Source organism: Muntiacus reevesi, chromosome 10, assembly GCF_963930625.1.
Source record: "Muntiacus reevesi chromosome 10, mMunRee1.1, whole genome shotgun sequence".
NCBI classification, from domain to species: domain Eukaryota; kingdom Metazoa; phylum Chordata; class Mammalia; order Artiodactyla; family Cervidae; genus Muntiacus; species Muntiacus reevesi.
Genome location: NC_089258.1, coordinates 56,224,598 through 56,441,609, shown reverse-complemented (window position 1 = coordinate 56,441,609; position 217,012 = coordinate 56,224,598). Strand labels below are relative to the sequence as shown.

The 217,012-nt window shown below is 43.7% G+C and overlaps 1 protein-coding gene across 8 annotated transcripts; it reads right to left on the bottom strand.

Annotated features, from left to right (window-relative positions):
• Positions 1–21,236: 21,236 nt before the first annotated feature.
• STOX2 (storkhead box 2) lies at positions 21,237–216,676 on the bottom strand. 8 transcript variants are annotated; one of them, XM_065947579.1, is made up of 6 exons: positions 214,642–216,676; positions 214,002–214,444; positions 40,780–40,932; positions 32,836–35,101; positions 32,625–32,673; positions 27,525–27,661 (listed from the first exon to the last, which is right to left on the bottom strand). In XM_065947579.1, exons 2-5 carry the CDS (start codon positions 214,363–214,365, stop codon positions 32,667–32,669), a joined length of 2,790 nt encoding a protein of 929 aa, XP_065803651.1. In that variant the 5' UTR covers positions 214,366–214,444; positions 214,642–216,676; the 3' UTR covers positions 27,525–27,661; positions 32,625–32,666. The 8 variants fall into 8 exon arrangements, with proteins under 8 accessions (XP_065803648.1, XP_065803654.1, XP_065803649.1 ...); XM_065947576.1 differs by lacking the exon at positions 32,625–32,673 and having other exon boundaries at positions 21,237–27,661; XM_065947582.1 differs by lacking the exons at positions 32,625–32,673; positions 214,002–214,444; positions 214,642–216,676 and adding exons at positions 163,207–163,322; positions 169,286–169,711 and having other exon boundaries at positions 21,237–27,661.
• Between the last annotated feature and the right edge of the window lie 336 nt (positions 216,677–217,012).

The window sequence follows — 217,012 nt, the reverse complement described above, 5'->3', positions numbered from 1 at the left end:
TCATACTGGATTAAGGCCCACCCTATGCCCTCATGTTATCTTAATTACCTCTTTAAAGGCCCCATCTCCAGACACAGTTACAGTCTGAGATACTGGGGGGTTAGAACTTCAACGGAGGAATTTTGGGGAGACACGGTTCAGCCCATAATATTTATAAAACATATTATGTCCATCTGATTATTAGACTCAGAATTCACAAATATTTTCTTTACTTGAGACAGTTTGTAGATTTTAAAGGTTCTCACTTTATACAAATTCCTAAGTGCTCCCGATGATTGCTTTTAAAAGTATACCCCACTGTAAACTAGATGAATCGCTTGCAGTCAAGTATTCATGGGAGTGATTTATATTTCTGGCCCACACTTCCCTTCCAAATGCCTCACTTGTATCATCTAACTGCCTGCTTGACACTCAGATGTCTAACTGAAATGTCAACTTCAATAGGTACAGACCCTCAAAACTGTTCCACCCACAACTTTCTCCATGGTCCTCATGGAAGCAACATCAGATGCTCAAGTTAAAAACCAGAGTTCAATCCTGCATCCTGAGTTTTCTCTCAACCCAAGTCCCATATAAGAAAATTCTACTGGCTCCAACTTCAAAATACATTCGTATCTGAACACTCCTCACCTCCTCCCCTGCAATGGTTTACCTCCCGCCTGGTTACTGTGCTGGTCTCCTAGCAATCTTTTTGATCCATTTCCTGTTCCTCTGTAATCTCTTCTCAACACAGCAGCCAGAGCAGTCTTTGTAAACCTAAGTTGGACCGTGTCAAACCCTGTCATGCTTTTCCATTTCACTCAGAGGAAAAGTCATGGCCCCCAAAACAACCTACGAAGCCCATAACATTCTGGATCCCCAATCCCTCTCGGAGTTCATCTCTTCCCTTTGCTGGGGGGCCTCCTTGCTGTTTTTCCAACATGCTGGGGTGCTCCTCTTTACCGATTCCCTCTGCTGGAAACAGTCTTACCCTAGATGGAGCGAGGCTAACGCGTTGACTTCCTTCAAGCCTTAGCTCCGTTCTAACCTCTAAAGACTTATCCCAGCCACCATGTTGGAAACTGTAACCTGTGCCATCTCCTTAGGGATTCCAAATCTCCCTTACCCCGGGCTGTTCTTCCTTCCTTCCATGGCATCCTCTACCACATCATCCATTTCTGATGTTTATTGCCGGTGCTGCCCCCACCTGCTGACAACCTGCTCGAGATTAGCTCAGTTTTAGTTCACAAACGCATCCTCTCCACCTAGACTGATGGTAGCTTCTCAGCTGGTGCTCAAAAAATATTCTTCGAATGACTGACTTCACTTATAATCTCTAGTTGCATCCATGATGCTGCAAATGGCATTATTTTGTTCTTTTTTTAATAGCTGATTAGTAATCCACGGTACATAAGTGCTACCTCTTCTCTATCCATTCCTCTGCCAATGAACATTTAGGTTGTTTCTGTATCTTAACCATTGTGAAGAGTGCAGCTATGATAAGCCATAATGGAAATGAACATTAAAAAAAGAATGTATATATGTATGTATATATATATAGATAATATCAGTGAATTAAAAAATTTGTTGAATGAGTGAGTAGATAAGTCAATTTGGGTACAAAATTCTTTTCAATATTTTCCCATAATATATCAAAAAGTGATATTGAATGTAGGATATGGAAGAATTTTAAAACATTTGTACGAGAGTGTTGCTTCTAAAACCAAGAAGGCTTATTAGTCTCTTTGGATAGTCTGCTCTGTAGTTCCTCTGTTTTTTCTTAATGAAACTTTTATAATTCCTAACGAACAAGCGTATCATCTTCTGATTTCTGAGATATTTACTTTCTTCCTCTTATTTCTCCACCAAAATAACTCCAGGGTTCATGTCTCTTCCTTAGGACAAGGAATTATCTGGACAATTTCTAAAAGAAAAGAAACAACTTTCCACAAAAATGTCCTTCTGGAGCCCAACAGCCTGAATTTATACCCTGGCTTCCCTTTTTCTCATCTGTACAATGTAAAATTACATGATCATCTGAGGATTAAAGGCATTAATGAACACAAATTCTCCAAAACAGTGCCTGGTATATAAGAAGAACTAAGTGTAATATTGAGTTTCCTCTCAATAGTATTGTATGATAAAGAAATTTGTTTGTCAGATACACACTTTATTAGTTTAACTAGGTTTTAAATTGTATTGCTCAACAGAAACAAAAATAGAGCAAAACAAAAATAAAACTTCTATCTGCATCACACCACATATCCAGACAGATTTTCACCAAATGTAGAGACATCTGACTTCAAAATAGATGGTACGGTCTAAATTCACTTTGGGAACGTGCCAAAGCAAACTTCAAAATGATAGACAGTCTTTGTCCAGAACAGCAGAAACTTGAGTACAACAAAAGTCTCATAGGACTGAAAATTAGAAGAGACATCTATGAATGTTAAGATGCCATTGACAAAAATCGGGGACATTTTGAATGTAAGCCCTAACCTGAAAATCACAAGGGCAAATACTTGCCTTCAAGATACTTTTCACGTGAATAACTCTGTGCAGGCTGACCCAGGTGAGAGAGAGGAGTTGTTAACTACATGTAACAGTTAATGCTTCTCCAAAGAACTCTAGGGAGATTGTGGGGCAGGTCAAAATAAATCAGTCCCTTTAGGAAAAAAGTTAAATTATTCACTCACTCAACATTAAGTCTGAGGAAGACTTGAAGCAACTTGGTGAAGCAGAGGCTTTGAGGATATAAGGTCAGCTCACAAGTAGGGAAGAGATTTATAACAGAATTTTAAAATTATAAGTAACTTTTGAAAAGACCATTTTGTAGTTGGGCGAAATTAATAAATTGAGAGGTTAAGTCCATAGTAAAAAGAGGAGAAAAAAAAGATCTTCTCCCTGGAGACACCCTATAATGTAAGGATAATAAAAGATTAAAAATATATTAACCTGCATGTCAGAGAGATTGGAGAGGGCCCATCTGCAGATGAGGGATTTCCACAAAACTCTGAAGGGAAGAAGGCCTGGGGAGCGTGATGGATACGCAAGGAGGAGGAAGAAAGCAGTGAGTACTCACCCGGGGGAATCCGAATCAAAGGGAGGGGGAGAGGGCGCGCCCCGCGGGATTCCTCCAGGGCGTAGGAATTGCAGACTTCGCAATGGCAAAAGGGAGGTGAAACTTGAGGCTGCAAGCATGTGGCTTCTTTAAAAGTCGGTAAATTAAGCAATCAATGTCCCGGACTATTCCGCAGATTGCTATGACCTAAGCATTCCAAAGCTGAAGAATCAGAGTTTCTTTTTTGGAAAATGAAATAACTACCTTCCCCTTGAAAGACCTCCACATTCTGACTTTTGATGGACTTCTATGGTAACAGCTGCCTTACTGCCTGAGATCTAAAAAAGACAACAACAACAAAACAAGAACCTTATTTCAATACATAATGTTCTCAACCTTCTTTTCGACTCTTATTCTTAAATATGAATGGATAACTTGAGATCAATATAAAGTATGAAAAAGAGACTTCATGATAAACAGATTGAAAGTGTGATCCCAGAAGGAAGGAATGATGTGGAAAATAGGGAAAGAACTAAATGAACACACAATTTTGGCATTCCCCCGAAGATTGAAGAATTATATTTAATCTATAAAATTAAAGCAGTATGTTTTGATAAAGGAATGGGTATGAAACAAGTTGAAAATTCTTACAAATTAAAAATATGAGAAGGACTTCCTTGGTGGTCCAGCAGTTAAGACTTCGCTTTCCAATGCAGGGGTGCAGGTTTCATTCCCGGCCAGGGAGTGAAGAACCCACATGCCTCATGGCCAAAACCCCCAAACATTACAGAAGCAATATTGTAACAAATTCAAGAAAGACTTTAAAAATGGCCCATATAAAAAATCTTTTTTAAAAAATGAGAGAGATGAAATAAATCAATAGGGTAATTGGAGGAAGGAGTCAAGGAAATCTCTTTAAAAAAAAAAAAACAACTGGGAGAGACATACCTAAAAGAAACTATTAAAAAACTAAGAGAACTATATATGACGTCTTCCATCTTTTAGAAATATATATGATGTCCTTCCAAATAAGGGTTTGGGGAAGTGAGACTAGAGAAAATAGAGGAGTGAAAATTAGTGAGGATATAACACAGAAGAATTTCTGAGTTGAAAAATAAAAGTCTTTACATTTTAAGAGACCACTTGAATACGTGAACAAATGAATGCATGAAAAAAGGCTTCTATCCAAGCATATCATAATGAAATTTCATAATACTATAGATAATAAGAAGAATCTCATAATGTCTTGGGAGAGAAAACAAGTAACATACAAAATATGAGAGAATAGAAGCAACACTAAAGCTTAGAAAAAAGCAGAGGGCAAAGTATGACAATTAATTGATCAGTTTTAAGAGTGAATTATAGACATTTCCAGATGGGACAATCTGCAATTACTTGAAGATATGCTTAAATTAAGCAAAGAACAGAAACATAAAAGGTGAGGGGAAACAGGGGTACGGGCAAAGTACAGGTAAGTCAAGGGAATTTCCATGGAGCAAATCTGCAGAGAAATTAACCAAGCTGTTAAAGAATCCACCTGCAATGAAGGAGACCTGGGTTCAATCACTGGGTTGGGAAGATCCCCTGGAGAAGAGAACGGCTACCTCCAGTATTCTGGCCTGGAGAATTCCATAGACTGTATAGTCTATGGGATCACAAAGAGTCGGACACGACTGAGCGCCTTTCACTTTCAGATGAGGAGAATCAGCGCTGTGAATGGCGGGTTTCCTGGAAAACATTGGGCACAAGAGAAATACCTACTGTTACAGACCATTTGACAAGTCTGAGGACATAATAAAGAAAAGCCATGCAAAAAAAGTAATAACAACTTAAAGTTCCCAGATAGACAAAGGCTGCTACTGCTGCTGCTTAAGTTGCATCAGTTGTGTCCGACTCTGTGCGACCCCATAGATGGCAACCTACCAGGCTCCTCCGTTCATGGGGTTTTCCAGGCAAGAACACTGGAGTGGGGTGCCATCGCCTTCTCCGATAGACAAAAGGGTGTTTACAAAAAGAAATCTCATGTAATTCTGTGACTTTTTAAAAATTGTGGTAAAATGCACATACTTCACCTTTTTAACCATTACACAGTGTTGTTGGGTACATTGACAGTGTTTTGCAACCATCACGTCTATCTAGTTCTAGGACTTTGATATCACTCCAGAAGGAAACTCCATGCCCACTAACTAAGCAGTCGTGCCCCCATCCACCTCATTCCCACCTTCTCCCAGCTGCAGTAACTGCTTTTCTGCTTTCTGTCTCTATGGCCTTGCCTATTCTGGATATTTCACATAAACGGAATCATATAATATGTGGGTTTTTGCATCTGGCTTATTTCACTTGGCATAATACTTTCAAGATCCAGCCAGTTTGCAGCATATATTGGTACTTCATTCTTTTTGTGGCTGAATAACTTTCCTTGTATGAACATATCGTGTCCACTCACCAGTTGATGGACAGAACACACTTGGAGCCTATCTCAAGCTTCAGTGGAGCATCAAAAATGCAGGACCTTAAGATTTATAATTTAAGCTAGTTTCCAACAAATACCTCTTCTCCTTCTGGGGGTAATAGCTCCCACCTTGCCATTAGACCCTGGGTGGGGGGCGGGGCAGAGGGGCAGATTGGCAAATCACCACAGTCCACCAAGTGACCAGACACTTCATACTTGCCATTCATGAACTGGTGCTATCTGGTCTGCTTGACCATAAAATTGGACATTTCAAGAAGTGCTCAACTTGCAGAAAGATGATATACACAGGTTGATGCCTAACTGTTCCTGAAGGCACAGATTAAGGAGCCAGTCAGTCCTACCCCAGCATGCTGGGACTGGCCACACTGGTGACCTCAGCCAATGCCCGTGGCCTTGTGGCGAATTCCCAATGACCAACTGGTCAAAAGAGATGGCAAGATTTAGATGGCCTTCTACCAGATGCTTGCACCAGCCCAAAGTGGGCTGACAGTCATTGTAGCCCCATTGGGGGCAGCCAAGGACAGGAAATCCTCCCAGGGCAGCACTGTGGCTGTAAGATGAGATGGCCTGGAGGAAGATTGTGTATTGATCCAAGGCGTGGCTAATGGCTGGCCATATAGTGAGAGAAAGTGTCATGCTTAAAAGAAACCCCAGCCTTATAGACATATAGCATCATATGTATATTATATATATAATTATATAAAATTAGATTAATGCTATATAGCATTAATCCAACTTTATTAAAAGATTTTATATAGACAAAATATACTTTTATAAATATATTACATATGCAAGCCATATTAATATATTATACATTTATTATATTATACATTTATTAAAAGATGTATACGTATATGCGCGTGCATGGGTGCTCAACCACTTCAGTCATGTCCAACTCTGCGACCTCATGGACTCTGTAGCCCGCCAGGCTCCTCTGTCCATGGGATTCTCCAGGCCAGAACACTGGAGGGGGTTGTTGTGCCCTCCTCCAGGGGATCTTCCCAACCCAGGGATCAAACCCTTGTCTTGTATGTCTCTTGCATTGGCAGGCGGAACCTTTTACCACTAGCAGCAGCTGGGAAGTCCTGTATATGCATGTATCCATATATACGTACAAATAGTAATATTAAAACTGTGTATACCATAATGTTATCATTATAGGTGGCTTTTATTTTTTCCATTTATTTGCTTAGACTTTTTTTTTCTTTTTTTTAACTGATTATGCATTATTTTTATAAACAGAAGAAAAGTTAAATACTATTTTAAAAAGAAACTTCCTGATGGCTTGGCTTCATAGAAACACCACGCTCTGCGGAATTTCTCTTGCTCTGAAGTGTGTCTTCTGTAAACAGCACTGTGGTTAGACTGTGGACACATTCTGCTGTGACCCTTTGCGAGCCTGGTTTGGCATGCTACACTCCAAAAACACTGGAATCACGAATTGTATAAGTAACTCAGTGTTATAAATAGAAGGCAAAATGATACTTTCCGTTGATCTAAAAGTACAGAAGGCAGCTTGACATCCCTGAGATGAAGCTTTGGGGTGAGGCTGGCTGGGGTTTGAGTCCTGACTCTGTTGTTTGTCTCTGTGGACAACAGACTGGACCTCTGAGTCCAAATCTCCCCTTCTTGAAAAGGAGAGGATGCCAGCTACTTAAGCTACCCTGGTGGTGTGATCAAAATAATTGACAGCGGCGAGTTACGTAGGCCATCTAACGTCCAGGGCTAAGCTCTGCATACATCTGATGTTGGCACAGGAGGTAAGGGAGAGTGGATGATGGGTGTGGATGACTGAACATTTCCAAGCTCTTAAATGCTGCTTGCTTTCATCAGCAAGAAAGGGAGTCAAAGTCTCAGTTTCCCTCCTGCCCAGCAGACTCTCCCCTGGTGGTTCAGATGGTAAACAATCTGCCTCCAGTGCTGGAGACCTGGGTTCAGTTCCTGGATCAGGAAGATCCCCTGGAGAAAGGAATGGTACCTAATCCAGTATTCTTGCCTGGAGAATCCAGGGACAGAGGAGCCTGGTGGGCTACAGTCCATGGAGTTACAAAGAGTCGGACGGGACTGAGTGACTAACACTTTTAACAGACTCCGATGGACTAAATCATAGAGCACAGAGTGGAGAGCTGAAGAAGGCTTCTCACTTCTCCCTCGGAGACCAATTCCCTGGGAGGTCACATCCAAACACATCCAGGAGCACATGAGTCTCCATGAACACTCCTCAGTTAGATGGGAAACCATTGGCTAGGAGAACAGTGTTTACAGATTTTTAAGCTTATGAAGCAAGTCTGCTCTGGTGAAAGCATCACAGGGCACTGTCTGTTCTCTAGTTTGGGAAACTCCTTAATTTGAGAAAGATAAACTCCTTTCATCCCAAGTGGATGAAGCTTGAGAGCAATAAGAGACAGCGCTGCAGTTAGAAAAGCTTTTGATCAACTTCCATGGCCACAAGAGGGCTTCTCTGGTAGCTCAGCTGGTAAAGAATCTGCCTGCAATGCAGGAGACCCTGCTTCAATTCCTGGGTCGGGAAGATCCCCTGGAGAAGGGATCGGTTACCCACTCCAGTGTTCTGGCCTGGAGAATCCCAAGGACAGAGGAGTACTGTGGGCTACAGTTCCTGGGGTCACAAAGAATGAGACCCGGCTGAGAGTCTAAGCACCGCGCAGCACATGGTCGCAGCAAAGCCTCAGGGTTTGTTCTGTTCAGGATCTTCCCCCATGTCAGGAGGAGGAATCCGGAGCTGCAGGGGCACCGGCAGTGAGCGCTGAGCCCCGACTGTGGGCCCCCTAAAGGCAGAAAGAGCGCTTCTGCCAAGTCTGCGGGTTCAGTGACGTCAGGCCGTCGTGCTGAGAGCCTGCAATCAACGGAGCTGGAAGCACTGAACGCCCGCGGGCCCCTGCACACGTGCCTTAGTCACACCGGTCTGGGTGTGCAGGCTGGGTTCTTCCCTCGGGCCCCTGCACACGTCCTGCACACATGCCTTAGAGTCACACGGGTCTGGGTGTGCAGGCTGGGTTCACATGTTTGGACCATGGGTCGGGACCACGTGCTCCCCTGAATCCTAGACCCCTCATCTATGAAATCAGAGTGCTGAATGCATTCTTGAAAGTCATTGTCTCTAATCTAACAGAAGGGCCAGCATGATACTAGAGAAATGGGGGAGGTTCAATTATTACCAAGTTCACTTTCCTTAAGGCAGCTGGAGACTTCCTGGAATTTCCTAGGGAGCTGACAGTTCTCCCTATAATTCTAAGGCAACAAGGGAGAAAGCAAAGAGGATGGACTCAACCACAGCTCTGAGCAAGGAGAACTGCAGGAGGGACAACCCAGGGAGCCACTGTCCTGCAATGCTCTTCACAGCCCTCTACATCGCCATGGCCAAGTCCCATGGCAGAGCTTGCCACCTCTGAGGTATCTCCCGACAACTCCAAGTCCTTTTGCCCTCAGCGCCAGCTGTGGTTACTGAAATGTGGGTCAAGTTATTCCATCAAATGAAGCTGCTGTTGGTGGTTTGGTTGCTAAATCATGTCCGACTCTTGTGACCCCATGGACTGCAGCCCACCAGACTCCTCTGTCCATGGGGTTTCCCAGGCAAGAACAGTAGAGTGGGTTGCTATTTCCTCCTCCAGGGGATCTTCCCGACACAAGGATCGATCCTGTGTCTCCTGCACGCAGGTGGATTCTTTACTGACTGAGTCATTACATGAGGTTACTTAGTCAACTTTCAAACCCTCTGAATCCTTTAGAAAAGAATGAAAAAGATATGTGTGTCTGTGTACGTGAGTGTGTGTGTAAGCGGGGGTGAGGGGAGAAGTAGGGGGAGGAGGAGGTGAAGGAGGGAAAAAAAAGATGAAGAAAGAAAAAGAGAAGGTACAGTTCTTTCCCTGATGTCGTCTATTATGTCTGGGAATGACGGTCGTGCAGAAACATCTGGGACTCATCACCTGCCTTCTGCTCCACCAGAGAAGAGATGATTTCTGGATATTAATCTAACATGGGGGCACTCCATAAGCCTACCAAAGGGAACAGCAGGCTTTTCTAATTTATTGTGCCAGATGAGAGAATTTAGAGATTTGAGGGAAAGTTTTCATTGCAATGTCAAGGTGGGAGTCCTCAGGACTCCCCCCACCCCCCACAACCATCCAGATAAGTACAAGCCCCATCTGTTCCACGGAAGACTCAGACTGAGGAAAACCAGCTCACATTCTTGGTTTAGTGCACATACTCGAAAGAAAAAAATAAAAAGTTCAAGGACTTTGAGATGTTAGTCCTCTAGGGTAAAAACAGAGTTGCACTTTAGACACAGTCAAGCTGTTTACAACTGCAGTTCTCTTCAGTAGATACTGATGATTACTGTACTAAATAGCTCGAAAAAAGAGTTACCTATAGGCAAGACTGACATTCAATTCACCCCTGGCAGAACCAAGTTGGTCAAGTAGGAAAATCACAGTCCAGAACTGACAATGAATTTGTTATCACAGCTGACCATTTAGATCTCACTTCAGTAGATCTCGGGATGATTCTGAAATGATTTCCGGGTTGCCCGAATTCCTTTTATGAGGAAGGAAGCTCCAAGTTAAGAGTGTGTGTAGGAGTGTGGTCCCGACAACGTATAAACAGATGATTAATAACCAGGAAAGAAAGCATCATACTTTCCAGAAACAATAGTATTTGTTCCTTAGATAAATGGAAAGGATGGTTTTAAGTCAAAAGACAGCTGAAAGAAGTGGTCTTTTATTTTTGATGGCTTTAAAAAAAATGAAATATTTATAGAAATTTAAAAAAGTGATCATTTGCTTATTGTTAATTGGACCGTTATTTTAAATTAGGGGGAAAAAAGGTCTCCAGCTTTTACATGTTAAAAATTGCAATTGTTTATTAGGGGCTCAGGACCAAAACCTCTCATTTATTGATGCTGATGACATATACTCGGCTATTAACCTCTGTCAGTGAAAGCAGAGCATGTCTTCTAAGTTCTAGCATTCAATGAGAATCTAAACATTTCCCCCTCAATATTTTTTTATTACAGACAATTTCTGGTTCAGTGAAAGTGCAGTGCATTATAAGACAACATTCAAAACACTAGGGAGAAATATTTTTTCAACTATTTATCACCCTACAGGGTTTTCATTTTCTGCTGACTCTTCTAACTGGAGAATAGAGGGCCTCATTCGGAGTGGGGGTGGGAAGCTATTTATGAATAGTTCGTGATTTGGAGCAGCTGCTCTTCACTATATATCATCCTTTTTTGATAAGCATGTTTTCACCAAAAGCTACCACTAATAAGCGGGTGCATACGAAACAAATCGCTGCAGAGCTGTTACCTTGAAAGAAAGATGTCAAACAAAAAGCTCCTCCAGGTTGAAGTATCCTTGAGTTTCTTCATTATAGGAGAATAATAAATCTGAAAACAAGTTGCATCTTGGGAATCTAATGTTCCCGATAGAGAAGAATACTGTCAAGGAGTTTCCATGCAGCTTTCACTCTGGACTCAAATGAAAAACATAAGAGGTTGCATCCTCAAGGGAATTAGAGATGCTTTCACTCAACCTGTACACACAGGGTGGGCCTATCTGGGTTACACTGTAAACGTTTTGCTGCCAAGCTGGATACTTACTCTTACTTATACTGTGCTTCCAACTTGAGACAACAAAGTGGGAACAACTCTGAACTGGAATACCGTTGCTGGCCATCCATGTGAAAAAGATACATAAGCAAAAAAGGTCCTTTCTCTCAACATATTTATGACAAGACATGACTGATTCATTTTCCCACAGTGTACTTCTAAAGGTGAAAAAGTCAAAAAATCTGTTATCCTAATACTATTTTGTTAAAGTTTCATTAGGAGATGTGTGATATTAACATCTTTCCTGCTAAAGCTTCAATCAACAGACTGAATAATTCTGCAAATAAGACACCATAATCTAACCCTTGAATACAACTGACAAAGGAATGGATACAGTTATAAACATACCAAAGTAAAACTGACCTTTAAATACTTTAAAAAATAAATCTTATCATAACTTCTGGCAGGAGGGTAAATGGACACAAAATTGGGAAAGGTAATGGGACAATATATTTTAAAAGTCTTAAACATGCATGCAGATTTTGACCCAGGAATTCTAATTTCAGAAAACATTCAGATTCCTTTAAGGATGTTCGCTGCAGCCTAAAAATTCCAGCATCAGGAAAACGTTTAAAGAAAAGTTCAACAATGAGAAACAGAAGGAAAATGATTCAAGGAAAGACCTGTTGTGCAACCATTGAGAGGAACATGGCAGAAGAACATTTAAGAATGTTTAAAGTCATGAGAAATGTTCATGAAAACTATGGGGGAAAAGCAGTTTGCAAAATAGTTTGGACTAGGTGGCCCCAATTTTGTTTAAAAATATGTAAAAACGTTAACAAGAAATACATACTGTATAATACTTGTGATCATCTTGGGAGATATGACAAGGTATAATTCTTGTTTGCTTCTTTTCTGCTTTCTTGTAATTTTCAGATTTCCTGTAACAAACATATATTTGTTTTTAACAAACAAAAAAATTAGTATCAGTGAGGCATAACACATAGACCAGACATTCTAAATGTTTATCTGGTCCCCATCTATGAATGGCTTTCCCAGTTCTCACACTACTTGTATGATACTGCACTGCTATTGTTTGTATGCGTGAATACATATGTGTGTGTTGGAATCTCTCCAGCCATGTGCAGGGCAGTGGTCACGTGGTACAAGGGTTCAGGAGGGATTTGTATTGTAAGCCTAATTCTAATTTTACTCAAGTTGTTGTTCAACCACATAAATATGTGCTATCTCAAATATATTGCAAGTATCAGTTTCTGTTTTAAAAGTTCCTGATAATCACGCCTCTCTAGGAACGTTGATAAGAATGCCACCCCCGCCCCTGCATAGATATCAGAATCAGAGCCACATGGTTTTTCTTAGAGGCTTCTTGGAAGAACGGACCTTTATTTCAGTCTCTTCATCTAGTTAGCCGCACTTTAGAAGCAGAATGAAATGAGTTCCAGGTGATTATCATGGATCTGAGTCTTTGTCACAGGTCATCTTACGCTCGGTGCCCACATTCCGTCGGCCACTCTCACGCATGCCTTCCTTGGTTCGCGCGTGTGTTCATTCATTCCTTCATAAACATCGAGGTCTGTGTCTGCACAGGAAAAAACATCGATGCCTTAAGGCACAGCCCTTGCCCTCCAGAAGTTCCTGACAGACTGATGGGACAGAAAGACACATAAACAGACTCTCGTGAGATGAGGTGGAAGGTTGTACCCCCCAGGATCCTCCTCCTGTAGGTTCTTTTATAACATGAACCCCTTTGGAGAAGAGAACTTTTCTAGACAGCTGTTGGCTTTCCTCCTGTATCCGAGAGACAAGGCTGTAGGAAAGAACTGATGAGCAGAGACCAGGATGAGGCCCAAGAGAGATTCACCTGTCCCTCAGGTCCACCCAGGGGCAGCCTTGGGTACGGCGCTCTCTACAGAGCATCCTTAAAGGGTGGATGTGGCATTGAAGGTGGAAGCAACGGCTCCAGGGGTCTGTGGTGGTGAGAGGATGTGCCAACAGCTGGCACATTATTCACTTCTAGTAGAAACCTTAACATCTCCAGATTGTCTTAAGGATGAGGCTTTCCGTTTAAAGAGGATTCTTGTAATGGTAGGAAGGAGTGTTTTAAAGGATTTCCTGTCCTTGGGAAATGTTAGTGGCTGTAAAGAACGTCTCCATAAAATGTGCTTCAGCTTGGCAAGTGACATACCCTCGTGTTTGGCTTTTTAGAACTATGTCAGATTCTGTTTTGCTTAAACATTCATTTGTATTATTTTGTGGTTATGAACAGGGAGCGGGAACGGCAGAGGGCAGATTGGGAGTAAGGGAGTGACAGATCCAGACTCCTCTATGAAGATAGATAGGCAACAAGGATATATTGTGCTGCACGGGGAACATATAGCCATTATCGGCTAATAACCTACGATGGAGTATAACCTGCAAAACTGTGTGCTGTGTCTGTGTGCGCTCAGTTATGTCCGACTCCGTGCGTCCCCATGGACTGTAACCCGCCAGGCTCCTCTGTCCATGGGATTCTCCAGGCAAGAGTTATTGGAGTGGGTTGCCATTTCCTACTCCAGGGGATCTTCCCGACTCAGGGATTGAAACTGCATCTCTTGAATCTCCTGCATTGGCAGGCAGGTTCTTTACCACTAGTGCCTCCTGGGAAGTCCATTATGTAATATATATAAACCTTAAACTTACATAGTGCTGCATGTCAATTATAACTCAATAAAACTGGAACAATTTAGACCTCATTTACTTTTCTAGTTTTGCAAAAATCTAGTCTATGTCTACAGGGCCCTAAATTTTTAAACTGGATCTGCTTAATGGACTACCTTTTTTGGGTGATACTTTTTAATGTCTATGATTGAGATATATTTATTAGAAATTATGATAAGAATTTTAAGTACAACATGAATTGATAAATACTAGATTCCAGATGTGGTAAGAAGTATCTAAAGATCCTTAATTAGATTCTTAAAAAAAAAATCATTCTCTTTTTTCATATTTATTTTTTTGGCCAAGTCACATAGCATGTGGGATCTTAGTTCCCTGACCAGGGATTGAACCCACGCCCCCTGCATCAGAAGCTCGGAGTGTCAACCACTGGACTGACAGGGAAGTCCTCTAAACTAGATTCTGAGGGCAAACGAGTTAGCTGTGATAAATCATTTGGGAAGAATGTTCAATTACTAAAGTAACGACTAAGGAAAACGAATCAAGCACCAGCTTATCCGGGCTCTGAATGATTCATCGTCCCCCTCACGTGATGGCTTTTACTCTGCCCCTAAAAGAAGAGTAATCCTTACCTTTAATCCTGTTTTTTCCCCCCTCTTAATCCTACCTCATCCGAGGAAATTCTGGATTGCCTTTTACTGAGACCAGGAGACTGTTTATGCTCTGGAAAGCAGGAAACACATAGACCTGCAACTTGAAAAATTAAGAAGGCTTCTTATACTCAAGAGAAATCTCCAAGGTCCAGCGTGTAGTTCCCATCAGAGGTGAAGTGGCCAGAAAGTGCTGTGAGGAAAGGAAGGACTTGGCTGCCCAGGGAGGATTAAAACACAAGATGCACCTCACTCACAATTTATCACCCTTCTTCGGCTTATTGTATTCTTAAATGTTTTATATTTTCATAAACAGTATTCTGACTTTAAAATAATATGTGCTTACTGTAGAAAAATTGGAATAGGTGAAAAACTAAAATTAAGATATGGATTTCATAGAGGCATGACTTTTAAGAAGAGTGGAATTAGAAGACTATTCAAGTTACCTAAAACATTGCCCAGAGGGAACTAGACTGTGTCATCATTGCTTCATCCTGACCTGAAACCACACCCCAGGGGAGGAACTGAAAGACCATTTCTAAACCCTGGGGCCACAGAGAATAACTGTTCCAGCTTACCTACCAAATAGGCCAACTGCCAACACCACAGCTGATCTAGAGCTTGAAGGGAGGGGATCTGGTGCACAGTCAATCCAGAGCAAAGTTTAAAACTTTTTTTTTTTAAGCTAATTTGAGTATTTGGGAGTAATAGCAAGGAATTTTGCTACTACCTGGTTAGGCTTTTAAAATAGTCACTGCTGCAAAATGAGTAGTCACAGCTGGGGACAACATCAAAGGCAGATGTGACAACAATGATCAAGAAGCAAAAATCAAGGACTTGTTTTAAAAGTGTGAGATGGGGGGAGGGGAGAGGGATGAGCATATTAAAAGTGAGTTTTCGTCAAAATCTCACAGATGTTAAAAAAAAAAAAAAGAGGTTGGAGGTTGGGAAAAGAAATGACAAGAAATAGAAAACCATGTGGTTAAGATAGACCAAAAAAAAAACAAACAAACCCTGAAATCGAGAAAGTAAACTTTTCATTATAGTTTTATGGAACATTTGCCTAAATAGTTAGCTGTCTTTACATTTAAGATACGGTTAAAAAGAAACATACTGTGTCCATGGTCATCAACACCCCCACCACTTTGGGGAGACCCTCTCCACACCCACAGTCCCTTACACCCCCACAAAAGGACTCCCCATATTCAGTGGGTGAGGTCTGTTCCTGTCACATGTTAGACAGCGGCTCATTCAGTGGCTCCTGGGTAACAGCCCAGGAGTGAAGGATGGGGATGACCTTGCGAGAAGGGACTAAAACCTCCCAATCCGCCTTTAATAAGCCCCTAAGGTTGTTGAAATCCTGCTAGAAGCCACCTGACTGAGCCCATTTCTTGTACAGCCCAGCCTACCTGAACTTTCCAAGCTCATAAGGACCACTGAGAAACAGTCACAAGAGGAGATTTGCCCCCTCTCCACCGCCCCCCGCCCCACCCTAGGAAATCCAGTACAGTATAAAAGTGGAATACGTTGTTTAGTCAATGTCGTGGTTTCAGGTGGGAGTCCGAAGTCCTGGCTTTAAAATGAAAATCAGGAACACAGAGTTGGAAACAGCACATTTATTGCAGGAGTGGGCAAGGGGCCATCCTCTTGTCAGGACACAGAAGTGGGAAGGGATATTCAGGGAGGCCTTGTGATGGAGAAGGCATTTGATCTGGACCTTGAAATATGGTTACAATTCAGATTTGCAGAGACTGGAGTGGGGAGAGAAAAGTAAGGTCTTATCAAACATATGGATATTGCTCTTAAGTCAACATACCACTTTCTTTCCAAGTACTAACAGTGTAACATAAGGGAAGGAGCACATTAAATAATATTAAATCGTGCCCTTTTACCATTTGAACCTTAAAATGCTTTAGAGCAATCCCATTAGGAACTAACAAGCCCAAGGTTTACGATCTTCACAGTACTTCCATATTAAGGAAGAATAAGTTGAAGATGTTCCATTTTTTCACTTCCATGTTTATCCACATTTATCTAATCAGTTTTATAAAATGCAAAGGATGAGCTACTACATGTGTACACTGTAAATGGATGATGGATGGCGGATGGTGGGAGCTGGAATTCTTCTCACGGCTGGGGTGGGAGGTTACAGATAAGCAGAGGGAGGAGGCAAAAGGATCTGTATAGCAATGGATCAGAGTTGAATACATCAGTATGAATTCACATTTAGCTTATGAGAGATACCGATGTTCCACACAGAGATATTTATTGACATGTATGTACACAGGTTAGTACACACACAGGTATCTCCTTGCTCTATCAGCTGAAGAAACTTCAGAATTATGGCTCTCCAGTACTGGTGAGTGGGCATAACTGTCTCCTAGATCTTGGTTTCTACTGTCATCTTTCAATATAAGAAACTAGGTGCTCCATAGAGAAGTGACCGATTCAGAGATTGGAGTGGGATATACAAAATGAGCCTAGAGCATCCTATAATGCCAGGAAATTAGGACATGCTCACAAAGAAACGAACAAATCACCACGATGATGGGGGTAGGCCAAAGGGATATGGGAGCCCACCAGAGGAGCAAACGAGGGCAGAAGCTGGAAAAACTGAGGCAAACCATACAAGAAGTATTAAAGGACTACAACCTAACACATAAAACAAGGGCGCATACACTGTGAGCGGACACTGATGTGACTCAGTTACGTAAAAATAAATGGGGAGGAAGAGAGAAGTCTCCCTTGCAGAATTTCAAATAATCTATTTAAATTCTCCACCCTTCAAGAGATGGAGGGTAAATCCTGACTCCAGTGTGAGCTGAGTTTAGTGACTTTCTTCCAAAAAGGACAGCTGGAACTGAGGAAAAAAGCGTAACTTGGCAGTGAAGAGACCTCACGTTATCTTAAGCCAGGCGATTGAGGTTTCCATCAACACTGATGAGTCATATTGTTGATATGCATTCTTGATATATGATGCCAATGATACTTGACCTCTGTGACCCCCTCATAACCTATACGCCCAGCCTAATTTTCAGAAAAGCATGAAACACCCAGATTGAGGGCTATTATACAAAATTCCTGAGCAGTACTCCTCAAAACCACCAAGTCATCAAAAACAAAGTCTAAGAAACTCAGATCACAGGAGACTAAGGCCACATAATAATGTGGTGTCCCAGACTGCCTCCTGGAACAGAAAAATGACAGCTGAGACAAACTAAGGATATCTGAATAAAGTATTGCTTTAGTTCATAATGTGTCCATATTGGTTCATTAATTATGACCAATGGACCATACTAAAGCAAGGTGTTAATAATAGGGGAAACTATTCCCACCTATTATGTTAATAATAGGTGATGGGGTGTAGGCATTCTCCGTACAGCAGTCACAGTAATTCTGTAATTCTAAAACTGCAGTAAAATGTTTGCCTAAAAATGCAGTGGGGGGGACTTCCCTGGTGGCTCAGTGGTTAGGACTCCGTGCTTCCCCTGCAGGGGGCATGGGCTCAATCCCGGGTGGAAGAACTAAGATCCCACAAGTCATGCAGAGCAGCCAAAATAAGTCTAAAAATTCAGTGGAAGTGCTTTGTTCTCAATAAGCCATCTACACAATATTCTGACTGCTGAAATCTTAAGGGCAGTCTCTCAAAGCACTGGGAGTTCTATCAACTGGCTAGAGCAAAGTCAGCTGTAAAAAATAAGCTCTATTGTGCCCATTCGCCTGGCTTCTTATAGGGCCAGATGGAGCCCCTGGTCCATCTCATTGGATCCCTTTTACAGACAGGAAACACGGAAGGGATACAGCTGTGGAAATGGCATCTCCTATTTCCAAGGGTATCTCTCCCTGAGAATCCTGAAACGTTCCCAGCCTGAATATCGATCTCTTGACAACTGACACAGATGTCCCATAACTGCCATCAAACACATATGAAGGGAAGGAATGGAAAGAACAACCTTTGTCTTTTCCAATCCATTTAAGATTTGCTAGTCTGTCACACGTCCTGTCAACAATGGCAAGCAGCAAGAAGCTGCACCATGTGGGGAGACCCACTGCTACCTTTGCCATCAGATGGGATGGATGGCAGCAGGGGAAATCTCATGATTGCGGGAGAAACTCAAGAAAGAGATTTTAAATGCTAGAACCATTGAGCTGTTGTTGACATTGAACGAGGTGCTTTCAGGGTGATTTTTTCCCTACAATATAGGATACAGTAAGGAACAGCAGATGCTGGCTTGAAGCATGGACACAAGAGGGTTCCAAACCAATTTCCCAAGATAACAAATTTTCAATACATCATTAAAACAGAGATACACTCTCGTTTTGTTGTCATTTACAGACTATTAAAAAATACAGAGATCTTTGGTCTAATGCAATATCTATGTAATCATCTATCTATCTATCATCATCCATCTATATATATGAAAGTTTCTAGTGGTTTCTCAGGCCTTTGATAGCTGGTGATAAATTCATATCCCAGTGCTGGAGAACAACAGACTGTCGTGCAAAGGTGAGTGGAAATGAGATTAAGCAAAGATAGTGGGCTTTGTATACAAGGAGTGTAAGACTATAAATGTGAAATTTAAAGTGCTAGTAATAAAAAAAAAAATAAAGTGCTAGTAATCAGTTGTAGTTATATACAAAATTACTATGTATATAACTTATCATGTTATTATTACATATAATACAATAGAAATATATACATTGTATATGTATCTCAATTATATACAAGTATAAAGTAATATACATTATATTAATTTTATATTTTATATTGTATTATAATGTCATTAACATAATTCTGTTGTTGTTCAGTCACTACATCGTGTTTGATTCTGTGACCCCATGAACTGCAGCACACTAGGCTTCCCTGTATTATTATTACTAATATAATTAGTGTTATATCCTATTCTGTATTATTATATACTACATTATTACAGATATACACTTGAGATTAGGAAAGAGTCCAAGCATTAATAGACTAGAAAGTGTAACAAAAAATTCTTAGTTTTATATAGAGAAAAGAGTAATAAAATGAAACAAACGCCGGGTTAACAGAAAAGAAAAACGATGCCTGGAACTTCACAGCAAGGAAGAGAAACAAGGGGCCGTGAGGGAAGCTGGTCCGGAGGCACGTGCTGGATGGACTTTGGGGGCTGCCTAAGTAACCCACGGACACCGTCAGTCAGACACGCCCAGGCTGACACGCTCATTCCGCGTGAGCCACAGACACAAGCCCTAGATCTGACTCAGGAAGACAGAATCCGGTCTTCACTGAACATCAGTCGTTCAATCTTGCCCTTTGAATTCCAAGCTAACGTCTCTGGTCTTATTTCTCTTTTAACACACTGCATCTCTCTTCCCCCTTTGACCATCATACTTCTAACGCACTGCTTTTGAGAAGATTCACCCCAGACCTCACCCAGGCTATCATGCATGCAGATGACTTGTTTTTTCTTGCAATTCCCGCGCAGTGTGTTACGCTGTGTGAACATTCATCACACACACTTACCCCATGGGTTGGATGACTAGCTATTTGCTTTACAGGAAGAGTCTGGAGCCACGGAGCTCCAAGAGGGGGAATGTCACTAAATCCAGGTATTCCCACAGTAGGGGTAAGGTTTCACAGTCAAATAAATTATGAAAGTCAGGTGAATAACTTCTTTTTATTATTCAGCAGCTCTTGATTTCACAGCTGCAAGAGCGGAGATGACAAATATCGAGGACTCTGGATTTTCCTTATGGAGGAAAAAACACACCACTCTAAACACTTAAAAATAAGTTAAAACCATACCATTTCCTTCCGAAAGAACAGATTTTTATGAACTGCGACCATTCTCTCAGAGGAGTCAGAATCCTGCCTCCACCTTCTTGGTAAGTCAGTACATTTCCTCCTGTGTCCAGTTCACTGGAAGGTTCTGAAAGCAAAAAATTACCTTTCCTCCAGCACAGAGGTTTTTGCTCCTAGCATAAAATTCACAATGTACTTCTGGTATTCTTGTTTCCCCTATTACATGCTTGAAAAATGAAGTGTCTGTATAGACAAACTTAGACAACTAAAAATAAGGCTTGTCCTTCAAAGGAGTCCCCTTAGGTTTTCCACACTTGCCCAAATGGCTCTGTCATTGTTCAGAACACTTTTGGGAAGTCTGCTTTGGGTATCGCCTTCACAAGATAATTAGGCTAGACTTTACAGCTCCATATTGTTTTTGACTAATAATGTTGTTTCCCAGCTCCATCATTTGCTCGACAGCAGGTCACTTTTGGTTTGAAAAAAGGAGGTCCGTTCTCCCAGGACAAAGTTTTGTCACCACTGAGGAGAGTCAGAGGAATGGATAATAGATTCTGAAGGCAGTTAAATACGGAGGCATTCAAAACCGGTACAAAAAGGCCTCCCTGGAGTATGTGGATAGCTTCCGAGTGTGTGCTGGATAGGGGAACCACACTCATTCGGGGGTAGAAGCTATGATACGAGTGATAACAAAACAAACTGACCACATTACTTTATAATTTCATTTAGAAAACTTAATTATGTGCCTCTATAAGCCTCGCTCGGTTTTAAATTTGAGTAGCTGGCTAAAAATGGGATCTTTTTAAACATTCCTGGAAAAGATGTTGATCAGGAATTTCCATTTTCTGTTGTTTTATTTCAAAAGCTCTAATAACCAAGATTGTGCAATAAATTTTTGCTATGATGTAATATTAATTGAGGAGAGAAATAAAGTGGTCTCACGTAAGGTATTTTTTTTCTCAAGTACCAAAAAAAAAAAAAATCCACTTAGACATATAACCAAATGTTATTTAATATCTTAAAAAGTAACACAATCCAAAATGGATATTTCACACAACACTACATAAACAACATGAACACAATATTACCATATGGAGGGACTTTCAAATATAGACTTACAAAAATCCCTGTGCTTTTTTTTTCTTTTAAGTTATTATACTAAGCATGACAAGTAATCATCATTTACAATATGGTACACTGACACGATAAAAACCATGTTACAAATGTGCTGTTATAAATCAGTAACATTAGGGAAGACATTTCATGAACTGTAATTATTTCATATGAAATACTATACAATATAAACAGAACATCCATCTTGGATGACCTTTACAGCAACCAGAGACCAAGTAATTTAAAATTTTTTTTTTTCAGTGCAAACACATTTTATTCAAGGCAGTCTTGGCTGCAAAATTCCTTTCTAACATACAGTAAATCCCACTTGCACTTCTTAATTCATTTATCCTAATGCAATAGTCACATTCAGTCACTCGGAGAAAGATAACCTGCAGAATTGTGATCCCTTTAAACTGAACGTTGAAATTTAATTCTCCTCTAGACAGTTGTATCTATGTCAACTACTCTAAGGACCTTAATTTGTAGCTGTCAATACTTACATGAAGCTGACCCTAGGGCAGCTCTATGCCTGACCCGTCCTTGTATGTGGCACACACTGCTTTATCCTTCCGATGTAGAAACCCTGGAGGTGTATCGGGATCTAAGTGGGGAGGAGGCAGGGAGGGTGAACCGGGACCAAAGGCAGGTGAGGAGCTGTGTGTGTATACGCCAGGATGGATTCTGTATAACTGCAGAGGATTCGTGCTGGAGACCTCAGATCTCGGGTTTGGTACCTCTTTTGGGAGGCGGGGCGCAAGGAAACAGGCATGTCAAAACCAGGCTCTGGGCAAGGAGGGAGGCAGCTGTATGTGGACCAAACAAGCTTCTAGCCTTACCCTTGTCCAGGGTTATGGCCACCTCACCTGGGAAACCATCCCCTTCCTCATTGGCAGGGCGTGTGTGTGCGTATGTTCACGTTTGAGGGCAGCAAGGAGCAAAGAAAGCCCTGTAACTGGTAATATACAATCATCAGAAGAAGGTTTAGTCCCCCTCGAGCCTTGTAGAATTCTGAACCTTGCAAACCAGCCACTGTAAGTCCTAGAACAACTGTAAAAACACAGTCTAGCATGAGAGGAGCCATGGCTGGGATGGTGCTGTAAAAGACGCGGAGATGAACTCCATCGGGGAGACGCCAGTGTCTATTTCCAACACCCCAGGAAATAGAGTAGTGAGTTTTCTCATAGATCTAATTTATGAAACCTCTCCCGAATAAAAGAAATCTATGGGAAAAGATTGGATGTATCCGGAATACTGTAAAACCTTCTGGGAGAGTTGACAGAGTGATGGCTGATTCCTTTATCTTACTTGGCAAAGATAAGACTGATGATAATCTCTTTCCTGTCTGTATTTTACTAACCCAGAGCAAAGCAATGTCTTCCATGGCTTTTGCCTCCATTTTTCCTGTGTCCTAGCTTCCTCAAGCCCTCAGTGTGTGCAGAAATTTGAGGATGGTGGGGTTCTAAGAGACCTGGGGTGGGGTGGTGGAGAGTTGGAGGCGGGGGAAGGAAAGGATCACTTCCGCGGGGACCGCTGTTGCCCAACGGCGCGCTGCGAGCTGGTTCTGTGACTGGCCTGTGATAAACGGAGAAGGTCCTCGACCAGGATCTTTTATCTCCTAATCTGAGATTTAAAAAAAAAAAAAAAAAAACCCACTTGGAACTAGATCAGCTTCCCTGGCAACTCCGGATTCTTCGGATTAGGGCTCAGTATACTGAATTTCAGTTGTGCTGAGAAGCACTGTGGAGAGGACTCGATAAAAGTTTTTTTTTAGTGAAAGTTTCTGTATCAGCACCTCCCACTGCCAGGGGTAGTCATGTTCCTGAAAGATGGTATTTTAGCACGGGATTTAGAGAAGCCCAATAGGAAACTGTAAACAATCGTGTGCAATCCAGATCTACTTCGGACCCCAAGGGCATCTGAGCGGCTTTTTTTGTTTTTTGTCCAATTCCCAACACCCTGAACTTTTTGAATGAAAATGGACAAAGGTGTCAAGTTGTATTTGTTTTCTTTGACTTTATTAGCACACATCAGAAAAATAGCATTGTATTTCGTGATTTCTCATGATGGTCTATCAAACAGATAGAAAATAGATCACTGATAGCTGCCACTGTGTTTCTGGGTAATCTTATGTCACTCCTGTTTGTTCAAGTACGGGTATTACAGATAGGACCTGCATTGTGAACTGTGAATCCGAATGCTTTGGAAGCACTTTGAGATCCCCAAATGAATGTGCGGAGTGCTTGCAGGTTGTTGGTTTTTAATCAAGCTCCAAATGCTGCCCATGTTATAAATTGTGAGGCTTTTCAAATCAAGATCACTACTGTATGGTGAGCAATACGCCTATCATTTAAGTTAAAAACTTTATTTTCAAGTACACTTTGTGGTGATAAGTGGTTTGTCCTGGGTAGAATTTTACAAAGCTGTGCCAACCTAAAAAACAAACATGCTTTCATTGCTGCTGAACAGGTTTTTTTTTTTTTTTTCCCTCCCCATAGTGACTGCAATATAATTTAAACTTACATTTTAGAAACGCTGGTTGGATTATGAAAAAGGGAGACTGAGGAACAGCTGGTGTTCAGATCATTGTGATTCCAGATTAACTTTCACTGGATGCTTCCTGAACTTGGAACTTCACAACATCAGAGAAGCAGTCATTTATTACTTTCACCAGCGAGTCCTCCTTTAGCTTTTCCCGTTTTCTCTATTTGATGGCACCCCCCCCTTTCATATGCTTATGAAGGTCCCCTGAGATGTGCAAAATATATAAAATGAAATACAAATTATGGAACGGAAGTTGTGGATATAAAGCACAGCTCTTTTAATTCCAATGAAGTCTGGGCTCGATACGGTAGCATGCAAGTGAAGGCAGAGAGGCCCAAAGTGCTTCAAAGTCGACAGTCCAAATTTCTGGTGTGTCTTATGACCGAAAACCTAGAATTCAAATCAGATTTTCATAGGAGTAAATAGCTTGCTAAATTATGTTTACCAACTGGCTCTTGGCCAGAGAGAGCTCTTAGCAGGAATGAGGTGGGGGCAGGGGTAGGGGAGACAAGAAATTTAAACTTTTCATTCATAACAAAATCAAGTGCTTTCTATGGGAAAGAAGAGAGATGGGTTTACAGCTGAGAGTGAGATAATGCCATCAAAGAAAAACCATGGCAATGAGACAGTCACAAGTCCACATAGGCAACCACTGACACACACAGAGAATGCCATGGCCTAATGGTTAAGAACATTGTCAACTTTGCTTTTCCGAACAATACACTTGAACGCACTGCGGCCGCTTCATCAAATTTATGGAGGTAGTTATATGTAAAAATAAAAATTACCATAAAGTAATATGCTGTATCATAATAATACATAAGTGTGCAAAATGCCGACAGATGGGTTGACCCTTTAAAGTTGAACACTCACTACACAGAGATTCAACCAGATTCAGTTTTGTAAACCTTTCAGTTGATAAACTCTAAGTGAAGTCTAGGTAAGCAGCCGTGGCCACAAAGCGATCGTTTCACCGGAGGAAAAAGAAGCTGGCAAAGCTTGGAGCGGGTTACTGAGAACATCACCGCAGACCATCTGGGGTCACACTCGTAACGTGCTTCCAGCCCCCTCTTCTCCCCCATTCATTCAGGCATCCCAATTCGATTCAGACGGGCATGTATCTGCATGGAACGTCTGCTCACACCATATCCTCCTTGAAGTCCATCGTTTCTATGCTAATGGCTGCTGGTCTAAGGGAGTTTTTTTTTTTTTTTTCTTCCCTAAATCATGTACCCCATAGCATCGGGCAAAGAGTGTACACATTTTATTCAAATGTCTTCTGTAAACCTATTTCTTGTGAAATATTGATAAATTCATATTTTAAAGCTTCTCTTTAAAGGTAATGCTTTTCTTTCCTGTTCACACAGTATTTGATTATTCTAATGGCTACTTTAGGAGGATCAACTAGAGGCTGATGTATTGTTTCAATGGTTCTATTATTTATGAACTGATTGTATGATTCACGCTGGAGGGTAGGTTTAGGGGTGAGAAAAAGAGAATTTAGACAGAAGAATTTAGTAACTGTGTGGTATACAAGTCCCCAAGGACACAGACTCTGTGTATAATCTATTGGATACGTCATCATTCCTTCTGGACAAATTTAAGCAGTGAGACAAGAGTGCATTTCTGAGCAATCAAGGCATGCCTTGGAGGGAATAAAGCAGGAGATTGAATGCCAACGACAGAAGCATTTTAAAGGTGTGGGAGTTTGCCAAGAAACGTGCTCACGTTTCACTATAAGCACAAAGAAAGGAAACTATACTAAACTTGACGAGTCCAGTTTGACCCAACAAAACTTCCAGCTATCTGAAAAAGCATGAGTCTCTAAATGTTTCAAGAAACAGCCCAACTGTGTCTATTTAAAGACTCTACTCTTTAAACAGATGGCTAATGACTCAACCTAATACTGAAGCAGGAGTGTTTCGCCAATTTATGCCAATTCCTGAAATCCGAGGTGAAAATATTTTAGATTTATTTTGGGGTATTTATTTTGTGGTATATGGCTCCAAACATCACATGCCACTCAGCTAAATAAAACTTTTGGTCAGACCATTTACTGGTATCAAATGAAATTCTTTTGCAAATAAATTTCCATTATCTACAGATTTATTCCATGGTTCTCCTAAAATGAGACATGGGAACTTTTGAGACATCTCTTCCCTAGAGAACTGAATCTTGATTATTTGTAATCCCTTTGTTTCTGAGAACCTTCTCTGTAGTCATCATGACATTGTAAACCAAAGCAAAATGTAATTAACAAACCATCCTGAAATAAGTTGGGCTAAAAACTATACTATACATCCACCTAAAAATGCCTCCTGAAATTGGTTACAAAGTATCTGTAAACATTACTCTGGCATAGTTCATGTATGCATAATTGTTATTCTGATAAATTTAGGGGGCGTACAGTTAGGGTTCCACCACACTTGCAGAATGATCACATTCTGGTGTTAATTACATGGGCACATGTATATTTCTAATGAAAAAGTATTTTAAAGTTTTCTCTATAGATATCTTCCCAGGAATAAAAGGCCTGAAGTTCAACTCTCCCTAAATTTGCTCTTTCCTATAACCACTAAAAATTATCTCCCACAGCCTAATTTAGGCATTCTATTTAAAACTACATAAAATAGATTTATGTCCTTCCATTAGAAAGAATAACGTCCCCAGGCCATAGTCTTCATTTGTATCACAAAGAACATTTTGCTTTTAAACAAACTAATTACCATTTATCTCTGATAGTAAGATAGCATCACCCTTAAGTCTCACAAGGAAGAAATGCTCTTCCTTCACTATCTGATGAACACCTTTTTAAAAGTCCGCATTACCTCTCCCATTGCTCAGCGCTGTGCCCCAGCCAGGCTGGGGGACCCTTCCTTTGTCCATTTCAGAATCAAAGGCCTATATTCCTGTTTGTGATGATGGAAGGTTAAACATATCAGACAAGCATCTGTGACACTTAAAAAACAAAATCCCGAAAACAAACACTCCCAGTGTTTGGATCACGACCCCTTCTGACACACTTCCGTGGGCTCCTCTACAAAATTGTGTCAAAAAAACTCACAGTGCAAAATGACCGGGGCCTCAATGATTCACACACAAAGGGCTGGGGTCCCTTTTAGTCATTCTGGCATCAATTTCCCTCAAGGTAGACCCTTGCATTTGACATTTTGTGGTGGCTTAGTTATCTTTTTTTTTTTTTTTCTTTTGGAAGTGTCAAGGATCAGTTCTGTGGCACCATCTGGTCACAGACTGGGAGCAACACGCATCTGTGGCATTTTAGAATGGACTTGGCAACTGCAAGACATCGAAAATGCATATTACACTTACAGTGTCTAGACTTCCATATGTGTGCTCAGTTACAATTAGTGAAGCAAAAGTGTACATATCACCCTACTGCTATTCTTGTTGCTACAGAGCCATAAATGTGAAAAGCAATACTCTGAAATAAAGATTTTTCGGTTGTTGTTTTTTGCCCTAGCCTACTTAGCAGCACAGTTTAAGTCAACACAAAAACTGCCGTTGAGATGCTTGTCTTTCCAAAGATGTAAACACCAGCCACAGTGTCGTAAACTTGGCTGTATCGAACGAGACGGGAGATCGGAGGCAGGATGACTATCACACACTAGTAACAGAAGCTTGCAAGCAGTTGGAAGGTTTCTGTAATTTCTCAGCTTCGTTGGTGGGGGGGTCCGTACTTGCTCGGAAACTGAAGGCCGGGCCAGCTCCACCGTGGGCCGGGCTCCAGGTAGGGTTCTGACGACGGTTACTTTCAACAATGCTTGATGTGTTGGAAGCCAGGCTCTCCCGAGTGCTACAAGAGTAAAAAGGTTTTGTTTGGTTTGGTTTTTAACATAAATAATTATATATTGAGCCCTAGAGGAAGAGCAAATGATGGAGTTAATGGATTTCCTCTGGCGGTTTATCATGTCATGTATATAGCATCTCATAGTGATTATTCACATATGCTCCGGCAACTTGGACTCCAGAAGCTTTTCACAAGACATGTTATCATCAGCAGCACGCTGAGTAAAGGGTTTTCATACAGCTAAATATATGCCTTCCCTAGACTTTCATATTCAAGGAAACGCCTTCAAAATCTGACGTGATAGATGGCTCTCATGTTCCTTTTTTAAAAAGACCAGTCCGTAAATTATACATAGGTAATGATTTCATTTCAGGCTCAAAATTCATGGAGAGAATTGCTCCTGAATCAACTGCATACTTTTATACTAATGATTCTGTTTTCTTTCTTGCTTAGTAGATTTTTGACTCTGGAGGTGAACTTCAAGCAGGACACTAGCCAATTTGCAGCAGTGATGGGAATAACATTCTTTTTTAAAGACGTCATACCTCTGTTTAAAATACATAATGACGTCATATTCTGTTTCAAATACATAACACTTTAGTTTATGTATATTCTATTTCCAGATAAGGAATCTAAGGTTTTCTCTATTTACATTTATTTCCTCCCTTCTTCCACTTTGGTAGAAATATTTAATTTTTTAAAGGAATCTTTAGAGGTGATTTAAAAGCTTTCAGTATTTCGATTTCTCTTTTTTCTAATTTAGAAATACTTAAATCTATTTTATTATCCCAAGAGGTGTATAACATTTAACATGTCAAATGTGTAGGACGATGACAGAAATAAGATGACTTGGCCTGACTGATGGGAACTGAGTGAGTTTTTGTGTTCCAGGTCCTCAAAACGGTGATAACAAAACTTACCAGCTCACAAAGAGGTAGAAGGAAGCATACGATGCTCAAAACATCCACCCTATTGGATAGATTCAAGGTTTATAAAATATTCTGACATGTTGGTCCCCATCACTGAGTTAAAGTCAAACTACCCAGTGGGCATCCTCACCACCTGGCTTTCATCCTCATCTAAAACTCACAGCCAGTCTGTCTGAGCATTACACCTTGGCAGCCATGCCTGACAGGGCATTGCATTCTGACCCTTTGTGGCCTTAAGCTTGCTTCTCAACAAAAAACCAAGAGTTAGTTGTTTAAAAGGGAGTCTGTTCACCGACTACCAAAAAAGACAACTGGATGCTTCCTGACTGCAGAGGGTACCTCCAGAGGGTTCATACCTCCATAGAGGTAAATCAAGTTCTTTCATGATGCTTATGGTCAATCCGGGCATATCTAAGGAATACTCCGAAATATCATCACTAAAGTGATGGAAAACTCTAGACTTACCTACTTACCTGCTTTACACCTCCTCTAAGAAAATCCATCAGTGTTTTTCCAGGACTACAACTGAGAGTCAGGTGGAGGAAGGAAAAAGGACAATAAACATGCAGAACCCCAGAGAGGTCGTGACACGCTCCTTCGGTTTCATTTGTAATCACAGTAGTAACTTTTTAGGGTATTTGGCTTCCTCATCTTTAAAGCAGGGCGAGTTACATGCTGTACCTACTCAGTGAGTGACTCAAGAAGAAATAAGCAACCAGGAAAGATCTGTACACGCAAAAGCTAGACAAATGCGGGGAGTTATTTCTGGTGTACGTCTGGCATCTCATGAAAAAAATCAGTCTCCGTGGGTAGGCTTGGGAATCTATGTATTACTAGTGACTTTTTTTTCCCTCTATGGGAAACTGCATTTTGAGGTCCAAGGAATCCACTTTTAAACCAGTTTTTGAGGTGGGAAGTTAACTTATCAAGTCCCTACTGCATGTCAGGTACCGTCAACACACATCATTGCAACAGATGGCCTAAGGTGGGAGCTACACGTGCTCTAAGATTCCTCGGACTACCTTTGACCACGGCCAACATGTTAATAGTGATAAGCAGAATGGGGCATTCCAGTGTCTCCAAAGGATATATCTCATTACTACTGTGACACTGTGTACAGTGTTTGACAGTCAAATGGAAGGCTGTGGATATGATGATGAAACAACTTATGGAGATGGAGGGTGAGCAGTAACAACAGTCCTCACGTTTAAAATGTCACATTTTTTTTTAAAGAGAGCTAATGGAGTGCAATCTTAAAAATAAAATCTCAGAATTTTATAGGCAGCAGAACTGAACCGAGAGGCCCCGCTGTTCCGCGTCCTGCATGCGCTCCCCTTGGGCCCGCACTTGGACAGCACAGGACACATCAGACACGTGCTGGGCGGCCTGGCCCTCGGATTCTCATATTTTGTTTATCAACAGGTTTTCAGCCTTAACTCTGGAACAGCAGGCTTTGCAAGACAGGATTCTTCATTTGCAATATTCGATCTCACAGCAGAGTTTAAATTTCGACCTTGTTTTCTTCGCTCAACGCACTTTGAAGTGAAAGTGTTAGTCGCTCAGTCTTGTTCGACTCTTTGCGACCCCACGGACTGTAGCCCGGCAGGATCCCCTGTCCGTGAGATTTCCCAGGCGAGAATACTGGAGTGGGTTGCCATTCCCTTCTCCCGGGGACCTTCCTGACTAAAGGGGACTAAAGAATTTTGGAAATGTGGCCGAACACGACTTCTGAGTCAGCCCTGAAGACTCGACAGTGTGGAGATCGCCTTTTTTTTGCAGGGGGAGTGGGCTGGGGGCGCAGGTTGGACCTCTGTTGCTCACTGAGCTCGTTCACGGAAAGATCTGAACAAATGGCCCCCTGCAGATTCCTGTATCTGTAACGGTGGAGCCTTGTCAGCATGACAGTGCTATTTGGCTAAAAGACTCCTTACGCTGGAGAGTAAAACTCCCTGTAACTCAAATATTCTCCTTCATAGACAATCCTCATGCATCGGAAAGGTAACTGAGTAAATTTATCGAAGTAGAGGGGAAATATAATTTAAAAATAAACATCGAAAATAAGTTTGTCACCCAGGTTCTAACCAAAGGATATGAAAAACAAAAGGGGTATGATCAGGAATTGTTCTGTAGATTCTCTAACTGCATGACATTTGTGGGTGATCTACATATTCCCATAAAGAAAATCCTACCTAAAAAGAGAGGGCAGATAGCTCCTGAGTGAAGACCGTCTCCTTAGGATAACCTATCAGGACAGCACATTTGACCCTGAGTACACTATTAAAGCAATGCAATAAGCTTTGTTCAAGAAATGATCCTGTTCATCAATTCCATAATCTGTACTCCTAATTTAGAGATAATAAAATATATTCTGTGGAGAGACTGGTTCAACAATTACATGAACATTTCTGTTAACCTGCCCCCATACAAAAAAACTCTCAATATTATGCAGTGGTCAGGTTTTGAGTCAGAACCCACTAAACTCTCAATGTCCCCCTTGCAACTATCTCTGGAGCACTGTGGTTTTCCCTCCGTGGAGGTCTAGTGGCCAAGAGTGCCCCGTGAAGAGCTGGAAACTGGTGTGGAGAGGCATCGAGCAGGGAGAGCCCATAGAATAAGAAATAGCAGAGCAGGAGGTCCAGGCAATAACCCACACCTTCCATAAGCAATGGTAGTGAACGTCTACCACCAATGGCAGACTTTTAGTTATGCTTATCTGCTATCCCCTACTAGGAAATCAAGAGGAAAAATGAAAGTAGAAAAGGGAAGCAGAGAGAAAAGAATATATAAAACAATTGGTATATAAATTAAGATGTCATTTGGGATAACAAAACATTTAGCAAAAATTATTTCTTAGCAAAGTCATTTAACAGGCCAGTAGTCTGGAGACTGAGTGTCATGGCCCCCTCAGGTTTTAAGGTCCCTGAAGGTGGGCAGAGGAGACATGGAGCTCCTGGCTTCCACGTTAACCAGGGTGCCATCTCTGTGGTTTGTTTAGATATCAGACTTCCACACATGTTAACTTGGAAAAGAAATGTTACTTGACAATAATAATAATGGTAATAAAGAACTAGCCCTTTAAGAAATAACCAAGGTCTAACACGGGACAAACAGGTGAATGATTCCCAGTTCTGGTTTTGGGATGCTCTGTCTCCAAATTATCCAGAGACAGAGTCAAAGGATTACAATGCAACTAATTTTAATTCTTAATAATTAAAATAAATATAAGAAATACATATTCATATCTTGGACTTGTTCAAATACAAAACACTCTAAAAAGTTGGGAATCACAACTAACGGGAGATGTCAATCTCTCAACAGTATTTCTGCATCTCAGAGTCACCAATCTGGAGTAGAATTCAGAAGGAGAGTCAGGTCCCAAGTCGCTTGTGGAAGAGAAGGAAGAATTAAGGAGAAAAAAAGGAAAGTGGCATAGACTCCCTTTTGCTTCCTAACCCCCTGAACCACTTCAGTGCCCTGGCTGCGGCCACTGGGCACTGCATACTCAGCTGTTAGCCCTCTGCTGAATTACCAGCACCTCCCAAAAAGAAGGCAGCACGATCGGCGTGCATACACAGTGCCCATTCTGCAGAAGGAGAAAAGAAAGTGCCGGCATGCATTCTGATCTAACGGAGCACAGGCCCCCCCGTCTTCCTGGGACAGGACCAGTCCCATGTGCCTGCAGACTTTTGAGTGGTGAGAGGAAGGTGTATGAGAGAAAGAGGTGCAGGCTGCATAGAAAGTCAGGGTTGAGATGATAACAAGCTTCTAGATCCGCTGCAGCGGTTGTGAGATGAGCTATTATACTCTCACTAGATGGGATTCCCTATCTCTGAGTCAATCAAGTTATTCCCAACTCCTACCTCCCACCCTCACACTGACTACTCATTTTACTCAAAAAGCAACTATTTTTTGAAGGACTTAAAGAAAAAAAAAACAAAAAAACAACCAACAACCCTTCCTTTATCAGCGTGGTGGCAATATCAACATCGAAATACTTGGGAAATGTTGGTCTTAGATTGGACGGGAAGGAGCCAACCCACCAGTCCAGATTGGTGATCTCTACAGCTGCAGAAACATTTGTTTCAATTCCTGAAAAAGAAGTCAGAAACAGGCTGTTAACAATACAACTCACACAATTCTTCACCCTCTTTCACAGAACTGAGACTGAAATTAGAACCTCTTTGAGTTAATCTGCATAAAGCCCCAGGCCCCGGTGGACGTATGTGTGTGCACGCAGACGCCTCTCCCTACCGTGGGGAGTTGAATCCACTATCCACCGTGATGCTGCTGCTGTCCATGCTGTCTAGACGAGCCGAGTGGGTGGCCCTCTGGTTGCTGCTGCTGTCGGCTTCCTTTGGGGCGAGCAGGGTGAGGTTCTTCTCAAATTTCCTCTGCAAGTCTCTTTCCTTCTCCCTCTCCAGAAGCCATTGCATGGTCCCTACATCATCTCTGTTTTTCTCCTCCTCCGTGTTCTTGTTGGCCCCTTCCTCAGACTCGTCATCATCAGACACGTTGTAATAGTCGAAAGAGGCCTCCTGGTTCCCCACGGACTCCGGCTGACGCTGGGAGGCCGGCAGGGTGGGGGCGGCCGAGGTCCCCAGGGACGGCTCCGGTTTCTCGCATCGGCCTGGCAGTGTGTCGGCAGGGGTCTTCGGGTGCGATTTGAGGAGGGACAGGGTTGATTTGTGATAGCTGTTTACAGACAAGGTGCTGTGAAGAGGTTTGAACAGTGTGTCTTTGCTGAATATCTCTTTCCTCTTGTCCAGGGTGCTGGGCTCGGCACCATGATGCTGGATGAGGCGTCCGTTGGCAAGGCCTTCGACTACGGAGCCTGGAGTGACTGGGCCCCCGCCCGGCCCCTTCGGTGACTCCTCCTTGTGTCCCGCAGGCTCCCTGGAGGAATGAGAGGCCTGCCTGTCCGACAGCGGCAGCTTTTTCACCCCTTCCGCCAGGGTCAGAGTGTCATGGTCCTCTTTGTTCTTTCCCAGAGGTGACGGCGCCGTGAGCACCGTCTCGCTGGAGGTGTTGCACTGGAAATAGTCATCTGCAGCCGTCTTTGTTGGACAAGAGTTGAGTTCACCAAAGGATGGCAAACTCTCGGGCGCTTTGCCTGGCTCCAAGAGGCTACAAGCGCTGGGTGGTTCCTTGCTGCCACTGACTATTTCTGGAATACACACCTCTTTATAGCTTGCAGAGGAAACGTGAGCCCTTTGATGACCGACAGTCTGTGCAGGCCTTAAAGTACTGTCATCAATGTAGGATTGGCTGGGGGTCTGGTCATCTTGGCTACAGCCTTCGGCCAGGTCTTCAGGCGTCCCCAGAGAAGAAGCACCCAGAGGGCCTTTGGAGTTATCCATCGATCTGGACCTCTCCTTGGCCTTGTTGGATCTCTCGTTCCTGGACCTTCGGTCCTGGGTATGGCTGTGGCTTCGGTGCACTTTCGAGTGGGAGCTTCCCCTGGAAGGTTCAGGAAAAGGCATCTCAGTCCTCCTTTTGGCCAGTTCCCCAGACACATCCCATTCCGGGGTCATGGGGAAATGAGACTCAATCACGTTCGGGTTGCTATGCATGATGAAGTTATCCCCTTTGTGCTCAATGATGAAGCAGCCCTCCCGGGGGGCCCTGATAAGAGGGTCGCAAAAGTCATACTCCCTGTCACCCGGGATATCCAGATGGGAACCATCGGATGGGTCTCCCTTGGACACTCGCGTCTTGCTGTGCGACCGAGACTTCCCGTGGGACTTGCGGTGAGTCCGGCTCTTTTTACTTCTTCCGCTGTGATGGGCGGAGGACCCGGCTTTACTCCGGTGGGCCTTCTCTTCTTCAAGCTTCTTCATCAGCGCAGTGTGCCGCATGACGTTTTCCACGGTCAAGTCCGGGTTAATACGCCTGATGATCTCCATCTCCACCTCCCGAGGGATGGTGGTCGGCGTGTCCTCGTCTCGCAGGGGCCACTCTTCAGGAGGGAACTGAGCAGAGAAGTTGGCTAGCTGCTTGGTCTTGTCCTTCTTAAAGCTGAGCCGGAATAACTTGAGCCCGAATTTCTTGGACTGCTTTTCGCCGTCCTTCGGTTTGGACAGGGTTTCCGTTTTGTAGGAGAAGTTGACAGTACTTTTGCTCTTTTCAGTGGCTGGCACCTGGCAGAAAGAAGGAGGGCAGTAAGGGTCTTTGCAGTCCTTGGCAGGCTTCCTCTGCAGGGTGGCCGCGTGCATACCATGCACGTCTTCCCTGCAGCAGTGGCAGGAGTCGCAGTGGTTCCTGGGCAACGTTCTTTCCCTGACGCAGCCTGAGGCAGAGGGCGTGAGGGTCCCCGGCTGGGGAGAGGTACACTGAGACCGGTCAGGTATCCTCTCGTCCAGATGGTACCATTTACTGTTAGTTCTTATGAGGGAAGGAGTTATGAAATAAGTCTGTGGGGTGACGATGAAGTAGCCATCAGGGGTCGGGTAGATCTTCCTCTCCCGGACCAGCGTGTTCAGCGTGTGCCGGAGAATTTCTTGGCTTGGGGTGGGAACACCTGAAACCAAAGCACACAACTCATGAGAACGGAAGGAGCGGGGTGCGGTTGATTCTGGAGTGTTTTGAGTCTGCTTATGGACTGAGTGGTGCCCCCCCCCCCCCAAACCAATCCCCATGTTCAAGCCCTAATCCCCAGGGCGATGCTACTAAGAGGTGGGAGTTTGGGGGAGGTGATTAGGTTCAGATGAGGTCATGAACTTGCAGCCTCCATGATGTGCCTTTATGAGGAGAGGAAGAAGAGACTAGAGCTCTCTCCCCGTGATGTGAGGGTATGGCTGTCTGCAAATCAGGAAGGAGGCTCTCACCAGACACCAAATCTGCAGGTGCCTTTATCTTGGATTTTCCAGTCCCAGAATTGTGAGAGAGAAATGTCTGTTGTTTCAGCAGCCCAGTCCATGGTATTTTGTTACAGCAGTCCACATAGACTAAGAGAGAATCCTGTTAATTTTGCCCAGCTTCTAAGTATCATCATACAGCAACTAAACAGGATTCAGAGGTGTTTACCACGTTTAACATGAATCCTGGTTTTCTCTGATAATCCTTACGGAATTGTACTACCAACAGAACAGGAAAAGACAAAAGCTGGGAAGAGAGAAACGGATGCTAGATGGAGTTAGGTGGCTACTGTTGTTATAAACCTTTACTGAACTGAACTGTTCAAGACAGAATTTTTTTTTGGCTGCTCTGCATGGCATGAGGGATTTTAGTTTGCCTACCGGGGATCGAACCTGAGACCCCCTGCAATGGACGTGCGGAGTCCTAACTACTGGACTGCCAGGGATGTCCCAAAGACAGAATATCCTTAAATGAAGAAAAAAACATTTTCAATATATTGTAAGTTTACAGAAAAGACTGAATAAAAGCAACTAGGAAATCAGGGTTAAGAGTGCCATCTTGATATTAAAAAGAAATCTAAAATATGTAGAGGCTACCACATACACTTGAAGCTGCTCCATACTCTCATTCCAAGATTAAGTTTATTTAATAAACTTAATTTTATAAATTATTTATAAAAGGGCAACTAGACTTGACCATTGTTTAGGATGTACTCTCCAATTCTGAAATCATCATCTTCAAATTTGAATGTGATTACAGCACTGGTGATATTTAGGTGAGACCTTCCTCCTTCTTGTCATAAGCCAGCAAAAGGAAGGTGGCAACAAAATGAATTTTTCAAATTCATAGTCAGAGAGCTCTCATAAATACACCAGTGAAAGTTTAGAGGCTCTTACATCCATCTGACCACGGAGTCTCAAATTGTTGTATTCGTTAGAATAGATTTTCCAGAAGAAAATCCCAGATACTCTTGAACAGTGACTGTTTTCAGAGTTTTGTGTGCACATTTAAGTGCTGACTACCTTAAGAGACAATTAAGAATATACGTTCTTAAGAGAGTATAAATTCTCCAGCCTGTAGCATGTTTACTTAATTTCTTTAATGTTCTCCCTTCTTCAGTGCCAGACAAATCAAGGGTGATCATATTTCTAAGACTGACCTGAATGACATCATTTGGAAATAGGTCAGGTGGAATCATCCTGGCAATATTCAACTGTGTCTGACCCACAAAAATGGCAATTTCAGGGGAGACTGAAAGCTTGTGCTCTTGGGTCAGACTGCAAGGATCCAAACTCCAGCTTCGCCACTGGTAGCTGATGTTACTGGCTGAATTAAGTGTGAGTCCTCCTGCCCCCCATATTCATATATAAGTCCTAATCCCCAGTAGCCTAGAATGTTACTTTATTTGGACATGGGGTCTTTAGAGAGATAACCAAGTTAAAATGAGGTCGTTAGAGTGAGCCCTGACGCACTATGTCTGGCGTCCTTCTACAAAGGGGAAATGTAGACACAGAGATATCACAATGAGAAGAGGAACTGGTAGCAGGCAGATAACAACTAGCCCCAGTTTGAGGCTGGGACAGATTCTTCTCTCACAACCCTCAGAAAACACCAACCAACCCTACCGATATGTTGATCTTGGAGTTGTAGCATCCAGAATTGTAAGACAATAGATGTCTGTACTTTGTTAAGACTGCTCTAGAGAACTGCTACAGCTGAGGCAGCTTGCTTAACCACTCTGAGCTTTGACTTACTGTCATCAAAATGTGGACAATAATACTCTGTGTGTGCCTAGTTGCTCAGTCACGTCCAACTCTTTGCAACCCCATGCACGACACCCCACCAGGCTCCTCTGTCCATGGGATTCTCCAGGCAAGAATACTGGAGTGGGTAGCCTTTCCCTTCTCCAGGGATCTTCCTGATCCGGGAATAGAACCCAGGTCTCCCGCACTGCAGGCAGATTCTCTACTGTCTGGGCCACCAGGGAAGCAGGACGGCAATAGTACCTATTTTCAGAGGGATGCTGTGAGTTTAAATGAGTTTAATGCATGTAGAATAGTGCCTGACACAGGGAGTGCTCACAAATATTAGCTATCAGTAGTCTCAACTTTGGGTCAGGACCTATAGAAACTCCGATTACCACCAAAGAACACTGTGTAACCGCCAAGAATAACTGGGTACGCTGAGAAGTTTAGGCTCCCCCAGTCCTTCCAAAACTATGAAAGTAAAATACAAAAACACTAGAAATGGCCTGCAGTTCTCAAGGGGAGACAGTCCATGTACGATGGAACCTACATACTCAGAGACATAACAGTTCCAAGTTCCACCTCTGGGTCAGGAAGACCCACTGGAGAAGGGAATGGCTACCCATTCCAGTATTCTTGCCTGGAGAATCTCATGGACAGAGGAGCCTGGCGGGTTACAGCTCATGGGGTGGCAAAGAGTTGAAGATGACTGAAGCGACTTAGTACACACGCATGCTTCAGAAGGCACCCTTCATGACCAAGGCAGAAAAGGTTGACACTACTTCTGAATGATGTATTGTTTAACATAATCATTTAATTTTTGAGCAACATGGTTTCCTTTTTGTTTAAGGCTCTCCTCTTGAGAAATGTATGCTGATTTTTATGCAAATGTATGTTGGTTATTAAGGCTGATATAATGTCAAAAAATTTTTAAAACACTGTATGATAGTTTCTGTTCAAAACAAGAATGAGTTGCAACTGAATTGGGTTGTAACCCAAGCCATATATTTGCAATTCGTGAGAGCCAACACACAACAGAAAATGCTTGCACAGAAGCGGAACAACTTGGCTTATATGCCCTGTGAGTAGCCCTACGAACTATTCTAGTTCTGCTGAACAACTTCAGGGGGCATCAGCCACATAGAATACAACTTTCAGGATAAGACATTATTCATTCACATTAGAGTCTCACAAATGACGACCACTATAGCTGTGAACCACAGCACCCAGATGACAAACTCATATTTGAAACTGACTCTGTCCTACATGGTAGCGTACTTTTGACCAACATTGTTAACAGAAGTTTTTCAAAAAACGGTAAGCCTCATTTAGAAGAATTCATGATTGACAAGTTTATTACGCTATTACAATAAAGGAAAGCTGAAGGGTCATTCATAAAGACAGCTATTATAACAAAAATAGCTATAGCTATTATAGCTATAAGACAAAAATTTCATTGTATTATAGAATCTGCTGATTGGAGGCCTTCCAAGTGCTGATCTTAGAAAACTCAGGAAACTACATGGAATCATGACTACAATGTAATCATGTCTACTCACCAGGAAGAACACGCTTTCTGATTGTTCACAAATGAAGGAATAAGAAGAGTTTCCAGAGATAATTTACAGCTAAAGTTTTGATGTGGATTTTCAAGTACATTAATCAAATAATGTTTAATTGGAAAAAAAGCAAGTAGAAACATTCCCTGTCCAATCCGTTTTCTATACATTTAACTGGGAGTTTTCAAAGCTTTAGCTGAAAGTCACTGATATCTATGATTTTTATGTTACTATTAAGCCCCAGTATAATGACAGATATTTCCAATTATCTATGAAGTTCAGGGTTCCACTAGAAATCTGTAGGGCTCACTTGTAAAGGGATGGCTGTGATGGAGACTGTCAAGGTTTGCATATTCCATCACGTCCAGATTCCAGTCCCAAAGTTCATCATGAGTTCAGATTCTGTTGGTGTCAAGAGCAAAGGTAAGCTCTATATTAAAATAGGGCTGGAATCTGACCTTTCTCCTTGTCTGTATCTTTCCATCTCCCAAAGCAAAAATAGCTACTTAAATATACCGCATGCCAATGGGAGGTTATTTAGACATATATTGCTTTAATCTTGCAAATCTGACAACTGTTGGAACAGAGCACACATGTTCATGTTCTGTACGGTCAGAATTTTAGACTGAAAACTTAATGGGTTTCTTGGGATGATTTCTTTGTGTTTGTGAAGGGCACTGGCTGAGGGAGAATTCAGTAGGAAGCGATTTAAGGGGATGAATTGGAGACAGAATACAGTATAGATAACGTCAACAGTCTTCAGCAAACTCCAAAGTCAACTTCAAGTCCATAAGCAGTCTTAATAGGTCTAATTTTATTCCCCTGAAGGTCACTTTCCTCCCAGGAAGATCCATGTGTAACAACTTAACATGTACTGGTCCAATTTAACTGATCATTCTGGAGGGATGAAGACCTATTTACTTATTCTTAATTAAAGTCTGGCTGATTTACAATGTTGCATTAATTCCTGCTCTACAGCAAAGTGATTTAGTTAAACATATATATATAGTTTTTTATATTCTCTTTTATATTCACTCCCATTATGGTTTATCATAGGAGACCGAATGGTTTCTGGTGCTATATAGTATGACTTTGTTGTTTATTCATCCTACATATAATAGTAGGCAGATCTTTTTAGAAAGATGAAAAGCAATAATTATTCTTTTCAGATCTTTTTAAAACTATCCATATTTCTGTAATGCAAACTGGTATATAAAAGTTGTTTTCAAAAATTCAAGCAATACAGAAGCATGATAAAACGGCTTAAATATCAGCCTATAGATATTTTCACTAGAAGACTTCTTACTAAAAACTATTTGGAATGTGAATGTCCAAAACAGGAATAGAGGTCAAAATCTAGACTATTTTTCCTACTTATAACATATGCATTAAAAATAAAAGTTTGAATATTTTAATAATATTCAGTTAGACTTCAAAACTTTACAATCTCAAATAGTAAACTATGAAAAAGTAAATAGTCTTAGCTTTAAAAAACAGAAATATAAATATGATAGTTAAATCCCTCCAAAGGTGTAGAACTGTCATTGAAATGTATTTTTCAAATAGAATTTGAAGAGTATTAAGCTTTCTAAATTGTTCGTTCTGAAATAGCTTAAATGACACCGAAAGAAAAGCAGAAAATCAAAGGAAGAAAAGAAAGAAGAAGGGAGATAATAAAGGAAGAAAAGAAGGAAAGCAGGCAGGAAACAAAGCTTGCCGTGAATCAAGATGCTCACGTACTTGAGCTGTAAAGGTTAAATGGAACTATGGTAGTTTTCACAGAATTCTTCGCAGATTCTGATTTTGTTTCTTGCCCTCGGTGCCAATGAAAAATTATTACAGTCGAAGGTGGCAAATTACTTTTGAAGTAACACTGATGCCTTGATTTTTAATTGCAGAGCTAAAAGTTACTGGTCAGTTTTGGCAAAGACTTTTTTTTCCTACTGAATTTAATCATGGGATGAAGTGTCCATATAAACCCCAGGGCGGCCAGAGTGCGCATCCATTTGGAAAGTACATCACCCTTTTCCCGTTACCTGGGAAACAGGTGGTCAGGTGCTCCATCAGTGCTTCTTGGGTGACAGGTTTTCTGGCTGAGTTCATTGCGGAAATGGCCAAGCAAAGGATTTCCCCAAGTGGGATAAACTGAGATTGACTGATGGGAGACATACTGATTGGTGATACATCACCTGTAGAAAGACAATTTCCAAGTAAGCAGTTCGTTAAGACCCAGCCACTTGTCACACATATACACACACACACCTTCACACCCACACCCATACACCCCCCTCCCGTGACTCTCACCTATTCCATGCTGAGAATACAATCAACCCTCAACCCTGAAACACGTTATTGCCACAGCCACGGGCACTCAGGTGGAAAGATGTGCCCAGAACAGCGGAAGCCTCAGCTGCCTCCACAAAGGAAACTTGCCTTTAAAACCTGAGCTCTCGTTGGAATAGACTTACTACTGAAAGGTGTGCAACTGTGAAGCTTTTTTCCAATGATCTGGTTTTTTTTTTTCAACTTGGAGCTGATTTGTTTAATAACTGTCATTCACATCTCAATAAGTGCACTTGTGGTACCTTGAAGATTCATTCATTCAAACTCTGGGTGCCCTCTGCACATTAGCATCTTCAGGGGGCTTGAGATGCACCTGGGAGAGTGAATAAGCCCCCTCCCACCAACATCTCTGCCCTCAAGGAGTTTCTATTTAAGTGGAGGAGACAGACAGACAGAAAGTTCCCTATGCAGAAGGCTGAACAATAATCTGGGGCAGAGGAGGAGGGTGACGTACACCCCTGGAGGTGAGGATGGGACTGACAAGCAGGAAGTGAGAGAAGGTTTTCCCGAGGTCATGCAGCCTGAATCTGGGGCTGAAGTGGGAGGATGCCAGCAAGCCTGCGAGGTGCGGGGCTATCTTCTGGGGAGCTGCAGAGAAGGCGGACAGGTATGGAGGGACAACCATGAGCAAAGAACTGAGTGCCCAAGGGCTTCGTCCTATGAGGGAATTCAAGGAGTGAGAGAGTCAGATGTGAATTTCAGGAAGACACGCCGGTGGCCACGTGGAGGACGGGCCTACCATCCAGCAGGGCCTGTGGCCTCCTGCACACATTTGGATCTGGAAGAGCAGGCGGGGCAGGGTGCAGAGCCAGCAGCGAGGGGCCCCACGTGGCTCTCGGGGAGGTGGGAACATTCGGGGCATGTAACTGCCTCCCTTGCTGCAATCTCTCATCACAGTGTGATTTTCAAGTCGTGCTCCGAGAAAGGATCCCCAGCGTTCCCCAGAGAGGCTTCTGGGGGCAGGCAGGGGAGCCCCCCACAGAGGGAGAGGTAGGGGGCAGGGAAATCCCTCCTGACATCTGGGGGCCACCTGTTCCTACCTGGGGTTCTCTAAGGTCTCGCTTGAGAAAGGCCGTTCAGAAAGGGGGTGAGGCTCTCAGCAGTGTATCTGTGAGCTTTGAAGCGCCTTTCTCACATGGATTTACATAATCTCTCCTCTGCTTCCAAGTAGGATTTCACCTTGTTATAAATCACTCTGACGCACCAAAACTGGACTCAGGCCACCCTGTGCCAAGGAACAATCCCCCGCCACTGCCCTGCGGTGTCTGGGGCCTCTGGGGTGAACCCCTCCTGTGTCCAGACACGACCTCTAGCTTGATTGGGGTGGGGAGGAGTCTCGAGGGCCTTTGGGAAAGAATGTGAACCCTGCTTTGATGGACCGGATGGTTTGATGGATGAAACCAGGCAACAGCGCCTGGGGATGAAAACCAGCAGGTGAGAGGGTAGGTCTAACAGGTGCACCAGATGGATCGGTGGGACCCCAGGGTCAAAGGCTGAAGCCTGACCCCCCCCCAACCTCGTCCCCAAGCCCAGCTTGGCTCAGTGCTCCCCTCTCCCCAGCATCCCTCGGGGCTCCAATCAGCTCTGCTGTGGCCCCACTCTTTTGAGAGACCAGTCTGAGAAGAGGGAGATATTTCCCCTACAACCAGAGGGGGAGTGCCCAGGTCCAGAATCGCAGGTGGCCAGTGGAGATAAAAACCAGCAGAAACCAGGAACTGAACCCACGAACTGCCAGGGCCTGTGGCATGTAAGGCTCACAGACAGACAGATAGATCTCGGAGAGATTCTTGCTAATATCTGGCCGGGTAGCGGTGGGCAGAAGCTGGAAGATGGAATTTCGGGCTGTTACTCAGGATGTGAGTTTCACTCACTGGCTAGTGAAGCTGAGTTCATATCAATGACTCAAAAATGACAGAATCGTGTGGGTCGGGACCATCTCCGTGGGCAAGCTTGCCACTGCCTAGAAGACTGTATTTAAGTCTTCCAAAGACTGTTGTACCCTTCATTCAAACACAACCTTATTCTGAAGGCTTCTGTGTGAGAGATGAATGACTGGTGGTGGTGAGATGCAGTGGAGTGGGGGGGGTGGGCGGCGTTTGGAGCGACTGATGTTCAAACCCGTGGCCCCATACCTCAGTCGTAGATACTCTAATGATCTCTCCTGTGCATTCTTCTCTCTCCTTCCACCTTCCACAGAGGAGGATGAGAGCAGTGAGGCAGGTTTCTTGATGATTTGCTAGGCTGGCCACATGGGGTGATTTGATAAGTCAGATGAAAAGGACAATGGGGTCAGCTGACAAAGGGTGGGGAGATCAAAGCGCCTTCCAAGTGTATCGGTGTATCGTTTGGGAGGTTAACCCCTCCCAGAATTTGCCTATCATAATTAAGGACTTCACCGAAGACTAAAGATCCAAAAATACTACATATTTTCTTTTAAATGCATGTCTGTCTATTTTCTGATTTTGCATAGGTAAAAGGGAACTTGAGCTTTCTGTAAAAAAAGGAGTAACCACTAGCAAAACCAACTAGTTTAGGTCATGCCAGTCCTTATGCTTTTAGCAGAAATTACTTAGTTAACTAGCAAAGGTCAAATGTTTGGCAGTCTTCTCAGTTAATTTCTTTGCAGCCAAACTGTAAGAGGCAAGGGAGCCTTAAGTGTCTCTGAAACACATTTATATTGAAAAAGCTCAGTTTCACGATAAGGCTGAATATGTGGAATGACTTTAAACTCAGGATAGAGAACCAAATGAAATGTGGATGCCCTGAATGACTCTTCCACATCATCTTTATTTTGATACTGCACTAAGATAAAGCATGTCCCACTCCGGTCCCACCCCTAGCCCCATCAGCCATCCTATATCCACTGTGCCCACGAGTTTCTCTTCTCTCCCATCCATCTCCAGTGCGACCCCTACCCCAGGCCTCTCTGCCCCCTCACCTGGTCCATCACAATAGCTTGATGCTTCCTAGCCCTCCCTCCTACCACACACTCCCTTCTCTGCAGAGCTGCCAGGTCTTCTTAGAAAAACCTAAAACACGCCGCTTCCCTGCCTGAAACTCTCCACTGCCTGCCTGCTGTGCCTAAGAGGCAGGGACTCCTGCCAGGTCTACACTGGCCCGAGACTGTCCACCCACCTCCGCAAGCATCCCCCAGCCCCTCCCTACCTCTGCCCTGCAACGGGCTCACCCCATCTGTTGTTCTTTGAACTCACCAACCTTCCCCCTACTCCCAGCCTCTGTCTTTGTTGAGCCCCCATCTGGGGGCTCCTGGCACTTCTCTCCAGACGGGCTGCTTCTCCTTCTCTGGGTCTCCTTTTAAACAGGGCCTCCTTGGGGGACCCTGCCCAGGGCACCAGATCTAATGCTATCCTAAAACCACAGCATATTCCCTCTCATGTTACCAGATACTGCAGTTTATATTAAGAAATACATGTTTGGTCTTTGTCCCTAAGTCTGGCACAGAGCTCCTAAAACCCATGGAATTTCCTAAGTGATGAGAGAGACCAAGGTATCTTTGTTGGAGAACCAACCACGTGGTTGTATGTGCATGCTAAGTCGCTTCAGTTGTGTCTGATTCTTTGCAACCCTATGGAGTATAGCCCACCAGTCTCCTCGGTCCATGGGATTCTCCAGGCAAGAATACTGGAGTGGGTTGCCATTCCCTTCTCCAGGGGCTCTTCCCAACCCAGGGATCGAACCCGCGTCTCTTTATGTCTCTTGCATTGGCAGGCGGGTTCTTTACCACTAGCACCACCTGGAAGCCCAACCACGTGCTTAGAGGTCTGGAACTTTCAGCCCCGCCCCCAACCTCCATAGAGGAGACAGGTGCTAAAGGTTGAATCAATCCCCAGTGGCCAATGACTTAATCAAGCATGCTTGTGTTACCAAGCCTCCATGAAAACCCAAAGGATGGGGTTCAGAGAGCTTCTGAGGTTGCTGAACACGTGGCAACTGGGGGGGGGGTGAACCCGGGGAGGCACGGAGCTCCATGTCCTGTCTTTACACCCTGTACTGTGCATCTCTCCCATCTGGCTCTTCCCGAACTGCATTCTTTTACAATCTTCTTATTTTAAACTATTGCTTACTCTAGTAACTGAAAGGTTTCTCCCTGTAGGCTGCTGCAGCAAAGTAACTGAACCCAAGGAGGGGGTCGTGGACGCCTCCAATCTACTGCCTGGTCTTTCCGAAGCACAGGCCACAGTCTGGACTTGCCACTGGCATCTGAAGTCGGGGTTGGGGTGAGCTGGGGTGAGGGCAGTCTGTGGACCGAGGCCTGAACCCATGGGATCTGAGTACTTCAGACAGATGGTGTTGGAATTGCGGTGAACTGTAGGATACTCAGCTGGTGTCGCAGACTTGCTGGAAGAGTGGAAGCCCCCCCTCCCCCCCGCAACACACACACAGGAATTGGTACGAGGGTCTTAGCAAGTCCCTGTCTTCACCCTCTGAATGTGTGCATGTGTACTTTTGTGTACTGGTTTACTGTCTGTCTCACCCACTAGAACACAAGCTCCGTGGCAGAAGGCAAGGTGAACCCCTCACTCGCACTATGCTCATGGTGCCTAGAATAAAGCAGAGCCCACACCAGACACCCAGGACATGTCTGATGAATGAATGAATTTCCATTTACAACAAAATCTGAGGAAATGCTCAGGGTACTTAAAGGGTTATGATTTTAGTCATATATTTTGCTGAATAATTTGCAAAACAAACAAAAAACTTAGTGAGAGCCCAAATGTACTTGACCATGCAATTTCTTAGATTCTCCCTGTCAATTCCTCCCCCAAAACACAGCAGTTAGCACAGAAAAATAACTATATATTATGTGAGGATTAAGACATGCATTTAAGGAATAGAAGGAATTATAGGTATCGATCAACACAACATAACACATTATTCAAGGTTACCGTGATTTCCTTTGGCTCTTAGGTCAAACCTACTTAAGAAGTCAACTAGTCATTCTTAAACATGCTACTAGAAAATTCTTCCAATAGTTGGACCACATTTATGGTAAAAGAAGAAAACAAGAGAATATAAATACTGCTATAATGCTACTGGTCACCATAATCTACAGAAACAACCACATTTTGCATAAACGATGAATTGTTACTTGTCTAATTTATAGGATGGATTTGTCTACTGCCAGAATTAGTTCTGAACATATTCATAAAGACAACTCCTGTAAAAGCTCATAGCTACTTTGTGGGCTAGCCAATTCTTTCTAAACTGCTATAATGCTGTCCTACTATTGTTCTAGAAAGTGGGGATAAATAAGTTTTATTTCAGTTTTATTTTCTTACAAACATCCATTTAAGTACAGTCCTCAAGGGACATTTGTCAAATCCAGGATCGTTCAGATCAAGCCAAGCACAGTGCCTTGGACTGAGTGAGCTCTGAGCAAACTTCTGTGAAATGAATTTAAAATGTGAGAAGGCGTGGCAACATTACAATTCTAAGTACACGTCTTCGATTTTAAAAGCATTTCACATTCAATTTCAAATATCTCCGTGAATATGTGGTCACTGCTTTCATGTAAGGTCAGCTGAGAAGCATGAGGGCGGAGATAAATGCGTCCGTGGTGATGGGAGGAGGGAAGGATGAAGCCAAGGGACCAGAGGTGGGAGTGAGCATGCGCAAGGCTGAGCTGGGGAGCTGGGGGTGTCCTCCGGCACGGCTGGAGCAGGCTGGGGGTTGAGATGGAGAGAAACGCAGAAGCCAGATCCTGGGTGATCAGAAGGCTGAGACTTTACCCCTGATGCTGATGGGAACTCTGATATTTATCCAGAGGAATTATCTATCCATGACATGTCAACTCTGGTGCAACTGTGGGTTGCATTACCGTCACTGAGAAATTGACAAGGAGGGTCTGGGACAACAGGCAGAAATCACCCATATGCCAACTTCCTCTTTCTTCTTCAACTGGTGACTTATAAGGGAAAATGCACATGCATTCTTACTATTTAACTCTTCTCTATTCTCCCTTCCAACTTCAGGCCAGTTACTTTACCTGGAATTATTTCAAAAAATCCTCTCACATAATTTATCCTTTCAAGAAATCTATTTCAGATACCCCAAACCTCTGGGGTTCGAAAATTGTTCCTATCTTGGTTCTTTTTTGTAGGGGAAAAAAAGAACTATAATAAAGCTCAGTTCTCTGTGAATGCCATTTTCCCCCCAGTTGCTAATTGAGGTTCCCTGTGCTCCACAACCTTTGCCTATGGCGGGAACACAGCTAAGAAGACGTGACTTCCATGGCAACTTACATTTGTCCCTTCCCACATGACACCCACAGCTTTCCAAAAGATACCTACCAGAAAAGCAAACATAAATCTATTTCCTTTCATCTTAAAGTACCCATATTCACCCAACTGTACATGAAAAGGAAAGCCATAATTTTTCCAGGTGGATCACATCACAATGAACTACAACCTTGCGAGTACCCTGAAGTTCATCTTCTGTCTTAGCCTTCTTTAAATAATCTCTGCCCACCCCACCCCCAATACTAGCATTCCCTTGGAATTATCCTGTTTTCCTGTTTATTTTTAAATGCTGTTTTCCCTTGTAAATGTCAATTCATTCTGTACTTAGGATTGAAAAGTTACCTTTGACCCTAATGAAGTTCATGAAACAAAGCAACCTCCTTGTAAATGTAGTTCTGAAACTGTACTAATTCATCATTGGGAAATTGCTAATAAAAAAGGCATTCAGGAGGTACTGTTAAATGCCCAGGCTCTTATAACAAAATGCAATTATCCACTCTGTGTCTGTTTCCTCATCTGTAAGATGAGGGTTTGGATGACACGGTTTCAAACTTCAGACTCAAATTCTTTGATTCTCCATCACAGCAGCAGAATTCTGGTATAAAAGCATAATATAATACTGCTGGCTACCTCTATTTCCATCTTGCTGGAAAAAATGATTTTAATGCCCATCCAACCTGAAAAAGTAGGATTTAATTTTAAAAAAGGACATAAAAATAGATTGGCTCTGAATTTTTCCCTTGTAATAAAGACTTCAGAATTTACTCTTTCCTAATTCAAAGTCTTGCTCCTTAGAACCAAAGTGTGCCTGTTTTTGTTCTCTGGACTGCCAAAATTAACACTAAAGTTAAAATTATAGATGCCAATAAAATTACCACATGCAGTAGATACCATGACTCATAAAAACAGTCAAACATGCCTGTAAAATGTATGGTGGGTACAGCGATAATATAAGTCTATTCCTTTAACAAGCTGTTCAGAGGATGACGAACGTGCCAAGGTTTATCTTCCATACCCTTGGGCCTGAGGAAATCATAAGCTCTCTGAGGTTAAGTGAACAGCTTCTCAGAAGCAAAACATCACACAAATCTTAGTGTTTTACAATTTAGTTTAATTTATTAACCCTGATTTTATGTATACATGTTGTTTTGGGGTCTTTTAACAGATGGTTCTTTTTTTTTTTTTTAAGCCATTCTAAAAAACACACACAGCCCCTTCCTATACACCCTCCTGCAGACAGAAATACCCTTTCAGGAGGGCAGAACACATAAGCATCATCAACTTACGTGATGCTTCATTTTAAGCAGCTTTCCCTAGAAATCAAATTACGGTACTTGACTTTCAAATGTCTGTATCAGAAACTTACAAGGACACTGGCACTGAAAAAGGCTCTTTTACCAGTTTACTGCATGTCTGGCTTAATGCCACTGATCTCAGAAACTTAAGGTTGCATCTCAGTTGCAATCATCAATGGCACTGACAATAAATTTTTTTTTTTTTTTAATATTTAGAAATTCTCTAAATTGTTTTTGAAAGCTCCATGGTACTTTTATTTCAAGTCTTGATGAAGTTCTCGTAAAAAAGGTCTAATTCCTAAGCTATTACTTGAATAACTTGTTTTAATTCAAAAGAAAATGTAAATAAGATACTCTCATTAATAATACTACAGTTAATGGTGTCAATCAGCTATGACTTACTAAGAAACTTCTAAAGAGAGTTAAACAAGAGTGGTCACAGTGGCAGACAGCACATATGCAAAAATACAAATGGGTTAGAGTCCACCGTTATCACATACTTAGCAGTCTGTCTAATGCCAAGATGCACTAGGTAGGTCTAATGACAAATCAATTGCTTCACTGGTTTACAGAAGAAACCTGTTATCTTCCCCAAGCTACAAGCTTTCATTAGTCATATTAGCTATCACTCTCGTTACTGAGATCGGACTATTGATTAAAAAAAAACTGTCTGAGGATAAGCAGAGATGGACAAACCACAAAAGGGTGGAGAATCAGATAAGAGAAGGCAATCGGTGGATCAGGGAGAGCGAGAGCCCCCTGGCTCAGGAGCTGTCTTCACCATCAGCAAGGATGATGACTGACATCTCTGATCACAAAGAACACGTCTGGACCATGCCACTGCTGCAATAGATTGCGAGCTGAAAAGTCAGGATGGAAATAAGAGACATTGGGCCAATTTATCTGTTTCTGTAATTCACAAACCTTTGTTAAGAAGTCTCCACATCATAACCCACATGGTGTGTATGTTTAGGCACTACAGAATAAACCTATTGACACGTCGGGCACTCAAATGCTGTCGAGCAAATAGGTACTGCATATATAGATGAGGCAAGGTAAGACCCCGCTAGCCACCGAGATTGGGCAAGGAAATGGCAACCCACTCCAGTATTTTTGCCTGGGCAATCCCATGGACAGGGAAGCCTGGAGGGTTACAGTTCACAGGGTCTCAAAGAGTTGGACACGACTTAGCAACTAAACAACGACAACAAACCACTGAGACGCTTTCCATCAGCATCTCCTCGCTCTCTAGTCCCTCATCCAGAGCTAAGTTAAGGCCGTTTCCCACCAGCAATAAAATCACAACGAAATGCCAGTCCTGGATGACCACAGGTAATGAGCTCTCAGACGTCACGCAATTCTGTAAGCGAAAGTTGCTCAGTCATGTCCGACTCTTTGCGACCTCATGGACTATACTGCCCGTGGAATTCTCCAGGCCAGAAGACTGGAGTGGGTAGCCTTTCTCTTCTCCAGGGGATTTTCCCAATCCAGGGATCAAACCCAGGTCTCTCGCATTGCAGGCGGATTCTTTACCAGCTGAGCCACTAGGGAAGCCCAGGAATACTGGAGTGGGTATCCTATCCCTTTCTCCAGGGGATCTTCCCAACCCAGGAATTGAGCCGGGGTTTCTGGCATTGCAGGCGGATTCTTTACCAACTGAGCTATCAGGGAAGCTGCAATTCTGTAAGGCACTTGGCTAACCAGAGTCCTGTGTAATATGTGTGTTTTCCTTTTCTTCGTTATAAGCACGTCACATAGGAGAGCATCTAAATTCCTATTTTAAGCTACTCTCTCCCATCTCCATTCTGAATGGGAACCTAGGCTGACAACAGAGACATAGGAGATGCTCCAAAATCCATGAATGCTACTGTTCAACTATAATTCAATATAAATCAATCTAAAATTTCCAGAGTCACTCTCCTTCATTCTTCGTAAGTTAGAATCACCACAGCTAATTCTCAACCTTTGCAGTCTTTGCTTCATCTGCTTAGGTCCTAACTACACCATGACTAACTTCTATAAAACAGACCAAATTCTATAAAATCATAATAGAACAATTGAAATACAGTTCCAAAATATATGTTGATAATTCCCAAATTAAAATCAATCCATGCAGAATGGCTGCTACCGACTCCCCAATGACTGCACATCTATCACCCCTTCCAACTGTTACTGAAAGAACCATAGACAAGTACACAGGGACAAGAGTGCAAAAAGCCAGACACACACGCACACACGCAGAGGAAACTCCCAACTCACTGCAGCAGAAGTAACTTTTCTTTCAAAAGTATGGCATTACAACACAGTGGTGGAGGCCATGGACTTTGTTAGCCAAAACTTTAAGTTCAGAGCCCACTTCTGTTCCTCATTAACTGTGTCATTTGGGGCAAATTAATTCATTTTTCTGAGTCTCACTGTCTTCTTGCCTAAGGTATACACTGTGATGCTCACCTCACAGAGTTATGGAGGGGATTAAATGAGGTGATGGATGCTGAGTGCGGACATGGACCTTGAGACCTAACAGATATTTAATAAGTAGCAGTTCGTATTAAAATGATCATCCCCAAGCCCACCGAAATTTATTCAATTTTCTCTTTTTATGATGTTTGAATTTCTACTAATAAAAAATAATTTGATTCTTTAAAAAAAGCTTTTAAGAAATAATCTAAGGCATCAGTGGGAAAGAGAGATGGCAGTAGTCTTTCTCACTCTGGCATGAATTAGATTGGTAAGACTGCTCACCTCTTGATTCTCACCTGTGAGCATGGGCACAGAGTGAGGGAGGCAGAAAAGTTAAGATACAACATATTATAATATATAGCATTTAGGATGTATTGTTGGGCTGGAAAGGATTGGGAAATATGTATTACACAGGGATTGTGGAAACAGAAAAACACTAAAAGACGGGAAATTGTTTGGACAGAGTCACAGGGATATAGAGAAAATTGGCCTATTTTAAGATTTTTGGCTGGGCCAATCTTTTACCTAAGTAAGGGAAAGGAAACTCAGCACTTCAGTTCCCTTACGTGCTGCAGATCAGAGATGCTAGGAGTTAAATAATTTCTAATGGAACCTGGGATGCAAAGAGTCACCATGATCATTCCCTCCAAGGAAAACCATCCTATGGAATTGAAAAAAGTGACTTCCATATAAAACATCAGAATTTAGCATGATGAGTGATAGTCACTCAGTTGTATCTGACTCTTTGCGACCCCATGGACCTTAGCCTGCCAGGCTCCTCTGCCCATGGAATTCTCCAGGCAAGAACACTGGAGTGGTTTGCCATTTCCTTCTCCAGGGGATCTTCCCAAACCAGGGATCCAACACGGGTCTCCTGGATTGCAGGCAGATTCTTTACCATCTGAGCCACCATGGAAGCTTACTCCCTACTTAAGAACAGTCTGTCCAATAATATTATTCTTCTTATTCGAGTAAATTATAACCAGTGTTCATATTTAAGGGACGCACCTTCACATTTGGTCTTAACAACAACAATCCTTTACCAGCAGTGTAAGGTGCTATCTGTAAACACACCTCAAGGTAAGAACAATCATCATTTCTAGAGTTACATACTTAACTCCTGAGGTCTACCTCAGCATTAAACTATCCCAGGGAAGACTGTTAAAATGAACAAATAGCATTCTCACCCTCTATGATAAATAAATCCTTAATTATCTCTGTTCTTAATCAACTACTTACTGCCTGCTTTCCATGTGTAGGCAACTGCTAGGAGAAATGAACCATAGAGGAAGGCACAAATCTTGATCTTTGCCTTCAGTGGGCTTACAATTTATATGGGGAAACATGATATAAATGTGTAAAAATACAAGCAATTATAATATGCCCAAATTACTGTTTCACACATGCTTAGAAGAGATATAAGAAGAAAATACTTGAATGGCTAGCAGATTAATTCCTATAACAGGAATCTGGCCTAATTATATCTATCCATCTATCTATCGAGAGAAGTTAATTCTATAATAGGACTAAGAAATGACCTCCTACAACCAGAGAAACTCTTCTGTGGGAGGCAGATTTTGAATAAGGTCTTTAAGAATGAGCAGAATTGATGGGTGTGGGGACATTATATTCTCAATATGGTATGACGTGACCACACATCCTTTGAAACTGACTCAACATCCTCAACTTTGCCTTGAAGATGCCAAGTATTAGTCACAAGGAAGACAGAACTTCACAATGAAGAAAGAAAACAAGCATTCTTTGCTGTAGTGAAAGGGTGAACTATGGGGGTGGATATGAGAGCAAAGAGATGTTCAAGGGGCCCGTCCAATGTATGGTTTGTACTATTTTAAAATGTTCTAGTTATTATCACAAATGCATTTAAGACCCTCAGAAATATTTTTTACTACAAAGTGCTAAAACCATCAATTTGATGAGATGGTAAAACCATGCTTCCAGATTTGCTAAGTTCCACTTTGGAGCATGTAATGCACCTTTGAGAACCAAATTTTACAGTCTCACTGTTTTTTGTTTTTTAAAAAGAGCTTTTGTGTGAAAAGTCCATGGATGTTGTAAGAAAACAGCCCTCTAATCACCTGGATCCTAAAACAGACGATGATGAGATATGCTTACTTCCTGAGCAGTTAATAGCAACCTGTGTCTGATGTTAGTGCTGGAAACAGCCCCTGAGCATATAAATCAGGCTTTCTGGGACTTCAGCGCATCGCATATAGGTTAACAGGCCAAATAACACACGAACATTACTTAGGGACGACATTGAGAAGAAGAAGTTTGCAAATAATGTTTACTGAATGCCTCCATCAGAGGGGGTGAAAGAGATCTATTACAGCTGATGGAAATGTGGAGCTGTTTAATTATCTCCAACTCACATATCTTACAGTTGACTCTGGTTTCTGATGTGAGGCTGGGATGAATCAGGCTGCGGAGGTGGCATCTCAGGGTCACCTCCATGGGGCACCTCTCCTGCCTAAGACTGAGACTGCAGAGGGATTGTTGCAGCAAGCTCACATTTCAGGGGACAGGACACCCTTATCCAAGGGGCTGCAGACATTTGACCGTATTTCTTTGCACACAACAACTCTTGAAAGAAAATGAGGGGAGACCTACCTGACCCTTTCTGGACTGGCTCCATCCCCCAGGTAGCTTTGGCGCTAAAGCCTGGTGCATGCTAGGGGGTAGCATTCAGGCACAAGAAGGAGCCAGTAACAGAAACGGACGTCCTAGAATCTGGAATAAGAAGAGACAGTAAACTTTCCAGTCATAATATTCTAAATGAGCATTTCAGAAAGGCTACCGAGGGCCCATGGACCCCACAGGGATCTGGTACTTTACCTGAGTACATCTACTTGAAAAAATAAATAAATAAGTTCCAGAACTCTCAGCTCTTCTGACAATTCAGGTCTTGAGATCCTGGCACAAATTCAGTTCAAAAGCTTGGCACAAAAAGCACCTTGAAAAGGCTTTGTGAATGGACTTTACTGGTCATGATTTTAGGGGGAAAAATCATCTTCTTTTTCCTTCCCGGCTCCGCTTTGCCGGGAACAGCTGGCATCCCAGCCCATGCCCACGCCCTGGCCATCACTGGCCCCTGGGGGCTCTGAGCCGACAGCCCACTGCAGTGCCTTGGGAATCTGCAGTGTCACTCCTTTGCTGCCTGTTCTCTGCAAAGTGAAGTCATAGGCACGGATCAGCCAACCTGACTCTTCATTACCCTGCCCAGAATCCTTTGTGAGCTGAAATGAGTCATCACTCCAAGAAAAGCTACAGCCTCCGACTGTCAGTATGGGCTCCTTTGTCTGTGCGGTGCAGAGACTCGGGGGCTGGGATCGCACCCCCCCCCCGCCCCACCCCCGGGGGGCTGGGGGCCGCCAGGGGCACATGGTCCTCTCCAAGGGTGGCCCAGGCCCCCTCCCACGCACTGAGCCCCAATGCAGATCTTCATCATAAAAACAGAAAAAAGGGCACATGCCTCCGGACTTGGAGAAAAAACACGCACACATGAACATTGATCTGGCAACGTATACTCACCAGTTCGTAATTATAAACCTGACACATGCGCTTTTTTTTTTTTTTTTTTTGGTTCCCCCCCCCCTTTTTTTTTTAAGACTGGCTTTTCATGGCAGAGAAGGACGCGTCTCCCTCCTGTATGTAACAGGCGGTGCGACCCGGTACCCTGGATCAGAGGTTAGCTGCAGCGAGCTCTTTTGTCATAAATTCCAGTTGCCGGGCAAGTCCTCGCAAGCCCGGGTCGCATCATTCTGGACGCGGCGCCGGCGGCCTTGCAGCAGAGGCGGCCGGGGAGCCGGCAAGGCTTCCGCCGCCAGGAGGGCGGCGTGGGGAATGAGGTCACTGTGTCAAGAGCTCGTTCTCGGCGGCGTGCGGAGCTCCCACCGCCACCGGAATTGCACGGGGTGGGATGAGTGCATACGATTTCTTTTACAGCGCTGCTCCCTCTGCTTTTCTCTTTTCCTTTTAAGAATCGCTGTGCCTCAGATCAGGAAGGCTCGAGTGTGCGCGCGCACACACACACACACACACGATCCCTTCCAGATCTGTGCCAAAATATATAGTTTTCACTGCACGGTCTGTACCGCACCACACGCGCGGATGAGCCCCACGCCGAGCCCCTCGGGCACTGGCACGTGTGCACATTGTATTTACACACCCACAGACACACATACACGCAGAGGAAGTCATTTAGACAGGACCGTGGAGAAGAATGATTCATCTCTATTTACAAGAAACGACACAGAGATGGCTGGAGACGCAAAGAGGGTGGGAGGGGGTCAGGAGAGGAAGAGAAGGGAGGAGAGGAATGCTGACCATCACGTTAAAACCAGAGAAAAATGGAGTCCAAGAGGGATGGAATAATTGAGAGAGACGTGAATAACGGTGTGTTCATTCCTCCAAACAAAATAATACCCAGGCAGGCACCTCTCACTAGCTCCGCTCAGAAACCAAAGAGATGCTGATAAAGATAAATGATCCCCTACTCGGAATGGAAGTAGATTTGGGTAGCCAAGGATGCCTGCACCACAAATTCTCCCCCATCCTCTCCAGTAGCTAACCGACCATAAGGATGAAGCACAGGACGAGACTGGAGTTGGGAAGCACAAAAATGTCATGCATCTCTCAGTTAAGACTATCCCGCAGCTCCGAGTTAGCAAGATCACCAGGGTAAAGCCTCAACAGTATCACGTCATCTCTTCACTCCTGTGATTTAGCCTGTCTTTAAAATTTCTATTTATTTGTTTATTTTTTGGCTCGGCTCCATGGCATGCGGGATGGTAGTTCCCCAACAGGGATGGAACCCACACTCCTGCAGTGGAAGCGCAGAGTCCTAACCACTGGACCACCAGGTAATCACCCAGTCCATCTTCAAGGACCCCTTTCCACAGAGCTCAGCCCCGTCCAAGTCATTCACATCCTCTGGTGAAGGCTTTCCCCACGGAGTTCTGTAACCCCACACAGCAGTTCCCATCCTGCTCTCGGAAAACTAAACAGTGTAGAAATCTGTCTGACAACTCATCCAATGGCTACAATAATAATCCTGCCCCTACGTTCCAAGCCGTCTCCTTGCTCACTGCCCAGCGTCTGGGACACCATAGGTAAGTACACACAGTCTATGTGCATTTATGGATCCACTGGTACTTGTGATCTCAACATGGTTAAACAAAGCTTCTTCAGCTCCTTCTTCCAGCGGATCCTTCGCAAACTCTCTGCCCTCATGGCTCCTGCCTTTGCTCCCACTCGGGCATATCAATCTCCCTGTAAAACTGTATGAAGACTCAGGGAGACTTTAGCTATGTCTCCCCATGGCAGCCTCAACTTCCCCACTCTGAACTCTATATACACTTGGTCTGAGACAGTGGTAGGCTTTTGGCTATTGTCACACTGTCAACCCCCAGAGAACTTTTCTACATTATCTGTGATTAAATGAGGTCTCATTGATCCAACTTAAAAAAAAAGAAAAGAAAACCTCATCAATGATGCCTTAGACATCAGAAATGGTCTGATGGTAATTTTCCCTTCCAGGAGGTATTAATTCCCCTCATTGGACATGTGCCCTGGGCTCCATCCATGACAATGACAGCCTGCAGCCCACCACCGCCAAGGCAGGTCACCTTTACTCAACTGTCTCTGAGCTTGGTTCTGCTGGTGGTCATTATAAATCCACCAAAATCCGTCTAACTCAGCCCATTCCTCTTAGGCACAGTCTGATCACTATAAGGTCCAAAAGTATTGTGTTAGTCACTTAGTCGTGTCCAACTCTGTGACCCCAAGGACTGTAGCCCACCAGGCTCCTCGGTCCATGAGATTCTCCAGGCAAGAATACTGCAGTGGGTTGCCATTCCCTTCTCCAGGGGATCTTCCTGACCCAGGGATCAAATCTAGGTCTCCCGAGTTTCAGGCAGATTCTCTACTGTCTAAGTCACCAGGGAAGCCCATAAAGCCCAAAGCCATACCCAATAAATAAACCCTGCACTTAAGACCGAGATGATGTACTGAGTAAAAGTTAAGATCTAAATTGAGATATCATGACCTCTGGCCATTTAAGAGCATCTTGGGAAGAAGTTCGAGACACTGGACCACTTCTTGACAGCTAAAAACTCAAGTTTCCTCTATGACACAGACAAGGTTGAATAAATGCATAAAGAAAAAACAACAACAACAAAGGTTCAAAGGGACAGAAAATTACAACTAAAAATATATTCAGATTTTCTAATACCAAACATGTATATTTCCATCTCTATGTGGGCCTACTCTGCCCGTGTACAGATATTCATCCAAACTTTACAAGGACCCAACAAGGTAAGTACTGTTATTTTTTTTTAATTTAGATTGTGAATCTTTATTAATCTTATAAATAATATTTTCCACCTTTTTTATTGGCATATAGTGCTTTACAATGTCGTGTTAGTTTTTGCTATGTAGCAGAGTGAATCAGCCATACATATACGTAAATCCCTTTTTTGGGAAGATAAGTATTGTTGTTATCGCCATTCTTTAAACTTTATTTTCTAGTGCATCCTTAAAAAAAAAAAATTTTGGCCTCATCTTGAGGCATGTGGAATCTCACTTCCCGAATCAGAGATCAAACCCGTGACCCTTGCATTGGAAGCTTGGAGTCTTAACCACTGGACCACCAGGGAAGTCTCTATAATCACCATTAAAAAAAAAAAGATTAATTGCCTTCTTCAAGCTTCCACAACTGATTAAGTGGCAGAGGCTAGATCTGAACCTGGGGCAGGAGGCCTTAGAGTCTGCCTCTCAACTATTATAATAAAATAACCACTGGAAACAATTTTTTTAAAAAATCCTTAAATTTTTCCCTTTAAAGGGAAGCCAGCTCACCTCGTTAGCACATGAGACCAGAAACGTCTGGTCCCTTTAGGGGGACCAGGCTGGGTCCCTTTAGCAGCGGTTGCCTTTGCTCAGTTTTCCAGCCCCTGATGGAGTGTGTTCCAGCCTCAGCTGCAGACTATTACCGAATGGCCATGCAAAGGAGTGTAACTGACCTACCAAAACCACGAGCACAAGCTCCCTCTGAAGTCCTACTAGTAAGAAGACGAGTTTCTGATGGACACGCGTTAGCCTGAACTCAGAAACAAACAGATAAGGCTGATGCAAAGGCAAGGCACTCTGCTGTCTCCTGGGCCAGTCTCTGATGGAGAGACGAATGCCAGCATCTCCTGCAGACATAATTCGCGCTCCTTCTCCTCTGCCTCTTGCTCCTTTGAATAACAGCTTCGGTGTTACAGTAATGATCTATAAACATCATATAGAATATCGCAGAGGTGACTTCGTTGGTGGATGAGGTGCGGGCAGAGGCTTCACTGGGCATGTGACTGGTTCCTCGGCAGAGGCTTAAGTAGCATCACCAGTCCTGACTCAGACACTCAGGATCCTTCAAAAACACTGATGACTAATGGTAGAGCGTGGTCTTACGGCGACTGTACTTGATAAAGCAGAGAGTACCGAATGTTCTCAAATCAATTAAAGATACTTATTGGAGAAGGAAATGGCAACCCACTCCAGTATTCTTGCCTGGAGAATCCCATGGACAGAGGAGCCTGGCAGGCTACAGTCCATGGGGTTGCAGAGAGTCAGACACAACTGAGCAACTAAACCACCACACTGGGGGTCTAACTGCAAATATTTAAAATAGTGCATTTAAGGTAGGGGCTTCCCAGGTGGCGCTAGTGGTAAAGAACCCGCCTGCAAATGCAGGAGACATAACAGACACAGGTTTGATCCCTGGGTCGGGAAGATCCCCTGGAGGAGGGCATGGCGACCCACTCCAGTATTTTTGCCAGGAGAATCCCATGGACAGAGGAGCCCGGTGGGCTACAGTCCATGGGGTCGCACGGAGTCGGACACAGCTGAAGCAACTTAGCATGCACACATGCACTGAATATTTACATGGGTACACAAACTTTTTCATGAACAGATGACATGGTCTCCACTCTCAGGCTTCTAGTGCACTCGAGGAGCTAAGACAGTCACATATTAAAAATGCCAAGAATACAACAGTGTGTTCCAAAGGGAGGAACAGGTAGGAAATAGGTGCCTCTAAAAATCTGGGAGATCTGTGTCTCTCTTGCTGTCTCGCATATAGGGTCATCGCTACCATCTTTCTAAATTCCATACATATGCATTAATATACTGTATTGGTGTTTTTCTTTCTGACTTACTTCATTCTGTATAATAGGCTCCAGTTTCATCCACCTCATTAGAACTGATGCAAATGCATTCTTTTTCATAGCTGAGTCATATTCCATTGTGTATATGTACCACAGCTTTCTTATCCATTCCATCTGGACTTTGTGGGAGAAGGCTAGGGTGGGATGATTTGAGAGAATAGCATTGAAACATGTATATTATCCCATGTGAAATAGATCACCAGTCCAGGTTCGATGCATAAGACAGGGTGCTCAGGGCTGGTGCACTGGGATGACCCTGAGGGATGGGATGGAGAGGGAGGTGGGAGGGGGGTTCAGGATGGGGAACACATGTACACCCACGGCTGATTCATGTCAATGTATGGCAAAAACCACCACAATACTGTAAAGTAATTAGCCTCCACTTTAAATAAATAAATAAAATAATAAATAAATAAATAAATACATTAAAAAAAAAAAATCTGGGAGAAAGAACCTGGGCTGACACAGTCCGGAATGGCTTCAAGGGAGGGGCCAGCTCATCCTAGAATCTGGACAAGGGGGAAAGGGCTACCATCAGGGAGAACCGGAGCTCTGTGCAAAGGATTTCTGCATGCTCTGTTATTTTACAAACACATTCTTTTCCTAAAATTGAAGTCTAGTTGACTTACAATGTTGTGCCAATCTTTGCTGTACAGCAAAGTGACTCAATTACACACATACAGACATTCTTTTTAAATATTCTTTTCTATTATGACTTACCAAAGGATATCAACCACAGTGCCTATGCTAGACAGTCGGAGCTTGTTGTTTATCTGTCCTATGTGTAACAGTTTACATCTGCTAGTCCCACACTCCCAGTCCAAATCCTAGTCCACAGCAACACTATATTAAAACTACCCTAATTCAATGTAATTAACTCAACAAACATTTATGAAATACAACATGTCAAACATGTATGAAATACAACATGTCAAACATTTATGAAATACAACGTGTCAAACATTTATGAAATACAATGTGTAAGCCTCCCTTGCTTGTCCCTGAGGTCAGTACAAAGTTGAAGAAGTTACAGGTCCTCTCCTCACAGCTTTGCACCAACGTCTGAGCCATTCAAGGCAAAGAGGGTCAGCGTACCACGAGAACAAAGAAAGATGGTTATTTCTGATACAGGAGAAAGATGGCAAGGAAGCATGGCGGCAACTGAGCAGCGCTTCAGGAAGGAGGCAGCAGTTAAGGGTCTTGGAAGATGGGTAAGGACGGGGGGAGGAAGAGAAAAGTCAAGGATCCCTCTCCAAGAAGTGAAGCAGTGTGCAGGGTGATGATGTGAAGTAGAGCATCCAGGAGGTTTTGGAGCACGTCTGCTGGTCTATCTAGCATGGCTGGCACAGGTAGATTCATGGAGGAGACGGGTGGAGGTGAAGCTGAACGGTGGGTCGGGCTAGGTACGATTTTGAAGAACATGAAATTCTAAGAGAAAGTCATTAAAGGTTTACACAGGCGAGTGATGCTACTGATGCTGAAAAGTTTAGGTTACTCCGGCAACAGGGTATGGGATGCGTCCAAAGAGAGAAGACAATTAACTCCTGCAACAAGGGAAGAGCCTGGGATGAGAGGCCAATAAGATGCAAAGAGGGCTTAGAGGCACAGACACGTGACCTGCTTCCCTGGTCCACAAAAGGACCTGTCCAAAACATCCAGCGTGAATTATCAGAATACCATCAGAAGCGCATTTCTAGAAGTACTGTGTACACCTAACACCACCTGCCCAGAAACTACCCAACTGTATGTGCTATGGTCTGCTCTACGGTCTGGAGCAGAGTCCAGGGTAAAACAATAGCTCAAACTGAGAAATAAAGGGAAAAGACAGAACCCTCTAGACAAAATTCTCTGGGCACCGATAAGAGCTCAGACTTTGCTGGCTGGATGAAAGCTGGGGAACAGGCACAAATTAAAACTTCAGCGAAAGTGGTTTCAGAAACAGAATGCTCCAAAGTTTTCAAAGCCTTTATAGCCCTGGGTTTACTAAGTTATGTGTCTTTTTATTAGGGTAGAAGAAACAATTTCAATTAAAGCTGGATTTGATGCAGCACGGTCCAGGCAAGGAAACTAAATATTTAAAGAATGAATACACGTGGTATCCCTACAAGTGTTAGCGAGCACCAATATCCACACACAGTGAAGAGCGTGGCTAATCTACATAACTTAAAATCCTCAAACCTCTCTGAATCAGTCACTTCTCATAGGATTCTGTTGTCTGTTCAGTCACTAAGTCATATCCAATTCTTTGTGACCCCATGAATGGCAGCATGCCAGGCTTCCCTGTCCTTCACCATCTCCTGGAGTTTGCTCAAGCTCATGGCCATTGACTTGATATTGCCATCCAACCATCTCACCCTCTGCCGCCCTCTTCTTCTTTTGCCTTCAATCTTTCCCAGCATCAGGAACACAGAATAATGGCATTTTTGAGCTGGAGAAGACAGAAAGTCATCTAGTGCATAATCATTTGACTGAAGATAACCCTAGGGTTCAAGTGGGGAGATGACTTACCCAAGGTTACACAGAGTTAGCAGTAACGTTAGGATTAGCATCTAGACCTCCCGAGTTTCAGTGCAGACATTGCCCTCTTATTCCACAACATCCTGTACAATTTATTCAGAGAAAATTAAATTCTAAGGCTTCTCCAGATCACTCTGGATATGATACTATAAATTAAGGAGGCAGATGTGCAATTTTTCATACTGCACTATGGGATGGATTGTTTTTCTGCCCACAGTTCTTCTAATCAATGTCCAAAGGAGGCAAGGAAGGAAAAAGATAAGAGTAAAGTGAGAAAAACTGAGAGCCTGTGAGTCTCCTGTTTAGAAGACAAGAGTTAAAATATGATGTCTTGATATTAACTGGTAAGAAAACTATGGAGAAGTGTGGGGAAATGAGAGGTTACCCTTCTCAAAATTATGCTTTTATTACAACAGCATTTGGATTTGTAGGCTTCATTTCTAACACACCTGAATGCATCTCAGACATTTCTACATCGTATTTTCCATTGCACAGGACAGTGACAGGATGCCCAGAAAAGTTTTCAAAACACAGGAAAAAAAATCATTGTCTTGAAGCCTCCCTGAAATTCATATAAGCTGTATGAATTCATGCTCTCTAATAGATTGCTTCTGTCTTAACAATAAAAATTATAAAAGCCATTATCCATTGAACACCATTCAACATTACTTCTCCAAATTTATAGGTGAACTGACCCTCTAGGAAGACTGTCCATGATGATGTTGAAGTTGTTGAAACCTGCAATGGGGGCCCTGGTCCCTGGAGGCAAATATGCCTCCAATTTGAGAAGCAGCAACCACATTTGAAAATACACCTGAAAGGGTATCTCCCAATTAGCTTTCAAAGTTATCATCCGCGTTTCTCTGTTGCTTTAAAGATACACCATTATTGAGTCCTAGAGCTCTTTTTCGCTGGAATTAGTTAGAAGGTCAAACAGCTGAAAACTGAATTACTTTATTACTGGCTTATTTAATTACGACTAAGTTATCCTTCCTCCTCTAATGTGGAGTTATCCTTTCCTAAGATGGAATCAGGGGAAAAAATATGAAAGTCGCAAAAGCTGCCATATTTTTTCAAAGGAGACATATCTGCAGAACTAACCTCTGACCTCAAGGTGCTTCCAATTAACTAAGGAATGAAAAGTAAACACACATGAAAAGAAGGTATCACAATTCTTCTCCATGAAAACCATGAATAAGAGGGGAAAAATGACTGAAACTAGGTCCAGATGACGAGAAAGTAAAGGAATACTGGCCAAACCTTCCCCTCACGAAGCTGAACTCAGCATGCTGGGTTATATGAGTATTTCCTATTGGCTCCCATAGGACCCATCAGAAGGGGTGAGCTGCTAAACCAGCCCAGGCTTCAGAGACCTTGAGTCCTTCCATAGACAGCTTTCCTGACATTTCAGTATGCCCTGGGCTGACTGCTAATGGCTCCTCAATCCCTATTCCTAGAATGAGAACAGGGTTCAGATTGTATATGCAGGAACCCGAACAGTGGTTGAAAATAGTAGTTTCAGCCCTTAAAATGATCAATAGTTTTTGCCTAGGAAAAAAAAACCACCACCACTATTTGGGTTCATTATCACAAACTTCTCGCTTCCTCTAACCTCTTTTGCTGACCTCAACTCTTAGGGTTATCTCCATACAGTCTCATAGAAGTTAGATCACACAGCTTTATTAATGAAGTGTTTATGGGTGCTCAGTCGGGTCCAATTCTTTTGTGACCCCATAGACTGTATCCTGCCAGGCTGCTCTGTCCATGGGATTCTCCAGGCAAGAATACTGGACTGGGTTGCCATGCCCTCCTCCCGGGGATCTTACTGACCCAGGGATCGAACCAGTGTCTCTTACATCTCCTGCATTGACAGCCAGGCTCATTACCACTAACCCACCTTCTTTTTTTTAAAGGAATTTTTTTAGGAATTCCAGCAAAATCCTGAATAGGATATTGCTTTTGTTTCCAGACTTCAGGGGAAAGTATTCTCTTTCTCTGTTAAGAATGATTTTAGTGCAGTTTTGTTCTTTATCAGGTTAATGTAGTTGCCTGCTATTCTTAGATTAGGTGTTTTTTCATCAGGAATGGATACTGAATTTCAACTGCTTTTTCTGAATCAATTGATATTATCCAATAATTTTTCTTCTTTAGTCGAATAGGGTGGATTACACAGATTGATTTTCAAATGTCTTGCATTCCAGGGCTATTCCCAACCTGGTCATGGTTTATCATTTTTATAAACTGCTGGATTCAATTTGCTAATATTTTGTGGAGGATTTTCCCATCTATGTTTATGAGGCACATTGGTCTGCAGTTTTCTTTTATTATACTATCTTTGTCTAGTTTTGGCATAAAAATAACGCTGGTTTCATAAAATGAGCTATGAAGTTTTGCCTCCTCCTCTATTTTTAGGGAAAGACCATGTAGAATTGGTGGTATTTTCCCATAAATGTCAGGTAGAATTCTTCAGAATTCTATCTGAACCTGTTTCGGGGTTTTAGTTTCAGAGGACAGGTAAAAACTTTGACTGTAAATGAAATGTATTTAAAGGATACAGGACTGAACTTCCCAGGTGGTCCAGTGATTGGGAATCCACCTGCCAATGCAGGGAACATGGGTTCAATCCCTGGTCTGGGAGGATTCCACATGCCATGAGGCAACCAAGCCTGTGTACCACAACTACGAGCCTGCATGCTGTAACTACTGATGCCCGTGCACCTAAAGCCGTGCTCTGAAACAAGAAGGCCCCACTTGCTGCAACTAGAGAAAGCCTGCACCCAACGATGAAGACCAGGTTTAGCCAAAAATAAACAAACAATTAAAAGGCTACAGGACCATTCAGGTAATTTATTTCTTCCTGAATTTTGAAAGGATGTTCTTTCTTTTAGAAAGAACATTTCTTTCCATTTCATCCAACTGCTAAATTTAAGTGCATAGAGCTCTCTCTAGCAGTTGCTTCTTAAACTGTCAATGTCTGTGGGGTCCACAGTGATATATCCGCTTTTACTCCTCCTATTGACAATGTGTGGCTTATTTGTTTGTTCATCTGGCTAGAAGTTTATCAATTTTATTGCTGTTTTTAAAGAACCAGCTTTGGTTTTCTCCATTAGTTTTGTTTTCCAGTTCATTGATATCTACTCTTTATTATGTCTTTCCTTCTGCTTACTTTAGATTCACTTTGCCATGGCTACCCACTCCAGTACTCTTGCCTGGAAAATCCCATGGACAGAGGAGCCTGGTAGGCTATAGTCCATGGGGTCGCAAAGAGTCAGACATGACTGAGCAACTAAACTTTAGGGAAAGCTTATTGTTCATTATAGATCTTCTTTTCTTTTTGAACACGAGCATTTAGTCTTTTTATTTCCTGCTGAGCCCTGCTTTGCGTGCTTCATAGGAATTGTGATATGATATATTTTTATTTTTGTTCACCTCAAAACACCTTCTATTTTCCCTGAGACTTCCTCTCTGGCCTACTCAAAGTACATGGTTTAATTTCCTAGTATTGGGAGACTTATCAGTTATCTTTCTGTTATAGATTTCTTGTTGCATTCCATTATGATAAAATAACATACTTTGAATTATTTAAATTCTTTTAACTGCTTTTCGGTTTCCTTTTATGTCTCAGGATATCAGCTATCTTTGTGAATGCTCTCTGAGGGTTTGAAAGGAATGTATATTTTGCTATTTTGAGGAAGAGCACCTTATAAATGTCAGGTAGATCTAGTTGCTTGATGGTATTGTTCCATTTTTCTATATCCTTCCTGCTTTTCTATTTACTTGTTCAATCAATTACTGAGAGAATGGCTGAATTCCCAACTATAACCATCCACTTCTCCTTTCAGTCTTATTTTTTCCCATTTACCCCAAATCTCTGTTGTTAGGTCTGTACACATGTAATGTACTCTTTAAGAAAAAAAATTTTTTTTGATGAGGACAGTTAACATGAGATCATTCTCTTAACAGATTTTAAAGTGAACAATAGTGTACGATACAGTATTGTTTTCTCTAGGCACAAAGCTGTACATGAAGTTTCTAGCATTTACTCACCCTGCATTACTGAAATTTCACACACCCATTTCCCCATTCCTCCAGCCCCTGGCAACCACCGCTCTATTGGCTGCCTTCATGACTTTGACTATTGTACTTCATTTACATTTCTTCATTTATTTTTGACTGAAATGGGTCTTCACTGCTGCACAAGGGCTTCCTCCAGCTGCGGTCTGCAGGCTGCTCATTGCAGGGGCTTCTCTTGTGGAGCGTGGGCATTCAGGCTGCAGCAGTTGCCGCACACGGGCTGAGCTGCCCCAAAGCATAAGGGATCTTCCCAGACCAGGAATCAAACCCGTGTCCCCTGCATTACCAGGCAGATTCTTAACCACTGGCCTACCAGGGAAGCCCCAGACTTGACTGTTTTAAATAATTCATGTAAGTAAAATCCTGCAGTATTCATCCTTCTTTGACTGGCTTATTTCACTCAGCATAATGTCCTCCTGGTTCATCTGTGTTGTTGCATACTGCACAATCTCTTTCTTATTTAAATAAGGCTGAATAATATTCCATTGTATCTAAGTACCACATTTTCTTTATCCACTCATCTGCTGACGGACACTTCGATTGTTCCACATATCTTGCCTGCTGTGAATCATGTTGCAAGGAACATGGGAATGCCAATATCTTTTCAAGATTCTGCTTTCAGTTTCTTTGGATAAAAACTCAGAAGTGGGATTTCTGGCTCATATGGTAGTTCTGTTTTTAATTTTTTGAGGAAAATTCATACTGTTTTCCATAGCAGCTGCATCATCTTACATTCCCACCAACAGCGTATAAGATTTGAAACTTCTCCCACCCTTGCCAATGTTTTTGCTTTTCTGAAAATAGCTATCTCAACAGGTATGAGGTGATATCTTACCGTGGTTTTTATTTGCATTTTCTGATGACTAGTGATGTGGAGCATCTGTCCATATACCTGTGGGCTATTTGTATATTTTCTTTGGAGAAATGCCTATTCAAGTCTTCAGTTGTTCAGTTACTAGCTTGTTGCTTTGTCTGCTATTAAATTATAGGAGTTCCTCACATATTTTGGAAATTATGTCCTTATCAGACACGTACGTAGTTTACAAATATTTCCTCCTGTTCTGTGGGTTGCCTGCCTTTTAATTCGGTTGATTGTTTCTTTCGCTGTGCAGAGCTTTTTAATTTCAGTACAGTCCTCCTTGTCTAACTCCGCTCTTGTTGTCTGAGCATTGGGTATAATCTCTAACTATAATCACTGAAATCATTCAGTGACAATCATTGCCTAAGACCAACATCATAGAGCTTTGTCTCTGTTTTTCCTCTAAGAGTTTTGTAGCTTCAGGTCTTGACATTTAAACCTTTATTCCAATTTGAGTTGATGTTTATATACGGTGTACGAGGTACATATACTTTTTAATGACATATTGGTGAATTTACCCATTTATGTCTATGCAATGTTCTTTATGTTTGGTAAGTTTCCTTGCTCTAAAGTCTACTTTTTCTGACACTGATAGGTTCACTCCAGCTTTCTTTCTTTTTTTTATAATTAGCCTGGATTAATCTGATTAATCCATTCCATGTAATATTAACTTCCATTTATTTTTTATTAATATTTTCATGGTATACCTTTTAACCTACTCATATCATTATATTTAAAATATGTTCCGTTCAGTTCAGTCACTCAGTCATGTCCGACTCTTTGCAACCCCACGGACTGCAGCATGCCAGGCCTCCCTGTCCATCACCAACTCCTGGAGCCTACTCAAACTCATGTCCATCGAGTCAGTGATGCCATCCAACCATCTCATCCTCTGCCATCCCCTTCTCCTCCTGCCTTCAATCTTTCCCAGCATCAGGGTCTTTTCCAATGAGTCAGTTACTTGTAGGCAATGTAGCCTTTGGTCATTTAAAAAAAAACCCATTCTAATAATTTCTGCTATAAATTTGGTAATTTATACTATTTATATTTGATGCGGTGAACACTTTTAATAATGTTAATTAATAGTTAAATAATCATGTAACTATTCTATTTTATCTATTGAGTTTTTACTATATTTCTTTGTATAGTATTTTTAAGTTATTGTTTTAAGCTTTTCAGTTGTTGTTATCCAGTCAATAAGTCATGTCTGACTCTTTGTGACCTCATGGACTAATGCCTGCTCAGCTCCTCTGTCCATGGAATTCTCCAGGCAAGAATACTGGAGTGGGTTGCCATTCCCTTCTCCAGGAGAATCTTCCCAACCCAGGGATTGAACCCGGGTCTCCTGCATTGTGGGCATATTCTTTACAATCTGAGCCACCAGGAAAGCCCCAGAGAATCCCATGGACAGTATGAAAAGGCAAAAAGCTTTTCACACACAGACTTAACTTCACAGTCTACTTAGATTTAATATTTTACCACTTCAGGTGATCAACCTCACCACCACATTGGTTTCTTTACCCTTCTCTCTTTATATGTCATAACTGCCATGTGTATTACATCTACATACATGGAAAACTCCCAAGTGCCTGTATCTGTTTTCCATCATCATATATATTTTAAAGAACTTAAGAATGGTTATAACTACATTTATCCAAATATTTACCATTATTGCTTTTCGCCGTTCCTGATGTTTCAAGTTTTCCTCTGGTATTTTTTTTTTTTTTTTGGCCATGAGGCATGTGGGATCTTAAGCTCCCCAACCAGGGATCAAACCCACACCCTCTTCATTGGAAGGCTAAGTCTTAAACGCTGGACCACCAGGAAAGTCCCTTCGACTGGCATTATTTCCTGTCCTTCAGCATTTCGTTTAGAACAGGTCTTCTGGAAGTGAATGCTTTGGTTTTCTTTGAACTGAAAATGTCATTACCTTCATATCTGAAGGATATGTTCGCTGGATATTTTCAAAATACTATTCCACTTCATTCTGGGCTTTGTGGTTTCAAATGAAAAATCTCCAGTCTTTTCTACTTCTTGTTCGAGTATGTGTTGTTTTTCTCTAAATGCTTTCATTTTTCTCTTTAGTTTTCAGCAGTTTACCATCTATCTGAACACAGGTATCTTTCTATTTATCCTGCTTAGGATGTTAGGCTTCTAGAATCTGAAAGTTTATGTCTTTTACCAAATTTAAAAACGTTTTGGTCACTATTTCTTCAAACTTTCTTTTTTCCAAATCACACCAGAACTTTGATGACACAAAAATTTCAGCCTCAAAAAGGTACCATTTCAGTTCATCTATCTGCCAACATACCAAATAGCTCCCCCTACCCACCTCCGTGAGAACAGCAGGCAGACATGTCAACTAGAACTGACTTCCTTTTAGGTGGTTCTGGACTCTCTGGCACGGGATTTGCTTCAGACTCACTAATGAGCCGCTGAAGTGATGGACGTGGGTGCTGCGCTCTCGTTCGCCAAGTCCACGCTCTGGCACGAGGACTAATGAGCTTTGTCTTCCGTGTCAGAGGGACCCGGAGAAACAAGGCGTGGATGGGATCCACAAAGCAGATCATTAGCATCAGATGCAATTACTGCCCCGCCTCCCCCCACCCCCGACCCCTCTCTCTTTCATCTCTACCACACAGAGAGGCGCAGTGGGTTCTTCAAAGACCCCCCACTCAGCCTTGGCAGAGGCCAGGCAGCTGAGACGGGAGTTAGGTGTGGCCTGAGGTTTTCACTCAAGTATGTCCAGTCCTCCTACTGCTACTTCAAACTCTTGGCGTCTGGGGGCTTCCCAGGTGGCGCTAGTGATAAAGAACCCGCCTGCCAATACAGGAGACACAAGAGATGCAGGTTCGATGCCTGGGTAGGGAAGATTCCCCTGCAGGAGGGCGTGGCAATCCACGCCAGTATCCCTGCCTCGAGAATCTTATGGACAGAGGAGCCTGAGAGGCTATATAGTCCATGGAGGCGCAAAGAGTCGAACACAACTGAAGTGATTTAGCACGCTTGGCGTTTGGGGTCCCCAGAAGCATGCCACTCCAACTGGTTCCTATCTGAGCCTGAGAAGCTTCTGCCCTCTACCAACTCAAAAAATTGCATCAAAAGTAAAACTCTCAGACATTACCTCTCAACAATTACACCCCCAGCCACAAATAACTTGACCCTCAAATTCTAATGGTCTCCTCCATTAAAAAGAGCTCTGTGACCTAGAGGAGTGGGTTGGGGGTGGGTGGGTGGGAGAGAGGCTCCAGGGGGACGGGATATCTGTGTGCTGGTGGTGATTTAGTCTCTGTGTCGTGTCCAGCTCTTGCGACCCCATAGACTGAAGCCCACAAGGTTCCTGTGTCCATGGGATTTCCCAGGCAAGAACACTGGAGTGGGCTGCCATTTTCTTCTCCAGAAGATCTTCCCAACCCAGGAATCGAACCGGGGTCACCTGCACTGCAGGCAGATTCTTTACCAACTGAGCTATCAAGGAAGCCCATTAATCAATGCTTTATTGAGAGTCTATATGTACTAAGCATTATCAAGGAGGCTTTACATATCCCTTTTCATTTATCTGTCACAAGCATCTTTTGAAATAAATCCTATTATGTCCAAGTTATGCATGAAGTCTAGAAAAGCTGGGTAACCCCTAGGGACCCAGTCAATAAACAGCTTTAATGACAGACAGTCATAATAACTATGATATTGATATAGTTAAATCAACAGAAAGGGAAAGGTTTTAAGCAAAGTTCGACAAAGGAACAATCTGCTTCTTTTAATAGCTCTCAAAAGTACTTAGCAGACTAAGTCACAATTTCCACATATCCTAGGTCATCCCCTCTAATGATAAACTTATGTGCTCACGTTGAAGATGGCCAACGACTATTTTTAATTCTGTGTTTCAATGTTGGTGTTTAGCGTCTTCCATCCTCTACAGTCATCTGTAATCCTTTCATTTCATGAACCGAACTGAGTGGTTTGGCCTGAGCACACAACCTCTGCTGAGCCTAGCTTCTAGAGAGGCTGGGTTCCTGCAAGGGGTGCAGCGTGATGACACGGTGAGGTCGCCGGTGGACTCACGAGACCCATCAGTCTGTCAGTCAAACGCAGAAGAGCTGACTTAGATGACGGTGGTTCGTTCCAGCGTTGGCTTTTCAGTTCCAAACAGTGGACTTATCCATTTCTTTGGGGGAAACCAGTCTTGTGTAAATCATGAAAGGGAAATCTGGACTCAATTCACATCTAGGGTCTGAGTTTCCTTTGACTGCTTCTAGAAAGGAAGGCTCTTCAGGGCTCCAACCTTCGCCCTCCTCTCTGCCCTCGCTACCCCGCTACGATCCCTCCCTGGCTGTAACCCTCAGCTCCACAGAGGTGAAGGGGGCCACCCCTCTCTCCTTGGCCCTAAAACCCTCCCTAGCTGCCTAACTCACCTCTCTCTCCTCCCTCCTCACTGGACAACTGCATGGCCCCAGTGCCTCAAACCCAACATGTCTAAAGCTGAATTTGTCATCTTTCCCATAAACCCTGGGGTCTGCTAGTCCAGATTATAGCACCGCTATCAATGCAGACACATGACCGTGAATGGAAGACTCCTGTTCTCTCCTCACTGACCATCCCTCACCAGCTTCATAACCTAAAGAGCGTCAGTCTACTCACTGTCTGGATGTGTCTAAACCTGCCACTTCTCTCCTGCTTTGCTGCTGGCCAGATCTCTGCCTCACTGGACCACCAGAAAACCACCCTTGCTGGTTTCTTCCACCCACCCTAAATACACTTAGGTGCCAAAATACACTTCCTGTCTGAGGTTCCTGCATTTATCGAGCATGCCTGGTGTCATACAAACATAGGGATGTTATCAATATCAAAGACTCTAAATACACTGATATCAATGACATCCCTGACTTCAAGTGGATAAAACCAAGGATGTTAACATCAACACAACGGATAAAATTTTCTTATCATATCAGAAAGATATCCCTTTAGAATAATGGATCAGAGTTGAACAACAAGTCATTTTTTCTCCTATCCCAGCAGGGAAGATACCCCAGGAAGGCCAAAAGAATTTGGTCACTGGAGCAATGAAATGCCAGAAGGATATAAAGTGTACTGGCATTTACTGAGCAGCTACTATATGGCAGGTACAATGTATCTGGCACTTCATGTTGGTAAAAATAACCAATACAACCCTGTGATGCAGGGATAATCTTCATTTAAAGAGCTAAGACTAAGTAATCTGTTCTTTGCCTCCAGTAATTAAGTAACCATGATTCAAACAGGGTTCTGTCCAGTATCCCAAACCTCTACACCTGTCCGCACTCCACATCCCCTCTTACCAAGAAAATGCCAAAGCTTACAAGAGCAATGTGTAGATGAGAGATTCCTATACATGGTATAACTGCTTACATTTAATTCAACTAGAACACTTCCTTTCTCACTGAAACCTCACATTTCGGGAAAAGAAGGCTGGTGTGTTGACTGAAGGAGGAACTAGGTCCAGATGAGAACTATTGCTGATAAGGAAATTCAACAGACAACAGAGCTAAGATTTCACAGACCCCTTCCATTTCCTGTGACTGAAGTCAAGAGTCACTTTTCTAACAACCTAAATGTCCATCAACAGATGAACAGATAAGGAAGATGTTGTACATATATACAATGAAATACTACTCAGCTATAAAAAGGGATGAGATAATGTCATTTGCAGCAACATGAACAGACCCAGAGAGTGTCATACTAAGTAAAGTAAGTCAGAAAGAGACAGACAAATACTATATGATACCACTTGTATGTGGAGTTTAAAATATGAAACAAATTCGAACATAGTTATGAAACACAAACAGACTCACAGACATAGAAAACAGACATGTGATTGCGGGGTGGGCAGAAGGGTGGAGAGGGTCTGGGGTTAGCAGAAACGAACTCGTAACATAGAATGGATAAGTAACGAGGTCCTACTGTATAGCACAGGGAACTATATTCAATATCCTGTGATAAACCACAATGGAAGAGGATATAAAAAAGAATGTATATTTATGCATAACTCAATCACTCTGCGGTACAGCAAAAATTAACACAATATTGTAAATCAACTATACCTTCATTAAAAAAGAGCAACTTTCAACATAAAAACTCATCATTTTTTTTTAACAACCTAATAAGATATATGTAACAGCACCTACTTCATACTCAGCACTAGACCAGGCATAATGAGAACAAAAGGAAAATAAAGACATGGTGCTGTCCATCAAGTAAATGATCAACTCAGGGATGCCAAGATAAGTATACAGTAACTGATAAAGGCAGCCTTTTCCCAGGTGGCTCAGTGGTAAAAAGAATTCGCCTGCAATGCAGGAGACTTGGGTTCAATCCCTGGGTCAGGAATATTCCCTGGAGAAGAAAATGGCAACCTCCTCCCTCCAGTATTCTTGTTTGGGAGAGCCCATGGACAGAAGAGCCTGGAGGGCTACAGTCCACAGGGTCAGAAGAGTCGGACATGACTTACCAACTAAACAACAACTGTCCACCTCCACGTAAATGATCTGCTCAAAGATGCCAAGATAAACATACAGTAATTCATAAAGGCAGCATTTGCTATTCCACCATGATGGCGTTAGATACTACATACAACTTTGCCATATGGTCAATCTAAACAATAAGAGCTCCAAATATAAAAGGATCTGACATATTAAAATCATACAAATGGGTAAATTAACCATCATAAAGGAGATTCTAAATCCTAAAGATCTGAAAGGTTGTCCTTTCTAAACATGACATTTGAATATTAATTAATAATCCATCTGAAGAACTGAAGTGACTTGCAAAGTTTATTCTCTAAAGCAGACCCCTCTCCCTTGAGTATTTTCCAGTGCTGTTAACTCAACTAGAAAACCCTCTCTTCATGAATGGAGGAGAAGTACTTTTCATACTAGCCCATGTTTCAATTATTAACACACCAAATTAGCATGCTGTGAATTGCTAAGGTTTTACTTTTATCATATTAGAAAGAACATAACATTTCTAAATGGATGAAATCAACATGTAACACTGAGTTCCCTATTACAAGAAATCGTGTCAGTTACAACCATTACTTTAATGGCACTTGATTAATGAAGTTAAGCATTGTACAAATGCAACTTTCTGATGTCATAACAAAGTCCATAAGAACAGAGACCACATTTCTCTCAATTGAGAATAAGAGTTACTACCTCCTCATGTTTCCATTTGAAAGAACTTCCCTTAGAATAAAGATGTGGGTGTGTACATGGGTCCCCTCCTTCTGACCTCTGGGAGGCAGTGACTTTTGTGACCAGAGGACAAGGGAGAAGGATCAACTTAGAGAGGGTAAGTAACCAAAAGTCACACTGAAGGAAAGGAGAACAATTAGGATTTTGTCTTAAGTCCAAAGCCCTAAGACTTTTGATATTCTACCCAGCAGAGGCCCTAATTTATTCTCTTTCTTGGTTTTTCCTGCCAAAACTTCCACTTCCACTGCTCAATAAACCCCATTTTCTAAATATGGTGGGCATGTGAAGCGTTTGTAAAGTGTGAATTTTTAAAGAAAAGTATTTTTAAACATCTTGAGTCCCTCAAATTATCTAAAAGCACATTTTCCCTTCTGGATTTGCCCAAAGGATCATATTTTTGAAAACTTTACAAACCATCAGTATTATCAATCACATGTTCCTTTTGAGCAAAGCCCTTGGCTAAGCCACTAGCTTCATTTGATAATATTAGCGATGCAAGAGAGGCCCTGCAATGCTGTATCTGCCATTAATCTCTAAGCATTGGGCTTCACACCCATCAGAAGTCATTAACTGTGGAGCCTGTCACAGGATGTAATGACTCATGCTAGCTGCAACTTGCCATTCCTCCTCTTCAAGAGGGCTTTCCGAACTAGCAAAAAGCTTGTGAGACAGTAAATTAAACAGCAAGTTTCTTGACTTTTCATTTCACTGTTAACATGGTAATTTTGCACGTGAAATGCTCTAACATGACTTAATAACCAAGGTTTCACAATATCATAATCTAATCCACAGAGACCCACCAAATCCCCTAAATAAAAGAGATTCGAATTTTACTACTTGATGAAGGGAACCAAATTAGCATACAATCCACAAAAGATGCCTTCTCCTAAAGGATGAATAAATACGATTTCTGAATTTTAAAGTAAGGATCTCTCACAGCCTGCAAGATAACACAGGGTAACAAATCCTGCCAGTCACAACTGGACGGTATTCCAGAGTATCCAATTCTCTGAAAACTCTGAATCATTAATGAATTTAAAAAACAGTTTCAATTAGCAAGGCATGCCTGAGATTTGAAGCTGAATAAGTAACGTAACCCCAAAGAAATGAAGGAAAGGGAACATCAAATTTTTCATAAAAGAAAAAGTGCCTCTTTATCAACAGGTGGATTTTTCTTGCACGCTTCACAGGGTCACTGCATTCTGCTTTGTTTTAGACAAAGACTCCAGCGTCCATCCAGGGCCTCCCCATCTAAGGTGTAGAGGCAGGCTGCTCAGCTGTGGCATTTGAGCCACGAGACAGAATCAACATGTTGGCGAAAAGTCACAACCCAAGATTCTATTGGTGCCACAAGTATTTTGAACCCAATTATTTAAAACCTAGATACACTCTTCACATTTATTTATCCTTGGCTCTGTGTATAATCCTTTGTTTACTTTACTTCTAAACAGAAACCATCCAGAGGAGTAAAATGAAAGCAGACTTTAAAAAGCTTGGAAAGAAGAAAGCAAGCGTGGTTTGCAGCAAGACCAGATCCTGACTCGGATTCCGTGAATGGTGACGGTGGGGCTGGAGAATCATCGGGTTTCAACCACATGCCCGTGGCCTGACCTCAAATAAAGCGAGGGAGCTGGCAGAGTTCACTGCATTATGCAGGAGCAGAAGAAACCATTTGTTGCCGTTAAGGTTTTTACTCTTTTTTTTTTTTTATCCATTTAAAGGCTTATAAATTTTTATGAACTCTTTGCGAGGTAAATACAACAGGATGGCAATATGACAGCCCGGTCCAGCAGCCAGCTCACCACCTTTCCATCTGTGACGCGGTGGATCAGGTCATCCACCCAGCTTCCCCAGGTTACACCCACAGCCTTGGGCGATGCTGCGCTAACCCTCCAGGGCACTAGGTTACTATTTATGAGTGTGATTTAAAAAAAAAACAACAGTCTTTCTAACCACCCAAAAAAACCCTGGCGAGAATCCAAGTCACATATCACTGAGGACCAGAATCAGGGCTTAGGATTTTAGCTCATGTGTCTGTCAGACCAGCACCTTGATCTATTTGTTTCACAAGCCGGCCATAAACATTTCTAAATCTTTGCATCTGTAAATAGAGCTCCCCTTTAGAGCTTTAAGTTTCAACTGTCAAACCATTATTCAGCATATAACTGTGGAGCAGTCAGATGTTACTTTCAATTAGTAAAGAAAAAAAAAACTGTTTCAGATATATTAGGGTACAAACGGACTAATTTCAAGGAATCTAAAATGAACTACATACCTCCGGACCAAGCAAAGCCAACACTCTGTACAACCCCCTTTACATCTATTAAAAGACTTAAAATAAATAAAAGGCTATAGAAAGCAATCAACGCCAAAATAGTCTCTAGAAATGAACGAGTTTGCTTACCCAACATAAATGCACTTTAATACATCATTTATCCATCAATAGGTATTGCCACTGATGCCAGCAATCAAAAGAAATGTTGACTCTAAGCGGAATGACTAACATGGAGGGTTATCTCTTTTTTTAAGAATACGCTTGAGAGTCTATATGCAACATACATACGTGTTATCTATAATATACACATGCACGTATAAAAGAATGAATAAAAGCAGCTGTAAAACTTCTTAACATGGTATAGTCGGTCATTAAGGCAAATAGGAATGAAAACACTGGAGACTGCAGTCTTTTGGAGGCAGGAGCTCATAATCCCCAAAGATTCAGAAGCATTACCTCATTGCAGCCTTGAGACAAGCTGAGCATTCACTGTAGGTCTTACCCAGCATCCCCTGGTTCACACAAAGACAACAGAGGCGTGACCAATCACATTGTGGCTAGCAGGCACTGTTTCAAAGCCCTCTCCCAATATTACCCATTGACATGCTCGCTGGCAGCCTGCTGAACTTGTCGTCATGGCAACACATCCCAGCTGCTCACCGAGGCTTGTTACATTACTTTCCCTTTTCACCACTCACTTAGCTAATTAAAAATTTAGGACTATGTTTTGCATGTTGGACGCAAACTGAAACAATGCAGGGTCCTTTCTCCTTTTCTCTCTCGCTCTCTCTTTTCCCCCTCCCCCCAACGGAGCTTTTAAAAATGCTGGGAAAAGCGATTTGAAGGACACTCCCATGAAGTCCCAATATAACCAATCAATAGAGAGACTGCATGGAGCTTCAGCCAGATGGAATTTGTCGCTAAACCTAGTCTGCAGCAAAGCAAAACCAAACCGTGAACGTCGCGAAGGATGGTCTTCCTGTTTGGAAAGAGACAAGCCAGTTCGGCAAAGATGATTTACGTGGAAATGTTCGCAAGCTTCTCGGCCAAAAACGTTCTTTAAATGTATTTTTTTTTAATTTATTTTTTTATTCTGATTTAAAGCAGCCTTTTACCCAGAATTCCACAATGCAAGCAGAGTAAATAAATAGAGCACAGAGGAAAAGACCCTATGAAAACTGGCAATATGGCAAGTGCCAGAAGAGGTTCTCAGCAAAAAAGCATGCCAGCGAATGTGCCATATATTTCACATTTGCCCACCAAAATGTGCCACCGTGGGGGCAGGATGGAAACAGCAGCTCCGCAGCTGAAAACCCATGGAAAGAGAAATGCCAGCTTTTGTTTACCAGAACTCAGAGAGATAAACTAAACCTCCCAAACTCTCAGAGAGGATGGGTGCGTCACAGAGATGGGCTGTTAGAAACTCCCACTCTATTTCCAGTTACACCTCATAACTGGAGTTGATACCATAGGCATTCTTGGAATTCTAAGGTCAAAACTTCTCTTGCTGTTTCAATATTCCACTTAACATATTTAATAAAGGAGCAATTACTGGAGTGGGTTGCCATTCCCTTCTCCAGGGGGATCTTCCTGACCCAGGGATGGAACCCAGGTCTCCTGCATTGCAGGCAGATTCTCTATGGTCTGAGCCAGGAGGACCCTTAACAAAGGAGAAAGAACACTAAAATGTGAGCCTATGTTCACTGTGAAGAAGCAGAGATAACACACATGAAAGTGGTTTTGAAAGCCCCAGTGTTACAATTTATAGGAAAAGTCTGCACTCGTTTCAATTAAATGGGGAAAATCAAGATATGATAATCGGACCTGGGTAAGTGGCTTGGTCTCCTCCCAGGAAGGTCAACTCCTTTCTCTGTCTGAGGTCATCTAGGGCTGCCTGACTGGTGGCACTGAACCCTCAGGGCATAATGCAAACACAGAATCAGACAGGCAGGCCATATCTTTTCCAGTATCACCCACATCTCCTTTCAGGTCTCCCAGCATTTACCACGGGAAAGAAGTCCCACCCACTGAGATGGTTAGAAATAGAAACCTTGAGAAAGCCATGCAGAATTCTAATTTGTCTGGAAGAGCTATGGGAAGGACGTCAGCTGTGAAAGTGAAGGAGAGATGACTGGCGGGGCCACTTCGGGTATCATCAAAGGTAAATATTTTTTCCTTTCTCCCTCCAAGCAACCAACAGATGGGACATCTCTGATGAGGATCTTGGTTAAACATGGTAGACTGTCAACAGTAGCTCCCGACTCCCACTACAATGACAGTAAGAGGAATAAAAGAGAAGGAGAGAGAAGACGAAAGCAGATGTCACCCTCAAATAATTCTGGAAGCTGGACAAGCAGATGGATGAGAGGTAGCGGAATTAAGAGAGTGAAGAAAGTTTAAATATAATACAAGAGGGGAAAAAACAAACCTCGGATGGTGGTGTGGGTGTCATCATTATGAAACAACTTTGTGTGTATGGTGAAGACTGAGAAAATTCGTAAATACATTGTGGGAGAAGGAATACACAAATATGCACTGGGGAAAGGAGAGAAAGAGCTCTGTGATGTACAAGTGTGTGATCTATGTATCTGTGTGTGTACTTTTCCCCCAGCTCTGTCCACTGAAATCCCTAGAGGCAATGTTACACAGGTAGCAATGAGCCAACCTAGTCTTCATGATCTTGGGTTCTAAATACTATTCCCTACTACAAAGAAAAAGAGTTCCTTAGAGAAATGAATAACCTCCCCCGCACCCCCAGCTCTGAGGCAGGAAACGCTTCACTGCATCAGGGACATCTTTTTGTGCCGGAAAGCAGGAAAAAGGCTCAAAAACTGATGATGACACCTCAAATGATTCAGGGACCAAGTTGAAAGGGTTTTCATGGCTAAATCAGTAACAAGTTAAGCATCAAACAGCATGTATGCAAAAGACAATAATACAGTGAATAAAAAAGATTCCAAGAGCTCACTGTGATTAAAAAACAAACAAAAAATTATTCTGTAATGTGCAGAAAAGGAGAGAGCTTTTTTTTTTTAAACAAGTGAATGCCAATTCATAGCTTCAGAAGGAATTATAGAACCAGAGTTGGTAATGGTCACCACCATTGCAATAAAAGTAATCCCAGCAAGAATTACTGATGCCTGGTAAAACCATAGGTTAAAAGGTTGTTAGAGATTCACAGTCTTGGAACTGTGAAGAGAACAACAGAACAATATACAGATTACTTTTTAATTACAAATGACAGAGAAACCAAGCAGACACCACTGTAACCAAATGATCAAACATGGTATCAGCAATGAGACAAAGAGCCGCCATGCCTGCTAATGCCACATACTGAAAACCACAGCACAACACAAGGATTCTTGTTCCCCTCTTCTTCTGGCTCATGTGCTCAGTCTTGTCTGACTCTTTGTGACCCTCTGGAGTGGAGTCTGCCAGGCTTCTCTCTCTATGGGATTTTTCAGGCAAGAGTACTGGAGTGGGTTGTTATTTTCTGACCTGGGGATCGACTCACATCTCCTGTGTGTCTCTTACATTGCAGATGGGTTCTTTACCTGCTAAACCATTGGGGAAGCCCCTTTCTTACCCCCCCCCCAATAGGTGTTTAAATCTAATCATAAAGAAATAATCAGACAACTTCATATTGAGAAACCCTTCTGTACCACCACCACCCTGTAATATTCGAAAAGGTTAACATCATGTCTGATAGCTCAGTTGGTAAAGAATCCACCTGCAAGGCAGGAGACCCCGGTTCGATTCCTGGGTCAGGAAGATCCCCTGGAGAAGCGATAGGCTACCCACCCCAGTATTCTTGGGCTTCCCTTGTGGCTCAGTTGGTAAAGAATCTGTCTGCAATGTGGGAGACCTGGGTTCGATCCTTGGGTTGGGAAGATCCCCTGGAGAAGAGAGAAGCTACCCACTCCAGTGTTCTGGCCTGGAGAATTCCATGGACTGTATAGTCCATGCGGTTGGAAAGAGTCGGACACGACTGAACGACTTTCACTTTCACCATCATGTAAGCCAAGAGCTAGAAAACTCCTCTAGATTAAAATACTGGAGACATACAATCAATGCTGCATGTGATGACTGATGAGAGCTTGTAATATAAAAGTAACATTAAAAACAGCTATAGAGAACATTACTGGGATCATAGGAAACATTTAAATAAGATCTGTAGACTAGCTAATAGTACTCTAGCAATGATCCACTTTCTGAATTTGGTAATTCTAGCTTCATTATGAAAAAGAACATCCTTGCTCTTGAGAAACAAGCAAGGATGAAGTGTCATGTTATTTATGAGTGCCATGATATTTGCAACTACTCTCTAATGGTACATAAGGTAGATACATAATAGCTGGATGGATGGATAGAGAGGTTGTATAAAAAAGTAAATGTACTCCTACAACTCCTGGTGCTTCAGAGAATAAAAGTTACATAGTCATCACACCATGAACATTGATTATTGATTTCATCTTTGAATTCCTATGTAACTGCACCGGGAGGATAAGGGGATGGGAAGTCAATATGTAAGGACACTAAATTTTCATTTACCCTGTTTTTTAGATAAAAACTTTAACTTAAAAAGCAAAACAGCATCACAAGCATATTGTTTAGAAACCTGAATAAATACCAAAGAAACAACTAAGAGAGTCAAAAGGGAGTGCCCCTGGAAAGTGGGAATTAGAAATGGTGGGGGATGGAGGGTGACAGGTGACTGGTATTTTTCATCACACAGTCATCGCTTGGAACCTATGAGGAGTTGGGGGGATGCAAGGATGACCGAAGATACCAAAATCCAAGGGTGCGCAAATTCCTTATGTATCAGTTCAGTTTAGTCACTCAGTCATGTCTGACTCTTTGTGATCCCATGGACTGCAGCACGCCAGGCTTTCCTGCCCATCACCAACTCCCAAAACTTACTCAAACTCATGTCCATTGAGTGGGTGATGCCATCCAACCATCTCATCCTCTGTCGTCCCCTTCTTCTCCCGCCTTCAATCTTTCCCAGCATCAGGATCTTTTCCAGGGAGTCGGCTCTTCACATCAGGTGGCCAAAGTACTGGAGTTTCAGCTTCAGCATCAGTCCTTCCAATGAACATTCAGGACTGATTTGCTTTACAATTGACTGGTTGGGTCTCCTTGCAGTCCAAGGGATTCTCAATAGTCTTCTCCAACACTACAGTTCAAAAGCATCAATTCTTCAGTGCTCAGCTTTCTTTATAGTCCAGTTCTCACATCCATACATGACTACTGGAAAAACCACAGCTTTGACTAGATGGATCTTTGTCGGCACATATACAAAATGGCATGATATTTCCATATAACCTTTACACATCTTCCTATATATTTAAATCATGTCTACATTACTTCCAATACCAATATAATGCAAACGCTATGTAAACAGTTGCCAGTGCAAGGCAAATTCAAGTTGCTTTTTGGAACTTTCTGGAAATTTTTAAAAAATATTTTCTAAAAAAAGAAAAAGATAATAAAAATAAAAATCAACTTGATAATAAAAAAAAATATTTTCTATCAGCAGTTGTTTGAACCTGCATTTGCAAAACCTGCAGACACACAGAGGACCGACTGTACTAGACAGGGGAGACAGTGTGTATGTGCTTACTACTTGGAAGCACTCCATGGACTGCAAGGAGATCCAACCCGTCCATCCTCAAGGAAATCAGTCCTGAATATTCATTGGGAGGACTGACGCTGCTGAAGCTGAAACTCCAATATTTGGCCACCTGATGCGAAGAACTGACTCACTGGAAAAGACCCTGATGCTGGGAAAGATTGAAGGTGGGAGGAGAAGGGGACGACAGAGGATGAGGTGGTTGGATGGCATCACTGACTCAATGGACAAGAGTCTGAGTAAACTCCGGGAGTTGGTGATGGACAGGGAGGCCTGGCGTGCTGCAGTCCATGGAGTCGCAAAGAGTCGGACACGACTGAGGGACTGAACTGACTGCTGACTGACTGTAACAGTTGTATTATCTGACTGTATACATAATTACCCATGTGAAAGTAAAAATTAAATTATTATAAAAGCAAAACTGATGACCAGCGCAGGCTCAGGTCCAGCAGAAACCCACCTACCAGTCACCTCTACCGAGTACCTTCTATGCACCCAGCACTTATTACCTGTGTGACTTGACAAAAGGTTTTAACCTCCTGGGGTCTTGGTTTCCTCATCGATAACATGAGTATAGAGAATTCCCTGGTGGTTCAGTGATTAGGATTAGGGATTAGTGATTAGTGATTAGGCATTTTCAATGCCAGGGCTCAGGTTCAATCCTTGGTCAAGGAATTAAGATTCTAAAAGCCATGTGATGCAGCCCACCCTCCCCCAAAATGAGTATAATAAAAATATGTATCTTATTAACAGCACCTGGCATAGGAAAAATGCTGAATCAAGTCACCGATGACTCAGACTGTGGTAAGTGGGGTCCTGGGCTTGCCCAGGGAACAAACAAGAGACAGTCCCCACCCTCCAGGACCAGCGGGCAGAGTAAATAGGCACCCACAGTGCAAGACTGAAGAGGGAACAGGTGTGGAGTTCGGAACGACGCCCCTGTACCCCACTTTATCTTGGTACCGCCGCAAGACAGATGAGCATTTCCAAAGGAAATTCCAGAAAACACTACTCCCAGAAAGCCCTTCTTTTAAAAAATTTTTGTGGTCAAATCCATCTGGGAAGCACATTATGCCCGGCTAGGGAGAGTCACCACTCATATGAGCATATTTAGCACTCCAAGCATAATGAAAAGAGCTGAACTTTGTTTAATCCAGTGCTTCTCAGACCAACTTGACCATGGAACTCTTATTTTTACATCAAAAGATCTGACTGATCTTCCATTGGCATGTTCTGGGAGCCACTACCATAGACTTTAAGGCTGTCGAGACGGAGGAATACTCCTAAGATGCCCCTCCTATTTCATAGCCCTTTAAATTCCCTTCCGGTTTATTATTTTGAAAATTTTACAAACTTCCCAATTTTTAAAGCGGTGAACATGTTACATTTTAATAGAAACCCCCTAATGATGTGACTTTTGTAAAAAGGAATCTAATACATATTGAAGAAACCTGTATAATACTTTTGACCATACAGCCGGTTTCAAATAATTTAGAGCCAAGGAAAAGCTCCAATGAAGCTTTTAGAGCAAAGGTAAAATCAGTGATAGATTCTTTACTCTTATGTTTAGAGGAATACTATGAATTGTGGATAATTTGTGAAATGGGACATGTTATGGTTTCTAAGGTATATAGAACAAACCTCTCTTCTAAGTCGTCCGCTAAAATACCTTTTATATAAAGGCACACGTGGGTTCTGCAGCAGTTTTCCTGTTTTGAAATATGCATAACTTGGATTATTTTACATTCACTCTCTTTCTTGTCTTTTGAGAAAATTCATACATACTTTCTTTCTGTGCTGAAGGTTTTTGAGAAAGGGAGACTAGAAATCCAGTGCCATTCACTGCACAGAAAACAAAACCATTTTAATGGATAAGAATTAAAGAGAGTTAGAGGGAAAGCATGGGATAGTGAGAATGGTCCATCACCTACCTTTAAAAAAACTGGATGAGAGACGATCTTTTGCTAAGTCACTGACGGGAATCTCAGGAATGAGAAAGCTATGGGATTTCCCTCTCTGGGTCTTGCTTCTGTTCCCTGACCTGTCACCCCAGGCCCTTTCTCCACACTGCAGGAAAGGGGGCTTTGCAATGCGTCTCAGTGTGGTCACATCACTGCCCTGACACGCCTTCAACCGCTCCGGTTCGCTCATGTTGTTCAGTCGCTCAGTCGTGTCCAACTCTTCAACCTCAGGGACTGCAGCACGGCAGGCTTCCCTGTCATTCACTATCTCCCTGGGTTCACTCAAATGAGTTGGTGATGCCATCCAACCATCTCATCCTCTGTCATCCCCCTTCTCCTCCTGCCCTCAATCCCTCCCAGCATCAGGGTCTTTTCCAATAAGTCAACTCTTTGCATGAGGTGGCCAAAGTATTGGAGCTTCAGCTTCAGCATCAGTCCTTCCAATGAACACCCAGGACTGATTTCCTTCAGGATGGACTGGTGGGATCTCCTTGCTGTCCAAGGGACTCTCAAGAGTCTTCTCCAGCACCACAGTTCAAAAGCATCAATTCAGCTTTTTGAGGCCACTTGCTTGATGGAGGTGGCCAAGGGTGCCCCGAGGCCCTCAGGGTCTTCTCCACCAACCCCTCAGGAGCCCCCACCGCTTTCTGGGGCAGCACTCTCCCTCCCGGCCCCTGCCTGGCTCAGAGTCCCTGCTTGTCCATTTCCCATCCACCGGCTATTCATTCCCCTCCTGGTCTGTCCTCTCTGTCGGTCCTGCTGAACTGAAGGCCCATGAGGCCTCTGCTCGTCAGCACAGAGCCTCAGATAAATGCCCAGCAGCAGCTAGACCTCTGCCAGGCCCACAATCAATGTACACTGAGTATGGGGTGAATTAACTTTTAAGTGATTTAGTCTACCAGGAGAAATAAAAGCTAAAAGAATTTCAGCTACCCTTTCTAGGAAATAACAATGTAATTTAATACATGTCGTGCAGTGAGCACATTAATCAAATAGAATAAAAATTCTGTACAATGGAGAGACGAGCAGGCCTAAAATGAAAATTTTATGATTTTTAATTCAAGTTATTACCTGTCTCTGGGAGACCTTAAATCCCCTCGGAGGTGCATACACGACGGGAGAAAAGTTCAAAAAGGTAACGTGGTCAGAGGTGGAGGGTAAATGCTCAATAAAATTGAAAAATTTTATTTTTCAATAAAAATAAGTGAAAGCACACAATATAGAATATAATTTAGATAAATTTCTAGAATTATAAGACCCTCTCAGCCTGAAAAAGCAACTCATAAATAAATACGACTAATAATTATAAAAATATTTGATGAAAATTTGAAATAGTAAAATGAAGAAAGTACAGCAAATCGTTAAGTCCAAAGTATTAGGACTATAAAAGCAGCTTCTGGAAATTAAAGATACAGGAGAAAAGAAAGACAGTGATAACTTTGAATTCCCATGCTTAAAGAATTAATACTGTGATTCTTTTAAAGCCTGCCTATTTGTATGCTTGGGTTTCCCAAATGGCTCAGTGGTAAAGAATCCACCGGCGGATGCAGAAGATGTGGGAGACACAGGTTCGATTCCTGAGTCAGGAAGATTCCCCTGGAAGAGGAAATGGCAATCCACCCCAGCATTCTTGCCTGGAGAAAGCCACGAACAGAAAAACCTGGTGGGCTGCAGTTCATGGGGTCACAAAGAGTCGGACACGACTTAGTGACTAAGCATGCACACATTTATTTGTTTGGTTTGGCTTCTGAGTTTTTACCACTCGAGGTCATTTCTGAGCCCGCCTTCTCTCCCGTATGCTATATTTATGCTTTTTCCTTTGTTGCCTGATCTTTATGTCTGGTGAGTGGCTGTGAACACTCTCCCCAACTCTGATGGCAAGAACTTAAACTTCCCCATTAGGACATTTAAAACATCAAAATGAGAACACCACTACTGTGTGGAAATTGAGTAAACAGATAACACAAATCATTTTTCTCCTGATCTATAAAGATGAGTATGGATAAACTGGGAGCAGGGAGAAGGAAGGGTCTAAGATTTCCTGAGCACCACCAAAGAATCGGGAACAGGATTTTACATCATCTCTCATGTAATCCCAACAGCAACCCAGTTAAGCCAGGACTCATCACCTCAATTTTAAAAATAAAGCATTAATAAGTTAATAGCTTGTCCAAAGGCAACACAGTCTCTAGAGTCACAGCCCGGGTGCACCCGAGTCTCTGCCTGGTGATAATTCCCCAAACTCGGCGTTAAACCACCAGTGCTGAGGCTCTGGATTGGAAAACATTCCAGCTGCCCATTTTGAAATGCTACACATCAGCTCAAGAACAAATTATAAACGTGCAACGTAAAAACAGTCTACTTGCTGGCCTTTACTTTTGAAAGTAAAGAAAGCTCCATGTCCTTGTCAAGCATCACCCTCTATTTTATCCTTGCATAGAAACTCGTTACAACAGAGTCTTGTTTTAACTTAGGAGAGCACAGAATCAAGTAAAAAGCCAGCTAATTGTAATTCCGTGCACCAGACGCAATATTATTGGGTACAAAATGCTGCTGGGATGCACAAGCAGGAACATTAAGCTCTGCTTGGGAGTACCCCAAAACATGCAACAGAGAAGGTGACCACCCAGGGGTCTTCACGAAGGAATAAGGGGGAGACAGGTGCTTCAAGAAAGGAATATAATGCCCAAAAAGAGAGCAAACATGTACTGTGTGCGCCCTGAAGAGTAAGCGACTATTACTTTATTTCATCCTCACAACTCAGTGAGGTCGTATTCTGGTTGTCCCCTTTTACACACAGGGAAACAGGCGCAGGAAGAGACTCATTTTAGATTTTTTAGAACCCTGGACCACTTTTAAAGTGTTGTATCTGTTACCATCTCGTTTCTGTTTTATGCTTTGGTTTTTTGGCCGTGAGGCACATGGGATCTTAGCTCACCGACCAGGGACTGAACTGTATCCCCCTGCACTGGACACTGCTGGACCACTAAGGCAGGCCCACGGAGAGATTAAATAACGTATACAGCTGGAGGAAGAGCTGACTTCTTTGTATACGCAAAGGATGCAACAACAGGGCACATCTGGGGAGGTACACTGCTTGAGAAGCGAAAGACAGATCGGCCCCACAAACGACACCACTAACACACCAGTAAATGCAGGAGATGGGAGCAGCGACAGGTCTCCTCTTCTTGGGCTCTAAAATCCCTGCGGATGGCGACTGCAGCCAGGAAATCAGAAGACGAGTGCTTCTTGGCAGGAAAGCTATGGCAAACCTAGACAGTGTTTTCAAAGACAGAGACATTACTCTGCTGACAAAGGTCCATATAGTCAAGGCTATGGTTTTCCCAGTGGTCATGTATGGTTGTGAGAGCTGGACCATGAAGCAGGCAGAGCACCAAAGAATTGATGCCTTTGAACTGTGGTGTTGGAGAAGACTCCTGAAAGCCCCTTGGACAGCAAGGAGATCAAACCAGTCAATCCTAAGGGAGATCAACCCTGAATACTCCTTGGAAGGACTGATGCTGAAGCTGCAGCTCCATTATTCTGGTCACCTGATGCGAAGAACCGACTCATTGGAAAAGTCTCTCAAGCTGGGAAAGACTGAGGGCATGAGGAGAAGGGGACGACAGAGGATGACATGGCTAGATGGCATCACTGAAGAAATGGATATGAACTTGGACAAACTTCGGAAGATGATGAGGGACAGGGAGACCTGGCGTGCTGCAGTCCGTGGGGTCATGAAGAATAGGACATGACTGAGTGACTGAACAACAATAAATGCAGGAGATGCAAGAGATGGGGGGTTTGATCTGGGTGGGGAAGATCCCCTGGAGGAGGGCATGGCAACCCACTCCAGTATTCTTGCCTGGAAAATCCCACGGACAGAGGAGCCTGGAAGGCTACATTCCATGGGGTCACAAAGAGCTGGACATGACTGAGCATGCACATACATAAACGCCGAGGCCAACAATTAAATATTAGTTACTATTACCTCCTTGCTATGTGCTTGGCACTTTTCACATACATAATCCCACTTAATCCTCACATCAATCATCTCTGAAGTAGTCAGTCTTATGACAGCAAATTAAGGCTAAGAAAAGGTATGTAATTTGCCTGATGTCACACAGCAAATAAATGCTGGACTCAGAATGGGAAATCAAGTCAGTCTGACGACAAAAATCCGTCATGATTTGAATCACTAGGCACCCTGCTCTTTTATTAAACACAAGAGGTCATTTGAGACAATCAAAAATCATTTGTGACCTTGAATCCAGTAAATACCTCATATTTGTTTTAGAATGAGACTAGTTATACCTAGAAAAGATGACTGCATGCTTATCAAAATACTTATATCCTGAGTGCCCATTTGCATAGAAAATATTTTAAATTGTTCCATTTAAAAAACTGGCATCCTAAGGGAGCTATGTAACTACATTCAAAATGTATTATTCAGATTTAGAACATTAAGCATTTCGTGAGTGAAGCTTTTTAAAGAGCTTAAAGAAATACATTCTGAAAGGAGGATAAGATGACTACAGTTCTTAGCAAGGACAAAGGAGATGACGCATCCTAAGAAAACAAACCAAAGATGAAAGAGTATGTTGAACAAGGACAAGGGGATCATTTCCAGAAGCCTTAGTCAAATCCTAAACTACAATCCCTGTTGTTGTTCAGTCGCTAAGTCGTGTCCGACTCCTCTCAACCCCATGAAATGTAGCCCACCAGGCTCCTCTGTCCGTGGGATTTCCCAGGCAAGAATACTGGAGTGGGTTGCCATGCCCTCCTCCAGGGGATCTTCCTGACCCACGGATTGAACCTGTGTCTCCTGCATCTCCTGCATTGCAGGTGGATTCTTTATCACTGAGTCAACGGGGAAGCCCTGAGTTGCCACTAAAATGGTGTGCCTTGGCTTCAGGAATGTAAAACAACTTCACTACACATGGTTTTCCTCAACCCTCTGCATCATTTATCATCTTCCAAGAAAACTGAACCTTTTTATTTTCACAAAACGTTTTCTCCAGAGAAAGCCCAGGGCTCCCATTTCTAAATGCACTTCTACAGGCACTCAGAGAAACTTGCTCCCATCAGAACCAATGCGAGTGCTACTAATGTTTGTTTAAAATGCATATGAAACCTGGAATCTATACAATCTAAAGGACAAAATAATTTATTGGAGGGGGGGTTCCCTTGTGGCTCAGTTGGTAAAGAATCTGCCTGCAATGCAGGAGACCTGGGTTTAATCCCTGGAGAAGGAAATGGCAACCCACTCCAATATTCCTGCCTGAAGAATTCCATGGACAGAGGAGCCTGGAAGGCTACAGTCCATGGGGGTCTCAAGAGTCAGACACGACTTAGTGACTAAACCACCAAATCAAGAAGCATGCTATAATCAGTAAATAACTCAGTTTGCTTTCTCACCAATGAATGGCTGTCCTATGACAGTTCTGTCCTCTGCTAAAAGGAGATCTGTCTCCCCCAACTCCCACCTCCAAACTCTGCAACTATGAAATAAATAATAGATGCCTTACTCTTTAGCACTCAGTAGATATAATAAGGGCTTCCCTTGTGGTTCAGAGGGTAAAGAATCTGCCTGCAATTCGGGAGACCTGGTTTGATTCCTGGGTTGGGAAGATCCCCTGAGAAAGGAAATAGCAAACCCACTCCAATCTTCCTGCCTAGGAAATCCCATGGACAGAGTAGCCTGGCTATAGTCCATGAGGTCACAGAGTCAGACATGACTTAGCAACCGAGCACGCACATTATCATAAAATTTAAGAATGATTTCTATGCTTCCATTTCTCCTCCTATATTTTAAATGTTCAATAGCTTTCTTTCTTCATATTTTTATTTTAAAAACATTTTTAACATGGAAAATTCCAAACACTCAAAAGTTGACAGATGAGTATACTGAATACTCTTACCAACCCATTTTCATCCTTTTTCATAGTAACCCAAACTGGAAATCCTAGATACGTGTTTTATGGGTATGATTTTTGTAAGAAAAACTGTGCATACTCATATGCAAATGAGAGTCTTTGGCCCTACATCAAAAAGGTATTTTCAGTTGAAATAAAATATTTCCAATTAAAAAGAAAAAAATGACGCCATGCTTCAGCTAAGTTTATCAACGGAAAGACTGACTACTCCTGCTCATGGACAGGGGGTTCCTGGATTGTCAGCTTTGCAAACACAAGGCCATTGCCCCATAACATCTTATACCAACAATTAACATCCTTAAAAGATTAATGTGTTTAAAAATGAAGGGCTGGTGTTGTCTGCATCCTAAACTTCCATCTGGAGTAATGAACCTTATTAAATTTAAGGATCTCTCAGCTTCTTTTCTGTGCCACTCCGAAAGCTGAGCGCATCCCAGAGTCATATGTTTTTCCAGAAAAGCTTTAAGTCCTCACTGTCAGAATTGGAACTCAATGTCCCAGCAGTTAGATGAACTGACCTGTAACACTAAATAGCAACACAAAGACCAATGCCTATTTCATTATGACTAGGATAATGTTAAAAAAATAACTTCATGTCAATAAGAAGTGCTTTCAAAAGGAAACCAACTTTTAAAAAAAATGAGTGTTTAAAAAAAATACACACCTGATAGAGAAAATCTTTATAAACATCACCTATCTCTCCATCTGTACCTGCACTAGACCTGCAGTTCTATAAAGGTCCGTCATATGTTTTCTCAAGTTGAAACAATGGTTGGCCCACATTTTACAAATAAAGAGCTTTTTTCTTCTCTTTCTGGAGTCCCTGAGAAATTGATTTACCAATTCAATTATGCAATATGAATTTTTTTAAGAAAAGGAATACAATTGAAAGGGAGCTGGAGAACTATGAAAAATAAAAATGAAAGAAAGAGGTGGAAGGATCACATAGGTATGAGCTCAGAAGAATCAGAAGCCTCTTAGTGACCCTTCAGCAAATGCCTGAGACCAGATCTAACACTTGAGGTCTGGTACGATGGAGTGAGTCATGAATGTTCTGTAATTATCTAAGGGTTTTTTGTTTGTTTTGCTGTTTTTTGCAAGCAAGAAGCTTTGCACATATGTGCATCACAAATGCATGAGAAAAGCGCCTACGAATGTCTAAACTAAAACAAAATTAGCTCGTTGATCGATCAACAGCAAATTGGATTCTGCTCATCTACTCTCAGTGTCAAAGTTTATTTAACTGTTGGCTGCTGATCTGTTAACATCAAAATTACACTGATTGAGCCAAAATCAAAGATTCCTCTGCTGTTTACACATTAGGCATGAAGGCTAACTACTTACTAATCCTTGAGGGTTTTAGACACTTTTGATGTACTACATACCCCTGAGGACCATACATATTTTCTAATGGGTTGAGGACAGATCCGTCAACACATGTGCAATCTAATAACTGACGAGCAGGAGACGGCTGCCAGGCACAATGAAGGGATGAACCTCACCAGGGGGTTCGTCAGGCCTGTTAGCACAGAGAAGTCGCCCATTCTTTCTCCAGTCAGCGTGTACCACAAAAAAACTCACAATCTATTGATTTATAGGACATCCCTGTGCACCTTCTGGTGGAGCTTTCTAATGCAAAATACAAGAACTTGATAATATTAACATGAATTTTATCCACTGGTTGCTAATAACTTATTATGTGCCGGCACTGTGCTAAGGGCTTTGCGTATATCATGTGATGTCCACCTTGCTTATCATCATATGCTCAGTAGGCTGATGCAGTACAGATCTCAGTACACACATACTGGGGTGCTCAAGAAATTTTACTTTTAGAATTTATTTATTTGACCGCACTGGGTCTTAGTTGAAGCATGTGAGATCTAGTTCCAACTAGGAATCAAACCTGGCCCTTTGCACTGGGAGTGCAGAATCTTAACCGCTGGACCACCAGCAAGTCCCAAGAAATATTTTTTGAATAAATGAAAGAACCGAGGAGTAGGAGGAGAACCAGAAGAATGGGTGAGAATGATTATTATGAATCAATGCATATTACTCAAAGACTCCATCTGTACACTGATCGCAGAGTTCAGGATGGTTATCTCCAAGAGTAATTAATTTGGTCCATGAAAAGATAAACTGAAGATGACTAATGCTTTTTCAAATACTAACTCATCATCCTCATCTCTGGCCTAGGCAAAAGAAGCTAGACCAGAGCTTGCTTCCTTAAAAATGGCTGGTTAGCTGTAACAGATCAAAACCAGAACAATCCAACACCAAGCCCTGTATCTCCTGCACGTTTCCTCTTGGTTTTAGCCTAAATGAAACCTGGGCTTCCCCGGTGGCTCAGACAATAAAGAATCTGCCTGCAATACTGGAGACCTAGGTTTGATCCCTGAGTCAGGAAGATTCCCCTGGAGAAGGGAATGGCTACCCACTCCAGTATTCTTGCCTGGAGAATCCCATGGACAGAGGAGTCTGGCAGGCTACAGTCCATGCGGTAGCAAAGAATCAGACATGACTGAGCGACTAACACTTTCACACTATACTTTAAATGAAAACTAGTTTATTCGACACAAGTTTCATCAACATGCATTTACTGAACAACTACTTTATGCAAATAGAAAACAAAATTTTGAAGCATTAAAATAAATGGGGTTGGAAATATACAAAGGCAATTTACGTTTAGAATAAAATATAGGGTGCCAATTATTTAGGATAATGAAGAAAACATTCTTATATCCAGGCTTTTATGTTGCTGATTAGAAAGTAAATTTAGTATCACCAAATTAGAAAACATGATGACCTCTCTCGGACATCACGCCAACAACCAGCTGGTGTTATCTCATGGTTTCAAATTGGATTGTGCTACATTCTCACTGACAGCAATGTCTCTGAAGAGCTGGCTCTAGGGTGGTTACTTTGATCAAAAGCAGCATTATGCAGAAATCGGCGTGGAGTATGAACAAGGGTGACAGTATCCAATCTCAACCCAAGTCTGAGAAGTTGTGCAGTGCCAAGTGTGTGCACGCATCTCCTTAGTAGGTTCCTGGAGTTATTTAAGAACCAAAAACAAAACAGTTTTCAAATTGCCACTAAACTGTTGGGACGTCATTTACACACTTCTTTAGTCCTTTGGACCTAACTAACTGAGAGTCCCTTGGACTGCAAGGAGACCCAACCAGTCCATCCTAAAGGAGATCAGTCCTGGGTGTTCACTGGAAGGACTGATGCTGAAGCTGAAACTCCAGTACTTTGGCCACCTCATGTGAAGAGTTGACTCACTGGAAAAGACCCTGATGCTGGGAGGGATTATGGACAGGAGGAGAAGGGGATGACAGAGGATGAGATGGCTGGATGGCATCAGTGACTCGATGAGTAAACTCCAGGAGTTGGTGATGGACAGGGAGGCCTGGCGTGCTGCGATTCATGGGGTCGCAAAAAGTCGGACACGACTGAGCGACTGAACTGAACTGACCTGAACTGAATTGGTAAACACAGCAATGAGGTGTTTCCTTGTCCTTAAGAGTGCCAAGAAAACATTAGGCATGGACAGAACTGTGACTTCACGAAGTCAGGGAAACAGTGGTTAATGTCAAGAGGTACCTTGATTTCAGAAATGATAAAAAAAAAGTGCATCTTCAAGTGAGGGAACACCTTATTTAAAATTATGATCACCCCTGACACATCTATCACACGTGGAGAATGTTCAGGCATACTGTATCTACTCACCAGATCACTGCAGAGGAGGAAAAGTGAGGTGCAAAGAAACTGAAAAACAGGCCTCCAGGTCACAGAGCTAGAAGACTACCAGAACCTGAACCCAAACCCAGGGCTACCTCCCCCCAAAAATCAGCCCTTTTCACTCTACCACAGCTCACAAGCCTCCGGCAACCCCTGCAGCACCTCAGGAGGTGCTCAGTAAATATAAGATCTGTTACCGTCTGTAATGGATTGGGTGGTGACCTCCAAAACCAGCGACTGAGACCCTATTAAAGAAGAAAGTCTTTGTAGGAAATTCCTGGGCTGTCTCGGGGCTAGGACTCCTCGTTTTCACTGCCAAAGGTTCAGGTTCGATCCCTGGTTGGGGGGAGCTAAGGCCCCACAACGCAGCAAGGCACGGTCAGCAGTGGGGAGGTCTCTGTAGATGTGATAAGCTGAGGATCTCGAGATAAGATCATCCTGGATTAGCTGCTCAGGGCTCAGCGTTAGTCGCTCAGTCGTATCCAATTCTTTGCAATCCCATGGACTGCAGCCCACCAGGCTCCTCTGTCCATGGGATTTCCCAGGTGGGAATATTGGAGTGGGTTGCCATTTCCCTCTCCAGGGGATCTTCCCGACCCAGGGATCGAACCCGGGTCTCCTGCATTGCAGGTGGATTCTTCACCATCAGAGTCACCAGGGGAGCTCTGGATTGGCTGGGTCTGGCCCTATATCCAGGGACAGAAGAGAATATAATATCCTATATTGCAAGGGACAGACGAGAAGACACAGAAGAGGAGAGGCGGTGTGTAGACAGAGGTAGCGATTGCAGCGAGGGAACCACGACACAAGGACAGCCTGAAGCCTCCAGAAACTGGAAGAGGGTGACAGACTTACTGCTGAGAATCTGAGGAGGGAGGGAGACCCTGACAACACCTTGGTTTCAGACTTCTGGCCTCCGGAACCATAAGAGAATATATTTCTGTGGTTGTGAGTCACCTAATTTACGGTACGTTGCTACAGCAACCCAGGGAAACTAAAACACCATCCTTAGGCCCAAGGTACCACAAATGACTGCTATAAATCACTTAAAAATCCAAATTACCTGGTTAACTCTGAAAACCTTTGTAAGTCCAAAATCTGAAAACCATCTTCTACCCAATATACACCAAGGAGCAGACCCTACTTTATCACAACAGCTCTCGTTTTAAAAACAATTCATTCAAATAAAAAATATCTATAATGAGTAACCTATTAAAAGAACATTTTAAATCAGAGCTGACTGATGTTACTGTTCAGGGCTAGAAAAAAAAAAAAAACTGAAGTACATTTCAAAACATCTTAAAATTAGGTAGAATGTGATCTCCAAAGTCACGAAGAGTTATGGAGACCAAAGGAATCACACAGAAGCCACAGCAGTTCAAAGAGCAAACTTTGGTAATGAAATCTTACTGTACACAAAGTGATGGGAAATTAATGTGAAAGAAAACACTATCAGTCTTTTAAAAGAATAGAAAAAAAATGATATGATAAGAACCCTGCATGTCACAGGAAAATCACAATGTGTACTCATTGACTAAAAAGGTCCCAGATAAAGGAGTGTTTTTAAGATGTGCTTGCAAACCAAATGTCCACTTGTTTCCTCAACTTCAGACATTCATTTATACCAGCACTTCTCAAACTATCTGTGGCAAAGGATACTTTTGCAAATACAATAAAAATGAATTCTTGGGGAAAAATGATAGGAAAGACAAATTGCTTTTTTAAAAATATTTTTTTATGTGGACCATTTTTAAAGTCTTTATTTGAATTTGTTACAATATTGCTCCTATTTTATGTTTTGGTTTCTTGGCCCCAAGGCACATGGATCTTAGCTCCCCAACCATGGATGAAACCTGCACCCTCTGCAATAGAAGGCGAAGTCTTAACTTCTCAATTTTTTTTCTCTTTTTCCTAAATTTTTATCATGATATGCAGACATAAAATTACATCTCAATAAATATCATCGGAACAAATAAATCATAGGAAAAAAGACAAATATTAGGTATTGTTTGCTGAAGGTGTGTTCACGGACAATTCACTTATAGAAATGTTACTGCACTTGTAAATCTCTTTTTGTAACTATGATGAAACAAAATTTATGAAGAAACAGTATTCCCCATATTAAATGTCTATACCCACACCCTGAACAAAACTAAGTGTATCAATAAACCTTTTAATGTGACAAATAAGCTTGCTTCTTGCTTGTTAATTTTCTAATCTAAACTGGATGTATCTAAATAAAGGAGATAATATATCTCTAAAATGCTTCTGAGTTTTGTTTTAATAACAGTCATAGTAGAGAAACCAGTCTCACAAAAGGTATGGTAGAGGGAACAGAGATTTTTTTTTTTTTTAATTCAACAAGGTTGGGATTTTTTTTAAAGCTTTACTCAAAGCCAGAGATGCCGCACTTTCAAAGTTCATCTTTAATGCTCCATCAATAGTCAATGCCAACAACTTATCCAGTAAAGTTAGAGCTAAGTTTAAATCATCTACCAACGAAACAAATGGTTTCCAGACTTTACAGCCCTTTGCGTTATAGAAACTAGTCCTTCCAAAGAGATGCCCACCGAGGACACACCATCTGCAGTTCAGACCACGCCTGAACTCACGAGACACGCCTTGGATCCTACTGAAACATCAAACTGCCATCAGTTTTTAGATGCTGCTCTTGATTTTTAAAACATATTTTAAACCACTTTATTGAGGTATGACTGACATACAAAAGACTGTACACGTTTGATGTACACAACTTGATAACTTTGGAGATAAGTGTATACCCGTGGTGATGAATAACATCCACAGTTAACTATATTGAGTATATTTAAAATTTGCCAGCAGGGTAGATCCTATGTTATGTGTTCTCATCACACACACACACACACACACACACACACAATAATTATAATAAATTAAAAGGGCAGGAGGATGATGGAGGATGATGGATATTTAAAAATTTTATCACACAGGCACGTATCTCGATATTAATGTGGCTGCCTGGATGGGAGAGGAGAATTCTGGACTAATAATTTTTTTTTAAAAAGAAAGGGTTTTATCTCAGCTGAACCATCACACACATTAAATACTTTCAATGTGCTTGGGATTTTCTCTGCACATTACTAAGACTGCTGGGAGAAATATCAATAACCTCAGATATGCAGATGACACCACCCTTATGGCAGAGAGTGAAGAGGAACTAAAAAGCCTCTTGATGAAAGTGAAAGAGGAGAGTGAAAAAGTTGGCTTAAAGCTTAACATTCAGAAAACTAAGATCATGGCATCTGGTCCCATCACCTCATGGCAAATAGATGGTGAGACAGTGGAAACAGTGTCAGACTTTATTTTTTTGGGCTCCAAAATCACTGCAGATGGTGACTGCAGCCATGAAATTAAAAGACGCTTACTCCTTGGAAGGAAAGTTATGACCAACCTAGACAGCATATTAAAAAGCAGAGACATTATTTTGCCAACAAAGGTCTGTCTGGTCAAGGCTATGGTTTTTCCAGTGGTCATATATGGATGTGAGATTTGGACTGTGAAGAAAGCTGAGCGCTGAAAAATTGATGCTTTTGAACTGTGGTGCTGGAGAAGACTCTTGAGAGTCCCTTGGACTGCAAGGAGATCCAACCAGTCCATCCTGAAGGAGATAAGTCCTGGGTGTTCATTGGAAGGACTGATATTGAAGCTGAAACTCCAATACTTTGGCCACCTCATGCAAAGAGTTGACTCATTGGAAAAGACCCTGATGCTGGGAGGGATTGTGGGCAGGAGGAGAAGGGGTCGACAGAGAATGAGATGGCTGGATGGCATCACTGACTCGATGGGCATGAGTTTGAGTAAACTCCGGGAGTTGGTGATGGACAGGGAGGTCTGGCGTGCTGCGATTCATGGGGTTGCAAAGAGTCGGACACGACTGAGCAACTGAACTGAACTGAAGATTTCTTTTGGGCTTCCCAGGGGGCGCTAGTGGTAAAGAGCCTGCCTGCCAGTGCAGGAGATATAAGAGACCCAGGTTTCATCCCTCGGTGGGGAAGATCCCCTAGAGGAGGGCATGGCAACCCATTTCAGTATTCTTGCCTGGAGAATCCCATGGACAGAGGAGCCTGGCGGGCTACAGTCCATGGGGTTGCAAAGACTTGGACACAACTGAAGCAACTTAGCATGCAGAGCAAGTTTTCTCTTAAGCAGGGAGTGACCCAGAGAACGAAAAACACATCAAATGGAATGGAAATCACCACAGTCCCCATCAGCAGATGCTTTACCTGGGCATCTGATACCCATGCAGTGTTTTGGAGTTCATTAAAATATATACAAGTGTAAATTCAAGATACTGTCATGATTACTTCCCTCCTTACTCATGATGCCTAGTTCAGAAGCTATTAAAATTAATAAGATAATGCCTTAGTATTAATAAAAAGAAGTCATCATACCAAAAGCATCAATCCTTTGGTCACAAAATTACATCTCTAGATGTTTTAGAGGATTGTTCATTCTTATAAAACCCTTACTTCAATCATTAGTTACAATGTAAATAAAGTGATACATTTACAGGACATACAAGTAGTTGTAACAGATAATAACTGCATGAAGTTTGAAATAAAGACAAAAAAGTCACGTGTCACCAATCTTTTACAACACCTCCAGGAGTACAAGCAGGCTGGTAATTCTAAATATCAATTCCATGCACCTGCATTTCGCCTTTATATACATTTATTTATGATTAAATGTACTCCAAAAGTTCTTGATTTTTCACAATCTGGCTTTTTTTTTTCCTTTCAATCTTCCGACACAGTTCTGTCTACAAAATATTCCCATATAATCACAATATCAATGCTGTGGTCTGTATTTTTCATTTTTGAGCAACTTTCTTATATTAAAAACAGCAACACTACCACAGGGGCTTAAAAGGTGAAGTAACTTGTTACACTAAAATACAACTGTGTATTCAACAAACTCATGATCCACTGTGAAACAAACCAAAAAAACCATGTAAAACCCTTATAGGAGAAATGTAAAAAGATACACATCAATCACAGCAGACACAGAGGCTGAAGCAATGAGTAGAATCAGGTGGGCATTTTATACAAGGATGACTCCAGCAGGTCAGGTAAGAAAGTTTCAAAAAGACAGCAGAGAAGGACTCCAGAAGGAAGAATAGCCTTTGCTAAAATCAGAAGGAAGGCTGGAGGAGTAACTTAAGTTTAAATTTTAATACAGGCACTTTCTTGGCGGTCCATGGGTGTGGGTTCAATCCTTGGTTGGGGAACTAAGATCCTGCATGCTGCCTGGTATGGCCTAAAAATAAAATATATAAAAATAAAACAACAGTGTGAAAACTGTACAAATCTTAATTATGTTGAACTGGTTCATAGCGCTTTTCAAGTCTACTATATCCTTCTCCTTCCCTGTATGTTCATTCTATTAATTTTTGAGAGTCTGACATTGAAACTACTACTAAAAATCTTAACTTATCTATTTAAAAAATAATTGCAATATATAATGAAACTATATGTAACCTTGTTCTGTATTTTCCAAGTCTCCTCTAAATGTGTTATCATATTTCATAATTTAAAAAAAAGAGAAAAAAGAAAAACAACAATAATAAAACATTGTGAAAAAATTAAAAAAGAATTTTAAAACTTCTATTATAGTAGTCACAAGTCAGATTGGGGTGATAAGACTTCAGGTTTAAGCTTATTTACAAGGGTAATATTTGAAGTTCCTACAACAAAATATTTCTTTTGTGATTTAAGAAAAAATATTCTTTTTTCTCCAAGAAATGTTCTGAAATGTAAACTCCATATCTAAAAGAGACTCTGTTTCAACCAAACTTCAAGATGCTTCACTGTACATGATGTATCATCTACAGTATCAGGTTTTCTACCTCAAAAATTAAGAACCTAAAAATTAAGCACCTAGAAAAATTGCAGGGAACAATTACTCATACATTCCCCCTCCTGGAAATGCAAACAGAATTATTATAAACCTCTGCAGCAGATGGTGACTGCAGCCATGAGATTAAAAGACGCCTACTCCTTGGAAGAAAAGCTATGATCAACCTAGACAGCTTATTAAAAAGCAGAGACATTACTTTGCCAACAAAGGTCTGTCTAGTCAAAGCTATGGTTTCTCCAATAGTCATGGATGGATGTGAGAGTTGGACCATAAAGAAAGCTGAGGGCCGAAGAATTGATGCTTTTGAACTGTGGTGTTGTGGAGAAGACTCTTGAGAGTCCCTTAGACATCAATGAGATCCAACCAGTCCATCCTAAAGGAAATCAGTCCTGAATATTCATTGGAAGAACCAATGCTGAAGCTGAAACTCCAATCCTTTGGCCACCTGATGCGAAGAGCTGACTCACTGGAAGGGACTCTGATGATGGGAAAGATTGAAGGTGGGAGGAGAAGGGGACGACAGAGGATGAGATGGTTGGATGGCATCACTGACTCAATGGACATGAGTCTGAGTAAACTCTGGGAGTTGGTGATGGACAGGGAAGCCTGGAGTGCTGCAGTCCATGGGGTCGCAAAGTGCCGGACACGACTGAGCGACTGAACTGAACTGAGCTGAACTGCAGAAGAAGGGGGCAGAGGAAGCCTGCAGATCTTAAGTACAACCTGGGTCCCGGGCACTATGTCAATGACTGTATATATTATCATCCTATGAATTCCCATATTAACCCTATAAATGAGGCATAAGTGCTCATGTTGCAGGTGAAGAAAGAGACTAAAAGAGTTGGAAATGGTCTTTCCACACAGGCAGCTAATGAGTACACCAAGGATTCAGTCTGGGTTGACCTCTCGGGAGCTACCAAACTCCTCTGCCCTTTCCACGCCCCACCTGTGACTGCTCATCTCGCCTTTCACGCCTCTCCCCTCAATTTCCCTTCTATTTTTCTGGAACAGGTAGACAGATTTATCCACTCCAGATCTAGTCACTCCTGCAGTTCTCTAGGGAGTTGATCCTCAAATGCCACATTCCAGGTGTAAGGCAAAGGCAGCCCTGAACGTGATTAATACCTTTCTCCATCTTCTTTTGCTTCTGCTTCCGCAGGGTGGGACCCACGAGAGAAGTCGGGACATGCGTGCGGCTGTCTGGTGTGCCACCGAGCCTGAGAGAGTGTCGCGGCGGTTCCGAGGTGGAGGTTCCCCTTTGCTCCAGAGGTGCAGGGCCCAGAGCAGCCACCCAGAGCACGTGTTCCCCGCGGGCACCTCCTAGTGTTCGCGCCGGGGAGGGTGGGGGGATGCCGGCTGGGGTGGGGAGGGGGGCGGCCAAGCTGCTAACCGTCTATTTGTAATTATCTGCACGGAGAACAGAACTCCCATTCTGTATGTTAACACAAAACTGCTTCCCGAAGTTTTAATAAACGTCGACTTTTCCAGGATTACCACTGGACGTGGAACAAACTTTGCTTTGTTTGAAATGTTGCCTTGAGTTAGTCCTCGTTTCAGGAAACTGGCCACAACTGGCCCTGGGGATTACGGTTTGAGCCCCGCGTGCAGGACATCTGGCTCAGCTGCCTTTGCACCTGTGACCGCTCTGAACGGAGCAGGCATCTGACGACGCCATCAGAGCTCCGGAGGGCCCCTTCCAAGCATATGACAATTTGTGTGATTAACAGAATGCTATTTTATTATAAATTACCTTCTAATTTCCACTGAATTTCTACAATGAGGTAACAAATCGATTCTTTTGAAATTATGTGTGTAGGTAAGTTTATATTTCTGGGTAGGAAGAGAAGTATCGCCAAAGTATTTGCAGTTTAAAAAAATTTAAAAAAAGGTGGTCTATGAAGGCTAAGTTAACTACTATGGAGGCTGACAACTACTTCTCTAAATTAAGGAACTGTTGAAAAAAAGAATCTGGATAGATGTTTTAATTAACGCTGGCACTGCGTGCTAAGTCGCATCAGTCGTGTCTGACTCTTGAGAGCCTATGGACTGCAGCCCATCAGGCTCCTCTGTCCATAGGATTCTCCAGGCAAGAATACTGGAGGGGGTTGCCATTTCTTTCTCCAGGAGATCTTCCCGATCCATGATTGAACCCGGGTCTCTTACATCTCCTGCACTGAGGCGGATTCTCTACTGACTGAGCCACGAGGGAAGCCCATAGACAGGCTATACGAAAATAAAAGATGACTATACACTTAGATCAAAGTGTCAAATAAGCCTGGTCCTGATTTAAGAGAATGGGGATAGGCAGGACAGGGCATTCAGGAAGGAGGGGCAGTGACTGTTCAATGAAGTGCCATCTTTATATTTAACCTTTAAATACGATGGAATTTCTTGTCGCTTCCAGCAACTACATTATTTTTGAGTTAAGACATCCTACCTTCAGTTTACTTCTCCAATTTTATTTTTTCTCCCTTTGTCCATTTATTTAATTTTAAAAATCATATTATATTAAAAATCTGCCTAAGACATTTCAAATCCTTTAGGGGGAAGGAGAATGAGATGGAATATAAACAAATAATAAATGCTTTTCCAAATGGAAGATACTACCATTTTTAACTACTGTGTTAGAAATTGAAATTGTTAGGAATACCCAAGTTGGGTACAATATATTATGACATAAAACTCCTCTGTTTTTTAAAGATTTTTACGTAATCACTTTGATTTTAATACAATTAAACATACTTAAGAAAAATCACTGCAGATGATGATTGCAGCCATGAAATTAAAAGATGCTTACTCTTTGGAAGGAAAGTCATGACCAACCTAGACAGCATATTAAAAAGCAGAGACATTACTTTGTCAACAAAGGTCCATCTGGTCAAGGCTATGGTTTTTCCAGTGGTCATGTATGGATGTGAGAGTTGGACTAGAAAGAAAGCTGAGCACAGAATAATTGATGCTTTTGAACTATGGTGTTGGAGAAGACTCTTGAGAGTCCCTTGGACTGCAAGGAGATCCAACCAGTCCATCCTAAAGGAGATGGGTCCTGGGTGTTCACTGGAAGGACTGATGTTGAAGCTGAAACTCCCAATACTTTGGCCACCTGATGCGAAGAGCTGACTCATTTGAAAGACCCTGATGCTGGGAAAGATTGAGGGCAGGAGGAGAAGAGGACAATAGAGGATGAGGTGGTTGGGGGGCATCACCAACTCAATGGACAAGGCTTTGGGTGGACTCAAGGAGTTGGTGATGGACAGGGAGGCCTGGCGTGCTGTGGTTCATGGGATCGCAAACAGTCGGACATGACTGAGCAACTGAACTGAAGAAAAGCCGTCCTCAATTATGTCTTTTGCTAAATCTATGACATCAAATTTAAAATTAATCACTATCATCTAAAATGCACCGAGGAAAGCTATGATATTTGTCAACAAATTGAAATACATGCTGGATGCAAAATGGACATGTTGGATGGAAAATTCTGCTTCTGAAATCTTCTGGGAGCTTAAGGAGAAACCTTTATATTGATGCCCATTAAAAATATACATATTTGGAGATATAAACATTAACCAAGTCATTTTTATCATTGTCATTTATAACGTGAATTCCGCCTCTCGCCAACTTCCCATGTATGTTCTAAGGCCATATGGAAAAATAAAGGCAAGCTCTTTAGAGTAAGTACTTTGTAAATACTAGGTATTTTTGAAGACGTCTTCTGCAAAACGCTACAAATATTGTTCAAAGGAGGAGCTCTCAGGTGGGACATTTCTTTAGCTCTAAAGGTGCAAATCTTCCACATTTCTGACAGGCAGCTGGGAAACATGGTTGTGTAGGAAGCTGAGCTCCCCGCTTTTCTTCAAGAGGACCAGGGACTGACTTCCCTGGCAGTCCAGTGGTTGAGAATCCACCTTTCAATGCAAGGGACACAGGTGCAATGCGGGGTCAGGGAACTGAGATCCCACTTGCCACAGGGCAGCTAAGTCCTCGTGCTACAAATGGAGAGAGGAGCCGACATCACAGCCAAGACCCAACACAGCTAAACTGCAGGAAGAAAGACCAGCTATACCCCTTCTCACAAGGCTCGAAATAGGAACTAGACTATTCCAGATTGACATGGTCCCTTGAGTCAAACAAGGCAAATCTACGGGCTCAAGATCTTGATGGGGAATCAAAACCATATGTAACAATATTAGTATGTTATGCAGATTGATTTTCAGGTTACTACATGAGAGAAAAAAATGTCTATCAGACATGTCTATTGTCACTCTGCCTAAGTCCTCAAACACAACCCATCCAAAAGGGACCTCGTCAACGCCTCTCTCCCAAACTTGCTCCTCCTTGTCACTTCCATCTCAGCAAAGGATGCCACTCACTCCCTTCCCCAGAAACCTGGGGACCACCCTTGACTCCCCCATTCCTGCTCAGCTGCTGCACCCAGTGGTAACCAAGGTCTGCTGGTTGGGTCTCCAAAGTATGTCTCAGAACTGGTCACCACTCTGCCTCTCTGCTGTCATCATGAGCTCCCAGGGGTCACGTTCTCAGGCCTGGGTCCCAGGAACAGCTCTTATTTGGGTCTCCATGCATCCCTTTTGGCTTTTCACAAAACCAACTTTTACCATGTCACTTACTAGATTAAAAACCTTCCTTGGCTCCTAGTTGACTGCCTCGTGAATAACCTGCAAATCTCTTAACCCGGTAAGTAAGGTAACCGTGTATCTCACAGGAGAATGGCAGCTTCTGCCTGCTATTCCAGTGTCTTTATTAATAGTGTCTCTTTCCCTGGTCCACACACTCCAGTTTGGAAGATAAATTGTAGAGTCACCCTCCCTACAAAGCCCTCCTGATTTGTCTGAGTCTTTAGGCTCAGTTCTGGCTTCTCCTTACCTTGGACAATACCTTCCAGGAAGAGTGACTTTCTTTGGCTTCCTTTCTCTGCCAACAGTCTGTAGCATCTACAAGAGGAGGAGCCTGAGTTTTTTTTTTTTTTTTTACCATCCTTAGACTCCCGGGATCTAAAATATTGCTTGTATATAGACGCTAGAGATCACTGAATAAACCAAGAGAAGAGTACAACGAATAGGTCGCTCTATACGGAATATGTTGTAGTAGATGATAAATGAAGATCTTTTAGGAAATTACAAGGAAAAGTTACTCAGCAAGCCAGGGTTTGGGTTTAATACAGTCATTTCAACAACAAACTAACAAACCCTAGTTTCAAGATTAAGTATTTTAAAGGCCATTTTGATCCTAAAAGACACTTTCATCATCCCCCAGTAGAAATTTCTATTATGGCTCATGCTCCGCCTCTCTGATACAAGGACATCTACAGAAGTCACATCTGTTTCTTGGATCATCACTCGAAAGAAAGAAAGAAAACATTGTAGTTTTGTATCAGTATTCAGACCAAGTTTTCAGAAATACTGATGGATGGCATTAAAAAATAGCTTCTTCCTCCCACAAGAAAAAGGAAAGAAATATACCTTCTATTATTCTATTAAGCTTTAAAAATGAATACTGAAAACCAATTCCCTTCTTATGTTATGTAGCTAGGATAATTAGTTGTACTAGATGCACAAAAATAATCGGTGACCATAATGCAAACAAGACAGCTTCAGAACCTCAGAAACGCATTTCACTACAAGCTCATCAAAGCCTTGGCCCTCCACCATCCAGTGCTGCTAAGTGGTCTTTTCTGGGGGTATGTGTGGGGATGAAATGAGATGTATAAATCCTCAGCAAGAGTCTCTTTGTTCATTTGGTTCTAATGCTTCCAAAAGGCTCAGAAGAACCAGATGCGACTATGCCCAGAGACTCTATCACATTCTCAGTCTCACTTAGTATACTCGAAATATACGTAACACAATCCACCAGCTATTGATAGAAATTCTATCTCAAAGATACACTCAGATAGAGAATGACCCAACATATCTGCACTTAATTAGTATAAAGAGAGAGAACATACTTCTTCCAGACCAAAGGCCATTCTTTTCCCTGAATTCCTAAAACACTTGTACCAAAATATGTACTGGGTTTTTTGAAGGAAGGCAAATGTCACCAGAGGATCAAAAAATAGCACAAAGCACTGAATTTAATTATAGCCAGTTACTTGATATACAGGGTTCAGTTCTATAGTCTTTTGGTCTCACCCTATACGCAGCACCAAAGAAACTAATCATTACTGATGGCCGAGAGGCCAGACTGCAGAGCTGGCTACATGCAGACCCTGTATCCAAACCAGGCTCTCTTCTCCAAACCAGGCCCAAAGTCACTACTTGATGTCGACTCTACGTTCAGAAAAACAAGAAAGTCTGTGTGTGCAAAGAATTGATAACTGCTAAGAAAAAAAGATCAAGTCAATGATTAACACTCCTTATCATGTTCTGTTCTGATCCTCACACCACGCTGCCATTTTTGCACCAAACACAACTCTTCCCCTTTCTGTTCCTAGGGTACTGGTATTTTACTCACTGCCCAGTTTCCATCCCCTAATTCTTCTACAAATCTGGTGAAAAACATCATTTGCTTCACTCTAACTGTAAGCTTGAAGATAACATACTAAAGGTTTTTACTAAGAAAACTTAGATCTGGATTTGAATCCTAGCTCGGCCGCTTATCAGAGGTGAAATGTCCAACCCCAGATTCCTCATCAGTATACTGATATAATAATAGTACCAACTTCACAGGATGTGTTGTTGTATTAAATGGAAGAATGTGACTGGTATCTAGGAGGCTCCCAAATAAATGAAGGACATCATCATCACCAATTCTCAAACAGTCTTTGAGGAAAACAATGTATTTATTTATTCTGGGATACACTAAATACTACCATTTTGAATATTTTACTTATTTTTGACTTTTGTTATTTATTTTTGTCTTAGATTTCATTGTTTTAATTTTACTTTTTAATTTAATTTTACTTTTTAAATTTATCCTGAGCAATTCATTATTCTTGAATATCTATGTCATGTGCATATATTATGCATTTTGAGGTATTACTTATGAATTTTTAAAACACCTGTTCCCATACAGAAGGTAGAAAGAAGCATTTCTTTTGAAATATAAAGCAAAAGGTCCAAGATGTCTTTGTTGTTTTTGTTCAGCTTCTTAGTCGTGTCTGACTCTTTGCAACCCCAGGGACTGCAGCACGCCAGGCTTCCCTGTCCTTCATTATCTCCTGAAGTTTGCTCAAACTCATGTACATCCCATCCTCTGTCGCCCCCTTCTCCTCCTGCCCTCAATCTTTCCCAGAATCAGGGTCTTTTCCAGTGAGTCGGCTCTTCTCATCAGGTGGCCAGAGTACTGGAGCTTCAGCATCAGTCCTTCCAATGAATATTCAGAGCTTATTTCCTTTAGGATTGACTGGTTTGATCTCCTTGCAGTCTTTAAGGATTCAGAATTACCTTATTCTCCCATAAAACAAAACTTTACTTTAATTTGAAATCTACCAATTTGGAATTTGGGGATTACAGAATAGGGTTGGGCTAAAGGTCATCTTTAGCTAGTATAAATAAGTAGCATTAATGAGGTTTCAAGGGACCATATCAATTTCTGAACAAGGGAAAATAACTTGCTTTCAAATAATAAAGGAGCAATGTCTTATATGGCAACAATTGATATGCTGATTATAAATAATTTATCCATTCGTTAGATAGCCTAAGGACATGAAAGTAATGAGTCCATTTCATTAAGCATTCTATAAAATTTAAGTCTTTCACTTATTTAGACAAGTTTTCCTCCTAATTATCCCAAATTAGTGCAGTTCTAGTCCTAGTTATATTTATTATATTGTCTAGTGTGGGACATTATATACATGGCAAGTTCCTTCTGACAAAGACCTAATTAGATGATCAATTCTTCTTGACTAGAACTAGAAAATAACAAGGATGTTTCTTAGGAAAAAATTTTTAGTGGCACCATATTCGGATTTCAATTATTCTTAAAACTTGAAAAGTGAGTTTTGAACAACTTAGCTTGAGTATAAGATTCAAATTTTTTGCCTGCTGTATTTCTGCCAATCCAAATTTAATTTAGATTCACCTTTTGAGTATTTAGAACACTATCATCAGACCATCAGTGCTATCCAGAGGATTAAGCTGAATCAACAGATCACCTTCCCATCCACCCTCAAGGCCACATCTCCAAATCAGACATCAACTCTGGCCTCCCTCACAGGTCACGATACAGGGAGAGAAAAGATCAGCCTCCTGATCACTCTTGATCCTTCTGCATGGCCAAGGGCCAACCTCAGAAAAGTCCGCATGTCTGGTTTTTCCACTTCTGCACCCAGATTAAAGACTACCAGTCATGAAAATACACCCAATCAAATTAAATTAGCTTTAAAACTGTACTCAAGCGCTCAGTCGTGTCCGACTCTTTGCGACCCCATGGACGGCAGCCTGCTAGGCTCCTCTGTCCATGGAACTTTTCAGGCAAGAATACTGGGACGTGTTACCACTTCCTCCTCCAGGAGATCTTTCCAACTCACTGATCGAACCTGTGTCTCCTGCGTCTCCTATACTGGAAGGCAGATTCTTTACCACTGTGCCACTTGCGAAGCTCCCATACTAGATCTGAGCCAAAAGGCCAAGAAGCCAGAACTTTAAAACTAAATGCCATCTAAAAGTCAACAGCCAATATTCAACAGAAAACAAAACAAAAATCATGAACGATTACTGCACCAGCTACATAGAATTCTTAACACTTACCCTTGGCTGTCAGCATCACAGAAACCAAGTTTCTCACTCCTGTTTGCCCACGATGAGGAAAGACCTGCCTGCACAGTCCTGGCTTCCTAGCCTCTCCATGGGAATCAATAACATGCTTGTGGGATAGGGTTTGCACAGGCAAAAATGTTCTCAGCTGAACATTTGTTTCAGCCAAATAAAGAAGTTGCTTATATCCTGTGGCTAAGACTCCATGTTCCCAATGCCAGGGGCCCGGAGTTCGATCCCTGGTCAAGGAACTAGATCCCATGTGCCGCAACTAACAGTTCGCATGCCGTGACGATCAAAGATCCTGAGTGCCATGACTAAGACCTGGAACAGCCAAATAAATAAATATGAATTTTAAAAAATAAGCTTCTTATCAATAACAACAAGAGAAACTAAATGCCATCACAAAGTCATGGTCTTCAGCCCCAGCTGGGCTATTTACGTGGCTCCCCAATCCACACCACACATCCTTCTTCTGGTACCAACACGGCGATCAGTAATAGAACTCTTCACCATCTCGCCCAGCACCTCTTCCACCTCTCGTAGCCAATGGCCGGCTTCCTGCTTCCAGGAAGAGCAAGACACCATCAGCTCGAGGTTCCTCAATATTCTGACCCCATTACCCCTACAAGCACATCTGTATCCACTCCCCTCCTATCAGCTTCTTTTTGGGTCCCTCGGTCCATCCCCCCTCCTGAGCTGGCATGATCCCTCTCAACTGCAAATTCCAGTGTCCCAAAAAAAGCTCTGTGACTTATTACCTTCAGGATGAAACTGCAGATCCTCAGGTTGAAATTTAAGACCCTTGCGGCTTGTGGTCTCAGCTCCCTTTGTTCGTCACCTCCCACCACCCCCAGTTAGCCTCCAAAAGGAGAGGTCTGTCTGGGGGAACGCTCCCTTTTCCAGCCTCTCTCCTCCCCACAGCCTTCGCCACGTGGCTGACTGCCATCGGACCTTTGAGGGCCAACTCGGGGCTCCCTGCGCCTCTTCTGAGGTCCTTTCCTGGCTCCAAGGTTTCCATTAGGCCCTCCTGCTTTGCTCTGGTACCCCTTAGTCACCTCCTCCACCTAGTGTTACAGCATCCTGCAGCCGCTTCCACATGTCTCCAGAGGACTGCGGGCTTCTCGAAGGCAAGAACGAAAGTCATCTCTAAAGCCAAGTCCATGTACTCAAGTCTTCACACAAGCTCTGGGTACCAGTTTGTTAAATGTGAGAGGAAGTGGCTGAATAAATGAATGAATCAGCGGAGAGACTCATTGTCCTGAGGGAGGAATGCAAAATCAGTGGCCCCAAAACCAACTGTCCATCAGAATCACCTAGGGAGTTTCTAAAAACACAGAACCCTGGCCCTCATCCCAAAACGACAAATCTGAATACTGAAGGAATGAGGCCAAGATGCATATCTGTTTAACAAGCTCCCTGGATGATTCTGCAGAAGGAACCAGCTCGATGCTGGTGCACAGATGGTGTCCCGGAGCCTCAGTGTGCACGGAATGTTCCTGGCTGGGCTCTGTTCAGGTGAGGATATCCAGAATGCAAGGACAGCAACAACTCAGGGCCAGGATCCACAAGCGCACCAAACCTAGTGCTGCCCACGCATCCGCTCATGGTGGGAACTTGGGCCTTCTCACAAGTCCCGCATTTTGCTCTCTGCAGCTCACCTCCAAGGAGATGCTGGGCTCTCAACCGGGTTTTAAGTAACCCAAGGGGAAGGGCTCCTATCTTTATACCCCACAGCACTGCCTCCTGGCCCAGGCCACAAACAGGAATAGCATTTGAATAATCAGAAGTTGACATTACCCATCTTGATGTATGCTTCTCATCTGGGGGAAAAAATAAGAACACAGTATTCAAAAGAAAAGCACACGCAACAGGAACCCTTGTGTTTTATTTTGTGTGCATGTTTGTGTGTGTGTTTAGTCACTCAGTTCTGTCCAACTCCTTGTGACCCCCATGGACTGTAACCCACCAGGATCCTCTGTCCATGGGATTCTCCAGGCAACAGCACTGGAGTGGGTTGCCATTTACTCCTCCAGGGGATCTTCCCAACCCAGGGATCAAACCCACATCGTCTGTGTCTCCTGCACTGCAGGCAGACTCTACCATCTAAGCCACTAGGGAAGCCCCAAGAACGAGCCTACAGAGTCCAATATACTTGTAGCTGAAGCAGCATCTTCCTGACCTGAGCCGCAGGGCACAGTGAATCTGTGAAAGTTCTAGCTCAGATGAATGTAATTTCTGGACGTTTAACTTACTGTAGAATGTTAAAACCCTTTTCTTTAAAGAAGCAGGTTTACTAGTCAAATCTCTCCCAGCCTGCCTTCCTGACAATAAGAAATTAAAACCATAGATATGCAAATATTAAGAAACTCATCTTAGGAAAGTGAATACAAGGAAACGATCTTTTTCCTCCTATGAGTTTATCTATTTCGGTGCCTTGATCCTAATGTTAAAAATACAGAAAAACTATAAATTATATTTTTTAATTTAAGAGCTGACAACTTTGTGTTATACATAATTGCTATTTTAAAGTCTAGTATATAGAGAATTAAGGAGAAGGCAATGGCACCCCACTCCAGTACTCTTGCCTGGAAAATCCCATGGACGGAGGAGCCTGGTGGGCTTCAGTCCATGGGGTCGCAAAGAGTCAGACACGACTGAGCAAATTCACTTTCACTTTTCACTTTCATACATTGGAGAAGGAAATGGCATCCCACTCCATTGTTCTTGCCTGCAGAATCCCAGGGAAGGCGGGGCCTGGTGGGCTGCCGTCTATGGGGTCACATAGAGTCAAACGCGACTGAAGTGACTTAGCAGCATATAGAGAATTAAGCGTTCACTAGTTAACCAGCCATAAAACGAGGAGGGGGGAGGGGTTGGTTAAAAACACATATAAAGTACTACATGGTGTGTAAAACCAATGTTTGTTTTTTAAAAAAATAACTGTATATCATAAAACTTTGAGGCTGTTCTTTAAATGTTCTAAAGAACAGGAGTTTGCTCCTGTACTTGTATTGCTTTACATATTACATACTCCAAGGATTATGCAGGGGCTAAATTTTGCAAGTCCTCCTACCAGCAGAAGTACTAAATGGAGATTGCCCATGCGTATTGTTCACATTCACTCCATGCCATGGGTGACTGAACTCCTCCTCCCTGACCACTGAAAAACTAGCAGAAACTGTACAGGATTTTCTCAGTGACTCCTATGGGGAAATCACAAGGACAGTTTTTTCTCCAAAAAAAACATATCTGATGTGTTCTAAAGTGGTTAACTGATTCTTGCTGTGCTTAAGTCGCCCAGTCGTGTCTTGACTCTTTTCGACCCCGTGGACTATAGCCCGCCAGGCTTCTCTGCCCATGGAGAGTCCCCAGGCAAGCATACTGGAGTGGGTTGGCATGCCCTCCTCCTCATTAAAGATATGGTTTATTTACTCAATTTTAACCATCCATGCTTTTTTTTTTTTTTAATTTTTTTTTTTTTGATGCGGACCATTTTTAGTCTTTGTTACAATAAAGTCCCCATTTTTTACGTTTTTTGGGCCACGAAGTATGTGGGATCTTAGTTCCCTGACCAGGGACTGAACCTGCACCTCCTGCACTGGAAGGCAAATTCTTAACCACTGGACTGCCAGGGAAGTCCCCTAACTATCGATACTTTTTAAAAATCATATTCACCAAATTTCTAGTTTATTAATTTCTAGTTTATTAATGTCTTTGATTACCTTGGATTTCATGCTATCTTGTATCATTCAGACCCATGGAACTCCCCCTTTTTTGACCCCTGATAGCATAATTTTAAATTACTGGGTGGGGTACTGTCAAACTATTCCATGATTTGTATCCTGGCCTTACTGGGATGCTCAGAATAACCGCTCAGCATAAACTCTTACAACAACAGATGGCAAAAGTTAGACTGCATGAAACCTCATCTTTCTCCACTTCTTCCGAACAGAAAAAGGAAAGGAGTACAGAGAAAATGAGTCCACAAAAGAGAATGGTTCACAAATGAATGAAATTATGTCTCCGTGGGGGAACTTCTTTCCATCTGAAGTTTCAAACGTGGTTGTCATGTGTCTTTCGTACCAAGTAAGACCTAAGCACTATGTAATCCCAAGGATTTCATCCCCTCCAAAAAAATCAGGGGTGTTCACTGCACTGATGGACATCTCCTGATAACACTGGGCCAGTTAGGACAGCAAGGAGCTCACAGCAAAAGAACGAGAAACCCCCTCTAGAGTGATAAGAGGAGGAAGCATAAGAAACAGCAGTGCAGGAATATTCCAGCAACAGCCTCCCATGCACCCCCAGACACCCTGCCAGGTTTTAGGAGACTCTTACTATTCTTTGGTTAAAGCGTGGTAATGCTCAGAACATCAGCTGGCAGAGTTGGGATTCTTTTTTCCAATGACATACACAAATACTTGAGGTTAGACTTGTTAGAGTAAGCAGGAAACTCTAAAATCTCTCCTCTCAGTACCAGCCAGGCATCTCCAGCAGGCTCCTTACAGCGAGCACAAGATGAACCACTGGAGTGGTGAAAGAAAATACTTCACATTTACTTAAAAATAAGAAGTTAATTTTACCAACAGGTAGCATGTAGACTGGGCTTCCCAGACGGCATGGTGATAAAGAATCCGCCTGCCAAAGCAGGAGACGTGGGTTCGATCCCTGGGTTGGGAAGACCCACTGGAATAGGAAATGGCAACCCACTCTAGTATTCTTGCCTGGAGAATCCCATGGACAGAGGAGGCTGGTGGGCTACATCCCATGGGCAGAGGAGGCTAGAGTCCATGTGGTCATGAAGAGTTGGACACAAATGAGCAACAGAACAAGAAGAAGAAGCATGTAGACTAATAGTCTAGTACATATAAGATTTTAAGAGTGTGTGTGCGTGTGTGTATAAAATCTCAGTGTCATGGCCTGTGATGCTTCAAATATTCATTGGTGACTGCCTCCCAGGACCATTCTGAGACAAAATGAGATCATTCTTAAGCACTGGCTGGTACCAAGTACATGCTCAATAAACAATGGTTCCCTTCCTTGGGAGGAGGAGGGATGGAGGGTTAAAAGGCCCCCTCTTCATGTCTATATCTTAGGAGGCCCCGGGAACTCTTACCTTGAGAGGAAGCCTGTTCTCAGACCAAAAGAGGAAACCCTGGGCTCATGGCCTGGGACCTTTGACCTCTGGGTTCCCATGGCCAGGCTGAACAGGAACCTTCCCGGACCTGTCTACACAACACGGCATGAGGCTCTCAGCATCAAGCCCAGCCCAGGATGCTCTGCACGGCTCCACTGGGGAGAATGCCCTGTCCCACCTCCGGTTGCACTTAACAATGAAAACCTTCCTTTCTGGCCCTTCAGCTCAGGATGGTACCCCATCCCTCATTACGCCTTTGGCATCCCGAACAAATGTTCTTTGAAATTCTCCACATGTTGAAACCACCCACAACCAAGCAGGGTACAGCATATGGGAAAACAAGATCTGCCGTCTCCAAAAACCATGCTTTCGCCCACAAAAGCCAAGGCTTTTGTCATACTGTGGAGTTATAATTAGAGGAGGCTTTTGAAGTTCAGTGAGTCGGCCGCAGCCACATAAGACAAGCTACTTCATATACACTTGAGGTTCTCCTGCAGCTATTTCCCCCTGGACTCTGAAGGAAGGGAGACCTGGGGAGGGGCGATGTGTTCAAAAACGGGAAGCTCTGAGTTCCCAAATCCTGGCCGGCCACACTCCGCATGTCTGCCTCGAGAGTGAGGTGAGGCGGAGGTGGTGGCAGCTTCGAAAGCTGCGGAGGAGGGAAAACCCTCATCTCCTCCCCCGGCTCCGTCTGTCATCCCAGAGCCCCGAGTCCTGCTGCCAAGCCATCTGCTTGAAGGAAAGCTGCTGAAATATTAACACAAGTGAAAAGCAGATTCCAAAGGGGAGCACCCCCTTTCCGCAACCCAAGGGGACACGCTGACCTGAGATTCCGGGGCACCATCCTGACTATTTAAAAGTCACCAAGCGAGGAACATGGGCTTCCCAGACGGCGCGGTGGTAAGGAATCCGCCTGCCAAGGCAGGAGACATAAGGGATGCGGGTTTGATCCCTGGGGGGGGAAAGAGCCCCTGGAGGCGGGTACGGCAACCCACTCCAGTATTCCCACGTGGAGAACTTCATGGACAGAGGAGCCTGGTGGGCAACTCCACGGGGTCACAAAGAGTCGGACACGACTGAATGAAGCAACTTAGCGCACACACACGTTAGACGGGGCAGCATCTCCCTGATTTTAGGTGCAGCCAAGTTCTCTTAGATTTCTATCTCAGGGGAATGTTGAAAACACAATGATTCTCTACCATGTCTCCTAAGACGGAAACTCAGGGACAAGTGAGCCCACTTAGGTGAATGAATAATTTTGTGAACCTTTTAGAAGATCAAATACCCAAGTCAGGAGGTAACGGACTATTTGATTTGAGATTAAGTTGAGGACCAAAGTACAAGAATCAGATTGAAAGATGTTTTTAACTCCAATCGACCCTGGACAAATGATCTGTCATCTCCCTTCTTCTACGTGCTCAAGTATAAAATATTTGGGAACAAGTCACTCTTGTAGAGTTATGTACCCAAAGAAATAATACAGCAGCAAAAAACGTACTAAGTTCTTACCATGTGTCAGGCATGATGCTAATTATTAAAATTTTGCATGAATTTGCTCATTTACTCCACAGGGCAACTACACATTAGATACTATTTTATCCTCATTTTATAAATGAGAAGCAGAAGATACACGGCCAAGATTATACAGGGAGCAAGCAGGTGCCAGGACACCAACATACTGTCTCACTTCCGAGCCCTAAATCAAGGGACTTCCCTGGTGGGCCAACGATTCAGACTCCTCACTTCCAATGCAACGGGGGTGTGAGTTCAATCCCTGGTCCAGAAACTAAGATACCACCTGCCGCACAGCAGGGCCGAAGAGTAAAATTAAAGCCCCAAGTCTAAAAGCCTGCCACTACATGAAGGCACTTTATGAACATAAGAAGCCACTATTTCAATTATGGAAAAACCGACCTGACGCTATCTTCACTGCTCAGCTCTTCTGCGCATGTTCAGATCCTTGGCTAAGGAGACTTAAAAAAAAAAAAAAAGTTTATCAACAGCGGTCCACTGTCTTCATTATAAATAACCAGTCAGCAAGTCTAGGAGGGAAAAAAAAGGTCCAAATACTCCCTTCAATTACTTTAAAACCAGTCTAAATGAAAATTCAAGTGAGTTCATTAGGTTCACAGGAAGCCCCATTATAATTATAAGCTCCAGCATCTAAAGGGATGTTTTATCCTAGAAATTTGGTAGATTCCAAAAAGCTACATTGTTTTATAATCTCACCAAAGATCCACGCTGGGATGTCTGAAATCCCAGTATGGAAGCTTATATATGTACCAGCCGGTGGATATCTAGAGGGCCGCAGTTTACGCCTTCAGCCTGGTGTGTGTGTGAATGGATCAGGATTTCTCAAAGGGCACAAGGACCCTGGGGGCCTCTCACCATCAATCCTCAGGAGACTGCTGTCCCAGAAGGGAAACACAGAGGTCGTGGATCTCACTGAAACTATCAGGAATGCAAGCAAGACAGTGAGTCCCCACAGATGCACCTTTCAACTCCTCCTGAGCGCCTACTCCCTACCCAGCAACTGCTGGAGCAAAACCGGGTGAGAGGAGAACCAAGCTCACAGAGTGTGCAGTCTAGAGGGAGGACCAGACAAGAAGATGACGACAGGTGTGTGAATGATGTCAGAGGCGTGCAAGGATGCCGCGGGAGCACGGAGAAGAAACAGCACCATCAGGCCAGAGAGGAGCGGAGTGCGGGACACCAAGCAGCTGAATGCAAGGCAGAGGGGAACCTGGGGGTTCCTGCAGAGGGGATAACAAGGGTCCCGACGGCTTTACAAAACGAAGGCAAAACTTAACTGGACTTTTTTTAATGTAGCTTACACACAATTCACACTTGACAGCATACTTTGAAGTGACAATTGTGAGGCCTTGTTGAGATTCTATTTGCTTCCTTTGGGGTTCTTCCATTTCTTTTTTTTTTTTTTTTTTAATCCCTCTTCATTTATTTTTTTTATTTATTCTTATTAGTTGGAGGCTAATTACCTTACAATATTATAGTGGTTTTTGCCATACACTGACATGAATCAGCCATGGAATTACATGTGTTCCCCATCCTGAACCCCCCTCCCACCTCCCTCCTCTGGGGTTCTTCCATTTCTATTCAACAGGAACCAAAGAAATACTTTACGCATATTATTCACATAATTCACCCCAAACCACATGGATACACACATATCATTATTATTCCCATTTTATAGGTAAGGAAACTGAGGCCCTGCAAAAAGAGGTAATTTGTCCAAGTTTAGCCACTCAGTACTGGAAAGGCTGGATTATGAAGCCATCTGAGCTACATGTCTGCTCTAAATCACTCGGCTACACGGCCTCTCGGAAAAGGAATTTACTGAAAAGTACTGAGAAACTCAAGATCACAGGGAGGCCTGGAGACCCAGGCTTGGAACTCAGAGCCACTTCAGTGAGGACGCTACGGCAGCCAGGCCGAGCTCAAACCACTCTGCAGCAGGCACTGCCCACACTGCCACACACGGGACGCTGCCTGCAGAATGCCATCTTGCTGCTACACCACCACCACCCAGGGACCACACCTCACTGCCCTGCAAGTGCCAGATGCAGAGTCTGCAAAGGAGTGAACACTTGGTGAAACCATGGCCGAAAGGCAGGCAGGCCAGGATAGCAGGGCTATGGTCAAGTTCAGTCTCCACAGGGAAGCGAGGTGCATGGGGTCCATGCGGTCCCAAGGTCCATGGGGTGAGTATACTGGTTTCCTAGGACTGCTGACAGAAAGTGCTACAAACTGGGTGGCTTAAAGCAAAGAGAAATTTATTCTCTTGACAGCTTTGGAAACCAAGAGCCAAAGGACTGTTTCCATCTGGCGATTCTGGGGGAGAAGCCCTTCCACACCTTTCTACTGGCTTCTGGAGGTTGCAGGTAAGCCCCACACGGCCTTGGATGGCAGACCCATCACTCCAATCCCTCCCCCACCTTCACATGGACGCCTCCTCTGTGTCTGTGTCTCTTTGCTCTTCTTATAAGGGCATCAGCCGTACTGGATGCAGGACCCATCCGACTCTCGTATGACCGCATCTTAACTTAATTCCATCTGCAAAGACCTTATTTCCAAATAGGGTCATATTCAGGGTTACCACGGGTTAGGACTTGGGTGTTATCTTTTGGGGAAGACACATTCAACTCACGACAGTGGGGAAATACACAGACTGGGGGAGGGAGTTCACCTGCTGGGCAGGCAAAAAAATGACAGTTATCCATGGTACCTCAATCATTATAGGGGCCTTCATTTCATCCAATAACGAAGTAAATGATTTCAAAGCAAAAGTTGGATGTGCCGAAGGCAATAAATGGTCTATGAGCTCTCGGAGGGGAGTCGGCTTAGACAGGAATCTGCAGTAGGGCTGAGGTGGGGGTGTTAATTACAGAGATAGACAGTTCCTCTCTCTCTGAAACTATGGCCATCAGAAGGAGAGGCCTGGGCATAAGTCCTGCTACCTCTAATGCCCACAGGCACCTGCCAAATACTTCTCTTTCATCTTCAAAAAGAGAAAACTTGGCCTGGAGGGGCCATCATGGATTTACGTAGGAAGATAAATGGAGATTTTTAACTGTGTATATGAGTTACCTAAGCCATAAATTTCCAACGGAATCGGTATATGACAGATGTTTGAAATATACATTATTTACATAGCTGGTCTAGTCTTTTGTGCTGCTGTCTGCAGAGCTCTAAACTCTTTTCAAACCTGAACTAGAGATACCAAAAGCATATCCCTTGTATCAACAACACAAGGGCTTCTGAGTAAGTGCAAACACTAATCAAACAAATGCAAGCATTAAAAAGCACTTTACTTTTAGGAAACGAGAGCAGATGATCTCTAAATCCTAACCTTGAGTCTCCGGGTTTTCAGAAACCCATGTAGGATCCAACGTTAACGGAATCCAACTGACCTTCCATCTGCTGGAAATAAAAATAAGCAAGTCATCTGTTCCCCTCGAAGCAGCAGAATGGGAAGTACAACGGCTTAGGTATTTCCATGTTCTCATTAACACTAAGTGGGTGACCCCCAAACTACCCCATCACATGTGTACCTACTTCTCCGCTTAGACAACCAACTCTTTTAAGTCCAACATGGATCTCGTCATCTGCCCACTTCCCCCCAGCCTCCTGGTCACGTGTTACATTCTTCCAACAAAAATCTCTGATTCACCTTTGATTTCCTCTCCGCTCTTCAATCTAGTCACTTACAAAAGAACAGCCAGGCCCTTTCTTTTCAGAAATGTTCCCTTTGCCCTTCACGCTCATCCGTCCTTTTTTGGCTGATACGAGTTCTCACTATGAGGCGTGAGTACCACTCAGGTAGGTGAGTGGTGGTACCACCACATTTCAGGTGGTATCTGGTTGGATCATTTTTTTTTTTACTGAGATAGTGATGTAATAATAATTGTAAAAGGGGTCAGGAAAATAACTGTCAAATGAAACCCATCATTTCATATGAAGTTAAAAATGCTTCTTTTTTCACCCATTTAAATATAAAAGTGGGTAGCGTTCAACAGAACTATTACATAAATCAAAGCACAGATGGCATGTGGAGTTGGTTTACAAGTTCTCAAGGGTGGTGTGCTAATGCCTAGCAGCGTTGGGAAACACTGCTCTGGGGTGGTCCCTCAACATCCTACTGCTTGATCAGTCTGTCCCTTCCACCACCTTCCAGCTGGCCTCCTAGCCTCCCAACTCTCATCTCTTCCATCTACCCTGCCAGCCACAGGCAGACACCTCTTCCTAAGATGCTCCTTTCATTGTTTCTCTCCCAAACTCATGAATCTAATTTCTGCCCCATAAATTCTGAATCTCACCTACATTTCAACATCCTACCTGACCGAGCTACACATTATTTCTAGTTACATCCCACAGCTACAGTATGGCAAATTTCACGCTGATGGGTTCCTTGCCAGCTGCATGCCTTGGTTCATACTGCTTCTACAACACTCCCCCAGTCCTCCTCCTCCTCTCTCTTCAACTCTTCCCCAGTCTTTCAATAAACAAGGAAATCCTCCCTCCAGGCAGTGTTTTGTATTGGCATCTCTTCTCTGAACTCCAGTTCCACTTACACCAGCCATATCAACCACCCCACTGAACTCTTGATTACGTTCCAGTATTTACTACTTTTGAACGGTTGACTCACAGAGAGCTGGTCCTACCAACCACAACAGGAGGTCCTTGAAGAATAGAATTTTCGTGAGTACAAAAGGATGACTCACATTAGGGATTCAAGATATCTCTTTAACGGACAAACTTTTTAAAGAAAAGCCATGTTTTATTCATTTGTCCAATAAACAATGCCAGAGTCCCTGATATATGCCAAGCTCTATGGCTGATACAAACACGTAATACCAAGACTGAGGAATTCACTGGCAGTAAACCCGAGGTACAATACAACGCAACCATGTTGCTATAACACGCATAAAACAAATGTCATGTGAGTGATGTGCTGTAGAAAGAGAGGGCGTATATGAGCTTGTTCTGGAAGGCTCAATAGCATTAGCCTTATACATTAGCTAAATATCAGACCTTTAAAGATACAGAGCACATTCTCAATGGAGGGACTTAAGTCACAAAAGGTACACAAACAGCAACAAGATGTTGCAAAAATAGATTCCAGAGCCTGAAACACAGGGCGGGTGGGGGAAGGAAAGGAAGGAAAAGTAGGGGACATCACGCCGTGAGGAGCCTTGGTCTCAGACTTCACTCACAGGCACGAGAAACATCAAAGAGTTGGAAAGTAGCATGATCAGTTTTGCTCTAAGAGGGATTAAAAAAATAAAAAATAAAGTCCCTCTGGGGACACATGGAGCATGAATTGGACATGGTCGGTTTAGAAGGCATCCTAATAGAACAGAAGATTCAAACAACTGAGACAAAGGGGGAGGGGCAGATTTTAGAACTATTTAGGAGGTAGAAATCAATGGGATGTTCTGGCCAACTGGTTGTGCATTCCGATGTCAAATAAAAATAGTCTGGAGATTAACTACTTAAGGAAAAGTTTACTATCGACTTAAAAAAAAATTACCCACGTCATTTCTCTCTCATGTAACTGGTGAGGGCTACATTATAGAGTCTATAGTCTAATTGCTTACGAACTACAAGAACCTCTCCTCTAAACCTGACAGATCAAGCCTCATGCAGTTTCTATGGCTGATCTACAAAACCTGTCCTAGTTGCAAAAGTCGGCATGCGTTCCCACCAGCAAGGATCCAACCAGACTTTGCTCCTTGGCTCTACCTGCCCTCAGCATAAGCAATCTTGTACCAAAGAACAAACCAGTGTCTGAACGGCCCTAACTCTCTGGGGTATAGAGAATTTAAGCCACAATTGCTCTGGAGGTATAAAAACACTAAGGTTTTTATACAATATGCTCATATTCCTTTTTTCAAATAAAAACGTTCACAAGAGTGTAAAAGATATTGAAATACCAAGAGAGGTGACCTTTTGCAACCACATTCACGTTCTCCCGGGAAATAAAGAATAAAGTCATTCACCACCAAGTGTAATATTCCTCACTTCCACCAGCCTGATGCAAGCAGTCAACACAGGTAGTTTCAAATTAAAACACAGTTGGAGCAGCGAGGCTGGAAATGGATCTCCGCAAAGAGGGAACAGGAGGCAACAGGATGCTGTTTATGAAAACTCACAAATGATCAAAACCTGCCAGGGCCTCGTCCCTCAGCCCCCCTACACCCCTCAATCCGGTCACCAGGACAAGCTCTAACACAGTCACTTAATGGAACATCTGGGGATGACAGGAAATAAGACTCCTTCGTCAAAAGCGCACTCTTCCCACACACCCCAGGTACGGGAGCACGTGACTCCAATAAGAAGAAAGGGCAAAGGTTATTTCTAACCATTCCTGTGTAAGTGCTCAGAAATCCCGGCCTTGCTCAATACAGAGCCGCCAGGGAGACCAATCCTGTGATGGAAACGTGGGCCAGGGGGGCCCATTACAGATGGGAGCAGTCATCTGACCCACCAGGGACACAGCTGGTCTGGGGCAGGCCCAGATTAGAACCCTGGGTGCCCATCCCAGAAAACTCTCACGTCTCTCAAAATAACAGAACATAAGGAACTGGGACACACCATCCACTGTGCCCCAGAATTAGCTTCTAAAAAATGAAAACTCATAAACTCATCAAGGTGGTGTCCTGGCCATTCCCCCCCGCTGATTCACATTAGTTAGATCAGCAGGCCAAACTGACTTATATTTTCTTCAGATGGCAATCTGGGGCTTCCTTTTCAAATCCTTTCAAACTCTCTGCTTTATTTTGCTTTCAAATGACAAGCATTCACCGAAAAGTACCATGACTTTGCGAGTTCATAAAGGATACCTTTCATGCAAGTGCGCTGTAGAACATTTATAGTGAAAAAACAAAGCTGCTTTCCAATCTTGATCAATGAAATGTCCCCAAACTTGGTGGCATGCCATGTACAATATAAAGAAGCAGCCACTCCCCGCCCCCAACCCGGGGCAGGGGAAGAGGAGAGGAAAGAAAGTTAAAAGTCAGCTGTGTCATTTGCATAAAGAGGTCACAGTTCACAAGATCCTAACAGAGAAAGTTCTAACTCCTTCATTAACAAAGGTATGGTGTCTTGAAAATCATTTCATGAAGGTAGGTGAGCAGCTTTCCATATACGAAGCCCTAAGGATTATATAGCTACTTCCCTCTTTGTGGGTAGTTTTACTTTTCCCTCTAAGTAATATCATAATTTCTAGTTTCAGAAACTGTGGAAGAATAACCCCACATTCATTTGACCTAACCCTTTTTCTTATTCAGATCATGGATGTATATTATTCATCTTGATTTGAACAAAAGGCAAGATTTTTTCCCCTTCTGCCCAGAAACCACTTTGGGAAATTAACATTCAAGATGAACAATGAACTCATCTCATGGCCTGTGAACTTGTTGGTTGCCAGGAGGCCTGTGAGTCCTTAGGATTATTTTTGATTTGGTAGCATGAGTTGGGGGCTGAAAAAGTCACATAAAGCACAGTCTTTAAAATTTAAAGTTTCAGAATCCTCTATCAAACCATGTTTGCAGGATCTCTTTAAATTTTAGATGTGTCTATTTTAACCTCTTGAGCTTAAGTGTAGTTTATCCCAAGGTACACGAAAAAGCTAAGGCTAAATGTCAAGCCTATTGCTATAAATCACATTTCAAACTGGTAATTATGCATTAGTGAAGAAAAGACTGTTTGAAAAGGTGCTGTCTCATTAGAAAGCTATTATGGAATGCCTATAATTTTGCCTTAAATAAACACATTTAAACTTGAAATACCTACTGTGTGACAGGAGGCCAGACCAAAAGAAGAACTATTAAAACTTCTAAGGATCTTTCCTTTCCTAAAGTTAAAAAAAAAAGTGATTTTCACAATATTTTAAAGGAATTTTTTTGGATGGAGATTTCTAAAAATACCTCAACTAAAATTAACTCATTTAATGCTTCTCTGAAGAAGCTTATCTTGTCCTTTGAACTCAACAACAAAATCTGTTTTTACTGAGAAGTACGATAAACTCTAGTAGCTATTACGTCAAATGACTGAACAGAAGAAATATGAAAAGCCTCACTTGTTTCTAAGTTGCTTCATTTTCTATTTTGTTTTTAAATGACAAAGGGTCTGTTTGTACCCAGAGTCACTAACTTGATACAAATGGATTTTCTCACATTTGTTAAGGGGAAGAGAACTTCTCCCATGTGATCTCCAAGTGTCTCAATATACCACCTATTACTATCAATACTTATCTTTGGAAAGGAAATTGATAAGCTACTTCCAATCTCCCCCAGAAAGATGTGTATATAAGAATGCACCTACTCTCCCAGTGTTCATTGGAGGAGTTTGTTTAATAATTATCAGATCCTTCCATGAGCCCCAACCCCTTTTATTATATGTATTGGACAATAATTAAAACAAAGAATAAATAACCACTTCCATCCTTGGACAAAACTATATAACATCCAACCCTGCAGCCCCATGAGAATCTAGCAAGGTGCTCTGCTTGAGGAAGGGGAGATTCCATGAAATGCTGAATGAATCACATAGCTCTTCTTCCCCCACCTTTGGGTTTTCTTTTCTCAACAGTAAGCTAATGTGAAATCTACATAGACCTCCAATCAGCCTGAAAGAGCTGATCCTTCAGTATCCCCTTAGGACCAGCTTGCCATGTGCAGAGCAAGAAATGAAACAAGAGAATCAAAGAAAATGAAAAGCTTCTTCCTCAAGCCCTCAAAAATACCTTGCAAAACTGGCAATAGCAGAGAAGTTCTTTAGCAAAGAAGGAAACGGTGATCATAATGATGCTATAGCACGAGAGATAAGAATGGACTCCATGGGAATACGCCTGAAAGTATTAAGAGTCTTGCAGGTCTGTTGAAGAAATGACCGCCACTGCCCCCCTCCAGCCTCACACTTGGTATCAGTACTGATTCCTGAAGAGAGGCAAAAAGAAAAGAGGGGGAACCATTCACAGTGGAATGAAGACATTCAAACCTCAAACATATGAAACTTGAGATTATCTGAACACCCAGAGCAGACATGGGTTTATGGACAGACATGTTTTGAGGTTACATTTGGATTCAGCTGTATTTCAAAATTTACTGCCACCAGCCTGAAGAATAAAGCAACCACAGGAGTGATTGACTTCAATTACTGAAGCATAAACTGTAGTTGTCACTTCCTTTACAAATTTGGTTTTTCATGACCGGGAAAATCAAGGGAGCCTTATTGCCAAAACAGTACATCCTTATGTCACCAGATTTTGCAATAAAAAAAAAGATGGTTATTTTATTTAGGTTTTCTACTCATGGAAGTGCGGTCACAAGACATTTTTAAAGCATGAAATACTGGGCCTAGGTTTAAAAAAAAAAAAAAAACAACTTGCTGTTTTAGGAGGTAGTAGAGGTAGTAGAGTTACACTTTAAGTACCAACTGTAAGCTTAAAGCAATCTTCCCAGGATTTAGAATGGTCTGGTACAGGATGTGTTTTCAAATATAATCTCTGTTCTTCCATGACATTTTGTTTCCAAGAAAATGAATTCATTCAGAATGAAAACCAAATCAAACAAAATTGGTGTCTTAAATATCGCTACATAGAAGTGGTCAATAGAAAGAAGAAAACAACGAGAAAAGTCTCCAGTCCTCCTCCTTCAGCATTTCGAGGATTTTATCCCTGGGCTCCCAAGACACACAAGCAAAGCCATTCCGCTGCATTTCCAAAGGAAACTAACTGGCGCCTTCAGAAAGGCTTCTATGCGTTTTAAGACGAAACCCTTTCTGAAGCCTTCATCCTCATTTACCGTCTTGTTTGTCCTTCCTGTCTGGCATGCAAACACATGATACTGCCTGCATTCTTCCCATACAACCTAATTCAAAGCAACATATGTTAAATGCACGCAGAATCATGTGAGCATTCAATCCGCATACACACCATTACCCCACCGAATGCATTCAATGAGCCGCGACACAGCTCCCTGCGTGCAAGCAAGCCGACCAGCCTAACTGCAACCTCTCCCCTGATTCAAACCATCCAAAACTGTGCGTGGAACCTGTTCCCTTGTAAGAAAGAGGGGCTGTTTAAATACCCGGTAGGATATAATAACTGGCCACCGAGCGGGAGCGAGCCAGCCCGGTACTGAGGGCAACCGCGGACGCCGGCTCTTCCACGAGCCCAGGGAGGCTGGGCGCCCAGGCTGGCGGTCATTTATCTGTGCAGCCAAAACGCCCGGCGCGTCCCTCTCCCAGATTTTACCTAACTAACAGCTCTCCAACCCCATATTGAGAGGGCCTGCTGTGGATCTTGCGGAGGTACAAAATGGTGGATGGGAGCTAATTTTTTTTTTTTTTTCCCTGCGTTCCCTATAACTTATCGCATCCATCACCGCGCGTCCCCTCCCGGGGAAGGACCCGAGCACACCCCGCGGTCCCGGCCCGCGGGGGCAGAAACGCGGTTACCAACCTGATGTCATGTAGCCCCGCGAAGCCTGGGGCGCGAAGGCCGCGGGGAAGCGCTTGTGCAGGCGGTAGTCCTTTTCGCTGCGGGACCTCATGCGGTCCGAGGCCCGGTCCGAGAAATCCGAGCTAGGCCAGGCGCGCCGCAAGGTTGTGCTCCGGGTCTTCTTCATGGTGGAGAGGGCGACCCGCCGCCCCCGATCCTCCGGGCCTCAGCGCCGGGGCGCAGCGCGCGGCTTCATCCGTCTACGGCGGGCACGACCCGGGCGGACTCTGCGCGCATTTTCCCAGCCCCTCCTCGTCGGCGTCTACACCGCCAGCGGCGGGTCCGGCCCTCCCCACGCCCCCACACCCCCCCACGGCGAAGGCTCCGATTTTACACACGTCCCACAATGCATTACACTTCATTTGCAATCCGCCCGGCTTATAGCTTCCAGATTCCTGTGGGGGGGAAAGGCACGTTAGGAGCCTCCCCGGCCAGGAGGAGGCGGGGAGCGGGGCGGGCGGGGTGGGGGCGCCGAGACTTGCAGCGTGGAAGCAATGGGAGCGCAGACAATGGCCCGATTCAGCGCTGGAGTGCTTAGCCAACTGTGAGCCCCCGGCACAAAAGCCCCAAACAAATGAGGAAGCCTGGGCCTCCGGGGCTGACCCGGGATCGGGCGCCCGGGAAGCCGGAGGGGGCGGCGGCAGACCCTCTCGGCACCCGGCGACTCAGAGCGAGGCGTGGGGATGACAGCGTCCAAGTCGTGTCCCCCTGGGCCTACCGGCCGCGCGGCCCGCAGTCCCTGGCGCGGGCTGGCTCTGCCTCCCCTGCAGTCCTCGGGAGGCAGTCTTCATTCCAGAGGCTCGGGTCGGGGGGTGGGGGGCGCGCGTGCCCACGGTCCGGGGCAGGCTCTGCAGTCAGCAGCTGCGCCAGGCCGGCTCCTGCCGAATCCACGAAGAGCCCGAGTCGTCCTCGCGACTGCAGCGCCTCGTCGGTCTTCCTCCTTCCTTCCGAGGCTCGGGGTGGTGTGCGTGCGTGTGTGCGTGTGTGTGAGTGTGCGCGCGCGCGCCGACACGCATGTGCCCCCCCTACACATGCATGCTCCTACTTACTGGCCGCGGCGGCGACGGGAGCCATGGCTGCCAAGGATGCGGCATCTGCCGGACGACACCCCGCACGGCCGCACCGCGGCTCGGCGAGCGCGAGCGCGCAGAAAGGCTATCGATGCACAGGGAGCCGGGAAGCTGCCCGGCCTCCTGCTAATCGCCGAGCTGTATTAAGTTAAGAGCACCGATCCTGTCTGGCTTCTCATTTTCCATGCAAAACACCCGGCGGCGGCGGCGGCGCTGGGACCTCGGCTGGTGCCCCAGCCCGGAGTCAGCGCCTGGATATTTACATTTTTTTGAGGGTTAGCGCCTCCCCCTCGCAGAAAGGAAGAGAAACCGGTTGGTGGGAACGGGGCGATCCGCGGTGCCCTGCCTGGCCCCCACCTGCACCAACCCCGAAGGCAGCTAGAGCCGGGGGAAGGGGGCGCCAACCCGGAGCGTCTCCGACCGCCGCCAGCGCCCGGGCACCTGGTTCCACGCCGCCGGGAGAGCGCGGCGGAGGCGGCTCCGACTCGTCCTCTCTCTCCCTCGAGGCCCCGGGGTCAGTCACTCCCAGCCCGACAGCCTGCATTCAGGTCCACAGCCCCTCTGCAGGCTCAGCTCTGCACAGCTGTTTCTGGTCCAGCCAACCAATCGCTCAAGGACAACAGCGCGCGCGGCGCGGGCCGGGAGGAGGGGGCTACGCGCCGCCCGGGCCGGGGCGCGGGGCGCGGGGCCCGGGGCGCGGGGGTCACGCCGAGTCGCAGGCGCGCGGCCACATTGCGGCGAACGCCGACCGCGCGGAGCTGCAGCCGTTTCCCCAGCAACCCTGACCTTCTCCTTCGGGTTTCCAAAAAACGCCTAGGTGTTGTAAACAACAAAAATAAAGCCGATTTTTCTTAAGCCTTTGCGCCTTTTCCCGTGAGTGCCGGTGCAACGTTCAAAATAGTATTTTATGCTGTTTTTTCATCTTCGCAGGTGCCAAGGTACAGAGACGGGGATATGAAATCATTATGAGGCCATGATCCGGCTAATACCGCAAAAAAAAAACAGCCCCTCCCCCGCAAAGAAAAAAAAAAGCCACCAAGTCCTAAATGGTTAAGATTCAGGAGTCTTAGCACAATTTGGTGCTTTTCCAAGACATTAATTTTGGGGTGGGGTGGGGGAGGCGGGCAAGGTTCTTGGAGAACCACACAGAAGGGGGCGGAGCTTACGCCACAAACATGATAGAATCTAGAACTTCCATTCAATATCTCCCGACTGCCCTCTGTAACCTGGGGCCAGGGTTACTCATATGCCTCTCTCGGGAAACCAGGGTAAACAAACAAATAAAAATCACTAAGCAGCCTATAGAACGTGTATTTACACTAATCAAGATATATTACCAACCCTATACCAATTAGCTAATGTTCAGTGACATTTTTTAAAAGTTAGAAAAGGACAGTTCCCCAAAAGGCATGCTAAAATGTCTTCTTTACTGTAAGAGGACAACTAAGAACAGAAAGCCTCCAGCTTTAGAAGCTATAGAATAAATGTGTAAAGAACCATAAAGGTAATAAAAATAATTGTATTAATGGATGCATGAGATACTGACATTTAGATATCTCAATCCAATTCAACAAACAATTACTCTACCTCCCATGAGCCAAAAGTGGTTCTATGAATGATTATAATAGTTGTGACTGAAGGCTAGTGGTGATTGTTGTGACAGCTGTGAGCTTCCCAAGTGGCTCAGTGGTAAAGAATCTTCCTGACAGTACAGGAGATGCAGGAGACCTGGGTTAGATCCCTGGGTTGGGAGGGTTCCCTGGAGGAGGAAATGGCAACCCACTCCAGTATTCTTGCCTGGGAAATCCCATGGACAGAGGAGCCTGGTGGGCCGGAGTCCATGGGGTCACGATTGTGTGGCTGAGCACACACACACACATAGCAACTGTGATACTTATTCATTCAACAAATTATTATTGACTATCTAGTATATGCTGTGATGGGTGCTGGGCAAACAGAACACCACACATGGCCTCATGTAACTTAAGGACTAAGCAAATAAATACACAGATTGTGTTGAGGTCTACAAAGAAGAATCACCTCTGAGAAAATGACGGTTAACCTGAGACCTGCTGGATGTGGAGTCATCCAAGCAAACAGTGGGGAGAATGATGTTTCAGAAAGTGGGAACAGTGCATGCAAAGGCCCTGAGGTAGGAAAGAATCTCGATTTCAGTGGGAAGACGTGAAAGAAGGCCAGTGTGGCTGGAACTGGAGCATAAGAGGAAGGCACATGATGAGATCATGGATGAAGCCAAGAGCCCGATCATGCAAGAACTTGCAGGGCATGTTAAAGGTTTTGTATTCTATTGTAGTTAAGTGAGCCAATGAAGGGTTTTAAGCAAAGAAGCAATGGTAATTTTAGAATTTCTATATAAAGAGGGCTTAGAGGGGAGAATTTGTTTAGGCAAGGGGGTCATCCAGGGCTTTTCTGGGGGGGGTTGATTTGAATTTGAATCACACTTGACCTAAAACTGAAACACTGATTCATTGTTGATATGAAGGAATGAGGGTGGGTTGATAGGTATTTTGGGAGGAGAGTTACAGTTCCACTCAGCCACCTCTGAATGCCGGCCTTTGCAGAGCAGTGATATCACCCAGTGTCCATACTCAACAGAATGTTCTCGGAGCCAAAGCCAAATAGCCAGACACAGAAGAACCAGGCAGTAAATAGGGTGGGTTAGCTGAATCAAATCAGTAAAGCAGGAGAGATTGGGGCTGTTAAGAAACTATCCATCCAAAGTAAGTGGCAACATCAAAAGAAGTTATGAAGGTAAGACTTGAATCTAGCAAACAACATCTGGTGAAACGAAAACCACGTAAAGGTGGAGTCCCATTACTAGAAGTGAAGTCGCTCAGTCGTGTCAGACTCTTTGCGACCCCATGGACTGTAGCCTACCACGCTCCTCTGTCCATGGGATTTTCCAGGCAAGAGTACTGGAGTGGGTTGCCATTTCCTTCTCCAAAGGATCTTCCCAACCTAGGGGTTGAAACCGGGTCTCCTGCATTGTAGGCAGACGCTTTGCCGTCTGAGCCACAAGGGAAGTCCTCCCATTACTAGAGCCACTGTTAAAATCAGACTTGATGTGTCCATCCGTCCTGTGGAACGATTCACTCTGGTCATACATAACTTCTAGGTCCCTAGTCCTAGTTTCAAATCTCTCAGCCTACTTGAGACAATCAAGTATCCAGGTCACGACCTGTTCATTTAGTAAGCTCAACTGTGTAATCCCAGTTGTTGCCAGTAGGATGGCTTAGAATTAAATAGAGAAATGATACAGCAAATCACTTTCATAGTATTTGTAATTTTTTAATCAGGCTTAAGAATCATTTGTACCTTTGGTATTTACATATTGGATAGATTAGTCACACTAATTAGACAAACATTTGCTTTGTGATTCTAATTCAAATGTATACAGTTGGCCCTGGAATAACCGAGTTAATTCAAGTATAATTTATAGCTGCCATCCCACCCATAGTTCTCGGATTTAAAAACCATGGACAGACCATGTAGTATTTACTATTGAAAAATATCCACTTATAAGTGGGCCTGGGTGTTCAAACCTGTGTTGTTCAAGGGCCAACTCAGATTTTAGACTTGTAAGTGGAAGTTGAAAGTTAGAATTTTGACTTTGATGTGCTCCTCATTTAAAACTTCGGTTTATTAGATTTACAAGAGGTGAATGAATTTAATAGTTACACGTATGTAAACTCTATGAAGGCAAGGGATACTTTTGCTTTATTCACTGCAGTTCATTGTTCTGCTTTGTTCATAGCTGTGTCCAATGGCTCACAGTAACTGGCTCAGACGTGATGACTAAGGAAGCCTGATTATGTACGTTGAAAGATTTGTGTTTGAAGTCTTTCATAACTGTGTTTTAATTATTGAATAAAGGGACTTTAGTCTTTACTTTGAGTTGATCAAGTGTTTTTCAAAGGCCCACGGAGAGTTACAGTTTTTATTTGATCATCTTTAAAATACCAAACGTACAAACAAATAATGTTGAATTTAAAAACTGAAGGAAATTTTGGTTTTCCAAGTTATACCTCTATAAGGAAAATCTGATATTTTGAATCTGTATCTCTAGTACACTGAACATTCATTGAAGACCTAAATAACTATAAGTGATCTTTGCTGTACACAAAAAGTCCCCCTTTGGTATGGTAAGAGAGTTAAGTCTGCAGAAATGACACAGGTGCTTACATATTTATGTACGCTGTGATATATGCATCGAACTGTGTGATTAAAATATCTATTAAATAAAAATCTGAATTCTGGGGACTTCCCTGGTGGCCCAGCGGCTAGTCTCTGCTTCCCTGATCAGGAAACCAGATTCCCACATGCCACAGCTAAGAGTTCACAGGCCACAGCTAGGACACAGCACAGCCAAACAAATAAATAATATTTTTAAAAAATCAGAATTCTGAGTCTGATAGTCATTCATCTTTCTGCTCCTTCCTGAAATATAATTTGAAAAAGATATTAACAGCTTAATCTGACAAACGTGCTTAGTTAAAAGATACATACACATATACACCTTAAAATCGGGCACTTGTATGGCTCGGGTTATGAACCCAAATGGAATATGGAAAACAGCGTGTCCCAGGAGACTGAGGCTTTTTCAGAAGTTTTTGAGCTGGAAGACTGGGGGAATTTCTTACACTGAGCATTCAATGTGCTCAGCCGCTCAAGTCGTGTCCAGCTCTTTGTGACCCCATGAATGGTAGCCCACCAGGCTCCACTGTCCATGGGATTTTTCAGGCAAAAATACTAGAGTAGGTTGCCAATTCCTTCTCCAGGGGATCTTCCTGACCCAAGGATTGAACCCACGTCTCCTTCATTGGCAAGTGGATTCTTTACCAATGTGCCACTTGGGAAGCCCACGTGATATGTCTGCATTCATATGTATGTATGTGTGTATGTATGCACATTCATATGACCTGGGATATTCTGGCTTCCAAAAACAGCTAATAAGCTGGACTACCACGGATCACAATAAACTGTGGGAAATTCTGAAAGAGATGGAAGTACCAGATCACCTGACCTGCCTCTTGAGAAACCTGTATGCAGGTTAGGAAGCAACAGTTAGAAGTGGACATGGAACAACAGACTGGTTCCAAATAGGAAAAGGAGTACATCAAGGCTGTATATTGTCACCCTTCTAATTTAACTCATATGCAGAGTACATCATGAGAAACGCTGGGCTGGAAGAAGCACAAGCTGGAATCAAGATTGCCAGGAGAAATATCAATAACCTCAGATATGCAGATGACACCACCCTTATGGCAGAAAGTGAAGAAGAACTAAAGAGCCTCTTGATGAAAGTGAAAGAGGAGAGTGAAAAAGTTGGCTTAAAGCTCACATTCAGAAAACTAAGATTATGGCATCTGGTCTCGTCACTTCATGGCAAATAGATGGGGAAACAGTGGAAACAGTGTCAGACTTTAATTTGGGGGGCTCCAAAATCACAGCAGGTGGTTATTGTAGCCATGAAATTAAAAGACGCTTACTGCTTGGAAGGAAAGTTATGACCAACCTAGATAGCATATTAAAAAGCAGAGACATTACTTTGTCAACAAAGATCCGTCTAGTCAAGGCTATGGTTTTTCCAGTAGTCATGTATGGATGTGAGAGTTGGACTATAAAGAAAGCTGAGTGCTGAAGAATTGATGCTTTTGAACTGTGGTGTTGGAAAAGACTCTTGAAAGTCCCTTGGACTGAAAGGAGATCTAACCAGTCCTAAAGGAGATCAGTCCTGGGTGTTCATTGGAAGGACTGATACTGAAGCTGAAACTCCAATACTTGGCCACCTGATGCGAAGAGCTGACTCATTTGAAAAGACCCTGATACTGGGAAAGATTGAGGGCAGGAGGAGAAGGGGACGACAGAGGATGAGATGGTTGGATGGCATCACCGACGCAATGGACATGAGTTTGGGTAAGCTCTGGAAGTTGGTGATGGACAGGGAGGCCTGGCATGCTGCAGTTCATTGGGTCGCAAAGAGTCAGACACGACTGAGCGACTCAACTGAACTGAACCATGTATTTGCTAGATACACTTTGTCCTCCTTCACCCAGACCCCAAACTGCTAGCTTCAATGTTATCAGAAAGTTGAGCATTTATTATCTTTCTTAGAAGATGCTCTTTTCCTATGCGGACCACCTGTATGGTTGCCAGCAAGTAATCACTGCCAGCAGTGTAATCACTGTAGACTAAAGCCTGCCATTCCTGTGTCCACGGGATTTTCCAGACAAGAATACTGGAGCGGGTTGCCATCTCCCACTCCAGGGTATCTTCCTGGACCAGGGATCAAACCCGCATCTCTTGCGTCTCCTGCAATGGCAGGTGGATTCTTTACCACTGAGCCTCCAGGGAAGCCTCTTTTCTTCTATAGAAGAAAACAAGGCTTTACTTGTTTAGAAGTAAACCTCTACAGAAGTAAACAAGGCTAAAAAGAACCCTAAGTTCAGAAGATGTGTTAAAGCTACAACATGCCTGCTGGACTTCTCAGAGCCTTTCATGTGCAAACACCCCTTGTAAAGCTACCAAAAAAAAAAAAAAAAGGCCAAATTGCTCATCAAGCTCCAACCATAGGACCACTTGTTGCTGGAGCACATTTTGGCAAACAGATCTAGATAGGTGGTGGGAGGTGATAAATCCATGGGGTAAAACACATCTAGGAGAAGTCCTAAGAATGATGAGACTGCATATATAAATTTCAGTCTTCCCATTCTTATCAAAATCTAAGCTGAATTTCTCTTAGTCTCTCCACTTAGGTACATCATCACCTATAACCCACTTCCAACAGGGCTATTTTGAATCACGGTGCCCAGTTAATTCTAGTCCCAAAGAAAGCAGTTGTTTGGGGATGCAAGAACTCACCAAGGAGAAGTAAACTCAAGAGGGGCCTGAGTCTTTCGGAGGACAGGGGTTGGAATAGGTTGGCAGGATCCCAGCAACCATCTCCAGGTCAGACTAATCACAGTCAGAGTAACAGAGGGCAGTGAGGTGTGGTGATGCCAAGGAGACATGTCTTTGTTGGGGGCCTGGGGAAAGTCAGTCTTTGAGTTCTATTTGTTTCCATTGTGATGGTAATAATCTCTCTCTTAAAGGGAAGATATGAGGTAAACCTACAAAGGTACCCATTCACTGCTGGCAAGGAGAAGGCATCAAGAAAAAAACAGCCAATTTTATCATTACTCTTGATCACTAAGGGGGAAAGCATTTAAAAAACCTGAACTCCAATACTTTGGCCACCTGATGCAAAGAACTGACTCACCGGAAAAAACCCTGATGCTGGGAAAGATTGAAGGCAGGAGGAGAAGGGGACGAAAGAGGATGAGGTGGTTGGATGGCATCACCAACTCGATGGACATGAGTTTGAGTAAACTCTGGGAGTTGGTGATGGACAGGGAGGCCTGGTGTGCTGCAGGCCATGGGGTCACAAAGAGTCGGACATGACTGAGCGACTGAATTGATCTGAACTGAACCCTTTCTGGATTTTTTTGTTCATCTAGGAATCCTGCTCTGCATCAGATAACCAAACAAGCTGAATTTCAGGGGGAGACACAGCTGCCACCAGCAAATAACACAGAAACCGTGGGTGCTGTTGAGTTGGCTGGCTATAATACAGAAGATCCACAAACCAGGTTCAGAAAAGAGAAAGAAGATACCCAGGCACAGCAGGTAAAGAATCCTCCTGCCAATGCAGGAGACGCAGGAGATGCAGGTTCCATCCCTGGGTCGGGATAATCTCCTGGAGGAGGACATGGCAACACACTCCAGTGTTCCTGCCTGGAGAATCCCACGGACAGAGGAGGCTGGCGGGCTACAGTCTATGGGGCCACAAAGGAGTCGGATACAACTGAAGTGTGTCACGGCATGGCACAGTGTTCCTAGCAGAAGCCCAACAAATGCCTAAGAATTTGTAAAGTGGATTTAGGGTTATAGAGGAATATCATACATACTTTGTTTTCCCTCAGATCCACCATGTGTGTGTGTGTGAGTTGCTCAGTCATGTCCGACTCTTTGAGCCCAGTAGATTATGTCTGCATAGGATATTATTGACTTTCATAAGGTCTGAGGTCAGTGAGGCAAGATTTGTTATCATTATTAAAGATGAAAAAACGAAGACTTAATGGCAGTATGATTTGCCCCCAAGTCATACAGAGGTTGAAAAGTTCAAATTCCTCTCTTGAGATTCCCAATCCAGGATTTTTCCTGTCCCCATAATGATAAGTTTGGGCAGTTACTAGATTTGGGATTATTTGTTAATTGCTTTTGGTTAGTGAAGAGTTGACTCATTGGAAAAAGACCCTGATGCTGGGAAAGGTTGAAGGCGGGAGGAGAAGGGGATGACAGAGGATGAGATGGTTGGATGGCATCACCGACTCAATGGACATGAGTTTGAGTAAACTCCGGGAGTTGGTGATGGACAGGGAGGCCTGGCGTGCTGCGGTTCATGGGGTCGCAAAGAGTTGGACACGACTGAGCGACTGAACTGAACTGAATGAGTCCAAATGAAGTTCACAGAATTCTTTTTACTATCAGAATAGCCCTCCAATTTCTAATTTATTAGTACGTTTTACGAATATACGTTGGAGAAGGCAATGGCACCCCACTCCAGTACTCTTGCCTGGAAAATCCCATGGATGGAGAAGCCTGGTGGGCTGCCGTCTATGGGGTCGCACAGAGTCAGACACGACTGAAGCGACTTAGCAGCAGCAGTAGCAGGAATATACGTGCATGCAGAAGAGAAGACACATTTCTTCAGAAAACTCAAATGACTCCCTCGATTGGTTTATATAAACTATGCATGAGATTTATGTATTTATCACTTCTTTACCTTTATTAATTTTTACTGGAGTACAGTTGCTTTACAATGACACGTTAGTTTCTATGGTACAGCAAAGTGAATCAGCTATATGTATACATATACGCACTCTTTTTTGGATTTCCTTCCCTTTTAGGTCACCAAAGAGCTTTGTTCCTGCACTCCACTGTATGTGCATGAGATTTAGACTGAAATCCACACACCTCCTTCAGACTAATCAATCTTGAAAGTTTTCTTTCAATTCTGTTTGAAGGTCACCACAGACCAGCTTCCCAAGCCAAATGAAAAACCACACTATAACACAGATGGATTTTAAAGGATGAATCTTTTTTTCCAACAAATGAAATATAACTGGCTTAGATGAGAGGCTAAGTATGTCCTAAGTATGCAACAATTATGAGAACATCCAATTTGCTTTTACATGTCATGACAGACTATTACAATCACTACCACAACCTCAGCAACTAAAGGGGGAAAAAGTTTTGAGAAAGTGATTTTATGGACAAATGACCAAGTTTAAGAGCTTTCAGCAGTCCTCATGAAATCAGAACAAAAGCTTCCTCCAGCTGTGTACAGCTGCGGGCTTCTGGGAGGTGGCTCACAGCTCTAGGAAGGGAGAATGGAGAGGAGAGGCCTTCAATCATCTTGGAGGAATACAGTCTTCTCTACTCCCCACTTAGAATTTTGCTAAGGCAAGGACTCCAAAATCACTGTGGACAATGACTACAGACACAAAATTAAAAGACACTTGCTCCTTGGAAGAAAAACTGTGTCAAACTTGACAGCGTATTAAAAAGCAGAGACATTACTTTGCCAACAAAGGTCCGTCTAGTCAAAGCTATGGTTTTTCCTGTAGTCATGTATGCATGCGAGAGTTGGACCATAAAGAAGGCAGAGTGCCGAAGAACTGATGTTTCAAACTGTGGTGTTGGAGAAGACTCTTGAGAGTCCCTTGGACTGCAAGGAGATCAAACCAGACAATCCTAAAGGATATCAACCCTGAGTATTCATTGGAAGGACAGAGGCTGAAGCTCCAATACTTTGGTAACCTCATGTGAAGAGCTGACTCACCAGAAAAGACCCTGATGCTGGGAAAGACTGAAGGCAGGAAGAGAAGGGGACGACAGAGGATGAGATGGTTGGATGGTATCACTGAGGCAGTGGACATGAGTTTGAGCAAACTCTGGGAGATAGTGAAGGACAGGGAAGCCTGGGATGTTGCAGTCCATGGGGTCACTCAGACGTGACTGAATGACCAAACAACAACAAAGATTTCCCTGCAAGGATTTTGCTAAAGTGGATCAGTTTAGGAGCTAAACGTGAATGCTCTGGAGCACATCGGTCAGCGTCTGAATCCCAGCAGCTCCACCTCCCAGCTGAGCAACCTCAGACATGCCCTGTCAACAGCTCTTCCTCTGGAGCATGGGGGGAAACCTAAGTGCCAATTTAACGGGGCTGTTCTGAGGATTACATGATGTATGCGCATGGCAATCAGTTGGCGCTCAGTAAATGTTAATTTAATTCATTCTAATTAACACCCTCTACCAGGTCCAGGGCCGAACACACACCCACATCTTCTGACGGCACATCACGTACTGCAGCCCTGGAAAGCTCAGAAAGTTCTCTACTGTGCCATGTTAAATCATCTAGGTCTTCTCTGTCTCTCTTAGGGTCTTCTTTGATTCCTTCAGCGATATTTCAACAAGCATTCTTGAACTTGAAAAAAATCTAAGATAAATCACTACCTCCGTGTTCTCCCAAATAACACCAAGACCTGAGCATGATGCCACACACTCTCTACAAACATCACTGGCTCCCAGGTGATTGATGACCGATGCTTCGTTCCCGCCCTTCCTTCCTTCCTTCTCCCCTTCTTTCTTCCTCCTCCTCCTGCTTCTCTCCCCTCCCTCCCCTTCTCTCTTTCTTTTACGGTTTTAAATAATCAAACCCCGCTGCAACTTACCCTGTTTACCAGTTCCTTTGCTCGGTATGAACAGGCCAGTTCCCTTGGGGATGAGTTGCTAGAGGTACTGAAAGGTGAATGGAGCTGGATTTGTGTTTTATGAGACTGAAGAGCCAAGACATGCTATGAAATATTTCACCTGGAAATTTATAGTGATTTTCTTTCTTTTTTTTTTTTAAATCCGGAGACTTTTCAGAATATATGGTCTGCTACACTGCTGGAAATGGAATCAAGCAGGTCACTTTTTCTTTTGTCTCTAAACAGAGAGCATGTCTTAATAATTATAAAATCTGAGGTTTTCAACTGGAGGGGTGGAGGAGGAGGAGGAATCTAAAATTTGGGGGCAGGGGTGTCCTTATCCTACCAGATGGTAGTGGGGATTTCACTTCCGGTTCGGCAGAGCTGAAAGGAAGGAACTGGCACATCGTTATCAAAACTAGGAAGGCTGAAAGGAAGAGGCAGGAAAGGGGAGAGAAATTGACAGAGAAGATTATTCCTGGCATACGGATCTTGTGCAAAGGACCTGAAGTCATGAATGAATGCAAAGGAAGTGTGGGCAGAGAGAAGCAGAAGTGAGCTAGTGACCCTGGACTCAGGTCGAGCCCAGCAGGTGCCCCTGAAGCCCCCGTGTCAGTCCCAGCTGGGACCCCCCAGGGCCAAGGTCCTCTGATTCTAAGCTTGCTGCAATACTGGAAAAAAAGAAAGCCCACTTTCCACAAAGGCGCAGGCCCATCCAACTTTGCTAAACTCATGTTTTCATTTTTATTATTCGCTCCTTTGTAAGAATTAGTTTGCATCCGTTTGCTACAGCTGCCATAACAAAAAGCCACACGCTGAGCAGCTTCAGCCACAGAAACTCTCTCACAGCTCTGGAGAAGTGGCTTCTGGAGAAGCTCTGGAGCGTGGACAGGGTGGGCTCGTCCTCGGGGCTGGGAGGCCAGCTGCTGGCGGTGCGCTGGCCATCCTGGCCTTCCTTGGCTGCTGCTGCATCACCGGCAGCATCTTTATCATCTTTACCATCATCATCTTTACCCGGCGTTCCGCCATGTGTATCTCTGTGTTCAAATGTCACTGTTTTACAAGGACACCAATCACATGGGGTTAGGGGCCACTCTACCCGAGGATGACCTCATCTTAACTAATTGCATCAACAACAACTCTACCTCCAAATAAGGTCAAACTGGGAACTTCCTTGGCAGTCCAGTGGCTAAGACCCCGAGCTCCTAATGCAGGGGGCGCAGGTTCAATCCCTGGTTGGGGAACTGGATCCAGCATGCCACAACTAAGACCCTCTGTAGCCAAATAAATAACAAAAACACACAGTAATATTCTGAGGTCCCAGGGCTTAGAATATCAACACAGGAATGGGGTGCTGCATGCTAAGTCACTTCAGACATGTCTGACTCTTTGCGACCCAATGGACTGTAGGCAGCCAGGCTCCTCTGTCCATGGGATTCTCCAGGGAGAAAAAGTGGAGTGGGTTGCCATACCCTCCTCCAAGGGATCTTCCTGACCCAGGGATTGAACCCATGTCTTTTACGTCTCCTGCACTGGCAGGCGGCTTCTGTACCACTAGCGCCACCTGGGAAGCCCAAGGAATTGGGGGAGGGGACCCAATTCAACCTGGAACAATGTTATTGATGACTATCCTTCAGTTCAGTCTAGTTCAGTGGCTCAGTCTGTCCGACTCTGCAACCCCATGAATCACAGCACCCCAGGCCTCCCTGTCCATCACCAACTCCCAGAGTTTACTCAAACTCATGTCCATCGAGTCAATGAGGCCATCCAGCCATCTCATCCTCTGTCATCCCCTATCCTTGGACTCCTGCAAACTCCTAAACCAAAGTTGAATTCATTAAGAAAATAAATAAACCAGGCGAGATGGCCCAATAATGCTTCAAGAACTTCCTTGGCAGCTTATGAAAGCAAACCTTCCCTTTAGAGTAAATCTGTGCAGATCACTCAGGCCAGAAAGAAGCCAACTTGTTTTCCGAGCTTGAGAAGAAAGGAGCATTTGCCCCCACCCTCATCCGAAGCCTGGGGAGCCCACGGAACAAGGGGTCCAGCAGCCACCTCATGGCCACCTGCTTGATGGAAGGTTTAAGCACTTTCCAAAAGAAGGAAGTGGGAGAACGGGGCGGGGAAAAGCAGCCCTTGAGATGTTTAACTCTCATTAACAGGAGCAAGAATCTGTCTCGTCCCGGTGCAGACTGTCTGACCCTCTAGCTCCTTCCTTGCCAAGCCCCAAGGCCCCTAAATAAGCAAGTCAGAATAAGAAGTAACCACGGGGTTGGCACCGAGCAGGCAGGGGCGTGCATCCAGATCCCAATTAGGCTGCGCTGCCTCTGCCAGACCTCATGGGGGCCTCCAGGTCCAGGCTCCTTCAAGGCCAGGAGGAAGCCAACAGCACGGAGCCTCAGTGGACCTGGGACCCGGGAGGTACAATCAGAGGGCCGGGGGTGCAGAAGCTGGAGGCCGCCTGCCCAGGTGAATGCCCTGGGCCACTAACCATCCCCACTGTGTGACCACCCGAGTCTTGATTTTCTCAACTGGAAAATGGGGATGCTAGTAGAACTCTTAGGGCTGCTGTAAGATTCAAATCAACGAATCCACACGAACTTGCTTAGAGGATGCCTGCTATGGAGACGTCACTGCAAATGTTAGCTACTATTATCACTGCTTGGGGGGCATAGGCTAAGGGGGTGGAACTTGTTTGGAGCCTGGAATCCCCATTCTTTGAAAAATGAAGGTGTCTCACGTGGATGGACCTCGAGACTGTCACAGAGAGTGAAGCAAGAAAGAGAAGAACAAATACCGTGTAATAGTGCATATATGTGGAATCTAGGAAAGTGGTATAATGATCTTATTTGCAAAGCAGAAACAGACACAGACGTACAGAACAAATGTACGGATGCCGAGGGGATAAAGGAAGGCTGGGATGAATTGGGAAATTGAAATTGACATATACACACCACTATGGGTAAAATAGATCACTAATGAGAACCGACTGTATAGCACAGGGAACGCCACTCAATGCTAAACGGGAAGGAAATCCAAAAGAGAGGGGAAGTATGTAAATGTACGGCTGATTCACTTTGTTGGTACAGCAGAAATTAACATAACATTGCAAAACAGCTATCCTCCAAAAAAAAATTTAATTTAAAAATTAAGTTGTCTCAGAAATACAAGAAAAATGGAGCTCTCCAACACCCTATTTTTCTTCCATAGTGAAGGAGAATACACTCAGGTTTAAGATACTTGCCTTCATCTGCAGGTATTAGAAAGCTCCTGGATCTAACACTTATTAGATGCATCACCTCGACCAAAGTCCAAATATCTCTATGAAGCCATCGTTTCCTCCAAGGTAACATGGAGGAAGTGGCTTTCTCCTACTGTTGTGTGAAGAATAAATATGAAAAAGTACGTAGCACGCTCAGCAGAGTAACTGCACCACAACTACTGCAGCCAAACGAATAAATAAATTTTTTTCAATGCATTTTTAAAGGAAGATGTCCTACAAATCCCATGAGTTACACACGAAAAGGCTGAAAGAGCAGGACCCTGGGAGTGAGGGAGACACAGAGATGCTGCTCACCCACTGGGCTGGCGCATCTTTATCTTTTTACATCCTATTCTGATTCCAGAAGCTGCGGCGTCTCCTCTTCCTTCCTTGGCACCACGAACGCAGCAGAGACGAGGCAGCCAGCCCCACAAGGTACCACAGATGCGGGAGAATCACCGCATCTCAAGGCCAGGGTGGAGGACGCAAGCAGGAGGTAATCATCGCAGAAAGCAGGGCTGCGGAGAGCCCAGTGGTGCACCCGAGTCACAAAAACAGCTGCTCCGACTGCAGGATTTATCGGCGATGTAATCCTGCCCCCATCTCTTTTCTCCTGAAATACTTGTGCTTCCTAGACCAGCCAAAACCAACGGCAGGGAGACAAGGGAAAACCAGCGCACGACAGCAAACACTAGGAGAGATGAGGAGCAAGGACTTTGTGCAAATGTGGAAAGGTGGTAAGGGGATGGGAACGGGAGGGAAATTTTTAAGCCAATCACCAGGTGTGGCTGCGGCCCCCATAAGCACATGACATGGGTGTGTTTTGTCCGCGAAGTGAGTCTGACCGAGATCGGACGTCCAGCTCATTTCAGATCACACTTCCCTCTGCGGTTTGTTTTCGGGTGTGTGGCCGCAGGAACACAACACCAAGCATGCGACTGTGCTTTCTCGGCTAGTTTCTTTCTTTTCTCCCGGCTGGTTGATTCTCTAGCGCGTTGACTTTCATGACTGCTGCCTTCAGGAAGATCTTGCTGCCTGCTTCTCACCACCTAGGACCCAATTTTTCTAATCTTTCTCTAAGGAATAAAAAGTCTCCTGTAAACGTGTTCTCAGGTTTGCCAAATTGCCTAACTTTCTCAATACCGCAGACAAGCAATGAGGAGATTTCTTTCTTTGGGACTTCATATCCTGCAACTCAAATTCCACGCCTATCTGAGGGCGTTGAGATGGGACAGTCATTCAAAAGGTGCACTTGACTTCTGTCCCTGAAGACATTTAAAAGGAGGAAATGAGGGCTTCCCTGGTAGCTCAGTGGTGAAGAATTTGCTTCCCAATGCAGGAGAAATGGGTTCGATCCCTGCTCTGGGAAGATTCCACACGCCACCGAGCAACTAAGCTCAACATCTCCACAGCTACTGAGCCTGCACTCTAGAGCCTTTATTGTTATTGTTCAATCATCAGTCGTGTCCAACTCTTTGCGACCCCATGGACTGCAGCACGCCAGGCTTCCCTGTCCATCACCAACTCTCAGAGTCCACCCAAACTCATGCCCACTGAGTTGGTGATGCCATCCAACCATCTCAGCCTCTGTCATCCCCTTCTCCTCCTACCTTCAATCTTTCCCAGCATCAGATTCTTTTCCAATGAATCAGCTCTTCACATCATGTGGCCAAGGTATTGGAGCTCCAGCTTCAGCATCAATCCTTCCAATGAATATTCAGGGTTGAGTTCTCTTAGGATGGAATGATTTGATCTCCGTGCTGTCCAAGGGACTCTCAAGAGTCTTCTCCAGCACCACAGTTTGAAAGCATGAATTCTTCAGCACTCAGCCTTCTTTATAGTCCAACTCCCACATTCGCACATGACTACTGGAAAAACCATAGCGTTGACTCTATGGACCATTGTTGGCAAACTGATGTCTCTGCTTTTTAATACACTGTCTGCTCTAGCGCCTGGGAGCTGCAGCTACTGAAGCCCACACGCCCTAGAGCTCATGCTCCACGACAAAAGAAGCCACCACAATGAGACACCTGTGCACCAAAACTAGAGAGTAGTCAGTGCTCATCACTACCAGAGAAAAGCCCACAGCAACAGTGACCCAGCCCAGCCAAAATAAAAGAGTAAATACAATTATTTTTTTAAAAAGTAATAAATGAAGAAATGAGAAATGCATTATCAACCATTTCCTCCAAAGAATCAATTCATCTCCCCTAACTTGTAATGAACAGAGCCTGTCCCCAGCCAGAAAATATCTTATTATCCCATGCTAGGAAACTAGAACTCGAGGAGCTGAGGGTATTCACGTCTGCTGACGCAAAGGAAAAATCTGCTCTGAACCTGCCACCAAAAATAGCCACGACTTTCTCCCTTTCCGTGGTGACAAGTCTCTTTCATATCCTGATGCCTGATTTGAAGGGATACAAAGAGAACAGCTGCAATGTCTTTGGAAAATATCACATGAAAATTTACAGTTTAGGTAGCAAGGAGAATTAAAACACGGCAAACCTAAGTGAATAGTAAATTCCTTGCTGACTGTAAACTCGTGACATGTTTTTATCAGTGATACTGACAGTCATGTATAGCCCCTCTCTCTTTTCATTGACCTAAAACACCCACCATTCTTTTTTATTCATTTTATTCAAGTATGGTTGATTTCCAATGTTGTGTTAATTTCTACTGCATAGTAAAGTGATTCAGTTATACATGTATATATACATGCATTCTCATATTCTTTTCCATTATGGTTTATCACAAGATATTGGAATATCATTCCCTGTGCCATGCAGTAGGACCTTATTGTTTATCCATTCCATGGATAACAGTTTGCATCTGCTAACCCCAAACTCCCAATTCTTCCCTCTCTCATCTCAAACACCCACCATTCTTAACTGAGTTTGTTTCTCCTAGGAAAAACATATTTGAAAATAAAATGATCATACATTATTTATAACAGATTTTTTAAACAGACTATAGGATATTTGATAATACTATGGAATTACTGCTAATTTATTTCAGTTAATAGTAGTACTGTGGTTATCTTTTTACATGTCAATCTTTTGGAAATGCATACTGATCTATTTATGGATAAAATAATATGATGTCTGAGTTTACTTCAGAATAATATGGGGTGGGAGAGAAGGTAGGGATACAGATGAAACAAGATGAATCGTGAATTAGAAATGGTCAAACCTGGCTATTGGGCTTGTGTTTCTAGTCTCTCTACTTTTCTGCACATTAGAAATTGTGCAAAATAAAAGGGGAAAAGTAACCACTATATAAAGTGGTCTGTTTTTTTTTTATAAAGTGGTCTATGTTTTTTAACAATCTCCACCAATAACATGCATTCTTCAGAAAATGTTCCTCCTGAGTTTGGAGAGAGGTGAAAAATATCACTACATCCTATTCTGATATAAATGACCAAACCACTGGGGCAAGAATTAGGTAACTGGGGTTCTAGCCTGGGTTTTGATGACTCAGCTGGTTAAGAATCCACCTGCAAGACACTTCTCCAAAGAAGACATACAGATGGCTAACAAACACATGAAAAGATGCTCAACATCACTCATTATCAGAGAAATGCAAATCAAAACCACAATGAGGTACCATTACACGCCAGTCAGGATGGCTGCTATCCAAAAGTCTACAAGCAATAAGTGCTGGAGAGGGTGTGGAGAAAAGGGAACCCTCTTACACTGTTGGTGGGAATGCAAACTAGTACAGTCGCTATGGAGAACAGTGTGGAGATTCCTTAAAAAACTGGAATTAGAACTGCCATATGACTCAGCGATCCCACTCCTGGGCATACACACCGAGGAAACCAAATCTGAAAGAGACACGTGCACCCCAATGTTCATCGCAGCACTGTTTATAATAGCCAGGACATGGAAGCAACCTAGATGCCCATCAGTAGACGAATGGATAAGGAAGCTGTGGTACATATACACCATGGAATATTACTCAGCCGTTAAAAAGAATTCATTTGAATCAGTTCTAATGAGATGGATGAAGCCCATTATACAGAGTGAAGTAAGCTAGAAAGATAAAGACCAATACTGTATACTAACGCATATATATGGAATTTAGAAAGATGGTAACAATAACCCTATATGCAAAACAGAAAAAGAGACACAGAAGTACAAAACAGAATTTTGGACTCTGTGGGAGAAGGCGAGGGTGGGATGATCTGAGAGAACAGCATCAAAACATGTATATTATCTAGGGTGAAACAGATCACCAGCCCAGGCTGGATGCATGAGACAAGTGCTCGGGCCTGGTGCACTGGGAAGACCCAGAGGGATGGGATGGAGAGGGAGGCGGGAGGGGGGATCGGGATAGGGAATACATGTAACTCCATGGCTGATTCATGTCAATGTATGATAAAAACCACTACAATACTGTAAAGTAATTAGCCTCCAACTAATAAAAATAAATGGGAAAAAAAAAAAAAGGATCCACCTGCAATGCAGGAGAACTGGGTTCGATCTCTGGGTTGGGAAGATTCCCTGGAGAAGGGAACAGCGACCCACTCCAGTATTCTGGCCTGGAGAATTCCATGGACTGTATAGTCCATGGGTCACAAAGAGTTGGACATAACTGAGCGACTTTCACTTGCCACTCACTGGCTTTGTGACCTTAAAATAAGTCTTTTGACTTCTAGGGCTCTGTTGTTTCACTTCTAAAGCAAATGGGTTCAACCAGAAGTTTCCCAAGGTTTCCTCCAGCTATAAGATACTATGAAATATGAAGCCCACTTAAAAATAAGCAGCAAAATATGTCAGACAAGCAGTTTAAAGGGCAACTCAGGCATAGTAAATCCTAACAGCTGCTAAAACTCCATGGCACATTTGTCCAACTACAAGAACTACGCAGTCAACCTAAACGTTGGAAGAAAGATATTTTTCTGACACTGGCCAAAGTCTTGGCTTGGTTCTTCTTTATGCAGCCAGAATTGGGATGGAATGAAGTGACAGAATTTAACTGAATTAAGTTTTGCTGAACTCTAGAAATGGTCCAGGATTAACTGACCCACTGGGAAACAGGAAAGAGTTTTATGTCTGGGAAATGCCCTGTTTTCTCTTTTATGATTGCTAAAAAAAAAAAAAAAAACAAAGTGGGAACCCAGCACTCAGGAACCCATAAAGATGGATGTGAACGGAGAACAGCAAGCTCTATACACAGAAAAACCACACCAGGTCTGACATGGATCAAGGGAATGGAGTTTCATCTCAGAGATTCGGTTTTCCAAATTCCATTGGAAGTCCTTGTAAAGAGAGAACAGACTGGAATCTGTTTCAGAACAAACAATTCCACTGTAATTTTTCAGAACACTGAGTCGGGTATTTATGTACATTAGATCTACAGTCTTAATACCAGCCACTTACTCATACTTCTCAAATGGTGTAGTTAGTCATAAAGCATATTACAGAACGGTACTTTAGCTGGGGCTCTCATGACATGTAATTAATTCAGTTCTAGGTCAGTTTAAGGGCAAACCAGTCGAAACCGGTTATTTTAAAGTTGTTGGTTCAAAGTAACTTCCACTTCCCAAATGGAGATGCCTAAAGATGTCTCATCTATTAGAATTTTTTGGTCATTATTTGCCCATGTTACAGAGCTACAAGGTTGATGGCTCACAGGCCAGTGAGAGGATGAAATCAGATGGAAAATTTAAATTGTGGTATGAAATAGGTTTGAGTGGGGATGAGATTAAGATAATTAAACATAGAACAATTACTCTTTCTTTGCACTTATGACTAAACAGCATTTTACGTAGAGATTACATTGTTTTTATTGGGTTTTTAAGGCCCCCAGGTAGCAACACATGTTGAATTTTGGTTTTCAAAGATCAACACTTTGATTTAGTCATTTGAATGAACGTTTAAGATCTTAAAATGTGCCACGGGGATGTCCTTTCGATTCACTGACCAAGCCTTTTCTCATTCTCCATGATTTTGTTTAAGACTTCCTCTCCCTCTTGATGCCTGAACTTGTACTTTTTTCCTGGACAATCTCTGAGTTTATAGGTAACCTCAGCAGCTATTGGGGCTCACATAAAATAATTCACTTCAATCTCATTGAAGGCAGAAAGGATCTTAAAGAGGTAGGGACCACGCTACAATGTTATTTACAAAGTTTTCACCCTCATCCTTTCACCTGGTATGCAACCAATCAGACAAACCTAACTGCTATCTATCCAGTGGTCTAAATTTTAAATATCCAGCCTCTGTATTCCTTTGGAAATATTTCCTCCTGAGAGTCTGTACACAGATGGAAAAAAAATCACTAAATCCTATTCAGAAATATATTACCAAACAGTCAAAACTACTATCCTACAATGTTCTTTATCTGTCAGGGATAAGATGCTAAAATTTCACACTTTGGTTGTCCAAACTCTAAAATGAGAGGAAAATAGTAAAATAATGTTCAATCTTTCTGCTGTCTCTTTCACAATTTTTTCTAGGTCTTTTCTTCTGTATGTCTCATCTTCATAGGGATAAATACCAAATTAATCTGAACATTTCAGTCTTGTCTTTCCCATCTTCGTGGCATCCAAACATACTTTTCCTGGTATAGTTCATGTAGATGACAAAAATTACCCTTGTCTCTGAACAGGCCATGAAGTTATCTTTTGAAAATTCTGACAGTATCTTTCAATTCCTCTGCAAAATTAGCATGGTGTTTTATCCTCCACATCATGTCTCTTGGCTTGTTTGGATGGTTGTCTGGTTGGCTGGTTTATGCCTGAGTACTTCAGGTTAGAATCAAGTAGTCTGATAAGGGGCAAAGAAGACATTTAAAGCTGTCTGCTCCTACACACGCACTGTACGGTCAGGGAACTGAGGTACAGAACAAGTTTCCCAAGCCTGCGTAGCAAGTTGGCCACCCAACGTGGACAAAGCCCCAGTATCTGACTTCTGAATTCAGCACTGTCTGTACCATAACACACTATCACCTTTCCATATCTCTCATCTCCATCCTTCCAAGTACACCTTATCCTTCTTCTGTTTATCATCTGTTTATTATCTCATTCCCTAAGCCTCTGATGCAGCCAGCCACACACCTAAAACAGCTCCTGCTCACCCCTCTCTCAGCAGCAGCAAACCAACTATGCCACTTGGAACTCCTACAACTGTGCCTCATTAGTGTGGAATTAATGGGAACAGACTACTCTATATCCCAAGTGGCTCTAGTGGGAAAGAACCCGCCTGCCAATGCCGGGGACGCAAGAGACACAGGTTCCATCCCTGGATCAGGAAGATCCCCTGGAGGAGTAAATGGCAACCCACTGCAGTATTCTTGCCTGGAGAATCCCATGGACAGAGGAGCCTGACGGGCTATAGGGAGTGAGCAACTGAACATGTGTGTGGGTAGGTGGTCAGTGGAGGCGAGGCTGAGGCTGTCTGAGGTCACTGCAGCTAATTCATACCAACTCCCCCATACACACATATGCCCTTCAAACACTAATGACACATACAAGGTTATTTGGGAGAGACTCACGGCTTTCTTTTGTGGAAACAGGCTGTGAACACCTGAAATTGTCTGTTGTAAGTGCCAAGTCCTTTCATTACAGCAGCTATTTTTTCAATGACAGATACCATTGTGCAGATTTCATCACAGCTTACAGCTCCAAAAAAAACCTATCAATGAGTGAAGAACAATTCCAGTGAGTGGGGCTTTGGGGTTTTCATTGTAATTCTTTGGGGGAAAGAAAAACAAAGCAAAACCAAAAAAAAAAAGAAAGAAAATTTGGTTTACCCCTTACGGGCTATGCTTTGTGTTCCTAATCTCAATACAAAGGTTAGGATTAAAAGCACTGGCATTAAAATCGCCTGCAGTCCCTGCTTTGAAGTCTAATAATGACAATAGCTGAAATCTTTGGCAACTTTTGAGAAGGCAGAGTCCTCCGAAATCCTTTGAAATGTTAAATACTAAATTGAAGAAGTCGTTATAAAGGAAGATTTTTCATAAAAAGTGCACAATGAACATGCTTTTTAAATTCACACCCTTTCACTTTTCTTTCGACACCAAGACTGCATGTATGTTCCTGATTTTGCTGTTGTCTGCAATTCGAATTTCAAATCGAAATCAGGAACCAACTTCCGAGATTAAGAGCAGGAGACAACTGTTCAAACAGAACCATCAGTCTTTATAGGAGTATCAGATATTTCTTATTTTGGAGCTGCTCTCAGTTTTAATTGAGCAAACCCTCCATGGAAGATCTAAGAGAAAAACCTCTCCCAAAAGTAATTAGAAATTGTTTAAAGTCTCCGGCAAGGCCCGGCCTTGGCCAAGTTACAGGAAAGGAGCTTGAGCTGGACTGCTCTCTAGGTGAGAAGCCTGAGCTCTCCTGGGTGCAAACTGCAGTATTTCTGTGCTAGCAGGTGGCCTTGGAAGGCTTCCTAAGCTGCCTGGTGCTCAGTTCCCGGTTGTAAAACATCCACGTGATCATCCTCATGGCAAAATACTGTTGTCAGGATTTAATGGGATAAATTATGTGAAAGAGTTAAGCAAAGTGTGGCATCAGGTAGGCGCTTAGAATTCTTAATCGCGTTTAAAAACAACCACCACAAAAATCCTTTATCCTCAACCAGAAGCTCACAGCTTCCATGTATCCCACCCCAGGGCCCACAGGATACAAAACAACATCCCAACCACAGTGTTACAGGCCTGTTTCCTTCCTTCGTCCATAGTGACCTTCATGGATTTGAACCCATTCATTGCTTCCATCAATGAATTAATCTTAAGACTGCATTCGTGCTAATACTGACGACTGTTTATGTTTTCCCCCACTCCAAAACTATTTATCAGAACCTTCCCTGAAATGATATTCTACTCCATTGCTTCTCAAACTGTGATTTTGGACCCGTATTAAAATGCAGATGGGGTCTGATATTCTCCACTTCTCTGAAGCACCCAGCTGAGGCTGATGTGTTGGAACATGGACCACAGTTGGAACAGCATGGGGAACAGAAATCCAAGACCATAAGATTGTGACCTCAGAGAGAACTTAAGAGACTAGTATTTATCCCAAAGGTGGAAAACTGGTCAAATTCAGTTCACATATAAAGTTTTTTGCCCCATTTTTAATCCTTTAATATTTTTAAAAGTGGGAGCATTTTTACAGATTTACAGCATCCAAAAAAAACATTAGATAACCTAAAAAATTAATAAACAGAACCTCACGTAAATAGAGTTGGGAGACCAGAAGGGGGCGCTCTCACGTCCTGTGGTGACAGCAGAGCCGGCCAAGAAAAAGGAAGACTGCTCTTCTTTCCCAGCAAGGACCCAGCCAATGAAAAGCTAGGGGCCCTTTGTTTCCCGCAGGCCCCCAACTTCCGTTTCCCCTCTTTTATAAAAGCGTCCTCCTCTTGCTGTGTGGGGACTTCCCTGTGGCTCCCCGTGGTTGCCGACCCTGAGTTGCACTTGTGTGCTGACCCCAAATGACCCCATCTTCACTGGAGGGCATCTGGCCCTCTGTTGGTCTGGGGTCAACACTTGCATAGCCCAGGGCCTTTATTCCTGAATGGAGCTGAGCCGTGGCCCTCTGGATGGAGCCCACGCTCCAGGGTCCTTCCCCCACCCCCGCCCCGGCGACAGAGGCCAAACGTCAGTGGCTGTGCATCACGGCGTGAGTACCATTGGAAACTTCTCTCACGCTGAGATCGGGTCCTCCATTCCCAGGTCACAGTGGCATCCAGGGGGCCACGTATGTCAAGACCTTGACCCACCCCACTCATTCACAGCCGCCCGGATCGGCAGACAAGTGAGAGGGCGGGCCCAGCATTTAGGCCACGTGGCGTAGGCCGCCGGGCAGCGGTGGGGTGGGAGCAGGGCCCCCGCTGGGCAGGCTGCCCTCGGGGTGGCCTCCGTGCTGGTGGGGGTCTTTTAGCACCTCTCAAATCACTTCAGTTGGCAGCCTCTCCTCCTGTCCCCTCAGCTTAACTTGACTACCTACTTTCATTTTTAAAAACCTCCTCTCTGGTGGAGCTCCCTTTCCGGTGACTAACGCTGTAAACAAGGGAGGACTATTCGTCATCCGCTCACGGGTCAGAGCCAGCCAGGTAGGTGGCTGGGCCAAGGCGGGCACTGCCCCCGGAGGAAGTGATGCCCAGGCCCCCAGACCTGCCGCCCGCCCCCTGGAAGGCTCCCTTTGGGAGTCTGCCAAGAGCCTGGAGCCTGGTCAAGTCAGGGGTAACGGCTCAGACTGCTTGGAGTCTCCCCTTCAAGTTCAAATGACAGACAGGGTCTTAGTCAAAAAAGTCTGTCTGTCAGGGACAGCGTTCAGGTGTCTGCAAGAAACAGAACTTGGGTCACCAGGAGATCTGGACCGCCAGAGGCGCACATGGCGCTTTGAGCATCGGAAAAATGTTCCTGTGAAGACGCTAGTTCACTTGGGGTCACCGAGACAACAATAAAGCAAGACTAAAATAAGCCAAACACCCTCCCTCCCTCTCAAGAGTGAGGTCCTAAGTTTACCCTCCAGACACGATGGCACTCAGGACCACTCAGATGGCACAGTTGTGAAGAATCCACCTGCCAATGCAGGGTTCACAGGAAATGCGGGTGTCATCCCTGGGTCGGGAAGATCCCCTGAAGGAGGAAATGGCAACCCACTCCAGTATTCTTGCCTGGAGAATCCCATGGACAGAGGAGCCTGGCAGGCTACAGTCCATGGAGTTGCAAAGAGTTGGACACGACTGAGCAATAAGCACGCACGCATAGTGTCACTCAAGTTTCTCAGAGGCCTTTGCAAAGGGGCACCAACTACCGCTCCGTCAAAAGGAAAGGCAGAGGCAATGAATGGAGAGGCTGGAAGCTGGGCTCCCAGGGCATGTGAGCAAGGATGCGCTGGGTCAGAGAGCCCCATGGTGCCCAGTCCCTGGCTCTTCTCCCCAAAAGGAGACCTGGCCCGGGGCACACATACAGACTCCCTAGAAAGGCAACTCGGCCTCTGGAAGTGCTATCAGTAAGGAGGAGAAAACAACCCAGAGCCTCTTTCTTCTACCCCATCCTCTAAGACCCTGACTGTGGTACCCGCTACCACCTGTCCAAGATCAAAGCCTGTAGGAAGAGGAGGGGAGAAAGAGAAAGAAGGGAAGACCCTCTGTTTTTAAGAAAGTAATAACTGAAGGAACTGGAGGGACTTCCCTGGTGGCCCAGTGGCTAATACTCCTGGCTCCCTCTGCAGGGGGCCCCCGGTTCCATCCCTGGTTGGGGAAGGATTAATAGTTCCTCCATGCCACAACTAAGAGGTTGCATACATGCCAGTTTAAAAAAAAAAAGAACTGGTGCTCAGCTTCTTCACAATCCTCAACACATAAGGGCCCCGGATGACCACTGGGGCAGAATGTTGGCCAGTGAACGAGGCAACAGAGACCCACTCGAAGCCTGAGGAACAGGAGCTCTTGACATGCATGTGACTCTGTTCTTGAGTGTGCACAGAAGCCAAAGCTTCCCCACAGCATGCAAACTCAATTGTGGTGGAAAACGATATTCTGTGTATGTTTCTGCACGGTTCTACAAATCGAGAGAAAATACTGGTAAAAGAGCTCTGTACAATTACTTGCAATGATAAGTATGCTTTAAAATGCTCAAAAAAGTCATATAAGCTCATTCATAATCTCAGTCCTCCTGAGACTCTTGAGCTTTCAAGGAGTCAACACCCAAGACGACAGCCGCTTTGGGAGAATTCTATAAATCCAATCTCTGGCCCCATGGCTCTCCCCTTCTCTAAGAGACAGTGCATACAAAAGACTTTCTTCTGCAGTTTTGACTGCATGGAGAGCTGGGGGTGCAGACAAAAGCAGACACCCCCCTCCCAAAGAAAAGTGACTTGTGACTCACTTTTCCCAGGGAATGAGGACTTTCCCACAATGTCACCGATAAGTCAATATCCAACTATAGCTGCAGCCTCAAGCGTGGGTAGCACACACCCAGCCTTTTTTTTTTTCCCCCCTCTCTCCAAGTCTCTGCGATCTGTTTCTTTCTTGCCATCTGCTAGGATGCTGGTGAAAGCCAGTCTGAGTCAGAGAACCCCTTCTCTAGGGAAGATGGAATGATGGTCCACTCGCCACGTACTTACAGGAGCCGTAGGCAAAGTGGGTCTCAGACATCCACCCCAGGTGGGAAGAAAGGTGGGCTTCTGCACAACAGAAGGCGTGCACCTGGACCTCAGCTGGAGGGGACAGCAAGCCGGAGAACAGACTCATCCACCCTCTCTGATGGAGATGACGTCATTTCAAACTCTCTGCAGACCATGGGAGTGCCATCCTGGGAAAACGAAGCCATTTCCAACTGGAAGGGTTGGGGGGGAGGGTGGGCAGCCTTGACGGCTTCGGGCTGATTCAACCACCACGCTGCCTTACCGTGAAGCTGCCCCATGCAGGTTTTAGAAGCAGCACAATAATAATGGGGGTGAAACTAATTATATGCCTGATTGAAACAGCTTTCTTCCAAAGAACTCAAAAGCCTGTTCGCATACATTGCCTCACTCAGCCTTTCAACCTACCTGCGAGACAGTAAAAAGAGTGGCATTATTCCTCCCACAGCATGTATGAAAACAATCCCAAATCACGGCATTTCAGTAGAAAAGTTGCAGGTCAAGGGCTGCTAGCACAGCCCTTCACAGTCGACGAGGCAGTCTTCAACACCCTTCTAAAATCTCAAACACTCTAAGAAACAAACCAGTCCTCCCCATTTTTACATGTGTACAGTCCAAAAACGCTTACGGACAGATCTAAACAACGCACCAACGGGATGTGACATGCTGGGAAAAGACTTAAGACTCCCTTTGCATTCAAAATGAAGAGACAGCTTCTGAAAAACAAGTAACACTTTAAAAATTCAAGGAGAAACATTCACAGCTTAGGCACAAATCTCAGAATGAGACGTTCTTAAAGTTTTTGGGTCTTCGGGTTGATTCCAGGGTTTTCAAGGTTCTTCAAACTTTCACAGAAAAAAAGCAGATAGCAGAACTGCAAAGATGACTGACTAATCTCATTAAGCAGATCTGAATTCCAAAGTGTCAGATACACAGATATTGAAGGGGAGAAAACACAGAATTAAAGGAAAAAAAAAAAAAAACAAGCAGATGGTCAATGAGTTGTGAGGATCAGAGACATCAGTTTATGTGGGTTGATCTTGTTTACTCAGCTTTTGGCAAAAGCAGTCCCCTTACCCTAGTAACAGTTATATCATATGCTTCTTAGGTCACAACATACCCAGCTTCTAATTTTAAAAACCACCACTTCAAAATCTACAAGAGGCCCAGGCCCCTTCTGTTATTCATGTTAAATATGCCTTTCAGGTCTCTGACACATAGCTTTTCAATTTCTTTCTTATATTTAAATTTTTGGAATACACTTGTTTTTTGTTTTTTGTTTTTTGTAAGTACATATGATGTTTATACATATTCTGCAGTCTGATGATGACTTTGCCTTTAGGGTTTATACTTCTGTATAAGCCTAAACTGAAGATGTTTCTAGTTAATAAGTCATCTTGAGCAAGATCCATAGGGCTCCTCTTGGTAAGATGCTCCCTTGGTGTAAGTTCTTGTTCACCCATATAATAGAGTTTTTTATGCCGCAACCCTTTGTATTACATTATTGCATTCAGATAGGAGGTACACATGCTCATCCTTATGAAAGTAACTAACTCAGATACATAAGCTCCACTATCTCTCTATTATAAACCCCTATTCCTGTAGTAAATTATAGCTGCACTTTTTTTGTGTGTATTGAATGTTTCATAAGAAGAGCTCACGGTCTGTCAGAGAAATTTTCCAAACGATAACTTATTACATAAGGAATTCATTTTTCCCCCTAAAAAGAACTGGGCCTGAGGTGGTAGTTACAAGGCAGACTAATCGCAAACAGATGTAAAAATACTTGCGCAAAGTAAAAAAATAATAATAATAAAATAAACTTCGTATGTTTCGCTCCTTAAAAAAAAAAAAGATATGGCAGGCAGTAAGTTGGCCCCTGATTGTCATTAATTGCCATTATTATGTGCTGCTGATGGCTCCTAATGACACTATTTTTCTGAGCAAGGGTTTTCGATTATTTTTCTGGCACAAAAACCTGTTCACACGTACCACAATGTTCTCACACCAAAACTGAAGTGACTGGGAGATTAAAAGCAATTAGCGTAATTTTACTCACTGGCATGAGTCCGGAAAGTAGATCAGGACACACATTTTTCAAGGTTCAAAAACTTTTTCAAGTTTAGCAATTTGGAAAAAAAGAAAAGAGCAGGAAACGCCTATCAGAGGCAGTAAAAAAAGACATGCCCTCTGAAAGGCAGCCAAGAAGAGGGCAAAGAATTCCTATGCCCTGAAGGGATTTCGGAGTCCTTAAAGGGAGAGAGACAGCTGAGAAAGAAAATAAAACAAAACCCCCAAGACCGTGGGCACACCTGGGGTGAAGACCTGACCCCAAAGAGTTCCCGTGTCAGGGCGACGCGCGTGCTAAAGTTGTTTTCAGTCGTGTCTGTCTCTTTGTGACCTACGGACTTAGCCCACTCTTCTCCTCTCTCCACGGGATTCTCTAGGCAAGAACACTGGGGTGGGTTCCCATGCTGTCCTCCAGGGGATCTTCCCAACCCAGGGATCTCTTCTTAAACCCAGGCAGGAATGGTGCCCGCTCCCCAGCATAACAGTCACTGTGACCTCATTTTAGAGATGACCGATAAGGAATCAGAGAAATAGAAAGCGCATAAATAACTTGAGGCAAGCATAAAACATGCCACATGAAACCAGTATCTGCATGACATCTAGGTCTGAAGTTTAACTTTCAAGATAGAATCATGGAACCTTTCAAGCAAGAACGTTTTTACATTTGGGAAACTCCACGAATGTGCGGTTGCCAAGAGAAGAATAGCTGGAATTAATAAAAACTGTGAAATAAAGAATCCTTTTATATAATATTATAAATCATCTATATGTCAATAAAAGAAACAAGGTGTTGTTAAATTTTTTTTAAAAGAATCCTCCCAGAAAGTACACTTTTATATTTTTAAGAATAAAGTTCCATCCACAAACAAGGTCCTATGAACAAGCAACTCCACTCTTAATGTTGTAACAGTGGATACCATCCCTGCTCAGTGTAATTACTGAAATTCATAATTATGATGTTGAAAGACACAGCATGCTAGAAATGCCATGAAGATCATAATCGTGTGATACACGACTATTCTCTAAAGATTCTTCTTATTAAATAGTTTACTCTCATTCTCATAAATCAAATATGTACACAGGTGTTCTTTGACTTAAAATTTTATAAACCACAATCCACTGTAGAAGGCATTGTCCCAAGAAACAATGTTATAAATGATAATGCATGTCACAGTCCAGAGTACAAAAAGCCAGCAATGGTCCCTCATATAGGTGAAATTATTTCATATTATGAGAGTATTAACACACTACTTTGGTGAGCCAACCCATCAATGGCACCTTAATCATACTATGGTTCTAGCTGCCTAGCTCTAGTACATTCTATAATAGCACACAGCTTGGAGAAACTAGTACTCTGATATCACAGCTGCATGAAGAATGAAATTGGGTGGGTAGTTCAGTCTAAAAATTTATTCACTACTTTAAAAGATTCTTCCCTTTGCAAATGAGTGCGGAGCTGCTCAAAATCAATTCATAAACAAATGTTGGTGAAGATTTCCATATCACATTCTGGATTGTCTGTTTAAAAGTTGTCCTCTGTTAATCAGAGGCCACTCCTTGGTCTGGCCATAATAATGCCTGAAATAAATACATCACAACATCACACACACACACACACACACACACACACACACACACACACACACACACACACACACACACACACACACACACACACACACACACACACACACACACACACACACACACACACACACACACACACACAGCAAGGAAAAGCAAACCATCTTCAGGATTCCTTTAGACTGAGGAACGATTTTTAAATAGCTTATCAGTGTTTTTCAAGTATAGGAAAACTTCCAGAGAATGGTCTCTTAAGTAGCTTTAAATAGTCACTGACTGTTTCTATTTATACAATTATATCATCTAATAAGCCTTTTCACAAATTCCGAAAATAACTCTAGTCCAACTTTTGCCCAATTAATCATAAAATTTTAAATTAGTAAAGCCAACATGAATAAAGATTGATTCTGAGTTAACAAATTAACATTGTGATAAATGACCATTCTAAGTATTCTGATAGGTACATCAAATTCCATCTCTACTGATTTAATCTAAGGAATGATAACATTTCCTATTTTCAAACTATGTAATCATGTGGTATATAGATTCAGTAATACAAATTACCTCCGACGATGAAAATATAACTTAGCAAGTTGAAAAAGGTGATAATTATAGCTTTTAACCTTCATGGGATTCCTATGGCTACAGTAAAAAAAAAAAGGGGGCTTAGAAATAACTTAGGAACATCTGTCTCTACCCATCAATCTATATGTGCCATTGATACCAGACATGGCTTTGGAATAGCTTTTAAAGATAGTTTCTAGCCACCTTTAATTACTTTGTATTTTAAGTAGTAGGTTCTATTTTTTTATTGTCTATTTTCTTTCCTTTTGGTGGCAAAAGTGCTGGAAGATAGCAGAAGAACATTTTCTGTTTATCATAGACACTAAAAACAACCTGCATCCCACAGTGCTGGTAAACTTTAATTTTACTAACCAGAACTTTCACATCGCACATAAAAACATAACCAGTGTCTTTTAGTTGTTTGAAGTTATAGAAAATCATCTGAATTTCTGAGAGCTACATTCCCATCTGTTACCGTGAGGTATAATACCAAAGTCAAATGAACTTGGGGAAATCCCCAAACCTCAACTAAATCCCAAAGATTCAAGGGTATCCACTGTATCATATTAAAGACATTTTCATGGACAAGAGGAGAGAAGGGGCGGGGGGAATGGCTTACTTTTAATAAAAGGAGTTCCTTTTTTTAATAAAAGGGTTTACTCTTAACAAAAGTTTTTGCGTGCCTATGAAATCGCTTCAGTTGTGTGTGACTCTTTGTGACCCCATGGACTGTAGCCCACCAGGCTCCTCTGTCCATGGGATTCTCCAGGCAAGAACACTGGAGTGGGGTGCCATTTCCTTCTCCAGGGGATCTTCCCGACCCAGGGATCCAACCCGTGTCTCATGTCTCCTGCACTGGCAGGCAGTTTCTTTATCACTGGAGCCACCGGGGAAGCCTGACAAAAGGCTTTACTCTTAATTAAGGCAGAAAATTCACTTAAGCCAGGGACCTTATTCCCACTCTTTGGAGGTTTTGCTACATTCCATAAGGTCTTGAACTGGAGGGAAAGGTTAGCGTTGCTGCATCCAGGAGAGAAACTGGGCGTGTGACTCCTTCCTGGCCATCTGGAGCTCAGTGCTCCTGGGTACGCCTCCCCCCAGTGTAATTATCCATCCCTTCTTTCCCGGAACTTCTCCCGTGCACCTGGGCCACCTTCACCTCAAGGATGATCTTCGTCTTTGCAGGAGGTTCTGCCACCTCACCAGCCCACCTGGACAGCCTAGTAAGATTCAGATCCATCTTGCATTATCTAACCCGTAGGTACAAGAAGGACTTACAGCCACGGCTATTGCAGATTCTGGTGTCTTCTCTAAAAATGTCACTACACTTGACTAGCAAAACAGTTTCTGTGATTTATTGGCCTGATGTCCAAATGTTTTCTTAACATTTCACCTCGGATGCCACCGCAAGACTGCAGTCATGGAGAGAAAGGTAATGCTAAAAGGGAGGCCTTCGGGTAAACACAGGCTTGCCAAGCAAGCATCCTAGACATGAGGTAGACTCCAATGTTTGAGAAGCATATTAATTTCATGTCCTAGCCTACAGATTTCAAACAACACGAATGAAAAGCTGAAGTTCTGACTCCTCTTTCTGCCTCCCCACCTCTCTGTGGGTGCTCTAGTGACACGTGGTGATAAATTGCTTCCCCGTCTGTTACCCTCTATGGGTCTGTGAGATATCCAGAGGAGGGGCTATTTCCCTCTGCATCTCCTGAGCTCAGCACAAAACCTGGACCAGCAAAGCGGCCCAGTGATCATCAATGGAGTAAAAGTAAAGGCAGAAGCCACGCATTAATGACACGAGACAAGAGCCTGGGTGGGAGACACACCCCAGGTTCTTAAAGGAAAATCTGCTCTCCTGAGGACAAAAGACAGATAATGGCCGGTCCCCCTGCAAAGCAGGATCTTGACTGGCTGAGCCACTGTTCTGAGCAGGGGACCTTTTTCAACACTTTTAATGATCATCTGATCAAGAAAGCTCATTCGGAAACACTGCCCTCAGGATCCCTGTCCAGATAGTGACATGGACGCTGGTCACTCACCACGTTGACCTTTGCTCCTTGGGCTCTTGGGCTTAATAAGTTCTATTCTGTCACCCTCTCTTCCTGTATTGTATTTTTGAAATTGCTCTTTAAACCCTCATTAAAAAGTCTCAGTAGGTTTTAAAGGCAATCCAGGAGTTTCAGAATCAATCAGGATCTTTGTGGAATTTCCTAAAGTGTTATCAGGAAATGAAAACGGAGGTTTAGAGAAAAATTGTTTTCCAAAAGCTTGAGGGATGTGCTCATGGCATATGTATGAAATGAATACATTCCTATCTTGATTTACTCTAAAATCAACCAAATTATTTATAGGCAGCTATAGAGTTAAAACACAGTGATAGGAAGTGTAGTCACTGACCCCTTGACACATAAAATAGTCCCCATTCGTGGAAAAAAAGAACTAATAGCAAAGACAGCTTTTCTTTCTTTCCTTTAATTTGCACCACAGATAGCAAACATGAGGATGAATTGCTTCAACTCTAGACATTGTTGGTTTACAAAATAAAATACACTAATCATTTCATATACTTAAAGGAGACTTATATTACCTGCCCCGAACTATCCATAAGCTAACATGCTATATACCCTTTCAAGTGAGTGCAAAGTCTCAGTGGATCAAGACTACAATAAAATAAAGTCTAATTTACAACCAAATTGGCAGTCCAAATATACTAGTCATAAGGAAACAAACTTCAAAGACTTCTACTGACAACCAGAAAGTCCAGGTGATTAAACGCTTACACATGCCTAAATTTTGCTCCGTTCCTAGATTTCTCAAGTAATATTAAAGAAAAGTGCAATGTAAAACGTAGAGCAATAAGAAGGGTACAAAATGCAAAAGGGTGCAAAGAAGGTACAAAATGCCATGCAATGAAATAATGTGTTTCTCAGTGTAAATAATCTGTTAGAGTCTCAACTCACTTTTGTCTGGGAGCATGTTTCAATCAACAGTAGGATGAACTGTCAGAGTAGCACGAACATATATACATTATCATGTGTAAAGCAGATAGCTAGTGGGAACCAGGGAGCTCGGCTTGGCGCTCTGTGATGACCCACATGGGTGGGATGGGCTGCAGGGTGGGAGGGAGGCTTCTGAGGGAAGGAATATATGCACGCATATAACTGATCCACACTGTTGTAAACCAGAAACTAATACAACATTATAAAGCATTACACTCTGGTTTTAAAAAATCAGAATCTGTGTTTTAACATGATTCCCAGGAGACTCAGATATACATTAGAGAAGTACTGGAAAAAGAAAAAAAAATGCTATAAGAAACCAAAGATAACTCTTACAGATGAGAGACTGAATTGAGAATGAAAGTAACAATCTGATTCAAAACTCACAGCTGCTCTAACATTATCACCATTGAGCACAGAGGTTAGTAGTCACACCTCAAGTGTCGTCAAGGTATTGTGCTCAGGTTTAACCTGATTGACCAACAAATCTAACAACAGGTAAAAAAAAAATGCAGACTCCTTCAGGCTTTCTTCCTGTTTGCTATGATTATGCTTGTGCTAACAGGAAATAGTGACAATAATGCGAACTATAGTAATCTATAATTTGGGGAAAGAAACCCTCATCATTCTATGAAATGACAAATTGTATGCCAGAAAAAAATTATACAAGAGTGAATCTTATCTAAAGGCGACATTTCTCTGGGAGATCCACCTGTCCCTGCTGTTCATGATGCCACAACGTCCAGCAAAGCTCTGTGAGGTCGGGTCATCCTACAAGGAGCCAGGCCTGGTCCTGCCTCTCTCTCAAGGGTTTGGTCCGACAGTCACAACTCTTTCTCTTACTGTCCTGAGTGATGGCTTCCTGGAACTTTAAAGCTTTGTGGATTGCTTGGTCAGTCAAGTTGTCCCAGAGAAGCTGAGATTTGATAGAGGTGCAGAAGAAAGAAAGAAAATAAAGCATTCTAGATTTGCTAGGAAAGATCACTGGATCCATGGGGAAGAGAGGAAATACCATGAGAAGATATGCAGAAATAAAAAGGTTTTCAGGATGATTATAATACAATTCATTTTACTGGGACAGAGAGTCAAAAGGGGTAATGGTACATAATGCTACAGGAATGATTAAGGAAAGTATAGGTTGAGATGTTTGGGTCTGATCCAAAGAGGGATTTGCAGAATAACATTCCTCTAAGATGCTATTAAAGGGACTGAGGTAGAGGTTCAGTAGTTACATAAGTTAGGAAAACACCATTCTATCTCTCTTCGGGAGATGAATAATGCATATTAGACTATTAAAGGCACTGAGAAGTCCTGCAGTAGAAAGCCCTATTTACCTCTGTTTTTTCATATTTCAAAAATTTTGTACTGAGAACCTAATTTAAGAAGTGAACTCCAGGCAAGGGATTAAAATAAAGGAATGTTTTAAAAAGGGTAGACCACAGAGTTAAGAAAATGAAAAAGACAACGTAGTTGGGGCTGGAACAAGGAAACAGGGAGAAACACAAGCATTAGGAGACGTGAAAATCTGTGAGAAATTATAAAGTTGAAGCTAGAAGTGAATCAGACACTTTTCCACAAACTCTTGCCAGAATTCAGGAGGGTTTCTGTGAACATCTATCAAAAACGTTTCCTGCAACTTCAGATATAGTTTTGCAAATCCCTGGGTAAGAGCAGGGAAAAAAATTAAAAGAAGAGGAATCAGTATGCAACCAGGTAGAGAAGATTTCAAGCGATCTACAAATGGACTCTCTTCCACGTACACAGACATGCTTGTAGATGATAATCCAAAATCAAAGCCATGCGTGGTTGAGAACATTTATCTCTTAAAACCAGTTAAGACTGGTTCCGGCTTTGACAACCAAGAATCCAGAAGTACAAGCCCATCCCGGCACCAGAGTAATGGAAACGCTGTGAGTTCAAAGGGCAAAGTAATTAACGTGAGTGTTCAAAACAGGAGTGGATTTATGATTTTTCAACACTTCGAATCTCCGTTTATCCAGGTTCTTCATGCTAAGCATATGGAAGTGCTTTACAGATGTGGTTTCTAATCCTTTCACAGAGACGGGAGTCTCAGGAAATAATTGAACTCTTTCAAGAGACCATTTAGTAAACACTAAATAGCACCTCTCTGGGCTGGTGTTTCTGAATGGCATTCCCAGAACTGGCCCAGATGTTGATGGATGCTGCATATAAAGCGGGGCTCTGTGGCCAGGGGTGGGGAATGGCGGGGTTAACCTATTTCCCACTGCAGAACTTCTCAGAGTCTTTGCCACATTTGGCACTGGCTCTCTGCAGGGGTGGGATGGGGGGGCGCTGTGCACCATGTCCACATTTACTCAACAGGCACCGCTTGTTTCATGAGCACTGTCTGTGACTGATGCTCCACAAATAAGCTTTTGGAGACACCAGTCCTCGGCCCTTGCAGGAGTCGACTGGGTTCTTAGGCGAGAAGATTCTGGGCTGTTATGACATTAAGAATGCAAACAGAATAGCTGGGATCCCAAACCAGTCTGTTCTGATGGTAAAATTCACATGTGTTCCACTAAACCCTGCTTGAAAGACACTTCTAACCTCCAGACTGGTACCCTGAGGAGTCCTGATCCTTCCCTAGGACCTTTCATACCTAGAGACTGTCAGGCCAAGGGTGGCTGACACTTCCGTCCCTCATCCTCGCGGGAACCTAAGAACTTCACAGCCAGGCGAACTGCACCTTTGCCTCAATCACACCAGAAACGGTCGAGTCAGGTGCAAAGGCAGACAGCAGGCAGGAAGGGCTCTGTTGGCCCCAGAGGCGCAGGGGAGGGGGGCCCTGCCAAGGTGAAGGGACAGCCCCCTCTCATCTGGAGCAGGGGTCAGTCTCTGGACTCCCCGCTGGGGATGGGCGCAGTTCCTTCTGCACCAGGGGGCTCATGTCTCCTCCTGAACGTGAAACCTGACCATGTTCTAGTGTTTCTCCCCAGGACACTTACAGAGCTGCTCTGGAAGAATAGCGCTTCTACTTGAGAGATCTGGCAAAAGCAGCAGCCTTGGGGAGAAAACACACTTTGATTGTTTTTCCCCCAAACAACGACACGCATCACTGCACGCGTGTTTTGTAACAACTGCAAACGATCTGTTTCTCCAAAGAGTGGGTCACCTTGGAGGGATTAGCCTGGCTGCCAAAATATGATCCCTCTGCAAACGCCTCGTGGTAGCACAGACGGGTTTCTACAGGAAGGAGCCTGGCGGGCCAGCGCTGCGGGAAGACCCCTGCTTACACCCGAGGAAACCCGGAGAGAAACCGAACTGTTTGCTTCTCCTTCCGTGCGTCTGACAGATTCCCCCAGTTTCTACGGGGGTTTATTATAAAGGTGTCAGACCCTATCGGAAATTTGACGGCAACCACGCATTATCAAATAAATAAAAAGAACCCTCTTTTGTCCTACCTTTGAAGTTTTCTTAAGTTACTCTGAATAGCATCCCCCTCTGCCAAGTTTCATGTTTCTTGCATAATGAGGTACATTCTAATTAGCATATCACAAATATTCCTCATCTTCTTTACCTGTCCGGATACATATTTAAATGTTTCTTTTAAAATATATCAGGATTTTTTTACACCCTGGATAGAGGCAGGAGAATTAAAGAAATGTGTCATTTCAATTCTCTGATTTTTTTTAAAAAATAAAACTAGGATGAGGTATGGGGCAGTGGAAAGGTCATAGGACTTGGAAGCCAGAAATGCCGATTTCTGGTTTTGGCTGAGCTGCTGCTTAGCTGCGCCACTTGGGACAAATTGCCTCACCTGTGACTGCCTCAGTTTCCCTCTCTGTAAAATGAAGAGGTTGGACCAAATGGAAAGTCCCTCATAGTTTAAAACACTGTGATTCTATTTGTGAAGACTGAATAATTTCTTGTCACCTTGTTCAAAAACTGGAGCAAGTTATGTTTTTTGAGTTAAAAATTCACAATGAATGGGTGTAGACAGCAAGAAGGGATGTGATTTTTAAAACAGAGATATTTAATTATGGAAAGAAGTATTACCTTTGAACAGCAAAAAGGGTTTTTACTTCTTTCCCAGAAAGGTATAGTTACAGGTTAGCCTAGCTTTAATGTATAGACAAGCATGAAAACACACACCCACACTTTCTAGTCTGCATTTGTATCAGTAAATAAAACTGACATGAATTAATCCTAATAAAAGAAATACTGTGACAATGAAAACAAAGCCTTAGACACCATACAGGCTTTGTAGTCTCTTGCTAGACTAGGAAAAAACAAATCCAGTCAGTTCAATAAAGTCATCTGGATTGCCCACTAATATCTGGGTTTCCAGACCTGACTTAATAATATCAAAATCATAAAAACACAGAACTTGATCTTGGTTTCGACCACGACTTCCTGGGGTGCCACAGCCATGCTGTTTCGCTGTGCTTCCCCATTTACTCGGCTTGATCAGAACTGTCTGCTGGGCGGACTGACACTTTCCTGCAGGGGCCCTCCCCTCCCCAGACTTGCCATCTCGTTTTTATTTTTTTTTTTGCTACAGCCATACCCACAATCCAGCTCCCCACCTTCCTTCCAAGGACTGCCCTCCTCACTCCATTGTGCAGACCTTCCAGCCTCCCCGCCCCATCCTCTCTGACCACCAGCTTAACTTGGTAAGTGCTACTGACTTCAAGTCAGGCTCCAAAGTCACCCCATAGAGCCCTCTGGCAGGCGCCTGGGCCCTGCCCCATTGCATCTGCATGTTGACACAGCTGTCAAACACTCTCAGTGGGGAGGAGCCGGGGCCGGGGTGGGAGGAGGGGCCTGGTCACACTGGTAGCCCCAGGACACTGGACGGCAGTGAAAGGACAGAATGGATGCTGAGCCGAGTGCTGGGGGCATGCCAGTAACTGCCCCTCCATCACCCCGACGCCCCACCGTCCTGCAAGATGTATGGTAACCACCAAAACGCGGCCTAACCTTATGCCTGACGAGGAAAGGAATGCTGAAGGCTGACCAGGTCAGAAAAACCTCTTTACATAAACAGGAAGGGTGTGTGTGTGTGTGTGTGTGTGCACACACGTGTGCACACGTGCACGCATTCAGGCAACAGAAAGCCACTGATGGTTTTTTGTATGAAAGAATAGCAAGAATAAAAAATGTTTTAAGAAGATGACCTACCTAGCTGTAGAGCACCAAGGCATTGAAACTGTAGAGATTAAAGTCCTAATTATTTCAAATCCTTATGGAGCCATGGAAAATCATTACAAATAATTATACAAATATAACACAAATAATTATATTTAAAGATGTCAGGGAATGAACATTTACAGGCTAAATACAAAAAAAAAGTAGGCTACAAAACAACATAGAGAATAGAATCACAGTTTGTAAGGTAGTTTTCACATTTTCACATATGAGATGTGCAGAGAAAAGTTCAGGAGGTTAAATATCAGAGTTGTAATAGAAATGTTATCTGAGTGATGAGGCACGTGAATTTTCTATTCTTCCCTTTCTTCTCTTTGCTTACCTGTATTTTCTAAATTTTTTCCACCAAGAATATGAACCACTTGGGTAATTTCTGTATATCTCCTCTAAATCAGCAAATAGCCCTTTTATAAGTATTAAAGAGGGCAGGAAACTGGTGAGGATTTGGCCGCTGGCAGTGGCCATGGGAATAGAAAGTCAGGAGTAGAGTTAAGAGCGGTTTCAGGGGACCTGCTGACAGCAGTGGGTGAGCAACTGGGTGAGGAACTGGAGGGAAATCTGAATTCTCTGTGATGCCCAGATTTCCAGCCTAAGTGGGTGGGGGAAAGCAGACAGTATGGGGCACACTTGGAGGAAAAGATCACTTCCTCTTAGACATGGTTGTGTTGGAGGTGGTGACAGGTCACCAGGAAAGACCATTCCCTCTTCACCCAAGAGAGACTGAAGTTCAAGGGAGAGGTCAGGGGTCCAGGGGGCTGTGGGTCTTAGGACTCATCCCCCAGGTCAGGCCAGGTCAGGTGCCCCCCACGGATTCCCACAGGAGCCGCAGCAGCCCTCCCCGCTCGGGCGGCTCCCCGACAATGCTGCCGTGAGCTGTGTAGCTGTCTCTCCGCCTCCCTGGACCACAAACTCCAGGAGGCAGGCAACGCGGGTCGGTTCAGCGTTCCACCCCCCAAGTCTAGATGGAGAGCAGGCACCTATCACATGCTGGAGAAGTGGATGACCGAGTCCGCTACAGCAACAGCTCAAGGAGGTGAGTGGACAAACCCAAGGGCAAGAATAAGGAGACGAGCAGGCCTGAAACTTGGGAAATAACCACGGAAGCGTGGGCGGGAGTGGCACTGCCAACGAAACGCATGCAAAAGAGATGCCAAACAAGAACAGCGCAACTTTCCAGAAACCAAGGATGGGGAGTCACGAAACAGAGCAGGGGACCAACCGTAACCCCGGGGGCTGAGAGCCGGAGGAGGCAGGGCTAGGAGAAATGTTCAGCATCCCGAGGGTCCTGGTGATTCCGGAGAGAATCATTTCAGGAAGAAAGGAAAACGAAAGCACAACCGTCCTCTTAAGTAGGATGTGAGGATGTGGAGGGAGTCAGGACCGGACTTCACATCAGAGATGGGGGTGCCTGACACAGTAGGTAATGAGGGAGGCACAAGACCAGCTGCTGCAGGAGTTGGCCGGGGGGTGGGGGTGGGGGGCGGCGGAGAACCTCGTAGGAGGCAGGGGGATTACCGCTAAGGCGGACGAGGAGGCCTGGCTGGGTTTCTGTCCTCTGAACTCCCGCAGCAAAGGCCAGCACCACATGATCAGGCTCCAACCACACACTCACAATATTCACTGCTGTTTCACGTGGCCCCCCCCCTCATTCAGATGGCACAGACCAAGCCTTCAGGACTTCCCACAGCAAATTCTCCATGAGAGTTGGTAGCTGACTGCTTCAAGCTTAGAGGAAAGTGCCAAAGAGAACAGAGCTCCAACATGAATACAGGATGCAATCACTTCTCAGCAGACACTGCTGCAACAACAACAAAAAAGGACTATTTTTAAACTAACAATGTGACATCTTCCTTCCCTTTTTCCCTAAGAGCAAAACTCTCCACTATGCTCAGACAAGGGGGTCATCAAGCCCCAGGATCGATGCCGGCTACCGGCAAGGCGACTACTCTATTATGATTCTGGACCACCCTGCCATCAGCTGCAAGTCAGTCAGGGGCAGACAGCTGAGGTCCTCTGCAGCTTCCGTGAAGGCAGACCCCCAGGGTGTCCTCCTTGTTTTGGATGGAGACAAATCCAGGACTGGCCTGCTCGGGTCCAAGGGTGCAACACTTAGGACGTTTCCAGCGAGGTACATCTCTGCAGCAAGACTCCACCAATCCAGGAGCCCCCAGCGAGGCCAGGAATGAAACTCTAGAACGGGAAGCTGACTCAGAACAGACCTGCCAAGGCAGCTACCAGCTTCGCTGAGGCTTGCCCCACTTTTGACCCATGTCAGAGCAGCTGGGACCCAGAATTTGTGTGAAGAGCTCAAGATTCCTAGCGAACTGGCATCACTAAGCAGCGAAAATGCCAAATGTCACTTCAAAAGGAAGGCAGGATGGAGGTGAAGGGCCTGCCCGTGCACTCCACGCACACCCCTTCAGACAAATCATTAACATTCCTCAACACGCCATTCCAACCGTACCTTCTGCTCAATACGACCTTGTTGCTCACGAGTGTTTTGCAAGAGGAAAAATCAACTATGCCAATTTAGCGCTTTTTCTCTGAAGCTTTAAGATGCTTACCCAGACATTTAGAAATGTTATAAACATATTCATAAATTTTATCAAAGATTTTCCTGCACTGAGATATTTTCGAAAGGTTTGCTAAACGTGCCCACTGGTTTTTCTTCAAGAAGGAGCCAAGATTTCTAAGCCACTCTAGCTGTAAGTTACACTTTCCAGCAAGAAAAAAAATGAACATGTGGAAATTATATGAATGTTTTTAGGACACTGGGGTCCATTTAATATATTGAAGCAATAATTTATCAAATAGGACCCAAGAGTCCAGAAGGCCTTGTGAGCCCGTTCACATATGCTAAATTACTCCCCTGAGACTGGTCCATGAACTAAGACTCTGAATCATTAATTAAAGAAATGGATTGGGCTGTCCTAACACGAAAGAACACCCTGCAGCGGGACAGACTCGTATACACACTTTAATTGCAAAATGAACATTGGGATGAAGAGTTTTCAGAATTAAGCACAATGTATGCGATTCAATGTCATTGCAGACCTAGGGTTCAACAGGTGTGGGACCCTTCCCTCATTTCAATTTGGCCAAACACTTCATATTAAATTATTCTGAGAATTTGAGGTGACTGAAGAAAAACACTGCAGAGAAGAATGTCTTGCTAAACATTAAGATTTCCAGGCTTGCAAGGAAAGCACAGAACTATCCATGGAATATTTCATCTCCAGGAAACTAGTCTAAGAGCTAAGATTTTAATGCTGCCAAACTAGCCAAGAACTGCCAAGTGTTATACGAAATTCATATGCACGTTGAAAAAAAAATACTCCCTGTTTATAAACAATCTTTCATATGTGCTGGATAGAAAAGCACTCAGTGACAATTAATTGGCTGACTTCTACAATCTGTCATTAATTGCTGTTTTCAAGTTAGAATCATCCCATTAAATTTTATTCTCAGTGCTACATATCAAAAGCCATTTACAAGTTTCTATTTCTCAATGAGATGTCAAATAGTTTACCTAATGGTCCCATTGACATAGGATTTAATTCTTTCATGTAAACATTTTAGATAAACAGGCCTCTCTTATTCACTAGTTGTTATTTTAAAACAGACATTTTCCTTTTATAAAAAGGAATAACCCATCTCCCCTCTTGCCACTCCCATCCCCAGCCTCACTCAGCGAATCTCGCTTTTCAAGGGCTAGACTTTACAAGTTGAGGTCTCAGATCTCTGAACAAACATCAACCCTGATTAAAGCACACACAGTCTGAAACTTTTTGTGTTTTATGTTTAGTCTCTATATAAGTTTCAACTGTAGAGAATGCAGCTGTTGGCTCAAATTATAATGTCAGTCAACATGAGGCAGGAAATTAATCCAAAAATATTTAAAGACCGGCTCATCTGAAAGTACCTTCTTCTGGATAATAAACAGAAAAATACGGGCTAACTGATAGGTGACAGTGATGAGCCGATCAATTCATGACCCAAATACTAAAATGTGCTTCACCATGATCTTTCCAGGACTTTCAGGAAAGAACACAAAAAAACAATGTATAAGAACAACCTGAAATAGAAGAGCAATTTACAAACAATGCTACCTTTACAGAGAAACCGTGAAAGTACAATGGCCTGGTACAATAAAGGTTTATAACAATGGTAGCTCCCATGTCAAACACACAGGTTTTCAGCAGATGAACTATTAGGACATGGTCACCGGAAAGAAAAAAAAAATTGTCAGGTTTTATGAAGCGTTGTGTTCAAACATTGAGACCAATTTCTAACTTTCTTCTGTCTAAAAACACACACCAGAGTTCAATATACTTACTCTCCGGCTGGGTCCTGGCTTTCTGGTTTTGCACAGGGTCTGGAAAACGTACAGATGGTAATAATCTGTGGCTTTCCTTCAAATCCTGACGACTGCTGTTTTTATTCTCCTGATTTCCTTTGGTGCCAAAGATGTCGTTCTGGTCCAGGGTTCCCGCATGTTAAGTGAAACTGCTGTCAACATTTTATTACATTCAGCATTTCAGGTTTCCTGAGAGCTAACTCCAGCAGTAAAGATAGCCATGCTCTGTCTATTTTTCAATCCTCTTGCCCCTCTTTCCCCCTCCGTGGAAGGGTGCTGGGCTCGCCTTAAGCAGCAGAGATCTCAAGCTGTACGTTTCTAGACCGCATTAAAATAAATACGAGTGCAATTCATTTCTAGCTTCAGACATTTCTCTCCTTCCCGGGTCGCTCGGCAGTGTTAATTTTCCCACACTCTCCTAGAATGGTGAAGGCTTGTCTGGACAAGTAAGATAACACTTGGGCAGGAGATTAAAAGCCCACACTGAAGTCATTAAGTGCCTACAGGGCTGGGCCCTGAATCCACTCAACACGGTCTCCAAACACCGTCGCCTTGACTTGAAAAGCAACAGGAAAAGACTAAGACAACGTCATTTCAGCATTTCCAGGCCCTTGAACCACCTGTATTTTATATAACAAAACAGCGGCTTCAATATAGAGGCCAGGACAAGGAGGAAATGCCTGACTTTCATTTCGTTTCACCTTGAATTATGTGACCCGTGAACCACCACTGAGATCCAGAACTCGCGTGACCGTCTTACACCGTTTTGCCCCAAACAATTCTAATGTGTAACTATTCCTAACATTGACTTCTGCTCTTAAAAGTGTCCTGGTCTCATCAATATTGGTTACCTTACCTATAGCTTTGACTTCAGTTCTGGAAAGTTCTTCACATTTAGTAGGTGTGTTTGAAAAACTCGTGGACACCTCTTCCCCCAAAATCACAAATGATTTTTCAAATAATTCATTCAAATAATGATTTCACTGTCCTGACTGGTGAGAATGTATACCTTTCTCCTAAGTATAACTTGCACTTAGGTACTCTTACACCAACTTATGAAACCAACAATTTGATGATATTGAATTTTTTTTTTCTTTTTCCTTGTTAATATAAATCTTGAAAAACCCTCTCCAGCTTATTACGGAAGAAAAGAATCCTTTGTGGCTTTAAAGGAACGCTCCTCTGAAGTACAGGGTGTGGTCAGGATGTTGAGGCTGGAATAATTTTGATGTGGTTGTGATAAGACAGCATTTCCCGTCCTCCCATTTGCTGCATGATTGAAAAATGAAGGGGAAAAGTCACAACACATTCTTCTTTGGCCATTTTTAAAAGAACTATCACTAAAGAATCTTGGGAGTTATCCATAAATAACAATTGCTATGAAGGGGAATCATAAAGAATAAACACAAATCCTCGTCTGGGGGATGGGGAAGATGGTATCCTCTGATTTCTTTTTTTAAATCCTTGAAGAATTTAAATAAGCCTTTCAGGCATGTGTGCTTAGTCACTTAGCTGTCTCCGACTCTTTGCAACCCCATGGGCTGTAGCCCACCAGGCTCCTCTGACCATGGGATTCTCCAGGCAAGAATACTAGAGTGGGTTACCATGACCTTCTCCAGGGGACCTTCCCCACCCAGGGGTCGAACCCAGGTCTCTCACATTGCAGGCAGATTCTTTACCGTCTGAGCCACCAGGCATAAGAAGATGCAGATATTTGGGAAAACTGGGTATAACTGAAAACATGAAGAAAGAAGAATCAACTGGAAATATGAAGGATCTGAGAAAAGCATTCATGGAGAAATCAAATAAATAGGAAACAAATAACAACCACTGGAAGAAGTAACTTCTCTTCGGGACACATAAGCTAAACTCTTTCTCCACGCCCTCTAGTCTCATTCCATCACTATCTTGATGTGAATGACTCCAGCCTTCATCTCCAGCTGCAGTCTCTCCCCCAAGCCTCACGTATCAATTACTAACATCCCTACCTCAAGGGGTTTTAGCATCAAAAATGACTGTTGGTTGGACATTTCATATTTTTTATAAAGCCAGTCACCGAGGCTCAAACGCCAAGATGCCTTTCCTCTTGCCAAGTCCCATAAGTGCTACCTCCAAAATATTTCTTGTAGCTCTCCTCTACAGAGCTACCTCTTTCCTTCTCCCTCCCCAACGGGCACGACTAGATCCCCGTCTGTAGTAGGCTTGGTCAGATCATCAGTTCCCACCACCAATCCCACCCTGAGATTCGATACCCTTCCCTTAACACAAGCCAGCTCCGCCCCGGGGTCTTCCATCAGGTACCCTGCCTGCCAGTCCCTCCCTAAAGCTTTAATCAAAGGGCTCCTGGTTCCCTGATCCCAGCCTGCCTCCAGCCCTCAAATAACAGGGCTTCACCCTTAAGCTTTGTTCCCAAGCTCTCGTCTTGCTAACTGCCGGGTAAATCTGGCTCCTCCTGAATTTGGGACTCTTGCCAGTTTCCCAAGTCGGCTCTGCAAAAACCTTTCCCAATCTCCAGTCCAGTGTCTGGAATCTGACTTGAGACCCAGAGTTAGCTGGCTGTCTAAGAGCCTGCAGATTGCCACACCTGCCAGAAACTGCTTGCCAGCTCTAAGTACAACGTAAACTCCCACCAGGCAAACACCAGAGCCAGAAGTCAGGCACTCTGAAGGAGCCTATATGTTCCACCTGGGGCTTGACGTGGGCGCCAGCCCCGTGCTGGCTTTGAGAATGCTGCAGGCTTTGGCTCACTTTGGCCAAAGTAACCAGTGAGTACCTCTAGTTTTACTCCCACTATATGACTTTTGGACACTGTGCTTCTGATCCTCATTTCTAACCCCTTGACTCCCCAATACCAAAGACATCTTGTTTCAACTTGGATTTTCCATGCAACCACCTCCCACCTTTACCTGCCACCCCTCCCAGCTTCTGTCCATGGCCACCATCCATTGCCTACCTAACGGCTACCTTCCCTCTTTTTTCCCGGCTTATAGAATCTTGATACTTTGATCGCTCTGACTTCCCAGGTGGCACTAATAGTAAAATAACCCGCCTGCCAACTCAGGAGACAAGAGATGTGGGTTTGATCCCTGAGTCAGGAAGATCCCCTGGAGAAGGAAATAGCAACTCACTCCAGTATTCTTGCCTGGAGAATCGCCATGGCCAGGGGAGCCTGGCGGGCTACAGTCTATGGGGCTGCCAAGAGTCAGACACAATTGAAGCAACTTAGCGCTTCAGTTGTATATTTACCTGGCTGGGTCAGGTCGCAGTTGTAGCACAATCTTCATTGTGCCATGCGGGATCTTCTGTTGCAGGACACAGACTCTACTTGTGGCATGTGGGCTTAGCTGCTCCACAACATGTGGGGTCTTAGTTCCCAGACCAGGGTTCGAACCCAGGTCCCCCACGTTGCAAGGCAGATTCTTAACCACTGGACCACCAGGGAAGTCCCGGATCCTTTGATCTCTTAAGGGACAGGCCCTTTCTCAGCCCTAAGGAAAGAATCATAACGTGTCATGGAAATTTGACCAGTGACTGAAACGCAATGGCATGGGGCCTACTCATGGCTAATTAAACAGAAGTCTTCTTCTGAGGAGAACTTTCAGTCCCAACAAAAAAAGAAAAACAGGAAAAGACCTGGTGAAATTCTGTGTGAACGCACAGGAAGATGCCTGGAGCTGCAGCAGCCATATTGAGCTCAAAAGGTAACAACAGAGGCTATAGGAGCCAATATTCCAATGACAGTGAAGAGAAAGGCCAACAGGGCCTGCATTCTTGACAGCATCATTGGGCTACTTCTCTAGCCTTTGCCTAGGTTTCTCGTTATCTGATACAAAGAAAATCCTATCTGTTTGAGCTAGTATTAACTCAAGTTTCTGTTTCAGACAACCAAGCACTGTTCCCCTAAAAGGAGAGACACACGAACTGTATAACTTTCTAGGAAGACTGTGCTGTGTTTGGGGCCTGAGGTTGGGTCGATTAATATCCCCCTCATTTCCTTTTCCCTTCTTCTCATTCAATCTCTCTCCTCTCCAATTTGCTCTGTACCAAAGGTATTGGCACTCAGCTCACACATATGTTTTCTTTTATATATACAAGCACATGAGTGACATTTGTGAAAATAGTGGAGGAGGGAATTCCATGGGCCAGTCCCTCTACAAAACAGCTAATAAAAACTGTCAGAATCAACTTTATCTGAAATCTGAAAGTTGGTTAAAGGTTTACAGCAACCAGGTGAACACGTAATCAAGAAAAAAAGTGGCTAAATATCAGTATAAGAGGTTTGTGGCATTTTCAACTTCTCTGGTCCCATGGCCCTCTACCCAGCTCAATGGTGGTTTTGAACCCACTTTCCTGGTGTGGGTTACGGGTGCTAGAAGAATGGGAGCAGGCCTTGTTTTCAAATAATTATAGTTAGGCTTGACCTGCCTCTCTCTCTCTTTTTTTTTTTTTGGTTTGAGATGTTTAAAGAAATCTCTGTCAAAATTGCTAGCTGATCACTACACTAACCAAAGACATCAAGCACGTTATATGACAAAGAATTAAGGCTTCACACAATTGGTTCATAAAAAGCACTAAACAGAGATTGCAACCACAAATATCAAGAATAACAAGGGCTAAAAGTTTTTTTAAAAAAGAAGAACAAGGCCTGAGAAGGAGGGGAAGCCTTTTCCCTCCTTTTCAACGTAGCCACAATACAGTATTCAAAACATTCAGTTGTCAACCAAAAAAATTTATAAGGCATGTAAAGACATCAGAAGGCATGGCCATATACAGCGGAAAGAGAGAAAATAACAGAAATGGTTTCTGAAGAAGTTCAAATACTAAGCTTTAAATCAATCATTTTAAATATGCCCGAAAAGCTAAAGGAAGCCACATACACAAAACCAAAGGAAACCATAAAAATAACATCTCGCTAAACAGAAACTATCAACAAACAGTCTGCAAAATGAAACCAAAAAGAAGTTCTGGAGTGGAGAAGTACAGTGATTGAAGTGAGGAGCTCCACGTCAGATTTGAGCAGAGAATCAGTGAACTTGAAGATGAATTAATTGAGATTATCCAATCTTAGCAGAGAAATTATAAGAATACAGAAAAAAAGTGAACATAACCTAAGAGACCTATAGGATACCATCAGGCATGCCAACATAAGCATAATGGATGTTCCAGAAAGAGAGGAGAGAAAAAGCAGAAAGAATGTATGAAGAAATAATGGCTCAAAACACTTAATCTGCATATCGAACAATGTCAACAAACTCCAAGTATGATAAATTCAAAGAGGCCCACATTGAGACAGACTGTAATCAAAGAATTAAAAAAAAGAGAGAGAGAGAGAGAATCTCAAAAGTAGCAAGAGGTGAGAGACATGTCACATACAAGGAAGCCACCATAAGTTTAACAACTGATTTCTTGTTAGAAACCATGGTGGCCAGAGGGCAATGTAATGACATTCTAAGTGCTTTAAAAAAAAAAAACTATCAACGGTGGCTCTAGTGGTAAAGAATCCGCCTGTGAATGTAGGAGATGTAAGAGACAAGAAGATGGTTTCCATGAGTAAAACTGCTGATTTTACAGTGAAATAAAGCAACTGCTTACCTTGAATTCACTGACCTACTAATGTCAGGCAAGCTGAAGAGGATAATGAGTTCATAGGTGTGATTTCCTAAGAAATCAACTCTTACCTTCCTGAAGACATTTTTCATCTCCAAAATTTTTCAACTGGACCATCGGAACTCTTTAAGGCAGTGAAAAAAATTCACCAAATTGAATAATGATTTTTGTTATGATAAAAATCTATTAGACTATTAAGATTCAAAATTGGAACTGCATATAGACGATACTGGGTTTCCCTGGTGGCCCAGTGGTAGGAATCCGCCCGTAATGCAGGAGATGCAGGTTAGATCCCTGGGTTGGGAAGGTCCCCTAGAGAAAGAAATGGCAACCCACTCCAGTATTCTTGCCTGGGGAATCCAATGGACGGAGGAGCCTGGCGGGCTACAGTCCATGGAGTCGCAAGAGTTGGACACAACTTAGCAACTAAACCACCACTACATAAATGAAGCTATACTATGTAAAACTGATTGTATATAAAGACGCTAACTGAGTAAAAATAAAGGTACAGAACTGGGGGTCAACTATAATTATAATTATTAGAAATATGCTGACACATGAAGAAAACAATGTAAAATAGATGGACTATTTTATATAATATATATTGCATAATATAGTTATAAATATGTTTCTAATTAATGGCTTCCCTGGTGGCTTAGCAGTAAAGAATCCGCCTGCAATGCAGGAACCATAGGTTCGATCCCTGGGTTGGGAAGATCCCCTGGAGAAGGGCATGCAACCCACTCTAGTACTCTTGCCTGGAGAATCCCATGGACAGAGGAGCCTGGTGGGCTACAATCCATAGGGTCTGTTTCTAATTAATACTACAATTAATGTTTTATATAATTAATAAATAAAGTTATATTTTATATATTTCATAATTATACATTAATTATAAAATAATGTAGAATATTTTTTGAAAATTTCTCTCATGTTGTTACCTTTATAACTGACCAAATCAAAAAAAAAATAATAATAATAACTGACCAAATCACAAAGGAAACAACAAAATCTAGGGGTTTTTGGTTTTCAGGGCTTGGGCTTTTTTTTTTTTTGCTAAACCCAGAAAAAAATCAACCAAAAAAACCTTTTGTAGCCCTCAAGTTAGTGCACTGTCTCTCAACTTTTGATACAAATAAATGTATTTGTACAAAACCCTTAGGAAAATTACTATTCTTCTGCTAAGTTTATAAACAGCTCTTACAGTTTACTGCACTGTAATTCTCTAAATTGTCTCTAAAATTTAAATCCAAGAAGTGTGAAAATAACTGACAGACCATGTTCTCTATTTTTTAATTTGGAACAGAAAATTTCCTAAGCACCAAGTTTGGAAACAAAGAATTATTGGGTTTGAAAGTAAAACACCAAATAAAATGTTGGGTAATTAATCTTTTCTTTTTTTAATATTGGTGCTTTTTATCTAGAGAAAAGATCATAATTTAATAAAAAAAAAAAACCCTCTCCAAGCAGCATTTGTTTCTTATAAATAAGAGAGGAACACATGCGCTGGTTATTTTAACATGTTTACTTTGTTTGATTTTCAGGTAGGCAATCCTGATAAAAACATCCCCTAAACTCTCATTGGAAGGACTAATGTTGAAGCTGAAACTCCAATACTTTGGCCACCTGATATGAAGAACTGACTCACTGGAAAAGACCCTGATGCTGGAAAAGATTGAGGGCAGGAGGAGAAGGGGATGACAGAGGATGAGATGGTTGGATGGCATCACTGACTCAATGGACATGAGTCTGAGTAAACTCCGGGAGTTGGTGATGGACAGGGAGGTCTGGAGTGCTGTAGTCCATGGGGTCGCAAAGAGTCGGACACAACTGAGGGATGAATTGACTTTCTCCTCTTTTTTTTTTTTAACATTTTTACTCTCTCTCTTTTTTTTTTTTTTAATTTTTGACTCTCTCCTCTTATTTGCTTGTCAGCTTCTGTTCCCTCAGAATCCTCAAGAAATCAGAAAAAATAAGAAATTTTAGCCACTAGACCACAGTATTATTGCCCCACGATATTTCTTAGTGTTACTTAATGTTTAGTAGTTTCAAATCCACCTTTATTTTAACAGACAAACATAAAAGAAATGGCTAAAGTGCTTACAGATATTTTTTTTTCAAAGTCTGAAAGCCACCCAAGACCTTCTTGGTCTATAGAGTGCATATTTTTACATCATTGATATTAATATGCTTTGTCTATTTAACCTGGCTTTGGCTATTGGCTGTTGGCTGTCAAATTGTTTAGTTTCCAGACGAAATGAGATATTTAAAACTGTTCATAATTCAGAAAAGGTTCTGAAATATTACAACAGAAAGAAAGTTCTATAATTCTATTAAATGGTGGGCATTGGTGGAGTATGAATATACTGAGCTACGATTTACTTTTATATACTTCTTTCTTAAAATCTTTACCTTCCCCCAATTTTATGTACTTGAAAATCTACTGAGACTTCAGCCAAAGGAACTGCTTACGCTTTCTTTAGTAGTTATTTCATCTTGTCACTGAGAACAAGGAAAAACACTGAAATTATTATACATGAATAGAAGCTCCATGAGGGCAAGCCCTTCCGCAATTCCGTCCACTGTTTCTCTTCGTGACTCTACAGTGTCTGGTGCAGCTGACACTCAATGACCATTTGTCCCACATCTGTTGAATTTGTAAAACTAAGCCATAAAAAGAGTGAATTTAGTAGTCCAAGAAATGCAAAAAGAAATATTAACAAGTTTGCTGTCAATGACAACAAAGTTATTTTTCATGATTACTTTCTAAAGTTCAACAAACTCTGAGACTCTTTCATACAGCCAGTAATGTAATATAATGTGTGCCTGCTCAGTCATGTCCAGCTCCTTGCGACCCCATGGACTGGAGCCCACCAGGCTCCTCTTTCTGTGGGATTTCCCCCAGCAAGAATACAGGAGTGGGTTGCCATGTCCTTCTCCAGCAGATCTTCCCAACCCAGGGATCGAACCCACGTCTCCTTCATTGGCAGGCTGGTTCTTTGCCACTGCGCGCCTGGGAAGCCACAGAACCAGACAGAGCGCCATTTAATCAGTGTGGGACCGTGCACCCTGCTGACACAGGGGTCACTGCAAAGAAGGACTGCTTTAGGTAGCAGAATGCATTTAGTAAACTGTCATTTAACTACACTTAATGACAAGCTACTCACCTATGGGAGTGGCGGACTCTCGGAGAGGTGAACAATAGCTCTCTTTGCCTCAGAAAGAACAGACTCGGAACATTCGAGCCTTTTAACAGCCTCCCTAGTTATAATTAGGCGTTCTCTCAGTACTCACACCATCGCTGGTGTCATTAGATTCTATAAATATAAGTGCATCTCTTGTGCTTCTTTCTTTCTGGTCTCCTCACTCCTTCTTTGCAACTTCCATTTTAAACAGTCCTAAGACATTCAGCGGAGAAGGCAATGGCACCCCACTCCAGTACTCTTGCCTGGAAAATCCCATGAATGGAGGAGCCTGGTGGGCTGCAGTCCATGGGGTCGCTAAGAGTCAGACATGACTGAGTGACTTCACTTTCACTTTTCACTTTTATGCATTAGAGAAGGAAATGGCAACCCACTCTAGGGTTCTTGCCTGGAGAATCCCAGGGATGGGGTCGCACAGAGTCGGACACGACTGAAGTGACTTAGCAGCAAGCCATTCAGGGTTCTGAAGTCTTCAAACAGCTCAAGGAAACGGTACCACCTAGCAATTCAGATTCTTTGCCCGTGACCCCAGTGGACCACAGTTTACTTCCTTAGGTATTTTCCAGGGGGTGGGGGTGGGGGGAGGTGGTTGGGCAGAGAGCAGGAACTTGAATATCTAAAGAAAAATGGGTGTTGTCTCTTTGTTTGGAGTAAAATTTAAACAAAAGGGCATGAGGAAATCTAATGCAATGTTGGGAGACAAACAGTTCTCTTCCCAAAACCCTTGAACCGCTTGCACTGGCCATCCTGGGCTTCTCAGGTGGCACAGTGGTAAAGAATCCGCCTGCCAAGGTAGGAGATGCAAGAGATGCCGGTTCGATCCCTGGGTCAGGAAGATCCCCTGGAGGAGGAAATGGCAACCCACTCCAGTGTTCTTGCCTGGTGCCTGGTGGGCTACCGTCCATGGGGGGGTCGCCAAAAGTCAGACAACTGAGCGCACGCGCACACACACACGGGTATGTAAATGCAAGTTTGCAGAATGCAAATGGAGAAACCCAGATTCAGATAACAGCAGGCTCTCAGCGCCCTGGCAGGTTTCCGGCCCACCTGGCCACTGCGTCGGGGCCAGCACAGACTCAGCACCTCCTCGGAAGGACAAGTGTGGGCTCGGCTGCCCGGGGTCCCTGGGCCCCTCACTCCTGGGTCACCGGCCAGTTCTGGGGCTTTCTGGCCTCCTTTGTCCTCAAGGGTCCCTTTCTCCTGGTCCCCCAAGGAAGGGAAGATGCCCAGCAGGCGGACAGCGAGTGACCTTTTACTGAGCAGTGGCTCAGGGCCAGTTACTGCATTGAGCAATGTGCCAGCTCCTCTGATGGATCCCCAGACTTCTGTCCAACTCTGTCATCCTCATTTCACGCAGAAGAAAAGAGAAGATGGCAGAGGATTAGCAGCAGCAAGTGACAGGGCCTGAAATCCACGTTTGGGGACCAGGACTGCCCCGAGAGTTTCTCCTTAAAAAACTTGAAGCAATTCCTGGGGACCCATGTTAATTGCTTTCAGGGACCCAGAACGTGTAGGAGAATGAAAGCATGCATCTGGCCCCACTGCCCAGCTCGAGCATAAAAGTCAAGGAGGCCGGCATGTCCCTCTGTCTTTCCCCGTGCAGCACAATGACACGGGCTGCAAAAGTCAGCGGGCAGTCCCGGGGTTCAGCCGGCCTCTCTTCCAAGCCTTGGTGAGATAAACACACTCAACCTGAAGGAAGAAGCTCTACACACTCAATTCCCCAGCTCCAAACACTGTAAGAAGTTCCAGCCTAGTAAAATCATTTTATCACCTAAACAGAAAGACTTCCTTCAGATAGGAGTCCTGAGAGAACTAAATTCTTAGCCTGAATACTTGCTACCATTAGAAAACGACTTATCCATGTCTTGTTTCTTTAAAAATTGTTTTTCTATCAGCAATGATTTTGTGGGGTTTTTTTTTTTTTTTTACTCTCCTACACAAGTTTCTGCTTCAAACAGCATTTCAACAGAAAAATTTAAATTTTAAAATGCTTTATTTTGGACAAATCTGGCCAGTGCAATAAAGAATCAACGTTAATTTCCTAAGCAATATAGGCTTATCCCTAATGTCCTAGGGAATTTAGCCTTAAATGACTACAACAGAATGATGACTTTATCCTAGTAGGAAAAAGGCTTTACCACCAGCCCCACGCCCCACAAAATTTCTCCAACACTTAATTTGAGACACGAAATAGCAAGACGATCAGAGATGACAGAGCTGGCAGGACATGCGAAGCTGAAACAGGAAACCCTGTTATCTAGCTTCCAAGATAAAGTTAAGACAAGCGATTTTCAACCACCCAGGAGGCTGTAGGAAGTAGCGAGATGTGACAATTACACAGGACATGAGTTTCAATCTCAGCTCTGTCACTAACTTGTGATGTGATCTTGGGCAAATCTGTCCAACTCCCCACACTTCTGCGCTTGATCTTGACAGCCAGCGGGTCACAGCTGAAAGACACTGGCCAACCGATTTGACAGGGCCACTGTGAATAGCAAATAACAGGGCAATTATATCACACACACACACGTGCACTACACAACTGCACCATTAATCTAGCACCGTGCCTAGGATGGCTGAGTACGAGGAATATATGACAAGCCATAATGTGCAAAACTCTGCATGAGTATTTACTGGAAGAAGAGGTGAGTTTCGGCCTGCGTGTCAACCAATCGAGCTCTTCCTGGCTCTGGGTCTTCTTTTTTTCAAGATTTTTTTTTTTTTTTGATGTGAACCATTTTTAAAGTCTTTATTGAATTTGTTACAATATTCTTCCTGTTTTATGTTTTGGTTTTTTTGGCCACAGGGTATGTGGCATCTCAGTTCCCCCACCAGGGATCACACTTGCACCCCCTGCATTTAGGAGGCGAAGTCTTAACCACTGGACCGCCAGGAAGACCCTGCGTCTTCTTCTTTTCAACCCCTTCCCCCTCCAGTCTTTAAAACCTGTTCCTCAGCTCAGACAGACAAACTGGGAGGTTACTTTTTGGTGACAATGACGTGGGGTCTTGGCAACAGCAAATACCGGAACTCACTAGCCCTCCGAGAGGATTCATTTCAATTTTGCTCTTCTTATGAAAATGGAAATAAGGAAGATGAAGAGTGTCGTGGACTGAATGTTTGTGTCCCCACCCCAAAATGCACACACTGATGCCCTAACCCCCAGTGTGAAGGTATTTCACCGCATCTGAGCACAGCGTACTGGAGAGAACTTCTGCACTAGGAATTAGCAGCTCGTGAGATACAAGGTGGACATACAGTAGTAGCCTCAGAAAGAGAAAAGAGATCATCAGAGAAGCTGAAACGAACTACAGACCCCTCAATCTGAACTTCAGCTAAACACATACAATTTTTTTTTTTACTCTCCTTTATTTTTTTGCCTTTTTTTAAACTTTCTATTTTGTATTGGCACATAGCCGATTAACAATAACGTGACAGTTTCAGGTGCAGAGCAAATCGATCCAGCCACACATACACACGCATGCACTCTCCCCCAAACTCCCCTCCCATCCAGCGCCACACAACGCTGAGCAGGCTTCCCTGTTCCCTACAGTCGGTCCTTGTGGGTTATCCATTTTAAACACAGCAGTGTTTACATGTCCATCCCAAACTCCCTAACTATTCCTTCCCCCTGCAATCGTAAGTTTGCTCTCTATGTCTGTGAGTCTCTTTCTGTTTTGTAAGTTCATTTGTACCATTTCTTTTTAGATTCCACCTATAAGGGATGTCAAGTGCTATTTCCCCTTCTCTGTCTGACTTACTTCAACTCAGTATGACACTTTCTAGGTCCATCCACATTGCTGCAAATGGCATTATTTCATTCTTTTTAATGGCTGAGTACTATTCCATTGTATACATGTACCACGACTTCTTTAGCCACTGCTCTGTCGATGGACTGGAGAAGGCAATGGCAGCCCACTTCAGTACTCTTGCCTGGAAAATCCCATGGATGGAGGAGCCTGGTAGGCTGTGGTCCATGGGGTCGCAAAGAGTTGGACACGACTGAGCGACTTCACTTTCACTTTTCACTTTCATGCATTGGAGAAGGAAATAGCAACCCACTCCAGTGTTCTTGCCTAGAGAATCCCAGGGACAGGGGAGCCTGGTGGGCTGCCGTCTATGTGGTCGCACAGGGTCTTACACGACTGAAGCGACTTAGCAGCAGCAGCTGTCGATGGACATTTAGGTTGCTTCCATGTCTTGTCTACTGTAAACAGTGCTGCAGTGAACATCAGGGTGCATGCATCCTTTAGGATGATGTTTTTCTCTGGATACATGGCCAGGAGCAGGACTGCAGGGTCATACAGTAGCTCTATTTTTAGTTTTTTAAGGAACCTCTGTACCATTCTCCATAATGGTTGTACCAATTTATATTCCCACCAACAGTGTGGGAGGGTTCCCTTTGCTTCACACCCTCTCCAGCATTTATTGTTTTAAACATAGGCAATTTATTTTAAATGCAATCCCTATAGAATGGCCAAAGTAGGAATCAGTATGCTAGGGCCCACACACCCAATCCAGTTTGCGGTTCTCTGGCCCATGAGAGAATTGCTTGTCCATTTTTAAATGGTTGGAAAAAAGATTGTACTTCTTCACATGTGAAAATTACACAAAATTCAAATTTGAGAGCCTGTATAGAGTTTTAATGAGACCCAGCCATGCTCATCCAAGTACATATGTCTAGGCTGTTTTTGTGTAACAAACATAGAACTGGGTCATGGTGTCAGAGGCCACATGGCCCATAAAGCTGAAAATATTTACTATCTTGCCCTTTATAGAAAAAGTTTGCCAATCCCTGACCTAAAGTTCAGTTCCCATGCAAGTAAACCAAAGCATCTGTACACAGACGTGGCTGAGCAAGTATAAAAAATGAGTGGAAAACACACTCACTTTTGTGCCTCGATACAAAACCAATTTCATCTTCTACCTCAGTGCTTTCCAGACCGAGTTCTGAGGGTTCCTGGGGTTGGGGAGAGACCCCTCTGGGAAGACCTGGGCAAGGCTCTGAGCATCTAGTCCCTCTACCTTAAAAAAGTCAGTCAGCCCTCATCCTTATATATTGGGATGCCATGTGTGATTTTATTTGAAAAAAAAAAAAGAAAGGGTTTCCTTTTCAAAAACAATAAAGAAGTTTGAAACGCACCGTGACTTATTTTATCGTGGAGAGATGATTGCAAACTCGAGCATGTTTCAAAGGCAGTGGATGAAATGGGACCATTATGCATGAAAAAACCACACAAACCAGAGCTAAAACCCAATCGGCTTGATTTGCTAAGAACAGAACGCAGGCAGTCAACATGGTATGTTCTGAAAAGACAGACTCTTTGTCATAAGGCACTTTCCTCCACTCTAGCTTAACCCCTTCTGCACATAGCCCTGGAGCATCCTTTATTAAATATTCAATATATAAAATCGCAAAGCAATTTGACTCACAGGCCTGAACAAGGCCCACACACTCATCTACCGGGTGGCAACCCAATCAAAAACTTTAAAGAAACTACAAACAGGGTTCTAAAGTACATATAATTTATTGGTATAAGAAATTCATTTGTATAATTAATCAGTCATTAGCAGGTACTTCAGTAGGTGTTAATAATTAAAGGAAAACTGATAGAAACAGATCGTAAGGCTCTAAGTTTTCCTGTTTGCTTTGTTAGTAAAGCCACAGTCTTCTATATGTCATTCAGAGCACCCGAAAAGTTAGTTTAATCGTGTAGTATAGAATTAGTAAACTGATACACAGTAGATTCCAGCTAAAAAAGCAGCTTTGGTTTATATTTATTAAGACTGAGCCTTGCAGAATGCGTGGGGCAGTCAACACTTCTTAAAGTCTCAAATCAAGAAAGACAAAAAGAACAACTAGAGAAATGAGGAATCACCTGTGTTATATTTTTAATAACTATGAGTTGTAATGAACATAAAAAGATAAATGACTTCCTCATCCACCGAATTTTTTTACAAGGACTAAATGAGGAAATTAATTATGCAAGCCACACATCAGTCAGAATAGAGCACTTGCTGAAAGCCAGGCCGGGACTCATCATCCCAAAGTCAAAGCTTTTTCCATACAAATGACTCACTGGAATTGCCTGCGTCCATTTTGGGCTCCAAAATCACTACAGACTGTGATTGCAGCCATGAAGTTAAAAGACACTTACCCCTTGGAAGTAAAGTTATGACCAATCTAGACAGCATATTTAAAAGCAGAGATATTACTTTGCCAATAAAGGTCCATCTAGTCAAAGCTATGGTTTTTCCAGTAGTCACGTATGGATGTGAGAGTTGGATCATAAAGAAAGTTGAGCACCAAAGAACTGATGCTTTTGAACTGTGGTGTTGGAAAAGACTCTTGAGAGTCCCTTGGACTGCAAGGAGATCAAACCAGTCCATCCTAAAGAAAATCAGTCCTGAATATTCATTGGAAGGACTGATGCGGAAGCTGAAACTCAATACTTTGGCCACCTGATGCGAAGAACTGACTCATTTGAAAAGACCCTGGTGCTGCGAAAGATCGAAGGCGGGAGGAGAAGGGGACGACAGAGGATGAAATGGTTGGATGGCATCACCGACTCTATGGACATGAGTTTGAGTAAACTCCGGGAGTTGGTGATGGAGAGGGAGGCCTGGCGTGCTGTGGTTCATGGTGTCGCAAAGAGTCGGACACGAATGAGCGACTGAACTGACAAGAATTCTAATATAGTGAGTGAGGTGACTTCCAAATGAAATCACTTTAAGAAGCAGTGTGGGTAGCAAGAGATGGGACAGGACCCACCCGCAATGGAAAATTCTGATTATTTAATAACAGTACGAAGAAAATGCTTTCCTGGGACAGGACCCACCCGCAATGGAAGATTCTGATTATTTAATAACAGTACGAAGAAAATGCTTTCCCTCAGACCTGCAGTCTGCAGTGTCTCTGAGAACATACTGTAACCACATGCCTGAGCACTTCTGAAGCCAGATAAATGGATTAAGACCAAACTGCAGGCATGGAAGAAGGATGCTGGCAAGTTTGCAATTATGCATATGGGACAAGCTTCATGGTATCAGAATTCCCATTGAAACTGTTACTTGTATCATAATCATTTCTAAAGGATTGCTAAGAAGCTAAGTTGAGTGTGTGTGTGTGTGTCTGTCTGTGTGTGCGCATTCAGTTGTGTCCAACTCTTTGCAACCCCATAGACTGTAGCCCACCAGGCTCCTCTGTCCGTGAGATTCTCCAGGCAAGAATTCTGGAGTGGGTTGCCATTCCCTTCCCCCAGGGATCTTCCCGAGCCAGGGATCGAACCTGCATCTCTTGTGCCTCCTGCATTGGCGGGCGGGTTCTTTTACCAGCTGAGCCACCAGGGGAGTAATTGTGGCAACTGTGGCGGCGCTATGCAGTCAAATACAGCAAATAAACACACACACATACACACCCCACGCACATAAAATCCTTCTTTGCTATAAACATGCCATAAGAAAACGTCACCTCAGTGGATTTGCAGTGATGAAGCTGCTATCAGACTGACTTTGCTTTTCTTCGCTTGCCCCCTGGTGGGGAGACGAAACATAATCTACCAGATGAAAAGAAGACAAACAACCAAAGAGGCAAAAGACTGCATCCTTCAGACAACAAGTATGGCTGCACAAGGACAAGGACAAAGACCAGACACTGGAAACAAACACAGAACTTTCCAAGTAGGCAAGGAGTCGTTATCCTCAATCACTCATCCATCCTCCAAAAAATCGGCCTTTATGCCCACTGCCGCCTACCTCTAGTAAGGTATTCGAACACTCCAGTCAAGGTGCAAAAGACGTCACAACAACAAGTCAAGTCATGACTTGGCATCCCCTTTCCCCATCACCCCCCAACACACACACACACCCACCCACCCATATACTCCACACACACACTCATGCATCCCACATACACATACACCCACAGACACACACACTCCACACACACACTCATGCATCCCACATACACATACACCCACACACACTCCACACACACACTCATGCATCCCACATACACATACACCCACAGACACACACACTCCACACACACACTCATGCATCCCACATACACTCCACACACACACTCATGCATCCCACATACACATACACCCACAGACACCCACACACTCCACACACACACTCATGCATCCCACATACACATACACCCACACACACTCCACACACACACTCATGCATCCCACATACACATACACCCACAGACACACACACTCACACACACACTCCACACACTCATACATCCCACATACACATACACCCACACACACACACCCCACATACACATATACACACATATACCGCCCACACACACACTCCACACACACATACACCCACCCCCACACACACTCCACACACACACACATACACCCACCCACCCACACACTCATACATCCCACACACACATACACCCACCCACACACTCACACACACACACAGGAAAAAGAAAGAAGTTTTGCAGGCTGAGCCTTCATGTGTCACCAGCCTTCTGTGTCCCTTAAAGGGAATATTTTACAAAAAAAAATAAAACAAAACCCTTAGAGTACTCACCAAAGCTAACTATGAACCCAATACCAACTAATGTAGGTATTTTGAAAGTGAATTACTTTGTAATGTGTGTGTACTTAGTAACTCAATTGTGTCCAACTCTCTGGGACCCAATGGACTGTAGCCCGCCAGGCTCCTCTGTCCAAGGGGATTCTCTGGGCAAGAATGCTGGAGTGGGTTGCCACGCCCTCCTCCAGGGCATCTTCCCAACCCAGGGATCGAACCTGGGTCTCTCACATTGCAGGAGGATTCTTCACCATATGAGCCAGCAGGGATGCTGTGTGACATCTCATCACATGCAACTTATAAGAACCAACCAAAATAACTTATCAGTTCAACTTACTTCCATCAAAGCATTGCTGGTCATTAACTATTAATTGATATTAATTGTCAGGCAATTAATACAAATTACTAGAACGCCCTAAAATGGAAAGAATATGAAATGTAAAGTCAAAAAGACAACAGTTCTAACCCTAATGTCTGTCTTTAATTTACTCTGTCATCTTGCAGCATAGACTTCCGGGCAGTGGAGATAACTTTCTCAACTGTAAAATGAGGGACTAGAGCGGAGAAGTCCCCTAGGGTCTCTGAAGTGTTCATGTTGTCTGTTCTAGAAGGAAAACAGCAGATGAGACACATCTTCCATTTCGCTTGGTCAGAGTGCCCTCTAGTGGCGAACATGAAAATCGCCTAATTTGTAAACTATTTTTGCATCCATATAGGAGGAGATGGTTGGAGGGCATCACCAACTCAACCGACATAAGTTTGAGCAAACCCCAGGAGACGGTGAAGGACAGGGAAGCCTGGTGTGCTGCAGTCCATGGGGCTGCAAAGAGTCACACACGACTGAGCAACAAGGAGAATGTCAAACTCGGTGGTACCACGCCATCCTGACTAGGCCATGGCACCCGGACACTTGGTCAAGCACCCGTCTAGATGCTGACAGTATTTTTCAGATGTGATTCACATTTTGCCCATAGACTCTGAGTAAAGCAGATGAACCTCCATGACGTGGGCGGGCTTCATCCAGGCACTGGAAGCCTCAAGAGACAAAGACTGAGGGTCCCCGAAAGAGAAGGAACTCTGCTTCCAGCCTGGCTTTGGGGTCAGGACGGCAACACCTGCTCTTCTCTGGCTCGCCAGCCTGTGAGCCCACTCTGCAAAATCCCAAAGAAATGGTTCCTCTCCTGTAAAGCCAAGAGCACGATCACAGCCATTCTACAGATGTGAACACTGGGATATGAGGTCACACATGGCTCGTCCCAGGACGCCCAGCTGGCTGTAACTGGAGGAAGGGCCTTCCTTCCAACATACTCTCACATCACTCTAACTATTTTGGCTAAACTGCTGTCAGCCTGGAATGAAAAAAAAAATTCAAGGTTATCTCGTGCTTATATTTTCATTGGGGAGGACTGGGGCAGAGTAAGTAAAAAATAAGCAAGCAAGCAAAAAACAACGCAAAGCAAAGACTCGGAAGTGGGGACAGGGCACTTGGGGCCAACAAGACAGAAAGTGACAAAGAATGGGATGGAAAAATTGGTTCTAAGTTTTGTTTCTTTAAAGGGCTTCCCTGGTGATCTGCTGGTTAAGACTCAGCGTGTTTCCAGTGCAGAGGGCGCAGGTTCGATCCCTGGTCGGGGAACTAAGATCCCGCATGCCAAGCAACAGGGCCAAAAATAAATAACTAAATAAAACCTATCATATAGATGGCTTTGGACAGTATGGCCATTTGAAAAAAAAAAAAACAACAGTGTTGGTTCTTATACAACACAGTCGAGTTTTTATGTGATGGGTCAGTTAATTCTTCACCACAAAATTCCAACATGGAACAAATTATCTCTAGTCCATTCTTTCCCCCATAATTGAAGTCTGAGAATCACCAAACATTTACACCTTTCTCAGTTTTCCATCAGGGTCATCAAAAAGTAATTTTCATGATGACACAATTATTAGCGCTTTCAGGGACGGTCTCACCCCGTTTCCTGACAGGGGCTGCAAACTGGGAGCACCAGGAAAAACAGCATCCAAGTTCAAGGCAGAACCAGGGGCAGAAATGAGGATAGACAAACAGCCAAGCTCCTTTCCTGTGCAAACTTTCCTCGTGCGCGTACAGTTTTCTGTGCACGTGTTTTCAAAGGCCAACCTTTTCACCGTCTGTATCCTGCCTCTCGTGGCCTCTCCTCTCCTCTGCCTGCTTGAAGCAAACAACTTCCACGGAAATCCGCCACCCCTCGCTGCCCACCCCGCCAGCAGACAGAATCCCACAGCCTCCAGCGACCGCGCGCAGCTCAAGCCTGAAGTTCAGCCAAGTTCTGGGGCATCTCCACTGAGCCGGGCTCACCCAGAAGCCCACAGCCCTCCTAAGGCCTGCCCACCGCTGCTTAGTCACTTCAGTCGTGTCCATCTCTGTGCAACCTCCTCTCTCCATGGGGTTCTCCAGGCAAGAATGCTGGAATGGGGTTGCCATGCCCTCCTCCAGGGGATCTTCCCAACCCGGGGATCAAACCCGAGTCTCCTGCACTGCAGATTCTTTGCCACTGAGCCACCATGAAGGCCTGTCCAGGGCTGATCTAAACCTGGGAGGGAACTTCTGAACTGAGAACAACTTTACTGCACTAACTACATAATTACAGGCAGCTCACCAAAAGATTTTATTTTCAAAAATGCAGCCCTACCTGTTTAGAACCACCTTTTGAATGTTTTATGAACATGTAGCACTTTCACTCACTAGTCTTCTATCAAGCATGACTCTCCCAGATGTGTTGATGGTGGATCAGGTGACAAGGAAACCGTAACCGATCTCCTATTCTTGGAAGAGGATCCTTAATTACTGCCCTTCAGGTGTGAGCGAAGCACACAATTCATTTCTTGTCCATGAGCCGCTGGCCTAGGATGAAAAGACAGGTTTTTCCACCCCAGCTCATTTCAGCCACCACAGAGGCCCTTCGCTCCCTAACGTGCTAAGTCATTTCAGTTGTGTCCGACTCTTTGTGACCCCATGGATCAGGGCCCACCAGGCTCCTGTGTCTGCCATTTCCTCCTCCAGGGGATCTTCCCAATCCAGGGATCGAACCTGAGTCTCCTGCGCCTCCTGCATTGCAGGCAGATTCTTCACCATCTGAGCCACCAGGGAAAGCCAGAGAGCCCTTTATCACCCTCAAATACTTCATCAAACCTCCACATGAGGAATGATAAACAGCCAGGCCAGACCAGCCCAGCGCTCACTCAGACAGCAAGGTCAAAGGTGAAGTCAGCCCCAAGGTCAGGGTTCAGAGACAGACTTGACGGCCGCTCCCAATCCCAACACTTAGACCTTCACGCAACATGTTTTGTACTGGTTTTTTGTTTCCCCCAAAGGAAGATATATTCAATCACAGCTTCATTTCACCGCCCTGTGGAATACAGAAAGCCATACCATGACCTATAACATAATCTCTCAGTGCATCTGAAAAGCACTCCAAAGTTGAGAATTTAATAAGTCACTTCTGCTTGCATTTGGCCAATGGGCAGGACATGTTTTAATTATAGTCAGAAATCAAGTTACATCTGGCCCAATTTTCTACTACTCTGTGCAAAGAAAACAAGTTGGCAGAAAAGCAAGTCAGAAGGCACTAGATGATCCCGACACACCTTTTATCAGGGGCAGAAGTGAGACTAGTCCTTGTCACACAGACACTGGAAACAGCACCACTTCCACGAGGCCATGTGCCCAGAGCCGGGTAAAACTCCCTGGACAGCCCAGAGACAGTCACAACCAGCCTCCCTCCAGCAAGCGTGGGAAACGCGGTCCCCAGGAGCAACAGCACCCACATCACTCACTGCGGCAGGAACCGGTGAAGAGGTATGATGATGCCCACCTCCAGGATTAACGAAGAAAATGTCTGTACAAACACCTTGCATTTGTGCCTGACACATAGCAGGTGTTCAATAATTGTTCCCTTTTCTTCATGTCTGTTGGGAGTATAAAATCCTTGCCCCAGAGAAGAGAATTACTCATTTTCATTTCCAACAGGAAATGGATCTATTTATAAAGTGCAGTAAGTGCTTTCGGCTGCAAGTAACAGAAACCCCCAAGTCGAGCTGGCTTAAAACTGCAGAGGGGAAAAGAAAAAGAATTGCAGAGGGGATCTTGGCTCCCGTGACTGCAAGCCCAGAGAAAGGGCTGGAATCAGGAGGGGTGGGGGCTCAGATAAGATGACCAGGGACTGATTTCCATATGAAATTCAGAAGGTGTTGTATTCCTGATCCCAGGGAATTACAGTTTAAAAAACACACATATGTAAGAAAATGAGGAACAATTAATAATCTTCCTGCTTACAGAAATTTTCAAGTTATTTATAATTTTCTAGATCTATAAATACTGATGAGTTCTTAAGTTTGGAAAGAGCTACAATAAAGAGAAAGATAAGCAATGAAATGACAATGGACTGAGAGTTTTAATAGGAAAAAGAAACAGGCTTTTCCCATACTTTCTCTTATTTCTCTCTGCCACTTCTACAACTCAATCCCAAAGCACTCAGAGAATATGGAATGTAGAGATTAATATTTTTAATATTTCAAAAATAACTTACAGATCTGAAGTTCAGGTCAATTCACAGCAGATTACGAGAGGGTGTGGAGAGAAAGGAAGCCTCCTGTACTGTTGGTGGGAACGTAAATCGGTGCAGCCTCTGTGGAGGACAGTATGGAGGGTCCTTCAAAGGCTAACAGAACTACCAAATAACCCAGCAACCCCACTCCTGGGCATATATCCAGAAAGGAAACACTTTTAATTTAAAAAGATACAGGTACCCCAATGTTAAGGCAAAACTATTTACAACAGCCAAGCCATGAAAACAACCCAAGTACCTATCAATAAACAACTAGTTTAAGAAGATGTAGTTTGGGGGTGTGGAATGTTATTCAGCCATATAAGTGAGTGAGATACTGCCATTTATGCAACATGTATGGACCTAGAAATGATCACACTAAGCAAAGTCAGGTAAAGAAAGGCAAATATCACATGGTATCACTCATTTGTGGAATTAATATAACACACATGAATCTATATACAAAACTGGAACACATAAAGGAAAGAAACTTATGGTTTCCAAAAGGAGAAGGGGGGCATAAACTGGGACTATCAGATTAACATATACAAACTCTATACATAAAATAGATAAGCAACAATGATTTACTGTATAACACAGGGCTATTCAGTATCTTATAATAACCTATAATGGAAAATAATCTGAAAAACATATATGTACATATAACTGAATCAAGCTAACAGAAATTATAAATCAACTATACCTAAAATTTTAAGAGCACATTGGATTAACTGTTTCACCAAAAATCCAGTAGTTTCATGATTCAGTTTTATAAATAACTTTTAATGAGTATGAAAAATGATTCAGACATGAATTCAAATAGAATTTCTCTAGCCAAAGAAAAATGTGAAAGTTTCGATAGTTTTTTTTTTTTTTTAACTGAAAACCACCTCTTTGGATAGGAAGAGAGCAAAAGTTTATTCCTAAAATCTCTTGTTTCTTAATGGAAGTTGGCAAACTATTTGTGGAGGAAATTAGTCAACTTTATAAGTGCTACTGAATAAAACGGCTGAAATAAGCAAATTGCTATTCTAATCTCCCAGTTGGCACCCAAATCAAACTGTTTTCTTTCGTATGCCTGTTCCAACTTAAATCTACTTGATGAAACTCACATGTTTGCTGCAGCAAGTTCCAGCGGTAGATTTTATAGCATACACATGATTCTCAGCCTACTTTTAAAGCCCGATTCCATCAAACTCAAGATAAATCACTTTGAAGTTAGAAAGGCCCTCAAAACAAAGGGACGAATAATCTCAAAGCAAACAGAAATATTTCACAGAAATTAATTTTTCCCGTTCTCTGAATGCTTTTCTCACTTGACAAGACATTTTCCCCTCCATTAGAGCCAAACGGAACAATAAAAGCACATACCTAAAAACTTGAATCTGTCACCACTGGGATTACGCCACTAAAATGCGTCGGTTTACCCTCCCCCCCACCACACACACACTTATTTACTTTACTCAAAGACACAATCGTCATTAAGCTCATCCTTACATTTCTATCAAGATTTTTTTCAAGGAAAACAAAGCCAGCATCATGACTTCCAAGTTGCCACTGAAAGAAGAATCAAGAGGAAAGTCAGAGAAGAAGAATGGAATGCAGACAATACACATGTAGGACAGAATATGATTTTAAGCTCTAAATACAAACCAGAAGCCAGAGCCATCACATTTTTCCCGGGGTTGTTTCATTCTACCACCTTCCCTTTCTCCATCAAGCCTTCTATACCTGCATCACTCACTCCAAATCTGTAACCTTAGAGGCAAAACAAGCCAATGACCTCTGCCATCTTATCCTATCGGTCACCACGGCCAGTTGACAGCTCCCAGAAAATATCTTTCATCACCCCCACGTTGTGCCTTGCAAAACACAGACAAGTGTTAAATACCTGCTGAATTAAACTCAATAAGTAGACATCTTCGGATATTCTGCTTTAAAGATCATCATGAAAAATGGGCTATCTTTTGTTTGGATCCTGCTGTGAACCAATGAATTGTGAAAAAAAAATGCTAATGCAATCATCAGAGAAATTTAAACACAAACTGAAGAGTTGAGATTAAGAAACAACTGGTAACATTCATAAGTGTGATAAAGGCATTGTGATTATATTAAGAAATCCATCATTTAGAGAGAAGTACATAACTATTTACAGGGAGGGTATACGTCCAGGATTTGCCTCAAAATAATACAAAGCGGAGACGGAGGAGGGGGTGGGGATACAGATAAAGTAAGATAGGATATGATGATGATCACTGAAGCGGCCTAAACAGGAATTCATTGTATGCGTCCCTCTATTTTTGTATATGATCAACATATTTCACATAAGTAAAAGGCGCTTTTTTCTAGCTTAAGTGCTATTAGAGTACAGAGGTGGCAGCCAGGCTTTCTGCGTTCAAATTCAAAGCCTGGGCGGCTAGGGGACCTTGGGCAGGTCCCTCAACCTCTCTGTGCCCCGCTTTGCTCATCCCGCGTCCATCACAGCACCTACCTCAAAGCTTCGCTGAGAAGATGCAGTGAGTAACGCTCTATGCAACATCTGGCACGTCAAAAACACTTTACACATCTGCCATTGCGTTACCCCCACTGTCACTACTGTGACTGCTTTCTGTCTTATTATTACCTATCGAGCCAAACCAAGCTCAACGCTGAGAATACAGGGGAAGGGAAAGCCGTTTTTGTCTACTGAGGATGTTCTGGTCCAGCTGGGGATTCACGACACATAAGGAAGAGAGGAAGAAACAACACTGGAATAAACACATCCTCTGTACTCAGCACTAAAGTAAGTCTCTTTCCGGGAATTATCTCAGGAAAACCTGCAGGGCCGGTTTCGCAGCACGAAAAATGGAGGTGAGAGTAGGCTGCCAGATTCAAAGCCAGGCTCCTCTGACACGCGGACAGCTGACACATCCCATAACGAAGCAGAGTGCGGGGAACAGAAGCTGCAGCTTGGCCAAGAAGCGGGGGGCGAGGGGCCACCACGTACTTAGCAGGGAGGTCAGGGCCGGCTTCTCAGCAAGGGGGAGAGCCGTGCCTCCAAGGCCAGGGGCGGACAGAGACAGGAGACCCTGGAGCCAGGGAACGGGATGGACCGCCTAGGGTTGCCCTGAGGTTCCGACTCGGAAACAGTGAGCGAGGAGGAAGGGCAGGGGGCCGGGAGGACAGCGGCAGGGAAAACAGAAGGGGCTGATCAGAAAGGCAAAAAAGAAGAAGAAAGACTCCAAATCTGATAGAACCTGATTACCAGCTAGGTTAGCTTTTGCAAAAGTGGTCCTGCCCCGCACTAGGATAGCCTGGGATGCAAACTGAAAATGCAGATTCCCAGGCCCGCTCCCGGCCCTGGGAATGGAGCCCCGGAATCTGTTTTCCCGGGAGACAAACAGGGAATGTCAGAGGAGGAAGTCAAAGATGACCCAGAAGTGCCGAGGCTGAAAACACCCTCAGTTTTCAGCTTGCACCCAAATGCCCCATCACTTCCTCGGCCCCTCCTCATTACGTCACCCTGTGGCCAGACCACCTTCCCTGAACACTGCTCATCTCCTGCCCACCTCTGCCAAGGCGCCCAGAGCAGCTTCCGCTGCTGAGTGAGGGGATCTAACTCCCCTGGACGCCTCGGCCCCTCTAATCCAGGCCCCCAGCAGCTCCCCGTCTCCCCAGGGTGAGGTTTCAAGCTGTCCCGGAGGAGAGCAACGGAAGCAAGTAATCACAGCTTTACACCAAGGCCTGGGGCAAGGGGCATGGAGAGAAGAGGGGGCATCCTCCAAGCCCGGCCGGCAGGGCAGATCAGTTCTCATACATCTGTTGCTGTTGCTGTTTAGCCCCTAAGTCGTGTCTGACTCTTTGTGACCCGGTGGATTGTAGCCCTCCAGGCTCCTCTGTCCATGGGATTCTCCAGGCAGGAATACTGGAGTGAGTTGCCATTTCCTCCTCCCCCTGGGGATCTTTCCAACCCAGGAATCAAACCCACATCTCCTGCATCGGCAAGTGGATTCTCTACCACTAGCCACCAGGGAAGCCCTACAGTCACCTGCAAAACCCCTCCCAGTTCAGACTCCTGAACCAGAGAGCAACTATACACGGTTCTGGGGCGAAGCCTCCCCGCCCTTCTGCTTCAGGCTCCTCGATGCCCACCGCAAGGGTGTTTCACCAGTGCGGTGACGCTAGGGGAGGCTAGGAGTTGACCTCTGCCACCCCCAACACACATTTACCACAGGCCAAGGCATGGATCAGCTTTTGATGACCCCCAGGCTCACCTTGCTCCCTACCACTTTGAAGGCCCTATTCAATCTTCTCTCCTCTTGACAATACCCCCTCTTTCTTCCCTGCCCACCGCCTCTCCATCTCCTCCATGAAAAATTAGCTCAAGATCTTCAAAGCATCATCAGGTGGCAAAGAATGTCTCAGCTATGTCGGACAGAATCCCCACCACTGACACCCCAAGACCCTAGAGTGAGCCTGAAGTCTCGTTTTCTGCATCGGCCCTTTTTTTATCAAGTGCCTCCTGGGTCTCTAAGTGTCAAGGATTATTCACCATGTTTCTCCACAGCCCCCAAGGCTGTGTGAGGAGGGAGAGGGCTCTCTGGACGTACAGACCGGGAAGAAAGCCAACTTGGGGCCTCTCACTTCATCCAGGGTAGGAATCCAGCCAGGTTGGCCTGACCGATCCCCCATCCAGAAACCCAGGGAGACCCCCGGGTGCACAAGATTGAACCCTTCACCAGCCACCAGTCTCCTCTTCCAAGTGCTCCTGGTGAAGTCACGAGCCCCAAGGGCGCTGGGGCCAAATGCAGGCAGTCTTTCTGTCTCCTAGGGTGCCTGGTATCCAGGAATCACGTAATATGCAAAAATGCTCCATCGGTTGACATACCATCGTCTTCATAAAATGTACATTTTTCTCTCTGCTTCCCTCTGAAGTTTATCCCACAAGTCAAATAAGTGTTTCTGTTAACCAGTTTGTCAAGAAGTTTTCTGTTTTGAGTGTTGTTTTGTTTTTACAACCACACAATAATATTTTTGTCATTGTTTATCTGTCATTTCAAGTTCACTGAGATGGCTGCAAGTTCACTGAGATGGCTAGCTGCTCCGTTTAACTCTCTCTACTACACTTTTTCTTATCAGAGGTAACCGATATTTATCTAAGGAAATTAACCAAGGTTCTTGGCCTCGGAAAATAAAATAGGCTTAAAGGAAAGTAGAACATAGGTGAGAAATAATTTATATGAAAACGGGGGGAATGATGGGAGGTGGAAAGAATATTTTATTAGCTTTATGACCCAGAAAAAGAAAAAAGTTAAGTTTCATAGGAGCGTGTCTGTGCTGAAATTCTCCCACTCTGGCCAGTTTGGATTTATTATCGGATTATTTTAATTCCAAATAATTTTCAAGTAGGTGACAGTTTAGGGGATGAAGCTCAATGAATCTGTTATACAAAACCGTCAAGTTACTTGAACACTTGATGCCTCCTCGCAGCTAAAAACCATTTCTCCTGGAAAGCGTGGCAGCCGGTTTTACAAAATACATGGCTGTACACGTCTGCGTATCTGGGGAAGCGATCAAGGCCCAAGGCTGCCTTTGATGGACAAAGTGGTATTGCATTGTTGTTAGACCTTTTTTAATGCACAGTGTACACCGCCTTTTACAATATTTAAAATGTGCCAAAGAACAAAACCTTCACCCAGCGGGCATTTACAATCTAGGGGCGCAGATGGAAAGTGCCAAGGAAAACTGAGGGCCCTAGAAAACTGAAAGGCCTGCTCATCAGTTGAGTTTTCAGACCTGCTGGAACCATCTCCAGCAAATAGACTCGGGAGCATCAGATACCTGTCAGCATTGCTCTCACTTAGAGATGAGAACTGTGACCACTTGCTTTGCTGTAATTTCTTGTGGGCCAAACATCTGACGACGTGACTGGGCAGGAAAAAGAAATAGCAGAGGTGGGTGGGAAGGAAAGCCTTTCATTGTACAGTTTGCCTTGGACAGTCTCCTTCTAGACAGCCATGGCCTCTTGAAGCTTGTTTAATCAAGAAAAGGAACCCCTTTTAGATTACTGTAGTTAAATTTATATTGGTTTTTTTTTTTTTTTCGCCCCACCAGGCAGCATGCAATATCCCGACCAGGGATCAAACCTGTGCCTCCTGCACTGGAAGCATGGAAACCAGGAAAGTCCTGAATTTATACTGGAAGAAAAAAATCTATTGAAAAAGCTTAGGAGAGCTCCTGAAGGTTACAGGGGAACCACAGTGGGCCAAGCAGAAGTGGGTGAGTGTTTAGGAAGAAGGGTGTCCAGGAGTGCCTTGGGGGAGGCACAGAGGCTGGTGGATCTGGGGTGAAGCTCAGCACCGCCCCATCACCTGTCTGACATCGGGTAAGACTCGTACTTTCTCTGAATTTTAGCCTCTTATAAAACGGAGATAAGAAGAAACTCGCTGAGTTTCTGTTAAGATTAAACTGTTGTTGTTGTTTACTTGCTAAGTCATGTCCGACTCTTTGCGACCCCCTGGACTGCAGCACACCAGGCTTCCCTGTCCTTCATCATCTCCAGGAGTCTGCTCAAACTCATGTCCATCAAGTCGGTGGTGCCATCCAACCGTCTCATCCTCTGCCGCCCCCTTCTCCTCCTGCCTTCAATCTTTCCCAGCATCAGGGTCTTTTCCAATGAGCTGGCTCTTCGCATGTGATGGCCACAGTATTGAAAAATTAAATATGATAATGTATATACATGGGCTACTTTCAAATCTACCATATATCCAGGGGACAGTAAATAATAGCTTTTCTAAAGGTCATTCTTAAAATAGCAAAAGGGCCTGCTGGGTCTGGAAGGACACAAGAACTGCATGGGGTTGACCCTGCCGGGCCATTTCACTCCAGCCCTCGGGTGTGCGGGGTGTGGGTGGCAGACACCCCAGGCCGGAGCCAGACAAGCCGAGGGGGCCGGGAGGGAAGGGGGCATGAGGAAGGCCGGGCAGAGGTCCAGCTGCCTCTGGACACTGGCCCCGCGTCCAGGACTGTGAGCGACACAAACCCATCAGCTCTCCTCACTTCCGCTCCCACTGCGTGAAGGGCCACCCCGGGGAGGACACGCCGAGGCCAGGGGGCCAGTCTGGATCCAGTCTCCTAACCTCCAGGTCTGAGCCCCAGGTCCCCCCCACTACTCGCCTAACTCACTCCCAGACCCCTTGAGGCAGAGCTGGGGGTCCAGTCCGACCAGGACAAGGATAGGGGTGCTGCCTGGGAGAACAGGGCCCCCTCCCGCTGAGCAGGGCCTGCGAGGAGCCCAGCACCCCCACTGCCAGCCTCGCCCTGGAGACCCAGCCGCCTGCCAGGCCCCCTGCAAGCCCTCCTCCCAGCCCGGGCCCAGCACCTGCGGTATCAAAGCCAAGAACACAGAAATGCATGAAGCTGCGATCCCTGACCTTTCAAGCCAGGGTCTGGAACACCCTCCGTTATCTTCAGAGTGGCGGATGAAAATACCCCAGGCAGCAGCGGCAAGAGAACTGCCGTCTTCTGAACGGGCGAGCCGTCGCGGGGCCCCGGCGTGAACCACACTGGCGTCATGCATTCACTGCGCTTCATAGAAAAGCACCTGCGGCTCCCGCCTCGTCAGACGGAAAGGAAAACGAAGCCGTGACCCGCATTCCGTGAAGTTCCGACGGTTACACCAGGGCACCCAGCCTCGGGAGGGTCCTAACCCAGCCTCGGTGTACAATCCAGAAGCGAAATAAGCGTCGTTACACCCTATTGGATTAGCATCGGGGGAGCAGGGCCGCGCCGCCATCAGAACCGTGAGCAGAAAACACACTTCAGCTCAACTGTTTGCACGTCCAGTTTCAAGGTGACTTTGAACATCTCAAAAACCATGGCTGGAATCAGCCAAATTCCACTCATCCAACAGCTTGGTATTCCATCAGCCTCCTTGGAAACCAAGCACGAAAAATTCAGTCCTTTGCAAGATACAAGATATGTATATACTAATAATAGATCGTTATGTAAAAATGAGCAGACCGACCAAAAAATAAAAATAAAAAAGGTTCAGTTCAGTTCAGTCGCTCAGTCTGTCTGACTCTTTGCGACCCCATGGACTGCAGCACGCCAGGCCTCCCTGTCCTGTAGCTTAAGTGACTACATTTGTTTTTTTAATTTCATGAATTTTATTTTTTTTTTACTCCAACACAACAGGGTCTGGTCTGAGCCCCACAGCTGCTAAATTCAGAGCAGGAATGAGAACCCTATCCCAACTAGAGCTCTGACACCACACCCAGCCTTATCACCTGGCAAAGGCTTACATACACCAGCAGCGTGCTCAGGCATTCCAAAGCCTTCCACGGAGGACAGAGAGGGAAAGGGTACTATGTAATGAACCTCCTCATGGGTAAGACTCTAACGATAGGGACAAGCAGTAAAAAAAATAAAATAATCAGAAAGTGAGACGCATAAGCCCAAGCAGTTTATCACGGACACAGAATATCATGATCGAAATAAAATTAATCTGGAGTTCTCAGATTTTCTTCACTGCAGGACAAGAACACACCTCTGAAACAGAATAATGAGGGAAAATGCAAAATCATTTTATCATCACTATTTTAAATATCGATTGGGGTTTTACTTTAAGTATCGATTTCTGTGTATTCAGAGCTTCAATTTTCTTCTACCAAATATGCACTGCTCCAAATGAAAACTGTTCATACATGCAAAGAAGGTGGCCTTTTCCCTGGAGCTCCCAAAATTGAGGTATTATGTGTTTTTACTCACAAACCTGGCAAGTATATTTCCCTGTGAGAACTCATCAAAGGATGAACCCTGTGATCAGCATTCAAAGGTTCACCAAGCAAGGAACCTCACTGGTGTTTCAGACTCTCCCGGACACAATTAAAGCACTCAGTCAGTAAGGACTGAGGTCTTCTCCTAGATTGCGGAGCAGTTTTGGAAGCCAGTGTTTTCTAGGTTGGCCCGAAAAATTGTCAGAGGGTTTTCTTTGCTTTGACTCAACTCACAAGCTTCCAAGGATGCAGACACCATTTCAAAGCTGTGGTGGTGAGTGCTCTCCTACCTTAAGAAGACAAGACAGTCCTTTTTTCTTCCTTCATTATTTCAGGTGTATATGGTACCCAGACCAGGAGCAAAATTTCAATGATCACAGCAGACAGCAAAAGTGAGCTAGGGCTACAATGAAAATTCAATAGCTTGACCTGAGTTCTCAATCCAGCCAGTTCAATACTGGCCTTAGAGGTGGACAAAGACACCCTCTGGAATTCTCCACTTGCCCTCCAAAAGAGTTTTGATGGATGTAAAAACCTAGTTTTCATGAGAATCTCTTTCATGAAGACTTATCTTTCTTTTCCAGGCAAGAATACTAGAGTAGTTTTTCATGTTCTCCTCCAGGGGATCTTCCCAACCGAGGGATCAAACCCACGTCCCTTATGTCTCCTGCTTTGGCAGGCAGTTCTTTACCACTAGTGCCTCCTGGAAAGACCCCAAGAGATTACCCAGTTTAAAACTTTCACAGCTTTTCTGAAATTCTGATAACCTGTTCTACTTTCATCCTATCTCATGTACTAGAGAAAAGTGAGTTTCCCAGAGGGAAAAAAACTTCACCATTTTCTAAATAAGGTTTTCCATGACTCAGGCTAAATGACATCATGCCTCTACTTTTAAAAAACTATACAATATGCATTTTATTCTTTATAATGTACATTTGTGAATCCATGCGTGACTAATGCCTCATGAAATTATTTATTATCTTCCAAATTCACCCAGGAATTCTGAAGACTGTTCGGACAGGCCTGCAAAGTAAAAAAGACGTTGAAGTCGAACATTGGTGGCTAAGGCTGCTACAAGGCAGCCAGACATGGAAGTAAAGGTTTTGATCGTTTCGTATATCCTAATATATTGTTTGTTGTTATTCAGTTGCTAAGTCATGTCCGACTCTTTGCAACCCCATAGACTGCGGCCCACGAGGCTCCTCTGTTCATGGGATTCTCTAGGCAAGAATATTGGAGCGGGTTGCCATTCCTTTCTCCAGGGGATCTTCCCAACCCAGGGACCCAACCCGCATCACCCGCATTGTAGGCAGATTCTTTACCACTGAGCCCCGAGGGAAGCCCTATCCTAATAGATACAGAAATACAAACACAACTTTTCCAATGTTTTCTTTCCAGGATATGCACATACAACTTGTCTATTAATAAATGTGACGTCTTCTTCTGTCCTCCTAAAACACACTAACTTTGCAGCAACACTTTTAATGTATTTCAGGTCCTGAATTGTGGCTGCTGACTTGGGTGACCCAACGTGGCAACCTGCACGATCGGGTCCCGTGGCTGCACATTAACAATAAAGTTCATTATTTCCAATTATGATCTCACTTCACACCCTTTCCTCTCAAATTCTTTCCCCTCCCTTGACAACAAAAATATTCAGTGATGGTAGTTTTCCCTCTTGCTTTTCAAACAGCTGAAGAAACCAGTTTCTCTGTGGTTTTCCTCAATTCTCCAATTTATTTTCTCTTGAACTGAAATATAATTAACATGCCCTCTGACTTATTTTTTAAAATATGTACCCCAAGTCTTATTTTCTAAAGCAGAGTTGTAACTCAAACAAATTTAAAATAGGCTGTTAACTATAATCATCATTAGATTATATGTTTTATAATATTTTGCCAAAATTATGCCTTTTCAGGCACTGCCAAAACCAAAAAGTGGTTAGGGGGCCCCCCAGTGTGGGGGGTGACAGCAGAGGTGTTTATAGAGAAGAGGGGAAGCAAAGTAATTATTTATTTGGCTGTATCTTAAATGTTTGGTTTACATGAGAAACTACTCAGCTGTAGTTGTTCTTAAGTTTTGCTTTCTCAGATTCAAGAAAAATCTGGTTGACTCTGGATTCAATTTGCTTTCAGAAGTTACCAAAGACACTAGGGCTACCCTAATTTAATGATCCCCTTGTCTAACTATTTTCACAAAAGCGAGTTTAGAGATTACCACCAGCAGCCAGTTAGCATTAACTATACTTCCCAGTGCACTCACACTACACTTATAAATCCGCATCACATAGAGAGCTGAAGGGGGACACATAAACTGAAGTTTATAGTCTCCATCCTCAAAGAAAGGACAAATGTGTGGGAAAGACACATTCCAAGTGAACTGCCGATACAAGCAAGTAGAACATAAGTGCCAGTTATTTTAAAACAGGTGAGCATATAAATGGTAGTCATTTTCAACTTTTGTGACTTGAGAAGGCAGTATCTTAATTGAAATGCCTGGATAATGGTTCTGGCATGAGGACAAAGTCGACATAATGACCTAACTACTTGGAAAATTAAACATGTTGGCGATATTACAAAGGACTACATTCACTCATTCAAGTCCGCATGCGTAAGTCCTCAGAACTTTTGAGTAACAGGGTCAGGGCTCAGAGAAAATTACTCACATTCCCTCTCCTTGCACAATTGTGCATACTCTAAATCCCTCCCCTTGAAATCAAAAGCGTTTGTTGAATAGATCATACACTTGACCCTTGGATTCAGCCACTCCAGATTTACATTCTTACAGTCCGTCTTACAAACATTGAAATGATGTGAACTCGCCAACTCACATCAAACTGCTCTTCAGAAATAAGCTTCAACGTATGTTCTGTTAGCATTTAACCAATCCTTCTCTCTTCTGCTAACCAATGTCCAGAATTTTTAATGGGAGAGGAGGAAAAAAGTCATTAAAAAAAATGTAATACTTATTTTAGCACGGCACTTTAACACTTATTAAATATAAAGTCCAATGTATGACAAAAACCACTACAATGTTGTAATTAGCCTCCAACTAATAAAAATAAATGAAAAAAAATCTAAAGTCATTCAAATATTTAGGCTCATTAACAAGGCATTATGCACAATAAAACTATCAACTAATCATCAGTTTGAGTACATAGAAATTTAAAATCCCACTTATTCAAATTGCATGTAAATTTGCTGGTTATTTTACATTTTCACCACAAATATAGCTAGATAATGCTTGATTTTACGGGATCCAGGCTTTCTTACTACTAGCCACGTTATAAGGAGTAGTCACCTACTTGAAAACAAGGGAAACTTATACTATTCTAAGAAAACACATAACATTGTAAATCAGCTATACTTAAATTTTGTTTAAAGGAAAGAAACTTTGGGGCTTTCTGAGCCTTGTTTCTTTCACAATGTCAAAAGATTCGCAGTGTTCATTTTTGAAAAAAGAGGGGAAAGATTCATCAAATTAAACCTTTTCCCCCACAGTCATCAGTCACATGTCACTGAATTATCTCCATCAACAGCCTCCATCTAATTTTGTCTTCATGGACTCCTTCAAACCGAAGCTGTGCCTCTGTTACAAGAAGCCTCTTCTCTTTCTTATATCACCTCAAAATCTCTCTACAATTACCTGAGCCTGCTGCTTACCTTGTGAGCCAATTTAACTCAGTAACATCCAACATCCCTCACCCTTCTGCTTTTGATCCTGGATCTAAGACTCTTGCACAGTATAAACTGACTAAACAAAAGAAAAAAAGAAGCTAAACAAAAGAAAATAGACCAGTTTCCAAATGACACTGATGTAGCCTCCTTAGAATAAATGAAGGCCACGCTTGCAGGACGTTTGGTCCTGCTCAAAACTTTCATGAGCATACCTGGTCCATGACAGATGGTTTTGGACAGGACCAAGTATCAGGAACCTCTGGGTGAGGACCCAATGTCTCATGGCCAGTTTAGACAGGGCCAAATGCTAACCGGTGCCCAAGTATCCTCCCCATCCTCTGAGCCTTGGTCCTGCAGGAGTAGCCTCCACAGTCTCTGGTCCAAATCAACACTGTCCAGAGAGGGTTTCTAAGCCAGGGAGTGACTTTTTTACTAGCTCAGATCTATACTGGCTCCCTCCCTGAGGAGGGGCCAGGGGCTTCACTTCCTTAGGGTTGATGGTAGAGATTTGGGGATTCACCTAAGCTACAGAATAACTGGGTTCCTGGTTAGAGCTACTGCTTTAGTTACAAGGTCGAGAGCAAAGCACCAAAGAAGGTATTTAATTCATTTGTAAAAAGAGTGCACTGCTTCATTTCAACATAAATGATTTGTGTTAAAAAAAAAAAAAACTGACATTGTAGGGCCTTCCATATGACATACAAAAGTTTCAAGCAAGAGCAAATATATGTTATTACGACACAGTCAGTGGCTCAATATTTCTAAAAAGATAAATTTCATATTGGGTTTAAAGTCTAACTCTATATCCTGCTTATAAAACACACACTAAAATAAAAGTATACAAAAGATGGAAAAGGTGGCAAATTGATATACCAAGCAAAAAGCAGAGATATTCTAGTATCAATTTTGGAAAAAAATTTCAAGGTGAAAAGGATGAGAGAGGACTTTGTGTTAAATGTGTACGTATAAATATTCTCTGAATCTGTTTCCTCTTCTATAGAACGGAAATAACGTTAGCACAACCTCAGTAAGGATTACATGAGACTATATTAAAGTGCTGAGAACAATGCCTGACCCACGTGAACATTAACAGAAGTTCATTCTTCTTCTTCCTCCTCCCTACTCTACTCACCCCTTCTCCAACTCTGAAGCAGAGTCAGTAAACATTTAATAAAATGAAGGAGCAAAAAGTATAAAGACCGTCCTCTAGAATGGTGCTTCTTTACTGACATAAGAGGAAATGTTCAAGATACAGGAAAGAGTAGAAGAAGGATGCTAGAATAACCACCATCATCTGGCACAGTCAGAGACACGGACTCTAAAGTACCACTTTCATTTTTCTATATTACTACTTCAACTACTAACCTAAAGCCATTTTTTTTACAAACTAATAACTGGACTCTGATAAAAGGAAAGTGATCAACCTAGACAAGGTATGCTGGTCACAAAGTTGTCCCCCATAACAACGACGAAAGAATCATCTATGTATCCTGCGATTGTATATTGACTGTAAAGTCAGCAGGCTTTCCACATCTCCCCAAGCTGACATTATCAAGACCCAAACAGAATAAACCAAGGGGGAAAGTAGCAGCCATCAGAACCTAGAGGCCAAGAGAAGATCTTGGAAGAAGACAGTTTGAGGATCTGGGTGAACAGTAACAACAGAATGAGATTTCGATTCCTGGGTTGGGAAGATCCCCTGGAGGAGTAATGATAACCCACTCCAGTACTCTTGCCTGAAAAACCCCATGGACAGAGGAGCCTGGTAGGCTACAGTCCATGAAGTTGCAAAGAACAGGACACGACTGAGCACGCGCGTGCACACACACACACCCCCACACACACGTGGCATAAACACGGTTATAATCAATGAGGTAAAGAGTTGGAATTTCTTTCCAGAAGGACAGCAGTGTTCATTGGACTGTGTCATCCTTTTGCCTCCTCTGGAGTCCAGAAAGTGTCTGATTTTTTGTCCAGAAGCAGAGATAAAATAGCTAAAATTAAAAAAAAAAAAAAGAAAGCAAAAACAAAGAAGCTACACGAACTAGCCAGACTGGACAGATGTTTCCACATAGCAGAGAAAAAACCCTCTACTGCAGGACCACAGATTAGATCCTGTAATCTTCCCCACTAGCCTTGGTGAGATGGGCAGGAAAAAACTACAGAGACGACCTGCCCAAGAGCAGAAAACAGCCTCAAGGGGCAAGAGCCGCAGGTTTGGGATTGTCTATAAATAAATAAAATTTTGTTTTGAAAATCACATCTGGGATGGTGCCCTCTTGGAGACATTAAACGTATAGAAGTTCTTCTCCTCTTTTTCAGCATGAAAGTGTCAGAAAACTATCTTGGACTCATGAGGGTCACTTCCAAGGGAAGTGAGGAGCCTGGAATCACCAAAGATGATGTTCTTTAGAAGAGCAGGTGATGAGCTCTGGTGTCCTGGAAATGGACACATAAGGAGAACTTCGGGTTCTAAAAAACTCAGGCACAGGGTTGTGGGGGGGCATGTGGTAGAAAGGCAGAGGAGACATCACCTTGTTATTGCAAGATTTAAAAGGAAAAGTTGCCCAAACTTGGAGAGAAAGTAGAAGAAATACGGAGGAGGGCGTCTGACACAGCGTCAGGGGAAGGGTGACAGGGATGGAAGGAGATGCTAAGAGGGGATGCAGTCACAGCATCCCGGTGCATCCTCTGAGCACCAGCGGCCTCACCGTGAAGACAGAGGCTGCAGCGATCGCAGGTGGTCAGAAGGTGCAATCCTGCCAGACTGGGTCCACAGCTAAGAGACACTGGTATGCCTTCTGGGACCTCCAGGGACCCGTGGCTTTGTGAGAAGGAGGTTACTTTGGACTTACCGTTAAACAGCCAGCATCCAAGCAGACCGGGGGACTTTAAAGGCTCCCCCACGTGTTTTGTACTGGGAAGCAGGAGGTGACATCCTTGTTTCAGAGACATGCCATTTTACATCCACAGATGGGCTCTCATAGAAAATTCCAGTGTAGGGCCTTCCCAAGAAATTGAGGAAGTGGAAGAATTTCACTGTGTGTGTGTTGAGCCGTAAGAGTCAAACAGACAGCACGGAGGTTGCTCTCATTGCGTTAATATCAAAAGAATATCTCAGCCTGGGGGGCCACGCCACGGGGAGTCCACCACCGTCCTGCAGACCTTCATAGCTAGGTGGGTCTGCCTCCCTGGGAGACTTACACCCCCAAAGGCTCTGATAAAATTCCCTGTACCTCTTGACCCAAATCATTTATCAAATTCTTTAAAGAGATACCTCTAATTCTGACCCTTGACAGTGTCCGAGATTACGCTTCTCTGTCGAGAGAAAACTAATGTCAAAATATCCACAGTGCTATCCTCCCATGTCAGTGTAATCTAAATTACAGCAGTTATCACAAGGCCTTGAATCTTTGAAGTTCATTCTAAATACTTCATTACAACGAAATTGACACACCTTTACGGAAAATTTCTTTGAGCCAGAGTGAGGTAATTCATAAAAATATCTTTACGACTAGCTAGAAATTAATAAAAGTTGAAATACAATATTGTTCACTGTTTAGACCTAACAGTGAGATTTTAATATGGGAGGTAAGCTTCTCTAAGAGAGGGGCCCCTGTCTGACACTTTTCTGGATATTCTCCAGGCCCCAACCCAGTGCTCTAAATATACTGGATGCTCAAAACCTTGTCACCGCAGAATAAAATGCCAAGAGGCCCCACATGACCTGGCGTCGGACAGCCCCTCTGACCTCATCTCCGGTCGCACCTTCCATTCTCCGGCTGGCTCAACAAGCATCAGCCTCAAGGGCTTTGCTTTCTGTACCTCCGGCATTCAAGCTGATTTTCATCTGCTCCTCCACCACTGGCCACTGGCTCATCCATCAGTCAAGTGCTATGCAAAACAAGAGGTATTATAGAGCTGTCAGTCAAAGCCCGGGCGGGGAATGTGGCTCTGGCGCAGAAAAGGAAGACTCTGCCCTCCCGTGAGCGAGCCCCGCAGAAAGATTATTAACCACAAGAGCAATGGTCCGACCTGTTTGGCTTAAATGAAGCTCGATCATGATGGCCTCTCGCAGCATCCTGGACCAGCGCGGGTTTCCTTTTACTCTTGTGAGGTCTCAGCCACCTCCACGGAAACCCACTGCCCCTGGTCTACCTGGCACCCTAAACTGCTAGGAGATTGTGTGTATTGGAGGCTGGCAACCTGAACTTGAATCTTATCTGTATAACCGAAAAAAGAAAAACAAGCAAAAATTACACTGCCTGGGTCCAGACCCCAGCTCTCTCTCTTACTAACCAGGCGTCCTCGGAGAAGTACTTGTCCTTCTATTCCTCAGGGTTTTCAACAGTAAATGGGTAAAATAATGATACCTAAATAGCCAACAAAAACAAAGCATTTAGGAAATAGTATATGATCAATAAATGTTAGCTATCATCTCATGTTTCCCTGTCACTTTCTATCACCTGCTTTTTTTTTTTTTTTTTTTTTTTACAGCATCTGGGATCTTGGTTCCCCAACCATGGATCAAACCTGAAATCCCGGCAGTGGAAGCTTGGAGTCTTAACCACTGGACTGCCAGGAAGTCCTCACCTGCTTAATTTTTAAAGCCCTTAAAACACTTTGAAATTCTTACTTCTTTGTTTAATTTTTTAAATTTCTGTTGCCCCCTCCCCCAGAATGGAATATCCAAAAGTACAAGGGCTATATCCAACCTAGTCTCCACTTCAATTCCCAGAACAAATCCTAGGAGATCGGAGGAGGTTCTTCAGTTGGTGAATGACTCAGTACCTCTAATTCCAAAAGCTTTATAACACTCATCAGGCAATCCCAACCACGAGCCTAGGAATATTAGTCAATTTTAAGTTGACTTAAATAAATCAACTTTTGGTTTGAATATATTCAAATTCTTTTGACGTGTATCCTTTTAAAACAATTGTCTTAAAAATCTACTGCTCAGAAAAGCCACTTTAAGAGAGCAACTCTTTGAAAAAAACCAATAAAGATGTTGGAATAGAAGACATGCTTGATGCCCTTATGTTCTAAACAATTTTCTTTTTTTATTGAACTATAGCTGACGTATAATATTATGTGAGTTTCAGGGATACAATAGCTAAAAATTTTATAATGTAAAATATAAGTTCTGATTTAAAGCCTAAAAAGCATATTTGGTCCTAACTAAGTTAATAGCTAAGGATAAAGTATAATATGGGCTTCTCAGGTGGCACAGTGGTGAAGAACTAGCCTGCCAATGCAGGAGGCACAAGAGACACAGGTTCAGCCCCGGGTCAAGAAGATATAATATATATTCAATATATAATATATGTAATATGTATAAATATAATATATATATTATATATAAATATATATTTATATGGAGCTTCCCTGGTGGCTCAGATGGTAAAGAATCGCCTGCACTGCAGGAGACTCAAGTTCGACCCCTGGGTCGGAAAGACCCCTGGAGAAGGGAATGGCTACCCACTCCAGTATTCTTACCTGGAGAATCCCATGGACAAAGGAGCCTGGTGGGCTACAGTCTACGGGGTCGAAAAGAACTGGACATGACTCTATATAATAATATATAAAGTAAAATGTAATATAATATCTAAATGTAAAGAGCCACTGGAGCGGACAGAGACACAGCCACAGTCCCTGAGATCTGAAGTTAGGAGCATCTATGGAGATGGTCAGATCTGAATCAGGCTGACAGGTGGGGAAACTCCAGGAGTCCCAGGAGGGAGGAACAACTGGGCTCCCCACAAGGGCCTCACAAGGGGCCCTGGGGCCGCGGGGAGGCTGGAAGGCTCTCCAGACTCAACCAGGCTATAGCGCGATCTTCCGAAGCACAGTAACCCTCGATGGCGGGACGGGACCGCGAGAACAAACGCTTTCACCAGCGCCCAGCGCCTCTCCCCACCGCTCTTTCAATAGACTTCTAGCTGGGGTACCTGTGGCCAGTCCCCTCCCCTGACCCCGGAATTCTCAGGATACCAAAGATCAAACCCCATCATTCCCCCTCCCTGCTCAGAAGCTAGCAGGGCTTCTTAGCTGGCACCTCGGGCCCAAGCCCCCCTTTCCACTGTCTGATCACACCGCTGTCCCCCAACTCCCCAGCCAGCCAGCCCCCAAACACGTCTGGAGCTCCTCCGTCCCATGACCGCTTATGCCCCTGCCCAGGTAGGAGAGCTGTCCTGAGCTGACGGAAGCCCTGCGCCAGGCTCAGGGCAAGCCTCTTCTTCGGGAAGCCCTCTCCCAGCCCACCAGGAAGAAGCAACTGCCCCTCACTCCCTGAGCTGAGACTCCCGCACATGCCCATTTCCAGAGTCAGCATCTCTACAAAGATGCCAGGCTGCATCAGTCTTCATAGCCTCCAGAAGGACACAGCGCCTGGCACCAGCGGGCACTCAGTGAACATGTCAGGTGTCCAACTGAGTGTTAAATCAAAGTACACAGCACAATTTTAAAACATTGCTAGTGTCCTGCTCATACCTCCCTTTGGAGGGCCCCGGAAATCAAAAGTCTGAATTTTTATTCCCTCCATGTCCAAAGTAGGTCACTTCTAAGCAGTGGGTTTGAATATCCCAAATCAAAACTACTTTTCCTTTGAGTTCCTTAATTCCTCACTTCTTATTGAATCCATAGTCATCTCCTCCTCGTTGAACCCCGACCTGAAAAGTGTGTGATTAGAACCACATACTTTTGGAATTACAGGCAAAAGTAATCTGGAATTGCTGGCAACTTCAAGACGCATGTTTCAAGTTACAAAGCAAGACAAGACTGTTTTCAATGCTGCAGTGAAAGTGTAGGCTTGCCTCACCGGAGCTGGGGCCTAGCCAAAAAAAGGGACCTGGGCAGACCTCTTGTCCATGGGTTAACGCATATGTGTGCACGGGCATGCACGCACGCACGCACACGCGCGCGCACACACACACACACACGCACACACACACACACACACACACACACACACACACACACACACCCCACCAGGAGAAGGGTACTCTGAGATGGAGCAAAGGCAATCTTCCCCTTGCATCACTGGGAGGATCTAACAGAACAATTTTATTACCACGATCTCAAGATGGGCTCTCAGAGACTACCCGGAAAACAACCAAATTTTACGAATAATTATTAACTATAAGTAGAATAAAATGTAAACTGGCATTGCCTACCAGTTATTTAAGAGAACTACTTGTGACTGATGAATTTAATTCAAGTTCAACAAGAGGAAATATGATGCCCTCCGGAAGGCTCATCTCTGTCTGGTTTTGTGGCTGTCTCATACCCACGAAATAATCAGGGAAAATCACAAAACCACAAAAAAGCATCTGATAATATAGGGAGTCGGTCTGAGGGATCCGTTGAAAGTTATCCTGCAAGAAATGCATTACTAATAATAAAGTCCCACAGATAATGATCAACTCCTACTTTTGCATATAAATTAGACCGAGTGACTGTGAGAATGGCATTCACTCTTTCCAGATTTACAGCTAGGTTCCCTCTGAGTACATTCCCGTGGCTGAGGTTTTGTTTCTTGTACTTTTGAGCACGTGAACCTGTCCACACACAGACTGTGCCTCAGAGTAAAAGGTTGTGAGCCAGTCATCAGGGGCTTCTGGACTTTGGAGTTTCAAAGCTCAATAAACGATCTTCCCCAAAAAAGTTAAGCAGCCTTGCAGCCAACACGGAGGTCCCCTGAGAGAAGTTTTACAGGAGGGGAACCGTCACTAGCAATTCAATATTTTACCACTGTTACTGCAGGAAAATCGGAATTTTAAGAAAGATTCTGAATCCCCAAGCAGTTCAAAAAAGCTAACCACCTGGATCCCAGAAGACATCATCATGCTCCTTGGTCTGCTGCAGGTTTCAGGAGGTGCCCTGCGTGCTGACCAGCAGGCTACAGAGGGAAGGGCTGAGCCAATGCAGCTACTCTCCCTGCCAGCTGACAGTCAGCTTGAGACAGTTCAAGCTACCAAGGCAATAGGCCACAGTCAATGAACTACAGCAGTCTGGAACTCTTAAAAAATGCCCAAAATAGTTCTCTTTGCTTGATATGACAAATCACCAATTTCCATAAGCTCACCAATTCTGCTAAAATGAAAAATAATATGAACAACTGAAATATTTACAAATCAAATGCTATTACTATAATAGCTGGGATTTTGAACAGTGGGAGAGATTTAAAGATGGAATGAGATTGGCCATGTACTGGTAAGTTTTGAAGCTAGACAGTGGGTTCATGGGAGTTCCATATAGCATTTTTGATTATACAGTAGAACATCACCCTTATCAAGGTTTTGCTTCTGCGGTCTGTTAACTGCAGTCCACGAAGATCCAAAAATATTAAATGGAAGATTCCAGAAACAAACAATCCATACATTTTACATTGGGCACCATTCATTCTGAGTAGCTTCATGAACTCACTCTCCCATCCCACACTATCCTGGGATGTGAATCATCCCTCTGCCCAGCAAATCCACGATGCATAGGTTACCTGCCTGCCCATTAGCCACTTAGCAGTGGCCCTGACAGCATCACTTCAACAGTGGTGGTATTGCCGTGTTTGTGTCCATGTAACAATTACTTTATTTAACAGTGGCCCCAAAGCACAAGAGAATGATGCTAGCAATTCAGATATTCTCTTACTGTACCAAATTTTAAAATTAAATTTTATCATAGGAAGGTATAGGAAAAAACATAGTATTAACATATAGGTTCACCTGGGGTTGCAGGCATTTACTCAAGGTATTGGAATATCCCGGCAAAGAAGCAGTGAGGGAGAGAACCACTGTACTGGTTTTGCATATTGTTTGAAATTTTCCAAAATAGAAAGTAAAGAATAAGTATGAAGTCAAGATTAAAAACTACTGAAATGCAATCTCTGCAGTGCCTAAAAATGACTGCATATATTCTTACCTCCTAGTGTGTTGCAGTTCTGCAGTAGGAGAGCAGATGAAATCTTAGACACCTTAATCTTGGCCCTTTACTAAGGCAGCTTAATTACAGGGACTCCACTGAGGTTTTTGCTAATGTCAAAAAAGAAAGTGAAGCCACCTTTCGGAATTTCAACACAGGTTGTAAAACACACAAGAGGCAAGCTTTACTAGTTTTTTGTCTACTCGATTTAAAGAAAGTTTTGTAAAGATCTCTGCTATTCGAAAATTGACCAAACAAAACAAAAAAATGCTATAAATTTGCCATACGCGTACTGGAAGGCACGTTAGCAGGTAAAAGGTCTGCCTTCAGCAGAAGGTCGCGTAGCAACCCTGGCGAACGAAAAAGGCGGCTTTACCGTCTTTTAGCGTTTGAACTTTTGACCTCCTCCCAAAATGTCACAAAAGAATTTCTAAACCTTGGGACTAGAAAGAATACTTTCTTTTCCGTAATCGTTTCACAAAACATACCCGTTTTGAGCCACCGAGGCTAAAGTACAAAAATAAACAGTATAGTCTAAAAGAGATGCAGACTGGATTAAGAAAAAGTAATGCAATTTAAGAAACAACAGCCGATCAAGACGCGCTGGAAATGCAGCAGGGAACAGCACCTTGCGGGCTCTCTTCCCGGACACCGCTTTCTCTTTTGTTGAGGATCAGACTTTTTTCTCCGGTCCTCCTCGTGTCTCTTCCTACCTTCAAACTCACAAAATGACTTGAAAGATGTACGGGCGGCAACGAAATCTACACAGCTCAGTCGTGCACAGAAACACCGGCGCTTAAAAGTCAAGCCACCCCGGGAGGGACGCGCCGCCCCAGGCAGAGGCGGCCGGGGGTGGCGCGGAGGGGACAGGATGCGCCCGGGGGCGCCCGCGCACCTGGACCGCCCGCCGCCGTCTCCCGCGGCCCAGCCCGCTGCCGCCCGAAGCTACCTGGGCGCCGTCTCTCTCCACTTCTCCCTCGTCCGCACGCGCGCCCGCAGCCAGAGCCGAGCGCAGAAGCGGAGACCCGGCAGACCCGGAGCGGCCGAGGACCCGCCGAGCCTCCCGCGCCGCCGCCCACCTGGTCGGCCCCAGGCACCGCCCCGCAGGTGCCGCCAGGGAGGCTCCCGCCGGCCGGCCAGGAGCGCCGCGCGCGCAGAGGTACTGCTCCCGGGTTTCGGTGCCAGGAAGCTCCCCCGTCCCGCGCGCGCCCGGGCCGCCGGCCCCTCCCCCGGCGCGGCGCGGGGGTGGAGAGAGGAGCGGGCGCCCGGGGGAGCCGGGCCCGCGCGCCCGCTCGGGCAGGGCGGGGAGAGGTCCCCCGCGCGACGGCACCGGACGCGACCGGCGGGACGGGACGGGGCGCCCGGCGGCCAGACTCACCGAGGCAGCGGATGTGGAAGCCCGAGGGCGGTCGCAGCGCCCGGCGCGACCAGCCTTCGCGCAGCGCCTCCAGATGCTCCTCCTTGCCCTGGATCAGCAGAACCTGCTCGTCGATCCAGCCCAGGAAGAACGTCTCTGCCACCGCGGCCGTGACCTTCTTGTTCCAGAAGTGCTGCATGTTCTCGGCTTTGAAGTCGGCGAAGATCTCGTAGCCGATGTGGTGCCGGGCGAGCTGCCGGGGCCCGGCCGGGGACGCGGGCCGGGCGGCCTCGGACCTCTGCCCCGCCGGCCCCTCGGCCGGGCCCAGGACGATGGCCAGAGAGTGAGGCGCGATCTGCAGAAACTTCTCCATCTTCGGAGGCATCCGGCGCCCGCCGCGTGACCCCACTCACAGCCGCCGCCGCCGCCTCCCGCCGCTCCCAGGCACGGCCGCGCGAACTGCGCTGCGGGACAAGCGGGGAGCGTTAGTGCCGCCCCCCGGGAGCCGGCCGCGCCCCCGCCACCCTGCGCCCCGACGCCAGGACGCCCCGGGACCCGCTTGGGCGCAAAGCCCGCGGGTGGGCGCAGCGTGGTCGCCACGCGGGGACGGGGCGCGGGTGCGGAGCCCGCTCGGGCCGGGCCGGGGGCTGGCGCGCGTTACCTGCAGCTCCGGGCCACCCTGCGGGCACCGCTCATTTTCCAGCCGTGGCACCCTTGCCTCCCTCGGCGCCCGGCGAGGGGCGGAGACGCGGAAGGGGGGCGGGCAGTTCGCGCTGAGGCTGGGGAACCCGCCGGGCCGGACCGGGCCGGAGGAATCCCCAAGAGTCCGCTGCGGAAGGAGGTCCAGGGGGGTGCGGATGGCCGGGTCGCGGGGTGCGTTTAGGTGGCGGGTCCAGGGACGCACGGCGACACACGGGAGGCCCGGAGGCCCCGAGCCGCGCGGGTCGCTCCTCCCCCGCTCCACCCCGCCCCCACCCCCACCTCCTGCTGGAACAAGTGCCTCCGCTGACTGGTTGATGTGCCCTTGGAAGTGGCTTTTTAAAAAACTTAGCCAACCGCGAAAAATTGTCATCAGTCCCTCCTCCCAAACCCTTGTGGAACTCTCCCGTATCTCCATCCCGTACTGTGGGCCTCAGGTAGAAGAAACCCGGTCATTCCCAGTGTCTCCTTCCAGTGATGAAGAGGATATGAAATTCACCAGGAAAGGTGATGATTACACATTTTTTAGAAAACGAAAACAAAACAGAGAAAAAAACCCATTTTATTAAGCTTCTTTCTGTACAAACTCCGTTTTTCTTTTTCATTGAGAAAGACTAGTTGTATATCTAGAACCCTAATTGACCCCAAGGTTTCAGGTTACATTTTCCTGGAGCAGCCTTTCTCAAACTTAAGTGCTCACAGTGTCGCCTGCAGCTTTTGTCAAAACAGAGGTACCTGGATGTGGGTCTCACTACTTCTGATTCAGTAGGTCTGCTGTGGAACCTATTGATTGTTCTTTCTAACAAATTATGGGCCACACTTTGAAAACGCCTGAACTGAAAAAAAAGAAAAAATTATGTGATGGGAGGGATCATTGAAGGGTGTCTTGCCAAGGTTGCAATGGCCACACTGTGGATGTCCCTGAAAAAGTTACCTTGTGCTTACATCCTCTTTGGGGGTACATGATCATGAAGGAAGATGCAAATGTTTCTTGGCAAGGAACTGTTCCTTCCCTAGATTCAGGCTCCAAGACCTTTATCTTGACCCAAGTAGTGGAGACAGTTCCTGGTTATTTTTCCAAGGAAAGCTGTTTAACATCTATCAATGCCTCATTCTTACAAAACTCGAGGAGGAGGAACAATTATTATTCCGATTTTTCCAAGGAGAAAAATGATGTTAACTGATTTGGCCAAGGTCACACAATGAATAGTTGATAAACCCAAGATTTGAATCAAACTTAGGACTCCAGAACCCAAGTTTCCTCGTGTAGCCTCCAAAGGAACTAAAAATATGCAAGATAAACTAGTATGACTTCATTCAGGAGACACTGTTGCACCAATTTACTTGAAAATGTTCAGGAAGAACTTTTTTGCTAATTTATCAAATAAGAAATCCTCAAACTCCCTGGGGAGATCCCTTGCCTCAGTTTTCTCCATACTGAAGCTCAAGATCAAGTGGGATGTGGTAAAGAATGAAAGAGCACTGTGAATGAAATTCTTTATCAGCCCTTCTCCCCACTGCCTGCTGTCAACTGCCTGCCATTCCTGCAAGGAGAGAGGGCTTTGCTGAACTTGCTTTGCTCCAGGCTTATCAATCGCTGGTTGTCCACTAGGATATAACAGACCCTCAGACAGTCATCACTCAGGGAGGTGCATTCCAGCCTAAGGGCCATCACTTTGGAATTTCTGTTCATGGCAGATTGAGTTTTCCAAAGAGAGCTGCCACGATGCTTCCCAGGCGTGTACGTTTCGTAATGTGACCCCGTCACTCCCCTGTCTGGACATAGAGTCTCTCTCTTCACCCCTTGAACTCTGGTTAGGACCTCTGTCTGATTGCTTTGACCAGTAGAGCAGAGATCAATTGAAGGAGGGCACGGCAACACATTCCAAGATTCTTGCCTGGATAATCCCATGGACAGAGGAGCCTGGCAGGCTATGGTCCATAGAGTCGAAAAGAGTTGGATACAACTGAAGTGATTTCGCACACATGAACTGATGCTGTACCAGTTCTGGGAGCAGACTGACTAGCCTCTTAGTTCACACTTGGGCTTCTTGGAAGCAGCCACCTTGTAATAAGTGTAGGTAACCCCAAGATCATCATGTTATGAGGAAGCTCAAGCTAGTCATGAGGAGGAGGTATGGAAAGAGAGCACAGTGCTGGGCAATTCCCAACCATTCTCACCTTCCAGGTTAGACACCAACACAGGAGTGAAAGAGAGATTCTAGCTCCAGCAGACACCAAATATAGTAGAACCATGGCCCCAGAGTAACCCCTAGTCGAGCTGTCCCAGGCATCTCTGGGTATTCGAGTCAATCCAGCTGAAGCTTTGTATA

What these genes read in the sequence shown, in the direction of transcription:
- STOX2 (XM_065947576.1), bottom strand. Translation starts at nt 214,365, where the DNA reads ATGCCTCCGAAGATGGAGAAGTTTCTGCAGATCGCGCCTCACTCTCTG. An exon ending in CTTCCACATCCGCTGCCTCG is followed by an intron (nt 40,933 to 214,001) that starts GTGAGTCTGGCC and finishes GTCTTTCTACAG; the next exon opens with GTGATGTATCACCAATCAGT. An exon ending in AGTGGATTCAACTCCCCACG is followed by an intron (nt 27,662 to 32,835) that starts GTAGGGAGAGGC and finishes TTACTCTTGTAG; the next exon opens with CACTCGGGAGAGCCTGGCTT.